At 41.7% G+C, this 243,793-nt stretch overlaps 3 protein-coding genes and 1 pseudogene across 12 annotated transcripts; 1 reads left to right on the top strand and 3 right to left on the bottom strand.

The window, feature by feature from the left end:
- Positions 1–2,044: 2,044 nt before the first annotated feature.
- Positions 2,045–65,394, bottom strand: RPIA (ribose 5-phosphate isomerase A). 7 transcript variants are annotated; one of them, XR_004540139.1, is made up of 11 exons: positions 54,896–55,009; positions 54,160–54,292; positions 45,186–45,246; positions 43,676–43,731; positions 40,950–41,009; positions 38,702–38,766; positions 37,264–37,332; positions 31,835–31,976; positions 31,564–31,663; positions 17,201–17,367; positions 2,045–3,596 (listed from the first exon to the last, which is right to left on the bottom strand). XR_004540139.1 is itself a non-coding variant. In XM_033952360.1 (10 exons), the coding sequence occupies exons 2-10, from the start codon at positions 54,253–54,255 to the stop codon at positions 17,270–17,272; spliced, it is 747 nt and encodes a 248-aa protein (XP_033808251.1). In that variant the 5' UTR covers positions 54,256–54,292; positions 65,249–65,367; the 3' UTR covers positions 17,152–17,269. The 7 variants fall into 7 exon arrangements, 6 of the variants coding, with proteins under 6 accessions (XP_033808251.1, XP_033808258.1, XP_033808242.1 ...); XM_033952360.1 differs by lacking the exons at positions 2,045–3,596; positions 54,896–55,009 and adding an exon at positions 65,249–65,367 and having other exon boundaries at positions 17,152–17,367; XM_033952367.1 differs by lacking the exons at positions 2,045–3,596; positions 54,896–55,009 and adding an exon at positions 65,193–65,257 and having other exon boundaries at positions 17,152–17,367.
- Positions 39,306–39,486, bottom strand: LOC117352840 (annotated as a pseudogene).
- A 30-nt stretch (positions 65,395–65,424) lies between the features above and the next one.
- On the top strand, positions 65,425–180,917 carry EIF2AK3 (eukaryotic translation initiation factor 2 alpha kinase 3). Of its 3 annotated transcripts, none has more exons than XM_033952325.1 (18): positions 65,425–65,731; positions 88,620–88,749; positions 108,733–108,786; positions 111,358–111,552; positions 116,077–116,207; positions 123,787–124,021; positions 127,977–128,139; positions 128,806–128,946; positions 129,102–129,224; positions 140,774–140,997; positions 141,524–141,636; positions 148,160–148,282; positions 151,523–151,672; positions 153,986–154,745; positions 157,733–157,900; positions 163,104–163,205; positions 171,071–171,133; positions 180,696–180,917. In XM_033952325.1, exons 4-18 carry the CDS (start codon positions 111,373–111,375, stop codon positions 180,870–180,872), a joined length of 2,853 nt encoding a protein of 950 aa, XP_033808216.1. In that variant the 5' UTR covers positions 65,425–65,731; positions 88,620–88,749; positions 108,733–108,786; positions 111,358–111,372; the 3' UTR covers positions 180,873–180,917. The 3 variants fall into 3 exon arrangements, with proteins under 3 accessions (XP_033808216.1, XP_033808196.1, XP_033808206.1); XM_033952305.1 differs by lacking the exon at positions 65,425–65,731 and adding an exon at positions 65,738–66,228; XM_033952315.1 differs by lacking the exons at positions 65,425–65,731; positions 108,733–108,786 and adding an exon at positions 65,738–66,228.
- A 3,749-nt stretch (positions 180,918–184,666) lies between these two features.
- LOC117355012 (octopamine receptor-like) lies at positions 184,667–214,711 on the bottom strand. 2 transcript variants are annotated; one of them, XM_033933077.1, is made up of 5 exons: positions 214,655–214,709; positions 213,319–213,551; positions 202,036–202,326; positions 191,272–191,448; positions 184,667–185,666 (listed from the first exon to the last, which is right to left on the bottom strand). In XM_033933077.1, the coding sequence occupies exons 3-5, from the start codon at positions 202,308–202,310 to the stop codon at positions 184,964–184,966; spliced, it is 1,155 nt and encodes a 384-aa protein (XP_033788968.1). In that variant the 5' UTR covers positions 202,311–202,326; positions 213,319–213,551; positions 214,655–214,709; the 3' UTR covers positions 184,667–184,963. The 2 variants fall into 2 exon arrangements, with proteins under 2 accessions (XP_033788968.1, XP_033788885.1); XM_033932994.1 differs by lacking the exon at positions 213,319–213,551 and having other exon boundaries at positions 214,655–214,711.
- Positions 214,712–243,793: the final 29,082 nt, after the last annotated feature.

Below are 243,793 nucleotides of genomic sequence, written 5' to 3'. Positions count from 1 at the left end.
GCTTCAGAATCCGCAGATGTTGCTTCCACATTAGCCAAGGGCAGCCTGGAGGAATAAGAGGGCAAGCTCTTTTATGTATTCCTCAATGGAAGAGATCAGAAATAGAGGGGAAAGACCCAAGGCCATGCAGATATACGGTTACCATATGGCTCCAGAAAAAGGAGGATGGATTGAGACATCCAGGTTTTACTTCCATTGCTTTCATTGGAAGTAAAACCCAGATGTTTCAATCTGTCCACCTTACTTCCATTGTTTTTGATGGAAGCAAAGTCCAGATGTCTCAATCTGTCCTCCTTTTTCTGGAGCTATATGGTAACCCTATGCAGGTATAACATGTACAATGGAATAGATATCATTTTGAGGTGATTAAGCAGAGAAGGTGTCTAGAAAAACTTGTCTTTGACAATACAAAACACAAATGTATGGTTGCAGAATTTGATGAGGACTTACTGCCTTCAAAATCTATGTGAAACTCCATCATAACCCAGTTTGGAATGGACTTTTGGACAACCATAATGGGGGGAGGGGCCATCAGTATCTTTACTACATGTGATGAATATCTTTAGATTCATTATTCCACAATTAAATTGTACATACAATATAGATTTAATGGAAACTTTTGAGTGTTAAAACACAACAAAGCAACCTATTTACTAAGCTGTGCTGTTAACATGGTAATTAGCACAGCACCTTGGCAGTTCATGCAGAAATTACTACGTTAACAGATACACTTCTTCGCCCATATTCACGGTTTCAGCAATCGCGGTTTTGATTATTCTTGGGTTTTCATTTGCTAGCTCCTTCCCCCAAATTACATCAGAGAAATTGCTTCCCAGCATTTACAGATACAATTGCTGATTCCTAGCATTTACAGAGAAAATCGCTGATTCCCAGCACTGCACAGAGAAATCGCTGATTCCCAATTGCACAGATAAAATCGCTGATTCCCAGCATTTATAGAGAAAATCACAGATTCCCAGTACCGCTTAGAGAAATTGCTGCTTCCCAGCACTGCAGATAAAATCGCTGATTCCCAGCATTTACAGAGAAAATAGCTGATACCAGCAATGCAGAGAAATTGCTGATTCCCAGCGTTTACAGATAAAATCGCTGAATCCCATCTAGCACAGAGAAAATTGCCGATTCCCAGTGCTTTCTTCACCATCTCCCACCATAGCTTTAAAGTACAAGACTTCAGGTGCTACCGAAAGTGCTCCCAAGAGGGGAACAAAGTGTGAAAACCTTACAAGAAAAGGTTGACTTATTGGCTATGTTTCATAGACTAAAGTCATCCTCTGCTGTTGCTTGGTATTATGGCATTTGGTACAACCAAAGCAGATGTTTAATACTCAAGTTGCTTTGATCTTCTTCATAATAAAGCTCATAGGTGATTTTGGTTGCTGTGCCCTCTTTATTGAATTCATCACCTGTCAAGCTGAGACTTAAAAATCCTTACCTTCTGAAAGCAACAAAAGGCTCTTACTTAAGACAGGCTATCCCATCATAGTGTTATGATGGGATAATTTAAGTGGCACTTTAAATTTGTACTATTTGTCTTGCATACGAGTACAAGTGTTGGGAATGCATGTTGTTTTCCCTGCAGTGTTTTATATTTTATTATTTTGATGGTGGTTGTGACCTGCTTAGATATTTAAATAATGTAAGCTAGAAATTTTAAAAATAAAATTTCCCATTTGTCTTGTCTCTCTTGAATAGATTACAGCTCTCCCTCCGTAGTTGCGATTTCCCTATTTGCAAATTTGATTATTCATGATTTTTTTTCTTCTTTTTCAGGCTGCCCAAACCTCACCTTGACCTTACCTGGTGGTCTAGCAGTGATGCAGGGCAGAAGCAATGTTCCTATGCTCCTGCCCTGTGCAGAGCCGTCATCAAAATGGCTGCCGAGATTACAACGGAAACTCATGTCTGCCATTTTGATGACGGCTCTACACGGGGCAGGAGCATTGGAAGATCGCTCCTTCCCCGCATCACCGATAGACCACCAGGTAAGGTCTGTGGACACAGGAGGGAGGCAGGGGTGGGTCAGAGCCGGGCCAAAAACTTATTCGTGATTTTTCCCTATTCACGGGTTGGCTTTGAGCCTAACCCCTGCAAATACATTGGGAGAGCTGTATATGCCCTGTCAAACAGGGATTGTTTTAGTTTAATTTTCAGATATCCATTTAGATTGAAATGTGCAATAAAGCATAAATCACATCCCCACTCAAAGTTAATTCCATAATTCCAGAATTTTTTCAAATGCGATTTTAGCATAGGCTTTCAACTAACTTCAGGGGCTTGGTCACTAAGCATCTTCCTGTATAGAAAATACATGGAAAAGTTCTTTACTGTGCATTAACTGCATTATAGATATCACAATACAATTAGCTAAGCCTATTAAAGTACCTGTATATATTAATTATTAATGTATGGTAAGTACTTCTATGTTAACTGTGAATTGCAATCCTTACCCTTTTTTCCACCCCATTCTGTGTCATTACTACTAATACTGCTTAATGCCATAGTGCTATTAGATTCACAGTGATTTTATTTTGCTTTGTGAACCGACTGTCCAGTCCAAAAATCAGTATATAATGCAATTAACCAAAGGAAAAATTGGAGCCACAAAGCAGCCAAAACATAACCAGTATTGCAAATGTACCACACATGACTGGAGCTAAGTAGCTGCCAGATTCCTTGATTTCAGAATTTTATTTTATAATTAGCTAACAAAGTACAGAGCATGCAGGTGTAAAGGTATGCCAGCCCCCTTGCATATTTGGTGGGCTTTTTAGCTGCCTTCTGCACACAAGAAACATGCAGCTGGAGTGTCACGAGGTGAAACTTTATTATGGCTAGATATTCTACCCCAAAGGGGTTTTCCCACTGCTGAATATACCGTTCTGATATATAGATCAGATTGTGGTATGTCAAAACCAAATCTCAACTATGCAGCTGCTAAAAAGAAAAAAAAAATGTAATTAGTTATATCCCGAGCCTAGAAATTTATTCCATCACAAACATCTTCAATGCCACCATTTTTTTTTTTTAGATGTTGGGGAGAACAACCTGCAATCATTATCACACTGCTGTCTTTAAAAACATAACTTTGATACTGTTGGAAACAGGATACCGGGTTAGTTGGACCATTGGTCTGACCTAGAATGGTTATTCTAATGTTTTGATGGGACACTTCCCTCACCTTTCAGCCTGGTATCCGGAGGAAGCTGTCAATATGGCACTGGCTTGGTGCCCTGTTCTCTCAGGGTCTCCGCAGCTGGCATTGTGCTTGTTGCAGGTTTCTGGGTCTTGCTGTGTCTTGCCAGGTAGAAACCGACATTTCAGCCATCATGCTGTGGCTTTCTTCAGGGTATGCTCTGAGGTCTGCAGTTTGTCTTTGTAAACAGTGGGTTCACTGACCTGATTGGGAAAAGGGCAGTCCACCAATTTGAATTTTGGCTGGAAAAGCAGTTGGTCTCTTTTTCCTTAGAATGGAAAAGTCTTTGGTTGGTTTATAGATGTTCTCTCCAAGGACCTGGTTCTGTTCTTCTGTAGCCGTACATTCTGCCCTCCAAGGCAACTGTTACCTCCAGTAACTAGAAACAATCACAGGGACCTGTTTATACCTAATACCTAATGCTTGAAGTTAGTTCAAAAAGAAATAAACAAGATGGAGTTGGTCCAGGGGAAGGCTACTAAAATGGCTGGTGGTCTTCATCATAAGGCATATGGGGACAGACTTAAAAAGAAAGCTTTGGAATGAGGGTATAGGATGAAATTAAGAGGCGATAGGCTCAGGAGTAATCTAAGGAAATATTTTATTACAGAAAGGGTGGTGGAGACAAAAATTGTGTCTGAATTCAAGAAAACATGGGACAGACACGTGAGATCTCTTAAGAAGAGATAGTGGATGCTGTGGATGGATGGCCTGTATCTGCCATTGTGTTTCTATGTTTAACTTTAATCATGGTTTATACAATAGTGCTTTTTTCAGCACCGATTTTTAGGCATAATATATAGCACTCAGTTCTAAATGTGCTGGAGTAGGAAAGTTGGCTGTATCGTGGCAGATGCACAAAGGAGAAATTAGGTTCTTACCTGCTAATTTTCTTTCTGTTAGCTTGTAGACTGGTATAGTCTTTACGAATGGGTTATATACCTCACTGCTACCAGCAGGTGGAGACTGTGCAAAAATTTGTATATAAGTACAGTACTCCTCCGATATTCGCGGGGGTTCTGTTCCAGGAATCCCCGCGAATCTTGAAAAACCGTAAATATGGTTTTTCGGGGAGGGGGGGGGAGACTGGAGAGGGCAGTGGGAGACACAGGAGAGAGCAGTCAGAGCACCGGCGAGTGAAGGAAATCACTCGCTGTATGCTCCGACTGCCTCTTCTTGTACTAAAGTCGGGCCTTACCGATCAGGAGCTGCGTGTCAAAGCAGCTCCCGATTGGTAAGGCCCGACTTTATTACAGGAAGAGGCAATCGGAGCATAGAGCAAGTGATTCCTTTCACTCACCGGCGCTCCGGCTGCCCTCTCCTGCCTCTCCAGCTGTCCTCTCCTGGTTGGCGGTTCGCAGTCAGAAAATACTGCACATGACCGGGACCGCCGACCGTGAATTTGTGGGGGAGCACTGTATAGCTTCCTCTCTTGCAATCCAGTCTGCCGAATAGCCAAGCAGAACCTAGGAAAGACTTCAACTGAAAACAGTATAACACACTCCGAACAGGATTGGAAAAAACAACAAATACTTATAAACTACTGTTGGAACATGTGTAGAACTGAATCCTGGTATAGAAAACATCCCCACAGTTCACCAGCTGAGCCATAGCCGCTGTTCTTACTTCTTCCCGGCCCTAGAAAAATTCTAGAACCTGCAAAACCCCCAAAATCTGCACGCAAGCAAAACAAAAACCCGCGATCGCTGCACAAAGACAGACAGGGTGGGGGACTATACCAATCTACAAGCTAACAGAAAGAAAATTAGCAGGTAAGAACCTAATTTCTCCTTCTGTATCGCTTGGTATACTGGTATAGTCCTTACGAATGGGACGTACCAAAGCAGTACCCATTAAGGGTGGGGCACCCGAAAGGCCAACACCGAGAATACTTTCACCGAATACTGCGTCCCGACACGCTTGAACATCCATACAGTAGTGTCTTACAAAGGAATGCAGAGAAAACCAAACTGCAGCCTTGCAAATATCCACTGGAGGCACTAGAGAAGACTCAGCCCAAGAAGCTGCCTGATCCCTAGTGGAATGAGCCTTGAGAAATTCTGGAACAGGCTTATTTAGAAGATAAGTGGAAGCAATAGTCTTGATCCAGCACACAATAGTAGCCTTAGAAGCGCCATCCCCCTTACGAGGACCTGCTAGAAGGACAAAAAGATGATCCGATTTCCTGATCTCCTGGGTCTGCTGCACATAAGAGCGAAGGACCCTACTGAAATCCAACTTGCACAGCTGTCTTTGCTCAGAAGAGCTCTTCCGACTATCCAACACCGGGAGGACTACAGATTTATTAACCTGAAAAGGAGAAACTACTTTTGGCAGAAAAGAAGGAACAGGCCTCAAGACAACCTGCTCCCTAGAAAACTCCAAGAAGGGAGCCCAAGAGAAAGCCTGCAGCTCAGAAACACGTTTAGTTGAAGTAATGGCCACCAAGAAAACCGCTTTAAGAGTAAGGTCCTTCAAAGAGCAGTCATCCAATGGTTCAAAAGGAGGGCACACTACAACTGACAGAACCAGATTTAGATTCCAAGAAGGAACAGAAAGTTGCACGGGAGGCCTGAGCAACTTGACCACCCACAAGAAGCGAATCGCGTCAGGAATGGCAGTCAAACGCTGAACTTTCACAAGGCCGCAAGCTGAACCTGGAGAGAAGACCAAGCCAGTCCCCTATCCAAGCCATCCTGCAAGAACTTTAGGATGTTAGGTAGGAAAGCGCGAAAAGAGACCACTCCACACGCATCACCACTCTTTAAATAGACGCCAAACCCTCACATAAGCCCGAGAGATAGAAAGCCTCCAGGACCCCTTTGAGATTACTTTATCTGAATACCCTTTCTTACCTAGGTGACCCCTTTCAAGAGTCAAGCCGTAAGACAAAAGGTATCCTTATCGAACATTGGACACCGGGACGCCATAAGCAGGCGAATCTGAGATTGCAATTTGCTTACCCGGGCCTCTGGAAGGAAGACCTTCCCCAAGGAGTTGTCGAACAGCACACCTAGATACTCCAGGAGCTGAGAGGAAGACAGCCAGCTCTTGGCAAGGTTGATTACCCATCCCAGCGACTGCAAAAACTACACCACCTGAGCTGTGACCCAAGTGCTCTCCAGTAACGACATCACTCAAATGAACCAGTCGTCCAGGTAGGGATGAACTAGAATGCCCTCTTTGCGCAACGCCGCCGCGACAACCACCATCACCTTGGTGAATGTCTGCAGAGCCGTGGCCAGAGCAAAGGGAAGTGCACAGAACTGATAATGTTGCCCCAAGATCGCAAAGGGCAGGAAGCGATGATGGGAGGCCCGAATAGGAATATGCAAGTAGGCCTCGGTCAGATCTAGGGAGGTCAGAAACTCTGCCAGCTGAAACGCCAAAATCACAGACCGTAGAGTTTCCATGTGGAAGGAAGGCAGGTGAAGAGCCCTGTTGACTCCCCTTCAAATCCAGGATGGGTCGAAAGGTCCCTTCTTTCTTTGGCACCACAAAGTAAATAGAGTACCAACCTGTGCCCCACTCCTGCGGGGGAACTAGAACCACCGCACGGAGATCCAACAGTTGGTGAAGGGTTTGATGAAAGGCCTGCTGCTTCCACGCCACCAACGAGGGAGAAGCGAGAAACCGGTCTGGCAAGGACCGGGTGAACTCCAGAGCATAGCCGGCCTGGATTACTTCCAGAACCCACTGATCGGACGTGATATCTGCCCACTTTGGATAAAATTCTTTCAGCCGTGTGCTCACCAGAACCAAGACGGGCGCTGGCAAGGAGTCATTGAGCAGGATGGGTGGCAGGGGACCCGGCGGGGGGCATTACCTGCAACCCTGTGGGCCGCACGAAAAGACTGCATGCGCTGGAAGAATCTGCCTCTAGAGAGCCCAGAAGATGGAAAAGAGGCAGCCCCTCTACCAGAGCAAAAGCGGCAGAAATTATGCCCACGCACAGCACCATCTCGAGCCAGCAGCCTAGGCCTATCCTCAGGCAAACGAGGCACTTTGGAATCAGTGAGAGTCTGAACCAACCTGTCCAGGTCCTCACCAAACAAGAAAGATCCTTTAAAAGGGAACTTCGTCAACTTAGCTTTGGACGCCGAATCCGCCGATCAAGCGCAAAGCCACAAGGTACGGCGTGCTGCCACTCCGAAGGCCAAAAAATTGGCAGAAGCTCGCAAGAGGTCATACATGGCATCCAAGAGATAAGCATCCAATTCAATTTTGGCAACTTCTTGCTTTAGCAAGTTCCAATTCTCAGATTTACTGTCAAGCACATGCTGGGCCCAACGAAAACACGCCCGAGCCACTAGCCTGACACACATCGCCGCCAGGACCGACAGAGCTCTCACATCAAAACTCTGTTTAAGGAGGGACTTCAACTTATGCTCCTCCAGGTCTTTCAAGGCCGCACCTCCCTCAACAGGCACGGTATGCCTCTTAGAAATGGCCGGGACTACTGCGTCCACTACGGGTGACTTCAAAGTGTCCCTATCCCTTTCAGGAATGGGATACAGACGGGCCATGGAGCGCACAAAAAGAAAAGGGGCTTCTGGCACCTGCCACTGTGTGAGCATAATATCCCAAATATCCTGATGCAGAGGAAAAGAGCGGGAAGCAGAGCAGATCCCCTTAAACAAGGGGTCCACTGTACACGGGGGCTCAAATACGGTGTCCTCAAAGTGCAAACCCGAGACCTGCAGAATTAACTTATGAAGCTCTTCCCACTGAAAAATGTGCACCACAGATGCATCTTCATCAGCTGGAGGGTGCTCGAACCCCTCGCTGGTGGAATCCGATCCCCCAAGAGGATTCTGGAATTCTCCCCAAGGGTCCAGGTCCTCATCAATTACATCTTGCTCCTCTAGGGAAAAATCCTCATCCCAAGAGACCCTCAGGCGTTTGGATGAGGAGTAAAGGGGGCAAAACAGCCTCTGTGTGGGGCCGTGATGGGGAAGACATCGAGGGTAACCCCCCCCCAGATCCCCGGAGTGGACACGGAAACTCCTGCCGCCAGCATATAAGATTTACAAGGTGCTAACAAAAATTCAGGGGGAAAACCCCCGGCAGCCCCAAGGGACTCCCTGCCTCAGCAGGAGACCCAGCCATACCTTGCCCCTGTATTTCCAGAACAGGAGGAAGGTCACCTGAGGTAACAGAAATGAAGGAGGTTCCCACCAAAATCGGAGCTCCTGCGGCCTGTCGTGTCTGAAAAGCCTGGAACTTTCCTGACACTGAGGCCGAGGAAGCGTCCGATGTGAAAAAGGAATCCCCAGCTGCTCTGGCAGCAAGGGAATCCTTCGCGAGGTACATGTGGCAGAGTGCCCTGGCTGCTGGCAATCACTGCCGATGAGACTCCCCCACCTCTCTGGCTTGCACAACGCTTACACAGGCTGGCCACGATTACCTCGTGTCTGGAGCATTTTAAAAGTGCTCTTTGTGCTGAAAAATGCCCTAGCTGTAATAAAAGTGCCGGTTAGATGAGACAAAAACAATACAAAAGGCAGTTTTATAGCGAATTGAGCCCTTTAGACTGGCACACCTCAGGATTTTTTTTTTTCCACTTAGTCAGAACAGACTCCACGGCTCTCAAAGCTGGAGGGCTGACCAACCAGGGGGGCCAGGCTGCTGGCTGAGGCACCTCTACAAAAATGTGGGGATGTGGAGGAAGGTGGGGGGAGGGACCCAGCACGAGACCCGCTGAGTTTAACACCCCCGAAGTCGGATGGATCCCCAAATAGGACCCGAGTCCAAGCTCTATCCGGGCACAAAAGTGGAACCCAGGAGTCCAAAACAAAATTCCAATAGTACTAAGAGGGGAGCTGAATTAGTCTTACCACTTGCTTTAATAGAGGCTGAGGAGACTGGCTTAGAGAGTTGTGCGGGGACAGAAATCCCGCCCGTCCCCACCAGTATCCTGTCCTTCCCCACCTGCCCCAGCAAGAATCCCCGCCTGTCCCCATAAGGAATCCCCTCTGTCACCGCCCAACCCCGTGAGGAATCTCCTCTGTCCCCGCCCGACCCCCCCATAAAAAGCAGCAATTACTTCTGACAGTTTTGATTTATTTTTTTTAAGTCTTAGTTTATTTTAAACCAACAATAAAATACAATATAAACAAATAACAGTGAACAGAAATAAGAGATGCATACATCATCGGAAAGAATTAGAATAGACATTAGGTCATGTGACTATAGGGTTCACCATTTCTTGTTAAAAGAGTTGGATTTTTTGGCAATATAAAGCTCATATCTGTAGAGCAAACAAATCTGGTTTCACCATCTGGCATAGGTAACTTGTGAGAGGTCCCCTCAAGATCCACAAATGGTTTTTAATGCAGAAATGAATAAAGAATCAAACAATACAGCATCAAAATAATTTAAAGCAGAATTGAGAGAGGCACTTTTTAGGACAATGGTTCCATAAGAAAAATGTGCCAAAACTGAACTCAGCAAGTACTTCATTTTGTACTAAACACATTTGGTGGCCATGAGAGGGGGCTAGGCCTCCCACTTTGAGCTTAGCCCACCTCAAAATGAACATCCCCCTTGCTGTAGGTGGTGGGACATTTTGTTCTTCCATCATCTTGATCCCAGTTTCTGCTTTTGTCTATCTTCTACCAATTCTCTTTCCAGGCCTCGGGAACCCCAGTTCCATCCCCGCAGGAGTCCCATGAGCCAGGGGGGATCTCCGCAGGAGTCCCGTAGACCTGGGGGGGGGATCCCCGCGGGAGTCCCGTAGACCTGGGGGGATCCCTGCGGGAGTCCCGCAATCCCCGTTCCCGTGCAGATCTCTAGACTGGATTGCAAGAGGGGAAGCTATATTGATATACAAGCTTGTGCTCAGTCTCCACCTGCTGGTAGCAGTGAGGTATATAACGCATTCGTAAGGACTATACCAGGCTGCTCAATGGTTGTTACACGGGAAGGATAGAAGCCATGCAAGGGTTCTGCTGCATGAGGGATGGGAGGGAGGGATAGAAAGATTCTGTGCACAGTGCAAGGGTTCTGCTGCACAGGGAAATGGAAAGATGTTGCAGAGGGAAGGCACGAGGGGATGGGTGAGAGGGAAAGAAAGATGCTACACATGGGGAGAGAAAGGAAAGAGGAAGAATTGAGGTGAAGGAGAGGAAGGGAGAGGATCATTGTACATGAAAAAATAAGACCTAGTGCATTTTTTGGCCCAAAATTAATATAAGACACTGTCTTATTTTCAGGCTCTTCCATGCCTCAGTTTTTTCCATGTGAGGGTAAATGATCACATTATTGCCTAGCTCTATTAAAATCAAACATTTCTTAAAAAAAGCATCATTTATTTATTTACAACTTTTATATTGTTTCTAGTCTTGCATGCAAAAGCATCAGATCAAAGGACCCTTCAAATATTTGCCTGCCAGTACTATAAAACAGATGTTTTTCTATCCAAAGTTCAGCTGCTTTTGCTAAAGGGTACCAGGTGACAAAATATGTTAATACTCCGAAGGTGTCAAAACAGGTTATTTAAAATTGTATAATGGGAGTGATTAATTTCACATTAATTTCTACAAATAGGATATATTTTGTTAGCTGACGGCACAAGACAATTTCCCCCTTCCTATGACTACAAATAAGGGATTAGGGTGTTATTTATTGTAGGAATGATGAAAACAAACATGGATCCTGAAAAGATGAACAGGGGAATTAAGAGTTAAAACAGCCTCAAAAAGGTGGGCTGTTTGGTCTTTCAAATCTAGGCTGAGACTGAGCAAGACTCGGGAAGAATATTCCAGACATATAGCACAGCAAGGTAAAAGTGATAACAGCTTAGAAAACAAAGTTGTTTACCTGTGACAAGGGTTCTCTGTAGACAACTGAGAACTGCAGTCATGTTTTCTGGCAACATCATCTGGCCAAGCCAAGATGAACTATCGGGGTTTGCTTGCTTTTTAATTCAGTAAGTTTGCAAGATTCCCACATTCCCTTCAGCAGCCTATGATTACTCAGTTGTTCTAGAGCGTACAGCATGAGACCCTTACTGTGCATATGTGGAAAAATAAAAGATAATACTAGGTCATTCTTGATGTCTACCCCCTTTTTTTTAGGTGATAAGGCTGGAAGGAATGTATGGTTGCAAAGAACCCCCATTATAGGTAAACAACTTTGCTCACTCAATAGACATACTGTACAGTGCAAATGCCAGCACACTTTTCTGTTGTTGGTGACCCAGAAATTGATTGAGATGGTGGCATAGAGTAAAAATTAATGTGCAACCAAGCTGTGTAAAACTGCTTGCTCAAATGCCATGTCTAGAGGAAGGCTACTAAAATGGTATGTGGTCTTCATCATAAGGTGTATAGGGACAGACTTAAAGATCTCAATCTGTATACTTTGGAGGAAAGGCGGGAGAGGGGAGATGTGAAAAGAGACGTTTAAATACCTACGTAATGTAAATGCACATGAGTCAAGTCTCTTTCATTTGAAAGGAAACTCTGCAATGAGAGGGCATAGGATGAAGTTAAGAGGCGATAGGCTCCGGAGTAATCTGAGGAAATACTTTTTTACAGAAAGGGTGGTAGATGCATGGAACAGTCTCCTAGAAGAGGTGTCTGAATTCAAAAGGGCCTGGGATAGGCACGTGGGATCTCTCAGCGAGAGAAAGAGATAATGGTTACTGCGGATGGGCAGACTAGATGGATGTTCCCAAGCAGTTACATGCTTGACTGCATATAACAAAAAGAAGTGTATTTTGAGAGCATCACTTTTCAGACTCATTTATCTGGTAATTAGCATTGTTGATAACAAACAATTGTGACATCCTTCTTACACCTTTTGGTCAGATTGGTTGGAATGTAGAACTAGAAAAATATCAGCAGGATTTCAAAGAGTTAATATAAAGGGATCTCATTTAGAGATTATCCCTCCATTCATTAAAAAAAAAAATTTTCCTGCTTCGGTCCCTTTATACATACACTTATCTTAAATAGCCTTAACTCCAGTTTACACATCCAAACCAGACAGGGTTTAGGAAAACCCATTCTACAGAGTACTCACTGATCGGTCTGACCACAAATATACTTTATTATTTAGATCATCATAACTCTGTCATTCTCTTTTCCTTAGATTTGTCAGCAGTATTTGACACTATTGATCATGTATTACTACTTGAGAGACTAAAATCCATAGGTGTCTGTGACCAAATACTTGATTGGCTCAGTTCCTTTCTCTTTGATCGATCATCTATAGTTACCTTCAATAACACCGTCTCTAAACCTTATAGGGCTCATAATAAGAAAAACAACAAAAAAAGTCTAAAAAGTGGCCTAAATGGGTACTTGGACGATCAAAAAGCCTGATCGTCCAAGTACCCATAATCAAAGCTGGTTTTAGACGAATTTAAAACCAGCTTAGGCCTTTCCCCTGCCTCTAAACGTACAGAGAGAAAAAAGAGTCGTTTTAGAGGCGGGGAAAGGGCGGGCGGTGCGCCGACCTACACCTAGACGTACAACAGGTATAACCAAATATTTTGACAGGTTGCCTAGTCGGCACTTATACGTTTTGACTTAGACCAAGTCAAAACAGGTATAAGTGCCGAAAAAGGGGCCGCTGAGCTGATGGCGGCTCGCGCGATCAGTTCAGCGGGCCGGCAACCTATCTCCTCCCCCCTCTCCCCTCCCCCACACCGTAACCATCGTGGCAGGAGAGATGCCTCATCTCCCCTACCGCAATGCGATCACCCCTCTACCCGAACTGCTGCGACCCCCGGCAGGAGAGATGCCCAAGCTCTCCTGCCGCAGGTTGTGGCAGTTTGGGTAGAGGAGAGAACGCATCGTGGCAGGGGAGATGGCCAATCTCTCCTGCCGCGATACATCACCCCCCCTCCGACAACATCGGAGCAAGAGGGAGCCCAAGACCTCTTGCCCCGTCGACAGCCCGACATTCCCCGATACAATTGGGGAAAGTGGGAGCCCAAGCCCTGTTGCCCCGGCGGCACCCCCTACCACTCATCCCCACTAAAATACGGGCAGGAGGGATCCCAGGCCCTCCTACCCTTGACTCAACCCCCTCCGAACCCCCGATCGCCCCCCCCACCCCCATACCTTGATATTGTTGGCCGGCCGGCCAGCCGGGTTCCAAGCCCGTCTGTCCGGCATGCCAGCCAGCCCAGGAATGGGGCCGGATTGGCCCAGGTGGCTCAAACCCCGCCCACAGGTGGGGCCTGAGGCGCCTGGGCCAACCAGAATAAGCCCAGGAGCCTTAGGCTCCTCCTGTAGGGGGGGCCTTAGGCACATGGGCCAGGCTTGGGCTCCCTCTTGCCCCAATCATGTCGGGGAATGTCGGGCTGTTGATGGGGCAAGAGGGCTTGGGCTCCCTCTTGCCCCAATGTTGTCGGGGGGGGGTCGCTGTTCGACAGGGCAGGAGGGCTTGGGCTCCCTCTTGCTCGGATCGTTGTAGGGGGGGGAGTAGATTCTGTAACCAGTGTTGTTTTTGATAGACACCGGTTACAGAATCCAGCTTTTAGGCAAAGGACGCCTTCGCCTCCTCCTTCGCCTAAAAGCCCTTGTTTTGGACATTTGGGGCTTAGGCTTTTTTTAGGTTGATTATATGGTATAAGTTTAGACGTAGTGGTGGTCTGGGCGTTTAAACAGCTGAAAGTAGAGGCAGGCCATTATAAAAAAAAAAAAAAAAAACAACCCTCCTTTTGGACTTTTTTTTGATAATGGACATTTTCCCTGCTTCTACTTTCAACGTTTAAGGCCTTAGGCCAAAAGGGGACTTAGACATTTTTTTGATTATGCCCCCCCACACTTTTAATTATGGTATTCCTCAAGGATCCATCCTATCTCCATTATTGTTCAATATTTTTCTGTCCCCTCTACTAAGTCAATAGGCTTCACCGCCTTCGCATACGCAGACGACATACAACTTTTACACCGTCTAAATCCAAAAAATAAGGAGGAAATACTCGAGATTAATAAAAAGCTAGAAAGGATTAAACTTTGGCTTAGTTCCATCATGCTAGCTCTAAATATACAGAAAACAAAAGCTCTTCTCTTCCCATGGAAAAAGGGAATAAACTTGAGTACCCCTTTCACCCTCGATAACTTCCACTTGGAGTTGGTAACATAATTAAAAATATTGGGTGTCATCATCGATGAGAAATTTTCTTACCATGAGCACATAAGGAATACTGTAAAATCTTGTTTTTATAGACTGAGAATGATTCACTCGATCTCTAAGTTTCTAGAGCCAAAATCACTAAATATATTAATCCACTTTAATTATCGCTAAGCTTGACTACTGTAATCCTTTATTAATAAATGTCACACAAAAAGAAAAGAAGCGTTTTCAGATAATTCAGAACACTGCCGTTAAACTCATTCATAACGGTAAAAAATATGATCATGTCACTCCTTTCTTGATTAAATCTCATTGGCTTCCAATTAACCACCGTATTAGTTTTAAAATTTTACTCTTAGTATTCAAAACTCTTTCCACTAATGAACCCCAATTTATTAACAATTTACTCATCCCTTATAGTACGTCGCATTCTCTCCGGTCCACTAATCAAAACCTCATGGTAGTCCCCTCTCTGAAAATCATTGGAACTCGATGACATGATATGTTCTCAGTGATGGCCCCGCAACTTTGGAACACTTTACCTCAACATGTAAGAGAGGAAAATAACTTTGAATCGTTTTAAAAGTAATTTAAAGAGTTTTCTTTTTAAAGATGCTTTTAATCTTTAAACTATGCTTAAATTTTACATTAGTTTCTTTCAGGTTTCTATTTTACCCTCCCTAATGTTATTTCCTTTTATGGTTTTCTGCAGTACTTTAAAATATTGAAATGTAGTTCTGTCCCTCTTTGCCTTATGTATTGATCTGTCTGTAAGTCTGTCGGTCTAAATTTTAAACGTCTAAATCACAGGTGTCAAAGTCGGTCCTCGAGGGCTGCAATCCAGTCAGGTTTTCAGGATTTCCCCAATGAATATGTATTGAAATCAGTGCATGCAAATAGATCTCATGCATATTCATTGGGGGAAATCCTGAAAACCCGACTGGATTGAGGCCCTCGAGGACTGACTTTGACACCCCTGGTCTAAATTTTAAACGTCATGTTGAAATATATGCCTTTTTAAAAATATAATTATTAATATTGTAACTCGCTTAGTAAAACCAAATAAGCGATTCATCAAATTAAAATAAAACTTGAAACTTGATTGAAATGGAATTCAAAAGATGACCTTGAATAGAAATTTAGGATTGCTTATTATTTACTATACTAAAATTTTCTACATGGCCTGGCAGTACATGATCAAGTCAGTTTACATAGAGAGATTAGGGTTAGGGTCTGATAATTTTCTTTCATTTATTTAACTGCCTTTTTCATGAAGAGATTCACCCAAAGTAGTTTATAATACCCTGAATAATAATCAGACACTCTTAAATATTTTCCCTATCTGTCCTGGCAGGATCACAATCTAACTGTGGTACCCGGGGCAATGGAGGGTAGGGAGTTAAATGACTTGCTAAGAGTCACAGGGAACAGGTTGGGATCAAACTCACAACCTCAGGATGCTGCTTTTGTCTCTATTCTGTTTTTATTTTCTAAGTTAGTGGTCAACAATGTGATGTGTATTTATGTTTGAAAATCAACCAGGGAAACTCAAATAGATGAATATTATATTTATTCAAAGTCAATAAAACAATCTCTAAAACAAATATTGATTGACTTTGAATAAATATAATATTCATCTATTTGAGTTTCCCTGGTTGATGTGTACAGTTCCATCCACACTTTTTCCACAAATATTCATCTATTTCTCACAGAAGTACATTTAAAAAAAAAAAAAAAAATTGAAATTCATTTTATAAACTCCATAAAATTGGTAAAAAAGTCAGATGACCTACCAAAATAAAACCATGACAATATTATTTCACATGGGGGAAAAAAGGCCACCTCAATTGAAGGTGGTCAAGTTCACCAAAATTCATACAGCTAAAAACAATGCAGTATATACCATATTTTTCGCTCCATAAGATGCACCTCACTATAAGACGCACCCCAGATTTAAAGAAGGAAAGCAAGAAAAACACCCATTCTGAATCAAATTGTATACTAATATATACCCAACACCTTTAAATTCAGTCCCAGCCTCAGCACCTTTAAATTCTGAGCCTGCTTCCCCAATCAATCCTCATTTTTACATACCCCCCCAGCACATTTAAATTCAGTCCCAGCCCCCCAGCACCTTTAATATCTGAGCCAGCACCCCCCAATCATTTGTTACATACCCCCAGCACCGTTAAATTCCATCCCAGGCCCCCCCCCCCCCCCGGCGGTACCTTTAAATGTTGGCGGTTGGTGGACGGCTGCCTGCTGCTTGTCAGGGCCCACGGCGCACTAATGCCTGGGCCCAGACACTTCCCTAATTGGGCCGGTAGCTGATGCTTCTCAGGGCTGCTGCCTGCTGATTACCGGCACGTCGAGGTCAGCGGCGCACAAGCGCGCTACAGCGTGGGCAGGCGCCACTTCTGAATGACTGCTCTGTTCTACTAAGGCAGCCATTCAGAAGTGGCGCACACCCATGCAGTAGCACGATTGTGCGCCACTGGCCCCGACATGCCGGTAATCAGCAGGCAGCAGCCCTGAGAAGCACCAGCGACCGGCCCAATTAGGGAAGGGTCTGGGCCCAGGCATTAGTGCGCCGCGGGCCCTGACAAGCAACAGGCAGTCATCCACCGACCTCCAACATTTAAAGGTACCGACGGGGTTTTTTTGTGGGGGAATATTCGCTTCATAAGATGCACCTTTATTTCCGCCCACTTTCTTGGGGGCAAAAAGTACGTCTTATTGGAGCGAAAAATACAGTATTTCTTGGGAAATCAGAAGTTCTAATTATTCATTTTTTACCATTTCAAAGATCCATATTTCACCCACCCACCCCGCCCCTCCTCCTAAAACAAACAAAAAAAAAGTGAGAGAGAGAGAGAGACACACACACACATTATGCAAGAGATCTTCTGCATTATGTCTTCTGCAAGCAGAATCCAAGGGAAGTTCCTGCTCGTAGTGCTAATGCCCTGACTTTTCATGTACGCTGACCGAACCATCTTCCAACCCAAAGTACACCTTCTCTGCCATATTAATAAAAAGGCCCGTATCCACCACACCTGGAAAGAAGCAAATACATTATGAATTTCTTTTACCATGGTCTAGGTTTTGTTTGTTTGATTTATTTTTTAATTGAACTCTTGTCATTTTTTTTTTAATTAAATCAATTTTTATTTAATTTTCAACACTTACCCCCTGCTTTACTAAGATGAACTAACCCATTAGCACATGCTAAACACTAATGCGTCCATAGACTAACATGCAAGCATTAGCGATTAGCACGCGCTAATCTGTTAGCTCACCTTAGTAAAACAGGGCCTTAGACATCAAATAAACACAAAACATATCAAATTGAGCCACATGTTTGTTCTTCACAGTGCCCCCAACAAGAAACTCCTAAAATCACACACCCTACCCACCTAAACCTCCCTTCCCCCTTCAAATTACATATTCATCAAATAGCTACGGGCTCTAGGAGGCATATTATCCCAGACAGGTGACCAAATCTGTATAAAATGCAGCCACAAAGCTGGTGATGCCCTCTTAACACCCAGACTTTCCATGCGTAGCAAGGAATACACACTCCGTCACTGAAGGGGGTCATTGCTGTCTCCAATTTCACTCATCTTTAACCCAGCCTAGGCTCTTCAAATAAAATATATGACACTTTTAGTAGAGGAGTAGTCTAACAGAGCAGCAGGCTGGGAACCAGTTCATATCCCTTGTGATTCAGGCAAGTTATTGCAACTGTGGATACCAATTATGTTGACAGACTAAGTTGTTTGACATTTTTTTTTTTACTCCCAATTGATAGTGGACTTCCATTAGAATTTTCCGATCAAAAAAGAATATGCGAGACCATCTCTAGGAAAACAAAGTCTGGTGATTTTAAACATATTTTCCCAGAAACGTTCACATGTGGTCAGCTACATCAGTTTAGGTTTATTAGGATATACCAAGTTTTAGGTTAGTAACTCAGACCATGACTTTATCAGCCTTTGAATACTGTACATAATAGTATTAAATCAGATAACCCAACTACCAGGGACTAACAGAAAGAAGATTATCGAAGGTATAAACCTAATCTTCCATTCTGTTACGCCCCTTCTGGATTCCATACGCTAGGTGACATGCCAAAGGGTGCAGAGCTTGGCAGGGAGAGAAGCTGGTTGCATAGCCTGGTAGAGTAGGGAGGGAAGGGGACTGGGTGCAGAGCCTGGCAGGGAGGGGGGACAGGGTGCAGAGCCTGTCATGGAGTGTGTGTGGAGGGGCTGGGTGCAGAGCCTGGAATATATTAGTACACAATTTGGTTCAGAATGCTTTTTTTTCTTGTTTTCCTCCTCTAAAGCTAGGGTGTGCCTTATAGTGCGAAAAATACAGTAGGCTGTAAATGGTATATAAATACTAAAATAAATAAATATTTTGTTTATAAATTTAATTTACTTTTAAAAACTTTTATATATTGTGTAAAGAAAAAGGAAATGCCTAGACTTTCCTCTCTCAAATTCACGAATCATGCTAGAATTACAGAATAAGCACTGCTTTATTTCCAGCTAATTACTGCACATGAAAAGTGGATAGTGGTTTTAACTCATACCGGCTGTATAGAAATCTGGTCTAGTATGCTAGCCAAAAAAAAGGCGCCATTAGTCTTTTAAAAAATAAAAGTAAGCTATTGGTGGTAGTAGAAGGAAATGTGCATCGATGCCTGGAAAAGCTCACTGTAAATCTCTGAATAACTGTGGAACAAGGGCACCATCTAGTGGACACTTCAACAAACAAGAAGCTTCAGCACATTAGAGCCATACTGGCACAAATGCTTCTAAGGGTAAGGGAAAGCCAAAGGTTCTTCATGGTCAGCAAAGCCATTTCTTTTTTTTTTAATTAACTACAAGGACTGCAGGAGTTTGTAACAAAGCAGACTAATATAAGTAAACCTCTTTACATGTAAAGAAAAGTCACACCTTGCACATTCTCTTCAAGCTTGGGGGAGGCCGCCTTATTCTTTCACTTGTCCTGGAGAAATGCAGTGGCCCTGAATAATTCTTGTATATTATGCAATGTGGTCTAGTTAAATAAATTTTTCCGCATCTTGTTGAAAATTTTGGGGTATAAGAAACTGTATGGTATGGTATGTAACTGATTTATATGATTCTTTAGGTATGGACTCAACACAAAGTCATAGTATATGTAGCCTATCCATGGCCTAGTAAAGGGGGGGCAGACTGCCCCGGATGCCATCTTGGTGGGGCGCGGACACCTCTTCTTCTTTCTGCCCCTGTACCTCTTGATTTCTCATCAGCAAGAGCAGCATTTCCAACCTGCTTCCTTCGCCAGCCTCGGCTCTCCCTCTGAAGTCACTTCCTTGTCATGGGATCAAGAAGTGATGTCAGACGGACAGCCAAAGCCAGTGTGGCAGCAGAGTTTAAGAAGTAAAGGAGGGACGGGGAAGGAATGGGGGTGGAGTAAAGTGCTGGAGGTCCACTGCCCCAGGCGCCTCCTACCCTTGCTACGTCACTGTGTCCTATCAAGGGCTTTCTACAAAAGTTAAAAAATACCCAAAATACAACTTTATCCTATATACATAACCTTCTCCTTTAATCTCTCAGTGACGTACTCAAACATCCACACGCAAGGCTGACTAAATGGTTTGGATAGACATAGCATTAAGAACTGCCATACTGGGATAGAGCAAAAGTCTATCAAGTCAATAATTCTGTCTCCAACAGTACCCAGTCTAGGTCACAAGTACTTGGCAAGATCCCAAAAGAGTAAAACAAATTTTATGCTGCTTATCCTACAAATTAAGAAGTGGATTTTCCCAAGTCCATCTTAATAGCACAGTTACTTACCGTAACAGTTGTTATCCAGGGACAGCAGGCAGATATTCTCACACATGGGTGATGTCACCGATGGAGCCCCGCAGCGGACAGCCTCAAAAGCAGACTTGCTTGAAGATCTTTATAAGAGCTTCCGAGTGCTGCACTGTGCATGCGCGAGTGCCTTCCCGCCCAAACTAGGGCGCGCGTCTCCTGTGAGGATCCTCAGTTCAGATAACTAGCTAAGAAGCAAACCAGGGGAGGTGGGTGGGTTGTGAGAATATCTGCCTGCTGTCCCTGGATAACAACTGTTATGGTAAGCAACTGTGCTTTATCCCAGGACAAGCAGGCAGCATATTCTCACACATGGGTGACCTCCAAGCTAAGCAGAATGGGATAGAGGGAGAGTTGGCCATCCCTCCTGGATAAAGTATCCAAACAGTAATGAGAGGTGAATGTATGAACCGAGGACCAAGTGGCAGCCTTGCAGATTTCCTCAATAGGAGTTGATCTGAGGAAAGCTACAGATGCCGCCATTGCTCTAACTTTATGGCCCGTGACTCGACCCTGCAGAGGGAGACCAGCCTGAGCATAGCAGAAAGAGATGCAAGCAGCCATCCAGTTGGAGATGGTGCGCTTCGAGATAGGACGTCCCAACTTATTTGGATCGAAAGAGATGAAAAGTTGAGGAGTTGTTCTGTGAGGTTGAGTGCGCTTGCAGTCCAAAGTATGGAGCGCCACTTCTCCAGGGTGAGAATGAGGTTTTGGAAAAAATACTGGCAGAACAATAGATTGATTGATGTGAAATTCTGAAACCACTTTAGGTAAGAATTTTGGATGAGTACGGAGGCCCACCTTGTCATGGTGGAAAACTGTGAAAGGTGGGTCTGCAACCAAAGCTTGTAACTCACTGACTCTTCGAGCAGACGTGAGGGCAATCAGGAAAACCACTTTCCAAGTGAGATACTTGAGATGAGCTTTATCAATTGGTTCAAATGGAGGTTTCATCAGTTGAGCCAAAACAACATTGAGATCCCAGACCACTAGAGGTGGTTTAAGTGGTGGATGAACATGGAAAAAGTCATTTCATAAATCAGGAAACTACAGGATGTGCAGAGAGAGGTTTCCCATCAAGAGGCTGATGAAAAGCAGCAATCACACTGAGATGGACTCAGATAGATGTAGACTGAAGTCCAGATTGCGATAAGTGAAGTAAATAATCTAAAACAGAAGTCAAGGAGGTAGACATTGGCTCCAGTTGGCGGGTGGAACACCAAGCAGAAAATCTAGTCCATTTTTGGACTGTCGAGTGGATGGCTTTCTGGAAGCAACCAAAACATCTTGAACAGACTGGGAAAACTGCGAGGAGTCTGTCATGTAGAAAGATACCAAGCTGTTAAGTGTAGAGACTGCAGTTTGGGATGGAGTAAGGAACCTCGACTGAGTAAGCAGAGAGGGAAAAACTGGTAGAAGCAGAGGCTCCCTGGTGCTGAGTTGAAGTAGAAGGGAGTACCACGGTTGTCTGGGCCACCGAGGAGCTATCAGAATCATGGTGGCATGTTCTGTCTTGAGTTTGACAAGAGTCCTGAGAATCAGCGGAAATGGAGGGAAGGCATAGAGAAACTGACCCGTCCAATCCAGGAGAAAAGCATCTGCCTCGAGACGCTGGGGAGAGTATATTCGGGAGCAGAACTGAGGCAGCTTGTTGTTGAGGGGGGACGCAAAGAGGTCCATATGCGGGGTCCCCCATTGAGCAAACACCTGACGTAGAGGCGAAAAATTGAGCGTCCATTCGTGAGGTTGCAGAAGACAACTCAATTTGTCCGGTAGCAGTTGTGCTGACCCTGAATATATACAGCTCTGAGAAAGATGTTCTGATGAATTGCCCAATTCCACAGCTTCAGAGCTTCTTGACAAAGGGAGTGAGATCCTGTACCTCCCTGTTTGTTGACATAATACATGGCCACCTGGTTGTCCGTCCGGACAAGTACCACATTGTCGTGAAGGTGTTGAAAAGCTTTGAGAGCATTGAAAATCGCTCCGAGTTCCAACAGATAGATATGACAAAGACGGTCTGCATGAGTCCAAGGACCTTGGGTATGAAGCCCATCGACATGGGCTCCCCAGGCATAGCTTGACAAATCTGTCGTGAGAACCTTCTGATGAGGGAGAATGTGGAACAGTAAACCTCTGGAAAGATTGGAAGAGAGCATCCACCAGTGGAGAGTCTGCTTCAACAAAAGAGTCACTGTGATTTGTTGAGAAGGCGGGTCTGTAGCTTGTTGCCACTGAGATGCCAGAGTCCACTGAGGTATGCAAAGGTGAAGTCTGGCAAAAGGAGTCACGTGAACTGTAGAAGCCATGTGGCCGAGCAGAACCATCAGTTGTCTTGCTGAAATTGATGGAAGACGAGACACTTGATGGCAGAGGCAAATGAGGGTATCCCGATGTGGTGGAGGTAGAAACGCTCTGAGCTGGACAGTGTCTAGAGTGGCCCCAATGAACTGGAGAGATTAAGATGGGGGTCAACTGGGATTTTGGAAAGTTGATTTTGAATCCCAGACTTTGGAGGAACATAATAGTCTGTTGGATCGCTGCAATAACCCCTTGTTGAGAGGGGGCCTTGATAAGCCAGTCGTCCAGGTATGGGAAAACTTGAAGACCTTGGACACGGAGGACTGCAGCCATCACCACCAGGCATTTTGTGAAGATCCTGGGGGACGAGTCCGAAAGGAAGAACTCTGTATTGGAGATGAAGATTCTCCACCTTGAATCGAAGGTATTTGCGAGAGACTGGATGAATGGGGATATGAATGTAAGCCACTTTGAGATCCAGAGAGCAAAGCCAATCTCCCTGATCCATCAGGGAATATAAGGTTGGCAAAGACAGCATCCGAAACTTCTCTTTGACTAGAAATTTGTTGAGGGCTCTGAGGTCCAGAAAGGGTCGCAAATCCCCCGTCTTCTTTGGAACTAGAAAGTAACGGGAATAAAAACCCATGTTCCGTTGGTTGAGAGGAATCTCCTTGACAGCTCAAAGGCGAAGGAGAGCCTGAGCTTCCTGAAGAAGAAGAGGAAGTTGCGACGAATTGGAAGGACACTCTCTTGGAGGGCAATCTGGAGGCACCTGAAGCAAGTGAAGAGAGTATCCCTCTTGCAGGATGGTGAGAACTCAGAGATTTGAGGTGATCATCTCCCACTGGGGATAGAAATGGTGAAGACGACCTCCAATGGGTAGAAGAGAATTCTGATGCAGGGAGGTTGGCATGCTCAGACTGGGAATGTCAAAAAGACTGAGCTGGTTTAGTGGCAGCAGGAGTCTGAGCCTTCTGCTGACGTTGTTGTTGCGAGGTCTTCTAGGCAGAGGCCTGGAAAAAGCTGGTGTCGTTTCTGAGGATAACGACGCTGTGGTTGTTTGTAGGCCCGAGCAGGAGGAGTCTTAGGCTTGGGCCGAATCAGGGAAGCAAAAGAGCGCTCATGTTCAGAGAGGTGCTTGGTAACAGTTTCAATGGAATCACCAAAAAGTTCAGTCCCTTGACAAGGTAAGTTGGCTAGACGGTCTTGCAGATTGGGATCCATGTCAACAATGCGTAGCCAGGCAAGACGACGCATGGCTACTGCAAAGGCAGACTCTAGAGGAAAGCTCAAAAGCATCATATGTGGCTTGCAACATAAAGAGTTGTAATTGAGACAAAGTTTTGAGGACCTGTTTGAAGTCTTGAAGACATTGACCTTGAAGATCCGGGTAAAATGAAGGCAACAATTTCAGAAAATGGTTGAAATAAGTTGTAAAAATGTAATTATAATTAAGGATTCTATTAGTCATCAAGGAATTCTGGTATAATCTGCGGCCAAACTTATCCATGGAATGACCCTCCCTGCCTGGATGAACCGCAGCATAAAGCTTAGATGGATGAACTTTCTTTAAAGAAGATTCCACCACCATAGACTGATGTGATAATTGAGATTTCTCAAAGCCTTTGCAGGGTACTGTGCGGTAGTGGGATTCCAGTTTGGATGGAATAGCTGTAATGGAATAAGGAATTTCCATATTCCTCATGAAAATTTGCTTCAACACTGGAGTCATAGGAAGCCTCAAAGTCTCCTTGGGTGGATGAGGCAACTCCATGTCAGCCAAGTATTCTGGGGTATACTTGGAATCAGAGTTAAGATCTAGTTGGAGGGCTTTCCCCATGTCGAAGACGAACTTGGCAAAGGAAGCAGACTTCGAGGTCGAGGCATCCTCTGGAGAGGGGGTGCGAGACCGAGGAACTACAGAGTCTCTAGAATATTGAGACAAGGGCTCCGATTCCAAGCGCACAGTGATGGAAGAAGCAGCACTACCTGTATGAGGTGGAGTCAGCGAGTGCTTGCACTTCAAACTCCTCGATGGAGAGGTCCCCGGGGTTCAAGGCACAGAGTGAGTCGAGGCAAGAGGGAAAGAATCTCTCAAAGATGGTCTCGACGAAGGAGTTCTGGACCTCATTGGACTTCGAGGAGAAACAGCTGGCGTAGAAGCGGTACGAGACTTATGCTTAGATGTAAGAGTCTTGGTGGCTTTGGATAAATGAGGCATAGAAGACACAGTATCCAGTGAAGATGAGAACTTCTGTGCAAGAGAGGACTCTTTACGAAGTTTGGAAGCAAGGTGCCTCGAGTGCTTCGAGCGAGGCGTAGGAGACATTGGCCGAGGCTCAGGTGAAGAGTCACTAGATGAGAGCCTATGAGGTCTCCGAGACCTGCCTCGAGGTGCTTCGACAGGAGGCTCAGACTGCTGCTCAGGCTGGCCGGAAGGAGGCAGGGTCGAGGACAGAACAAACTGATCCACTATCGAGGAAATTTGAGTAGTCAGTATGGCCTTCAACATGTCCTCGAACATCGGCACCGAGACAAAAGGATCAGGTCTCATAGGTGCAGCAGTGCGCTCCAAGGAGGGCGACCTCGAAGATGAGTATTCCCGATGCTTGGAGGCACGCTTAGCTGGAGGTCTCGAGGAGGCTGGCAGGACTGTCGGTACGGCCTGGGATGCCTGAGACTCTGGTGGCTTCTTAGGGACGGTACCTGAAGGAGAGACAGGAGACTTACCCATGGAAGATGACTTCAGAGGAGGCACCGACGAGGCCTTTAAGACCGAGGATGTCGAGGTCGAGGCCTTAGCGGGAACAGAAGCTGGGATCGAGGTCTTCGAGGTCGAGGCCGGCGTCGAAGCCGAAGACAAGGCTTTCGAGACCGAGGCCGTTCCCGAAGTCCAGGTCGAGGCCTTCTCGGGCGGTTGGTCCAGTGTGCCAAAAAGTTGGAGGAAATTGACACAGCGGCAACGAAAGGCCCGAGGTTGAAGGGTAAAGCAGTGGTGACAATCTTCAGGGCAGTGTCCAGGACCCAAACAGACCATACACCGACTATGGGGGTCGGTGATGGAAATTGTCTTGCTGCATTGACTACACCGTTTGAACTTGGTAAGAGGCCGAGACATACTGAACAAGGCGAGCGGTTGGGTCTAGGCCCGAGGTCCGCCGGCCGGACGGAAAAAGAAAATAGAAGTTTTGTTTTTTTTTTTTAAAAAAAAAAGAGATAAAGGAAATGCGAGCACAGCAACTGAAAACAAAAAAGAAAGAAGCCAACGAAGGCTGCAGAGCTGAAACGAAGAGCACTTCTCAGCTCTGCGGAAAACGTTGAACTGAGGACCCTCACAGGAGACGTGCGCCCTAGTTCGGGCGGGAAGGCACTCGCGCATGTGCAGTGCAGCACTCAGAAGCTCTTATAAAGATCTTCAAGCAAGTCTGCTTTCGAGGCTGTCCGCTGCGGGGCTCCGTTGGTGACATCACCCATGTGTGAGAATATCTGCCTGCTTGTCCTGGGATAAAAAGGTTTATGGACTTTTTTCAGGAAATTATGCAAACCTTTTTTAAACCCACATTCTCTGGCAACAAATTGCAGAGTTTAATTACATGCTAAGCGATTTATTTTTTTCATTTATTACCTAGTAGCTTCATTGTATGTCCCCTGATCCTTGTATTTTTTTGGGGGGGGAAAAAAAAAGAGTAAACAAGGAATTCATGTCTACCCATTCCACTCTACTTAGTATTTTTAGAGACCTCTATTATATCTCCCCTCAGTTGTCTCTTTTCTAAGCTGAAAAGCCTTAGCCTCTTAAGCCGCTCTTAAGGAAGATACCTCATGCCCTTATCATTTTTGTCGCCCTTCTCTATACCTTTTCTAATTTCACAGTATCTTTTTTGAGAAAAGGGTGACCATAATTGCACATAGTAATCAAGGTGCAGTCACATCTCAATACAATGAGTGATACAATGAAAAGAGGAGATACCTCAACCAACCACAGGGCTAGAGGGGTACCTCCTCTAAGGCACCCATCCTCAGCGCCACTTTGCTTTCATGTGGTATCACTGTAGTGCCCAGTCTCCTCCCTTCTTGGGCCTATATGCACCACCTCTGCAAGATTGAACAGTCCAGTGGCAGCAAACTGGAGACTTCAAGCAAAGAACTAACTAGTCCTTTCTCTGAAAACAATAGAAATGAGTCATACACCTGGAGGATGATACTTAAAAACTTATGCAATTAACCAGAAATTCTCTTAAAATTTAAGATCAGCAAACACATTGAAAACCAACTCCAGACTCCATCCCTTCTACCTTGCTGTACCATATGCCTGGAACAAACTACTCGATATATCAGGCTCCGCCTCTGGCAGTATTCAAACCCAGACTCAAAGCCCACTTCTTTGAAGATGCTTTCAATTCCAAACTACCTTCTAAGCACCAATATCTTTCTTATCATTCACTCTAATTCCTCCACCTGAGCAGTGTATTTTCTTGTCCAGTTTGTCTGTCTTGACTAGATTGTAAGCTCTTTTGAGCAGGGACTGTCTGTGTTTTGACGTACAGTGCTGTCTAGTAGTGATATAGAAATGATTAGAACCGTGTTTTCCTGAAAATTAAGACAGTGTCTTAAATTCATTTGGGGCCCAAAAAAGGCACTAAGTCATATTTTCAGGGTATGCACACGATCATCTCTCCCTCTCCTTTACCCCAATTCTTCCTCTTTCCTTTCTCTCACCCAAATGCGCAGCATCTTTCCTCTCCTCCCTCCCATCCCCCTGTGCAGCAGAAGTTTTCCCAGCTTCTATCCTTCCTTACCTCCCATCCCTTGTGCAGAACCCTGGAGCAAATCCCCCTAAAGCCAAACCCCTGCTGACCCTCCATCCTTCCCTCCCCACCGACTGCAAGCGAGCCCTACCTTCAACCGAAGTAGCGTCGAGCCGGCAGCACTCTAAACAGGCTGCTTGGCCTTGTCCGTCGGGGATTTCACTCTGCCGCGTTACTGGGTACGTTATTGGGCACATGCAAGCCTTTTCAGTGGTCGAGTTACCAGAACTCATTCAGTTGATCACTGGTCTGCAACCCGGCAAAACCACGTTGAGGACCAGTATTGTAAAATGACCTTCAGAATAAGCTAAAGTAACAGGACAAAAAACCCACAGGTACAAAAGCACACAAGAAACAGTGGGAACGGACAATGAACACTTCACGTAGGATCACTGATGTAAAAGAGTCTGGTTTATTCCAATAAAAGGACATATATAAACTGTGGACCCAACACACTACTGTGTTTCGGCGAATCAAAACGCTTGCATCAGGGATCACTGTAATGTTGTAATCCATGGATAACAAGTCCTTTGTTAGTACAAGGCGAAGCAGCGTATTTGGAGGCAAATGCGCGCCAAAAAAAGGAAACTCTGCAATGAGAGGACATAGGATGAAGTTAAAAGGCGACAAGCTCCGAAGTAATCTGAGGAAATACTTTTTTTACAGAAGGGTGGTAGATGCGTTGAACAGTCTCCTGGAAGAGGTGGTGGAAACAGAGATTGTGTCTGAATTCAAGAGGGCCTCAGACAGGCACGTGGGATATCTCGGAGAGAGAAAGAGATAATGGTTATTGCGGATGGGCAGACTAGATGGGCCATTTGGCCTTTATCTGTCATCATGTTTCTATGTTTCCATGTTTCTAAATAATGGCTTTCACTACAGATACTAGATAGGGTGAACACCCTCCCACTTTGGCCCCGTCTCTTGCGAAAAACTCCCCAAATCTGAAACAAATGTAATAAGAAGGGATTGTCCAAGTGTCCCTTAATAACTTTTAATGGAAGAGATGTGTACAACAGATGAAGAAGTGGAAAAAAGGGGGCAAAGACCCTGCTCTAAACAAACACTAAACTTCTCCACCCCAAATTTCCAGTCCACCAGGAAGCGTAATTGCGCTGCCCAGTGGTAACAATGAACATTGGGGGATTTCCTTCCCCCTGCTCTTGACCAAAACAGAGAACCCTCAATGACAATCGAAGATTGCTTCCCCTTCATATAAAAAATCATAAAGGTCTGCTGAATCTGTTTCAACACCTTAGAAAGAACATGTATCAGTAATACGTTAAACAAAAACAGTCTAAGTAAAATGTTCATCTTAAGATTATGGCGCACTTGCATCTCTAAATAATGGATTACTCCAGGGGACAGCTTAAATAGAAAAACGTCCTCAAAAATATTTCATCCTTTTATGTCAATCCCAACAATTCAGATTTCCCCATGTTGATTTTAATACCTTAGACCAGGGGTAGGCAATTCCGGTCCTCGAGAGCCGGAGCCAGGTCAGGTTTCCAGGATATCCACAATGAATATGTATGAGATGGATTTTCATGCACTGCCTCCTTGAGATGCAAATCTATCTCATGCATATTTATTGTGGATATCCTGAAAACCTGACCTGGCTCTGGCTCTCGAATTGGCACCAGAATTGCCTACCCCTTCCTTAGACTGCTCCATAAGATTTACGTTCACAAATGAGGACTGGTAAAGTTAACCTAGGTTGTTGAACATACGGTAACAGATCATCTGCAAATATTTATTTACTTGGATGGTTTTATATCCCGTCCTCCCCAAAGAGCTCAGAACGGGTTACAGTTTTACAGTCATGGTATTACAACGTACAATTACATAAGACTATTCTTGGAACATAGCATGGAGTTACAGTTTATGCTGCACAGGGATACAATTGTACAGAATTAAAGCTTACAACACAACAAGGGCATCGTTTGGAGGATAATATTGAAATAGGATATTTAAGGAGTCTCGGTAGAGAGGTTCCAATAGTGGTGAAAGAAAGCCAGGAAGGTTTAAGAGGAAGACTGAGTAAAAGACTCAAATTTTCCTTGTCTTCTCAGCAGCCTAAATGGACCACAGCTAATGAAAACTAAAGCTAAAATCCACAGTGCTTTTACAGTGGCTGACTTTGTGCCACATTCTGAATAACAGATGATACAATAACTCCACAGAGAGGCTAATTCCTAAGGAGTTTATCATCCCAAATTTACAGACTTAAATTTAAAAGCAGAAAATTTCTGCTTCTGCTGAAAACACATGGTCATTTTTTGGCTGAAACTGAAAACATGACCAAAAATTAAAATAAATACACTATAGTATAAAACCCGTAGTGGAAAAATAATAATAGTAAAAGCTCTTAAATCCCCACTATATCATGAAAAGTGCAAACGATATTACTAACTAACTAGAGGGGCCTCAGTTAAGGAGCCTACGCAAGTCATATACTCTGACCGCACAAGTCTGCGTAGATTTTCAGCTCCTTTGCTCCAATCATCGGCAACCCTCCAGTCCCTAACCTCCACTAAAATTTTGGATTTTATTGTGCATAAATATCTAAAAAAAATTTTATTGCAAAAAGTTTAACAGTACTCTATAAAATCTAAATTTTTTTAAATTCTTTTTATCTTCTTCAATTTTCGATTTAACAATATGAATGCACTATTTCTTTAAGGTGAGACTACATTTTAACATCAAAGTGTTCATGGTAGAGTTTAAAGTTACTTAGCTCCAGCCAGACTGTATATTCACAGCAAATTGCTTCAAAACATGCCAACGTGGCCAGCGTTTCGTGGAAACTTATTACATCCACTGCTTCAGGGCCGGTTAGTGGAGCATGCTGCTGGAATATCTCTGCACAGGAAAAGTCTCAGTAAATAATTCCTGTGCAGAGATATTCCAGCAGCATGCTCCACTAACCGGCCCTGAAGCAGTGGATGTAATAAGTTTCCACGAAACGCTGGCCACGTTGGCATGTTTTGAAGCAATTTGCTGTGAATATACAGTCTGGCTGGAGCTAAGTAACTTTAAACTCTACCATGAACACTTTGATGTTAAAATGTAGTCTCACCTTAAAGAAATAGTGCATTCATATTGTTAAATCGAAAATTGAAGAAGATAAAAAGAATTTAAAAAAATTTAGATTTTATAGAGTACTGTTAAACTTTTTGCAATAAAAATTTTTTTTAGATATTTATGCACAATAAAATCCAAAATTTTAGTGGAGGTTAGGGACTGGAGGGTTGCCGATGATTGGAGCAAAGGAGCTGAAAATCTACGCAGACTTGTGCGGTCAGAGTATATGACTTGCGTAGGCTCCTTAACTGAGGCCCCTCTAGTTAGTTAGTAATATCGTTTGCACTTTTCATGATATAGTGGGGATTTAAGAGCTTTTACAAAAATTAAAATAACCTTTCTTCAAAAACAAACTGAGCAAAAAATGATATGGGACCAGTTCTGGCACCATATCCAAAACTCAGTTGGCCTCTACTCCATCTACTTTGGGCGGGTGGAAATGAAAAGTAGAGCATTGCAAGTTTTGATGAATTCTGCTGCAAGATTAATTGTGGGTCCTTTGTGGATGGCCCATATCACACCAATTCTGAAGCAGTTACATTGGCTTCCTGTACAATAGAAAGTCCAATATCAAATGTTCTGGATTGTACGTCAGGTTTTATATCATACAGTCCCTGGATGTTTTTCAGATTTGTTGGGAGTTGTATTGTCCAAGAAGGGAATTAATATCTGCACAGGATATGAAATTGTCATTGATGAAAGAGAGAAATGTTAACAGGGTTGGGAATTCTGTTTTCAATAGTAGGGGTTAAATTTTGAAACTCATTGACAGGTCAGTTACGATTATGTAAACCCAGGAATACTTTTAAGAAATTATTGCAGACACAATTATTTTTCAATGTATTTATGTCAACAAAAATACAGTAATTATTTCTGTGATACTTTTAAAAACTCATGAAGATTTAGTTATAAGACAATGCATTTATGTGAACGAAATGAGTATGTTCATAGTGGAGGATGTAGGAGAATTTATATGTTATATTGTAATTATTTATTTTCTATGTTGTTTTATAAACTGCCTAGATTTTAGGTGGTATATAATTTTTTAAAATAAATAAATACTACTTCCTATGTGATGTCATACATCGAGCATGTACTGCACACTTTTCTGTACAAATCACACATTGAATGAAAATGCTACTTTACAATCTGAGCTGGAAAATAGAGGTTCCAAGTTGTGAAAGGTTACCTGGTATCATTTTAATGGCAGTGTTCACTATGCTCCAGTCGTGTACCTTGTCAAACTTCCAGTCTAAAAGAAAATTTCCATTGTCCGTCACCACTGGTCCCTAGGAAAACAAAAGTGCAATTATTGTAAAGTTACAATCAACTAAAGCATTCTACCACTTGCGAGGAATAAGGTAAATCATAAGAAAATTTATGGGAGCATATAGGCTACTGAATTTCCCATCATTAAGCATGATATTGATGTACCCTGCCAAGATACACTTGGTACTTACAGCTTTGCTAACTGCCAACCTGAGCTCAGCAACTCCCCCAAACCTACTGGCTAATGTTTTGGCCACTGGAACGTATGCCATTGGAATAACTTCTATGGGAATGCCCTTCTTCCATTGCTCCCCCAGACTCTGAGAATCTTTCCTATAGAGGCAATTGAAAAAAAAAAAGCTGCTTAGCACAGCAAACACTATCATTACCAACTATTGCAAGATGGTAGTCTTTACCCAGAACAGAGACATGACCAAGACTTTTTCCCCATAATCATACACAATTTATGAGGCATAAAATACAGATATTTCCAGACCTGTGTAAATCAGCACAGAAGAAGATTCTTACGATGTATCAGAAATTAATCGACTGGTACAAATTTTCTTCTCACATTTCCCTGGGAGTGTGGCACAGAGGTTAAAGCTACAGCCTCAGCACTCTGAGGTTGTGGGTTTAAACCCATGCTGCTCTTTGTGACCCTGGGCAAGTCACTTAATCTCCCTACTGCCCTAGGCACATTGCATAGATTGTGAGCCTGCCAGGACAGACAAGGAGGAATACTTGAGTACCTGAATAAAATTCATGTAAACAGTTCTGAGCTCCCCTGGGAGAATGGTATAGAAAATTGAATGAATAAATAAATAAATTATACACAGCCTGTTCTTGTTATTCACACATTCCCAATTTCGCTTATCCACAGTTGCATGTATTCTGACCGCTATTCGCTATTTGTGCTGTGTATTTGTATATTCGTGGACCTCCAATCATAGAAAAAAAAGCTTTGTTTCCTTTCACAGTCACTTCCCATTTTGGTTCTGCTTCCAGAAATGGCCACCAAGCATCAAGAGTTACAAGCATAAGAGAACGAATTACAGACATCTGCAGGTGCAGCTCCAAAGAGAATGGCCACCAAGCTTCTTGGAACAACTGGTCCAGGAACTGACAAGAGGGGATGCTATTTTAGAATTGGTTCTTAGTGGAATGCAGGGCATAGGTAACTGTGTTGGCCTGCTGGGAAACAGTGTTCATAATATAATGAAATTTGGGATGATATCTGGAGTGTCACTAAAGAAATCTAACACAGCAATATTTAACTTTTGAAAAGGTGACTGATAAAATGAGGAAAATGGTTAAAAAGAAGCTATAAGGATCAGTGGCAAAAGGTTAGGACTGTAAATCAGGCCATGGACATTATTTAAAAATACCATCATGGAAGCCCAGCCCATATGTATTCCATGTATTAAAGGTAGAAATAAGAGAAAACAAAAGCCAGCATGCTTAAAATGTGAAGTGAAAGACTAATGGAACCAAAAAAAAAATTCTTAAATGAATGGAAAAAGGAACCAAAATGAAGAAAATAAAAAGAGACAAAAGCATTGGCAAGTTAGATGCAAAACATTGATAAAGAAAGCTAAAAAAGAATATGAAGAGAATATTTCCAGAGAAGCAAAAACTCATAGTAACAACTTTTTTAGGTATATCAGTAACAGAAAACCTGTAAAGAAATCCATGGGACCGTTGGATGATCAAAGAGTAAAAGGAGAGATTGAATGAACTATTTACTTCAGTCTTTATGGAAGAAGAGATCTACTTGAACTGGAAATGGTTTTCAATGGTGATGATGTGGGCGAAGTGAAAGAAATCCCAGTAAACCTGGATGAATGTACTAAGTCAAATTGGCAAGTTAAAGAATGAAAAATTAACTGGACTGAATGATATACATCCCAGAGTACTGAAAGAATACAAACATGAAATTGCTGATCTGCTGTTAGTGATTTGTAAACTGTCACTAAAATCGTCTGTAGTACCCGAGGATTGGAGGGTGACCAATGTTATGCAGATTTTTTAAAAGAGTTCCAGGGTAGAGCCGGGAAATTACAGACCGGCAAGCCTGACTTCAGTGCTGGGCAAAATAGTTGAAATTATTATAAAAAATAAAATTGCGGAACATATAGAAACATAGAAACATGATGGCAGATAAAGGCCAAATGGCCCATCTAGTCTGCCCATCCATAGGAACCATTATCTTTTCCTCTAAGAGATCCCACATGCCTATCTCACACTTTCTTGAATTCAGACACAGTCTATCTCCACCACTTCCACAGGGACACAGTTCCACACATCTACCACCCTTTCTGTATAAAAGTATTTCCTTAGACTGCTCCTGATTCTATCATATCTTAACTTCATCCTATGCCCTCATTCCAGTTTCCTTTCAAATGAAAGAGACTTGACTCATGTACATTTATGCCACATAGGTATTTAAACATCTCTATCATATCTCCCCTCTCCTGCCTTTCCTCTAAAGTATACATATTGAGATCTTTAAGCCTTATGATGAAGGCCACAAACCTTTTTAGTAGCCTTCCTCTGGACCAACTTCATCCTTTTTATGTCTTTTTAAAGGTGGGGCCTAAATGAGGACTCACCAGAGTCTTATACAGGGGGCATCAATACCTCATTTGGTCATACCTCACCTATGCACCTAGCATCCTTCTAGCTTTCACCGCCACGTTTTCAACCTGTTTGGCCACCTTAAGATCATCACATACAATCATACCCAAGTCCCGCTCTTCTATAGTGCACATAAGTTCTTCAACCCCTAAACTGTACCGTTCCTTCGGGATTTTGCAGCTCAAATGCATGACCTTGCATTTCTTAGCATTACATATTAGCTGCCAAATTTCAGACCATTCTACAAGTTTCATTAGGTTTTTCTTCATGTTATTCACACCATCCGGGGTGTGTACTCTATTGCAGATTTTGGTTATCATCCACAAAGAGGCAAATCTTACCTGGCAGCCCTTCAGCAATATCACTTATAAAAATGTTAAAAAGAACAGGCCCAAGTAAAGAACCTTGAGGCACACCACTGATAACATCCCTTTCCTCAGAACGATCTCCAATAACCACTACCGTCTGTCTTCCACTCAACCAGTTCTTGACCCAGTCCGTCACTTTGGGGCCCATCCCGAGGGCATTCAGTTTATTTATTAGATGTCTGTGTGGAACATTATCAAAGGCCTTGCTAAAATCTAAGTATACCACATTGAGCGCACTCCCTCTATCCAATTTTCTGGTCACCAGTCAAACAAATTGATCAGATTTGTCTGACAAGACCTACCTCTAGTGAATCCATGTTGCCTCTGGTCCTGGATTCCAGAAACTTCACCATTCTGTGTTTTAAATGTGTTTCCATTAATTTGCTTACAACAGAAATCAGATTGTAATTCCCTACTTCTTCCTTACTTCCACTTTTATGAAAAGAAACCACATCCACCCTTCTCCAAGTCCTCAGGTACCACTCCTGACTCTAGAGAAGCATTGAAAAGGTCAGTCAGCGGAGCCACCAGAACTTCCTTAAATTCCTTCAACACCATCGGATGCACACCATCCGGCCCCATCGCTTTGTCTACCTTTAATTTAGCTAGCTCCTCATGAATCCTCTGAAAATCGAACAGGGTCAACCACTCCTCCATCCCTATTTGCATTTGTCTTCTGTGGTCCCGCTCCCAGTACTTCAGCCAAGAATATAGAACAGAAATATTTGTTAAGCAATTCAGCCTTTTCTTTATCAGCTTCTACATATTCCTCCCCTTCACATTTGAATCTCGCAATGCCACTTTTGTACTTCGTCCTATCACTGATATGTCTAAAAAATGTCTTGTCTCCCTGTTTTACCATGTCTGCTATTACCCCTAAATTTAATATTTTAAATCTAAACAATTCATTAATTAAAAATAATAATGCATATAAGTATATTTCCTAACAAAACCCTTTACAAAACTCTTCCACAATTATGAGATGTCCACTTAGTTCATTGTAATTGAAAGGCAACACTTATCTGAATCAGGTGGGACCTTGCCACCATCAACGTTGATGTTAAACATTTATATTAAATTTAGGTGTAATATTAATAATTAATAAATTATTCAGATCAGAAATTTTAAGTAAAAATATTAAGACCAGAAATTTTAAGTAAAAACATTAATCGGTAGGGGGTGGTGGGCATAAATGATTATAAACGACATACATGAACCTGAAATGATATATATATCATAAGAGGTTCTAAGGACTGATGTCTGTATAGTTATGAGATGCCCACCCCAAACTTCATCGTCCAACGCAAAAATCTGAATAACACATAATAGAATTTACATATAAACTATATAAAAGATAAGACATATAATGATATTTATCATAAAGGCAAAAATCAATTAGAGATTAATGAGATCTTTTATTTATCATCTAGTTACCCCATTCTTCACTATTAAATGTTTTATATTGGGGAGATGCTTTAAGGCTTTATTCTGTAATATCTTTCCACTTGAGCAGTCTGCAGCAAAGGAACTGAACAGATGAGGCCATTTCTGGTGCAAGAGGATCACTGCTGTGCTGGTGACCTCCATGTAGTTTTCATGGTGAGGGGGGGGTGCTTTGGAACTGGGTGGGAAGAGTAATGCTGAGTGGGAGAGGCAGAGAGTAGAGGAACAGAGGCACATGGATGGAGGGGAGGGGAAGGCAAGAGAAAAGAGGGCAGAGATGGTGCACATGGACGAATGGAAGTGGGAGAAAAGAGGGAAGAGATGGTGCACAGCAGGAACTCACGGCAGCCAATTTTGTTTGTGGCTCTAAACAAGGCAGAAGCATATGAAGATCGGTCCTGCCCTGCTTCACTATTATACTACCAGGCTTTAAAAAGTAAGTTGTGGAGGGGTTCGGGGGGGGCATGAGTGGGTCAGAGTTGGCCCTAAGTAGGTTGTAGAAGGATCCGGGAGGTGGGAGGGAGCTGGGGGTAGGTCAGAGTCGGCCTTATAGTTATTTGCGGGCTGGTTTTGCTCCTAACCCCCACAAATGTCGAGGGAGAAGTGTATTTACATTTTGCATCTTCCAGGAGGTGGCACCAGTTGTGGCTCTTTTTACAAAGCCACTGTAAAAATGATTCAAAGAATCACAGCAAGAATAAGAATCATACAGCAAGAATAAGAAATCTAGTGGAAGTACATGTACTTAAGTGTTTACATACCTTTATAAAGAGACCTGCACAATGAAGCCCCAGTAAAGTATAAATTCTATTGCACAAATTTACACCTGTTCTGTATAAAGTGTAAATGTGTGTATATACATACACATTTTGTAACATAGGCGTCTATGTTGCAACTCTGCCCAACCACAACCCGGTTTATAAAATTATATGCAAGAAATATATGCATAGCAACCATTTACTATGTGAAAAACATGCAGAAAATGATTAATATAAAACAATTACTTCCTTTATGGGCAGTGTTTCCTGACCACGCCCTGAAATTAAGAGTGCTTGTCAGGAAAAACAAAAAGCCTTAAAGGCCCAGATCAGAGTACTGGCCAAAATTTGACGACTGAAACTTTAAAATCACAGCATCACCAGGTCCACTTTGAACGGCAAGAAAGTTTATCATACCTATAGTCAGCAATGACAATAAAAGATTTGGCACAGCCAGCAACAATCTTCTCTTGTGTCAAGCATCCTCTTAAAAAAAAAAAAAAAAAAAAGAAAGAAAGAGCAAGAGCACAATTAAAAGGGAGAAGGCAAATTACTAATCAGGTTGTTTCTGCAGGCTGTAACAGCATTACCAGCTTTGGTTCATAAACACAGCACATTACAAGAAAGTCTCACACAAAGCAGGAACATTAGATGTGAAAATGGTGTCCTCTGGGGAGAAAGGGGAAGTACTGCACTGCACTGCACTGCCTCCCATTGTATGCAAATGGATCTCGTGCATATTCATTGGGGAAATCCTAAAAACTCGACTGGATTGCAGCCCTCGTTGCTCACCCCTGTTCTAGGACATTTTATTGTAAAGTTGATTGTTGCCCTGTTCAATCCTAAAAACTTGACTGGATTGCAGCCCTCGTTGCTCACCCCTGTTCTAGAACATTTTATTGTAAAGTTGATTGTTGCCCTGTTCTAGAAGCAAATACCTCTCACTGAACTCCTGCAGAAAACAGACATTCCAGATGGTATTGACTGAAAAGTTACTGCGTTATTTAGAAGAGGACTTTGAACAGATGTACTATAATTCTATGCAATTATCTCTCTGTATATAGGGTGCAAGGAAAATGGTTTCAGAACACATCAGAGAAGATCGCCTTGCATCTATGTTGTTCACAAATCATTTTCCAAGGAAAGAAATGTAGTTACAGTATATATTTAAGAATGCCTACAAACAACCTTTCTTTGAAGTTATGTAAAAAAAAATTTAGAACATTTTATACACACTATATAGAACAGAAACATGATGGCAGAAAAAGGCCAAATGGCCCATCTAGTCTGCCCATCCATATTAACCATTATCTTTTTCTCTCTCTGAGAGATCCCACGTGCCTATCCCAGGCCCTCTTGAATTCAGACACAGTCTCCGTTTCCACCACCTCTTCTGGGAGACTGTTCCACGCATTTACCACCCTTTCTGTAAAAAATATTTCCTCAGATTACTCCGGAGCCTATCACCTCTTAACTTTATCATGCACATTTATATTATGTAGGTATTTAAACGACTCTTATATATCTCCCCTCTCCCGCCTTTCCTCCAAAGTATACAGATTGAGATCTTTAAGTCTGTCCCCATGCGCCTTATCACGACGCCCACACACCATTTTAGTAGCCTTCCTCTGGACCGACTCCATCCTTTTTATATCTTTTTGAAGGTGCGGCCTCCAAAATTGTACACAATATTGTAAATGAGGTCTCACCAGAGTCTTATATTTTATAAACCCGTGGCATTATCTGCCAGATGATACCCTCCCCCAGGGGGTCAATACAGTTCAGACATTCTTTTAGAGTCAATAAGCACATCCTAACATCTCAGTTCCCAAGGCAGGGCAGCAAGGTCACTCACCCTCCACCCTTGATAAGATTCAGATCAGAATCCACTTCATCTGCTCCATCGATGGCAACATCCAACTGCACATAAAGAGAGAGCACATGTGAGTGCAGCTAAGAGAGGAAATCTGTCAGACAGGAGGTAAATTATATAAGGCGCCACCTACTTGTAGGTGCTTCGAAAGTGTGTTAATGACCTCTTATAAAATACCAACTAGTGTGAAAGCGCACATGCAAGTTTCAGGGAGCATATGTTCACGGCACACGTGCACGGGGCGAAACGTCGACAGAATCTGCACTTAACACATGTAAATGATAAAAAGTTCCTTAATTTAAGCACTTACTTGTGGAAAGTACACACCAGCCCTCAAGCTGGCAAAAGTGCTCCTGCCTACATGTACACGTTCTTTCACACCTATACTAGCATTTTATGAAATTAGTACATACCTGACTTTATAAAATCATGCTTACAATGTTGCCTTGTTCTTGCTGATTGGTCCTGAAGAACAACTCCACATTCACTAATGCAGAGGACTCTGCACAGGCTAGTTTCTCAGACTGAATATTCACCATCCTCTTACTGCTAAGCATCTCTTTAGACCTATCTTTTTTTTTTTTGAGGGGGTGCCCGGACACGAGATCACCGACAGCCCCAGCTGCAAAAATTATGCTTCCGAAATCTCTTGATGTCGATTCCGCACAGAAAGATTCAAAAATTGAATCAACCCAGAAGCCAAAAAAAGAAAGACCTATATATATATGAAGCTGCCCCATAACTCTTGATTCACAAATATTCTGTTTGTTACAACTTAATCATTTTGTACAGTTCTTTCCAAGTTTGGAAAGACAAAAAGGGGGTTAACAATGTCTGAGGGAATAATAATGTCCTAAAAATTTAACAAAAATGGTTATGAAATTTAGCATGGGGGGAAAAAATGGTGAAAACACATACGTTTCAAAAATAAGACAGATTCAGGGGTTCCAAGGAAATAATATCCCGTCCCAATGCATTTCTGTAAGAGAAACAGTTTTAGTTTCGGTAGCCTAGAAACTTTCATAAAATTTGACCACAGAAATTAGGGAATTGCTCCTTTCAAATTGCCTTTCCTCTGTTTTCTAACCTGTTCCCTAGTCCATCAATCCCAAAACTGCCCCTAACTCCCAAAACTAAACAGAACTGTTCCACTACCCCCAAAAAATAATCTCTTGCAATTTTCCTACCAAATTACTCCCCCATAACTGTCTAACCCCCTGAAACTGCTCCACCACTCCCAAGATGCTCTCTTCTTTCAAATCTATGCCAACTAGTCCAACCCCACTCCCACTACTACTTTTCTCACATCAAGCTCCCTCAAATTCCCCCCCCCCCAAAGTGCCTCCCCATCAATAATGAAAGATTAGGTTCTTACCTAGATAATCTTGTTTCTGTTAATATACACAGGAGTCCCATACATTAGGTGATCAATCCATGTTCGCAAACCATTTGCAAAAGGGTGTCAATCACATCTTTCAGCTCCTCCTCTTTCACTAGTGGAGTACAGCTCCCTTCTTCAGTTTGTACCAAAGCAATTGAGCTCCTTGTAACTGATACAAAAGGGGCAAAATCAAAATGGTCCACCTTGTATGGCGGCATCATTCCATGCAATACCTTATACAGAAAACAGGCAAATTTTGACTGGTTTAACGACGATCGCCTTTACCGACCCAATGCAGAAATGGCTCACCATATGGTTTTCTGCACAATTGCTCATTCTCCGATCCGACCATGCACATAAGCTCATTAATACTGAAATGGCATGCAAACTAGCAGAGCAACTGATGTTATAACATGGCTTCCCAATGCACAAAAAAGTGATCATTTTTAGGGTAGGGCCTTTTAATGGAGAAAAAGGGATTGTACAACTTAGTAGTTGGTTCAAACGGACAGGCAGGATAGGCTACCAATTATGTTTCTCTCTTTTATAACCAATTTAAAGGCAAAGAGTCATGCTAAGGGGTTTGTGTAGTATATGTAAATGTTGCTTTGCTTGATGAATACTCCTTGTGCACCTGAAATACCTCTGACTAGAGATAACACAGAAGAAGGTATCATTGTAATGATAGAAGAAGAGCTTGATGAGAATGAAAATCATGGGAAAGGAAGACTCTTGATGCTAAATCACAGCAAAACACTGCTTTTTGATAAGCAAATAAAAAGCAAAAATATAATTATGGGAGGGTTATTGTTTTGGTAGTTTGCAACCAGAAAAAGTAGTTCCTCTCACCTCAGGATGTCTGTCCAAGTCAGTGAGGGTCAGTCCATTCTGCAAAATTAGCTGACGTGCCTACAAAACAATGTTTAGGACAAAAATTAGAAATAGCATTGTTGTAAACTTCATCCACTGTTTGAAGGATTTGACATCAGCAGCAGGTTTCTACCAAAGGCAATCCAGTACGAATTGAATAAAGTAAGTTTTCACTCACTACAAAATTACATTACAGAAGTTGTTGCTGAAGATGTGGTCAGCATATTTGTGTTTAAAGAACAGTTTAGACAAGTTCCTGGAGGAAAAGTCAATAAACCATTATTAGCTGGGTAGGCTTATCTCCAAATATGGAACCTATTGTGTGAACTAGTGCGACACATTTTACATAGTTGCACATAATCCAGATGTTCTGCCTTTCCTGAATGGGTCTACTGGGCTCTATGGCAGCATCATTTAAAATGAATACGCACCAATTTCAAGAAGAGCTCCTGGAGCGCAGAAAAGTCTACAGTATCTGCAGGTGGAGAGGAAGATTTGTCTGCCCTACACTGTTGTGAAACTGATCAAATTGGAGAAAAAAATGGTCTGCAAATCAGGGAGACAAGTTTTAAATCCCACTAAGAGTCCTTGTGACCATGGGTAAGCATTGTTGCAGCACCCACTTGGATTGTAAACTCTGCTTCAGGTATAATGAGTTCTTGATCCCAAGGAAGGACGCGATGTCAGTGTCCAGGATGACAGTCTAAAACTACCGTATTTTCACCCATATACTGTGCACCCGTGTAAAACGCGCACGCTGGTATAGCGTGCGGGGAACACAAATTTATGTAAAAAAAAATTTAATATAGCACGCACACGCGTATACCGCGCATGCTAAAACCTCCTCCTGCCTACTCCGAACCGGCATCCTCCCCCCCGCTCGCTTACCCGCATTTTACAACTTTTTTTTTTCAATCCGATCCGGCATCCCCCCTGCGAACCGGCATTCTCCCCCCCCCCGCTCGCGTCACCCCCTCCTCCCCCGCGATCCTACATCCCCCCCCAGCACCGCAAAACATCTCTTACCCGATTGGGCACCGGCACCAATGCACAGGATATGCCAGTGCCAGTGCCCGAAGATCCTCCCTTGTTGGTTTGGGCTGGGCTGGGCTGGGCGGTGCGGTGCGGGAGAGATCCTCCTTCTTCCTGCGCCGGGATGGACTAGGCTTTGAGCATTTGCTCATGCTCAAAGCCTTCTGGTCTCGCTCTCTCCGAGATTATCTTGGAGAGAGCGAGACCAGAAGGCTTTGAGCATGCGCAAATGCTCAAAGCCTAGTCCAGCCCGGCGCAGGAAGAAGGAGGATCTCTCCCGCACCGCACCGCCCAGCCCAAACCAACGAGGGAGGATCTTCGGGCACTGGCACATCCTGTGCATTGGTGCTGATGCCGGTGCCCAATCAGGTAAGAGATGTTTTGCGGTGCTGGGGGGGGATGTAGGATCGCGGGGGAGGGGGGGTGATGCGAGCGGGGGGGGGAGGATGCCGGATCGGATTGAAAAAAAAAGTTGTAAAACGCGCTCACACGTATAATGCGCACGGTTATGCACGGTTTGTAAAATTGTGTATAACGCGCACGTTATTTGCATGAAAATACGGTAAGTCTCTGTCCCAGCACAGTTAATATGAAGGAAGAATACAAATTTGAGAAGGGAAAAGAAAAAAAGGTAACAAATATAAAAACTCACTTGTATACCGCAAATACCATTAAGTTCTATGCTGTTCACAAAGACAAGTAATACAAATGAATAAACATCCAATATCTAACTTCCGAAAGATTCCCTAAAAAGATATGTCTTTAAGGCACGTCAAAATTGTTGATATGAATTTGAAAATGCGAATATGTGAGTTAAATCCCTAGTCCATAAGACTGCCTGAAAAGACAGCAATTGTTCCTGAAATTTCTTATATTTACATCCCTTTACAGAAGGAAATGAAAATAATGAATAAGATTTTCTAGAATGTTTCGAATTTGTAATAATGAAAGATTCCATAAGATACTCTGGAATTAAACCTGTTAGTGCCTTAAAACAAATACAGCCAAACTTAAATTTAACCTGTGTCTCAACTGGAAGCCAGTGCAATCGGCGACAGAAATCAGTAACATGGTCGTACTTCTTTAAACTAAAAATCAGTCTGACTGCTGCATTCTGAATTATAAAACCATCTTTGAAGATTTTTTTGAGTACCAGCAAGATGAACAATATTACAATAATCTAACTAACTAAGGACCAATGATTCAACTAACAATTGAAAGGAGTTAATATCAAAATACGCTCCAATAGTTCTTAGTTTCCATAGAGTATAAAAACCCTTTCGAACCAACGAGTCAACCTGATTTTTCATGGTAAGGGCACGATCTAGAATTACACCAAGTATCTTTATGGTTGGCTGGATGCTATAGACTTTATCATTTAAAACAATAGATGTAACATCTTCATTTATAGGTAATGAAATATGGGTAGACTGGACAAAAAAAAGCAAGCTTACAATGCCAAGGTCTGGGCAGGTAACACTGCATATTTTACTTGATCCCAAGCTCTAAACTTGCTCCTCCACACTTAAACATCCTGTCCATATCCTTGTGTTTTCTTCAATTCCAATATGATTTTTGATATCACCAATTATAAGGGTTTAACTGCTATAGCCAAGCCTGAAGGGCAGAAAGTAGTTGGGGTCATGGCACATATGAGGCAGGGGAAGTCCTACCTGAAATGACGTAGGAACACACACCACATTCAAATTTTCCTGCTTTACTCGTTCAGCTGTAAAAAGAAATATATACCTTATAAAAAGCACATCTTACAAGAAATAATCCAACATAGTACTTGAAAATACTTCTGTTCAGAGAATGTGCGTTGAAACAATTTTAAAATTTTGCATAATTATGGCTTCTGCTTCCCTTACATCAATTGACAAGTTTAGCTCACAGTATTATGACCTTAATGTGTGCATGCAAACTATCACATAGAATACGGAAGACAAAATACAACTTTTTCACATTTCATTCAGAACTCAAAGGCTAGGGGACAATAACAGATGGGAACTGTCAGCATGGAAATAAAATTTTAATAGTAACGGATTCTGGAACAAAATCAGGGGGAGTATTCCAATTCAGTCTTTTGAGATCCTTCAGCAGGTCTGATTTTCACAGTGACCAGAGATGATCAAAATTTACCTGATTATAAAAACTATAGAAATATAGATATACTTTGCTACGGAAATCTTGAAAACTAATTTGCTGAAAATTCTTTAGGTGCAGAATGGAAAACCTTAGCAGCACTGTGCCCTGCCAGTCTTATTATATAGTAGTTTGGCGCTATGGGAACTTGCTAAAAGCTTTTAATAGATTTGTCACTTTATCTTCAGTAACATTCAAGGTGGTGCACAAAGAACAAAATCAGTAAAAGCATAAAAATATAAGACAAGACTGTATATGCTCTACAGGAAAAGAGAGGATAAAAGTTAATAGGCTTAGAATTTCAGTGCAACAAACCAAAACAATGGAAAAAACCAGGGTCCAAAAGTCTGCAGTAAAAAACAATCCAGAGCAAACAAAACAAAAAACTGCAGACTTTGTACACGATGCAGGCAGACTTTATTATGACAAGTAATTCTGTGATTAAAAACCTTTTTACCAGGTGAGGGACCCAACACGGTCCGTGTTTCGGACTAACCTTCGTCAGGGGTCCACTTTTGATAAAAAGGAAAATTTATCAAAAGAAAAGAGCCTTGGACAAATAAACTTCCGGGGCAGAGAGGGGTGTTCGTTGATTTGTTGTAGGTGGGGGATGAGAAGGAGGCTGAACAGAGAGTCAGGGCATAAAAGCAGTTTATTTGTCCAAGGCTCTTTTCTTTTGATAAATTTTCCTTTTTATCAAAAGTGGACCCCTGACGAAGGTTAGTCCGAAACACGGACCGTGTTGGGTCCCTCACCTGGTAAAAAGGTTTTTAATCACAGAATTACTTGTCATAATAAAGTCTGCCTGCATCGTGTACAAAGTCTGCAGTTTTTTGGTTTGTTTGCTTAGAATTTCAGTGCAAATTCCCAGAGAGAATCAGACTGCATCTGACCTGTGATACTTCTATAAAGGCTGAGCAGCTACACTAGCACACAGAAGTCCTTCTGGCTGATACACAGCACATTCTCATTTCTTTGCAACAGCAGTAGGGCTTCATATCTGGCAAATAAGCACCTGTGAATCTGTTGACAGCCTACCTAGTCGATGTACAGCGTGGACAATTGTGGAGCCACTTCCAATACCAAGGGCTTGATTATTCTGCAAACAGAAAAAGACCAATTTTTTTTATAGCATGTTACCAGAAGCACCAATGTGATTAGACTTTTTTTTTTAAATTTCCTAACTCCACCTTTCCTGGACACTTAGCAATGAGGAACAATACAGCCCCAATCTGCCGTATACCAGCAGTTCTTTACTTCTTATCCTTTACCTTCAGCATCTTCCCAGTTGCAATGATAGAGCTGAACTGTCACACTTTCTAAGGTCCCCTTTTACAAAGCATTTTAGCAAAAGCAAGTGCAGTAAATGCCCTGAAGCCCATAGGGATTTAAAGGGCTTCAGGGCTTGTGCTGCTTTGTAAAAAAGGGGGGGGGGGACTAAATTAAGCATATTTGAAATATAGTAGCATCCTTTAAAATGAACACAGACCAATTTTAAGAAGAGCTCCTGGAAAGCAGAAAAGAACATAAGAATTGCCGCTGCTGGGTCAGGCCAGTGGTTCATCGTGCCCAGCAATCTGCTCACGCGGCAGCCCTTAGATCAAAGACCAGTGCCCTATTTGAGTCTAGCCTTACCTGCGTATGTTCTGGTTCAGCAGGAACTTGTCTAACCTTGTCTTGAATCCCTGGAGGATGCTTTCACCTATAACGGCCTCTGGAAGAGCATTCCAGATTTCTACTACTCTCTGGATGAAGAAGAACTTCCCTACTTTTGTACTGAATCTATCCCCTTTTAACTTTAGTGAGTGCCCTCTCGTTCTCTGTACCTTGGAGAGGGTAAACAATATCTCTTTCTCTACTAAGTCTATTCCCTTCATTATCTTGAATGTTTCGATCATGTCCCCTCTCAAACTCCTTTTTTCAAGGGAGAAGAGGCCCAGTTTCTCTAGCCTCTCGCTGTATGGCAACTCCTCCAGCCCCTTAACCATTTTTGTTGCTCTTTTCTGGACCCTTTCAAGTAGTACTATGACCTTTTTCATGTATGGCGACCAATGTTGGATGCAGTATTCCAGGAGGGGGTGCACCATGGCCCAGTACACCGGCATGATAACCTTCTCCGATCTGTTTGTGATCCCCTTCTCCATTATCTGCAGGTGGAGAGGAAGATTTGTCTGCCCTTCGTTTTTGAGAGATTGGATCACAAATTGGAAAGGACTACCACAGTGGACAAAAAAATGGGCTGCAAAGCAGGGAGACAAGTTTTAAATCCCACTAACAGTCCTTGTGGCCAAGGGTATAAGCATTATTTCAGCTCCCACTTTGATTGTAAACTCTTTGCTTCGGGTATAATGAGCTCTTGATCCCAAGCCTCTGTCCCAGCACAGTCAATATCACTCAACTCATTTATCTACACTATATCAATATATTGTAGTGATCTGACCTCTAGAGCAGTGTTCAACCTTTTTACACCTATGGACCGGCAGAAATAAAATAATTATTTTGTGGACTGGCGGTTCAAGAACACTGGGCTAAGTCGTGGGCCAGAACCCGCCCCCATAATAGTACTAACACTATTTTTTCCATTCATTTTTCACAGATACACAATATAATCTTATTAACAACACATAATGGTTAACCACAAAATTAAACTACACAAAGCACGCTGACAGCAGATGTAAATTCTTAAAATTGACCTAATTCAATCACTAAATAAAAAAATAAAATCATTCCCCCCTACCTTTGTTGTCTCCCTCCCTCCATGCTATGCCTTACCTTCTGGCCTGCTCCTGCCTGGCCATTTTATGCTGCCCCCAGTGTTATCTTCAGGCCGGCTCCCTCTTCCTCACTGATGCAGTGCACAAATCTGTGGGCAGCAGCTCCTTGCACGTCCCGTACCTCATCTGGAAGCCTTTCCTCTGACGTTGCAACGTCAGAGAGAAGGCTTCCGGTTCAGGCGCAGGACACGCATAGGAGCCACTGCCTGTGGCTTTGTGCACTGAATCAGTGAGGAAGAGGGAGCTGGCTCAAAGATAATGCCGCATCGATCACACTGTGGATTGGTGGTTGAAGAACACTGTTTTGGGCCTGACCCACGTGCTGGCCCTGTAGACCGGCAGGAAATTTCGGCGGTTGAAGAACAGTGCTCTAGGGAACACGTTTGCAGTGTTTCGTATAGAAAGCAGAATTACTTGCCCTTAGGAGCTTGGCAGTTTTCTTTCTCAAGCTGATTGTGTGTAACCAAAATGGTGCTAATTCTATCTAAAAAAGATTGCTGTACCGATGTGGTACATCCTAGGCTGTCTAGTCACTTGTGCAAACTCGGCAGATTCATAAAGATGCAACAAGCCATCAAAAACAGCACTGATGATATCAAACAGGAGACCGGATGCCTATAAGAAAGCCAGGAATAAATGGAGCAAACCCGTGGTACACTGCGAGAACCAGGTAGATGCGCTGCGAACTTCAAGCCATACTATCAGCAAAATCTTATAGACACTGTGGGATAAAGTGGAGGACTTTGAAAATAGGTCTCACCTTAAAATATCAGTCATATGTGTACCATAGGAAATAAGCATTTAATAACAGGATGTTTGTAGGTCTGGGTGGCGCTAATAAAGTCAAGTCTGCTATTAATATCAAAATTGATCGAGCACATAGGCTCGAGTAGAGAACGCACTAAAATGGCTAGCGCGCCTTAGTAAAAAGGACCCCATTGTCATCTGTAGCATGATTTTTCTCTGAAGGACCAAATCTTATCACTTGCACTAAAAAGAATCTAAGATGGAAAGGAGTGTCGACTGACTGATCTCTCCTCAGTAACTCTTCAGAAAGGCGCAAATTCAGTCATCGCTACTTTTATAAAATCCGAGCATATTCAATATAAGTGGTGCTTCCCATCTGGATTAATTTACTGTGCAAGGAATACTTGTAGGGCACAGGATCCTGCAGCAACATTTTTATATAATGTGTGTTTGGGTTATCCGTTGTCCAAAAATATTCATGGGTCATTTCATAGCAAGTGGTCTAAAATAAACCCCCACCATTATTTCTCAGATTTTATATATATGCAGAACTAGCATAGCATTTAAAAAAAAAAAAAAAGTTTCCCAAAATATCAAATCCTTAGTTGCAATTGTCACTGAGCTAGACCCCCTTTACTGGGTTCTGATAGCATGCACCACACTGAATAAAATGTTATTTTTAGCTGCTCATAAAACCAGATTGTGATTTTCTTTTCCATTGAATCCCAAACATGTAATATCTGGACTATTTGAACTTTTGTGAGGCTTCATTAATCTGCAACTGATTAATTTCAGGAAAACTATACTGCCGTCACTGATGGAGCTGGAGTACCGTATATACTCGAATATAAACCGGGATTTGGGGGCCAAAAAATTGGCCCAAAAATAGGGGTCCAGGTTTATATTTGGGTCATCTCCCAGTGACCACTCGAAACCCTCCCGGACTTTCTGCAGGCCTGCCTTAGGCCGGGACAGGAGGGATCCCTCCCGTCTCCTGCCCAGGCCGATACTAGTAATTACCACCCTCCCTCCTTCCCTCCCTCGCATACCTGTTCCCTGGTGGTCCAGCATGTATGCGCTGAAATCCTCCTTTGTAAATGTAGTTAGCAGCGCACCCGGGCCGGCACGCAAGAGCGAGCTTTTCGTGCTCCCGGCTGGCCCTGCACCGCTCCTTGATAGGCTGCCGCAAGTTCTCGCGGGCTTTGCGGTTCTCGCAGTAGCCTATCAAGGAGCGGTGCAGGGCTGGCCAGGAGCACAAAAAGTTTGCTTCTGCGTGCCGGCCCGGTTGCGCCACTGACTACTACGTTTACAAAGGAGGATTTCAGCGCATACATGCTGGACCACCAGGGAACAGGTACGCGAGGGAGGGTGGTAATTATTAATGTCGGCTGGGGCAGGAGACGGGAGGGATCCCTCCTGTCCCAGCCTACCACTAGGTGGTTTAAATTAAGGGGAATGGTTACCATAATCTGCTGGCTGGGTTGGAGGGCAGAGGGGAGTACGGGACAATCAAGCCATTGAGACATCACTGATGATGTTGACTCTTTTTAGGGGGAAGAGGGTACAGGGAAGGAAGGTGGGACAGTGTTCAGAGTCTGGCAGGGAGGGGGGCTTGGTTCACAGCCTGGTAGGGAATGGGACTGAGTGCAGGGCAGGGAGGAAAGGGGGGACTGGGTGCAGAACTTGGCAGGGATAGGGGCTGAGTGCAGAACCTGGCAGGCAGGTCACTTGAATATTAAGCCGCCCGACTTATATTCAAGTCAACCATTTTTCCTCCTTTTTGTGAGGAAAACTGGGGGTCTCGACTTATATTTGGATCAACTTATATTCGAGTATATACAGTAACTGCAATGATATGCTGCTCTGGAACCCAGCAAGTATCACTTCTTGAAGGTCAGTAAAATGAACTTGTTGGGCCATTAAGGCATCTCTCCTTTCAGTGGAGGTTTCAAATATGTTTCCAATCCACCATTCTTTGTCATAAATACAAGTAATATATTACCCTGGCTGAAGGCCTTCTACTAGAATTCCTTTTTTATCATTGTCATCTTGGTTAAAAAATGTTGTTGCATCATTTGAAACTCTGCTGACCTGAACTGTCATTTTACTGATTAGCAAAAAAATGATGATTTTCTCTTGTTTCTGCTAGAGTGGCCATGTTGGAATCTTTCCTCTTGCAATGTTTTTTTCTTGTTCAATTTGCTCTTTGCTAATGAAAGCAAATTTACCTCCATGAATACTTTAATTGCAACAGTTAAAAAGATCTTCAGGCATAAGAATCTGGCATTCAAGTGGATGCTGCAAGCTTGCTCTAGCTGCTAAGTGCTTTGTTGTACCTCCAATGTCATCGCATGGTGATTTTCCGTGACTTGTAGCAAAAAAAAACCCCTCCATTCAGCAGTCATTCCAAAATCTCTTTTATGATGGCACAAATTAAGAAAATTTTTGACATTTTTGTACTGAGCACTAGAGCCATCACTAAAGTAGTGGGTGTGGCGTATTTGAGCAAACATTGCCTTCATATACTTGATTAATTCTTTCATGACAAAATGCACAGCGATTGTATCATGGCACAGGCAATCACTGATAACACAAAAATTCAAAGTACAACTCTTGATTTTGATGGAAATAGACAACAAATGGATGAAGTGTTGCCTATTATCCCAATAGAAACCTTGCACTGAGTCTTGAACAACTTACACCCTTTAATGGCAAGATCCTAACAAGAACTGAAGCAGAACGAGATTTAGGGGTGATCGTCAGTGAAGACATGAAGACTGCAAATCAAGTGAAGTAAGCTTCCTCCAAAGCAAGGCAAATCTTAGGTTGCATACGCAGGATTTTCGTCAGCCGTAAACCTGAAGTCATTATGCCGTTGTATAGATCCATGGTGAGACCGCACCTGGAATACTGTGTGCAATTCTGGAGGCCGCATTACCGTAAGGATGTGCTGAGACTGGAATCGGTCCAGAGAATGGCCACCCGGATGGTCTCGGGACTCAAGGATCTCCCATACGAGGAGCGGCTAGGGATGTTACAGCTCTACTCACTCAAGGAACGTAGAGAGAGGGGAGATATGATCGAGACATTCAAGTATCTCACGGGCCGCATCGAGGTGGAAAGAAGATATCTTCTTTTTCAAGGGTCCCGCAGCAACAAGGGGGCATCCGTGGAAAATCAGGGGCGGGAAACTGCACGGTGACACTAGGAAGTTCTTCTTCACTGAAAGGGTGGTTGATCGCTGGAACAGTCTTCCACTTCAGGTCATTGAGGCCAGCAGCGTGCCAAATGGGATAGACATGTGGGATCTATTCGCAGAGTCATGTAGGGAGGGTCATTGGGGTGGGCAGACTAGATGGGCCGTGGCCCTTATCTGCCGTCTATTTCTATGTTTCTATGTTTCTAAATGAATAATTTTCAGCAAAATCCATTAGCACAATAAGCTCATCTTCCTTCAGGTTGCGCTGTGTTGGAGGCAATGAAGGGAAATAGGTACCCTTTTATATCTGTGCTGGAATTGATCGACCACTTGGCTTTTATGGACTCATATTTAATCTGAACTTATCCTGGATTTCAATATTGAGCTCACCAAAGACCTGTGCTTATTGAACTATTGGATTTACATATCTGTTTGATCCAGTAGAACTCCAAAAATCCAGACTGCTCAGGAATCAGGTCAGTCTGGATTTTCTGGATTCTCAAGAAGTACTTTTAAAATTCAAATTTAAGGAAGAATAAAGAGTTGGACAGACAAATTTTGTTGATTTATTCATTAATAAATACAGAATATTTCATTTATCAAAACACACAGTGTCTCTTTGCCCCATCCAGCATCTCTCTCGAATTGGCTCTGCAGATGTAGAGAGCCGAAAGGAGGGGGCCCAGGGGCCTGAGCATCCTGCATCTCCCCCCCCCCCCATGTCTGGTGTCCATGTATATTATTGTCCCCCCATTTTAGAATTGTAATCGCCTTAGAAATTTTTGATAAGCATGTATACCAAATTTTAAATAAAACTTGAAACTTGTCTCTTTCAACACTCCCTGCCTTGCCTGCAGCTCTCTCCCATAACCCCTCCGGTGTAAAGTATTTTATCTTTATTCATATTTTATATTTTACAATAGTTCAAGTATATACTTGAATCAGAAATATACTCCAATCTAAAGAAAATTATAGCCAGAAAAAAAATAAAGGAAATACATAACAAGATTACGAGTATTAATCCATCACATTTTAAGGAAAGATGGGCCTAATAAAAAGGAAGCAAGAAAGAATTGGATGACAGTAGTCTTCCATTTCAATGAAGAAACTAAATAGGAAATCTATTCCAGAGTAGTCTCAAGCAGATAAACTTACAATATAGCGACAGATTACTTCACATCAGTTACTGAAATAGATAAGGACATAACAGGAACAATGCAACTTCCTGTTTTCAAAAGGGGCAGGGCTGGTCAGAGAGAAAGGGCAATGCAGGCCAGAGGCAACTTGTACGGAAGGCTACTGCTAGCATTACAGAGAGAAAGGTTTCCTTCTCTTTACAGGCAATATACTTTACACCAGAGGGGTTATGCAGGTGAGCAAAAGAGCGCCACAGGCATGGCAGGGAGTGCTGAAAGACATTAGACCTTGGGGGTTGGGGGGTGGAGAAAACGTGTAGTCTGGATTCTCAGGTGGTCTGGATGGTGTAAATTTTAAGGGTCCACATTCTCTTAAGGTCTGGATTTCTTCTGTAGCTCCAAACTGGAAAGCCTTAATTCCATTATTCACCACTAGATGGCATGAAAGATTGAAGTTTGTTGTTACAATGGAGAAACTTACAGACTTCAAGAATAGGATGGATTGTTTTCATTCTTCTTGGTCTTTATTGTAAGGTCTTTAAATGCTTGACCCACTATAGTAATGTATCTTCTCCTAGGTATAATGCTCAATATAATCAGGGAAGAGGATGGTGGTGGTGGTGGTGGTGGGGGGGGGGGTAGAATTCAAAGGGTTTTCTAGAAATTTGCCATGCTGTATTTTTATTTTGGGGTTTTATTTATAGCTTTCAATATAAATTTAAAGTTTAAAAAGGTATAATGAGTTTCTGCCACAAAAAGTTGGAAATCACTCAGAGCTAAGATTAGAAAGAAGGTGGATGATATTACTTTTTTTTTCTTTTTTTTAAAGCTGTCTGCCAAGGCCAAGTGTATTATATGGTGTTTCAAATGTAGGGCCTTGTGCTAAACAACTGACAATTTTCAAGTTCTAGGCTGCAGAAAAATTTGAAGGTTAAAACAAGCAGCACCACTGCACAGAACCATGAAAATTAAAGGACACCATAACACAAGTATGCAATAAAAATGCAAATGGGGTACTCTAACCTACAACTCCTCATAAGCCCTAATAGCAGTGGTGGGAGAATGGGAAGAGAATTCCACTTGGTTGAAACCAGTGTTTCTCAAATCTATCTTTGGGTACCCTCGGTTAGTTTAGCTTCACAATATCCCAAATATGCATAAAACAGATCTGTATGTCTTGCTTCCTTTGTATGCAACGTACCGACTAAATTCACTGCGGCTATCCTGAAACTCATATTTACTACAGCAGTGATTTTCCACCCAGTCCTTAAGGGATACATAATCCCTTCAGGTTTTCAGGATTCATAATGAACATGTATGAGACAGCTTTACATACCAAGGAAGCAGTGCATGCAAGTCTACCTAAAATGCCATAAGAAAACCTACAACCTCATGCAGCAGGAAGCTTCTACCACAGGGAATCTTTCCTGAATGCAGCAGGTGCTCTTTGGGAAGCAATATTTATTCTTCCAGCTCAATCCTATCCAGGGTAGACAACTAGTATGTAGATAGAGAATGAGCTCCAGTCCAGACTGTCTAGCAATTAGTTAATTCAGTAATGATGGCTGTGTGGACTCTTAAAACACACACTGTGAGCGGTGGCATGCAATTCTCTGATACTGACAAAACCAGACAGTTTGTTTTCCACATGAGGTGTCCAAGTTGTAGTCTTTCTTACATAACCATGACATAAGGTATTCCACTGCTGTCGGGATGTCTATGTGGCTAATCCATTACTATGCTGGCTCCACCCACGTCCAAATGGTCAAGATTAGGACATTTTCAACCTGGATGTTTTTCTGATCGAAAATGGGGTATAAAGTTAGACGCTTTGGCGACCTAGATGTCCACGGTGGCCAAGAAGTCTAAGTAGACTATTTCAAAAGACAATTATATTTGGACGTTCAGCAGTTTGCCATTCAAAAATGGCCATTTCTATACCTCCAAATTTGGACATTCAGCCAGAAACATCTAAGTTGGACTTAGATTTATTTTTTTCCAAAAAAGACATTTGAGCACACTGCTGTTCGATCAAATCTTAGTCTTGTTGAAATGCTGTTATAAGAGTGCACAGTGAATAATCCAAATGTCTACCCTGTAGTTGATGCTCTGGTTAGAGCACAAGGACAAGATCACCCATGCAGCAAATAACCTACCTTTACATGGTTATTCACAGCAGCATAACCAGCCAGCTTCTTTGCCTCTTCAATCATTCTGTTGCCAAGGCTGCTGAGCAACCTATGATGGATCATACAGTACTTGGCCCTGCTGTCTTTACCACTGTTTACCCTGTGTTTAGGCACAAACAGGACAAGAATGTATTGTATGTTTCAAAAAGAGTCTACAGTGTGAAAGTCTATTACTAAATCCCACCTATTTTCTGAAATCGTTACAATCTAATGAAAATAATGGCTGCAGGATCACAAGAATAGATTTGGGATCAAGTGTTTAACTAGGTCAGACCGTGGCTCTTCTTTAAGTCAGACGCTATTAGCTGCCCTATTCAGCTTCCAGTGGCCGATACAAGTAACAAGCACCTAATAGAATCCCAAAGAGTAGAAAGCATAACCACAGCATCTCTAGAGCTTGACAGACCCCATGTTTTCTTCTATCCGTAACCAAAACGATTTAAAACATATCTTGCCAAATTTCAGCTCTTTAGCACGAGGGACTGCAAATAGCGATACACCTTACACTAACTCTCTTTTCACTACTATCCTAAATGCATGCAATTGAAGACGACTACAATATTTAGCTACATCTAAATTAGTTCGGTTGCACCACATCAATTAAAAAACAATAAAACTCCGATTACCCTAGCACCACGGAAGCGACTAACACAAGGATGCATACAGCACAGTTACTAAATGATCACTTTTCCCACCAACTTACGCTTCTTTTATTTTTTACCGCGCTCCCAGCTCTTCTACAACTTCCCATAAGAAAACACGTGAAGCAAACCCTTGTGTTCATGCGCGATAACACTTGACGTCACCAAGTATAAACCAATCACTGACTTTCTGTGTATTCCAAGCTGCAGTCTGGTGCTCCAATAGTTTTTCTGAAGTTCTTTCCAGTCTTATTCTCTGACGCTCCAATAGCCTTTCAGTTTGTGTTCCAAGCCTCTTTCTGGTGCTTCAACAGCCCCTTTAAGTGCTGTCCAAACCTTACTACGATGCCACTGCCTATTTATTTCTATTTGACTTTTTATTGATAAAGAATAATTTTTGTGTATACCTCCCTTCCTTCATGCTGTTTTTCCAGCCCCCTTTCCTCCCTCCTCCGACACTGCTCTCTAGCTACTAACTCCCCCACCTACCTCTTGCCAGGGCCCGGCCGCTGTGGTTGAATCTTCGACTTCGAGCAGCCGGCAGAAGCAATAAGGTAAGCCTGCTGCCGCCGCCTCTGCCGCCTAGTGAGAACATAAGTCGCTACAGAGAGGCGGCTACCGGGGCAAGACGGTAGCAGCAGGCTTTTGCTACTGCCAGCTGCCTGAAGATTCAATTACAGCATCCAAGCCCGGGGGGGGGGGGGGGGGGGGGGGAGGTCGGGAGAGCTGGCTAAACCCGGACAGACCCCTTCGTTTTGGAAAAACCGTCTGGGCACCCGGACAGTCTTCAAAAAAAAGAAGACGTGTTCAGGTTTTTCCAGACATCTGGTAACCCTACATATAATACAAAGATATACATCAACAGTATTATCTTAAGTATTATATAAAGTTCTAACAGAAAAATCGATGTTAAACCTGTGGACATTGTGGAAAAGGTATGGTAATACACAAATGCAAAATAAGACTATTTTTCAGTATTTTTAGACCTTAATAAAGATTTTTTTTTAGCACTATATATGTTTCATAGTGATATGTTGTAAACCAAATTCCACCACTAAATATAATGGATTTTAGTTAAATCTTTCCAAGAATTTAAAATACGTATTATTCTCTCCATAAGATGTACTTTTTTTCCCACCCAAAAGTGGGTAGAAATGTTGCGTCTTATTCAGCGAAGACGACCCCCCCCCCCATACCTTTTTAAAACATGCCTGCCCTTTTAAAACACCCCCGCTCCGTCCCCGTAGTACCTTTTTAAATGCCCCTTAAGCCTGGTGGTCTAGCAGTGTATTGGCCCACAGGAATGTGCTTTCTGCGCTGCTGCCTGGGCCCGCACCGCTTTCTGAATGGCTGTCGTCAGGCACGCTCCTGCCGGCTGATACACCGCTGGATCACCAGGCTTAAGGGGCATTTAAAAAGGTACTACGGGGACCGGGCGGGAGGAGTGTTTTAAAAAGGATTTATCTTAAAGTACTGCTATTTTCTTTCATCTCTGGGTCATCTTCCACCAGGGGGGTGTTTGTTTTGGTACCCGGAGGGGGGGGAGTCACTTACTATGGGGGTCTGTGAGTTATTACATCTCATAATGTTTGATGGTTTACTGTTGTGCCACCTGTTCTGTTCTGTTCTTGGAGTGGAGTCACAAGAATACTGACTCTCCTCATTATGTTTGGATACGTACTTTGTATTTTGGCACTGTACTTCTCTTCCTATATCTGTTTTTATTTCTTTGAACATAAAAAGGTATGGGGGAGGATTAAAAAAGGTGCTGGGGGGAGGAAAAAAATTGTTAGTCGGCTGGGACGGATCCCTCCTGTCCCAGCCTACCACTAGATCACCAGAGGTGAGGGGGGAGGGGGAGGGGCAGGGTACAGAACCTGGCAGAGAAGGGAGACAGGGTGCAGAGCTTGGAAAGGGAGACAGGGTGCAGACCTGGCAAGGAGTGTGAGGTTGGGTGTAGAGCTTGGCAGGGAGGGGAGCTTGGTGCACAATTTGGTTTAGAATGGGTTTTTTTAAATCTTGTTTTCCTCCTTTAAATCTAGGGTGCGTCTTATAGTCAGGTGCATCTTCTAGTGCGAAAAATACTGTAACTTAAAGCAACAGATAAAAGGGAGTCTAGTAATAAACGTTAACTAAGAATATGTTGGAAACATATAGAGGGCACCTTGATAAGTGGTATATATATTTTTTAAAAATTACTTGATTTACACAGAGAAACAACATAGCAACTTTAACAAACAAACTCAGAAATTTAAAGCCAAGCTAGAATAAAAAGTTGATTATTATAGTCAAATATATCTAATCTAATCTAATTTCCATCTTATATACTGGATCATTCCAGCAAGGACTCGAGCCGGTTAACAAAGTTTAAAAGAATATAATATAAAACAATAATGAAGGTAATAGAAAAATTTTCAATAAATTAGATCGGTCTTCAGTTAAGAATCTCTGAAAGTGATAGAGATAATGACGTTCTGATAATCGAGGGAAGATCATTCTAAACTTTTACCAAGGAATAGGCTAAGGAATGTGAGAATTTACCTAGGGTTTTAATCCCTTTAACAGAAGGGAAAAGCAATTTAAATTTATGTGTATTCCTGGTAGTGTGAAACCGAAGAGAGTTAAATGATAAAGGAAATAAAGGTGAAAAAATTCCATGTAAAATTTAAAAAATTACATTGGCACATTTAAATTGAATTTGCCAGTAAATAGGAAGCCAATGAAGTAAACTCAACAATGGAGAGGCATGATCATATTTATGTCTTCCAAAAAATTAATTTGGCCGCAGTGTTCTGAATAAGTTGTAGCCTCTTAAGATTAAAGGCTCCTTTTACTAAGGTGCATTAGGGCATTAGCACGTGGAGTAGTGCGTGCTACAATGCCGTACGCACTAGACACTAACGCCTCCATAGAGCTTGCATTAGTATTTTCGCCTATCGTGCGGTTTTGCATGCGCTAATCTTCAGAGTGCGCTAAAAACGTTAGCGGACCTTAGTAAAAGGAGCCCTAAATTCGGTTAATCCAATATACAGGGAATCTGCATAATTCAGATGTGACAAAATAATCGCTTGAACCAAAACCGCAAAATGATTTTGAATGTGGTACACAGACAAATCTATTGGGTCAATAAAAAAATTAAAGGATTGTAAGGGATACATTTGGTTATTAGAATCAACTTTTTAAGATCATTTATTTCTAATTTTACAATTTTGTTGATACTGGAACATAGCTAATATAAATTTTACAGATCATGCTTCAAAACTGGATCAAGACTGTCCAATCAGCACACATTATTTATGACCAATTAGGAGGCTGCTTTCATCAGCCCATTACAGTACAGATGTCTAGATAGCACAGTTACTTACCGTAACAGGTGTTATCCAGGGACAGCAGGCAGCTATTCTAACATATGGGTGACATCATCGACAGAGCCCCGATGCGGAAGCCTCGCAATCAGACTTTTCGAGTCAGCCACAACGCGCATGCTCGAGTGCCTTCCCACCCAGCACAGGGCGCGTCTCCTCAGTTCAGATAGCTAGCAGAGAAGCCAACCAGGTGAGATGGGTGGGTTGTGAGAATAGCTGCCTGCTGTCCCTGGATAACACCTGTTACGGTAAATAACTGTGCTTTATCCCAGGACAAGCAGGCAGCCTATTCTCACATATGGGTGACCTCCAAGCTAACCAGAATGGGATGGTGGGAGTGTTGGCAATTCAGGAGAATACATTTTGTAATACTGGCTGGCCAAAATGGCCATCCCGTTTGGAGAAAACATCCATACAATAGTGTGAAGTGAAAGTATGAACCGAGGACCAAGTAGCAGCCTTGCAAATTTCCTCAATAGGTGTAGATCTGAGGAAAGCAATTGAAGCTGCCATCGCTCTGACCTTATGGGCTGTGACTCTACTCTGTAGGGGTAATCCAGCCTGGGCATAGCAGAAGGAGATACAAGCAGCCATCCAGTTGGAGATGGTTCGCTTAGAGATGTCCCAACTTACTTGGATCGAAGGAGACAAAAAGTTAAGCAGTTCTGTGTGGTTTGGTACATTCCAAATAGAAGGCCAAAGCATGTTTACAGTCCAGAGTATGAAGAGCTGATTCTCCAGGATGAGAATGAGGCTTTGGAAAGAACACTGGAAGAATAATGGATTGGTTGAGATGAAATTCCGAAACTACTTTAGGCAGGAATTTAGGATGAGTACGGAGAACCACCTTGTCATGATGGAACATAGTGAAAGGTGGATCAGCAACTAAAGCGTGCAGCTCAATGACTCTTCGAGCAGAAGTGAGGGCAATGAGAAACACCACTTTCCAAGTGAGATACTTCAGATGAGCCGTAGACATTGGTTCAAATGGAGGCTTCATCAATTGAGTAAGAACAACATTGAGGTCCCAAACCACTGGAGGTGGTTTGAGAGGAGGTTTGACATTGAAAAGTCCTTTCATGAATCTGGAAACCACCGGATGAGCAGAAATGAGTTTTCCTTCAATAGGCTGATGGAAAGCAGCAATTGCACTGAGATGGACTCGATCTATGTAGACTTGAGGCCAGAGGTGGATAAGTGCAAAAGGTAGTCTAAAACAGAAGATAAGGAGGAATGTTGAGGCTCCTTATCGTGAGAAAAACAACACGTAGAAAATCTAGTCCATTTTTGGTGATAGCATTGTCTAGTGGTAGGCTTCCTAGAAGCCTCTAAAATGTCTCTTACAGATTGAGAAAACTGAAGAGGAGTTATGTTGAGAGGTACCAAGCTGTCAGGTGTAGAGACTTCAGGTTGGGATAAAGCAGAGATCCCTGACTCTGTGCAAGCAGAGATGGAAAAACTGGCAAAAGGTATGGCTCCTTGCTGCTGAGTTGAAGTAGAAGGGAGTACCAAGGTTGTCTCGGCCACTGAGCAGCAATCAGAATCATGGTGGCATGGTCGTTCTTTAACTTGACAAGAGTCTTGAGAATGAGAGGGAATGCATACAGGAAGAGATTCGTCCATTCCAGAAGAAAAGCATCTGCCTCGAGGCGATGAGGAGAATAGATCCTGGAGCAGAACTGAGACAGTTTGTGGTTGAGGGAGCTGCAAAGAGATCTATCTGAGGCGTTCCCCACTGTGAAAAAATATGATGAAGAGGCGAGGAATGGAGTGTCCATTCGTGAGGTTGCAGAAGACGACTCAAGTTGTTCGCCAAGCAATTTTTCGCCCCTTGGATGTAGACAGCTTTGAGGAAGGTGTTGTGGCAGATTGCCCAGTCCCAAACCTTCAGAGCTTCTTGACAAACAGAGGAAGATCCTGTCCCTCCCTGTTTGTTGACATAATACATGGTGACTTGGTTGTCCGTCCAAATGAGGACTACCTGGTCATGAATAAGATGTTGAAAAGCTTTGAGAGCCTTAAAAATCGTTCTGAGTTCCAACAGATTGATGTGACACTGACAATCCATACTGGTCCAGTGGCCTTGAGTACAGAGACCATCGAGATGAGCGCCCCAAGCGTAGGTCGAGGAATCTGTTGTAAGGACCTTCTGATGAGGGGGCGTTTGAAACAGCAAGCTTCTGGAGAGATTGAAAGAGAGCATCCACCAGCGGTGAGACTGTCTCAATGAAGGAGTGACTGTAATGTGTTGAGAAAGTGGGTCGCAAACCTGCGTCCACTGAGATGCCAGGGTCCACTGAGGAATTTTGAGGTGAAGTCTGGCAAAAGGAGTCACGTGTACTGTGGAAGCCATGTGACCCAGGAGTACCGTCATGTGTCTTGCTGATATGGAGGAGCAGGAAGACGCTGTATGACAGAGTTGAAGGAGGAATGCTCCGAGTTGGATAGTATCCAGAACAGCTCCAATGAATTGTAGATTCTGAGAGGGTTGAAGTTGGGATTTGGGAAAGTTGATTTCGAATCTCAAACTCTGTAGGAACCATGTAGTCCATTGAGTCGCTACAATAACCCCTTGAGATGTTGAATCTTTGATGAGCCAGTCGTCCAGGTAGGGAAATACCTGAAGACCATGGTTTCTGAGAGCTGCGGCTACCACTACCGGCACTTGGTGAACACTCTGGGAGATGAAGCCAAGCCAAAGGGCAGCGCTCTGTATTGATAATGCAGATTCCCCACCCGAAATCTGAGATATTGGCGGGAGGCCGGATGAATGGGAATATGAGTATAAGCCTCCTTGAAATCCAGAGAGCATAACCAGTCATTCTGATCTAGGAGGGGATAAAGGGATAATATGCAAAATTTTTCTTTGACTAAAAATTTGTTGAGAGCCCCGAGATCCAGAATGGGCCACAGATTGCCTATCTTCTTCAGAAGAAGGAAGTAACGGGAGTAAAAACCCCTGTTCTGCTGCCCAAAGGAACTGGTTCGATGGCATGGAGACGAAGCAGAGCTTGAGCTTTCTGAAGAAGAAGGGTGGTCTGGGATGGACTGGAAGGATACTGTCTTGGAGGAAGCTCTGGAGGAACCTGAGTTAAAAGAAGAGAGTATCCTTCCCTGATGATTGATAGCACCCAGAGGTTGGATGTGATAAAAAATGATGGAGACAACTTCCAATAGAGGGAAGATAGTTCAGAGACAGAACAGTGGAGGTTATGCTCTGTTTTAAACAGTCAAAAAGGCTGCGTAGCCTTAGGTGCAGCAGAAGGTTGAGATTTCTGTTGCTTCTGATTCTGATGTTTCTTGGGAGGAGGGCAAATGTAAGGAGCCGCTCTCGGAGCAAAACGCCTCTGGTAAATAGGAGGAGGGCGTGTAGGTTTGGCAGGATCCATGTCAATGGTACGAAGCCAGGCAAGGTGGTACATTGCTACAGAACAAGTAGCCGCCCTGGCAGACCACTCAAAGGCATTGTAAGAAGACTGAAGTAGATGTAATCTGAGTTGTGATAGAGAAGCTATGACTTCTTGAAATTCAAAGTGCTTTTGAGTATCTAAATAACTGAGAAATTTAGGCAAAAGAGCAATGAGAAACTCAAAATAGGTGATAAATGGAAATTGTAATTAAGGACTTTAGAGGACATTATGGCATTTTGATAGATGCGACGTCCGAACTTGTCCATAGTTTTCCTTTTCCTTCCAGGAGGAATGGTAGCATAAACCTTGGAAGGATGGGACCTTTTCAAGGATGACTCCACAAGTAGGGATTGGTGAGATAACTGTGAATTCTCAAATCCTTTGCAATAGAGAATTTTATATCTGGAGTCTAATTTGCCTGGAACAGCTGGAATTGCAAAAGGAGTCTCCAGACATCTGGTAAAAGTCTGAGACAAAAGTTTGTGAAGAGGAAGCTTAAGTGACTCTGCAGAATGCCCAGGCTGGATGAGAGTAACAAGCTTCGGTCCCATATTAGTGAGGAACTGAATGAATTGTTTCTCTAACATGGTCTGGAAAGAAGCCGGCAAGGATGGATCTGCGTCTGAAACCGGACCACCTGCTATGGCTGGAGGTTCCACAGAGGCAGTGGAAATGTGCTTTGATTTGGAAGTCTTAGGTACCTTAAGCACCACCGCTGGAACTTTCTGCTGAGCTATCTGACCTGAGGATACAGGGGAAGATACAGCAGATGTCGTCGAGGAAAGAGCCGCTGCAAACGAAGAAGGTCTGATGAGGCTCGAGGTCAAAGCAGTGGAGGCAGGAGGAACCTCGGTCGAAGGTGAGACCAAGGTCGGCTTCGGAGTCGAGGAAGTAGTCGAATCCATCCCGAAGAGCTTCTACACTGAAAGTAGATGACGTTTAAGAGCTCGAGGTTGAAGAATAGCACAGCGCTCGCACGACTTCGGATGATGATCTGACCCAAGGCACTTGAGGCACCTACTGTGTGGGTCCGTGAGAGAAATCACACGTTAACACTGGCTACACTTCTTGAAGCCTGTTGTTGGCCAGGACATAGGAGGAAAAACATCTGCCGCAAAGTCGAAGCCCCTGGGCTGCAGCCGAGCGGCCTGCCCCAGCAGCCGAACGGAAGAAATAATAATAATTTTTTTCTTTTTAACTAGAAATAAAAGAAATACAGCGATTCGTGAAGAAAAAGAACACAAACCGCAGTGAGAGAAGGCATGACGCAAGTAAGTTAAACGCAGAAAGTCAAAGAAGGACTTCTCGGCTCCATGGAAAACTAGAATTGCGGTGGGTGGGGGATGCCATTACAGCAGGAGAGATGCCCAATCCTGCTGCGAACCCAACCCCCCCTCCTCCCCCGATACCATCCGGGCATGAGGGAGGCCAACCCTTCCTGCTCCAGTGACCCCCCTACCTCCCACTCCCACTAAGATACAGGCAGGAGGGATCCCAGGCACTCCTGCCCACAATGCACCTCCCCATGACTGCCCCCCACAACCCCCGATCGGCCACCAGAACCCACATAACCGCTGATCCCTCAAAAAACCCCGCCGCCCCCTCTTTCACCCCCTTACCTAAAAGAAGTTGGATGGCCTGATAGGTCCCAAGCCTGTCTGCCCGGCAGACCCGCCATCCATTACCTCCTCCTGTGGGTGGGGCCTTAGGCTCATGGGCTCAACTAGAAAAAGAGGTTAGGTTCTATCTTGCTAATATCTTTTCTAGTAGATAAGTGTGTCATTTTGGAGCCTTGCCCTGTCATTTGTGTCCTGCACTGGCCTACTATCTCAATCAGAAAGTGTGTATCCAACATGACATTTGGATGCTAGTCAGACCTTAAGCATATGCAGAATAGATTTTTCTGGGGTATTATTTGAGCTCCAGAAAGGTTTCTGTTTGCCATGTTTGTTTTCATGGTTTAATTGTTCAGTGGCAGTGTTTAACATGTCCATTATGAATTCAGAGCAGAACAGAATTGTTCTTTGGGGAGTTTCTCCTTACTTCTTCTTTACAGGTGTTTCTAGAGGGGGCTATCGCCTGCTTTGGAACAAAGTGAAGGAGGCAGCAGAGCCCTCTGATTAAGTAGGAGAGATTAAAAAGCTGGAGTGGATTCCTTATTTACGGTTCACAATCAGAATAACTAGGGTTACCATATGGCTCCAGAAAAAGGACGGATTGAGATATCTTATTCGCAACCCTAATGTGAACCCAAAACCTCAGGGTGCTGAGGCTGTAGCTCTAACCACTACACCATTTAAACTGTCAGATTGAGATTACATAAAGCATTTTCATAAACAGTGACAATTTAAACACATTGTAGCTTAAAGTTTATGTTTATTTCAACTAGAAGGAACAAATAAAAGACAAAAAATACAAGGGGGTGCTGAAAAGTTTATCGGCCCAACCAACTTTCTAAATTCTGAGTGTTATTTTGCCACTGTAGCTGAAAAGAGTGTTATTTTATTTTGCAAAGTAACAATTTGCAGAATCATAATGCTATGTTTTGACACTGCTTCAGATCATTGATTGAACTATGTCTACAAAAAGTGTGGAATTTTCAAGTGTGGAACTCCGAGACGTCATGAAGTTCCTATTCCTGCAGAAGAAAACTTCAAAGGCGACCTGAGGGCTGCTGCGTGAGCGGACTGCTGGGCAGGATGGACCACTGGTCTGACCCAGCAAGGACAATTCTTTTGTTCTTAATGTATGATGCAAACACTGTGTGACAAATGCCCATCATACTCCACAGTGAAGAATGGTGTACAAACTTTCAGCATAGAGATTTCGAGATTGAAGATGCAGCAAGGTGTGGAAGGCCTCAAATGGTATTAACTCCTGAAATTGTTGACCATGTCAATGACCTGATTTTGGCAGATCGTTGAATATTGGCTAAAACAATTGCTGAGACACTACAGAAATCCAGGGAATGTGTTGGGTGTATAATCCACAAGCAGTTGGGTATGCAGAAGCTGTCAGTCAAGTGGGTGCCCAAATGTTTGAATGCCTTCAGAAATTATGTCAAGTGTTTATTGGAAGCTTCTATGCAACTACTAATGACTGGGGAGTCAAATCTGAGTAGTTTGCATGAGCTTCAGTAAAGGTGGACACTTCCAACTTGATTTTGCAGCATTTTCAGTGAGCTATTTCCAACTTTTTGGAACAACTAGTTACTGTTGATGAAGCATGGTTACACCACTATGATCCTAGTTGGAACCTAAACACAGTACTGGGCAGAGCTTTGGATCCCTCCCTCCCTCCCTCCGTGTAATTCTACACCAGGGCCCCCCCCTCCCCCTAAGGTCTGTCCCCTCTGAAGGCCTGCACCCCCCCCCCCCCCCCCGAAGCCCTGCATCCCACCCCTGAAGGCATGCAAATAAAGAAGAACACATTCACATAACACAGAAGTTATTACACGATAACATAAAGAATTCGATAGGACCAGAGTGGCAACGGCTTCTCTTCCAAAACAACTCGCTCAGTGTCCCTCACGATTATCACGGCAGGGCGATGCATTACATAATACAAGAAACAAGTATACATACACATAATGCGCATGAGCAGCGTTTTTCCTTTCACTTTACTCCGGGGATTACCTCACCTCTACGTTCGAGACACTCAAAATCGGCCACGTAGTAAATGCCAGGGACATCCAATCAGTAACATCTACAGACCCACGAGACCAAAACAGCTCTTTAAAACAACTTCCTTGTCTCTTCCCTTGATCCAATCAAAATATTGTTCTAGGGTCACCTGATAAGGAACAGCTCAGCCAATCAGAAGGAAAGAACTGAGGCGACGAATTTCTGCGCATTGAAAAAGCGGTGCTTAAGTATGATCCTGCTATCTGATTGGCGGCGATCCGGTTCGGCCTTCCACCAAACCCTCGTCTAAACAACCATTCACGCAAATGTTGACAATCGATGAGGACACGCAGGCCCTACCCCATTGGGCCCTTCGAACATTTGACAACCGGGAAGGCAATCCACCAATGGGGAAGAGAGGCCGCAAAGAGTGACGTGCAACAGAGCCAATCGTGGCCGTCCCTGTGTGGGCTCGGACGGCTTTGACAGCCAGCTGTACGGTCAGTGTGCTAGCGGCTAGGCTTGGGTTGCGAGCTGCTGTTTTAATGTCGGAATGGCGGTAGCGAAGGTGGTGATGCTGGCGGTTACGGCCGAGACGCTGCTACTCCAGTAACTAGAAGGGCGGCTCCGGAGCACTGAGCGCGGTGGCTGCAGGGTGGGGATCGTGCTCGCCTGTCCATGCAGGATCGCCGATGGAGAGTGGCCGTGGTGTGTGGCGCGGGGCGCTCGGGTTCTTCCTGTTCGCGGTGCTCGTGCTGCAGGCGGCGATGGCGGCGGCGGCGGCGGATCCGGCCCCCGCGGCAGGGCATATCCCTAGCGTCTTGGGTGGCGGCCGGGGAGAGCTGGAACAGGAGGGCGTGTCTGGGAACAGCCTGGGGTTCGGTGCCACCGGCGCAGCTTTCCCGGCAGGGGACGTGACGGTGGAAGACGATGAGCCTGGCCCGGCCGCCGAGCAGGAGTTCTACGATAGCGGTGGCAGCGAGGAGATGAAGCCCCGGTGAGAGGCAGGGAGAGGGTGCATGTACAGTATGTTCGTAGATGTATTCATTATACGATTTTATTTGGTTTGCATTATTTTTGTTGCACATCTGTACACATACAGATGATGTATACCCTCGCTTAGCCCCCCCCCTTGTTTATTTATTTAGTTCAATTTTTATTAAATTTTAACATCTTTACAGAATAATGCAATTCACAAATAGATCATAGCATATGTATACATACATTAAGAAAATCTTAGCAACAAAACACTTCAATAACTTATCCACCCATCCCTCCCTTACCCAAACCCCCCTCCCCCCCCCATTTGTCTGGCAGGTCATTCATACAGTCATATACATTGCTTAACAAAACCTTCTAAAGGGCCCCATACTTCTACAAAGGAGGCCATATTCTCAGATCTTTCAGCTAAATTAGCTTTATATCGATAATAAAGTCATACTGTTTCCCACCAAAACTGAAAGTTCAAAAGAGTGAAATCTTTCCAGTTTTTGACTATTAACTGTCACGCCACTCCTGACAATATAATGAATAATTTATTTTTTTTAAACCGTCAATAAGGTTACTGAAGCAACGCGTGTTCCACATATCACCGTTCAAATAAATCAAATGGTATATCTCCAGTTAAATTTGCACTGGTGGCAAAAATGCTCAATATCTTAACCTCTTGTCAACACTAGACTTCATTTTCAAACAAATATAGTTGAATAGGGGGAAACGCCTCAGAAGCTGCAGGGCAAATGTTGCTCTGGATCTATGAAGGGGAGCTTAAATTGCTCTTTAACTCACTTCCAGCATTCTATCATTGGCAAAACAACCCCTGTATTATGCTAAGTATAATAATACAAAAAACAGGCAGCACTTAACTTAGCCTTAACGTGGCTGCTGCTTCCTCACTGAATCAATAAAAGCTGACGATGGCCAATGTTTCATGATCTGCCAATCATTTCTTCAGGGCTCTTAAGTGTTAGCAATGCTTAGAGTCTGTGCCATATGAGAAAGGTATACAAACCTCCAATATACATTGTATTTTATTACAAACTTCTTGCCAAAAGATGTTCTAGTATACCCACCTCCTTCTCACAACTCCAACATGCATTAAATCTGGTAGCATCCAATTTTTGTAATTTAACTGGTGTCCACAATGTTCTATGAAGCACAAAATAAAGAGTAAAGATGCTGAAGCCGTACATCGTATCCTTTGAGACTATATCTTCTTCCAATTTTCAGATGAAACAGTACATTGCAATTATCTAGACCGGTGTCTCTCAAACTTTCTCAAAGCCGGGGCACACTAAAGGTAGTGGCCATGGCTTGAAGCACCCAGAAGTGTGCGGACATCGCCGTGATGGCATCACGCATATGCGTGACATCATCACATTGACGTCCATGCATGTGCAGAGGCCCTCGAGATGGGCCCTGAGACGCCAGTAGGGGGTGCCAGCAGTGAAGAGAGCTGGAGAGAAGGAGAGGCGCTGGTGCCAGCTGATTGCCTACAGCAGTGTTTCTCAACTACTTCAAGCTAAGTACCCCCTTAAGTCTAACAAATATCAACTGAGTACCCCAACCACAGACCTCCCTAGGCCCACCCAAGCTCTGCCTCCAGATCTCATCCCCTTTACTAATTGTAATGCCATTTTTGCCATTCATTTTTCATATACAAAGCAGATATAAATTCTCAAAACTGACACATTTCAATCACTATATTGAAAATAAAATCATTTTATCTACCAGTAATTAGCTTTAAATGTGAGACCGGGAGGCCAGGGGGGAAGCTGGAGGACACTAGAGAGAAGGGGGAAACATGCAGGTCTTTGACAAATCAGGCAGCGCTGGCGCCGTACCGTGTAGGGAAGTCAGCTGGCAGGCACCTCTCTTCCTCCTCAGTGTGCCGCGGCACACTTTGAATCTTAGGAGGCACACTAGTGTGCCCCGGCACACAGTTTGAGATACACTGCTCTAGACCAAACAAATTGAAGGCCAGAAAGAGGTTTCTTAAGTAAATATGAACATAAAAGCTTATACCAGCTAGAAGCCTCATGACCTTGAAACCCCACAGTAAAACATAGGTAAACTTGGTTGCTCTTTCAGAGCACTAAGCGATGAGAAGCTGGGCTGTAATAGCTTGCTGGAATTTCAGCCATTTAAAACACTGAGAGAATGGCAATTCAAATTTCTGTTGTAAAGTCTGAAAGGTCACCAATCGTCCTTGACACGTCACATCCTGCAAGGTTCTAATATTTGCTTGCATCCAGGTTTTCCAAAGAATCATGGAACTGCTTGTTGATGTGGTGCTGGCCTTGCTGCACTCTTGCTATGGACAGCAACAACTGTTCCTTCTTTCTCTGTCGTTACCCCAAGTGCTCTCTGCCTTGACTATTGCAAACCTACCTATGCATAGTTCTCTGCATAGTGATTGTTTTCTGCTTTCCGGCTTGTGCGCACGATCGTGCAGTGGAATCTTTTGTGTGGTGGTGATAGCAGTAATATACATTTTTTCTGTTTTCATATGGTGTCTTGATCCAGAACACTCTGGGCTGTATAGAAACCTTATGGCTTATCTGTCAGACATATGTATAGTTGGATGTTTAAGGGTTTCTTTCTGGGGTTTTTCTTTTTTTTAATTTCCAGATTTATTTTGATAAAGAGGGAAACATCACCCGAGGTTTTTTTATTCTTTTGTTCTCTGAAATGTAACTGGTCCGGAAATGGTTCTGAGGTGATGGACCAGTCTGTACCTTTTTTGCAGGAACAAAGAAAGATCTTTCCCAGTTGTGCACAGAGCTGGTTGCAAAACTGAGTATAGTATTTTAATCTCCTGTTGATTTTTGATTGGAAATTACTATAACAAGATTTTTTTTTCATGCCTTCTTACCCTATCTGTGAAACTAGATGATTATTTATGGAAATCTGTTTTGAATCTACCTTTGCTGTCCTGGGAAGGTTGCCTTTTGTATGTGTTTTATAAACTAGTCTGTATATTTAACCCCTCAACAAATTTACAAAAGTAATGCCCACTAGTCACTTGGGTATCCAGAACTCTTGTATAGACCAATTTTTATCTGGCCTGAAGATGCACATTTACCGATAGCATTTCTTTATGGGTGTCAGACAACCAGGGCTAGTACAGAAGATGTAAAGTCAGTCACTTTAGGAGTTTGAACGAGAGGAGCAGTTGGAACTCTTTTGTGGTTTTTTTTGCATATATTGTAGACCTGATGGCTATAATATGCCGACAACAAAAAATGTTTTAAATTAAACATTGTAAATCAGTTTGTAAAGCCTATGGGCTCCTTTTACGAAGCCGTGTTAGCGGTTTAACATGTGTAATAGCGCGTGCTAAACTGCTAGCCGCTACCGCCTCCTCTTGAGCAGGCGGTAGTTTTTCAGCTAACGTGGGGGGTTAGCGCGTGATATAAAGTCGGGTGCGATAAAGCTGCTAACGCGGCTTCGTAAAAGGAGCCCTATGTCTCTTATCATCAGGAAGGCTTAGTCATTTTTTAGCCTCTGCAGGTAGTTCAGTTTTCTCTCTAACCAGTAATTCTTTAGTTCTAACTCTGAAAGTATACAAATATATTTTTCTACCACTGTTGTCCAAGGCCACCACTTTGTGCTTGTGTTCACCTATGCTTCACCTCTGACCCCTGAAGCTGCATTCAATTCTAAATCATGGATTATCGATTTGGTAGTTTCAGTAGATCTTTCCGCCACATTAAGTTTAATATATCATGAAACTCTTATTAAAGCATCTTTCAGATATAGTTTTATCTGGGATGATTTAAAGGTTGGTTTAACTCCTTCTTGGAAAGGCAAACCTGTATGATAACTTCCTCTAACTTCATAAACCAATATATAATCTGACCATGTGGTCCAAAAGTATCTTCAATAGCATAGAAACCCAAATCCCCCACTATTGAATCATGATGTTTTGCGACCTACAATTTCTTTACAAACTCCTCTTATTTTTTAAAGCTGTTTTTAATCTTTTAAATCAAATTGAATAACTGGCATAAAAGTCTATAACCGTGTACAGTCTTGTTGACAGGGTATAAAAAAAAGCCTCAGAATATGGAGCTTTCTACCCAATTCGGGTTTCATTTGTGACTGTCACTTGCTCCTGCTCATATCATAGGCAAAAAAAAAAATCCTTCAGTTTATTTTTCTTTTCTTTTTTTTTAATATTCTCATTCTTATCTATCCTTTAAAACTCAATGCCCTCTTAATCATTTATGACATTCATTTCATCTCAACACTGTAGTGAAAACTTGACTTGGCCTCAAAACTATCGATGATTTCAAAACCAGCAGTTCTTCAACCATTTAGAGTTCATACACTTGTATCTTTTTTTCTTAAAACATTATATCAAATGCTGAAACTATCTTTAATTCTTCTCCAGTTTGTTCTTGAAGTGCTTTTTTTTCAGCTTTCTAGGAGTTCGCCACTGCTGAATTCTAACCAACCGACGCGGCCAGCGTTTCACGGGGGTTCCTTCACTTCCGTTGCATCAGGGAAGCTGTCAGGCAGCAGTTGGGTTTTTTTTTTTCACTTTCCTCTGGCACCACTTCATTATCCTGTTTTGCGCCTCTTGAAGTTCCACAGAGTTTGATTCCCTCTACTTTTCAGTCTTTATCTGAGCCTCTGTAGCTTCACTCTTCAGTCTTATGATATTAAAATGGTTTTTCTATGTTGACATCTTATTAATTTTCCTGACTTCTCTGTTCAGTATTAATCTGCAACCATTACATGACTGCCTGAAATCCCTAGCATATTGGCTTCATCATCGAGTAACTTGTTTGATGGTTTAAGTGTTACTTCCTAACCACAAATTAAACTATCTCTTCTTGAGCTTCTAAACCAGTGAACTGGTTCAATAGGATACCTGGGGATTCTTATTAATTCAGAGCTGACTGTTTCAGATCAAGTTGGGGTCATGGTGAGAGTGAGGTTTTTTTTTTTCCTTATTTACAAACTTTATTTACATAATTATCTGTACTTTGCTATTTTTCAAACTCTCATTCGTGTCTCATCTGGATTACTGCAATTCAGTTTATGCAGGTATATCTAAACATCATATTAAATGCCTTCAGACACTCCAAAATACCACCACAAGACTATGTAGGGCCTGTAAATATATTCAACTTTCACCTTTATTCCAGTGACCTCATTGGCTTCTCATTAATTTTCCTGGTTGATTTTAAATCTTATGCTTTGCACACAAGGCAAACATTTTACGCACTCCATCCTACTTATCTTTTCTAACTATTCCCTGTTCTCCATCTTGGACTCTTGGATGCTAATAGGCTGTTTTTACCTGGTCCAAAGCAAGCTGTTATGAAGTTTTATAAGAAAAAAATTTAGCTCCCAAATTATGGAATGACCTTCCTGCACATATTCATGTAAAAACAGTCCCACAAGAAGTTCAAAAGCTTACTTACGACATTCTTTGGAGAACAACTGTCGAGTCGGCTTACCTGATCCCATGCTTGTTTTTACCCAGTATGTAAGCTACGGTTGATCTGTGTGAATGTGTCTTTTCTAGTTTATAATTTGGTTTTCCTTTCTATACTATGATGTCTTACAATATATACATGAATATAAACCGATCTGAATATAAACCAAGGTAACCTTTTTTTTTCTCTCCTTAAAAGGGGGGAAAAGGTTAACTGAAATATAAATAGAGGGCTTATATTTAATTGCCCTGCCCTACCAGGCTCGGTACCCTATACCCATTCCCTCCCTCCACCCCCCGATGACTTGCAGGCCTTTCTCCAGGCTTGCCGTAAGCCTTGGTGGTTTAGCAGTGAGCCGGGACAGGAGGAATCCCTCCCACCTCCTGTCCCAGCCAACTCTAAAACATCCCACCTCCCAGACCTCTAGAAAGCCTACCTTGAATGCCCTGGTAGTCCAGCGATGAACCAGGGTAGGAGTGATCTTCCTATGCTCCTACTCTATGTGAGCCGCTATCTAAAATGGCTACCGTGAGTTCATGTGACAAATTTCGCCAGACCACAGGAGAATTTGCGGTAGCCATTTTACTTAGCAACTTGCCTGGGACAGGAGCGTAGGAAAATAGACTGTCTGAGACAGTCTATTTAATGTCAAAATGTACAGCGCTGCATATGCCCTTTAGCACTGTAGAAATGTTAAATAATAGTAGTAGCAGCAGCAATACAAATAAACATAAACTATCATGTCCATTAAATAAACACATTAGTACTTCATTGTAATGCTGGCGTTGGTGATATTTCTAGTAAACACCAAAAAAGTCCAACAGGACAGAGAACCCACAGGTATAAAACAGTACAAAAGGAAGTGGGAACGGACAATGAACACTCCACTGAAGATCACTGATGTAAAACCAACTTGTTTATTTCAGAAAAGGACACAAGCAGAAGCTGTGGACCCGACACAGCACTGTGTTTCGGCGTCTGAGGAACACCTGTATCAGGGGTCACTAAACATAAAAACATAACACAACATTTTAAATCACATCATATAAAAAAAAAATTTTTAAGTCATACAAATAAATCAATACCTCAAGTTTTAGTTTAGTTTAGTTTATTATGATTTTATATACCGCCTATCAAGGTTATCTAAGCGGTTTTTACAATCAGGTACTCAAGCATTTTCTCTATCTGTCCCGGTGGGCTCATAATCTATCTAATAAATAAATACATATAAATACAACGAATGATAAATATGTCAAAGATATGTATATGTGACAAACAAAACATATGATAATGTATATGCAAATTCATAAAAATGAAACCAAACCCGTGGCGTATATGTTCACAGATGACAGGTCTGGGATAAAACAAAGCTGTGTAGTAAAAATATGGAAATAGGATCATCAGAATACCATATTTCATCAGGAGAGAAACTCTAAAAAAACTACAGCATATTATTTACACAAGACAATAAAAGAGCGCAAAACATGTAGCTGCGTGAACAAACTTCAAAAGCTATTTGATTGAAAGAACAGGTTTTGTAACAAGGTAGCAACCATACAGGATGTTAATGCAGAAAATCTCAAGTGTAACATTTCCTGCATTGTAGAACCTGAACTGAAGAAAGAGGAAGGTATAAAGAGAGATATGAAAAGCCACAGGTAAGGAGAAAAAGGGAAAAAAGAGAGAAAAAAGGAGAAAAAGTGGTGAAGAAAGGAGAAAAAGTGAAAGTTGTGAAATACACATGAATTAGCCAGTGGTTTAACACATGTATGTTTTTTTGTGCCAAGGCTTTATTTTTAGACAAAAAGGAAGTGAAAATGCAGAAGAAAAGTTGATCATGCAGTGGATATGAACCACTAGTAAAAACTAATCTGAGGCTTGTTCCTTTGTATATGAAATACCTTCAGTGTCATTTTGGTTTTTACTAATGGTTTTGAGTGTTTGATTTAACAGTTGGGTAACCACAAGTTTCTTCAGTTTATTGCTGAAAAACCTAAACACACACACCTAAACCTCTTCACGCGCCTTCTCCTTCCTCCTTATTGTCATAGAACACTAGTGGGTGAAGGATGCCTAGAGATGGAGGATCATTGGAGTAAGCTGGAGGAGGAGGGTATTTTATTTATTTATTTATCTTATTTGTGACATTTATATACCACTTATAGTCTAAGTGGTTTACATTCAGGTACTCAAGCATTTTTCCCTCTGTGTCCTGCCCAGGGTCACAAGGAGTGGTATGGGATTTGAACCCACAACCTCAGGGTGCTGCAGCTGTAGTTCTAACCACTGGGCCCTTTTCTTTCTTTGTCACCCTCCCCTCCTGTTCTTTTGATCCTGGTCCTCCATCTTAAGCCTACAAGAGTAAGCCCCCACCCCCCAGTCCCTGATGGTCCTCAATCCTTCATGATGGTTGGCCACTAATCCCTTCTTCTTCAGCAAATGTCCTCCTGTTCTTCATTGGCCAGTATGACCCAGGCCTCCTCTTCATGCTAGAATCAGCTGGTTCTTCTCTGTCTAGGGGGTGAGTGGGCTGGCTGAACTGCGATGGTTGTATTACAGAAAGGTGGAATAGCTAATGTATGACCCAAACCTATATATTTTTTTCCCTCTTATTCTTTGAATTGTAGAGACCTGGAATTCAAAAACAAGGCCAATTTGCCTTCTTTGCATGTATGTGAGTGTGGGTGGGTGTGGGGGTGGGTGTGGGGAGGGGATGGGGATTAAGAGGCCAAGGAAGTAGTACTGCAGATAGTTTTATTCACTTATTCTATCTCTTTCTCCCTCACTGTACTCTTTCCCATCCCCCCTCTGATCAGATATCTTGCAATCTCTTGAATCTCCTCATCAGTGCTTTACTTTCTCTTCCTGACATCACTTTCACTGCCTTTCTTCCTCACTCAGATTCCTTCATTCATTTTCTCTCTCTACCATCATGGTCACCAAGGGCAAAGGCGAAAGGAGACTGAAAAACTAATATAATAAGCAGTTGGGCTAGGAAACTGACACACTAAGTAGCAGAAGATGCTGTGAGCCTGACAGCCTTGTCTAGTCTCCATCCCAGTCCATCCTCAATTGTGCTTGGAAATCATGCAAAAATCAAGACCACATTGTTAGAGTGAGGGAAAACATCTCCAGCACTTCTACCTCAACTTTGCACTACTTCCTCTGGGAGCTAGAGGTTGGAAATGGTCCATACCCCTCCCCCCCCCCCCCCAGCAGCTCTGCTTTATTTCCACAAAGGAGTCAAAACTAGTGGACACTTGTTAGCTCAGCTTCACCTTCGTCAGGGCCCAGAATAAAAAGAGGAACATTATTCCAAATTGTTCTGCAGAATCTAAGCCCTGGGTAATAGGTAGAAGAAAGGGTTTAAAATTGGCATAAGTTTGAAACCTGTGAGCTGAAACCTTGAAGAGTGCTACCGCTGCTCATGGGTTTCGGACTAGAGAGTTGTGTGGGGACTTAAATGAAACCCTTCCCCGCTCGTCTTCTGAAATTGAATCCATCCCCGCAAGTAATCTCCTTCCCCAATTCCCTCCCCTTTCCCAAAAATAGGCAGGAAAGACACTTTATTAATTTGGAAATATTAATTTAGAGCAATACATACTTTGTAAATGGGTCTCTGAGCCTTTAATGTAAATATAAATTATAAATACTCCAGCTGATGAGGACCTCGAGCTATGTCAGCTTTGGACTTCCTCTGAAAGTGGCCGGGGGTCCCTTTTGCCAAGCTTGGCAGGCAGCAGTAGCGTCTCTGAGTCACAGATGCTGGCACCTCAGTGGCTCAGGGATGCTGCTAGCAACTGCTAGGCTTGGGTGGAGGGACATTCTGGTTGCCTTAGAGGAGGACCTCAGCTGGTGGTGCTTGAGGATTCCCACCAGCCACAGCAAGGGCCAGCATGTACTTCAGCACTGGAGAAATAAAATCAGAAATGCATTTCTTTCTCTTCTGAACACAATACACAGACGTCTTTTTTCAACATCAAGTGTGTAGACCAAAGGACTCAGGCACTGCAAATAAAATCAATATAAAAAGCTTATCCTTCCGGCTTCCTGATGTAGCGTAGCGAAACACAGACTGTGTTGGAGCCGTGAACTGACCTTTTCAGATAAGTGTTCTATTGTTAAACAGCCTTTGTAGAGCCATAACATTTGCCACTCCAGTAGAAGCAAGAATCCTTCTTCCATGCAATGTGTTATGATTAAAATTCAAGCACTTTTCCACTGACATTGTACCGCTGCTGTGGTGCCTCGCTGAAGAGCTTATGAGCACAATTAAATATTTAAAAGCTTTTAAATGTTATATGATGATATTATTTGAGAAACTTGCCCCGTATTGATGAGAGGGGGGGGGTCTTTTGTGTTTTGTTCTATTTTGAAAGTATTGCCCCCCCTCGAGTGGACTGTAATTCAAAATCCCCGGTCTGTTTGGATCTAACATCATGACCTGGCATTGCAACAGTTTATTAATTTATGAAATTAATATACAGCACTGTATACATCTAGTAGCCCTATAAAAATGATAAGTAGTAGTAGTAATTTTGAATTTTGATTTAAAGTTTTCCTTATAGTTTGTGAAAGTTTTACTCCGATAAAACGGAGCTTCCCTGGAAACCTCTTTCCCAATTTTAAGGATGTTTAGCTCATGAACCCTCTTTTGCAGGAATTTTCACCGTTAAGTGCATTAGCATCTTTGTGAGAGCAAAACGAGGTGTTCAGTCTGTGCTGCATTTTCTTTCTTTGTCTGGGGTGGTAGCAAACGTTCATGCCAAAAAGTCCTAAAGCATGTGGGAAATCTTATAGGCGAGTACATCAGTCTGAAGAGTACACTGTTTCAAACTAATTTTATTTAAAGTGTTTGAAAATCAAATTTAAAAACAAGTTCAACTAGGTCCCTGCAAGTCATCGGGGGATGGAGGGTGGTAATGGGTACAGGGTACAGAGCCTGGCAGGGGAGGGAGGAGGGGCTTGGTGCAGAGTCTGGTAGGGCAGGGCACTTGAATATAAGCCCTCTGTTTATATTTCAGTTAACCTTTTTTCCCCTTTTTCACGTTTATTAGGTTTTTATATAATGCCAATCAAGATTATCTAAGCGGTTTTACAATCAGGTGCTCAAGTATTTTCCCTATCTGTCCCGGAGGGCTTACAATCTACCTAATGTACCTGAGGCTATGGAGGACTGAGTGACTTGCCCAGGGTCACAAGGAGCAGCGCGAGGTTTGAACCCACAACCCCAGGGAGCTAAAGCTGTAGCTCCAACCACTGCAGTTTATATTCATGTATATATGGTAAGACATCATAGTATAGAAAGGAAAACCAAATTATTAAAGTAGAAAAGACACATTCACACAAATCAACCGTAGCATATATACTGGGTAAAAACAAGCATGGGATCAGATAAGCCGACTCGACAGTCGTTCTCCAAAGAATGTCGTAAGTAAGCTTTTGAACTTCTTGTGGGACTGCTTTACATGAATATGTGCAGGAAGGTCATTCCATAATTTGGGAGCTAATTTTTTTTTTTTTTTTTTTAATAAAACTTCATAACAGCTTGCTGTGGACCAGGTAAAACCAGCCTATTAGCATCCAAGAGTCCAAGTTCGGTTAGGTCCCAGAAAAAAGTGGTTGAAGTAAAACAGTAGAAAAATCTCAGCTTATATACCAGAAAAACTTGCAGTTCTGAGTAAAACAGATGGTATTATCCCAATTGTGAAGTAGTTTAGGTTCTTTAAGCCTAGGATTTGCCACACAATTGCTGATTAAATTATTTAATATGAACATTTTGCCTTCTAGGAAATGTGTTCTGCCACTGTCGTTGTTGCTGTTATAAACTTTATAAAATTATTTTGAGATCTTGTTGCATGAGTGGTGGAAAACATTTGGGTAGCTGTTAAATATGTATATAATTCACTTGTACACCCACTGCAGTACTAACCACACCCAAGCCTTGACTAACTCTACAACGTAAAAGAGGTTTATTCATGCCCTCTAATTTTTCCACTTAAAGCATGTTCAGATTTTGCATCTCCACAATTTATATGCATCGCTAGTCCTCTAAACCAGAGTTTCTCAACTTCTTCAAGCCAAGTACCCCTAAGTCTGGCAAATATTCTTTCGAGTACCCCCGCCCAGGCTCCATCCCTGACTTCACCCCCATAATAATAGTACTAATTGTAATGCAATTTCTTCCATAAATTTTTCATATACACACAATATAATCTTTTTTTATACATAATGGTGACAACAAAATTAACCCCCCACCCACAAAACACACTGTACGCAGAGAAAATTTTATCATTTATATTTGGAGGTTTTTTTCAAAGAGGTCAAGGCAGATGACTTTACCAATATCTCTCTCTGTCCCTCCATGAGTATAAATTGGAAACCGCTTTGCTTATAAAAGTGGTATATCAAGACCCAAATAAACTTTAAACTTGAGTCCAACTTTTCTTCCTCTCTCCTCCACCCCCATTGGCAACATGTCTCCCTCTCTTTCTCTTACTGTCCTTCTCTCATTCCCTCCCTTGCTGCAAAGGGAGTGGGGAAACAGAGAGAGAGAGATCCAGAATGCATCTCTCTCACTCCCTCTACTGCCACATCCAACATTTCTCCCTCTCTCATCCCCCCCAGATCATGTGCAGCACTTTTCACCACTGCTCATCAGGCCCATGTCCATTTCTCCTTCTATCACCCCTCTCCAGCACAATGCCACATTTCTCCCTCCATCACTATGTCCAACATTCCTCCCCCTTGTATCCCCTTCAGTCTCTCTCTCTGTTCCCTCTCTACCACCATATCTAACATTTCTGCCTCTCATCCTTCTATTCCCCATACATCTCTACCTCACTCCTCTCTCTCTCTATATATATATATATGCCCAATTTTCCTCTTTCTTCCTTTCCCCATGTGCACCATATCTTTCCCTCTCACTCACACACTCATGCCCAACAATTCTCCCTTTCTATTCCCTCCCTCCTATGTCCCAAGTTAAGTGCCTCCTTCCTCCCTCCCTTCTGTGTCCCATATTCGTGCCCCTCCATGATCCAGTGGCTCCTTCCCTCCCCCCTCCTTTCTCCCTTTTTCCCAGATCATGTCCCCTCTCTCGCTTACTTGCTCAAGCCACACTTGCTTCCTTCAGAGCTATCCAGCTGGGCTGCTCCTTCTATCTTCAGTGGCACTTGTTGCAGGGACACTCAGGCAGCAGTTCACATGCTGCAGTTGGCTGACCCACAAGCCTTCCCTCTGACATCAGCTCCAACGTCTGAGAGAAGGTTTCTGGGTGAGCCACGAGCAGTGTGAAAGAGCCTCTAATGCATCCTTGCAACAAGTGCTGCTGAAGACAGGAAGGAACAGCCCACCTGGAAGGAGGTAACTGGGATTCCTGCTGACCCAGAAGGCTTTCCTCCAACATCAGCTCTGACATCAGAGGGAAGCCTTCTGGGTCGGCTTCTTTGGAGGGGGGCAGGTAGGAAGGAGGACATGGGATCCCCGGTGGTGACAGTGGCTTTGGTGGGAGAAGGGGGGGGGGGCAGGCAGGCAATAAGGAGAATAAGGAGGACATGGGATTCTCAGTGGCGGCGGCCAGTGCGTGTACCTCCAAGAAGCAGCTCACATAACCTTAAGGGTAAGCGTACCGCTTGTTGAGAAACACTGCTCTAAGAAGCGACTGGAGATGATGAATACACATTTTGATAAAAACTATGCCATCTAATATTTTTGCTTTTCAGCAGTATTTGAGAGGGAACTTGGATATCAGAAATCTGCACAAATTATATGTTCAGGTGTTAAAGTTGTTAAGGTTTGAGAGATTAGGGGACTCATTGTCAAAGCAGTTGGACACTCAAAGTACCATAGAAACCTATTGTAATTTTTAAAACACTTGGACATATCAAGTGCTTTAAAAATGAGCACCTAAGTGGCTGCCGTGAGCTCCCGCCGTAGTCTCGAGAGACTACGGGAACTCACGGCAGTCATTTCCTATTGGCGATCTGCACGGGGCAGGAGCATAGGAAGATTGCACCTGCCCCGAAAGCCCGCTAGACCACCAGGTAAGGCCGGGATGCCGGGGAAGGCGGGAGGGAGGCGGGGGTGGGTCAGAGCCGGATTTTCACGGTATTTCCCTATTCACAGTCCGGCTCTGCCCCTATCCCCCGCGAATAACGAGGGAGATGTGTATTTTTATCCCCCTGCTAGTTTAAGAGAAAATATTTGCTTAAAGTGCAATTCTTGATACTTAAATCTTCCATAAAGTACAAGGATTTTGATATTCCAAAGTTAAAATTTGATTCCCTGCTTATTAATAATCCAAGCTGGAGTTTTATCAAGGTGAGGTTCTGAAGTTGGCTGTCTTTATATATTAAAAAACAATATAAAAATCGCCCAAAATCCAAATGATTAAGAGGTTGCAAACAGACAGTGCACCCACATAAACTTCCAATGTTAACTGGAGTCATGGATTTCCAAGCATAATCTGAAACGAAAGAATCTGGAAAACTTAACAATGATTATAGAATTCTGTGTTCAGGTTTACATGATAAAACTGGTTCAATAGAAAAATAAATAGCAATTGGACACAAGGTCGCAGGCATCTCCTTTTCCAGCTGCAACTGTTGAAAGAAGGTCAGCTTGGTATGATTATAGTGAGTCTGCAAACTATATTGTGCAATGAAGAGGAACAGGAGAGAAAGAGATGCAGTGAAGAAGATATTGAAGGTCAGAGGTGAAGGAGATGAGAAAGCACAACTTGGAGACAGCAGGGTGAGACCCAGGAAAACACCATCCATCAGCACTGAAGCAATTCTACTCACCCAATTACTTGACTGGAGCTCCGGAGTCTCTGAACCTCCTCTTACCTGTACCATGATAATAGCAGAGATCAAGGCATTTCAGAGTAAACCCATTCTGGTTCCAGACCGGCCATCACACACTCAGCCTATAGAAAGATATATAAAAATGACAACTGGCTATATGTACAATCAGAACAGGAAGGAACATTATATTAGGGGTCAGATGGTCGACAGGGAGCTCATGAGCCAAAACGGAAGCAAATAAGATATGACCTCTTTGCTGGATTTTGTTAAATACAAGAATTAGCTGCATAAATGAAATTTTAAAGACAATTATGTGGCCACAGATGTAGTTCAGACTATTTGTATGTTTCTAATAAATATTACTTAGGGGTCCTTTTATCAAGCCGCGCTAGCGGGGTTAGTGCGTCGGACATTTCATCATGCACTAACCCCCGCGGCCGGCTAAAAAACTAATGCCTGCTCAATGCAGGCGTTGGCAGATAGCGCGGCAGGCGGTTTAACGCGTGGTATTATGTGCGTTAAACCCCTACCGCAGCTTGATAAAAGGACCCCTTAGTTTCTACATATTTCAACTGTGATTTGATGTATGTAAGACTCACTTTAAGCAGTTTCTGAAGACAGCTTCAGATTCAGCATGTAACACTGCATAATTTGCTCACTGATAGTTTGTAAAGTTTGAAAAAAAATAAAGATCTACCTCCTAAAACTGACACACCTTGTTATAATAGGATACCTAATTTACAATAGAATAAAAAATAAAAAGGTTGTGCTAAAATTATTTGGACATGTAAAGAAGGGTGGCTGTGAAAAGAAACAAGACATAAATAGTGCTTTCATATTTATTTGCTATATTTAAGTATACTCTTGCTGGCCGACTTATGGTGTGGTTCAGGGGTTCCCTACTACAGCCGCTCAGCTGATTGCTGCAGCGATCAGCTCATCGGCCACTTAAACTATCCCAGGACCACTTCTGGCTGAAACCACGCCCAGAAGTGCCTCGGATAGGTTTTTTTTCAAAAAACGTGCATCCCAATTGGCTGGTTAGACAGCGGTAGGACACCTACTGCTGCCTAAAATTGGGACACTGTTTATAGTCTTTGGTGCAAATTCTATAATGTAATGTCCAATATTAGATTTATTAATCAAAGATGGTAAATAAAATTCAGTATTTGTGTCTGGGAGTGTAAATGGCCCTTCTCTCCTATCTCTTCACTCTGAAGTTAGACTTTCAAGACATTCCATCTGCTGTTTAACAGTGTTGGATAACACAATAGTAAAACAAATCACATGGTCTCTTAGAGCAGTGGTTCCCAACCCTGTTCTGGAGGACCACCAGCCAGTCAGGTTTTAGGGCTAACCCTAATGAATATGTAAGAGAGAGATTTGCATATAATGAAGGTGACGGGCATGCAAATCTTCTCCATGCATATTCATTAGGGCTATCTTGAAAACCTGACTTACTGGTGGTCCTCCAGGACAGGTTTGGAAACCACTGTCTTTGAGAAACAACTTACTATACTTGTTCTTTTTGTCTCAAAATTAATTTCTAACATTTCTCTTCCTATCATTACAAAGCTCATACTTTATTGTAATTTACAATAATCTCAGTTGTCTTTACTTCTGCAAGCTTTCATTCTGGTTTGCTTATTGTCCTAAATCATACTGGCATACCTGTAATCTCATCCTACCCCAGTGGTCTCAAACTCAAACCCTTTGCAGGGCCACATTTTGGGATTCTAGGTACTTGGAGGGGCTCAGAAAAAATAGTTAATGTCTTATTAAAGAAATGACAATTTTGCATGACATAAAACTCTTTATCGTTTATAAATCTTTCCTTTTGGCTAAGTCTTAATAAGAATATTGTAATTTATAGCTAAAGAGACCTGCTTTGTTTTACTTTTGTGATTATGATAAACATACCGAGGGCCTCAAAATAGTACCTGGCGGGCTGCATGTGGCCCCCGGGCCACGTGTTTGAGACCACTGTCCTACCCCAAATAATTTAAAGGTGTTACATTATTTATGCCTTTGTTGTCATCTCACACTTATTGTTTCAATGCAATTGCTTAGCATTAGCTTCCATTTTCAGCTCATAGTCACACCTATAAGTTCGCAAAACCTCATCACTAAGGATCTTCTCCTATTACCTAAGAGGAAAAAGAAGTTTTAACTCTAGCTTAGTATCATGAGATGCTGCCTGTGGCCAGTTGTAAATATCTATGACAAAGCCTGAAACAGCTGAGCCAAGTTCTTCAGCAAACAGCTATTTTCTCTTCTTTAATATCTATTCCTTCACAGAGCACTGCAGTTTCACAACCCCTGAGGTATCTCACTTCAGGCATCTACAGGAACACATAATCTCAGGCTGACATAAATTTACACTGCAAACTAACTTGGCTAATTCTTCAAATCTTCTTCTTTTTTAACTTTATTTAGTTTTTAATGCCAACAAAAAGTGCAATACAATTTACATACAAATAATAATCATCAAATAAGCACTTATAAACAATCAGAATCTATACAAAAAATAAAATTCCCTCCCCCATCCAACATTACCATCAGAAATAATACCAAAAACAAAAGATATTGCCCCCCCCCCCCACACTCCCGGTCCCATCCCCTCCCCCTGGATGTGTGGGTGCAAAACAACAGAAAATAAAGATAAAGGGCAACTATAACAAATCTACAAAAGATGTCAATGGACCCCAAACCAATTTGAATATCTTATTATGCCCCAGCAAGTCAACATTCATTTTCTCATACTTATAAGTTAAACATAAGCTCACCCACCAAAAAGGAAAACTAAGGTTCTTCCAATTGCGAGTAATCATTTGCATGGCTATCCCAGTCATAATTAGGAAAAGTAGCATTTATAGAGGTCCATGGGGGGCTTAATATGCAATAATGTTCCACATTGGCTAATTCTTGACATATAGCTGGCTATTAGAAGCAGGCTATTCAGTCCCTTGGAGTGTCCTGTGAGTGGCCTCTTATTCTCTTCAAGCATTCTCCTAAACAATGAAAACTCCATTCTCTCCAGGTAAATTCATAATTAGCTTCACCTGTATTCCCCAATTACTCTCACATTTCTCTGTGGTCAGTACCTTTTTTACTGATTAGCTTTACTCGAGACTCCCTAGGACTGTAACTCCCAGCAGCTTTCTCCTTGAAGTTCCTTTTGGGACTACAGTTTCTACAAGCTTCCAGTCTCTTCTCTGGTCTACACTGGCATTACCTCTGGTGTACTCTTTACAGCACTCTGGAACTGATGCTGAAAGCTAGTGCAGACAGAAGTGTGTGGTTAGCCTGACTTCCACGCACAATTTTCTGGGCACACAATGCAGAAAATGGTTTTTGCACTAAACCTTGCATTTAGCCACTAGTGCACAGCATATTAAAGCCAGTGGTAATGAGGCTATTAGCTATTCTGATCCTGTGCAGAGAATATTTTAAGCTGAACATATTGCAGTAGCTTGAAGACCAGGTTTGAGGAGGTGTAGAAGGATTAGCTCATTTAATTTCCTGTTTCATTTTGTGAGCATAATACCACCTGAAACATTTTAAGACAAAACAGGGGAGGTGATGGGTTTTGTGCCTAGGTCTGAACAGAATTGTATTTACGCATGTTGGAATATTTTGTGCATAAATATTAGCATGACAAAATTTTCATGATCAATAATTTTCATGATTCAGAGAGGAATATTCCAGTGTATGTGGCGATGTTACTATACTTTTTGTTTTGCTCTAATATGTTCATAGTACTAGCTGCCCTGAGAGTTTGCATCCGGTGTGCTCTCCTTGATTAACAAACAAGTTTTACGTGCATCATATTTGCAGTTATTAGCTTACTGCATTGGTCAGCAAAGGTTATTTGGCGTTACATTGTATTTGAAGCCATGTGTTCAGCTTTTCTACATTGGCTCCTCTGTGTCCTCTCTTTGCCACTTTCCCCCCATTTCTGGCCCTATTCGATGATTCCCCACACTTTCTACTGCACCTGGAGCATCCACCCTGTTAGAAGTATTAGTAGCATGTTTAGAAAGATTAATCATTTTCTCACTGTCACCTCTTCAAATGTCTCAAAAATTTTGAATAGAACTGGACCTGCAACCAATACTTGTTGTGTGTGTTATAACTCTCCCAGACCCAACCTTGTTATCACCTCAAAATCCACCCCAAGGTTGTTTGTTAATGGGCCTCCTATGTTTTTTCTGTGTCAAATACATCAACCAAAATCCAAATGCATTGCATTCAGCAGTTGCCAATTGAATTCTTTGGTGGTTCAACCAATCTCATGTTAGTTAAAACTGGATCTCTTTTAGATCATGAGTTTTCTGAGTTATTTCAATAGGCAGTTCTGTTCTGCTTTCTGGGATCATTCCTTTTTCCAAAGGTTGAACAGCCAGAGCCTCTTAGGATCTCTTCCATCTGGCCTCAATGCCTTATCCATTTTGTTGAATTAGTTTCATATGAACCTTTCTCCTTTGTAAATGGAGTAACATGCACAGCACTTCGCATGTAGGATGTGTTCAATATTTTTGGTCAAATTCATTCACTCCTTTTTTTCACATTTGAATATTCTCTTTGCTGTTACCATTTCTGTTACCTTCTTAGAAATGATAAGAACAAAGCTATTACCATTCATAAAATAAAAACAAGAATCCACAAGGGGAGGATGATAGGCAGAATCGTCAGGGAGGGCAATTGGGCAGATGGAAGCCCAGAGGACACAGCCCTCAATAAAAAAAAAAAAAAAGAGATAAAAACTTTAGGAGAGCCAGAATAACGAAAATGGAAAGTGGAACTTCCCTTTACCCAAATAACAGGAACAAAATTTTACAAGTCCTTGATAAAGGAAGGGAGGCCTACCCTAAAAAGAAAAAGTTAGAACAACTGTTTTCCATATGTAGCAAACTACTTAATTACCATACTTAATTACTTTCATATATCCCTAATTTAGAGTGCCACAAAGTGAATATGCTCTACCAATATAATTCTGGCTCAGATTTGCTGTCAAACAACTCTTTTGAGATGGTTCAGTGTAGATAAAACTTTCCCCCTATAATCTAAATACATTAACTAGAAAACTTAAAAAATAAAAAATCCCTAGAGAGCATCGGAAGAAACTTTAACAGATTTTAGTAATTGGAGATACTTCAGGAAATATACTTGTGCAATGACCATGAAAAGCCTTTAAAGATAGATATCTAATCTTCCTTCCCTGGTTCTCTATCAGATAAACCCTCAATAATTTATGATCACAATAAGCCCGTCAGGTCACCATCAGGTAATCCAGGGAGAAAATCTTAGCCTTGTTTTCTCTCTGCCAGCTGCCATATCCAGAGTCAAAAACCCTTGAGCTAAAACATCGTAGCTTATTGTCACCATCTTTTCATGATATACCCTCTTTTCATCCAGGTCCATTATTCCTCAAACAGGGCATCATGGTCTATCCAGTAAGAAGTGTTCCACCAAGCAGTATGACTCTTCCTCCTGGTTTTTAGAAATGTTATTTTTTGATAACTCCATAATCTGGTTCTTGGCCCTTATTTATTTTCTTCTCTTAACTATAGTTTTGTTGTTGTAATTTATCCTGTTTATAGAATTGTAAAAGACATTTTAACCAAAATTCTCCATGCACTGTTGGTACAGAGGTTTGAATATTAATTGCCTTGGTCCTAAGGGGGTCCACTGAGCACCTTATAGCTATTGTTTCTATTGGTATCAAGAACTCAAAACTTTTAATATCTTAGCTCTTTGACCATCTGTCTAAGCCAGTGTGTCAGACTTTTTAAGTCGTGACATACTAATGTCGGAGCCGCGGCTGGAAGGCACTCAGAAATGCGCAGACGTCGACACAAAGATGTCATGCACATGTGTGACATCATGTCGATGTCCGCCCAAACATGGATGTCCTCCAGACGTGGTCCTGAGCCTCCTGTTACCGCCATTGGGGGTTGCTGCAGAAGGAGAGGTGAGGAGAAGCAGAAGCAGAGGCGCCAGCGAGGAGGAGAGCTCCAGGCTCACTGACTACAGGATGCACCTCTCTCCATGAGAGGCACGTCCTAAAAGCAGTCAGCCAGCTTCCAATGCCTTTCCTCCTCGCTGGTATCTTGTGGCACAACTGGAATCTGCCGCAGCACACAGTTTGTGATATTCTGGTCTAAGCCAACCATGCTGAAGTTTGAAAGTGATGTGGGCCCAGCAAGCTAAATCAGTTTTTCTTTTGACCCCTCTCCTTTTAAGGAATCTGGTTATGATTAAGCACATTAGCTTTCAAGTTATTGCCATCTTGATGCTGCTTATCTATTCAGTATTGAAAATTTAGATTTTAAAAATCATGGTGTCCAGAAGGAACCCCAATATGTTTGCTTATTAGACTTTATAGGTACTGCCTTTCTGTAGTTCAACCAAAGTGGTTTATATATTACATACAGGCGCTTTCTCTTTTCCTTGTGGTACAATGGAGATTTAAGTGTAAGCAAGTGAAAGTATTACCTGCAAGATGCAATCTCAACCTCTTCCCATGTTATGTATTAGGTGTCAGTAACTGTGATACTTATACACGGCTAAGGTACAGTTGCATGCAGAAATCCATGCAGAACATACATCCTGAATGGTGAAAACCTAACCAGAACTGTAGCAGAACGGGGCTTGGGAGTAATCATCGGGGAAGATATGAAAGCTGCGAATCAGGTGGAGAAAGCTACAGCAAAAGCTAAACAAATGCTGGGCTGCATCAGAAGGAGCTTTATCAGTCGAAAGCCTGAAGTTATACTGCCGTTGTACAGATCAATGGTGAGACCTCACTTGGAGTACTGTGTTCAGTTTTGGAGGCCACATTATCAAAAGGATGTGAAGAGAATGGAGTCGATTCAGCGAATGGCCACTAGGATGGTCTCAGGACTAAAAAGTCTCCCATATGAAGAACGTTTGAGCAGGCTGTGCTTATATTCTCTCGAAGAGCGCCGAGAAAGGGGGGACATAATAGAAACATTCAAATACATCACGGGATGCATTTATGTGGAGGAAGAAATCTTTTGTCTTACGGGTCCCATGGCGACAAGAGGGTATCCGCTAAAACTCAGGGGGGGAAGATTTCATGAGGACACCAGGAAGTATTTCTTCACTGAAAGGGTAATTGATCGATGGAATGGTCTTCCACGTCAGGTAGTCGAGGCCAGTACCACGCTCGACTTCAAGGGATGATGGGACAGACAGGTGCTTAAAAGATGGATTCTCGAAGGAGGGAGGATTCTTGAGTGGGCAGACTTGTTGGGCCGTCGGCCCTTTTCTGTCGTCATATTCTATGTTTCTATGTAATTTATGCATTAAGGAGTAAATTACAGGTATATAAATGGTGTCCAGATTTGAGCACTAATAAAAAAAAAAAATTAGCACTAAACACTATTCTATAAATGTCACTCAGAGCTGGGTGCCATTTGTAGAATTGCATTTGGCACTGGGAGCTGTGCCTAACTTTGATGCGAGGATTTATACCAACTGAAACCTGGCGTAAATGCCCATGTTTAGGCATGGATCTCCCTCATTCTGCAACACTGCATGCGGATCCCAGGGTCGCCCCTAATCCGTCCATGCCCTTGCCATGGCTATGCCACCTTTTCTGATCCATGCCTAAAATTTCATGTGTGAATCTCAGTGCTTAAAGATGCACATGCAAATTTAAATTGATGCCCATGAGCACCAATGATTTACTAATCCCTAATTCTAGGCACTAATTGGCAATTAATTTAAATTTACATGTACATCCATGTGCAGTGTTGAGTGCCATATATAGAATTAGGATGTAAGTGCTGAGTTCATGTCAGTAAAAGGGCTCCTAAGACTTTCCAGAGCATTATGCACATATTTTAAAGCCACATGACAAGACTGAATGGAGATGGGACTTGATATGATTTTTCTGTGAGGTTACAATCAAAGCGGTTTATATATCTTAGACAGGTACTTAGACCTAGGTTAATAAAGTGTTAAGTGAGCTGCAGTGGGAATCAAACTCGTAACCTCAGAGTGCTGAGGCATATGCTCTAACCACTAGGCCACACCTTTACTCCACAGACTGAATGGGTAAAGCTCCAGTTGTTCTTGACATGGATATCTTGCTTGGATTTCAGATGTTTGGTGATAATTAGCACATTGGATGGGCGGATAGCAGCACTGGACCCTGAGAACCTTGGCACGAAGAAGTGGGACCTGGATGTGGGATCTGGATCACTGGTGTCTTCCAGCCTTAGCAAACCTGAGGTCAGACTTCTTTCTTTAATCCTCGTAGGTCATATAAGTTCATCTACAATAATATACTTTTCTCTCTTTTTTTTTTTTTTTTTTTGAGCTGTTGCCTTTTCATTTTAAGGGTGTCCTACTTATCCAATGAATATGCTTACAGTTTTCCATATGAAATACAATGTTTGTTTATTTCAACACAAAGGAATTTGGGGGGAAAATATTTTACATAAGGGGCTACAAATGTTGGTTCATCTGTCGGAGTGCAAAATGTATCTCTCAAAACAGCAGGGGACCAAATTTGGCATCTGAGTGGTTATAGTTTAATGTTAAGGGCAGCGTGATTGCAGAGGCATAGTGAGAAGCAGATATATTTAAGTTATTCTGATCCACTGGATACTGAGGGTTCCTTAAAAGTAATTGATTGATTAATTAATTAATGAAAGTGTTAAAAATGAATAAAGATACTTAAAAAAAAAAAAAGTAATTGATTTTCCATAGTGTTTTAAGGATAACCAACTTTACTCTTTTGAACTACAGGATGCCCCTGTAAACACTACAAAACAGGCATAATATGTTCAGTTCTACCTCAGCTGATCAACAAGTCACATTTTATGTTAATTTCAAATTTCTGATATACAAAGGGCCGCTGTAAAGTTCCCAACCAAGAAGAGAATGATGTGGAGCCATGAAACTTGCATGTTATTTCACACTTTTCTTGACACTTTTGTTTCAGTGATATGAACTTGTAAGTTTCATGGCTGCAAATCATTCTCTTCTTGGTTGAGCTGAGACCTTTTCAGCAGCCCCTCGTAAGATTTAGGTAGATACAAGAAATTGATTGTCCGTTCCATTAAGAATTAATGTCTGAATTCTGGAACAAGTGCTTAGGCTGCAAAGGTAAACAACAGCTATGCACCAGATGTAACTTAAGAAATGCTGCTTTTGCAGTACAGTTTGCAGTTATTTTAAGCTGATCCTTCATTAGTAAATTAGCATCTGGATCCTAGAGGTGTCTTGTACTACATTTCTGCACCAAAATAGCTGTGATTTTTCCAACTATTGCATCCACAACCCTTATAAAGAGCCTCAGCGGCACCACTTAGGGCTCAATATATCTCATTGCTCTAAGCTTTATGAGTCTAATCGTCATTGGATCTGATTTTAAACTTGTCAGTCTTATTTATACACTTGACTTTTGCTTTTACTTTTGTTTAAATTCGTATAATTTTTTAAGCAAATACTTAGCTTAAATCATGTGGTCTCTGGCTAGGGACTCTGATGCCGATATGTTTCACTTACAAAGCTTTCTTAAGGCTTGACCCCTAACTACTAAACCACCAGTAACTGCAACCACTAAATCCTCAGGAAACATGTAAGTGAAACATGTCGGCATCAGAGTCCCTAGCCAGAGACCCCATTATTTAAGCTAACAGCCTCTTTTACAAAGCCGCGCTAGTGGCTGCCCTGCGCTAACGGCCCCAAAGCCCATAGAGATTTAAAGGGCTTCGGGGCTGTTGCCGCTTGGCTTTGTAAAAGAGGCAGTAAGTATTTGCTTAAAAAATTATACAAATTTAAACAAAAGCAAAAGTTAAGTGTATAAATAAGATTGACAAGTTTAAAATCAGATCCAATGACGATTAGACACATAAAGCTTAGGGCAATGAGATATATTGAGCCCTAAGTGGTGCCGCTGAGGATCTTTATAAGGGTTGTGGATGCAATAGTTGGAAAAATCACAGCTATTTTGGTGCAGGTTCTTGTAGTTGCATATCCTTTGAAATAATCCATTTATAAAACTATGCATTATCTGTTCGATTGTACTACATGTCTGCACACTTAACAGGAAAGCAGGTTTCTTGACCGAAACAGTTGTCTTCAGATTATGAACTGGCTTTTGCCCTTCATCTGGTCACCTTCTAGACTGAGCACAAAACTTTAACAGACACTGTTCTTCTATTAAAAACAATTCCTGTATAAATGTGAAATCTCCAATTACGATTTGCATACCGGAAGTGAACACATAGCAAGGGTGGCCCACAGAAACGTAAGGAAGAATGTTGGGATTTGTGTCTCCTGCTGCTGCTCTCCCCTCAACTGCTGTCCTGCATCACATTGGAGGGGCAAATGTTGCAAGCTGAAGGGGAGAGAGAGGGGCAGAGAGTTGTTGAACCATGAATGTGAAAAGAAAGGAAAGGGCACATGGAGGTGGAGGAAAGGGAGACACTGGGCCCTAGCTCTGAAGGAGAGAGAAGGGGGACTAATTTAGCAGAATTGGTTTGCTTTGAATATCGTCTAGTAGAGGATAGACTTGCCTTATAATATATTACTGCAAACAGTTGAGACTCAATGGGCATTCATGAACTTGGAGGTCCTTGCTATTAACATGATTCATATTATTTAAAGAAAAAGCTAGCTACTAAGTTTTTGTAGCTTGGATATCAGACATGATTTAGATGCTGTTATTGTTTAGGCTTCAAGTACCAACTGCTTCTACCATTCTTTTTAATTTGTCTGTTCCAAGCACTTCTGTCCCTCCCTCTTCTGTTCTCGCTTGCTTTCTCTCGCTTGTCTCCTTGGTATTGTCCCCAGCTGTTGTATTCCCAATTGTGTTTGCATTGTGAGCTCTTGCTTCAATTTGATGTTCAGTATTTTTGGTGGAAGTGCTATAAGAAATGTAAGCTGCTGCCTTTCAAAGAATTATTTAATGTGTGAAATATTGTAGATGCTGAGATTATATATGAAAAAGTCATACAGATATGGAAGGAATTTTCTAATTTCTGCATCAAGATGATCAAGGCTGACTCTTGACAAAATGATCTAGGTTCTTGTACTCACTCTTATGGCTATTATCACTGAAATTAGCTGCACAACCGCTGTTAAATTGTTCCTCTCTCTCTAAGGTCATTCCTCACTCAATATCGCATCTCTAAGTATTGGTATGCAAGGACTCTTGTTTCCTGTTGGCTGATAAACCAGAAGTTTTCTCTCAGCCATCACTGTCATAAGTTAGGCCCCCAGTAAATTAGGATTCTACAGCTGTAACAGCCCCCAGGTTACTGTTTGCCATGGAGCTGTGGTTACCTGGCCATGCTCTTCTTAGCCATACATCTTCCTCCATCTTTCAGATGCAGTTAGCCTAGGCCTGCAGTACTAGTCTACCTTTCATCTGCTTAAGACCTGTTTCTCGTAGCATCTATAGTATCTGAGATAGAGTACAGGCAGTCCCTGGATTACGGACATCCAACTTACGTCTGACTTGAAGTTACGAATGGGGGTCCTGCTTCTCCTTTCTGTGTCCCAGTGTACCCCTCTCTCTCCTTCCCTCCTTCCATTCTGTGTCCTAAGTTTATGTTTACTGATTCTGGCCAGCTCCCTCCTCCTCCGTCCTTCCAGCCGCACTTGTTTCTCTTCACAAAGCCGTGGGAAGTGGCTCCTACAGAGGAAAGGCTTCTAGGTCAGCCACGGGCAGCATGTAAGAGCACCTGCCTATTGCTTTGTGAAGAGAAACAAATGCAGCTGGAAGGAAGGAGGAGTAGGAAGCCGGTCAGAACAGGTAAACACCCGTGAGAGGGAGGCACGAACTTGGGACATAGAATGGAGGAAGGGAGAGGGGCACGTTGGGACATGGAAGGGAGGGAAAGGGGAACGTTGGGACAGGGAAGGGAAGGAGCACAAACTTTGGACTAAAGATGGAATGAAGGAGGGGCCATGAACTTGGATCACAGAATGGAGGGAGGGAGGGGAGCATGAACTTGGGACATAAGATGGTTCAGAATGGAGGGAGTGAGGGAAAGAGATGCTGAGGTGGGGAGGGAATAGAAAGGGAGAATTGTTGGGCATGGGTATCTGAGTGAGAGAGAGATGGTGCACATTGGTTAATGAAGAAAGAGGAGAATTGTTGGGCATAGGGAGGGAGAGAGAATTATTGGGCATGGTGGTGGGAGAGGAGTGAGATAGAGATACATGGGTAAGAGAGAGATGAGAGTGGGAAATGTTGGATGTGGTGGTAGAGAGGGAACAGTGAGATGGATGGAAAATTATTCTAGATGTATCTTTCGAAAATTGACCTTTTCCCCCTGCTGACTTTGGGCGTCTAGCGCCATACATCCAAATCGGACTTAGACATATCTTTTGATTATGTCTCTCCACGTACAGTATATAAGTCTTAAAAAGAAACTAGGAAGAGATCTATATTTAAATAAATGGCCCTTATCAAAAGATCATTCCACACTTTCGCCCCTTGATATGAGAAAATAATTTCAAAATGAGACTTATAGCAAAGATTTTTTCCCAGTGGATACATTACATTACATTAGTGATTTCTATTCCGCCATTACCTTGCGGTTGGATAATTGGAACAGTGATGAATCTCACTCCTAAACTAGGATATACTGTATTGAGTATTATCAGAAAATTTGGGAGACTAAAGATAATGTTTGCCAAAGTACTCACATTGTGCCAGAGAGCTTCCTTCTAGAGTTCAAATGACTTAGTTATTTTAAAAAATTGTATACCGCCTAAATCTACATATATTGTATAGGCAATTTATCTAGGTGAGCTTGGAAATTCTTTTTAATAAGGCATGTGACACCCAAAATAATGGGAAATATTTCTGTATCCTGCCACATTTTCTTGGTCTCAGACAGTATTTCTTGATACTTAAAGATCTTTTCTCTCTCTCTATGCAGTTAACTGAGTAATCGCTTATGACCGACACCTCCTATAATCAATGCCATTCTATTGTTTTTCTTTTGCCACTATGTCCAGTTTCCTGGCATTTGGTTCTCATGCTGAAATTTCTTATTGCACTAGGAGTAAGATTAGCGCAGGAAATTTGGGAGTAAACGGCTGCACTAAAGCATAACACAGTATCAGGACAGTTGTGATATTAAACAGAGCGGCATTTTCTGGTTATCTGGTTTGACCAGTAAATTGTCCTCAATGTTGTTGTTGTCGTCCTCCTTCCTGTGTTACCAGTTCATCCCTTTCTTAATGGGCTTGGCTGTGTTTTGTCCCCTTGCTCTGGGACCTGAGTATGGGAAAGAATATAACCTGACCATATGCTGAGATTTCAGGTCTAGTGTGGTGTGAAGACTGTTCTTCCGGCACAGCTGCAGGGCTTCTTGGTAATGTGGAAAATTTCATGACAAAAGGCTTAATGTTTTGCATATTGCAGTGGTGGACGCTTAAAAGAATATAAAAGGGGGCAGCTGATACTGAGGCTCCTGTTTCCCTCCCACCAATAATTTATTTATTTATTTCAGTTTTCTACACCATTCTCCCAAGGGAGCTCAGGACAGTTTACATGAATTTATTCAGGTACTCAAGCATTTTTTTCCTTGTCTGTCCCGGCAGGCTCACAATCTATCTAATGTACCTGGGGCAGTGAAGGAATTAAGTGACTTGCCCAGGGTCACAAGGAGCAGCTTGGGTTTAAATCCACAACCTCAGGGTGCTGAGGCTGTAACTTTAACCACCGCACCACACTGTCATGAGACTACAGTTTCCATTGCTCCAGGTACAAAATAAATGCCTGTATATATGGTAAACTGCTTTGAATGTGTAACTACAAAAAAGAGGTATACAAGTCCCATCCCCTATCCCTTTTCCCCTTTTGACCTTGACCACCAAGGTATCTAGATTTAGGTTTTTGTTCCCGAACAGAAAAACGACATATTGGCATGGAGAATACTTTTATTCCTTTATATAGCAGGTTAATTTTTTTTTTTTTTTAACCTGTGCTGGAGAAATCTGTTACCCTTTGAGTTGAGTACGAAAGAAAAATAATTTAATGCCTAGTTTTGAGTTCTGTTCTTGGAAAGTGTCTGGACTGGGACACAAGTTTTTACTGGGCTGTCGCCAGTTGGTGACTCCCATGGTAAATCGAGGTGAGGTAAAAGCATGACTTTTACTGCACCTTGATAGTTTACCCTCCTAGTCAGAGAAGTACAATACATATGATGATTTAATTTTCAAATGGCTTGTAAGTGTTCAGTATAATAGCATATATGTGTGTAAACACTAGTTTGTAAGTACATACTATATAGATGACTGTGCTGTGCACATCAGTGGACTGCTGCTGGATTTTTGTATCAGTGGAAAGTGCATTCTTTGTGTTTAAGTACTCTGGATGTCTTTGTAAGCTGTTACACGAGAGAGAAATTTGCTGTTTTTTTTATCTCTTTAGTTTTGCCTCCGACATAGGCCTCTGGAGAAATGTGGTCGTGTCAGGCACATGTTTCATTACATTTTTTTTCTGCTCCATATACCTGTTTATTCTACCCTTGTGTCATCGCAGATCATTTATTTATTTTGTTTCCTATCCTCTTCTCCCCAACGAGCTCAGAATGGGTTACAGGTTAACATATATAATATACAGTCAAAACAAGTTACAATTTGTCATGCTTATGACACAATGTGTTTGTCCTGGTGTGACATATATACAGCGGGTCTAGTTCCAATATATATTTCTCTTTTAAACATATGGTAGTAGACAAGGGATTAGGTGAAGAGGTATGATTTTATTGCTTTCCTAAACTTCAGGAGCCTTTCGAGAGATCTGATCTTTGGGGGTAGCTGGTTCTATTGGTTTGGTAAGAAATGGGAGTAGGAACACCACCTGGTATTCTGCAGTTGAAGGGCACCACCAGAGGGTGTTTGAACGTGTGTTTCTTCCTAGGAGCAGAGTGGTCTGTTCGGTACATATGGAGGAAGTTTGGTTGATATGTAGCCTGGCACCATGTTGTGCAGGGAGTTGTACGCTAGCATGAAGCCCTTGAAGATGCAGCATTTGGCTATAGGTAGCCAGTGGGCTGATAAGAGCCTGGAAGACAGGGTTCTTTCAAAGTCTGATTGCTGCGTTTTGTACACGTTGGAGATGGTATATATTCTTTGCTGTGAGACCGATGAATAGTGTGTTCCAGTAGTTCATGTAGGAGAGGACAAAGGCATAGAGAAGCTGAGTTTAGTCTGATTCCAAGAAGTAGTTCCTTATTTTCCGGAGTTGTCGCAAGTAATAGAATGAGGTAGAAACCACGTGAGAGATATGATTGGAAAGTGATAGGTTGGAGTCAAGTAGTATCTCTAAGCTGCATGCTTGGTCTTTTGCAGTTTTGGTAGTTGAGTGTGGTGGGTGTGAGTGCAGTGCTCTTTGCGGATCCAAAGGAGTTCCGTTTTGGAGGCATTCAGTTGCAATTTATTGATGGTCATCCAGGTTTTTTTTTATTTCTGACAGGCAGTTCATGAGCTTCGTGATCTGGGCATCACAGATTTCATCCAGTGGTAGATGTCATCAGCGAAGGAGTGCATCTGGATTTGGTGTTTGTGGACTATGTCTAGGAAGGGTGTAATGTAGAGATTAAATAATATTTGGAGATAGTAGAACCCCTTGTGGAACACCGTATTTGATTGGTTTTGGTTTCGATAGGGCCATGTTGAATAGTACGGTTTGTGATCTTACACAGAAAGGAAGTGAAACAGTGTAATGCAGGGTCTTGGATGCCAGTTTCAGAGTTGTGTAATGAGGAATGGATGGTCAATGGTGTTGAAGGCTGCGCTGAAATCAGTAGCACCAAAAGAATATCATTACCTTTATCCATGAGTTTCCAGCAGTCGTTGATAATGTTGATGATGGTTTCAGTATTGTGGAATTTCCTGAATCTTGATTGGAAGGTGGATAGAGCACTTTGTTTGTCAATGAAGGAGTGTAATTGGTTGAGCACTGGGGGTTTCCCCCCCCCCCCCAGGATCTTGGAGATAAAGGGTAGGTTGGAGACCAGTCTAAAGTTGCTGGGCACACTAGGGTTGAGTGTAGGTTTTTTTGGGATTGGTCTGATGATCGCTGATTTCCAGTTTGTGGGCATTGAGCCTGATTGCAGAGAGGTGTTGATAAGAGGAAGGATAGAGTTTACAAAAGCATCTTTTGCAGCTATTAAGAGGTGTGGTGGACTGGTGAACAAGGGTCTAGGATGGAGCTGGAAGGGTGAATAGAGTCTAGTATCTTGGTGAGGTCATTATGGGAGGCAGTTTCAAAATGGGTTAGGTTCTCAGTTGTAGGTTTAAGTATTTTGTCTGAGTTGTAAGGAGGTGTTGGTAGTGCAGTGGAGCCGAGAAGAGACTGTATTTTGTCTACTCTGTGAAGTAATTTGAGAGTGTTTTGCTGTCAAGTTCGGTGTTAAGGCTTTGGCTGTCTCCTTGAGATGTTGTGAATAACTTTTTTGTTAGTTTAAAAGAGGTTTTTCGTTCTATTGGGAGTCTTCGGTAGTTGTTGGGAGTGGTATATCTTTTTAACATCTTGTGTTCCTTATGCAGGTTCTTCCAGCTGGACTTGTCACTTAAGTCTGGATTTGTACCATTTCCTTTTCTTGGTTCTTAGGTGGTCAGTAAACCAGGGAGAGGAGAGTTTGTGGAGATAGTATTTGATCTATTTGTTTGGAGCTAAGCCTTCATAGAGGGCTCTTACCTCCGTGTGCCAGTCTATGGCCATCTTGTCAATGGGTTTAAAATTGGGTTTTAATGTACCTGCTAGGCTGGGAAGGCCTGTGGAGAGAGGTCCCTTAAGTTGATAGTGCCGTCATTTTGTATTGTTGTTTCATTGTGTAGTTGTGGTCTGAAGGTGATCAAACTAGGGTACTGGTTTGATGGAGCAGCTGGGAGTTCCTGTATTGAGTGATATATCTTTTTGAATAAAGATTAAGTCTAAGATGTGACCCACATAGTGAGTTGGTGAGGGGATTATTTGATGGAGGCCTGTGATGCGATAAAGTCTGCTGGGGATCCAGTCTCATTTGGTTAGTCTGTGAAGTTAAAGTCCCCCAAGTATGATTGTAGGTGATGATTGTACGTGATGACCACTTTGCAAAGTTATCTAAGATGGTCATTGGAGAGTGGGGTATTCTGTATATCAGGACAACGGTGAGATCTCTGTGACCTGTCATTTTCTTAGAGCATTGGTTATGTAGTTTTCTGTGCTGCTGTTGCATTATTGTGTTTGTATTTTGGGGTGTAGTGTCTAGGCAATGAGTATCATCCCCCTAATTCCTCTTTTTTTCCCTGTTTTTTTTTTTTTTCAAAAACAGTTTATTAAACGATAATGTCCAAACAAACAGAGCAGGTGATACAGCATTTACAGTATACAGAAAAAAAACAACAAGAACAAACTACCCGAACGGGCGGAGACCGGTAGAGTCCGGTTTGGGTTCTTATACCCAGACTTGGCCAAGCCTCACCCAACAGGAGAAGCCTCCCCACCCCCCACCTTAACCCACTGGCAACATGGGTACCACTGGCTTCTGCAACCGGTTGAGAACTTGGCTTTTAATCAAAGTTTTTTCTCTCTGTTGCTTTTACCCTTGGCACACTTGCTCCTCCTCTGGTTTACACAGTTCTACTTCCTTTTCTCTAAGCTTAACCCTTGCTAGTGTCCAGAGGGATGTCTGGTAGCACAGGAGGCTAACATGACTGGGCCAGAGATCATACAGTTGTGAGCATATCCTACGTGTGTGTTCGTAGTAACATGTTGTAGCATCTCTCTTTCTCATGTTACAGGATCCCTCAACCTTGCTGCTTAGGTGCACAAAAAGTAGATGGCAACAGGTGAATTTAGGGCAGGTAAAGAAGTTAGGAGCTTAGCACTGATTTTCAGCACCAGGCTCATAAATCTAGACAGATGAATGGCAGGACTAAATTTGGGTCCCTTTTACAAAGCTGCGGTAGCAATTCTGCTGCAGTAAAGTCACTGAAACCCATTCAGTTTCATGAGGGCTTTGGTGCATTTACCATGGCAGCATCCTACTGTGGACTTGTAAAAGGGGCCCTTTTATAAGCATAACTTTAAGCTGTTAACCTCCCCTCCCCCCTTTTTACAAAGCTGCGGTAGTGGCTGCCGCTTGACAAATGCTCTTACGTCCATTAAATCCCTTTGATGTCAGAGCAATGACCGGAGCAGCAGCTGCTATCGTGGTTTTGTAAACAGAGCCCTAAATAAAGAGGAATTAAATAAAAAAACCAGGCTACTAATTTTGGCTAAAAAAAGGGGCACACTTTTTAGGACTATCATTTAAGAGCTCAGCTTTTTTGCGAATATTGGGCTCCATATCTTTTTACACTGCACTGCTGAAACTGGAAGAAAAAAGACTTCATAGAAAAAAAGCTTTATTGTGTTGCTTTCAAAGAAAACCAAGATCATGTTTTGCGTCTGTTCAAACTTCTTTCTATATGTGTGATTTTCTTGTCTCAGCAGTGTGGCAGCAGGCAATTGTAGCAAGCTGAAGCCCAGTCTCATACTTCCCTATGCTGTTGCACCTGTTTGTATGCAGACCTCTAACAAATCTTGCCATTTGCCTGTAATTAGTGACTCACTAGTCTGGGCTAGCAGTGGAGCTGCACTAATAGGGGTGGAATGTGTGATTGTCTACTAACCTACATTCTCTCGCTTGTTATTGGGTGACTCAGTGCTGAGATTAGGCGATGAGGTAATGTTCTGATAGGAGGCTGATGTCATTCCTTTACCTGCAGTTCCGCCGCCGCATGCCTGCACACTTCCTGCCCTCCAGCATCCTTAGGCTTACAGATCAATCCGATGCAGCAATATTTACAGAGGGGAGCCTCATAGCACACTTGGGATTTACTTTTAAAAGGCATATGACATAATCGGCTTGGTTAACAAACCAAGGCGGCAGATGATTAGCATATGAATATACCATTGAAGAAATCTGTAAGTAGATGAGGATCACAATCCTGCCTTAGGCTGCTGAGGCGTTGCTTTATTTACAATGACTAGAATTTCTCAGAACAAAACGGAAGCCTGCCACTGCATGTAACCTAAAGTTAAGATATTCTTTGTCTTTACATTTGGTGGAGACTTTTCTCTTCCTTTTTTTATTGGCAAAAAAGAAATACTAAGTAAACACATTTGCTGTGTAAATCTTGAGGCACAAGAGAAATGTCCAATGAGCATATTTTGTTTCTAGAAGTGTGTGTTTGTAGAGTAATTGTTAAAAAAAGAACCCCCCCCCACCAAAAGGAGTCCTGTATCACATGTGTCACACAATAATATTTAGAGCAAACAAAAAGGATAATCTGGTTAGAAAAAAAGTGGAGAAAAAAGACTGATATGACTGCACACGCCCATTACCAAAGTAATATAAGAGCAAGGGCAAAAAATACCATCATGCATCAGAATAAAATTCCACACAAACCCAGTACAACCAGTCACAGATATAAACCCCGCACTCAAGCAGGAATTGACCAAAAACAAGGGACAGAAAAGAAACTTATCTTGACCGTAATATCAGACACTCCTCATTCCCATTCAAATGTCCACTTTGTCAAAATACCCCTGACAGGGAAATCCCTGTTTTGCCTCTGTTGCGTTAGAAGGGTGTCCTGCTTCCTTGCAATGGTTCTATTCTCTTTCAGCCTTACTTCAGTGTTGGGCAAAATAGTGGAAACTATTTTGAAAAAAATATAATTGCAGAACACTTAGACAAACATTAGGATGGCCCCCAAAAATCAAGTTCACGGGACATGACCTCCACAAGTCTATTTTTGTTCAATGTCTGGCCACTATTAATTGTGCCAAATTATAAACCTTTTGGTGAACATTTAGAGGTTGCTCAATGATTTTTAATTTAATACATAAAATGCAAGTACTGTGTTTATATTAATTTTCCATCTAAGGGCTCCTTTTACGAAGATGCGCTAGGGCCTTAACGCGCGGAATAGTGTGCGCTAAATTGCCACGCATGCTGGCTGCTACCGGCTCCTTTTGAGCAGGCGGTAGATTTTTGGCTAGCGCGCTCTATAGCATAAACTAATCTGGTGTGTGCGCTAAACGCTAGCGCACCTTCGTAAAAGGAGCCCTAAATCTAATTTGTGAGCTGTTACAGCTGAATATAGGCTTGTTGACCCAATGATTTATTATGCATTATTCAATGATGACTGGTAATTAATGTCATTATTCCATAGTAAATACAAAATGTATGTTATTTGTGAACACTGAATGGTAATCCTACATTCAGTCAGTATTCATCTGTGTGACTTTGGAGCAACAAGGCGAAGGAGGAGCCGCGTCTGCTCCTCATTCTTTGTGAGACTTTAATTATACTTCTGCATTAAGGGACCATTGGATGACCATGGAATAAAGGGAGTGCTAAAGGAGGATAAAGCAATCGCCGACAAACTGAACACATTTTTTTTGTATCTGTACATGAAGAAGGTCACGGTACTACTCAAAAGGGTCCAAAGAAGAGCGACTAAAATGGTTAAGGGGCTGGAGGAGTTGCCGTACAGTGAAAGATTGGAGAAACTGGGCCTTTTCTCCCTCGAACAGAGGAGAATGAGAGGTGACATGATTGAAACATTCAAGGAACTGAAGGGAATAAACTTAGTAGATAAGGACAGGTTGTTCACCCTCTCCAAGATAGGGAGAACGAGAGGACAGTCTCTAAAATTGAAAGGGGATAGATTCCATACGAACGTAAGGAAGTTCTTCTTCACCCAGAGAGGTAGAAAACTGGAACGCTCTTCTGGAGTCTGTCATAGGGAAAAACACCCTCCAGGGATTCAAGACAAAGTTAGACAAGTTCCTGCTGAACCGGAACGTATGCATGTAGGGCTGGTCTCAGTTAGGGCGCTGGTCTTTGACCAGAGGACCGCCGCGTGTGCGGACTGCTGGGCATGTTGGACCACTGGTCTGACCCAGCAGTGGAAATTCTTATGTTCTTAAGGCAATTGTTTAGTTTAGTTGATATAGGGTAAATATAAAAATACAATTTTAAATCTAAGCAGTTTACAATAAAAAGATATAAAGGTAGGGGAAATAACAATAAAGAAGTGAAACATTAACATGGACAACATGAGACAAACTGGAACTTATGAATAAAATGTAAGTGTTGGTTACAATAATTCAAAGGTTCCTGGGGGGGGGATAGTGGAAACAAAAGGAAATGGGAAATTGCTTTTTCAGTGGAATCATTGGCTATTGTCATTGATGATGCCGACTGCTTCAAATACTGGTAGTGTGAATCATCTCTCCGGGTTACAGGATCTTTAACCAGAAATTATTTAGTATCCAACCAATATTAAGTAAGTAACAGTTTCTAACCAGATTGTAATGAATAATTAGCCACATTATGAGGTAGGGCCTTGAGCGACCTCTAAATTTGTCCAAACTACTTCAGATTTTAACCGTATCTTATCTAATTGATGTAGAATATATTTAGGTTTGTGGAGTCATGTTCTGATAAGGTCGATTCAAGTGCAAAAGGCATACGAGTCTTGAACCAGTGGGTAATTCTCCTTTTACTCATGGGTTTATAGAAGGCAGCTACCTTTTTCTCACAGCTGTTGCCTGCATATCTGGACTGGGCCCCAGATCTCCAGTTTTTCCTTCTACAAGTGAATTCTGTTCTGCTCTGGTTTAGATTTTCTATTTGTTGGGTTTTTTCCAAACTGTGAGGCTTGCCAGTTTGCCTGGGACAGTTCTACCTGCAAGAAGACAGACTCTTTGGTCAGAAGTCTGTAGCTGGGAGGGCAACCTTTTTACAGGGAACCTGCCTAGCCAGGCTGCACTAACATTTTGCTGGCTCGGGGACCGTTCCCCTGGGAGCTTGGCTTGCTCCTGGTTTTTACTAGAACTTGAGCACAGGCTATGTGGCACCATGTCATTCCTGAGGGCTCTAACAAGTACCAGCTGCTTCCCCCATCCCCTCCTGAAAGATGCGTGAGGAGCTGTGGGGGTCTCGGGTCTCGGGTTCATTCAGGATCTGACTGACAGCCCGAAGAAACAAGTATTTGGAGTGGAATTTCATGCTTGATTGAGGCAGCTTTCTTCTCCATTGTCTTGCTACAGTTTGAGCTGAAGCAGGCACAGCCCTAGCACAACAGTGAGTACAGAAAACCTATGGGAGACATTTGGGTGGTCTACAAATTTTAAGTTTTAGAGGTTTCTGGGGCTGGTATTTGGATCCCCCACCTCCAACCCCTCCCCCCAAAAAGAAAAACCCTTTGTTGAATTTTCTGTGCTTTTATTTAGCTCTCCTGGGCTGTTTTTTGGTGTTAAAACACTCCTGTGGCAGCCATCTTGGATTTCCCAATTTGATTTTAAAATCCTCTATTTGCCTCAAAACACCTTGATTTTACTTAAAATCATTCCAGATGGACTCCTCAGGCTGTTTTAATGTGGATTCATGCCAGATTTGTGCTGGACGGCCAGCTGATGAGTTTCCATGTTCCATGTGCTTCAGGGCACATGAGGGAGTGGGAGTGCTAGGCTTAGCCCCCTCTGGTCCCTCTAGGGCAGGACTGCCCAAGTCTGGTCCTCAAGATCTAGTGGCAGGCCAGGGTTTCAGGATATCCACAATGAATATGCATGAGAGAGATTTGCCTGCACTGCCTTCTTGGTATGCAAATCTCTCTGATTCATGTTCATTGTGGATATCCTGAAAACCTGGCCTGCCACTAGATCTCGAGGACCGGACTTGGGCAGCCCTGCTCTAGGGCATCCTACTCGTAGATAGCTCGGTTTGGGGTAGGGGAGGGGGGTCAAAAATCCCTTCTAGAGCTCTCAGGTATTGACTTGGTAGATTTGGCAAAGCACAGGAAAATCCTCAACACCATATAGTCTGGTTTGGTCTCTACTTGATTGCAGGACATGCAAGTAGCTATGAGCTCTATGCATGCTTAGTGCTGGTTGCACAGGTTTGATGTTATAATGTTGATTACTATGTTTGTTACAGAGCAGAGCAGAATTGTAGTATTGGGGATTTTTCCCCATTTCCTTCCTTCCAGTTATATCTTTTATTACAGCGCTACCTGATTGCTTTTCTATGAACTGAAGGGGCAGGAGCAGCTCCCTGGGAAGGAGGTAGAGTTGCAGAAAACTGGCAATTGTGTTTTCAAGTAACGTGCGAGTTGTAATATAGAACCCCATTGTTTCAGGACCACTAGACACATCTACAGGAAAGATTACCAAGGTAAGAACCTGGTTATTTGTGTTCCCTCACTTTTAATAAACATATATTTAAAAAAAAGACCTAATCTTTCTTTTTCTCAGTGGAGGAGAGCAAATGGTAAAGTGCTGCAGAAATCTGTGGGACTGGTGCTATTTAACATATTTATAAACCTTTTCTGGTACCAGGCATATTGTGAAATAATACAAACCTTTACAGAAAATCTACAATTCCATGTTATCTCACAGATCAATCTAAAGATTTGTGGGTTATATCTGTCTACCTGCAGGTGGAGATAGAGAGAGAATTCCAGAGCTCTGCCATATATCATCTTGTGCAATAGCCTCCGTTCCAGTATTCTCTCTGTCTCAGCAGATAGATAGCCATATCCTTTGCATCCGTTGTTTTTAGTTCCTGTCCTGTTCCCTCAGGTGCAGTTGAGCCTTGGGAGTCTGGAGAGCATTTCTGGGCTCCAAGGTACACAAGGCATTGTTAGGTCCCTCCCCATCCCGCCTCTCCCGTTTCCTTGTACACCCTAGTGTTGTTGGCATGTCTGCCCCTGAGGTAAAGAAAAAAAAAATCTCCAAGCTCTTTAAGGGGTTACAAAAAAGAAAAAGAAGAAATCTGAGCTAAACACTGATTTGTCTTACTTTGGGGTAAGCTCTGTTTGGAATTTTGCTTCTGCTAACAGCTTGAAGACTCCTTGCTGTAAGTGTTTCTGCCGTTGATTTTGCCGGCTCCTTTTTCATGACTGCCCCCACCAAATTGGCAAAGCGCTGCTCCTGGTGTGGGGGAGCCAATGCACAGGCCAGAGAGGACCCCAAGTCTGCCTGAAGCTGAGGAACACATTGTCTGCTAGTAGGCTGTGGAGTCTTCTCCCAAATTTGTGCCTGAGCCCCCTGATGTATTTAACACTGGTCCTGGCAGACAGACATTTCAAAACCTGACATATTCCAGTTACTAAAGAGAAAATAAAATGTTTTTATGTTATAATGTTGCATGCTTAATGAGAGATTTAGGGGACTGGATAAAAGATACACAATTTTATACTCCACTTCAACTTGAACAACAATTAATGCACCCATTTCATTTGTTGTACCTTTATGTAAAGAAACCACATGTAATATTTCCTACAAGAAAGTATCCTTTGTTGAAATCCATGAGACAATGTTGACATTGATTGTGCAAGTTGAAGGTGTTGCCACGGTCAACTGTTTTGCTTCCATTGTGGGGTAATAAAGACTTTGACCTTGATGCTACAAAGTTGTACTTGAAACAGTGATGTGCAAAAGGAATATGGACATGTCAAGTCTTTTATAGATTTGTAGGCAGAAGGGTAATTGAACTGAAATGACTGGTTTGAGTATCATCAGGTATGTTCAATTGTTGGATCCTGCTGCCCTGAATGAGGATATGGCTGATATGGTACAAGAGTCCTTTGTACTGTCACGACAGACTAAGGGCAGCCTGTCCTTTTATCACTTTAGTTTGGGTAGTTTTAGTCCCCTGTGGGACTATGATGCACTTGCTGATCAATGGAATAGAGAATAACAGAACAGATTACAAGAGACGATCTGTGTCTTTTGATGAAATATATTAAGACATTGACTCGTTCTGCCTCTCTGCAGGAACAACAGTATAAGTTCCTACGTAGACTGCAGTTCTCTCCCTCTCGAGCATTAGTCGCTCGTATTGCTTACCACGAATGTCCTAGGTGTCAATAATCACCTTCATCTTTGATTCATATGTTCTGGTCCCGTGAGAGGATACAAGTTTTTGGACTCTTATTTCAAATTACTTACAGGATATACTGCATAAAAGAATCCTTTTAAGGGCGGATATACAATTATTTTTTTAATACAGCGACTCTGGGTCTTCGCATAGGTGGAAATGTGCTACTTTATAAGGTTTATCTGTTGATAAGAAAATGTATCCTCTCCAGATGGTGACAATCTGAGGCCCATACTTTTACTTTTTGGAGAAATGAAGTGTTTACTTTATTGAAAATGGAATATATATGGAGGCTGAAAGAGGCACTCCCAAAAAGTGGAGACTTTATCAGGAAACTTGGTTCCCAATATGGGAAGGATGGTCACATAAGTCTCGTAGCCTGATTTTGAACATATAATAATGGAGTTTTCTGTGGGTAGGATTGTGGGGGTATCTGTGGGATTAATATTGTTTATGTTTTAGACCACCTGAAGAAACAGTGCTGAGGTCTTGTATAGTGTTGCTCTGATTTATACTGCAAATTTTGTAACAGTTTACAGATTGTGTTTGACAAGGTATAAAAATAAAAAAAAAAAAAGTTTTTCTACCTTTGCTTTCAGGCTCTAGTTTCTGCTTTCCTTTGCCTTGTTTTAACTTGTCTTTTCAGGGTCTCCTGTACATTGACCAGTTCTCTCCAATCTTCACTTCCTCCCCTCATCTATCTCTAACATTTTTCTCCTTTCAGCTTTTATCCATTCATTTTCTGCTTCTTTATCCAGATTTCTCCTTACCAACCAGTCCTCAGTCTCCTTCTGTTTACTTACAACTACCTACAGCTTTCTGTTTTCTTCAACCCACATTTTATTATTGTTTATTCATTTTGACATACTGCTTTAACTGCATTACAGGTCTAAGCAGTTTACAGTAATTCTAAAAATTTAGTGTAGGAAAGGAACACCATTTATATATAGCAGTGTCCCGCAAACTTTCTTGAGCCGCGCCACACTAAAGGTAGTGCCCGTGACTCGAGGCACCTGCAAGTGTGCAGATATCGCCGTGATGACATCACACGCATGCGTGACATCATTATGTCGATGTCCATGTGTGTATGAAGGCCCTCTAGGCGGGCCCTGAGATGCCACGAGAGGCACATCTTGTAGGCAGTCAGCTGGAGCCAGCGCCTCTCCTCCTCCCCAGTGTACTGCGGCACACCTGAAATCTCATGAGGCACACTAGTTTGAGATACACTGATATATATGATATATAGTTCACAAGCACTCGGGAGTAATCCGTAACTCAGATAATGTTCCCATCAGCTGGCCAGCAACTTAAGAGTACACTACACTTCTCCCTCTGTATCCACGGGGGTTAAGGGCAGAGCCGGCACGCGAATATTAAAAAACCATGAATAATATTCAGGCCGGTTCTACCCCTAACCCCCGCTTCCCCCGGATATTTTAAGCCCTGTAAGCCCTCCCTTAAGCCTTACCTGGTGGTCTAGCGGGTTTTCGGGGCAGGAGCAATCTTCCCACGCTCCTGCCCCGAAATGGCTCACAGGAAATGGCTGCCTTGAGCTCCCGTAGTCTCTCAAGCCATTTCCTGTGAGCGATCTGCACGGGGCAGGAGCGTGGGAAGATCGCTCTTGCCCCGAAAACCCACTAGACCACCAGGTAAGGCTTAAGAGGAAAGGGGAAGGGGGCTTACAGGGCTTAAAATAGCCTGAAAAAGTAAAATAAAAATTTTTGGTTTAAAATTGCGAATAACCGAATCCGTGGATGCTGAAACCGTGGATTCGGAGGTGGAAGTGTACTATTAAAGGCCTGTTGGAAGAAATGGGCTTTTACTAAAGTTTTTGGTACATGAATTTCCCCGTCGATCTAGCCTCCCTCAATCTCTTTCTAGCCTCCCTCAATCTCTTTTCTCATCTCCCATTTTTCTTCTTCCCCAGATCCAGCACCCCTTTTTTTTCTCTCCCTCCACTCATCCAGTGTCATACATTCAACATCCACTCTTTTTTGCTAGTTTCCTCACCCCCTGCCCAGGATCCCAGATGAGTCTATTCCCTAGTCCCCTCTGCCCAGGTGGTCCAGCATCTCCTATCTGTGTCCTTTTTCCCCCTTCCCTTGTAGTCCAGCATTTGCCTCCACCTGCATTCTTATCTCTTCCCAGCCAGAGTATCAAGACCTTTCACCCTACTTTGTGCCAACACCAGTTCTCTCTCTCCCTCTCCCAGTCCAGCATTTTCTCTGTCTATTCACCTCCCATGTGATTCAGTATATCCTTTTAGTCCTACCCCGATCTCCACAAACATGGTTCATCAATTTCCCTCTCTTCTTCTCTCATTTCATCTTCAGTCAGCACCTCTATCTCCATGCTGTCGTTCTTCCTGCTTACCAGAATGATTGAGATGCAAGACAGCGATGGTCGTCAACAAAAGAGAATGCACATAATCATGGCCTGCTGCAGAACCTCTTCCTGCACCAAGGTCAGTTGAACTTTCTGATGTTTTCCTCCCCTTCTGACATATGTTTTCTTGTGGGGCTGGGACTCATCAAACAGTTTAACTACTCTGGGGTCTGAAAGGGGTTCTGTGTCAGGCCGTACACATTCCTGTTTGTGTATACTGTATCGATTTCTTGCCTTTTCAGCCTGCCTGATAAGCAGGAGGAGCTGCAGCAAGGATGGAGGTACTGGATCCAGTGGTGAAGTGGCTAAGAAATCCAAAGGAGGGGAATGCCCTTTCTTGTACCCCCCTCCCTACACACATTGACCAAAGGCCTGTATGAAAAGCCATCTTTTATTTCAATTGAAAAGTAGGTCTAGAGCAGGGGTAGGCAATTCCGGACCTCGAGAGCCGGAGCCAGGTCAGGTTTTCAGGATACTCAAAATGAATATGTATGAGATGAATTTGTATGCACTGCATCCTTGAGATGCAAATCTATCTCCTGCGTATTTATTGTGGATATCCTGAAAACCTGACCTGGCTCTGTCTCTCGAGGACTGGAATTGCCTACCCCTGCTCTAGAGCTCTCTGGTCTCAATCCAGCAGGCAAAATGGTTAATGACGAGTCTTCTAATCCAGTTCTTGTGTTAGGAATGGTAAGGAAATTGTTTGAGGGGGTGAGGCAATAAGAACTCAGGAGTTAGGTTGGTGAATCATTGTATTAGTACATAACAAACTAACATCTAAAGTGACCATGATTAGATATATGTAACCAGTGTTTCTCTTTGGGCAAAAGGATGTCACGGACAATTTTATTCTTTTTAATGGAGAATCCTGATACCTGTTTTGTTAAATCATTTGTAGATATCTAGTAAGAAAATATCCTAATTGTTTTAGGAGCTGCAGCTTGAAAAAAACAGTGGAAATAAGGTGCTTAGTTCTTCTTTAAAGGTAAGCTGGACTGATTCATTAAGAACTTGATAGATAGGAGTTTCAATACGTGAGTCCAGGCTTCCCAGTTTTGAGTGTGAAGCACCAGTTTGTTATTTTGTAACCAGGAGAGTTGACACAATATATGACTTCCCTGATCAGTGGCACTAATGTTACACTGTTGTGTAAGCAGTAGTTGGCTGAATGTCATTTGCATGTACTGCATAGCTAACACCCCTAGATTGGACCAAATTTCCAGCAGCTGTAGATATTAAATATGATGAAGAGAGTGGGGCTCTGAGGCACTGTAAACGGATCATTGCAAGAAAACCCCCTTCTGTGCGCTCTCTACCACAAGACTCAAGCCAAACCAAAACAGTGCAGCTGTCGCGTTAATAAGTTTTAAGTTTTATTTAAAATTTGATTCTAATGCTTATCAGCATTTCTAAGTGATGTACATCAGTAAAAGTGGGGGACATAATTAGACTAACTAACTCAAAAATGTAAGGAAAAGGGGAAGAACTACAATATTTAGAGAAAAGAGAGGCATTTAAGAATCGAACAAAGGGTGGGAGTATATAAAAATAATGAATAGTACTAAAAAGTATCACTGATTGAGAAAAACAACATAAGAATATTCCAAGGTGTCAGAAAATTAAATAATACCAAAAATAATGAACCTTTTTTTATCAATGTCACTATAGAGCTGTGGTCTCAAACTCTCGACCCAGGGGCCACATGCAGCCCGCCAGGTACTATTTTGAGGCCCTCGGTTTATCATAATTACAAAAGTAAAATAAAACAGTTTCTTGATTGTATGTCTCTTTAGCTATAAATGACAATAAAAGGGATGATTAACAAAACTAAGAATGCCATAATGCCCCTGTATCACTCCATGGTGCGACCTCATTTGGAGTAATGCGTTCAATTCTGGTCTCCTTATCTCAAAAAAGATATTGTGGCACTAGAAAAGGTTCAAAGAAGAGCGACCAAGATGGTAAAGGGGATGGAACTCCTCTCATATGAGGAAAGACTAAAATGGTTAGGACTCTTCAGCTTGGAAAAGAGACGGCTGAGGGGAGATATGATTGAAGTCTACAAAATCCTGAGTGGAGTAGAACGGGTACAAGTGGATCGATTTTTCACTCCGTCAAAAATAACAAAGACTAGGGGGACACTCGATGAAGTTACAGGGAAATACTCTTAAAACCAATAGGAGGAAAAAAAATTTCACTCGGAAAATAGTTAAGCTCTGGATGTGGCGTAGCTGGTTTTAAGAAAGGTTTGGACAAGTTCCTAGAGGAAAAGTCCATAGTCAGTTATTGAGAAAGACATGGGGGAAGCCACTGCTTGCCCTGTATTGATAGCATGGAATATTGCTATACCTTGGGTTTTGACCATGTACTAGTGACCTGGATTGGCCACCATGAGAATGGGCTCCTGGGCTCGATGGACCATTGGTCTGACCCAGTAAGGCTATTCTTATGTTCTTATTAAGATTCATCCAAAAAGAAAGATTTATAAACTATAAAGAGCTTTACCTCAGGTAAAATTGTAATTTCTTTAATAAGACATTAACTGTTTTTTTTCTGAGGCCCTCCAAGTACCTACAAATCCAAAATGTGGCCCTGCAAAGGGTTTGAGTTTGAGACCACTGCTATAGAGCAAACTGAGCAAAGAAATAAGTAAGGTTTGTGTTATGACCTCTTATGAAGCCACAAGAAAAATGATCCTACAAAGGATGTTCATCCAGAAAATCTACCTGCTGATGCAAAACACACTTATCCGTTTATCATTTACGCGTTCTGCACCAGGATTAGCTTGCCACATACACTAACTGAATGGATTCCTTACACCTTGTTTAACTATATAAACAACTTGCCTTGAGTTTAGCCTCCCATTTGTTTATCCCAATGCATGCTATACCACCCATCCTGTCCCCATCTAATAAGCTGCATTATAGAAAAACATGAGTATCATATCTGTTATTTGAATATTCTGATCTGTGCTTATTAAATGCTTCATAAGTATTATGTCTCCCTTTTAGTATGTATTATATCTCTCTCATTTGAATTTCAGTGCAATTAATAAGTATATTTTTGAATTGTTTCATGATAGTTCTATTAATAAGCTTCAATTTACTGATTTTGACTTTACCTCTCATTGTATTTGTTTATATTTGGTATTTTTACTGCCGTTATGCTGTTAACAAAATTGCAAGTTTTATGTTGAATTATACCTGCTGTACACTGCTTTGGGTGAATCTCTTCATGAAGGTGGTTAATAAATCCCAATAAATAAAATAATCTTATCGAGAGAGTGAACATTTGAGTCCTCAGGATCTAATGATGATTTGTTTTAGGGCCATGAACGCAATCAATCTTTTAAGTGACAAGGGAAACTTTCCCAATCTGAGGAGCATGCTTACAATTTGAACAGTTTCAGAATACAATACTGTGTTCAATTGGTGAATCGGCCAAAATGTACATAAAAAATATCAGAAACTAATTTAAAATCCAAGTGGAGTGCACTTAAAATGTTTCAATTTCTGTTATCTTTTACCAGATATATTTGTTTCCTATATGTCTTCAGGTTTTTGGGAATAAAATGATCATCCCCTCTTTGGATGGAGACCTTTTCCAGTGGGATCGGGATAGAGAGAGTATGGAAGCTGTTCCATTCACTGTTGAGTCTCTGCTGGAGTCCTCTTACAAATTTGGAGATGATGTGGTCCTGGTGGGAGGAAAATCCCTGACGACATATGGGCTGAGCGCACACAGTGGGAAGGTGAGCGTAGGCATCATGTAGAGAAACTGTCTAGTGCAAGACTTCCAAACCTGTCCTGGGAACCTCTTGGTCAGCTGGGTTTTCAGGATATTCATAATGAATACACTTCTTCCTCCTTATTTGCGGTGATTAGGCGATTGACTAACCTGCGAATAAGGAAAAACCGCGAATAACAGCTAGCAGGCTCCAGAGGGCAGAAAGTCTCGCACAGAGTGCTGGGATTGAGCTGAAAGGGAGAAGTGTCCGAAATAAAGAAAAGGGCAAATAACTCAACCAAAATACTAATGTTGAGTGACCAAAAAAGGATATGACAACTATTATAAAAGTCACTCTATGTGTCTTTACAGAAAACTTCCATCAAATGTTATTCAACTGTTATTGAAGCTTATGCTCAGAGACATGAAGACGAATGTTCCGCCTCACCACCCAATCATCGCATTGTTCAATATGGTGTCAAAATGATAACAATGGTCACTATTGAATTTATAAGAGCCAAACGGGCTATAAGCTTAACATCTTATATTGATGACTGTAAGATGAAAAAACTTAGCTTTCTAAATTCACTTTATGGTGAGAATGTGATAGTCTTGATATTACACGGCGAGTCTTCTCTCTTTTGAAGCTAGGATTGATTTGCACTTTGATAATATGTACGGTTTTAATTGATGTTTAAATAAAGTAACATAATTTTAAATGTTCATTTCAGAGACTTCATTACCCAAAGTTCCCTTAAGCAGGCCCGAAACGTGTCACGTCGGAACCAGTGAATTTAGAAAGCTAAGTTTTTTCATCTTACAGTCATCAATATAAGATGTTAAGCTTATAGCCCGTTTGGCTCTTATAAATTCAATAGTGACCATTGTTATCATTTTGACACCATATTGAACAATGCGATGATTGGGTGGTGAGGCGGAACATTCGCCTTCATGTCTCTGAGCATAAGCTTCAATAACAGTTGAATAACATTTGACGGAAGTTTTCTGTAAAGACACATAGAGTGACTTTTATAATAGTTGAAAGGGAGAAATGGGCAGGTCGGAAGCAGCTGCAGGCTCACACTTGAAAGCCTTACCTGATGCACGCTGAGGCTCACTCCTGGAGGCACTGGCTCTAAGCAGTGCTTCTGCACCACGCTGACAAGCCCTCCCTCTTTCCAAATACGGGTTGCTGCGGCCACTTTAAATTCCCAGCGATGAGGAGCCCGACTTTCTGTCGCATTGCAGTCTGCACTCTGGCTGTGCTGCCATTAAACTGCTACACCAAGGCGCATATTGCCTGACCCACAACCTAAACCCCATACCCGCAGTGCCCACCCACGCGCCGCATCCCAGTGCTCCTATTGGCCGGATGGGATTTTTGGAAACCCTCTACCTCTCCCATTGGGCAAGGGCCCCGACTGTCAAACCGGCTTTGGTGCTTCCGTTTCTCAAGCTCGGTGGAGCCGGCATTGCCTGTACGTGGGTTTGGGATTTGCAAAATTTTTATATCGGTGATTGGATGATGTAATTTGGGGGGCAGAGCCAGCTGACAAAAAATCGCGAATAAACGAAACCGCGAGTGCTGGATCCTTGAATACGGAGGGAGAAGTGTATGTCTATATGATAAATTTGCATGCATTGGAGATTGATATACATATTTTACCGTCTGCATATTCACTGTGTATATCCTGAACAACCAATGAGCTTTAGAGTCCCCAGGTCAGGTTTGAAAACTCTGAGCTAGTGATTAATATGAGCTAAAATTCTGGTTTAATTTTATGAATATGACAAGATAGAACTTTCTGATTCCATGATCTCTTTTAAGGATTATTATTAAAGAATAGTTTAATGGTTGGAAGATTTTAGATAACCAGTTACATTTAAGTATTAGGAGGTGATCTCTTAATGCATGGCACCAGGGCCACATATAGCCTCTTAATGCCTCCCTGGCAGCCCTCAAACAGCTGGCTGAAATACTTTTCAAATCCTGTAAATGTGTTAATTTCAATCTTGCTCACTTGATCTAGTAACTGCAAACAATCTCCAAAATAAAGTGAGTTTAAAAAATATATTCCTGAAGCAATGTTCCCTCTAAGCTGTATGGCTGTGTGGCCTTACACTTTTTTTAGCAGGAGGCCGTGCAGCCGTTCAGCCACTCTGTGGAGTTGGGACCAACACTCCTCTGGTACCACTCTTCAATCTTGTGCTGCTGCTGCTTTCCCAAAGCAGCAACAGTAAACTGAAACATACCGGCTGTGAAACCTTCCCACACATGCCCATGGTTGTTGGCCTGCCCTCTCTGATGTCATTTTTTCCGGGGCAAAGCTGGCAGCCGCGGATATATATGGGAAGGTCCCACAGCCGGTTTGTTTCAGTTTGCTGCTGCTGCGGAAAGAAGCAGCAGTGGTTGGGATACTAGGGGGCAGACGCTGGTGGAAGAGGGGTAGGGGAGAGAGGGGGGTAGACACTGATGGAAGTGGGGTGGGAGGAGAGAGAAGGGCAGAAGCTGGTGGAAATGGTTTGGGGGTGAGGGGAGAGAGGAGGTAGATTTTGTATAGAAGTGGGAAGATAGATTCTAGATAGAACAGGGGAGAGAGAGGGCAGATGTTAGGGGTGAGTGTACAGAGAGAAGGCAGAAGATGGAACGGGAAGTGAAAGAGGAGATGCTGATGGAAGGTGAGGGGGAGAGAGGAGGCAGATATTGTATGGCAGGGGAGAGATACAAAGAGGATGGAAATATTGATGGAAGGGGAAAGAGGGGAGATGCTGAATGGAAAGGAGGGGGAATAAACTGTATTGAAGGAGAGAGACAGGAGTTCTGGCTATATGGGGTGGAGGGGCTAGAGAGAAGGAACGAGAGACAGGGTGCTGGCCCCATGGGGTGGGGCGGTGGTGATGTTGGTGGCTGGAGGGAAGAGAAGAGAAAGAGGGTGCTAGCCACATAGGGTGGAGTGGAAAATGTTTTATGAAATTACCCCCTGAGGGGACGTTTCAGTAACTGGTGCCACAAGTTGGATGCTAATGCACAGAGCACTAATTCTACATACACTTTAACGAGTGAGACCCTTTATCTCTATCATGGTCCTTGATACTTCTGACTGGTAGGTTTTCCTGTGATAGAACCTGTAGTTGGCTATAATCTGACCAAGCAGTGAGATTGGAAACTGGTGCTAGGATGCTGTGGGAGCTCCTTGGAAAGTGTCATTGAAAGCATGTGGGAAAGTAGCCATACTTGTAAAATATTCTTTACTGAATTTTCTCTCTAATGGGGTTGTGGATACAAGCATTGGACGCTTGTAGCTTTTCATGTCTGCTGAAAAGTACCCCCTGTGGAATGCAGAATACTTCATTATGTGCCCCAAAAATTTTGAAAAAAAAATCATATAATCCATCCATTTGCCTCTATATCCAGGAGCAGATTGACATTTTATAGAGCATAATGTAAGCATGTGTAAAATGGAGTTGATTAAAAGGGAGGTGTTGCTGTAAGAAAGTAACAGAAAATGTGCTCTGTATTGGCATTTAGCATATCTGATTCTCTGCTCTGGCATATCTGATTCTCTGCTCTGCTTAGTACTCCACATTCTGCATTATATACTGTATCAATTTCTTTCCTCAGAAGCACAGAATTAAAAGCTGTATTAACATTTCAGTGTTCCTGCTGTGTCACCTGGGAAAATACAGGATCAGGGTTGAAAACGGTTTTAGAAAATTTTGCTCCCACAAAAGTTCTTAGGAGTCGGGGCAAAAATATCTAAACATAGAAACATGATGGCAGATAAAACCTAAATGGACCATCCAGTCTGCCCATCCTTGGCATCTGTTTTCTCTTCTCATTAAGAACATAAGAAGGTCCATCATGTCCGGCATCCTGTTTCCAACAGTGGCCAACCCTGATTCCCAAGTAGTAAAACAGAGTTATGCTCCTTATCCTAGGAATAAACAGTGGATTTCACCATACCTTCTCAATAATGCCTGTCCCATGTGCCTGTCCCACTCTTTCTTGAATTCTGATACAGTTTTTGTCTTCACCACCTCTAATGGGTGACTATTCCATGCATCTACCACCCTTTCTGTAAAAAAAAGTATTTCCTTAGATTACTCCTGAGCCTATCACCTCTTAACCTCATTCTTTGCCCTCTCACTCTGGAGTCTCCTTTCAATTAAAGAAACTTGCCTCATTTGTATTTGTGCCACATAGGTATTTAAATGTCTCTATCATATCTCCCCTCTCCCACCTGTCCTCCAGAGTATTCATATTGAGATCTTTAATTCTGTCCCCATACACCTTATGACATAGACCATCAACCATTTTAGTTGCCTTTCTCTAGATTTAACTCAATCCCTTGGAGCTCTCTCTCTCTCTCTCTCTCGTGTTGCCACTTTTGCTTTTTTCCCTTCCCCCCTCTGCAGCCCAGCAAGGGCCCTTACTCCTGAGACAGATGCCTGGATGTTTCAGATGTGTGTTAGATACTATTTATTTGGTAAAAGTATTAAGCTAGTTGTACTGTGAAAAGTAGATCAAACATTTATTGCTGCTCCACAGGTGAAATACATTTGTTCATCCATGGGTTGTCGCCGCTGGAATGAGGAGGATACTGAAAAAGAAGACGTTCTACTGCTGCATCGGACACAAAAGACAGTACGTGCAGTGGGACCTCGCAGTGGCAATGAAAAGTAAGTATTACCATAGGCTAGACCTTTATGCTTAGTGGTAGAGCCATGATATGGAATTGTCTCATGAGGTCTTTTGTAAAATTATCCTAAAGATTATGTGCAAGAAGGTGTGCACTTTTATGTAGGTGTGTTCTGGGCAAAGTTTGGGCAGAGCATAGATGGAGCTTGCCTTGCGTGCCAACATTCATGCCTACACCTGAGCAGGTGTAAACGCCAGCATCCTCAATCTAGGCACAATTTCTTCTGTGTTATCCCTAGTATTTTATAAAGACCCATAGGGGCTTATTTTCAAAAAAAGATAGACGTCCAAAAGACGGCATAAACTGGCACTTGGACGTCTTACTAGTCAAAACGTCCAAGTGGGCATTTTCAAAACTAACTTTTGGGACGTCTAGCAGGATTTCTTACCCGCTGTGCATCCAGAGCAGAAATGGGCATGCTGATGGGCATGCCATGGGCAGAGAGTGGGTGGCTTAGATGTGCACATCCTGCAGCTGTAATTGAACCTTTCTCAGGATGTCCTAGACAGAACTTAAGACATTTTCCACTAGACATGTTTGAGAAGCGTCCAAGTGCCTAAAGGGTATCCAAACTGATCAGATGACCACTAGTGGGAATAGATAATGAGTCCCACATACTATCCCAGTGGCCACTGACCCCCTCTCACCCCCTAAAAAATTTGAATTAAGCAGTACATAATTGCCTGTAGAACAGCAGCACTTGGTATGGAAAAGCCCAGTAGAGCATCACATAAGTGCCTTAAGTTGTCAGGTGGGGTGAACATAGAGAGGAGGAGCCAGGCCCATAAGCCACTCTAACATTTATGGTGGAAAGTGTGAGCCCACCAAAACCCTCGTATACTGCCATATTGGTGCCACCTGCAGCCATAAGGGCTATTAGGGTGGTGGACAAGTAGGTATAGTAGGTTTTGGGGGAGTTTTGGAGGGCTCGCCATACATAATAAGAGGGTTAAGGTGAGATGGACTTCTGGCACTGTTTATGTGACGTTCACAGCAGTGCCTTCTAACGTGCCCCAATGTTCTGTTGGCATGTCTTTGTGACCAGTCCATTAGAAAGCTGGCCCCTCCCATGTCCAAATGGACTTCATTTGCATGTTTTCAACTTGGATGGTATTTTTGTTGAAAATGAGGAATAAAGTTAGACGTCCTGAAGTTGGACATCCTGATGGCCAGGACGTCCAACTAGACGATTAAAAAAAAAATAAAAAAATAAAATTGGACATCAAGCATTTTCAAAAATGGACCCTTTCGGAAATCCAATTTTGGACATTTTGCAAAGTTGGATTTAAAAGTCCTATAAAAAATGCCCCTCAATTTAACCTGTGTGGTCTTCATACATATGACACATGTGTGGAATATTACTTTTAAGTTGAAAACATTGCATACAGTCTGGAAAGATTATGGAAGGTGGTTTCACTCTTTATTTTATTCACATACTTAAGTATTCAACTCTCAGTTCTTTTGCTGGTGTATGTTTTTGGTAATGTAGCTCTAGTCCACTGTTAACTAATTAACTAATATAGGTGTAACAAGATCTGATTTCTTTTTTTCAGTTATCAATTTAGCAGCAGTATTTTGCACTAGTTGCAATCTTGCTAAACAATCTTTACCAAATTAGATTCATCTAAAAATGGTCTTAGTTGTTTAATAAACCGCAAATGATAAAAGCAACCATTGATCACCATACCTATCACAATGAATCCCCAAGGTCTTAATTTTTTCTACCAGTATCAAATTCATGTCATTAATCTTAGGCATAGACCATTTAACCCATTTACATTCCAGGACCCTATTTTCAACCCCTCAATTTCCCGCTGTCTCCCTTGAGCTGTATCTTCCTCTTTTCCTCTCCCTCCTGCTCCCTGTTCCAGTCCTTCCAACTGCCGACCTCTAAATGGCCAAGTCAGCTTAAATAGACAAGAGGAACGTGCCCAAAGATGGAATGGTACATGCAGATAGATACATCTCCTCTATTCCTCTATTATAACTTTACAATAGCAATGTTAATTACCATACATGACATAATTTTTTTTCTATTTTGCAAGCACATAGAAGGCCTTCCAGCCAAGGAAATGGTTACCAATAAAAGCAGTGTGTTAAAAAAAAAAAAATCTCAGTCCTATTCCTGGTTTAGCGAAGTGAGGCGCTATAGACTGGGGAAATCTGGTTCCTATCAGCAGCTGCGCTTTTAGCAGAAGCAACAGCCCTTTATGCAGACAGACACTCAGCAGCCTCTTATTCCAACCTAGGGTCTTCCCTGGCATTTGACTGGGTAGTAGTGACCATGGATGCCTGCCTCTCGATCTGGGGAGCCCATCTTCTGTGCAGTACAGCACAGAGCCTTTGGTCATGAGCGTAAGCATTGTGGCCTATCGCTTCAAATTCAGGGTGGTATGGAAGGCCTTGTTGGCTTTTTGAGAGCTTTTGAGGGGAAAATCTTTTTGAGTGCTGAAGATGGATCTCATGGTGATAAAGGACAATGCTAGTTAGGTGCCTTCAATTTGTATTTGAGTCCTATCAACTTGATAAATTACAGATCTAAAAGAAATCAGTTTTGTGCTAGTCCAGTGGGGTCCTCCAGTATCATCCCAATGGTTGTTTTCAATGTGTCCAGCCATCTGATTGCAGATCGCTCTCATTGCCTGGTTCCTTCGATATTCCTAAAACATGATGTCCTTCGCTAATAATCTTTTGCTTCTGACAGTGTGACCAAAATAAGACAGTTGTAATTTCATCATTTGGACTTCAAGTGACATAGCCGGTTTGATCTCTTCCAGAATTGACTTGCCAACTCTTTTGGTGGCCCGTGGCATGCATAAAATCCTTCTCCAGCTCAAATGAGTTAATCTTCTTTCTGTCATGTTTCTGTAGTGTCCAGCTTTCACATCTGTAATTGACCCCTGAGAAAATGAGTGCATGGACAAGTCTGATCTTTGGACTCTATTTCCTTGCCTTTGAATACTTTGTCTAGACTAGAGCCTTCATTGAAGAGCAACCAAGTGCTATTCTGCTATTTTTCCCTTCTAGTTGCTTCTTTGTTTTACAAAAGTGCCCAGGCGATCTGAAATCCTTCACAACTTCTATTCTGTTGCCTTCAGGCTCAAAATCTTCATCATTTTATATGTTCATGATCTTGTTCTTGTTTATGTTCAGCTCTAATCCCATGTTATGACTTCTGGCTTTGACTTTTCTCAGTAGATACAGCATCTCTTCTTTGCTGCTGGAGATGAGCGTTGTATCATCTGCATAGCATAGGTTAATTATACATGTATTTCAGCAGCTGGCTTTGAAACCTATGCTCTCTTCTTCCAAATTTGCTTTTCTGAAGATGGCTTCACCATTAAGTTTGAACATGTATGGTGACAAGATGCATCCTTGCCTGTTGCCATGTTTTATTGGAAACCTACAGTGTTGCCATTTTCTGTTCTGACTGCAGCTTCTTGATTTTTGTAGAGGCTCTTTATTAGTTGAGTTATGTGTTTGGGTATTCCCATTTGTGCTAGATTTTTCCATAGTTTATTGTGATCCACACAGTCAAACGCTTTGCAGTAGTTGATGAAGCAAAAGTATAGGGAGTGGCTGACTTTTGAGAGGTTGAAATTGCAGATGAAAGGCTATCCAGATGCAGTAATATTCTGTACATTTCTGGAGACTACACCTTCAAAAAGATATGAACAGGATGGAGTCAATCTAGTAACTGTACAGTTTGGTTTAGTTCCATCTTGTATGTATGATCAATTTAAATTCACTATCCCTACTAGATCTCGTAGAAAAAGTATGTGCAATCCATTTAGTTTTCCTTTCTGAAAAGTAAAAAATGAATGAAAATTTCTGAAATTTTATTAGCTCTTCAGGCTGCTAGAATGGGGAAATATATAATTATATATAATTCAGGAAAATAATTTAAAACTATTTTCTTTTGAAGATTTGTTTTGAATAATGAACAACATTGATAATTAAAGTTTTATATTTTTATTAACTTAGAAAAATATTGTATTTCCTAGCTGTAAATTCTAAAGATTGTTCTGTCTTCTGGGCATTCAAATGGCAGATGAAGTTTAATATGGACAGTGCAAAGTGATGATTATTGGGGAAAACGTACATGATGCAAGGTTCCACTTTAGGAGTCACCAAAGAGGAAAAGGATTTAGAGGTCATCGTGAGCAATACATTAAAGTCTTGTGGACAGACTTAAAAGATCTCATTTTGGCATCCTTCCTGCTGATTTTGGCAGGACTTTGGGGGGGGGTCCCTGCTGCAGCCGCTCTGCTGATCGCGGCAGGGGGATTGCCTTGCCACGATCAACTGATGGCAAGTGATCCCATGATCAGGCAGGCGCAGTTCTCTAACTGGTGCCTGTGACATATGCCCCAGTTAAAGAATCAGGGGTGGTGGTTTAGGCGGGGTTAGGTGTCTGTTAGGGCAGACACAATTCTGTATATGATGCCGGTGTGCGATTCTCAGCCGCTGCTTAGGCAGCAGCTGAGACCGGTGTCCTATACAGAATCTGCCCCTTAGTGCCCACAAACTAGAAGACATCAGTCTTCAGATCAATCTTGAAAAAACCCATTCTAACATGTCCAGCAACTTTAGACCTGAATCTAACCTACCCTTCGTCTCCAAGATCCTGGAAAAAACAGTACTGAACCAATTAAACTCCTTCATTGACAAACAAGGAGCCCTATCCACCTTCCATTCGGATTTCAGGAAATTGCACAGTACTATAGGAAGACCTTAAGAAATTGGAAAACTGGGCATCCAAATGGCAGATGAAATTTAATGTGGACAAATGCAAAATGATGCACATTGGGAAGACTAATACAAATCATAGTTATCAGATGCTAAGGTCCACCTTGGGGTCAGTGCTCAAGAAAAAGATGTGGGTGTCATCGTGGACAATGCACTGAAACCTTCCGCCCAATGTGTGGTGGTGGCCAAGAAAGCAAACAAGATGCTAGGAATTATTAGAAAAGGGATGGTAAACAAGACTAAGAATGTTATAATGCTTTTGTATTGCTCAATGATGCAACCTCACTTTGAGTATTCTGTTCAGTTCTGGTCTCCTTATCTCAAAAAAAGATATAGCGGCACTAGAAAAGGTTCAAAGAAGAGTGACCAAGATAATAAAGGGGATGGAACTCCTCTCATATGAGGAAAGACTAAAGAGGTTAGGGCTCTACAGCTTGGAAAAGAGACGGCTGAGGGGAGATATGATTGAAGTCTACAAAATCCTGAGTGGTGTAAAAGGGGTACAAGTGTATCAATCGTTTTTACTGCATCAATGTTTACAAACACTAGGGAACACTCGATGAAGTTACGGAATAATATTTTTAAAATCAATAGGAGGAAATATTTTTTACTTGGAGAATACTTAAGCTCTGGAATGCATTGCCAGATGATGTGGTGAGAGCGGTTAATGTAGCTGGTTTTAAAAAAGGTTTGGCCAAGTTCCTGAAGGAAAAGTCTATAGTCTGCCATTGAGACAGAAATGGGAGAAGCCACTGCTTGCCCTCAATCGGTGGCATGGAATGCTGCTACTATTTGGGTTTTTGTCAGTTACTTGTGACTTGAATTGGCCTCTGAGAAGATGGGATACTGGGCTATTTGGACCATTTGATTTGACCCAGTAGGGCTATTTTTATGTCCTTCTCGACATCATTGACGACTGCTGGAAACTCATGAATAACTTTAATGATATCCTTCTTTTGTTACTAGATCTCAGAATGGCGTTTGTCACTATTGACCATCCTTTCCTCATTGCACAGCTTTCTGAAATTGAAATCTGAGACACTGCGTTACAGTAGTTCACCTCCTTCCTGAATAATAGATCCCAAAGCATACTGCTCAATGATGCATTTTCGACACCAAAATCGATGAAATACAGTGTTCCACAGGGAGCTCTACTATCCACCTTATTATTCAGTCTCTACATTAGACCTGTCCTAGATATAGCCCACAAATACCAAATACAGATTCACTCCTTTGTGTATGACATCCACTATATCTACTGCTAGGAAAAATTTGCGACTCCCAGATCATGAAACTCTTAAACTTCCTCTCAGAATTCAAAAACTGGATGTCCCTCAACAAATTATAACTAAATGCCTCCAAAAAATACCTCCTTTGAATCCAGAAAGAGCATTGCAGCCAAACCCATCCCTCCCTGCACTGGGACTCAACTACCATAACTACAAAAGACCAAGCACATAACCTAGGAATACTCATTGACTCCAAATTATCACTTTCCAACCATATCTCACAGGTGGTATCTTCCTCATTCTACTACCTGCGACAACTTTGAAAAATAAGGAACTACTCTGAGTCTTACTTCATCCAACTACTCTATGCCCTTGTCCGCTCACATATAGACTACTGCAATGCGCTATTCATCAGACTCACAATGAAGAGCATATGACGTCTCCAGCATCTACAAAATGCAGTAATCAGATTTCTAAAAAACCTGAATGCCTGTGTCCCTGTCTCCCAGACTTTATCATCAGCTCACTGGCTACCTGTAGTCAAACATTGTGCCTTCAAGGGCCTGATACTAGTGTTTAAAATCCTTGCACGACATGGCGCCATTCTACATGACAGCCAAGCTTCCTCCATACATGCCAAACCAGTCCTTCTGCTCCCAGGATGAAATATGCCTTAAAACACTCCCTGATCGTGCCCTTCAAATGCAGACTGCCAAACGACTTTCCTACTCCCACTTCATACCGAGCCACTGGAATCAACTTCCCCCATAGATCAGATTCCTTGAAGGACACTTTAGGAAAGCAATAAAAGCATACCTCTTCTAACTCCCCTGCCTACATCCGATGAATTACAAAGAAATATGTATTGGTACTAGATCTTCGGTATGTGTCACGTTAGGATAAAAACTTGTATTAAAAATCTTATACTGTAACTCTGGCAAATTATAACCTGTATGTTATACATATTGGTATTAGATTCCTAGTATGTGTCGAGTTAAATAAAAACTTGTATTGTAAAAACTTGTACTGTAGCTATGGCGAATTGTAACCAGTTAACTGTATATTATGTATGTTAACCTGTTACTCATTCTGAGCTCGTTGAGGAGAACAGGATAGAAAATGAATTAAATAAATAAATGTTGCAGATGTTGATATTATGGGAGGCTTCAATTTTCTCTATCATTCTGGAAATGTGATACTACCAGAAAGTTCCTCAGCTGGAAGAGAATTTGATTCACATATTGTGAGTCATGTCATTTGGGACATGATAGGAAAAATGTCCAATTAGACTTAGTTAATGCAAGTAATGTGTTTCTTTTTTTAATTTGGAAAATTCTGAGAATTATGAAGGAGCAAACAACACCAGTAATCGCAACAGACCTATTTTTAAATTGTAGTACATAATTACTCCTTGTACTTAAAAATACTGCATATTATGCAAAGTGTAGGTTAGTTTTAGTATCTTTCATGATGGCAAGCTCCTGGCGATATCCAGAAGCTAAATGGCAGCTGCTTGTTAAACTTTGTTAGTGTTTTAAATTACAGCTTTTTTTCATCAATTTTTTGCATGTCTATATTCAGGTGGAATTTTAGTGTTGGACATTTTGAGCTACGATATATTCCGAATATTGAACCTAGAGTTGGATTTATTGAAGGCAACTTTGAATCGAGCATCAGCACAGATGAATCCAAAATAATTTCCGAGATGGATGAGCAGGAAGCAATGACAAAAGATTCTGTGATCAAGGTCTCAGTGACAGACTGGAAAGTCATGGCCTTCAGCAAGCAAGGAGGCCATCTGGAGTGGGAACACCAGGTATGGAAGAGAACGCCATTAGTTCAAGATTTGCATGGTCTACATCACAGTTGATTTCTATTGAATAACTGGTTGTATGTTTTTTTTTAATTTTGTTTTATTTTTAACTTAAATCTTTTTATTAGCCTGCCAAATCAAGCCAATCTACAAATATTTTAACATTGTCAAACATTAGAGTTTCCAATGAACATTTGCAAATTTTTTTGTACTAAATACCATTTACTCTATAAATCTTAATATATACCCCCTTCACTTTACTTCCTCACTACCTATCCAATCTCCCCACCCATTCAAAGTTTTGTTTCTTACATTTAAATGTAGACAATATCATTCTCCAGCTTTTATAGACAGATTACTTCTTCCCTATAATCTTTCAACAATATTACGCTCCAGTCATCAAAATCTTCTTATTGTCCCTTCATTACGTCATATTGTTTACAATACAATTCGTAAATCTAATTTCTCAGTAACAGCTCCTACATTAAGGAGTGCTATGCCGCTCTATCTTCGTTAAGAATCTTCCATAGACAGATTTAAAGCTAATCTTAAAACTTTCCTATTTATCCTATTTAGGATTCATAAGAACATAAGCAATGCCTCTGCTGGGTCAGACCTGAGGTCCATCGTGCCCAGCAGCCCGCTCACGCGGCGGCCCAACAGGTCCAGGACCTGTGCAGTGATCCTCTATTTATACCCTTCTATCCCCCTTTCCAGCAGGAAATTGTCCAGTCCTTTCTTAAACCCCAATACCGTACTCTGCCCTATTACGTCCTCTGGAAGCGCATTCCAGGTGTCCACCACACGCTGGGTAAAGAACTTCCTAGCATTCGTTTTGAATCTGTCCCCTTTCAACTTTTCCGAATGCCCTCTTGTTCTTTTATTTTTTTGAAAGTTTGAAGAATCTGTCCCTCTCTACTCTCTCTATGCCCCTCATGATCTTATACAGCACATGATAATAAGAGATGTCTCTTATCACGCTACATTTATTTTAATAAGAATGAGACTTTTATAATCCAAACTTAGACAAGTCTGGACAATTTTAAACATCCCCCTCCCTTTTTATGTTATACCTTTGTATTTTTTTAAAATTTTAAACATTGTATTTCTCCTCCTCTTTCCTTATGTATCAAGTCAATTGTCTTTTGCATTCCCTGTAATTGTATTTTAACTATTCTCTATTTTATTTTTATTGTAAACCACTTAGACATTCGATAAGTGGTATATCAAGATATGAATAAACTTGAAACTTGAACCCTCCCTTTCCCACCCTGACACTTTGGGCTCCTTTTACTAAGCCGCGTTAGGGCATTAATGCGCAGAATAGCATTGAGCTGGCATTAGTTCTAGCCGCACAGCGCAGGTTTAGCATGCGCTAAAATGCTGCGTGCGCTAAAAACGCTAACGCAGCTTAGTAAAAGGAGCCCTTAAAAATGTGCCCTAAACCCACAACCAGACCCTCCGCCCTGTCCCTTTTGTTGTTTAAATTCTTCTAACGGGGAGTTCAGTAATGTTTCTCATCCATCGATCCTTTTAGTTATCTGGACGGTTGATATTGGCTGCTCTTGACCCCCCCTCCCCCTCAATCATGTTTAATATGTAATTACGTACCTTGGATTGGTTTTAATGTTTTATATGTGATTGATTTGGGGGGAATGTCTGGGAGAAGTGGTAAAAGGTGAGGGATAATTATTTTCCATATTTCTACAAAGTTAAATTAGGGATGTCACTACAAGTATCGGAGGCCAGTTTGTCAAAAATAGTTAAATGTAGGGGCGTTGCCAGCATTGGATTTCTGGGAAGGGGACCCAAGGATAGACTGGGAGGCAACACATTCCTCTTCCTTGGCCATTGCTGCCACCACATGTTTACCTTTGCTGTCCAGAATGCCCTATCCCTTCCAATCCCTGCCAAACAATGACATCCACAGCCAGAACTGCTGCAGAACTGTCTCTGCAAGGAAGAAGTCGGCAGCCTCCATTCCGGTTGCCAATGTCTATATTAACTGTTTGGGGGCATTTTTAGCAGTTTCTCATTGAAATATTACCCAGCATTAAATGCATTGCATTTAATGTAACCTATGGAATGTTGTAAGTTTGAGTGCTTTGAAAATGAGCCCCTTGGGAGTCTAAGCCTCCTCAGCCCCAAATGCAAACTTCCCCTCCCTGCTTGCTTACCATCCAGGTTTGCTGCCTCCCCAGGTCTGTTGTGGCAGCGGCGGTAATAAATAGAAATCAGATGTGGGGCCATTGCCCTGTACATGCCACTCCTGGCTCTGCTGGGCCCACTTCTTTGAAATAAGAAGTTACATCTGAGGGGTGGGTTTGGCAGGGGTGGCAAGCTCAGGGCAATGGCCCTGGGCTTGCTTTCTATTTGTTGTTGTTACCATTCCTGCAGTGCAGGCCTGAGAAAACTTTGAGCCTGGTGAGTGAGCAAGCAAAGCGGGAGGCCAGGGAAGGAGAGAAAGTGATGGGTGATGTTTGATGGTGGTGGGAAGGAAGAAGTGGAAACTATGGTGGGCAGGAGTAAGTGGGCTTCACTCATGTCTTTGTGAGCGGACCGTTGGGCGTGATGGACCACTGGTTTGACCCAGCAGCGGCAATTCTTATGTTCTTATGTTCGTATGTTCACTAGACCACCAGAGATCAGAAAGGTAGGCCTAGGATAGGAGGCGTACTGTGTGAGTTCTGTCTGAATATCGATTGGGACCTGCATAAGAGCTAATGGCATGACAGTCTGGTGTGATACAGGTATTCAGTGCCAATGCCCAGGCACAGTCCAGCATTGAATATTGGAGCCTAAAGTTGCCTCTGATGGTCAGCATTTAAAAAAAACTGCTGACTGCTGCTGGCTGAATATTGACCAATAAATGGCCAGACAACAAACTCGGAAAAATGAATTTCATTTCTAATTTAGGGTGAAATAGTGTTGTACCTGTGTTGTTCCACTTGAAAAGATAGCAAATAAAAACAGAAATAGTAAACTTTGCTGACCTGAGGAAGGAGGTTTTGGCCTCCAAAAGCTAGTCAAAAAATATATTAAGTTAGTCCTGTAGAAGACTCATATTTTCCTTTTTTGTTTTCTTTTTATTAATGTTTAATCTAATTGAATATTTCAGGTTTGTTTGTTTTTTATTTACACCTGCTCTCTTTATTTTGCATAGTGCAGGGGAATATTCATCACTGTGTGTTCTATTTTTATGTTGTTGCACAATATGCAGTCTCTGGCTTCTTGTTTTTTTATGGGAGATTTTTTTTTGTGGGGGAGGTCTGCATATTTCTATTTGTCCTTTGTGGTCACTTATTCAAGACTTGATGAGGATATATCTGTCTGCGGGAGAAAAAAGCCAGGTGTCCTGTTGGCTTTGAATGTTGAAGGGGGTGGGACAAAGCAACACTTCAGCTCAGACCTGCATTTACAGGACCTTTGCAGCACTAAGGGGTCCTTTTACTAAGGCATGTTAATGATTAGCTGTGCTAAAATCATTAGTAAAAGGACCACTAAGTTTGGTTTAAATTTCCATCTGGCCTGGAAGCAGTTAGAGAGGTGGTGGTGATGTGTATGGCAGGGGGACAGAAAGGAAGGAAGGCTTTCTTGCACACTGGAACTGTGCAGCTGCTCCCCCCCCTCCCCCCCCCAATTCTGGCACTCTAGGCAGAAATCTAGACCACCTAGTGGCAGGATCAGCCATGCCCCCTTGTTGATTCATTTGATGGACAGGTTGAATTTGCATTGCATGTAGTCCCAGAGGTACGATTTCCATCTCTTGAAATTTACATGTTTGGAAGTAAGACTAGATATCCAGATTATTCAATAGAATTGCAGTTTCTACAAGTGTTGGAGTAGCCTAAACTTTGCATAAACACATCTCATCAATTAAAAATATATTTGAAGTCCTCAGCTTTGATTTATTGATCTCTAAAATGATACAAATTTAACTAAATGTTATCTGTCTTAGTTTTTCACTCCAATTGCCTCTGCCTGGCTGGTTAAAGATGGCAAAATCATTCCTATTAGTCTGTTTGATGACACCAGCTATACCTCACATGATGAAATCTTGGAAGAAGATGAAGATATTGTGGAAGCTGCCAGGGGAGCTACAGAGTCCAGCTTCTATTTAGGTGGGACATTCATTACCTTTGTTTTATATTTTTCTCCAAACTAGACATTGATGTGCCATCTGCAGGACTTAACTGCAAAACCCTTAAAGCATTTACATTATATTTGCTCTAGCTAGACAAAGCCTGGAAGTCAGGTGTTTCTGCCAAGTTCTTCCATGAAGAGGTTGCTACCAGGGTTTGTGAGGCCCATTACTCAGTATCTGCATTATTTTCTCTGCTCCTTTTTTTCGGTTGTGAATCAAATGATCAGGGCCAGTACAGGCCTGGAACAAAAATACCCATGGAATTGTGTTCAGTCTATAGGTTAAGATCAAAAGAATCACCATACAGGTTAGCTACTGAGACATTTCCTCTCCCATTTTGTACTTTGACTAGAGCTGCTGAAGTAGGATCTTTTCCAAAATCAAAATGGAACATTGTTTATTTCATTTTGAATGCACACCCATGCACCCTGAATATACCTCCAACTGCCAACTGAATTTCATGAGCACATAAACTCCTTGCTTTGCCTGAGACCAAAAATTAGTAGATCAATACACATTTGTTTGAATTGCTTGAACTGGAAATGTTCTACTTATGCCTCTCTTGCCCTGAAAAGTGTATATAAATGATGTGGTTATTTTGCTTTTAACATTGGAAAAATAGCTTTTTCCTTTCTGTGGACAGGAATGTATCAAGGCCAGCTATACCTGCAGTCCTCTGTCAGGCTTTCAGAAAAATTTCCTGTTGGGCCAACAGCTTTAGATACCAGAAGGAATGAAAATGCAATAATTTCATTGCCCAAAATCAAATGGAAACCATTGATCCGTAAGTAAAGATCTTAATCCCTGGGAATCTGTTGACACTTTTGTAAAAGTTGTTGATTTAGCAGATTTAATAGTAATTAGGAACTGTGGAAAAACAACCCCGAAAAGCAAATTATGGTGGCAGGCTGTGACCTAGTGTTTCTCGCCCATTTCCAGATTCTCCTTCCAGGACCCCTGTTTTGGTGGGATCTGATGAATTCGATAAGTGCCTCAGCAATGACAAGTTTTCTCATGAGGAGTATAGCAATGGTGCTCTCTCTGTTCTGCAGTACCCATATGGTAAGTGTGCATGATCTTCTTCACCCAGTTCATTTGTCTCTAGGTCTGTGAACCCATTCAGGCTTCAGTAAATGTGTTGGGTATTTTTTTTTTTTTTGAGTGGTGGTGGTTTTCAGTAACTAAGTCTAATACGGAATAAAACTAGTATGGTTCTTCAGATATCTGTGTATAAGGCATAAACAGAAAAGTATGTTGTAGAAATTGCAAGGTGTGTGAATATTGCATTGTTTTTTTACATCTGTATGGATAAAGTTGTAGTGGTTTGTGTGAGATGAAGAAAGTGAAGGCTTATGCCAGCATTAGGTGCTGCAGTGCAGGAGTGCATTTCTCTTCAGCTGCTAGGTGCAGAAGGTTCCAGAGGTAACTTGGTCTTTGCTGTCAACCCTTATGGAAGTGCAGTGCCTGGAAAAGCAGAGGTTTCATGTCTGTCCCTTTCTAGGGTTACCAGACGTCCGGGAAAACTGGGACATGTCCTCTTTTTAGAGGACTGTCCAGGTGCCTGGACAGACTTTCCAAAACCCAGCAGTTTGTCCAGGTTTTGGAAAACTGTGGCCGCATCTGGAAGGCATCCGAGCATGCGCGGATGATGTCACATATGTCTGTGCATGCTCAGAGATCCTCGGACGCAGCCCAGAGGTCAGAAACGAAAAGACTAGCTTTCTGGGGGTGGGGGCTAGAGGCAGAATGAGGTGAGACTGGGGACAGAATGGTGCGTGGCCATGCATCTGGGATTTTAGGTTCATAGACAACGGCGCGAAAGACAAAGGCGCGCCCAGACAATTGAGCACAGCGTGGAGGCGCGCACCGCTCAAAATTACTGTTTTTAGGGGCTCCGACGGGGGTTTTTGTTGGGGAACCCCCCCATGTTACTTAATAGACATTGCGCCGGCGTTATGGGGGGTTTGGGGGGTTGTAACGCTCCACATTTTACTGTAAACTTAACTTTTTCCCTAAAAACAGGGAAAAAGTGAAGTTTTCAGTAAAATGTGGGGGGTTTCAACCCCCCAAACCCCCACAACACCCCCACAACGCGGCGCAATGTCTATTATGTAAAGTGGGGGGTCCCCCCACACACACCCCCGTCGGAGCCCTAAAAACAGTAATTTTGAGCGGCGCGCACCTCCGCGCTGCGCTCAATTGTCTGGGCGCGCCTTTGTCCCGGCACGCTTTTGACCTGACACCGGGATTTTACACAGCAAAATATGGTAACCCTATCCCTTCCCTATGTTGCAGCATAATTGACTTGATTTTGTGCTTCATGTCATGTGATTTTATTGAACATAAGCTTTTCTATTTTAATTAACTGCATGTTTTTGGTGGCCCTTGAATTAAGAAGTGTTAATATGCATGAATTTCTGCCTATGTATTGGTGTGTCTAGTTCTAGTTAGAATGAACTTGTTTTATGGTGCCTTGTCCTATATAGCGCCTGAATAAAGTCTCTTATAAATGGTGGGCTGTGCACTGAGGTGCAGTGCTCAAATTCTGAAAGGAAGCACTGTACTATCCCTGCACATATTAGCTCAGGGAAAGGCAAACATTTTTAACTAATGGCCATATTGAATGTTATGACTGGGAAAGGGAGATTAGGAGCCTGGGGGGTCTAAGAGGTCTCCCCCCCCCTCCCCATAGTATTCTCCCAGCCAGATCTCAGTACCCCATGCTCTGTTCCCATTCTGTACTCTCAACAGTCTTTCCCTTGCCCCCAACTACCCCTCCCTGCTCAGAGAGTACAAAGGTTGCAAAGGGGTAGTTGGTTTTGGGTTTTGTTTTGTTTTTTAACCTTGGTTGCTTTGGTGATGTCTTCATTGAAAGGCTCCAAATGCCATGTTTGATGTACAAATCTTGGTACATCAAAATTGAAAATTTAGGGACCTCTGTGGTAATTTCACTAGGACATCTAGGAAACCAGCATAGGCAGTCCAGTTTGTATATAAGTGTAGAACACAAGAAGTGAGTTGGAAGCCTTGACCTGTGGACCGTGTCCTATACTTGTGAGTTGAACTGCAGAAGGATGAAATTAACAGCTGCAGCTCCATGTCCATCCCCTGTGCTGCAGCGCCCTCTTCAGTTTTGTTCAATCTGCAAGCGAGTTGAGAAGGTGTGTTTCTGATCTGCTCTGACAATCTTTTATTATTTTCAGTTTTTTTAAAATCTGATTTTGAGGCTTTTTGGTGCTGGAAAGTTTCCCAGGCAGTGACCCCGAGGCAGCTTTGCCTAGCAAGAAGTGTGCCACTGTGCATACCCAATTAGGTGATTTTGATGGCCAATGCTAACATCTATGGCTGGGGAGAACACTGTCTCAGGCATCCAGTCCAAGGCCGATAAACTCTCGCGCAGAGGAAGTGATCCATAAACCATTGGGAACTACAAGCCATTCGGCTCACCTTGCAGTTCTGGAGAAACCTAGTAGGCAAAGTGATCAGGGTTTTCTCAGACAATACCACAGCTGTGGCTTATTTTGATTGACAGCAAGTCACCAGGTGTGCTCCACTGAGTTTGGAGGCCAAGCTGCCATTCATTTGGATAGAGCTGCATCTGCAAGTGATTTCATGGGCACCTGTTGCAGGAATAGATATTGTACAAACCAACTTTCTTGGCAGGAAGACCTTACACCCGAGGGAGTGGTCACTATCCCAGAGGACATTCAACTGCATAGAGATGCTGGTGGCATCCAATAATTGACCTCATGGTGTTGGCAGACAACAAGAAGGTGGCTCAATTTTTCATCAGAAGAGCTGAGCCAGGAAGTGACAGCTTAGATGCCCTGGTCCAACCTTGGCTGATACAATGTCTGCTGTACGTGTTTCCCCTATGGGCCATGATAGGCTAGGTCATCCATTGAATAGCGAACCATCATGAATGGGTAATCCCTAGTGGTTTTGGGTTGGCTGCATTGGCCATGGTATGGGGACTTGGTGCACCTGCAAAGGGACAAATGTCTTGGACTTCTAGGGCATCCGGCTTTTGTGTTTCAGGGTCCAGTTCCCTAGAGAATCTGGAACGCTTTGGTCTTACGGTATGGCTTGTGAGCACGCAGCCCTAGGGTGGAAGGGCTATTCAAATGTGGTTATTTCTATCCTCCTTAGAGCAAAGAGATCCTGGGAGAGCTCCGATATTGGTGGTTTTGTCAATTGGTTTTTCTGCAGGCAGGCATGAAAAAAAAGCTGACGATAGAATCCCTTAAAGTGTAAGTTGCGGGTCTCATGTGTTTCAGAACCTGAGTGGAAAAGGGCTCCTTGGCTTTTGTCTGGATATAGCCAGATTTTTGATGGGTGCACTCAGGTTAAGACCTCCATTAAAACAACCGTTTCCCACGTGGACCCTTAACATTGTCTTAAGAGGCCTCTGCAAGGCTTTGAGCCTTTGCAGAAGGCATCTGTTTGGGATATAACTGCTGGATGTACAGCAACGTCTTCTTCATTCCTAAAAGTGACCAAAGTTCCAGCTTTCAGATCATCCTTTTGTCTTAACCAATGCTATTAGGCTAGGCAAGCCAGCATCTAAGGTGACCATCTTCAGAAGGATTCAGATGGCTCTCTCATTAGCATGCATCAGTTTTGGAAAGCTGCCATCAATAGCTTTGAGAGCACACTCTACTAAAAGTGTAGCGTTTTCATGGGCGGAGACAAAGACATTTCCTCCTGAAGAGATTTGTAGAGGAGCTACATGGTCCACTCTCCATACATTTACAAAGTTTTATAGGAGGAAGTGGCAGCGAGAGAAGATACCGCTCTTGGGTCCTCGGTGTTAAGTTGCCCTATATTCAGGAGACTGCTTAGGAGCTTCTTATAATTGCCAATATAACTGAGAGGAGTCCTTCTTTCAGTACAAAGCCTGAAGAGACTTCAAAGTGAGGAAATCTACAAAGACTGTACAGTAAAGCTGTAGCTGTTTAGCGAGCTATAGTCAGCACAACATGTATTTCTAACTAAATGTGCAAAAGAACAGATCATTATTTTATCCCTAAGCTGATCCTTCCAGGAAAACAAAAATAGAAAATGTTTCTAATATGAAATCAGCTCACAGAATTTTGACATATACATTCACACAATATCTGAGCCACCACATTTTTATCTGTATATCTAAGTATTTTTGATTCAGAAATAATGAAACTCCTTAGTAATTACCTCATAGTCTCACAGCTTTCTCACACAGAGCCTGCTGGTATATCAGGAATACTGACTGGAAACAGCTCTGCACCACAGAACTTCTTAGAATTCAAAGACTAGAGATCACTCTTAAGGCTTTAGACCTCATTTCTCAAAAGAACATTTTGGCTTAAAAAATAGTTTCAAATTCTCCAAGCTTCACACGACTGTATATATTGATTAATGTTTCAGCAGATTAATAATTTAAAAAAAGACTGCAGAAGTTCATTCCAGCACTGCAAGAAAAACGGCTGAATACTAAATTAAATACAAAACATTTGCTTTAAACACTAATAATAATAGGCAATCTGAGTTGAATCAGTGGTCTTACACAGTGAAGGGATTTAAATTCTCTAGTTCCCAATATTTAATACTACTTTTTTAGCAGCAGGAGTCACAAAAATGCAGTTTCAATTCTGAACACACTTTAAAAGTTCTTATCAATTTTCCTTTGAAATATAACTCCAAACTACCCTCCCAAAACTGCGGTAGCAGCTGCCGCTGTAATAACTGCCCCAAAGCCCAGAGACTTAAACAGCTTTGGGGCTTTTGCCACATGACAGCCCCTTTGTAAAAAAAAAAAAGGGGGGGGGTAATTTAGAAATCAATAAATTATGAGAACCAGCAGGTATCAGATAAATTCTTGACCCACAACTCACACTAATTCAGCTGTATCTTCCTTCACAGTCTTCTCATTACATACCTCAGCTCAACAACCCATAAGCAAGTTTAATTTGCAGCATTTCTCATGAAATCAAATTTTTACAGGAAATATTTCAAAAATATTCACTCCTTACACACACAGACACTTCAGAGTTGGCGTATAGATTTTCACTTAGCAGCCACACACCATTTCCTCACCAACTCCTTGTGCTGCCTTAAGCTCTCTGCTCTCCTCCAGATCACAATAACTGTCCTGAGGCTCTTATTGACATCTGCTATTAAGTGCAGTTTCTACCAAGCTTCCTGCCTCAGACTGTCTCTTATTTTTTCTGATCTCTGTGCAGCTCTCAGCATTTCCTTCCTGCCTCTCCTCTATAAGTGCTTTAAATTTAGTATTTTTTTCTTCCTGTTACACATTTTATTGCAACTCCTACATTTGTGCTGATCACATAGAGATTCCATACTGATCCCCCAAACTGAAATAGCAGAGAGCTATTGTTCCTACACTATCTGGAACCCTAAGTATATGTAGACACTAACAGTAAATATGCTTATTTTTGCATTATCAAGCAAATTAGACAAAAAATTCTAAGCATGAAGTGGAGATTATGGATTACTTTGCTCATCGATGTCAATTTTTTGTACCTCCTTGAAGATCACTGTTTGCTTATAAATGGAATTTTGTTGATCACATTAGTAAAGTAACCTTTAGCTCAGATTTGGCTACCTAAAGCTTCTAAAGTGGAGGTCTTCAAAAAAAGAATTTGTTGTACACATTTATGCCTGGATTCTCTAAATGGTGACATTGTCAGCGACACTTTTGTCAATCACATGATGGTGCTATTTAGATAATCGCGCCTCCAGTAAAAGGTAGGTGCCGCAAATGTAGCCAGGGGTTTCAAGGCCTACATTTATGTCACCTACTTTTGATTTGAATCCTATCTCCGGAGGCGCCTACCGGCACTATTTGTTTTTGTAGGTACCGGCAGGCACTTCAAATTTTTATTTACATACCGTTTGAAATGGCATTTGCCTCTTAACTTAGGCGCCTAAGATAAGGTGTTGTTTATAGAATTTCCTCTTTAGATTTCAACCAGAGCAAAATGAAAATTATTTTTATTTGAGCTCCAGAATATTCATTTTGATTTGTAACAAAAAGTATTAAGCCAACTATTTCCATCCATGAAATGCTAACTTGTTAATTTCTATGATCTACCTACAGGACAATAATCATGAAAAGTTCTAAATACTGTATAGGCAAAAGTAAATAATCCATCATGAAAACCAGTTGCTACCTGTATAGCTAGAATTATAAATTTGAAAAGGAAATAGAATCTTGAGGTATATTATCAAAGGTATAGGATTTGAATTGGGGGGGGGGGGGGATGAAGGTCATCAGTTGAAATATCTACCTTATTTCCAGGAGCTCCAGGCTTGCCAGAGCTTGGGGAGACATCAAGACAGGAACTATACAGACTTACCGAGCCTGTTGTAGCATCGGTTGGCTCAACTGGAAGACCATACCACCAAATTTCAACATTTGCTACTGGTATAACCCCATTCTGTGGCTTGTGACATTTCACCCCATTCATTTTATCATTCATATATTTATAATTTGTCTCCAGCAAAGAGCAAATGGTATGTCTGCTAAAGGTTTCCTCTCATGGTGTGTGTGTTTGAATATAGATAGATAGATAGACAGACAGAAAAATGCTTAGGAAATTATACCTGCAGGCCCAGATGCTAAGAGTAGACATTTCTACTTTTTTCATTCCGTCTGAAAATTGCTGGACTAAGTGTATAGCCCTCGATGAGACTGCCCCAGCTTTGTTGGTTGGGCTGAGAATTTTTAAGCAGCCTCTCGTATATGGGCATGCCTAACTAAGTGCAACATGCAATGAGCATAACTTACAGGTAAGGGCATCTTGATAGAGTAGTGGTAATACACTTACAGTACCTGCGTAAATGTTGGTTTTCTGTGCACTTATACACAATTATCGTGGCAAGGGATCTCCCTGTCACAATAGGTATAGCTGTATAGGTATAGAATTGGCTTTCATGAGTCTAGTTTTAGTTCCTCTCAAATAGTGATAATTCTTTGCAGAGAGTGAAAGTAATTTTACTTTGTATTTATCAGAAAAGATCTTACAATTCACTACACTGTTGATGTCTGTAAAACACTCTGATTTCCTTCTGCCGATGTGTACACTGTATATAGATGGCACTCCATGACTTTGTTGGCCATAAACTCAGCTTTGTTTGAACTTAACTAATACTTAGAGCCCCCAGGCATATAAATGTGCATGATCTTGTTGGCCTGCTTATTTATACACTCTCATTAGACTATGCAGTTTTACAAAAGCAACTTTTCATATATAAAACTCTATTGAATTATCCCTCCCCCACATACCAATCCTCCAGGTTCTATATATGTTTGTCTAAATTAGGTTTGTTTGTTGGGATTTATTAACTGCCTTTATGAAGAGATTCACCAAGTTGGGTGTGGATCCCAGATTCCCAGTTGGGTGTGGATCCCAGTTAATGAGCTGTTAACAATAACTGGTGTTAATTGGCACTCATTTGGAGTTACGTTGGCTCTGCCCTACATTCTGCTCTATAACATGAGTGTGTACAATTTTATGGCGCACAACCCAAAAAGAGGTTGTGGCTATGGATGGGGCATGGGCGGTTCAGGGGCATTCCCAAAACTTAGTGCAATGTTATGGAACAGTATCATTTACATGCAAAGCATCTAGTTCTCCCAGCCCTTCATCAAGCCCACTATCAGACCACTAGAAAATCTGATTTTTGTTTTTTGTTTTTTGTCTTCCTAGCACTAAGACTATAGAATGGCATCCCTCCATATATCTGCCTTGAAACAAGTTTTCAAAAGTTTAACGAACGTGCGGTGTAGTGGTTAGAGCTACAACCTCACCACTTTGAGGTTATGGGTTCAAACCCCACACTGCTTCTTGTGGCCCCGGGCAAGTCACTTAATCCTCCACTACCCTTGGTACATTAGATTGTGAGCCCACCTGGACTTATAGGGAGAATGCTTGAGGTACCTATATGTAAACTGCTTTCAATGTGGTTGTAAAACTACAAAAAAAAGGTGGTATACAAGTCCCAGTCAATTTCCCCTCTTTCCCTATTAAAGACCCTACTTTTTAAAAGAGCCATTAACCTTGGTCCTTCATGATGTTTCAATTTGGGTGTTCCATCTAGCCTGGTGCATCCTCTGGGAAGTCTAGGAGACTATTAATATTTAACTCTTCTGTCGCTTTTAAAAAATGAATGTGTTCTGTCCTGTCTTGTTTGGAGTTCCTTTCCTGATATCTTTCTTTAAGTATTGTATACCGCTTAGGCCCATGCATTGGATTTTACAGTATATCTAAACCTATTAAACATAAATATTAGTTGCACGGCAGCATTTATACCAATTGTCAGCAAGTAAGCAGTAAGGCCCGGATTCTATAAATGGCACCAGCGGCAGCAGCTGCCTTAGACAAGCCACTGATTGTGTGTCAATCAAGCGACGGTGCCATTTATAGAATCACACCTACCTTTCATGTGACTCACGCCTACGGTGGTGCTTTACAATACCTTGCACCACTTGTGGCGTTAGCCATGCCAACAGTGGCATTAGGCATTGTAAAGTGTCTCCATAGGTGCGATGCAGACGCCACTACATTTTTTTGTTTAAAGTCACTTTTAATTTTTTATGAACGTCATTTTCAACTTAAGTTAGGCGCCTCACTTAAGGCGTCATTTATAGAATATGGTTATAAAGGGTGCTCTGCCCAGCATGCCCTTTGCGACAGGCCCTTAGTGCAGATCTTCCCAGCACCTAACTTTTGACGCTGTTAATGATCTTCCCCCCACCATGGCTGTTTGATGTAGATTAGGTGAGGTTGGATTTCAAGCTGTATTGAACATGTATATTGTTGTACTTTTTATAGTTGTAGTTCACACATAAGCTTGCCATCCATCTCAAATGTTTGTATATTTATGTGTCTGTAAATACTAGTACACTATGGAAACATAGGGGTCCTTTTACTAAGGCGTGCTAACCGATTTAGCCTTAGCATTTAGCGTGCGTTAAATCGGTTAGCGCACCGTGGTAAAAGGAGCCCATAGTTATGAATGAAAAACTTAGGGCTCCTTTTACTAAGCTGTGATAGCGGTTTTAGCGCACGCTAGACGCTAACGCCAGCATTGAGCGTGGGTTTGGTGCGCGCTAAAATTCTACGTGTGCTAAAAACGCCATCGCAGCTTAGTAAAAGGAGCCCTTAGTCTGCACTGTCCAGACACTTTAGGTAGAATGAGTGTCCAGCAGCATACAAAAGGATGGTTAGAAATATTAATTGGCAGATGCTGTCACTCCGGCAGTTACGCCACCATTCCAAATCAGTGCGTCTCCCACTGTTGGGATAGGAAAAGGAGAAGGAGAAAAGTAAGAGCATGTGTGCGTCTACAGCATTGATTTGGTATTCAGAATTAAGTATAGAACTGACATGTATTACAATGGTTGTGTTCTTATGCGGCTCCTGAAGCAGAACAAATGAATCCATATTCTATAAATGTATGTAAAGATGTTATAACTGTGTTTTGTTTCTGCTGTGACCCGCTTTGTATAAAGCGGGATATAAATAAACTATAAACTATATTATTCTCTTTCTTTACATATTTTAACAAAATTTCCCTGTCACTCTACATTGGCAGACTACCATGGGCATAAATCTTTTAAAGATATGTTTAACCCCATACCAACTTGTAATAATTTTTGTGAAAGTCACACATTTTATTATTCAACTGTTTACACCCTTTACAGATTTCAGGATTATTAAAAATTTGATATACCGCCTTATCAAATATCAAAGCGGTTTTACATAGTATTAAAAGAAGACATTAAAAACAAATCTTCTATACAGCGACAAGAATACCAACAGACAGACAGACAAACATAGTGAGGGTAAATTTTTAAAACGGAGGACCTAGATTAAAAGGGTATGAGAACGCATGAAGCCAAAATTCGTCCTAAATACATGCTTAACTTACTGTGTATTTGCAAGGGGGTGTATGCGTGGTCAGAGCTTGGGTGAAACTCAGACTTACATGTAGTACATACTGTAAGTTGTGTGCATATCTCCAGCGTCTAGACGCTAACATGTCAGTTTTGTGGTTGGCATAAATGCTTGTGCCTAGCTTTTAAGCTTGTATGCCAGGTTTGGCTAATACTCTATAAAGGAAAATAGGCACCTCCGTTCCTTTATACAATAGGCTCCACGAGGCGCCCTGTTATAGAGTTGCCCTCATAAACACCCTTGTGTCATAATATGCTAGCAGAGATCCTACAGAAATCTTCCCTAGATTGAAGCTAGGGACATTATTCTCCTGGAGAGCCAGCATAATTGTTAGTGTGTATTTGAAACTCCATCCTCATTCCACTCCAAGCATGTAGATGTGAATCCATCTTGAGCAGATGTGATTTTAAGTTTAGTAGGTATGAATTTAGTATTCTCTGTCGTCTTGTCAATTTGTGTGTTTAATGGTTTAGAGATTGATGTTACTGATACAGTGGTACCTTGGATTATGAGCATAATCCGTTCCAGGAGCATGCTCGTAATCCAAAATGCTCGTTTATCAAAGCGAGTTTCCCCATAGGAAATAATAGAAACTCGCTTTCATACATTTCCCCCTCCCCCCCCCCGAGAACTGGCATTGCTCCCCCCGAAGGCCCCCCCCCCTCCCGCGATTGGGCACACACCCCCCGCCGCGATCTGGCACCCCCTCCTTGACGCGATTGGCACCCCCCCCCCGTCACTTCTTACCGTCATCTGGGTACCAGCACCGGCATGTCCTGTGCTTGGTGCCAGTGCCCGAAGATCGGCCTCCTCTTCTGCTGGGCCTTGAGCATGCGCAGATGCTCAAGTCCCAGCAGAAGAGGAGGCCGATTTTCGGGCACCGGCACCAAGCACAGGACATGCCGGTGCCAGTGCCTAGATGACGGTAAGAAGCGGCAGGGGGGTGCCCAATCGCGTTGGGGGGGGTGCCGGATCGCGGGGGAAGGATGCCGGATCGCGGGGGGGAGGGTGCCGGATCGCTGGGGGGGCGCTCGTAAATTGAGTCACGCTTGGTTTCCGAGGTGCCGATTTTGCAAATGTTTTGCTCGTCTTGCAAAACACTCGCAAACCGGTGCACTCGTAAACCAAGGTACCACTGTATTGTGAATGTTTTGTGCTCTGCCTTGGCAAAATGTGGAATTTAAATAAATGTACGAGGGAGGTGCTGAAAAGTTCTCAGCCCAACCAACCGTCTTCCTAAATTCTGAGCGTTATTTTGCCACTGTAGCTGAAAAGAGTGTTATCTTATTTCATTAAGTACCAATTTGCAGAAATGAAATTCTGTGTTTTTTGACATTGTTTCAGATCATTCATTGAACCATGTCCACGTTATTCTCTTCTTGGTTGGGCTGAGAACTTTTCAGCACCCCATCATACAGTAGATATTATTATTGTTTGTTTTAAGTAGACACTGACTTGTACTGTGTGTGTAGTTAGGTATCACTTAATTTTATTAAAGCCCATTTACACACAAATCAGCTTTTTATATATATTATAAATGATCTCCTGTAAGCAGAAATGATATTAGCCGAAAGGTGTCTGACCTTAGTGTGTGCTCACATTCAGAGTGAGCCACTAGTTCTAACTTTCCCTCCTTTGGTTTCCTCTTCCAAGACAATGGTTATTATTTGCCCTACTACAAGCGTGAAAGAAACAAGCGAGGCACACAGATCACCGTCGGTGTCATTGAAAATCCACACTACAGGAATATCCGCAAAAAAGATCCCGTGCTGCTCCTTCACTGGTGGAAAGAAATCATCGCCACCATTCTGTTGTGTATAACAGCAACCACTTACATCGTACGCAGACTCTTCCACCCCCACCCTCTCAGTGCCAGGGTAAGCAACTATTGGGAAACAGTGTGCATTTTCTCCATTTTAACATACTGTAATATCTTTCTTTTAAGCTGTCATCAATTTTTAGTGAAGAAGTTGGCATGCCGGGCCTCCAATTATTTTCTTTTCATGTTCCTGTACATGCCTAGGAATTTGGTATAGTTGTTCTGCAGGGATAGTTGGAGGTATCCTTCTCTCAGACTTTTCCAGTACTGTCGATCAGTAGCTGTCTTCATAACCTAGAGGTTATAATAGGTTATTTTAGTCACCAGAATATGAACTCAAGCTTTGATAGCTTGTGTAGTAGAATAGCAATGAAATCTTTGCTTCCAGTAACCATTTATTTTTCAAGCAGTTAGTTGGATTTCCTGAGCATCTGCAAGATAAAAACTTGCTTCATGTAATTCTGTCATTTGTGATTTATTTAATACAGGCACTTTTTTACCATGTTGCCAAATGTTTTCTGTGCAAGGACCTCCACCAGCTTTGGCTTCAAAGTTAATGACTTAATGTGCTGTTTTTTTTTCAGCAACGGAAGGAATCTGAGACCCAGTGCCAGACTGAAAGTAAATATGACATTGAGAGCAAAGAGATCAAAGATGACGACTGGAATGATAGCAAGACCTTGGGATACGTGTCAAGGTATGATTTCTTCATCCTCCCCCACACCAATCAAAATCGTAACATTTTATCTTAGGAGCAATATCTAGCACTTGAAAGTAGGTCCCCTTTAGTGATAATCTAATCTAATCTGTTTATGAGTCGCACAAACCTATACATGCTCTAGGTGACTGAAGAGTAAATGGAGGGAAGGGTAGAAGAAAGGGGAAGAGGACATAAAGGAGGAAAGGATAAAAGGCAGATATTAATTAATTGTCAAAGAGGTAAGTTTTCAGTTTTTGGTTTTTTTGGGGGGAAGGAATAGTTGGCCTCCTTTCTGATAGTTTATGGGAGATCGTTCCAGGATTTTACTCCCAGATAGGTTAGCATGGAGTTGAAAATTCACTTGTATTGAAGGTTTCCTATGGGCGATAGGTTCAGTTGAATTCTGTTAAGGATTCTTCTGGATGTGGACCAGGTTGCCAAGAATATCTGTATAAGGGGAGCAGCCAAATTTCCATTCAATATGTTGTGTAGGATCCATGATATTTTGAAGTTTATCCAGGATGATATTGGAAGCCAGTGTAGTTGTTTGAGGAAGGTCGAGATAGAATCATATTTCTTTAGGTTGAAAATCAGTCTTACTACTGTGTTCTGGATGAGTTGAAGTTGGTGGATTCGTGTGGTGTTGATGCCCGAGTAGATGGAATTGCAATAGTCTAGTTGAGGCAGGACCATCATCTGGATGATCAGTGCAAAGTGGGGTGGATGAAAGTATGGCCTAGTGAGTTGTACTTGTCTCATTATGTAGATGATAGATTCATCTCATTTCTGACTGCACCAGTTCCAATAGTGTATGTATTTGCATATTACAGTAGACTCTCTTCTAACCTGAACTCAAGCAACCAGCAAAAAAAAAAAAAAAAATCAAAGAAATATTACCTTAAGTAAAAAAGAAAATAAAATCAATTTTTGGTGGAAATTTAAATATAAACTTGGCACACCACATCTGAATACGCCCATGCTTTGCCTACCACATGTCCAGTAGTTTGTCTAGAGCAGTTTTTATAGTATGGCATAGTATGGGGGTATTGTATTAGGCAATCAGAAACTACATTTATCCGGCATCTATCAATCCCCATGGGTGCCGGTAAACTGAGTCTACCATACTTTTACGTTTACAGCCTTAAAGGGCATTAAGCATGAACATCTTACAAAGTCTGGTTTAACTAAACTCATTTCCTGCTTTCCTTTGAAGCGCTCTAGTGGTATTTACATCTATTCTAGATGCACCTTCATTTGAAAATCTTCAAATCAACTTAAATTTGCACAGATTGGGGGATTTTGTGATGAGTTGCTATGTGGTAGGAGAGAAGCCTAGAATGAAGAATATAAAAATAGTTTAATTTCACAGCTTATATTCTGCTACTTTCAATCAATATGGACTATACAGTGTGAATTAAAACAGAAGTAAGCACAAATACATGTAGACTTTTTTTTTAAATCTCCTTGCCTGTAGACCTCCAACTTTAATATGAACAAACCCTTGTAAAGCAATAAGCATAATTCCCTCGATATTCATTTTGCAGGAGATTGCTGGTGATACCGAAAATTCAATGCCAGCACTGTATCCGATGACCTTCATTGAATTTCCGGTCCATTTTTGGCCAGCTGAGATATATCTGACTATGTCAATATTCAGCGGCTAGCCAGCTTAGTTTTAGTGGCCAAAGACAGAACACCCTTTTTGCCCAACTTCTAGTCGCTGACTATTGGCTGTGACCAGCCATGTCATGTGACACCGGATGAATAGAAGTATCCTGCAGTAACTATAGTTTGCACGACATACACATTGACCACAGTATATTTGGTTTGGATCCAATGATTCTTTGCATTGGTTAAGCAATAATCTTTCTCAGAAAATAAAAATTGTTTTTAAGCTACTCATGCTCATAAATTTGCTTACACCTTGCAGAATTTGTAAGATGTACATTGTGGAAAATATGAGTGATCCTACAAAACACCTTTCTTTAGGAATATTGATCAGGCAAAGCTATTTATCATGACAGAATTCTGCATGTCCTTGAGTAATCACAATGATTTCCCTGATCAAAAGTTTACATACTCTTGAATGTTTGGGCTTATAATATACACTCAAGTTGACATGGCAATGAAGACTATGTATCCACACCTGTTTGTTTCTGTGTATAAATAGTCAATGAAGTTCTTAGTTGTTGAGAAACCCTTGTGCATTTCTTCTTTTTTTAACTATATATTTATTGAGAATGGCAAATGGTCCAGACAAGAAATGACAATACAGGAAGAACAAGAATAACAATGGAAGAGCTGAGCTGCACTGATTTTGCTGGTTACTGAAGCATGGGAAAAGCAAAATAACTGTCAAAGGATCTGGGAGCAAAAATAGTTCAACTTTTTATAAATCAGGAGAAGGATGTAAATTGAAAATGCCAATCAGTACTGTTCAAACTCTGATCAAAAAGTAGAAAATTATAGATTCTGTTAATATCAAGCCACGGTCAAGTGGAACAAGCAAGATTTCAAACAACTGCCAGGAAAGTTTGTAGGGATGCAAAGGAAAACCGATAAGTAACATCTACTGAAATACAAGCTTCTCTGAACCAAAGTGGTATGGCTGATTCAGCATGCACAATAAGGAGATACTTGAATAAAAATGGGCTGCATGGTAGAGGTGCTAGAAAAAAGCCATTGCTGCTTCAATGTCACAAAACAGCCTACGTACAATACGCCAAACATCACCTAGGGTAGCCTGAAAACTTCTGGAATAAAATAATGATGAGACCAAAATTGAACTTTATGGTCATAGTCATAAACGCTATGCTGGAGAGGCATCAACAAGGGCTAAGAAGAGAAGTATACAGTCCCTACCTGAAGCAAGGAGGTGGATCTCTGCTGTTTTGGAGATATGTGAGCTACAGCGGCACAGGGAATTTAGTCAAAATTGATGGCTTTTCCTTTAGTGAAAGGTTGCTTACTCGAAAGATATGTTAGCAGGCAACTTGCTTACCAAGTAGCTCTTTGGGACCCTGAATTTTGCCCCTGCTTGATAATTCTACTTCTTATATGCTCTTTAGAAAATTATTAAAAACTGAATTTTTAAAAAAAATATGTTAATGATTGAATTTTTTTTATAATTTTAATATTATGTAATTTTGCTGATAAATGGTCTTTTTTTTTTTTTTTGTATATCGCTTTGAACTGAAAGGCACTGCAATTCATAAATAAATTTTTATGTTACGTTATGCAGTATCTTATCAGAAATTATTGGAGGAGAATTTGCATCCATCAGCTAGAAAGTTGCACATAGAAAACATGACAGCAGATAAAGGCCAAATGGCCCATCCAGTCTGCCCATTCACAACATCCACTATCTCTTCCTCTCCCTAAGAGATCCCTCAAGCCTGTTCCATGCCTTGAGGCACACTTAGACTTTCTAACTTGACAATGATTCAAAACACAAGGCCAAGTCAACTCTTCACTGGCTGCAACATTAAAAAGTTAAGGTTCTGGAGTGGCCATCACAGTCTCCTGACCTCAGCATCACTGAGCCACTTTGGAAAGAATTCAAACACGTAGTTCATGCTAGACAACTGAAGAATTGACAGGATTTGGAGACTTTTTGGCAAGAAGAATTGGGCAGCTTTAATACTTAAGAAAATAAAAAGCTTCATTCACAACTATCAGAAAGGACTGCAAACCATCATAAATGCAAAAGGGGGCAATATATGATATTAAGCACCAAAGGTATGCTATGGTTTGTTTAATTACTGTATATAACACAAATATAAACCAAGATTTTTGGGCCAAAAAAAGAAGACCCAAGAATGAGGGTTTCGGTTTATATTTGAGCCACCACCCAATCACTGAAGCTGCTGGCCTCCCTTTTAACCCTGATGACCACCAGTGCTATAGTTGTATAACACCCCCCCCCCCCCCCCGCTTCCACCACCGTCTCTGTCCCCCATACCCCTCCCTCCCTCCGATGAACCCAGGCATCACTATCCTACCAACCCCAAGATGATCCATGCCATTGCCCTCCATGTGTGCCCCCCTGCCCCGCAGGCATCTTGCTTATCCATTCGGTTTTGAAGAAAAGCTGCTGCCGCCAATGCTATATATTGATCTGGCATGGGGCCTGTGTGCTCAAAGTCTGCCGGCTCCTGCCCCTCTGAGATTCTCGGAGAAGGTGGGAGCTGGTAGGCCTTGAGTCTGCATAGAAGTTCAAGGTCCTGCACCAGATCAGCATACATAATTGATGGAAGTAGCTTTTCGTCTACACTGAATGGGTAAGTGTGAAGCCGGTGAGGTGGGGGTCATGCATGGATGGCAAAGGCACAAGTCATCTCGAGGTTCCCAACACATGGTGCTGCTGGATTGAGGAGTAGAAGGGTTGAGAAGGAGTACTGAGGGGAGAGTAAGGGCTGTTGCTAGATGTGTGTGGGGTGGGTGTAGAGTGAGGGGTGCTGCTGAACCTGGAGGGTTGAGTTAAGGGTGCTGCTGAACTTGGGGGTATATGAGTATGGGGTGCTGCTGGATATTTGGAGGGGTAGAAGTATGAGGTGCTGCTAGACCTGGAGGGGGTGAGAGTATGGGGTGCTGCTAGACCAGGGAAGGGCATGTTAGTGAAGAGTGCTGCTGGATCAGGAGACAGGATAAGAGTAAGGGGTGCTGGGGAACGGGGGTGTGAGTATGGAGTGCTGCTGGACCTATTTGTTCTTGCACCTTATGCACTGTGATATGAACCTATGGATTTAGCTTTGATGCCTCACCGTACTTCTTCGGGAAAAAGGTCTCACTCCTTGCCCTTCTGTTTTTCCTTCTTTGGCCTCTGGGAAAAAGGACCTAGCTCCTCTCTCTTAGTCTCTAATTGGGCAGCCCAGCTCTAACATCTTTAGATTCCCCTGATGGAAAGAAGTCACCTGATACCTCCCTAAACTCATTTTTCTACTTCCCTCCAATTTTGAGCTGCCACAGGGAGAGATAGGAGGTAGGGACAGGGAGATTATGGTACAGGGGACTGTTTATCTGAACAGATATTGTTTAAACTGCTGTAATTGTAAATGTTGTGTGGTTTATTTAAAGTTTAAAAAAATTGTTAAAGCTTATGGCAAGGTGTCTAGTTTTTGTAGACGTTCACCAGGATCATTCAAATTTCTAATCTTGGTTTATATATGAGTCAACATTTTTTCCTTCTTTTTGTGGTGCAAAAGGGTCACCTTGGTTTATATTCGGATTGGTTTATATTCAAGTATATACAGTAGTGTTCTAGTCTGTGATGCATGAGGGTTTAATTTGAAACACATTAAAAATAAAAGAAATATTTTTTTTCTGATCACTCATTCATATTTTCCAGAAATGGTACACATCTTAGGCAAATACCTTTGCTCTTCTTCCTTTAGTTTCCATTTCAGTTCTGTTTAGTCTTTTTGAGGTGGGGTTTGTTGTTTTTTTATGGTGGGTGAGGGAGTAGTGAAGCATTTCCTAATCTTAAAATGACTTTCTCTCTTCCTTGCTATATCACTCTCCCCATTTTCTTTTTCTTTCTCCTTCTTCCTTTAATACTTTTGCCTTTTGTTTGGTCAGCACCATTCATCCTGTGAGGAGTAAAGGAAAGAGAGATAAATACCTTTGGCTTGTGTTAGTAGAGAAGGGAGCTGCCAAAAAAGATTTTCAAAAAAGGCTTTATGGTAAAAAAAAAAAAAGTGCTTTCTAAATGCTACACAATATTGCAAATATGATTTTTAAGAATTGCGAATCTTAAAGTATTCTTGATTACACTTCTCCCTCCGTATTCGCTGTGATAGGGGATTAACAGACCTGGGAATACAGAAAAACCGCAAATAACTTTTTCATATATTATTCACCGTTTTCTATTAAAAACCATCGTGAATATGGTGAAACCGCAAATAACATGGTGGGAGACCTGGCCTGTTCCTGAAGGAGAGGCAAAACACAGTGAAGAAAGTGCTGGGAATCAGTGATTTTCTCTGTAAACGCTTGGAATCAGCGATTTCTCTATGCAAGCTGACGTAATTTGGGGGGAGGAGCCAGCAAGCTGAAAAACGTGAATAATCGAAACCACGAATATGGAGGGAGAAGTGTAGTTGTATTTTCAATCCATTGGTATAGTATTGTTTTAGATTGCTGGACTTGAAGAACAATATTCTATGAATTCAAACAGAGGTAAAGCCCATTACTATTGATTCCATGATTTAGATTTTATCATTATCATGATATTGCTAGTTTTAGCCATTATCACTCAAGAAATAGACCATGAGCTCAAATGGAAAGCATTTTATTTTAAATTTTTTTTTAGTATTTTATTAAGTAATATCTTTGCTAGTATCTTCATTCTGTATTAGTATTTTGTTTTGTGCTGGTGCTTTAAGTACATAAATGCAATGCTTAATATAGAAAAAAGTATATTTTTGGAAAATTGAAGGCTAACCATTTATAGGTATATATTTAATTGTTTCCAGTGTTAGAGTTCTGGATGTAGAAATGGTGCGTTCTGCTTTGCTTACAGATATCTGACTGACTTTGAGCCTGTCCAGTGTCTGGGTCGTGGAGGGTTTGGAGTGGTCTTTGAAGCAAGAAACAAAGTTGATGACTGCAACTATGCCATCAAAAGGATACGTCTACCCAACAGGCAAGGAGCTGGGGAAATTGTTTGGATTCCAGATAAGATTTAAAGCAAGGCTTCTCAACCCAGCCTAGAGAGCATCCAGACAGTTGTGATTTTGCATGAGACAGGATTGCATGCAAGGGGTCATGCTCTTTATGTTAATACCAATCAGACTCCTTCTCTTCCTTTTCTGAGATGTTGGGTTGTAAAAGTGATAAATACAATAGGCAAATGCCCATAGGCCTCGGAAACCCGAGTGCTCAGGCTTAAACAATATGTAAGCGGGCTACTTCTCACGCCTCCTTAGCACCATCATAGGTATACATTGTGTGCATTAATATAAATCACCAAAAAGTGCAAGTGCTAAATAAATACATTATTCAGAATTACAATCCATCATTTCAGAAAGATGCTCAACTAGCGATTTCTAAGAACTTATCTCAGGGGCTCCTCCGTTATCAATTTTTCGGATAGTAGAATATTTTCTATGTTCCTGGCGCGTATTGAACGCAGGCTGGATAGCGGCTCGACTGAGCCCAGTTTCAAGATCTTTCCCTTCCTCAGGAGCCAATTTCATTAAAGTTCTTCACAAACTATCTCCACATATAGCTAAAGAGGAGAGCAGGCCCAAGAAAAATCTGTGGCGCCGCTAGCAAATCGGAGGGGAAGAAATGCAACTGTGCTTTAAGCTTTTTATGTTGATGGCTTGTAGGATGACTTGCTTTGTTTACTCATATGAAACATTTGATTTCCATCTTTTGATCTTCATCCCGTTAAGTCGCTACAACATTTTAGGCTGCAGGTATTTCAAATGATGTATCATACCGTTTCATGTAGTAACAAATGTATGGCATTTTCAGATTTTTTAAAAAAAATACTCAAAACACTTAACTGTTACTGTTTAGGGTGATCCTTTACATTTCTTTTTTTTTTAACAAAGACAGATTGCAGAAATAGAAAAAAAAATGTTTTATGCAAGTCAATCCTTTATACTTGAAAGGCACACATCAGATAATATTTGTTACCTGGAATAAAACACCGCTATTTCTAGAGCTCCTTAAGTTCTGCCGTGCTTGCTTTCATTTGAAAACTACCGTATTTTCTCGCATATAACGCGTGCGTTATACGTGGTTTTTACGTACCGCGCATACCCTTGCGCGTTATACGCGTGAGCGCGTTGTACAAAAATTTTTTTACATCATTCCCCCCCAACGTCCGATTCACCCCCCCCCCACAGGACCGCTCGCACCCACACCCCGAAGGACCACTCGCACGCACCCGCACCCCCATCCGGAAGGACCGCTCACACGCACTCCCACCCGCACCTGTACCCCCACCCTGAAGGACCGCTCGCACCCCCACAGCCTCCCGAACCCCCCCCCCCATCATGTAGAAGCTCCTACCGGTGTCCTGCTGCTTCTTCTTGGCGGTCCTGACACCCGACACGATCGGGGCAAGAGGGAGCTCAAGCCCTCTTGCCCCAGCCAACCGCGGCACCCCCGACACGATCAGGGCAAGAGGGAGCTCAAGCCCTCTTGCCCCCCCGACTCCCCGACACGATCGGGGCAAAAGGGAGCCCAAGCCCTCTTGCCCCGCCGACTCCCCAACTCCCCGACAATATCGGGCCAGAAGGGAGCCCAAGTCCTCCTGGCCATGGCGAACCCCCCCCCCCCCGCTAGTTGTTCGGGCCAGGAGGGAGCCCAAACCCTCCTGGCCACGGCGACCCCCTACCCCCACCCCGCACTACATTACGGGCAGGAGGGATCCCAGGCCCTCCTGCCCTCGATGCAAACCCCCCCTCCCCCCAACAACGGCCCCCCCCAAGAACCTCCGACCGCTCCCCCAGCCGACCCCCACGACACCCCCACCCCCCTTTCCCGTACCTTTGTGTAGTTGGCTGGACAGACGGGAGTCAAACTCGCCTGTCCGGCAGGCAGCCAACGACGGAATGAGGCCGGATTGGCCCATCCGTCCCAAAGCTCCGCCTACTGGTGGGGCCTAAGGTGCCTGGGCCAATCACAATAGGCCCGGGAGCCTTAGGTCCCACCTGGGGGCGGGGCCTGAGGCACATGGGCCCAACCCGACCATGTGCCCAAGGCCCCGCCCCCAGGAGGGACCTAAGGCTCCCGGGCCTATTCTGATTGGCCCAGGCGCCTTAGGCCCCACCAGTAGGCGGAGCTTTGGGACGGATGGGCCAATCCGGCCTCATTCCATCGTTGGCTGCCTGCCGGACAGGCGGGTTTGGCTCCCGTCTGTCCGGCCAACTACACAAAGGTACGGGGTAGGGGGGTGGGGGGGTCGTGGGGGTCGGCCAGGGGGGTCGTGGGTCGGCTGGGGGGGGGCGGTCGGAGATTCTTGGGGGGGGTCTTTGGGGGGAGGGGGGTTTGCATCGAGGGCAGGAGGGCCTGGGATCCCTCCTGCCCGTAATGTAGTGTGGGGTGGGGGTCTCCGTGGCCAGGAGGGTTTGGGCTCCCTCCTGGCCCGAACAACTAGCGGGGGGGGGTCACCAGGGCCAGGAGGACTTGGGCTCCCTCCTGGCCCGATATTGTCGGGGAGTTGGGGAGTCGGCGGGGCAAGAGGGCTTGGGCTCCCTTTTGCCCCGATCGTGTTGGGGAGTCGGGGGGGCAAGAGGGCTTGAGCTCCCTCTTGCCCCGATCGTGTCGGGGGTGCCGCGGTTGGCTGGGGCAAGAGGGCTTGAGCTCCTTCTTGCCCCGATCGTGTTGGGGAGTCGGGACCGCCAAGAGGAAGCAGCAGGACACCGGTAGGAGCTTCTGCATGATGGGGAGGTCAGGAGGCTGTGGGGGTGCGAGCGGTCCTTCAGGGTGGGGGTGGGGGTGCGGGTGCAGGTGGGAGTGCGTGCGAGCTGTCCTTCGGGGTGGAGGTGCGGGTGCGTGCGAGCGGTCCTTCGGGGTGGGGGTGCGAGCGGTCCTGCGGGGGGAGGGGTGAATCGGACGTCGGGGGGGGCATCAGGCTTTCAGGGTGGGGACAGGACTTCAAGGGGGAGAGGAGAGTCGGGGCGGGCGAAAGGAGAGTCGGGGTGGCCAGAGGAGAGTCGGGGTGGGCGAAAGGAGAGTCGGGCAGCATGCGCGGTATACGGGTGTGCGCGGTATATAAAAATTTCTGTACATAAATTTGTGTTTTTCGCGCGCTATACCCGTGTGCGCGTTTTACACGGGTGCGCGTTATCTACGTGAAAATACGGTAGTTGGTGACGTTTTCAGGACTGATCTGTGCTGACAGAATGTGTGTTTTATTTTGCGACAGAGAGTTGGCCCGGGAGAAGGTGATGCGTGAGGTTAAAGCTTTAGCCAAGCTTGAGCATCCAGGTATTGTCCGCTACTTCAATGCCTGGCTTGAAACGCCGCCTGAGAAATGGCAGGAAAAGATGGATGAATTGTGGCTAAAAGATGAAAGGTAAAATGCCTGTGACAACTCACTAAGCAGATCTGTGTAGGCAAGAGGAAAGGGTGTGTTCTCTTCTGTCATTCTTAAGGCTCATTATTAGAATAGCTGCTGGGAAGTATAAGGGTGAGACGTCTTTTTTTTTTTTTGGGGGGGGGTTATGATTTAAAAACAGTGTGCACTAGTAAACAATATTGAGATAGTTGGTGTTGCCTTCATAGCCTGCTTTTTAAAATTCTTTTAAGTGAAGCCCTGTGACTACAAGATAACCTAATGGGTTAGAATAGTGGTCTCAAACTCGCGGCCCGCCAGGTACTATTTTGAAGCCCTCGGTATGTTTATCATAATCACAAAAGTAAAATAAAACAGTTTCTTGATCATATGCCTCTTTACCTATAAATTACAATATTATTATTAAGACTTAGCCAAAAGGAAAGATTTATAAACTATAAAGAGTTTTACCTCATGCAAAATTGTCATTTCTTTAATAAGACATTAACTGTTTTTTTCTGAGGCCCTCCAAGTATCTACAAATCTAAAATGTGGCCCTGCAGAGGGTTTGAGTTTGAGACCACTGAGTTAGAAGATACGTAAATTTAAGAACCTGATTCCTGAAAGGCCACGTTTTATTCAAGAACATGGTGTGGACTTGACTTTCTCGCGGTGTCTTGAGCAGAAGGCTGCAATGCACTAATATACTCCAAATACTTCTGCAATATTAGTGTTAAAGCAGCATTTCTTTTTTGTTTGTTTTGGTGATTTACAAGTAGAAACTGAATGATAAATTGATAGAAACTTTAATTCAGTTTTGTGCTTACTATGCATTAATTAATTTCTATGAAATGATTTTTAAACTGATAAAACCCAGAAACTCTGGGGCTCATTTTCAAAACAGAAAGACATCCAAAAAAATGTCATAAAGTGGCACTTAGATGTTTTTCTCACCAAAGTTTCCAAGTTGCCATTTTTGAAACAGACTTTCTAGATGTCTTGCTAGGCTTTTTGTCTGCAGTGCATCTAAATCTTAAGGGGGTGGGATTTGGGCGGATTTAGCACTTGGACATTTTGCAGCAATAATTGAACTTTTTACAAAACATCTAGGGCACAGTTTGGACATTTGGGGCTAGAATTGTTTTAAAAATGAGTAAGGGCCAAAAAGGTACCCAAACTGACCAGATGACCACTGGAGGGATGAAGGCATGCCCCACCACACACACACACTCCCTCAGTGGTCAGTGACCCCCCCCCCCTTCCACCCTCCAAAGATCTGAACAAAATAATACATATCTGTCTCTGACAGCTACATATAGCATGGCCATTACTAGTACAGCAGCAAGCAGGTGTCTGGAGGAGCCTAGTAAGCAGTACAGTAGACCACAGAGAAGGAGACCCAGACCCATATCCCAACCTAACTAGTACATTTGTGAGGGAAAGTATGATCCCACAAAAACCTGCCAAAATTGTACCATACCTACCATACCATATGGGCTATTGGGGTGGGAGACAGATGGGTCTAATAGGTTTTGTGGAGGGCACAGCATATAAAATAAGAGGGTTCTGGTGCGGTTTTCATGGTACCATATATGTGACATTCACAGAAGTGCGCCCTAAAGTGTCCCACTGCTCTGCTGTGTGGCCAGTCTAGTATAGATAGTGGCCCTGACTGTGTCCAAATGACTTGAATTTGGATGTTTTCATATTTGAAAATGGCCAAAAAAGATAGATGCAATAAGGGCCAAAATGTTTAGATGGGTTATTAAAAAAAAAAAAAAAAAAAAACCAAAGCAGTGGTGTCATTTTCTCCACCTGATATTTGGACGTCCTTTTGAAGATATCCCTCTATGTGTGTATGAGAGTTTTCTTTTGATTACTATATCCAGTGTATGTTACTAGGCAGATCAATAGAAATAATACTGTGGGTTTCTTTTGCACTTAATTTCCTTTATTGGCATTTGAAATGAAGATTTAGTCAGTATAAAACCTAAGCCTGCAATCTGTATAGAGAAGTGGACAATGGAGCCATTTCTATAGAAAAGAGAAAATAGGAGATTTTTCACTTCACAGCAGAGGGATCCATTCCCAGTTATTGAGGGCTGAAAACTGGTCTAGTTTTCAGGATATCTATAAAGAGTGTTCACCAGCTCTATTTATACACACTTGGTCTAAAAATCAGAAAATTTGCATATTTGGGTTTACCTGGAAATCAAATTATCTTAGTGAACTCTGTTTTGTAGTCAGTAGATAAAATTCTGAAATTTTCAGCATTATTTTGAATAATTTCTTTCTGAAGCTTTACTCTGATCTCTGTACTTTTTTGCCTCCTAGTACTGACTGGCCATTCAGCTCTCCAACGCCGTTAGATGTACCATCTATCAAAATCCCTGGCATTGAGCCATTTTCCATGAAAGAACAAGTGGAAGTTCTCACTCCCTCATCTGAGAGCTTTAGCTCAGTCTCTGCTGGAATTGCTGCTGGACTGTTGGAGCAGTCCAAGAGACCGTTTTCGCCACTGGAGTCTTCAACCACTGAAAATAGAGACTTTGACCCATCAGTCGATCCTATACTAAACCTGCAGGATAGTTTCCTGACCGACTGCGATGTTGAGGATATCACTGTGGATGACAGTGAGCCTTCCCTACTACTCATTCCAAACACAGGGTTGCGAGAGAGGACCTCGTCTTCCATAGTATTTGAAGACTCTGGTTGTGATAACTCATGTAATCATGAGGACAACCAAACTGAGGAATTGGACTCTCATAATGACCAGTGTATAAAGGAAATTTGCACTAGAGAATCAGCGAGCAGATCTCTATCAGGAAGTCCTCTGTCTATTTCTCCTCCCAGACCAAAAACATTGAGCTTGGACCTGACCAAAAACCCTGGGGAAAAAGTAAAAGCCAGCTCACCAAAGGTTTACCTCTACATCCAGATGCAATTGTGCAAAAAGGAAAACCTTAAGGACTGGATGAGCGGAAGATGCACCCTAGAGGAGAGATCAAGCACAGAGTGTTTGCAGATATTCCTGCAGATAGCAGAAGCTGTTCAGTTTTTGCATAGCAAAGGGTTAATGCACAGGGACCTCAAGGTGTGTAGAAAAATCAACTTTTATGTTTGTTTGTTTTAATTCAAAAAATAGAATTTGGTCTTAGTTTGCACCCTGTGCTATGTTTTTGGATGTTGAGTGAAATCTGCAGGGTGATTAGATAAGTACAAATCTCATAAATTAGGGAGATTAGAAAAATAGTGGTTAGTGTGGCCATTCCCTATGGTATTAGCTTTAGTACTTCTGTGCTTGAAGCACTGAACATCTGGGTAGTTCTGTTTCACAGTAAACTAGAAGACTCTTAATGCCATAATAATTTCAAAACATTTGCCTTTCTTAAGGGTTCCCTGGTTGGATGAGAACATAGGAAAAGCCATGATGGGTAGACCAATGTTCATCAAGTCTAGCATCCCATCTCCAGTAATGTTCAGTCCAGGTCACTTGAAAGTACCTAGTAGATCCACTTGGTGAGATCCGTTCCCCTTTGCACATTTCCAGAAACAAGAGGTGGTGATTGCCCATGTGAATATGTCTAATAAATATTAATGGAACTTCCTTTCAGAAACTTGACCAAATTTTTTGAGGCTGGTTCACTAAAGTATGTTACCATGTTAATGTGTGTTGATAGTAAATAGGCCCAATTAGAAATCCTGGGAGCTGCAATCTGGCCCCAAAGTTCTAAACTTACGTGCCTTTAACGATCAATGCTAAACCAGTTCTAACCAGTTTAATGTCAAAGTATTTTAGCTTCCAGTGCACATAATGGCTCTACATAGTCTTTTCCGTACTTCGTAGCATTCTCCGATAATACTATGTTTGTAGTACAGCAAGGTCATTAATATTAAAATGAGCATTCCGGATGATGCCCAGACATTGCCTGCACTGAAGCACTGACCTTTAATGCTCCAAAATTACTGGTGGGTCTGAAGGTGCCGGTAGTGTGTTAAAGGTGCATTTCACGCGCATGTACCAAAAGCGTACACTGGTAGGTCTGGGCTGCCAATTGCATGAAAGATGAAGATATATTTATCAATGGAGGGTGCCATATATGCGTGTGTTAAAAGTGCCTCTTATGTGCATGTATTAAAAGCATATGCTTTCAGATCTGGGGCTGCCAATTGCATGAGGCAGAAGTTAAAAAAAAACAAGGGCAGCATATATGTCCCGCAGAAGCAGTGTAGAAAAAAGCATTTGCTTATGACGTGCGCCCATGATGCGCTACAATAAGGCACGCCTATGATTGACGCCTATGATTATGTCCTGTTTTCATTAGCTCCCTGAAATACCTTGTGTCAACAATTAGATTTTCGTTTATCTTCACGGCCCTCAAAGATGCCACCAAGGGTTCAAAAGAGATCATAACCCATGGCTTTATGCACCCAATCGTCACTGGGTCGGTTTAAATATGAAACTAGTTGAGTCTTGAAATAAATTATTTGTCTCTTATTAGTTTAATAACTTAAGATTAATATCATGTGTTGCTAAGAAATTTCAAGTCAATACTTAGCTTAACCGGGATGGTAGTTGACAAGGGATATAAAAGCCAACATGTTTCACCCATGGAGGGGGTTTCCTCAGGGCTACTATCCCTTTTTAATACTGGCTTCTCACGACGCAACCACCCGATCTAAATTCTTAAGATCGGGTGGTCACGTCGTGAGAAGCCAGTATTAAAAAGGGATAGTAGCCCTGAGGAAACCCTCTCCACGGGTGAAACATGTTGGCTTTTATATCCCTTGTCAACTACCATCCCGGTTAAGCTAAGTATTGACTTGAAATTTCTTAGCAACACATGATATTAACCTTAAGTTATTAAACTAATAAGAGACAAATAATTTATTTCAAGACTCAACTAGTTTCATATTTAAACCGACCCAGTGACGATTGGGTGCATAAAGCCATGGGTTATGATCTCTTTTGAACCCTTGGTGGCATCTCTGAGGGCCGTGAAGATAAATGAAAATCTAATTGTTGACACAAGGTATTTCAGGGAGATTTAGAATACCTCCCCTATTTACAATCTGTATCTCAACCTTGTACTTACCATCAGTTAAGCCTACTACCTAATTCACTGTTTTCATTAGCAGCATTTCTCTGTTCTAATTCAATCTATTATCCTCTCTCAGTTAGATTACTGTAATTCAATCTAAGTCTAACCAAGAATGGCCCGCAGAGGCTCCAGTTAATTCAGAATACCGCGGCTAGGTTGATTTTCAGTAAAGGCAAATTTGAACACTCATCCCCGGTCTATAAATCTAAGGGCCTCTTCTATCAAACTGCGCTAGCAGTTTTTAGCACAGAGAGCCGCACTGAATGGCCTGCGCTGCTCCCAACGCTCATAGAGTTCTGTGAGCGTCGGGAGCAACCCGGGTCACTCAGCGGGGCTCTCTGCGCTAAAAACTGCTAGCGCAGTTTGATAGAAGAGGCCCTAAGTTTTTAGTTTAGTTTAGGAGTTACAATCGGTTATGGTTCCCAAAAGACTTAATACTCTAAACATAGAAACATGATGGCAGATAAAGGCCAAGTGGCCCATCTGCAGCATCCACTTTCTCCTCCTCTCCCTAAGAGAACCTACATGCCTGTCCCACGCTTTCTTGAATTAGAGCACAATAGAAACAAGATGGCAAGTCTTGTTATTTTTAATGGAGTCTATTTAGCAATTATAAGGGTAATTTTATAATGTGGTGCCTAGGTTGAATGACCAATGAGGCACCTATTTCCAACATCTCATGGCCCGTCTGAAGGGCCTTCTTGCATGTGTGGATGCCGAAATGATGACGTCACAAGCATGCGTGTGACATTATCATGGCTACGCCCATACACTTCCGGGTGCCTCAAGCTGCGGCCACTACCTTTAGTGTGCCATAGCTTGAGAAAGTTTGCGAGACACTGGTATAAAGTTTGACAGGGTCTGAGATGTGATGAGAAGTAATTGCATGAAATTTATCACTTTTACTGGGTATACTGCATGAAATTTGTCCACTTGTTATCTTGCATTAATAATCCTGTTTTTCTCCATTATATTTCAGCCATCCAATATATTTTTCACAATAGATAATATAGTAAAAGTTGGAGACTTTGGCTTAGTGACTGCAATGGACCAGGAGGAAGATGAGGACACTGTTCTTACTCCAATGCCAGCGTATGCCAGGCATACTGGGCAAGTGGGAACAAAACTCTATATGAGTCCTGAGCAGGTGGGTGTTTAGGGGTAATTCTGTATATTGATTTGCACCGGAATGGTCATTGTGTGAATCCTGCGGAGCCTGTGGGATTCCTGCAGGGATGGAAGAAGTTGCCATGTGATTCCCACAGGAATGTAGTCAATAACTCTGGTGGCTCCAGAATGGGGCTTGGAATGCTCATAGAGGCAGCTGGAACACCAGATGGAGGCTTGAAACACTTATTGGTTGAAAGTGAACACCATCCAACAAACCATAGGGGAGGTTGTTGGTGTTTGGAGGAAACAGAAGGCTGCAAGCAAGTAAATAATAATGTTGACTCCTGTGGGTACAGGTAGGCTGGAGGACATTAATTGTGGGATGGAATGAACATAAGAGTTGCCATACTGGGACAGACTGAAGGTCCATCAAGTCCATTATCCTGTGGCCAATCCAAGTCACAGGTATCTGGCAAGATCCCAAAGGAGTAAAACAGATTTTATTCTGCTTATTATAGAAATAAGCAGTGCATTTTCCCAAGTCCATCTTAATAATGGCTTATGGACTTCTAGGAAATTATCCAAACCCTTTTTAAACCCTGCTAAGCTAACTGCTTTCACCACATTATCTGGCAACAAATCCCAGAGTTTAATTACATGTTGAGTGAAGAAATATTTTATCCAGTTTGTTATAAATCTACTACTTAGTAGCTTCATCACAAACCCCCTAGTATTTTTGGAAAGAATAAACAAGTGATTTACATTTACCCATTTCACATCACTCAGTATTTTATAGACCTCTATCATATCTCCCCTGAGCCATCTCTTCTCCAGGCTGAAGAGCCCTAGTCACTTCAGTCTTTCCTCATAGGGAAGTTGTCTCATTCCTTTTATTATTTTTGTCGCCCTTCTCAGGTTCCCAGGAAGGACATTCCACAATTTCACACTGGCAATCAAAAACATTCTAGCCTTCGTTGCCGCATAATACACTCCTGGTTCCCTGGTTGCAGTGTATCTGGGAGATGATACAAATGTTCAAATATTTTGCAGCTTTAATAAAAAAACCAGAAGATAGCTTTTTTATTATTGAATGGAAAGTTCAAGAGCAAGGGTCAAATGAATCTGAAGGGTGAGATAACATGAAAGAAATGTGAAAAAATAGTTTTTCAGTGAGAAGCTGGTAGATGCCGGGTGCAGACTTCCAATGTAGGTTATAAGATTGAAAACCTTGGCAGCATTCATTCATTCAAAGGATAAATGAATACAGACTTAGGTTCAGAATAGGGAGGATGATAACAAGAGAAGTAAGAACTATTAGAAAACAGGCAGGTACTAATGGATCAACTGCATGGACCAAAGTGAGCCTTTTCTGCCAATTCTTTTCTGTGTTTCTAACCTGATGCTGACTGGTATGATTTAAGGCAGGGGTCTCCAAAGTCCCTCTTCGAGGGCCAAATCCAGTCAGGTTTTCGGGATTTCCTCAATGAATATGCATTGAAAGCAGTACATGCACATAGATCTCATGCATATTCATTGGGGAAATCCCAAAAACCTGACTGGATTCGGCCATCGAGGAGGGACTTTGGAGACCCCTGATTTAAGGGAAAAGAAATGTTCTCTAAAGACTCAAGTTCACTGAACTTCTGGGGTGCTCTTCCCACCTGGCTACCCTGAGGCCTCGGTGCCACTAGCCTCTGCCTCCTTATGAGAGGGTGCTGAAAAGTTCCCAGCCCAGCCAAGAAGAGAATGACATGGAGCCATGAAACCTACACGTTATTCCACATATTCACCCCTAAATTCAACACACTTGGCACATGGTTTCTGTAACCCTTCCAAAAAGTACTCTGATGTCTAGTCCCTGAAATACTGCTCTGCTGCTGCAATCACATCCAAATCACTTGAAAATTGTCACCTTTTCAAACTGTTTTTAAGGTTCGGAAACAGAAAATAGATGGAGCAAGATCTGGTGAGCAGGGTGGATTATCTATGCACTGAAACCCCAACTGCGTCAAAACAACCATCGTTTTGCCAGCCTTGTTAGCAGGTGCATTGAATTGCAAAAAGAGAACTCATTTCCATAGCAATAGTATTCTGCACTAACTGTTTGGCCCCTTGGAAGATAGTCATTACAACATCTTCCTGATCCCAAAACACTATGGCCATGACCTTTCCTGCTGATTATTGGGTCTTGAATTTCCTTGGCCTTGGAAAGCCTGAGTTGAGACCATTACATGGACTGTTGTTTTGTCTCAGTATTACAGTGGTGTAACCATGTTTAATCAACAGTAACTAGTTCCAAAATGTTAGCACCAGCTCGCTGAAAATGCTGCAAAATCAACGTGGAAATGTCCACTTGACGTAGTTTCTTGTCAGCATTCAAATATTTGGCCACCCACTTGGCTGACAGCTTCTGCATATCCAGCTACTCATGGATTTATACACCCAGCACCTTCCCTGGATACCTGTAGTGTCTCAGCAATTGTTTTAACCAATATCTGCCGATCTGCCAAAATCAGGTCATGGACATGGTCAACAATTTGGAGTTGACACTGTTTTGAGGCCTCCCAGACCTTTCTGCACACTACTTCTTCACTGTGGAGTATAGTGAACATTTATCACTCAATGTTTGCATCATAGATTCATGGATTTCCTTTTGAATTTTCTTCTGCAGGAATAGGATCTTCATGATGGCCTCAGATTTCCACACTTGAAAATTCCACACTTTTCATTGACATGGTTTGATCAGTGATCTGAAACAATGTCAAAACATAGCATTGTAATTCTGCAAATTAGCACTTTGCAAAATAAATACCGTATTTGCCGGCGTATAAGACGACTGGGCGTATAAGACGACCTCCCAACTTTTACAGTTAAAATATAGAGTTTGTTATATACTCGCCGTATAAGACTACCCCTTCTTCTGCACACCTTCTGCACAACAAATAAAACTTAAAAGAACATCAGAATTTATTTCAACAATTTTAATTAATTCACTAAAGCTGAATAGAACAATAAACCCATGGGAGCTGCCATGCTATTTGTTTTCTAAACTGTTAACCAAACTGAAACTGTCAATGATAGAAGGAAGATAACACATAGAGGGAGAGAGCAAGTGCCGGGCAAGTCCCTAGCAAGTTTGCTGGCATGACAGTTTCCCTTTAAAAGCCTTCAAAAGCCTCCTGTTCGCCCCCGCAACTTCCTTAAGGGCTAGACTCCACACACGGCCGCATGTGCGAGAGACGTAGTAAAGAGAAAAGGGGTGGGGCCAGAGCGCCGCTGCTTCCCGCTGCGCAGGATGAAGGAGCTGGCACCCTTGTCACACTGATGTCCCGCCATGGCCCCGCTGATGTCCCGGCAGGTTTACTAGTACCGTAAGCACCGTAAGGAGGTAAGGAAGGAGATGTTAGGGCATGTAAAGTAAGGGCATGTAAACAGTACCCGGCGTATAAGACGACCCCCGACTTTGGGGACGATTTTAAGGTACTGAAAAGTCGTCTTATATGCCGGCAAATACGGTAAGTCTTTTCAGCTAAAGCAACAGCTCAGGGAAGATATGATAGAGGCCTATAAAATGTTAAGTAGAGTGGAAAGGTTAGATGTTGACTATGTATGTCAGATTTTATGTATGTTAGATTTTATGTATGTCAACCTGTTCTGAGCTCGTTGGGGAGGATGGGATAGAAAATGAATTAAATAAATCATAAATGTGAATGACTTGTTTACTGTTTCCAAAATTACTAGGAGTATGGGGCATACAATGAAGCTACTAAGTAGTAGATTTAAAACAAACCGTAGAAAATATTTCTTTACTCAACGTGTAATTAAACTCTGGGATTCACTGCCAGAGAATGTGGGGAAATCAGTTAGGGTAGCAAGGTTTAAAAAAGGCTTGGATAATTTACTAAAAGAGAAGTCCACTCCACAGGCTAGTATTGAGATGGCTTGGGGAAATCCATTGCTTTTTCCCAGGATAAGCAGCATAAAATCTGTTTTATTCCTTGGGATCTCGCCAGGTAATCTGTGACCCGAGTTGGTCATGGTTGGAAATGGAATATTGGGCTTGAAGGACCTTCGGTCTGTCCCAGTATGGCATTTTAGGTTCTTATTTACAGTGGCAAAATAACGCTCAGAATTTAGGAAGTTGATTGGGCTGAGAACTTTTCAGCCCCCCCCTCCCCCCTGTATTTTCTCCTGGTCACATTTGGCCTCAGTCGAGGACAGACAGGTTATTTGCAATATTGTGGCCCTCCTAACTTCTTTCCTACTACTGTTCTATATCTCTCTGCCAAACATACATGAATTTGTTTGTAGTTTTTGGGATGGTGTTACTTCTATTGATTTTGCTATTACAGGCATTCATCATTCTCTCATGGAAGAAGTATTTTCTCACATAGCCTCTGGATGTTCCTTTTGTAACCTCAGATCATAATCCTTGTCTTAGTTTTCGTTTTCCGAAGAATTTCACCTTCCCCTATTTTATTGAACCTCATCAAGTATTTGAATGTTTCTATCTTATCCCCATTTCTTTCCCCTTTCCTGTTTTGAGAGTCTTAGATTGTCTGATTTGGCACTGCAGGACTTAGACCAGGGGTGGGGAACTCCGGTCCTCGAGGGCCGTAATCCAGTCGGGTTTTCAGGATTTCCCCAATGAATATGCATGAGATCTATTTGCATGCACTGCTTTCAATGCATATTCATTTGGGAAAATCCTGAAAACCTGACTGGATTATGGCCCTCGAGGACCGGAGTTCCCCACCCCTGCCTTAGACCATTTTAGAAGCCCCTTTCTAAATTGCTTCCATTCTTTGTGTTCATATGAAGCTTTAGGGCAGAAATGAACACAAGATGGTGTCTTTGTTGATTTCCATGACATCTGTCTTTTTCTCGACCAAGATCAAAAACTGGCTTAAATAGCAACTCCAGCATGGCTCAGCTGCCATAAAAGATCCATTGAGATGGAAAGGGCACTTGCCACTTAGTGATGACCCCTGATGACACACAAAGACATTAGGGGAGTTTCCATTAGAGGCTTCCCTTTTAAGCCCCTGACCTCATCAGCCCATCAAGGGAATCTGTTTATCCACTACTCTTGGGTGGTAGAGGAAGGAGCAACCTGAAAATTAAACTTGTATAACTGGTGGCAGCAGCTTGCTGCTCTTTCCTCTTTTATACTATATTTATTCTGCTGTGCTGTTAAATGACTGTTTAACTTTCTCTGTGACTGTTCTTTTTTTTTTCAGATTTATGGTCAGAGTTATTCACACAAAGTGGACATCTTTTCCTTGGGGTTGATACTCTTTGAACTGTTATATCCATTTAGCACACAAATGGAGAGAGTTCGAGTAAGTATACTTAAATAATAGATCTCCCTCCTATTCCAGATACAAAATCAAATAAACACATGGTAGACACACAATTGATTTTTCAGTGTATCCACCCAATACACAGCTAAACCCATTCCCCCTGCCCCACCCACATCTACTAATACACTAGAGTTGAAGTAACAACAGAAAGCCATTCAAGCTTTTGCCATAAGTCCAGTAGGTTGCTCTCCAGCTTTGAAACTGTGCTATCTCCGTTCAAAATTTCAGTAGTGACAGGGGGCAGTGAAGGGATACATATTATACCACTGGTCCAATTTGTCACTGTTCCTCTCATATTTAAAATATAGAATTGGTGATTGCGAGAGCCAGTAAAGAAGCCGCTCAGCACCGAGCAGCAGCGCCAAATGATGTGCCTGCTCGTGCTGCTCAGTGGCCAAAGAAACTCGCGGCAGCTGGTTAGCGGGTCAGGAACTCGGAAAGTTTGCTCCTGCCCGCTGCACCTCCTCCAGGGATCGGCAGTAGAGGTATGAGGCTAGGGCAGGGAAGGGGGGTAGGGTGCAGAGCCTGCGAGGGAAGGAGGATGTAGAGTCTGACTGGGGAGGGAAGGATGAGTGCTGGGTGCAGAGTTTGACAGGGGAGGGAGAGAAGGGTGCTGAGTGCTGTATCTGGCAGGAAGTTTCAAGTTTTCAAGTTTCAAGTTTATTAGGTTTTAATATACCGACCATCAAATAAATATCTGGCCGGTTTACAATACAATAAAAAAATATAGATAAGAAAGAAAAATTAATATAATAAATATTTAAAAGTACGTATAGTGTATATTACAACGTAAACAAGACAAACTTATAAAAGCGCCTCAGGTTTCCTCCCCTCCCTGACATTGCAACATAAAATCCCAGTGATATAATGTTACTTTTATGTTATGATTGGCAAGTTTTTTTATTTTTTTAATAGTTCTGTGGATGTGCTTTTAAATCTTTCCCCATCAGTGCACTTTTTAACCTCTGCACTTTTACTGAATATTATTTTCTTTATTTGAAACATTCTTATAAACAACAAAACTGATCATTGGCCATCCTATGTGGTGAACATGGCATAACACATTAAAAGGCTCATTTTACATAAAACATAAGACAGTGTCTGTCAAACTTTTTTAAATTTGGCACACTAAACAGAGCAAATGTTTTTCACAGCACATTATAATTTAAATAATAAATTGCAAAATAAATAAAAAATTAAGTTTGAAAGTTACTGTATTTATTTAAAGTTTTTTAAGCAAAGTATGGGTAATTTTAACCGGTGAAACAAAATAGGTAGAATAGAATTGCTAATCAATGCGATATGTGCTTGTTTTTGAGTGTAAATTTAACTCAAAACACAGCTCGATGTTCGACAAGCAAACATGCATTTCATCATTACCATCTGCAGTCGTTCTCTTTTTAAAAAAAAAAAAATTTAATTTATGTCAAAGCTAAAAATCCAAATTTGTAAAGATAAGATCCAAACGGTAACAGAGTCTGGATTGTTTTGTTGCTCAAGTTAGGATAACTAGTGCATAAATAACCCTGAAATTTGCTTGCCATTAGTTTTCAAGGACCAGTCACGTCAAAGAATGATGCTTGTCTGGGTGGTTATATCCTTACACACACAGACGCTCATAACATTGAGAGACTCTTGCTTATGTGACATACACGTCATCTATTCTAGTATATACTTATGAAGGGAATTTTAAAAAATAAATAAAAAATCTGAAATCTCTTGTGGCACACCTGGATTTTCTTTGGGGCACACCACTGTGCGGTGGCACACATTTTGAGAGTCACTGACATAAGAGATTGGAATTGAATCATTCACATTTGGACAAGCTGAGTTTCAGCACAGAGCCTTTTCTACAGCATCTACAGGAATAGACATGTACATGTATTTGCCAGCACATGTAGCCGGTGAAGCCATTCTAGAAACGTGCATGCAAATAAAATGAGTGACATAAACCTGGCGGCTTCCACGTGGAAGTGGCACTGTTTCTTTGTAGCTGCCCCATTTCACAAACTTGCATGTTTAGGTGCTGTCAGTTAAGTACTAAGCCTCGTTTTAGACACAAGAAATGAAAACTAGGGGATTAAGGGAAATGAATCTCTTAATCCCCCATGTAAACCCAAGGCCAAAACAAACAGTTTAAAAAAAAATCTTTACATGGCTGTCATGGCTCTGAGCTAGTGTAAAACTCGATGGGGACCCTTTCTACCATAGATGTGTATTCCCTTTGTGAAATAGGGAAATATACATGTTGATTTATGCCCTTCTCAAACTCATTCTGAGCCATGGTGTGGATTCCCATGTGTAAATAGGTTACACATGTATGAGATCTGCATGTATAAATGCTTTAAACTTAGAGGCCTCTATGTCCTAGGATAAATGGAATAAGAGGGCAGAGCAAGCTTGATCATCAGAGCTGATGTCTTAAGTTCAGAATAGCAAAACCAGAAAAAATGAGTTGAGTAGAAAACCAGGACTCTCACACAATCTTTATTCTCAATGGAATACTGAAGATATCGGAAAAGACCCTCAACATGGTCGCATTTCAGCTGATCAGTCTTCATCAGGAGTTAACTGAACCTTATAATCACTTCTTTATAAAACTCCAGCTTTCATTCACAAACTGCTAATCCCTTATACAGCTAATAGAACTTTAAGATCTGCCGAACAGCATCTACTAACGATTCCATCGCTAAAAATAATAAATACGCGTCGTCAGTTTATTTTTTCAGTCACTGCACCCCAGACTTGGAATTCTCTGCCGAGCTTTCTAAGAGATGAAATTAATTTAGAAAAATTTAAATGTAAACTAAAAACATTCCTGTTTAGTGATGCATTTTTAAACTAACTAGCTCCTAAATGACTTTTTTTTTAATAACCATGAGAATCTTTTAAAGTTATTCTTTCAAGTCTCACTTCCAATTTTTACTTTCTTTTTAAATTTTATCTTTTTAAAACTATTATCATTACCCTCCCCTTATGTGCCTTCCCTATATGTTTATTTTACCTTACTTAAAATGTAACTTCTTCCCTATATTTTCCTTTTGTTTCCAGTTTTGTCAAATTTGTCTTTAACCTTGTTAGTATTTTTCTATGATTTTGTTTTTACAATGTAATTTTATCATATTGTACATCGCTTCGAATTTAGATGAAGCGATTAATCAAATATGTATTAAACTTAAAAAAAAACACTTAAACTTATAAGCATATTAAAAATAATTAAAATAAAACAAAATATAGGTATAGTATAGTAAATTAATAAATATATTTAAAATCAGTTAAATTACTCATTTATTTATTACGTTGACACTCCCTATCCACTGTCTCCCCTGCTTGGCTATGGCACAATGGTCAAGGCAGAAGTGTTAGGGGATGTGTCACACAGGGGGCAATTCCATCTCGGGCATTCCTGAATACAGTGTTGCTGTTGCTATGATCTATCTTATGGTACTGCAGATCACATCATAGTAACACTGGTCTAAAACTAAACATGTTTATACGTTTCTCAAATAAATGAAAATGATCAATTGGCAAATTGTCCATTAATCAGCTCTTAACAGTTCAAGCTCCATGTTTTCCTGTAAATTGTGTGCTTACTCCCTCTAGTGGATTTTCACAGTTCAACACTATGAATTTGCTATATCAGTGTTTTTCAACCTTTTTACACCTATGGACCGGCAGAAATAAAATAATTATTCTGTGGACCGGCATCGGTCTGTGGACCGGCGGTTGAAGAACACGGGGCTAAGTCGTGGGCCAGATCCTGCTCATCTCTACCCAATCTCCACCCCAGACCCCGCCCCCCTAATAGTACTAATTGCACCTTGCATGTCCCGTGCCTCATTTGGAAGCCTTCCCTCTGACATTGCAACGTCAGAGAGAAGGCTTCTGGTTCAGGCGCAGAATGCACGTAGGAGCCACTACCCGTGGCTTTGTGCACTGAATCAGTTAGGAAGAGGGAGCTGGCTCGACGATAACGCCGCATCGATCGCACCGTGGACCGGCGGTTGAAGAACACTGTTTTGAGCCTGATGCACGTGGTGGCCCTGTGGACCATCAGGAAATTTCTGTGGACCGGCACTGGTCCATGGACCGGTGGTTGAAGAACACTGTGCTATATTACCTTTCTATATCTTGCTTGTGTCGGAAGAGATCACTTGGCGGTGTTTGTACTGTCTTGTACAACCTTAAAAGATGACCCTTCATCTGTTTTTGAGTTTAAAGGACCAGCCTTACCATTGCCCTCAGTCTTGAAGCACCCATTCCTACCATTCTTGTCTGTTTAGATTGTAAGGGAGACGGGCCTGTGTCTGATATGACTCTGTACAGATGTGTACATATGGTAGCACTCTAGAAATAATTAATAGTAGTAGTAGTAGTAATAAGAATATCAGTAGGCATGCAGCTGCTGCTTTAAAGCTATCCAAAATAACATAGATGTATGGCACTACAATGGGGAACACACAGCACCAATTCTATAACAGTACAGGCATAACTAAGCCATTTTTGAATACTAGTACCAAGCCATGTTGGTTCAAAAAGTTTTGCTGCACCCACTTAAAGCAGATCTGTGGCTGCAGTAAATTGGCATACCCTTGTGCCATGCAATGCATGCACCAATATTATGCTATAAGTTGCTCGTGATGCTTGGTGACATACATAAGGTGCACTCACGAGCTAAGCAACACATACTTATTAGAATAGTTCCTAGATCTTATATGCGTAAATGTCAATTATTAGCACCTCTGATGCATGGAAGTACTAGTATTCTAACGATGGCACGTAATAGTACGCGCCAAGTTGTAGAATAAGGAGGTTAGTGTTTTTGAATCGGTAAAGTCATAATTCCAATCTAAACACTATTGAAATGTGTTTCAATTCTTTGCTAAAAAAAACCTCTCAATGCAAAGAACTCTCACATGTATAGGAAGGATGGTCCAAAATTCTTTGGTGGTCATGTGGAAGACTGCTCAGTTAGAGGCAATGTTCATTTGAAGTTATTGCTGCATAAACAGGTTCCAATGGTTACTGAATGAAGGGCTTGCTTTTTCACACAAGGATACTTATTGTTCAGTCCTTTTGTTGAATAAATATAATTAGCATATATCATTTTATTTCTGGGTGGCTTAATTCAATGGGGCTTTTTTTCTCACTTATCAGGGCATAGATTAGGATTTAATCATGTTTATAGTAAAAATTGTGTTTAAAATGCAGACCTGATGGCTTCAAAGATATTCTTAGCAGTATGACGAGTAGTTTTATAAGAGGCCCCTAAAGGCCATTGTATTGTATATTATATCTCTTCTATAAGGTAAAATCTTGTATTATAACTATGGCAAATCCAACCTATAAATTGTCTATTTGTCAGTTAGGATAAAACTTGCACTGTAAGAATAACCAGGGTAAATTATAAACGGTAAACTGTATATTAGTATTAGACCCTAAATATGTGTCTAGCTAGGAAAAAAACTTGTAACGGAAACTTGTACTGAAATTACGGCAAATCTAGTGTAAATTGTAACCTGTAACCCATTCTGAGCTCTTTGGGGACAACAGATAGAAATCTAAATAAAAAAATATAAAGGCAACATAAGTGCCTGTGTGCCTTTATAAAATAGACACCCAGAACTGTTCCCAGTAATGCACAGATTTATACCTGTTCTGAAGAAGGTGGAATGGGTTCAATGGGTTTATTTCCCGCTGCAGTTCCTTGTGACACTGGCCAAGTCACTTAACCCTCCATTGCCCCAGGTAAAAAAAAAAAACAACTTAGATTTTGAGGCCGCTAGAGATAGAGGAAGTACCTACATATACTATGTACAGTGCTGTGTTATAGAAATAAGCCCCCCTACCCACTTCTTCCCCATCCCCTCCCCCGCCGCGCACATACCCCTTCCCCAATACCTGTTTAGTTTCCTCAGCTCCAGCAGCATCTCCAACTTGCTGTCTGTGCCGGCATCGACTCTCCTGATGTCACTTCCTAGTCACGGGATCCAGAAGTAATGTCGGAGGGGAGCGCCCAAGGCCAGTGAAAGCAGGAGGTTGGAGCTGCTGCTCACATCAGCAAAGAGCTAGAGGTATGGCTGGGGGAAGTAAAGGTACACACGAAGTGGGGGAGGAGTGGGAAGGAGCAGGGGAGAGGAAGAGAGGCGATGGCACTCAGGGCAGTCCACCTCCTCCTTTACTACGCCACTGTATGTACTCAGTGTAAGTTATAAAATATGTTCATACATCACAGCTCCACACTCTCCATCCAAACTATGTGCTCTGGGAACCTGTTCACAAAGCACATATGTAAGTACAATATAATCTCATAACAGATTTCAAGAAACATAGAAACATAGAAATAGACGGCAGATAAGGGCCATGGCCCATCCAGTCTGCCCACCCTAATGACCCTCCCCTACCTTTACCTTGTGAATAGATCCCACGTGTCGATCCCATTTGGCCTTAAAATCAGGCACGCAGCTGGCCTCAATCACCTGAAGTGGAAGACTATTCCAGCGATCAACTACCCTTTCAGTAAAAAAGAACTTCCTGGTGTCACCTCGCAGTTTCCTGCCCCTGATTTTCCACGGATGCCCTCTTGTTGCCGAGGGACCCTTGAAAAAGAAGACATCTTCCTCTGCCTCGATGCGGCCCGTGAGATATTTGAATGTCTCGATCATGTCTCCCCTCTCTCTGCACTCCTCGAGCGAGTATAGCTGTAATTTTTCTAACCGTTCCTCGTACGGGAGATCCTTGAGTCCCGAGACCATCTGGGTGGCCATTCTCTGGACCGACTCCATCCTCAGCACATCCTTGCGATAATGTGGCGTCCAGAATTGCATACAGTATTCCAGGTGGGGCCTCACCATGGATCTATACAATGGCATAATGACCTCCGGCTTACGGCTGACGAAACCCCTGCGTATGCAGGGGACCTGGAAAAACAGTCCATTATATCCAAAGTTGCATTTTTTTAAAAACTTTATTTAGGTCAACTTGAAACAACGTACAATCAGTGAACAGTCACTGTACAAGCATATCAGCAACATCAATAACAAAACTCAGCAAAACATTGATATGGCACGAAATAATTGCAAAACCAGAACACTAAAAGATGTTCTAAAGCATAATGTCGTACTGTACTGGAAAGAAAAATAATCTGCCATTTTCTTCTGGGCTGCATTTTGATACTGTATCACCGGCATGCCAAGTGGCTTGTAGTCAGAGCCTGCATGTCCATTATAGCCAAACAAAACTACAGCTAAAAGCAGCTCTGGGGACCAAATTGTTTGTCCATTATATGCAGTAATTTTCTGCATGTTCATAAAGGCACACATCCGGTACTAGCGGACCTTGTCCACTATAAACGATATTCCGTTAGAAGCAAGTCTGTTATAACGAGATTATACTGTACTTGCCATTTTGTTGGGGTAGAAACATAGAAATAGACGGCAGATAAGGGCCACGGCCCATCTAGTCTGCCCACCCCAAGGACCCTCCCCTACCTTTCTCTGTGAATAGATCCCACGTGTCTGTCCCATTTGGCCTTAAAATCAGGCACGCTGCTTGCCTCAATGACCTAGAGTGGAAGACTATTCCAGCGATCAACTACCCTTTCAGTAAAAAAGAATTTCCTGGTGCCCCCGTGCAGTTTCCCACCCCTGATTTTCTACGTATATACTGATAGCTGCATATTTAAGAAGAGCCTATTTTTTTCCCATGTAAAATGTGTTTAACACACTGAAAATGCTTTATAAAATTATTCCATGTATGTTTTGCATGTTTTCAATACTTTGCGCACACACCAAGGATAGAAGGATATAAGACAACAGTGAAACATTTAACATTTTGCTTTTCAGATATTAACTGAAGTGAGAAGTTTGAAGTTTCCACAGCTGTTCATCCAGAAATATGGTCAAGAGGTAATTTTAGTCATTTCAGTTTTTACTTTATTAACTCTTGAGACAGACACTATGGGGCTCATAATTGAAACAGAAATTTGTCTAAAAACTTGCCCAAATCGGCACTTGGACGACCTAAAAGACAGGTCGTCAAAGTGCCGATAATCAAAACGGGTTTTTAGATGTATCCAGAGACTTTTTAGGCTCTGAACCCGCTGTGCACCCATAGCTGAAAGGCGCGTTTTTGAAGGAGTAGTTAGGCCATGATGTGGGCCAACCTAGACTTAGTCATACTGCAGGAATTGAAAGTTTTATGAAGTTGCCTAGATGGAACTTATAAGTTGTAACTTAAGTGATCTGAAAACAGGTCTAAGTTCCTAGAAGGTATCCAAAGTGACTAGACCCCCCACACACTCCCCTAGTGATCACTGATCCCCCCATCATAAAATCAGAATAAAAACATGCATTCATGCCTCCAGAACCTTAGCACAAAGGTGGCTTAAGTAGCCTGAGGGGTGGACTAGTGAACCATAGAGAGGAGGACCCAGGCCCATAAGCCACTCGAACCACATTAATGGTGGACAATGTGAGCCCACCCAAACCCTATTATATTGCCTTATAGGTGCCACATGCAGTTATAAGGACTATTGGGGTTGTAGACAGGTGGGTATAGTGGATTTTGGGTGTCTCACCATGACCTGCATGGGAGTTGTGGTAAGATGTATATGTGGCACCCTTTTGTGAAGTTCACAGCAGTGCTTTGTAATGTGCCCCACTACTCTGTTGCTATGTCTGGGTGGCCAATCTACCGCTATGCTGGCCCCTCCAAAAAGTCTGGTTCTAGACGTTTAGGACTTGGACAATTTTTTGGACGAGAATGTAGTATAAAGATAGACGTGCTAGCCGTCTGGATGATCAAATGGCTGGACGTAGAAGTAGAGTATTTAAAAAAACAAACAAATGCATTTTGGACGTATTTTTTGAGAATGGACTTTGGACACTGCCTACTTTGGGCGACTAGAGCCCTAGACCCAAAACGGACTTAGACGTTTGTTTTGATTATGGCCCTCCACCTTTCTTTATACATTAATTTAGTACTAAGGCTTTTTCTTTGGAGACTTCTGTGCACTGGAATGTGGCAGTTCTTAGACACCAGATTACATCTGCTTTTCTCTAGGAGGTGTTTCCAGAGGTTCGCATGGCTTGTCGCACACTGCCTGTGTCCATAGTTTATTTCAAATATCAGGCACTCTTCTTTCTTTCTTTCTTTGACCTGTTGAGATTTGCACTTTTAGGGGCTTAAAACAAAAAGGTCCTACACTTAAAGAAAAATTTTTGGATTCTATATATAGTGCCGAAAGTTGCTTGCCCAGTTGCTTGTGTGCTTCTGAGATGTGTGCGCATGAATAAATTGGATAATGAACTCTGAACCTTCAATAATTGAGTGCTAACCACCAGTGACTGATGTTAATCGGCACTCCTTAAAATTTGTGCATGCATCTGGATGCACACTATTCTATAAGGCATGGCGCCTAACTCCCATGGTATGTGTATCAAAAAGGGGCATGGCCATGGTTGTGTCAGGGGTATTCCAAAATGTTGCATTCGTAATTTCAGAATTGTGCCTAACTTGGGTGCCAGCTTTACACCAGGTTTCTGCATGCATAAATTCAGCACCCAAAAGTAAGGCATTCATTCTTTATACGTAGAATAGTGCTTAGCATTGAATTGTTTCTGTGCCTATGTTTCCATGCCATTTATTGAATTCCCTCCTCTGTGTACTTCAGGATATTTATAAAGAATGCTGTCACATCATCAGTCCATTGACTCTTCATGATTTCCCCAAGCCATCTCAATAATGGCCTATCCCATGCTGTGGCCTAGCAGGTTAAGAACATAAGAATTGCCTCTGCTGGGTCAGACCGGTGGTCTGTCGTGCCCAGCAGTCCGCTCACGCGGCGGCCCTCTGGTCAAAGACTAACGACCTAACTGAGACTAGCCCTACCTGCGTACATTCTGGTTCAGCAGGAACTTGTCTAACTTTGTCTTGAATCCCTGGAGGATGTTCTCCCTTATGATAGAATCTATCCCCTTTCAATTTTAGAAAGTGCCCTCTCGTTCTCCCTACCTTGGAGAGGGTGAACAACCTGTCCTTACCTACCAAGTCTATTCCCTTCAGTACCTTGAATGTTTCGATCATGTCTCCTCTCAATCTCCTCTGTTCGAGGGAGAAGAGGCCCAGTTTCTCTAATCTTTTGCAACTCCTCCAGCCCCTTAACCATCTTAGTCGCTCTTCTCTGGACCTTTTCGAGTAGTACCGTGTCCTTCATGTACGGTGACCAGTGCTGGATGCAGTACTCTAGGTGAGGGCGCACCATAGCCTGGTACAATGGCATGATAACCTTCTCCGATCTGTTCATGATCCACTTCTTTATCATTCCTAGCATTTTGTTTGCCCTTTTCGCCGCTGCCGCACATTGCGCAGACGGCTTCATCGACTTGTCAATCAGAACTCCCAAGTCTTGTTCCTGGGAGGTCTCTCCAAGTACCACCCTGGACATCCTGTATTCGTGCATGAGATTTTTGTTACCTGCATGCATCACTTTACACTTATCCATGTTGAACCTCATCTGCCAGAAGAGGAAAGAATGTCCTTGGACACCGTCTAGCCCGCCTTCTTCACAGGGCTTTAAACTAGGTAAGTCGGGGGAGGGTACAGGCACATACAACATACCTGGCGAACTAAACTGCCAATACTTTTTTGGGGCTGAGGAAAGTAGTCACCGTAATTCTGGGTCAGGGGCAAGTACAAAAACTTTCGAATCGGGGGTATGTTCATATGACAATTATGGGTCACATTGTAATTTTGAGTCTAGAGGGAGCACACATTGTAATTCTGGGTCCAAGGGGAGTACACATTGTAGTTATGAGTCTAGGGAGAATACAAGTACACATTGTAGTTATGAGTCTAGGGAGAATACAAACAATGCTAAAGATGTTCAAGTAGCTCAAGCAGAAACATCCCCACTGAGACGTAACAAAAATACAACTTGGAGGGCTATGTACGTCAACGCACACAGTTTGGGAAATAAGATCCTGGAATTAGAAACGGAAATAAGGAATGCCGACCTGGATGTGGTGGCAATATCTGAGACCTGGCTCACAGACTCCCACGGGTTGGACATGGTCTTACCGGGTTACAACTTGCTTCGCCGGGACAGGGAGGGCAGAATAGGGGGAGGTGTAGCATTATATACTAAAGATGACATTATGTTCACAAGAATCTCAGATGTCCAGTACACTGGGGAATCCCTTTGGGTTAATTTGGCCAGAAGGAAGGACAAATGCTTGTATCTTGGCGTAATTTACAGACCCCCAAGACAACATGATGACCTGGATATGGAAATAATTAGTGATATAGAAAATATCACCTTGCATGGGGACACAGTAGTGTTAGGTGACTTCAACATGCCTGATGTGGATTGGGATACACTTACCTCTGCTTCCGGCAGCAGCAGGAGGCTATTAAACTCTATGAAAGGAGCTGGTCTCAAGCAACTGGTGTTGGACCCAACAAGGGATCAGGCAATACTGGACCTACTACTTACCAATGGAGAAAGTGTCACAGAGGTCTCGGTGGGCGACACATTGGCCTCCAGTGACCACAACATGGTATGGTTCAATCTTAGGAAAGGTTTCACTAAATCTACCACACTGACCAAGGTCCTCCAACTCAAGGATACAAACTTCAAAGAAATGGGAGACTTCGTTCACCAGGCGCTACAAGGACAGGCAGAAACCGATAGTGTGGAAGAAATGTGGTCGACTTTGAAAACCACCATACAGGAAGCGACAAACCGCTATGTTAAATTAGTAAGTAAACGGCGAAGGAACAATAAGCCGAAGTGGTTCACTGCGGAGATCTCAGCCCTTATCAAGGAGAAGAAAAAAGCATTCATCTCTTACAAACAATCAGGGAAACAGGTCTCTAGAGCAGACTACTTGACCAAATCAAAAGCCATCAAAACGGCAGTCAGGGAGGCTAAGTTTCACATGGAGGAATCTCTGGCAAAAAACATCAAGAAGGGAGATAAATCCTTCTTTAGGTATATCAGTGACAGAAGTAAAAACTCAGGCGGGATTGTACGTCTTAGGAAACCAGATGGAGACTATGTGGAAAAGGATTCGGAAAAAGCCCAACTATTAAATGAATACTTCAGCTCAGTCTTCACCTGAGAAGCGCCGGGACTTGGCCCTCAGCTACAGACAAGGGTTGACTCAGTTGACCCGTTTAGTAACTTCGAGTTTACGCCCAGCAGTGTCTACAGTGAGCTATCAAGGCTCAAGGTTAACAAAGCAATGGGGCCTGACAACCTACACCCCAGGGTGCTAAGGGAGCTGTGTGATATCTTGGCGGAGCCACTGTCCAAGCTCTTCAACCTCTCCCTTAGGAAAGGCAGCGTCCCGTCGGACTGGAGGACGGCTAACGTCATTCCACTCCACAAGAAAGGCTCCAAGATGGAGACAGCAAACTACAGACCGGTGAGTCTAACATCGATAGTGAGCAAACTAATGGAAACTCTAATAAAACACCAATTGGATAAGATCCTGGATGAGGAGAATCTACGGGATCCCCATCAACATGGATTTACAAAAGGGAGATCGTGCCAATCCAACCTGATCAGCTTCTTTGACTGGGTGACGGGGAAGCTAGATATTGGGGAGTCCCTGGACATCGTGTACCTGGACTTTAGCAAAGCATTCGATAGCGTACCACACCGCAGGTTGCTGAACAAGATGAGTTCTATAGGATTAGGTGACACATTGATGAAATGGGTTGGGAACTGGCTTGGAGGTAGGCTTCAAAGGGTGGTGGTGAACGGCACACCCTCTGAAATGACGGAGGTGATCAGTGGAGTGCCGCAGGGTTCGGTCTTGGGCCCAATCCTATTCAACATCTTTATAAGGGACTTGGCAGAAGGGCTTCGGGGTAAAATAACATTATTCGCCGATGACGCCAAACTAAGTAATGTAGTGGGCAAATGCACAATAGATGATGTTTCAATGCCCGACAACTTGATGCACGACCTACTCCTACTGGAGCGCTGGTCTAGGTCCTGGCAACTCAACTTCAATGCCAAAAAATGCAAAGTTATGCACCTGGGCAACCAAAATCCATGCAAGACTTACACCCTAAATGGAGAGATCCTGACAAGAACTGAAGCAGAACGTGACCTAGGGGTGATCGTCAGTGAGGACATGAAGGCTGCCAATCAAGTGGAGCAAGCTTCATCCAAAGCAAGACAAGTCATAGGTTGCATACGCAGGGGTTTCGTCAGCCGAAAGCCGGAAGTCATTATGCCGCTGTATAGATCCATGGTCAGGCCCCATCTGGAATACTGTGTGCAATTCTGGAGGCCGCATTATCGCAAGGATGTGCTGAGACTGGAGTCGGTTCAGAGAATGGCCACCCGGATGGTCTCGGGACTCAAGGATCTCCCATACGAGGAACGGCTAAACAAATTGCAGCTATACTCACTCGAGGAGCGCAGAGAGAGGGGGGACATGATCGAGACGTTCAAGTATCTCACGGGCCGCATAGAGACGGAGGAAGATATTTTCCTTTTCAAGGGTCCCACGACAACAAGAGGGCATCCGTGGAAAATTAGGGGAGGGAAACTACGAGCTGACACCAGGAAATTCTTTTTCACAGAAAGGGTGGTTGATCGCTGGAATAGTCTTCCAATGCATGTGATCGAGGCCAGCAGCGTGCCTGATTTTAAGGCCAAATGGGATCGTCACATGGGATCTATTCACAGGGCGAAGGGAGGGGAGGGATCTATTCATAGGGCGAAGGTAGGGGAGGGACATTAAGGTGGGCAGACTAGATGGGCCTTGGCCCTTATCTGCCGTCTATTTCTATGTTTCTATGTTTCTAATGCCCATTCCTCAAGCCTAATTATGTCACGTTGCAGATCTTCACAATCCCCCTGCGTCTTCACTAATCTAATCTAATCCTTAGGTTTGTATACCGCATCATCTCCACGTTCGTAGAGCTCAACGCGGTTTACAGTAGGAGAAATAGGAAGGAACTACAACAGAGGGTTAGAGGTAGAAGTGTGAAGAAAATTTAGAGGACTTGGGATGCCAAGGTATAAGAGTTTCCTTGATTCCTAAGTTGGAGGGAGACTTACATTTTTTTGAAAAAAGCCAGGTTTTCAGATGTTTGCGGAAAACTTGGAGAGAGCTCAAGTTCCGAAGAGGGGAGGTAAGGTTGTTCCAGAGCTCAGTGATTTTGAAGTGGAGGGAGGTCCCTAGCTTTCCTGTGTGGGAAATGCCTTTTAGCGAGGGGAAGGATAGTTTTAATTTGTGGGAGAATCTGGTGGTATTAGGGTTTGAGGAATTCCAAGAAAGAGGGATAAAGGGAGGGAGGATACCATATAGGATTTTGAAAACTAAACAGGCGCATTTATAGTGGACCCTGGCGATTATCGGAAGCCAGTGGAGCTTGGTCAGGAGCGGGGAGACATGGTCAAATTTACTTTTAGCGAAGATGAGCTTGGCCGCGGCATTCTGAATCCGTTGGAGTTTGTGGAGGTTTTTCTTAGCTAGGCTTAAGTAGATAGAGTTGCAATAGTCCAATCTGGAGAGGATGATGGATTGGACAAGGAGGGTAAAATGTTTTTGATGGAAGCAGGATCTAACTTTCCTCAGCATGTGAAGGCTGAAAAAGCATTTTTTTTACCAAGGATTGGAGGTGGTCATTGAAGGACAATGTGGAATCAATGATGATGCCCAAGACCTTGCTCTAGAACTCAAGCTGCAGAGAGGAGCCAGAGGGTAGTGGGATGGAGGTGGGTAGATGATCTAGTTTTGGACCGAGCCAAAGAAGTCTTGTTTTGGACTCATTCAATTTCATTTGCACAGTGTTGGCCCAGGATTGTAGGTTCATTATACAAGAGGATACGTTCTTAGACAGGTCGATGAGGTTCGAATCGGTCTCGAGGAGGACGAAGATGTCTCTGAATAACTTCGTATCGTCCGCAAATTTAATCACCTCACTCGTACCAATGTCCAGATCGTTTATAAAGATGTTGAAGAGCACGGGTCCAAGCACCGAGCCTTGTGGCACCCCACTAGTGATGCTCTTCCAGTCCGAGTATTGTCCATTTACCCTCACTCTCTGTTTCCTATGCTTCAGCCAGTTTTTAATCCATGTGAGTATTTCACCCTCGATTCCATGGCTCGCAATTTTCCGAAGTAGTCGTTCATGTGGCACCTTGTCAAACGCCTTCTGAAAATCCAGATATACAATATCGACTGGATCGCCCTCCCTCAAAGAAGTGCAGCAGGTTCATTAAACACGATCTACCTTTGCTAAAACCATGCTGACTGTTCCTCATCAGCCCATGTCCATCAAAGTGATCAATGATGCAATAAACTCGCTAATACGAGCACATCAAGCTGGAGTGCAGGAACATCAGTTGCCTATCTCAGTTTGCTTTCCAACAAAAAAATAGGCAAAGCTACAACATGTTCATGAATTCCTATCTTTCTTTCTCACTAGTATCGGGGCCAATGTGTCTTGCAGAGACAGTGCATTTGGCAAATCTCTACAGCAGGGGTGAGCTACTTTTAAAATGACCAAGTCAAAATGATCTACAAACAATAAAACTTTTAAAAAACACAAAGCAAATGTTAATTATCATTTATATTCGGGGGGGGGGGGGGTTTCAAAGAGGTCAAGGCAGATGACTTTAAAATATGCAATATCACCTCAGTAACAACTATACAAAAATAGACAAATATACCCTCTCCCTTTTTACTAAACCGCGATAGCGGTTTTTAGCGCAGGGAGCTGTGCTGAATGCTTCACACTACTTTCGACGCTCATAGGCTCCTTGCATTAAAATCCGTTACTGCAGTTTAGTAAAAGAGGGCCATAGTGCAAAATATAGACAGCAGATATAAATTCTCAAAACAGACACATTTTGATCACTAAATTGAAAATAAAATCATTTTCCTACCTTTGTTGTCTGGTGATTTCATGAGTGTCTGGTTGCACTTTCTTCTTCTGACTGTGCATCCAATATTTCTTCCCTTCTTTCTGCCTCCTACATGCTTCGTCTCCTCCAGACCTCATTCCATTCCCCAACCAACATCTCTGTCCTTCCACGAGTCCAACTTTTTCTTCCTCTCTCCCTGCTCCCCCTTTTCTTTGTCTGTCTCCCTGCCCCCTTTCTTTCTTTTTCTCTTTCTGTCTTCCTGCCCTTTTCTTACTTCTTTCTCTCTGTCTTTCTTTTTGTCTCCCTGCCCCCCTTTCTTTCTTTCTGTCTTCCTGTTCTGCCTCCCCTTTCTTTCTCCCCAAGCCACTTCCAGGGCTGTCGTCTGGGAACAAGCCCCCAAGCCACTGCCGACTTCTGGGACCTCAAGGCACCACAGACACTGCCATTGCCAAGTTTTTTGTTTTCCGACGCTGCAGCAGGCCAGCAGCCTTCTTCCTAATGTCAATTCTGACATTGGAGAGGAAGTTTCGGGCCTGCCAGGCAGCAATTGACTGGCCTGGAACTTCCTCTCTGATGTCAGAATTGACGTCGGGGAGAACGCTTCTGCAGGGAGAGCTTGGGGCGGTGGTGGGGGACATAGGGGAGAGGAAGGCTGATCAGCATGGTAGATCGCGAAGGCAATGCGAGTCTATTGCAGAGCCCAGGATGGGCTCCGTGATCGACTCGTGTTGTCTTCGAGATCTACCGGTCGATCGCGATCGACCCCTGCTCTACAGGGTCTTTTAAATTAATAATCAAGTCATCACATATGTTATCTGTCCAGGTTGCTCTTTAGCGATCTGAACACAGGGCATCCCCAGGTGTGAGTTTCTCCATTTGGCTGGCTGATTCATCCTATGTTATTAGGATTCTTATTTACAGTAAGGATTTAAACTGGCAAATCAAATTGACTGACTCCATGTTTTTTTCCCTGTAAATAAAGCTATGATACAGGACCACAAATCTGTTCCCTCTAAGCTGTGTTGAGTCCTCCAATTGCATTACTGCCTGTGGGTGCTGTTATTTTCAGTCACTAGGAGCAAGCAGGCTCCCTGGAGCCCTGCAGAGCTTGCTTGCCGGTTCCTCACTACTGAAAATGATAGTGAAACAGCAACCCACACACACATTGGGTAGGACTGTAGGTGGAAGACTCCGGCACAGCTTAGAGGGAACTGTGCCGTATTTCAGCCACATGTAAAATGTTTAGAATGGTTTGTAAGAACATAGAAAAGTTGATTTATGTGACAAACTATGAAATCTGAAGTCTCATGAAAAATAAATCATATGATGTAGCTAAGTATTGGGCAGTTCTATAATGAAGCACTAATATTTACATTCACGTGTTTAGAATGCTAGCATATACAGGCACCTAAGTGCTATTCTGTAAATACCCATGTGACTTACATAGTATGGATTTATCTGTCGGAGGCAGAGCATTGGTGAAACAGGCAGAGCTCCTACTTACACGTGTAACTTACAGAATATACAATGTATTTTGTTATGTAACATTAAAAGGGTTTTTCTCATTTATATTTTAGCACAACATGGTAAAGCACATGCTTTCTCCAAACCCTAATGAAAGACCCGAGGCTGTAGATATCATTGAAAGCCCATTATTTGAAGACCTGGAACTTCCGGGGAAGCAGGTGCTCAGGCAGAGGTCACGGACATTGAGTACATCTGGAATGAAACACACTCGACAGCCCAGTAAATAAGGCACAATGACCTTCAGCAGATCAACATACCCCAAGAAATTTCCAGAAAAATCTGATGCAAACTAGCCTCTAAGACTTCACTTCTTCATAAATGGTGTTTAGTTTGATTAACAAAAAGTATTGGTGTCAAGATCCTGGTAAATCGTCTTACTTACAAAATTGGGTTCATTTCCTGATAGAGACCAGTACCCAAATGAATTAATCTTCAGTTTCTTTCCATTATAATCTGTTCTTTCAGGCATAAGTAACACTGCTTGCTAACTTGTTAGATCCTTTCCTTATGTTATATTGTCTTATCTGGGAAGATTGAAATTACATTCATAAGATGTAAATTGTTAAAAATATTTTTATAGAGTAAATCAGTCACAACAATCCTGGGGAAATCCTAAACATGTTTGAAAGAACTGTGACTCAATTTTGTCGTCTTGTGTAGCGTACAAGTTGGCACTATTTTTGAAGGCTTAATATCCCATTTGTATCATACTGTCAAGAGTTTTTTGTAGACATCAATCAATTTTGTCAGACTTATATATATTTTTGCCTCTTAAGACAGCTTTAGAGAACGTAAGGTATATTTTGCATTAACAAAGCCAGACCTTTAGAAATGAAGAAAAGATAGGTGTTGGTGTACTGTTTTACTGTACTTAGTAACAAACATTAAGCACATTATGAAAATGAGAATCTTTCAAAGATGAAAATGTTAAAAGATAATGAAGTCTTAAGTGGCTAATTTTATAAGATTTTATCCTTTTTAAAAAACGTAATTATCAGCATTTTGGATGAGCTTATTATTACACATCAGATGCCTAATTTCACTGTAAATATGTTTGTTATTTATAATGCAGAATCAATCCATTTGGGTTGGTGGTGTACAGAAAGCACTTGTTGCAAAAATTATCAAGTGCTTTGAATATTGTGACTTCTTTCAAGTCTAAACAATTTAATAAAAACATGTTTATTAAAGCGTTGTGTTTCAGAAATAATGTTTGAAAAACCTTTCAAGATTCTGATGTTAAGTGACCCATACACAATGTTCATTAAATACAATGAATATTTGAGGTATATTTGCATACATATATGCAAATATTTCATGAATATTCATTATGGATATCCTGAAAACCCAACTAGCTTGGGGTTTAAAAAAAAACAAACTTTGTAAAATCTGGATAAGGGGCATGGCTGACATTTGGATAGTTAAATATGGAGAACACAGTTGATCTATTATGCAAATAGTAGTCTTTTGTAAATTCAAGAACCGTTTGTGTTGCTGATTCTTTGAACCCTTGACAAAGCATTACTTAGAATGAACTACCACTGAAGCTTTAGGCTTTCTTTTTCTCATTGTTTTGGTTATCCACATTTGATCTAGTTTTTAAATGCAGTTCTGGTTTTTCTTTTCTATTCTGAGTGCTGATTTTGTCTAAAAATACATTGCTGCTAATGAAAGTCAACATCTGAAACCTGGCTCCCTTGGAAGAGACTTTAGCAATCCCAAACACTTGCATCTTTGAATTTTCATGTTCAAAGTATCCTCTCTAACCACCTACTTTTTTAAATAAACTCAATACAATTGAGGTGGATTAATATGATCTATGTACTTTATATAGTATATTTAAAAAATGGTTTACGTAGTGAATATTTCTTTTTTTATGTGGTGACTCAGAGAAGTCCTCTATGGAGGTGACTTTGATACATTACGGTTTTCAGCAGGAATGTTTCACTTAAAAAAAAAAAATTACTCTTCTGATTCTGGAAAGGTTGGTAAGGCCCATTGTCCATTCCCTTCCAGAAAACATGTTCCTCTACTGATGGAAGAATCTGTATTAGACATGTCACTTTAAACTCTCTTTTAGCAGAGAGTGTTTGATTAATCTTTGAATAAAGTTGGCTTTATTTTCAGAGATGTAGCATACTAGTCTACCTGTCATCACAATCGTTGATTTTTTTAAGAACAGAGGACAGTTCACTGTAAATGTAAGATTCCTTTATCTTTGATAACCTTTGTCCAAGGAGGCTCAAAATCACACAGGAACAAGAAACAGCCATATTGTCAGAATGTTTCTGAGAGTAAACCACTCATTCCATATACACAAGTCCATTATAACAAAAACATTATTAAAGTTCTTTTGGAAAACAAATGTCTGCTCATGTCAATATGGCATATACAGTAAACTGATTCATATAAAAATATATTTAAAAATTGTGCATAAAGTAGTAACGTATTGCTACCCAAACCACACATCCGGCAGTATGCCTTAAGTGTAACCAAGTGGAAGGGAGAGTTCACAGATATTTAAAGTTTTTTAATTTTTGGGTGTTGACCTTTAAAAATAGCTTCACTTTTTTGTGAAGCATTATCCATTTTGAAAGAAGATGAGCTTGCCCAATCCACTTGGGAAACTATGCAAGTATTACATAGTAACATGGAGGGGCGTAATTGTAAGTGTGCCTAAGTTTGAGGTTGGACGTTTTGTGCAAGACATCCACAACCCCAGTAGGAAAAATGTCCATTATCAAAGCTGTCGAATGACTATCTTTTATTTTTGAAAATGAGCTAGATATAAGTTTTGGTCCTTAGGACATCTACCTTTTTTACCCATTTTCAAAAATAAAAACATCCATGTGAAAAATGTGCAAAAGCAAGTTTTGTAGATGTACCCACTAACTACCTTGTCTGATTGTGACAGAAGGAATCCCCATCAGCTGATGCATTGGGAGGGGGAAGCCCCTTCATTTGCAGCATGTGGCCCTGTAAGCAGGAGGGAAGGGGCTTCCCTCTTGATATTTTCTCATCCGAAGGTGCATGGATCTAGGGATGTGGGAGGGGGGCCTAGGAATGTACTTTAACCACTATATTCATGGTGGAAAATGTGAGTTCACCAAAACCTTCACAAAACCCTACTGTGCTGCCATATAGTTGGCATCTGCAACCATCAGGGCTATTGGGGTTGTAGACAGGTGGGTAAAGTATGTTTTGGAGGGCTCACTCTCTCTTATAAGGGAGTTCCAGTGAGATGTTTATGTGGCACCCTTTTTGTAAAGTTCACAGCAGTGCCCTGTAAGGTGCCCCACTGTTCTGATGCCATGTCTGGGTGGTCAGTCCATCACAATGCTAGCCCCTTCCATGTCCATATGGTCTTGTTCTGGGTGTTTGGGACTTAGACCAATTTTTGGTCAAAAATGTGGTATAAGGATAGATGTACTGGCAGTCTGGACGATCAATGGCCTGAATAACCAGATAGATGATTAAAAAAATAATAATTATATATATATATATATATTCTAGATGTATTTTTCAAGACATTTTACCACTGCCTATTTTGGGCATCTAGTACCATATGTCCGAATCAGACTTAGATGTTTCTTTTGATTATGCCTCTCCACCTTCCTGTTATAAAGAGAATTCACTCTAACACATTCAGGATAAAGAAAAAAAATACAATGGGGAAAAAAAAGCAATTGAAGAATACTTCACAAAACCCTACTGTGCTGCCATATAGTTGGCATCTGCAACCATCAGGGCTATTGGGGTTGTAGACAGGTGGGTAAAGTATGTTTTGGAGGGCTCACTCTCTCTTATAAGGGAGTTCCAGTGAGATGTTTATGTGGCACCCTTTTTGTAAAGTTCACAGCAGTGCCCTGTAAGGTGCCCCACTGTTCTGATGCCATGTCTGGGTGGTCAGTCCATCACAATGCTAGCCCCTTCCATGTCCATATGGTCTTGTTCTGGGTGTTTGGGACTTAGACCAATTTTTGGTCAAAAATGTGGTATAAGGATAGATGTACTGGCAGTCTGGACGATCAATGGCCTGAATAACCAGATAGATGATTAAAAAAATAATAATTATATATATATATATATATTCTAGATGTATTTTTCAAGACATTTTACCACTGCCTATTTTGGGCATCTAGTACCATATGTCCGAATCAGACTTAGATGTTTCTTTTGATTATGCCTCTCCACCTTCCTGTTATAAAGAGAATTCACTCTAACACATTCAGGATAAAGAAAAAAAATACAATGGGGAAAAAAAAGCAATTGAAGAATACTTGTTATTGGAATTCATCCCAAATCCTCACAGGTATGATCAGTAATGTAACATGGAATTGCATTTAATTGTTTGTTTACTTTTTATGGCACAGTTGGTCATTGGCAACTTGATGTATTCTGGGTCTTGAGCTGTCTTTGAAAATGTTACAATTGAAACCATATCCTCTCCAATATCTACCTGAGACCTCCAACGCCTGCAGATAAGCAGCTTCTTCAAAGCCTGCTGGAAGTCCCGGTTTAAAAAGGCATACAGCATGGGATTGATGGTGGAATTGCAATAACCCAGCCAGGTAATGACTTTGAAGGCATCAACAAGGATGACACTGGTTGAATCAATGCCCTTTGCAGCTAGCCACACATTCAAGACAAAATATGGCAGCCAGCACATCACAAAGACAGAGATGATGATACTCATAGTTCTGGTTGCCTTGTTTTCAAGCTGCAAGTTGTTTTGTCGCTTGCTATTTGGATGGTAATGGAGATCTAAAGTCTGGGATACAATCCGAGTGGCTTTAAGTCGAGAAGCTCTGTAGATGAAGAAATACATGCTGCACATGATCATGAAAGGTATATAGAATGCCAGAGCAGAGGCCACCAAAGCAAATGTCCAGTTTGTGACAAAGATGCACTCCTTGCTTGAATCAAAGTCCATCCCGGGTATTTCATTCCAGCCCTGCATGACAGGCAGGAAGGATATCAAGGAAGAATAGACCCAGATTGTTATGGTCATTATAATACATCTGGAAATGAAATAAGACATGATTAATTTGTGAAATAAGTGACATTATTTAGGTTTTAATAATTTATTTAAATAGTACACATTTGAAATGAGATATTTTTCTTATAGATCAAGAACACGTGAAAACATTCTGTGATCTCAAGTTTCCTTTTGGTAGGAATTTACAAATGGTCATAACTTTTTTTTTTTTTTAATTAGGTTTATAATAATAACATATAAAGAACATTAGGTTTATAATAATATCATATAAAGAAAAAACTAAGTATACAAATATTAATTAGGATATAAATAACTTCCAGTGGTACAAGCCAAGCAAAATATATGAACAGAATAACGTGAACAAGGCAATACAATACAATTAGGTACATCATGTCAAACAAATACAACAGTTCAGTTCACATATTTTAGTCGACGATGCACATGCAAAGCATGGAAGAAATTCTCAACGAGCATCCAAGCTTAACACAGATTAAGTGATCTAATATACAGCGTGCCAATAGTCTGAAGTACAGTAAGTTTGAACTGGGCTCCATATTTTGAGAAATGAATTAGTAGAATTATGTTTTTCCACAATGGTGCTTTCAAATTTGATGGTTATGCAAACTGTGTTCCACCATACCATATATTCCACTTTTGATAAGTCCTTCCAACAGTGTAAAATGTTTTTAATGGCCAAAAATAGTAAGATGTTGAGTAAGCGGGCATTATGTTCAGATAGAGAGTGCTTAAAGCCCTTTAGTCCTAGAATAATAATTTTGAGGTGTAAGGGTTCATGAATGTTCAATATAGAAGAGATGATTTTCCAGACTCTATCCCAATACAATTTAAGGTGAGGACACTGGAATATCATATGGGACAGCGTACCCACTGATTTCTTACAGGACCAGTATAAATTGGAGGCAACTTGAGAGAATTTAGCAATTTTCTGCGGGGTCCAGTGGGATTGATGCAGCAGAAAATACATCGATTGAAGGACAGAAGCTGATCAAATGGACTTAAATACTCTAGTACACACTTCATGCCATAACTCATCCTCGACAGATATTTCCAAATCTATATGCCACGCGTTCATCAGTTGTGATATATGTACTGTAGGCATCTGTTGCAATATTGCATACCATTTAGAAGCAATTCCCTTGAGAGGGGCGATAATTTGTGAAAGAAGGATCAGGTGTGGACTTTAGTTTTTGAAGATCCGTATATTTTTCGCAAACACAATGTTTTAGTTGAAGCTATCTAGAATATTGGTTGGCAGGAAGACCGTAATTATTGCATATTTCTTCAAAGATCAGCCATTTATTGTGGTTAAGGAGATCTTGCAGAGTCCATATCCCACATTTATGCCATATATGCCAATCCAAGTTAGTATTTTGAATTTTGAAGGTGTCATTATTCCATAATGAAATCATAGATGTGTCTTTCAATTTAATCTTCATTATGCGGTCAAATTGTTGAAGCACAACATTAGTTGAGCAAATGATACTATTAAATTGTTTTAAAGAAGAGGATATTGACAAGGTGAGAGCAAGGGTGTTGGTCCCCAGAATAACTTCTATTGACAAGAGTAGCTTTCAAAATGCTTGAACACTCAATTGAATTGGTGCATTCTAAGTGCTGGAAACTCCAAGATGCATATGGTCAAAATTGGTCTTTAACGATTGATGCTAAACCAGTTTTAACTGATTTAATATCAAAGTATTTCAGCTATCAATGCCCATAATGACTAATTGTGGTCTTTTCCCTGGTTTGTAGCAGCTTCTGATAATCATATGTAAATGGATTACAATAGGCTCATCAATATTACAATGAGCACTCTGATCGATGCCCAGATGATGCACAAAATGAAGTGCCAGTTTTTAACGCTCCAAAATCTCCGACAGAACTGGAGGTGCTGATACTGTTAAAAAGTGCAGGTTTTTTTTTTATTTTTTAAGTGAGCACAGATATGATTATATTATACACATAATATCTGTCCACATTAAAAAAAAAGTTTTGCCGGGACCGCCCTTCCCCCCCCCCCCCCCCATGATGGCTTCCTTTCTTCATTCACAAACATTTAAAAAAAAAAAAATTCAGCAGGGCAGGAAGGAGTGGACATCCCTTTTCCCGATCTTCACAGGGAGTCTGGGTGACCAAGGCAGAAGGGAGTGGCCATCCCTCTTGCCTAGCCTTATTTTGGGGGGGGTTGTCTGTTTGGGGGCATAGCAGGAGGGTGTAAGAATTCCTCCTGCCAAAGGTTTTTTTTTTTTTTTTTTAAAGTATGGGTGGGGTAGGTGATTGTCAAGAGGTGCCCCCCAGCATGGCAGAGCTTCCCCTGCTGGCTCTGTGCATGTATCAGTCACTTTCTGCAATGACTGATCAGATTGGATTAAAACAGACCTCCGCAAAACTCATTTGCATGTAAAATTGTTTCAAATTGGTCAGTATACAGCGACCCACAGGATTTTAATGGTAGTTTTAGAGCATCCAGCCCTAAGGGGGTAATTCATCAAGAGGTGCTAACTGATTTAGCATGTGCTAAATGCTAAGACACCAATAGTAATATAGGGCTAGATTCACTTTGCAAACCGATCATGTACCGCTCGGTTTGCGCTCACTTTCCGACTCCGGCTCGATTCACTAACCTTCCTCCAGACCCCATCCGATCTGCGCATGCAAATGAGTAAAAAGGCATGTAAATTTCTTAATGCGTCGATTCATGAAACCATTTCATCCAAACCGGCCTTTCTTGTCCAAAAAGTTACGACTGCTGAGGACCAGTCATTTACATCCTCGCCGGCTATTTCTGCCTAGCAACTGGCGCGTGCATGTTAAGAACGCCATTAAAAATATATATCTTCCCCTACAAAAAAAACAAAATATATCTAAACTTTTAAATATATGTAAACTTTCATGTACATAAGCGTTAGAATTATTTTTTTATTTTTTTTGGATTGCGCATAGCGAGTGTGGGAGTGAATCTCAGCTTTTTAATGCGCAAGGCGAGAAAATGCGCATTGTACATCTCAAATATCAATGCCAAATAACAAAAAAAATCCTAAATCAAATATAACTTTTAAGGGTCAGCTATCCCTCCCCCAGCTAGATTGTCGCGTGCATGTGTGTCACTAGTTGTTGCTTCATGCTTCACGGCAGATATAGCTAATGACGTCCACGATTAAACCACGCCCCATTTCTACGCAGTGAAGTCCAAAAGAGCTAGCGCATGCGTTATGAGCTTCAAAACCAACAAGGATACAGTGCACACGTGCATCGATTGATGTTTCAGAGCTAATAGAGGCGTGTTTACGATTGGATCATTTGCATGGACAAGCTTTATTGAATCGATCGCCTACAATGACTCGGCAACGAATAGAACACGAATAGGATAGATTTCGGGACTTTAGTGAATCCTGCCCATAATGAGCATCAGCATTTTTCACAAAATTTGTTGGTACCTCTTGATGAATTCCCCCCTAAAGGAACATGAAAAGTGTGAGCAGGTCACGATCCAGGACAGGAACGTGAATGAAATTGGATGAATGGTTAAAAGTTATTGGGGAGGGGGGGAGGGTGAAGAAGATCCACACAAGTGCACACATAGGGCTAGATTCACTAACTTCATGAATCCTATCCGATCCAATCTGTGGGTGATCCGTGGCAGGGCGACTGATTCACAATGCGTCCTCATGCAAATTATGCCGATCAGAGGCACACCCCAAACCGACCACACGGATCACTGCAGAGCGATCCTGCAGCATGTTCAGACCATCTTCTCTGCCTGTAGATGGTCTGCGCATGCTCTCCGCGCAAGAAAGAGCTGGAAACTTTTAATCAGAGCTGGAAATTACATTTTCCGCGAGCCCGCGGGTTAAAATCAGGGCTGCATTCCAGAACACGCCGTAGTGCAGCCCCGCTTTAAACCCATAAGTTAAAACCATGGGCTCGTACTGCGGGGAAGGGCAGCAGACAGCAGGAGAGTCGGGGTGGCAGAGAGCAGGAAATGTGCCTCAGCTGATTTGGTGTCTCAAAAGAAAACTTTCCTGTTTACTGAAGCAACAACAAAAACTTGATTTCAAACCTTTAAAAAGGCAAAGCACATTGGATAGGATATTCCTAACAAATTAATGAGAAGAAAATTGCTAGATTATACTCTCTAGTTTGTTTGTTTTTTAGCTTAGGGCTCCTTTTACAAAGCCACGCTAGGGCCTTAACACGTGGAATAGCGCATGCTAAATTGCCACGCACGCTAGTCGCTACCGCCTCCTTTTGAGAAGTCGGTAGACTTTCGGCTAGTGCGCGCTATAGTGCGCACTAATCTGGTTCATGCGCTAAAACCACTAGCGCACCTTCGTAAGAGGAGCCCTTAATTCAGCTTGATCTGAATTTCAAAAGTGAGGCAGGAGAGTCGGCAGCAGTCGCTTCTGGTCCTCAGTAGTTGCTTCTTTTTTGATCGGCCAGCCCAGTCGGTGTTCCTGAAATTGTTTAGTAAATCGCTGCCTTCCTACTTTTGCATGCCATTCCCCTCATTTGCATGCGGGGATCGGATCGGATGTTGATTGGCCACGAGGTTAGTGAATCAGGTCAGAGGAAAATCGGGTCGGTACACGATTGCAAACACGATCGGTGGGCTTAGTGAATCTAGCCCTAAGTCCACTTTTTACCATAGCCTAGTATAAGGACCCCAAAGTTATCTAGCTAATGTATTCATATATTGAACATCTACATTAGGGTTCATTTCTTTAGCTGAAAAAAATGACAAGGCTAAATTTTTGTGATGACTTCTAAAGACAATATTTCTGTCTTTATAAGAGTTATGCCTACAGAGTAGAACAGCTCTCACTGATAGCCCTCAGACTTTCTAGAGATACATGTATACTGTATTACAAAGCTTTTTATATTCTGTCATACCCTTATGAGTTCCATGTGGCAGTGGTGTAGCGAGGGTGAGTAGCGCCTGTGGCGGTGGCACCCCTCCCCCACCTTCTTCTCCACTCCTACTCCTTCCCCACCCTCCCTGCCATGCACGCATGCCCCCTTCCCTTCCCCCGTACCTTTTTAATTTTTCAGGTGGGAGCAACATCACAAACTTGCTGCCCACATCATGTCGGCTATCCCGGTGATGTCACTTCCTAGGTGCAGGGCCCGGAAGTGATGTCAGAGAGAGGCGACTGATGCGGGCAGCCAAGTTCATAATGCTGCTTGCGCAGGGAAAACTACCCCCTTTTACAAAGTCAAGGAAGTGGTTTTTGGTGCAGGCTAGCGCACTGAATGCTCTGCGCTGTTCCTGAGGCTCATAGGAACTCTATGAGTGTTGGGAGCAGTGCAGAGCATTCAGATTATGATATCTATCACGATCTTCAGATAATTATTAATGCTACTTCTGTACTGCTTGACACCTGAAGAAGACCTTTAAAAGTGGTGACTTCTACAGGTCCTCTAGTAAATATATCTGAAAATGGGGTTTATTTGGTTTTCAAAACTCATGCACCTTTGATTTTACTCAAACACTAGTCCAATAACATATATTTATTGCTTACACACTCTAGTTGTTTCCAGTGCCAACAAGGCTACCTAAAGTCTTTTCTTCATTAATATTCAGTGATTTGAAAAAGCAACATACTCACCGTTGGCGTGACATTCTCTTTGAGTAATGATAGGGAGTCACAACAGAGCAGTATCTGTCCAAACTGATGAAGCACAAAGTGACAATTGAAGCAGTGCAGAACATGACATCAAAAGATATCCAGACTTTACAGAACCGTTTTCCAAACAGCCACCTCCCAGTCACTTCATAAATTATACTGAAAATAATCAGAAAAGATTTTGTTTTCAGTTCCCTATAATTTTTTTAAATTATTCAATCTTTAGTAAACACACAGGAGTATGAACAAACTAATGTTAATGCAGTCATATAAACACAATCTAAAGATGTAGTTTTCTGGTCTCCTCATGTCAAGAAAGATATACGGCCTCTTTTACAAAGCCACGCTAGCGGCTGTGCTGCGCTAATGGCCCCGAAGCCCATAGAGATTTAAAGGGCTTCAGGGCTATTGCTGCGCGGAGCTGCTAGCGCGGCTTTGTAAAAGAGGCCGATAGTGACGTTAGAAAAGGTTCAAAGAAGAGCTTTCCAAGATGGTAAAGGGGATGGAACTCCTCTCGTATGAGGAAAGACTAAAACGGTTAGGGCTCTTCAGCTTGGAACAGAGACAGCTGAGGGGAGATATGATTGAAGTCTACAAAATCTTGAGTGGAGTAGAACGGGTACAAGCGGATCAATTTTTCACTCCGTCAACAATTACAAAGACTAGGGGACACTCGATGAAGTTACAGGGAAATACTTTTAAAACCAACAGGAAGAAATATTTTTTCACTCAGAGAATGCTTAAGCTCTGGAACATGTTGCTAGAGGTTTTGGACAAAAGCGGATAGCATAGCTGGTTTTAAAAAAGGTTTGGACAATTTCCTGGAGGAAAAGTCCATAGTCTGTTACTGAGAAAGACATGAGGGAAGCCACTGCTTGCCCTGGATCGGTAGCATGGAATATTGCTAATCCTTGGGTTTGGGCCAGGTGCTAGTGACCTGGATTGGCCACTGGCTACTGGGCTTGATGGACCATTGGTCTGACCCAGGAAGGCTATTCTTATAATAAACAAAAGATCCCTACTTATGATAAGTACAAATCAGAATCAAAGCCCACTATCTTGCCCCCCTCCCCAAGCATTGTATAGCTGATTAGTCCTCATCGTCAGTGAAAGGCTCTATAAGCAAGTCTTCTATAACGATGATAATTAATTTACAGAAAAATATAAGGTGATTCTTTTTTTTACTGGGCTAATTTAATATATTTGTTGGGTCAGAACAGAATATGCATAGTGGATAGTACAAAGAAATATAAATGAATTATGAAAAACATTCCAAGGATGTTGATATTGTCATCTCGAAGCAGGAACATTAGATCATTTATTATTCTATTGTCCATTCATTTTGGCTTTTTGGAAATCAATATGGGGTCAAATAAATTGTTTATTAGAAAATTTGGTGGCATTATCGTATGATACTGTACTATTTGGCATGTCAATGAGGCTTAAGAGCCAAATATCTTCAAATAATAATAGGCTTTTACTTATTATGACAGGGGTTGCCATACAACAGATTACGAGTAATTGGAAGAATTGGAATAGACTGAATTATAATTTCTGTTGGAATTCTTTATGTCAGATATATATAAAATGGAAAGGGAAATAGCTACACAGCAGGGGTATTTAAAAAAATTTCAAGATGTTTTGGGAGCCTTTTAACAAATTATTGTAATGAGTAACAAATTATTATAATGAGTAAATACCTTATTTCCCTTTAATTGTATATGTCCAAGGTTGGGGGAGGGGGGAGGGGTAGATTTTGGTCTTTGTATAAGTATAAGGAATGTTAAGAAGGAATTTATTATATGCTTTTATGTGATTTAAAAATTGTTATGGGAGGGGGGGAGATAAGTTTTTAAAATGGATTATTGGAGATTATTAAGTGTTGTATTTATGTTAAATTATTATTATTTGCTGTCACACTTATAAGTTTTAAAAATTAATAATGATTTTTAAATTTAAAAAAAAAAAAAACATTCCAAGAATAGTCTGAATTGAAATGGTTAGAAGTAAGTGGGAAAGTTGATTACAACGTGACAGGCAGTAGAATTTTATAAAGACAGCCTAAATTACTTTCAAGTGAACAACAAAAGAATGTGAAATTTAGTGGGGGCCTCCAAAATGAGTCAATCAAAATTTCCAACACTCAAACATTTTAAATTGCCAACAGCTATTTTAGACTTCAGTAGTGACTCATTTCACATGGGATTCTTCCCATGACTTGCCTGTCTATTCAGTCCTTAATTATTCACTCCCCCCCCCTTTTTTTTTTTATCAAGCTGCAGAGGTTTTAGCGCAGGCCGGTGAGGTAAGTGTGTTGATGCTCAAAGGAATTCTATGAGCATCAAGCTATGCTAGAGGTTTTTACCGCACTGGCCCACACTAAAAACTTCTAGCGCAGCTTGATAAAAGGGGGCATTTATTACTTAAATAATTTTTTGAAAATTTTGTCAATTTCATAGTACTCAATTTGTAACTAATTAGTCAAATGTTTTTTTTTTTAATTCTTTATTCATTTTCAATATTTTCAATAAGTGCAATACAAATTAAATACATTTTATATTTAAGACATCACTTAATATTCTTTCAAGAAACAAATCAATCTATATCAATATATATGTTCACTATTTTAATGCTTGATAAGGCTTAATAATGAGTATTTATCTCAACGTTTGTCTCTGCTGGGATCCACCGCCTAAAGACAGCCCAGCCACATAAAGTACATTGGCTATATAACATGGCTGCTCTCCTGTTACTGGGAGCTAGAACAGGGCATGCAGGAAAGACAGTAGGGGAGTTGGTAAATGAGATGATATGATTTATACTTCACAGCAGGGGACCATAGTGAAGTTTTTAATGGGGAGGAAAAATAGTTCTGTGGGAAATAACCCTCCCCATCCGTTAACCAGAGAAAAGGCAGGACAAGATACTGTAGGAATGTCAAACCTAGAGACCTCATCAATAAATGAGGGGGCATGGAGTCTGAAAAGAATGGCAGTCCAGGTGCTGATGTGGGGAGCCTGGACCTGAAGAAAATAAGTCTCAGCTGTTATACATGGAGTGCCTGAGCCTGGCAAGAAACATATCCTAGCCTTTAATAAAGGATGTGGAATTTATGTAGCCATAATCCAACACATCTCTATAAAGAGAGGCGTAGCCAGTAGAAGGAAGAAGGTGTTGATGTCCCTGTACAAGTCGTTAGTGAGGCCCCACTTGGAGTATTGTGTTCAGTTTTGGAAACTGTATCTGGCGAAGAACGTAAGAAGACTTGAAGCAGTCCAGAGGAGGGTGACTAAAATGATAGGAGGCTTGCGCCAGAAGACGTATGAGGAGAGACTGGAAGCCCTGAATATGTATATCCTAGAGGAAAGGAGAGATGGTCTGTGGCTGTATATGGCCCTTAGGGGAGGATAGGCTGGGGAAGGCTTCAATGGCTGGGAGGGTGTAGATGGGCTGAAGCGAGTTTTGACGGAGATTTCGGCAATTGGAACCCAAGCACAGTACTAGGTAGAGCTTTGGATTCTTGCCCAGAAATAGCTAAGAAAAAGAAAATTTAAAAATTTTAATTGAATCAGGAAGGGCAGACTGGATGAACCATTCAGGTCTTTATCTGCCGTCATCTACTATGTTACTATGTTAAAACAGTTAATTAGGCTGCATGGAGCAGTGATTAGCATGGACAATAAGGGCCAAATTCTATAAACAGCACCTAAGTGTTTCTATATTGTAGTACTGAGTAGTCCCGGCTGTTCGTGTGTGAGGTCTGTTTTCTCCATTTTTTGTATACATTATTATTTTCTGTCTTGTTTAATTTATTTTTGATGAGATAGTGTGAATGAGGTTTCCCTGCTGAATCTATTATACAGGGGACCCTGTATTATAGGGGACCCTCTGCCACCAGAGGGCATCCGCTCAAACTCAGGGGCGGGAAATTTCATGGCAACATCAGGAAGTACTTCTTCACAGAAAGAGTGGTTGACCGTTGGAATGAGCTTCCAGCGCAGGTGATCGAGGCCAGCAGCGTGCTGGACTTTAAGAATAAATGGGATACCTATGTGGGATCCCTATGAGGGTCGAACTAGAACATCAGTCGCTAGGTATAGACTTAAGAGGATGGGTCAGCAGACTTGATGGGATGATCGAGACCTGCATCGTGTTGGACTTTAAGAATAAATGGGACTTTAAAAATAAATGGGATGCCTATAGGGGATCCCTAAGAGAGTCAATCTGAATAGTCAATAGGTATAGACTTAAGAGGAAGGGATAGTAGGGTAGGCAGACTTGATGGGCTATAGCCCTTTTCTGCCGTCATCTTCTATGTTTCTATGTTTCTATGTTACGTTTCTTTTGAACTTGTCTTTGCTCTATATTGTAGGCACCACTTCATGCTGTTGTCAATCAATCACGTGGCATTGTTTATAGAATCCCACTTAGCGACACCCAAGCTGAAGGCCCCTAACCTTTTTAGTCTTTCCCCCTACAAGAGGCACTGTGGGTCAATCTAGAAAGAGGGAATAGAAAATGAATCTAAACTGATGTGATATAAAGGCCTCCTTTACAGACAGAAGCAGATGGAGATTTAATACCGTGTTTCCCCGAAAATAAGACAGTGTCATATTAATTTTGGGTCCAAAAAACGCATTAGGACTTATTTTTGGGGATATCTTATTTTTTTCATGTACAACAATCATCTCTCCCTTCCTCTCCTCCACCCCATTTCTTCCTCTTTCTTCCCCCCATCTCCTTGTGCAGCATCTTTCTATCCCTCCCTCCCATCCCCCTGTGCAGCAGAACTCCACCGACCCTCCCACTGTGAGACCGACACACCTCTGCTCTGAGGCCTCCTAAAACAGCAGGGGTGGGGGTTGCTGAATCAATGAATCCAATTTTTTGGCAAATCAGGCAGCACTAGTGTCAGAGATAGATTCGGGGGGGGGGGGCTTCGGGGGTCCATATTAACTAGGGGTTATTTTTGGGGTAGGACTTATATTAGGAGCATCTTTAAAAATCATGCTAGGGTTTATTTTTGGATAGGGCTTAGTTTGGGGGAAACAGGGTAGAGTACTACTAATAGGTGATTTTAAAATGGCAGATGTTGATTAGGGTATCCCTACTGTGGGTTCTTCTAGAAGTATGGAGATCCCAGATTCTCTATAAGGAGAACTGTTCCAGCAGTTAGTAAAGGAACCCATGAGGGATGGGGCCATACTGGACTTAGTGCTTACAAATGGGGAAAGTGTTTCTGATGTTTCAGTGGGTGATCACCTGGCATCCAGTGATCACCGCATGGTGTAATTTAATATTAAGACAGGTGTAGAGAAGGCTCATTCAAAAGTAAAGGTTTTAGTCTTTAAAAAAGCTAACCTTGTTCAGATGGGGGATTACGTTAAGGAATTGTTATATGGAAGGAGTAGGAAAGCAATGGGCAAAATTGAAAGGAGATATTGTAAGGTCAATAAACCATTTTGTAAGGAAAGTAAGTAAAAGTAAGAGGAAAAGAAGGAAGCTTTGGTTCTCAAAAGTAGTAACTGAAAAGGTAAGGAAAAAAGAGGTTAGCGTTCATAAACTACAAAAGATTGCAGAAAGAGGAAGACAGGCAAAAATATCTGGAAAAGTTAAGAGAAGCTGGTCGAATAGTCAGGAAAGCAAAGATGCAAATGGAAGAAAAAAAAATAGCCAGCATGGTAAAATGGGTGGATGACATTTTTTAGATATATTAATAATAGGAGAAAATGTAAAAGTGGCATTGTGAGACACAAAGGGGAAGGGGAAGGGGAGGAATATATAGAAGCTGATAAAGATGAGGATGAACTACTTAACAAATATTTCTGTTTTGTATTCATAGCTGAAGCGCTCGGAGAGGGACCACAGAAGATAAAAGCAAATAGGATTGTGTGTGTGAGGAGCTAGCTAAACTAAAGGGGCTAGATGGTGTGCATCCAAGCATGCTGAAGGAACTTAGGGAACTTCTGGTAGCTCTACTGGCTGATCTTTTCAATGCTTCTCTAAAGTCAGGAGTGGACTGGAGAATGGTAGATGTGGTCCCTCTCCACAAAGTGGAAGTAAGGAAGAAGTAAGGAACTAAAAGCCCATATGGCTGACTTCTGTGGTAAGTAAATTAATGGAAACACCAGAGAATAGTGAAATTTCTAGAAACCAGTGGATTACAGGACCCTAAGCAATATGGATTTACTAGAGGCAGGTCTTGTCAGACAAATCTGATCAATTTCTTTGAGTGGGTGACCAGAGAATCTGATAGAGGAAGTGTACTAGATGTAGTGTATTTAGATTTCAGCAAAGCCTTTGACAGTGTTCCACACAGGCATCTAACAAATAAACTGAGTGCCCTTGGTATGGACCCCAAAGTGACAGACTGGGTCAGGAACTGATTGAGTGGAGGTCAACTGAGGGAAGTGGTCCATGGAGATCGCTCTGAGGAAAGGAATATTACCAGTGGTGTGCCTCAAGGTTCAATTCTTGGGCCTGATCTTTTAAACATTTTTGTAAGCAATATTGCTGAAGGGCTGTCAGGTAAGATTTTCCACTTTGTGGATAATACCAAAAACTGCAATAGAGTACACACCCCTGATGGTGTGAATAGCATGAGGAAGGACCTGGTGAAGCTTGAAGAATGGTCTGAAATTTGGCAGCTAAGATTTAATGTGGACTGCAAAATGGTACATTTTAAGGGATGAAGAGGAGCAGGACTTGGGTGAGACAGTATGTGATGATGTTAAGGTGGCCAAACAGATTGAAAAGGCGATGGCAAAAGCTAGAAGGATACTAAGGTACATAGGAAGAGGTATGGCCAGTAGGAAAAAGGAATAATTGATGCCTCTGTATAAGACTCTGGTAAGACCTCATTTAGAATATTGTGTACAATTCTGGAGACCGCACCTTCATAAAGATATAAATAGGATGGAGTCGGTCCAGTGGTCTTTGTCATAAAACATATAGGGACAGACTTAAAGATCTCAATATGTATATTTTTGAGGAAATGCAGGAGACAGGAGATATTCTAGACATTTAAATACCTATGTGGCGGGAGGGGGGGGGGGGAGGTTCACATGATAACGTTGGGCTGAACAGTGGCTTCTCACCTCTGCTCTGACCTGTTCAGCAAATTTACATCTAAATTCCCCCACATCACCACAGCAAATTTTGCTTTGGACTGCCCTGGAGGAGAGTTCAACCCTGCTGGTACCTGGAGGTGAGAAACTTGGTGCTATTCCTTCGGCTGGTGTGTGTGCTTTGCCGATCAAGCTGGCATGGCCTGTCTGGGAGAAAAGAGAATCTGCTCCTAAAATGGCAAAGGAGACCCCTTTGTTGCAACCTGTAATCATGCTCCAAGATGAAGCAGTCAGGGAGGTTATCAGAAATATTTCTGTCATCATTGATAATAAGTTCTCCAAATTACAGGCATCTGTGGACTATATTAGGGACAGCATTGAACATCAAAATCAGCACATAAGACACATGGAATATTGGGTCTCGCAGCAGGAAGACACAATGGGAACCATTGCAGCTCAAATCAGGGGCCTTGAAGACCAATGAAAGCAACTTTACAACCACCTGGAGAAATAACCTGCAAATTATATGTGTCAACCATAGCTCTATGGCTTCCTGAGTTTGTGGGCCTAGGCTCCGCTATTCAGGTGGAGCATGTGCATGGAGTGGGACCCTCACAAGCAGAGAGCAGCAGACCCGGGCTAGTTATCGACAGGATCTTGAACTTTGCAGAGAAGGATAAGCTAATGTCTCTCTGTCAGAAAAAGGGTGACCTGCTATATGACGGTAAAAAGCTTCTGCTGTTCAATAATTATTCTTCTGTAGTTGCAGCCAGCTGCAAGGCCTTAATGCCCTATTGTACTGATATGAAAAATAAGGGCATCAAGTTCAGAGTGAAAAACCCCGTTACAGTCTGAGTGTTTACCGTGGACGTGCCCAAAACCTTTGACTCCTTGGATGCACTACATGAATTTGTTAAAAGTTTGTCCGCATGCTGACTTTCTCTTATGGACTTTTCACTGGGCAAGTGTGGCATCAATGATGCTTGGGCTATAGATGCCAAACCGGGAGGGGAGGGGGAGGGTGAGCATACTCATCCCCCTGGAATGGCTGATACTGACTTTAATTCTCCAATGTATCTTTCTCATTCAGTTCTATTCCAGTTTTCTGTTTTTACCTGTATGTTTCTGTTTTAGGATTAACCTCCAGGATGTTCAGATTAGGCTTCTGACCTTTGTGAAGATGTGGAATCTGAGTAGTATGTGGGGAGGGGTGGAGGGAATGGTATTTATTTTTAATGTGGGGTGTTTATTTCATTTGGTGGTAGAGTCTGGTGGGTGGATTGTATAGGGGAAGAATAAGGTGTGAGAGGGTTAGGGATGTTTTGTATGGGTGTGATGTATGGAGGTTGCTGTTGAAGAGGTGTTTGGGGATGGGTTGGATGTGACGCACGCATGAGGGGGTGGCGGCAAGGGAAATTTTGGATTGGGGGCGTGGTCATCTCTATTTGTTACTAGCTGGAGGAGGCTTAGGTGGGAGGCACTTTCGGCATGCTTATCTGGTAATTTCATACGTTGTTGGATTTTTCTGTTGTCTAGGAAATACGGTTAAGTTGCAACTCTTAACCCTGAATGTAACTGGTATTAATTCCCCCGTCAAACACACAAAACTCTTGTCTTATTTGAAAAGGTTGAAAGCTGACAGTATATTTTCAGAGCATAGAAAGCTACAAAGGGACTGAGTAGGTGAGGTAGTGTTTTCCTCCTATAATTCTAAGCAAAGAGGAACATAATTTTGGTACATAAAAGATTGGCCCTTTCCACCCACAAAGTAATCTAGGACCTCAATGGCCACTTTATTATTCTGGTAGGCATCTTACAAGGTAGGAAAGTGGCCCTTTGTAACATATATGTCCCAAATGTCTACTCACGCCATTTTTTTTTTTGGGGGGGGGCACAGTGGCTCATCTAGCTATTCTCCCTGACTATATGCCTCTTGTGGTGGGAGATTTTAATATTTCTAGTGCCTCAGATGTGGACTGCAAGCCACCTCGCCCCTTTAGAAAAGATGCTGATAGATATGAATTTTCTCATGCAAACCCTCAACCTCACGGACGTCTGGCATATGCAACATCCCAGGAAGCTTGACTTTACCTTTTATTCTGAAGTCCATAACTGCCACTCATGTATTAATTATATCCTTCTTTATGAGAGCACCACGGGGTTGGTAGAACGCACAGACCTTAGAGATGTGGTTTTCATCGATCACTCAGCAGTGACAATGCAACTATGATGACAGAGGGTGGAACAAGATCGGGTGTGGAAGATGAATCCTATTCTAATCTTAGATGAGGATTTCAGGACTCACTTAATCAAGTCATGGCAGGAATATTGCTCTCATAAAGCTAATAGCAAATTGTCAGCCACGAGCTTTGGGGAAGCAGCTAAAGCTTTTCTTAAGAGGCAAGATTATTTCCTACACAATCAGCAAACGCAAATGACAGGAAGCCACCCTGATAGCTCTCACCAAACAATTGCATGTCAGTTGCATTCTCACACCACCTTGGGTACTCCCTTGGAATGAGCTCAATATTTGACCATACGAAAGCAAATTGATATCATCTTGATCAGCAAAGCTCTAACCCAAATTGATACTTATAGGTTTAAGTTTCATTGTTGGGGAAACAAGGTGAGGAAGCTATTGAACAATTTAGTGCGCCTCATGCGGAAGATATTAAATATCACACATCTTAAGAAGGGGGATCCAGGGCCACCATACTACAAAGGAGGATATTTGGTCCCAATCTGTTCAATTCTACAAGAATTTGTATAATGATAGCCCCTATGACACTAATCAGAGGGATCATTTCTTTGGGGGACCTTAAATTACCTCAGGTCTCACCCAACCAGTTGGATCATCTTAATGCCCCCATCACGGTATGAGAAATATTTCAATTTCAAAAGGGGAAAGGATGTCTATTCCAAAAGGATGGACATTGGTACAGATAAGTGTTCCAACTGAGTGGCTCTCTACTGGAGGGATTAAGGGAAATTATTCCCTTAATTCCACAATGGTTGCGGCCCCCATCTCTTCCTATAAAATGTGAAATTTGGCAAGGGATGTGGGCTCTGTGTCAGCTTCAGGAACTATGGGTGTTCACTGTACTGATTTCTAAAATGCCATTCCATGTGCTCAACATATATGAATACAACTTGTAGGCAAATTTTTATCTGACCTACATGAAGATATTCATTGGACAGGGGGATGGGATGGAGTTTGGACTTATATGCAAACTTTATAAAATATGCTTGTAAAAGAAACAGGAAAATTTGCTTGAATTAAGAAACAGGTGTAAATGTAGCAGTTCTGAAAAGCATTCTTTTTCCCTAGAAAACCAGAGTAAATTGTCCACATATCTGCCACACAAGTTAGACAGCCTGTTATAAACATATCCTCTAGATGTCATGTACTATATATTCAGTATGGATATACTGAAAGCAGAACTGACCCTGGATGCTCCAAGACAGGTTCAGGAAACTCAGATTTTAGGATGATTTTGTAAATTGTAGTTTTGTCTGTTTATCTCTCTTTAATATTTTGTGTTTCCATTGTTTGATTGTGAAGTTTATTCTCTTTCTTGTCACACAACAATAGTAGAGCTGTATTCAGTCAGTAGCATGAACATGTATTAATAAGTACATTAATGTTATGTACACTAAAGAAATTGAAAACAATTCTTACCTGAAAGGCATGACCATGCAAGCAACGAGTAGATCTGCCATGGCTAATGACATAATAAACATGTACGTGACAGTGCGCAGTCTTTTTTCTACCACAGGGCAGATGAACACCACCATGTTCCCCAAGAAAGTCACCAGGTCAATAAGGATTAGCAGCAATCCCACAGCTACTTGCTGAGGACCAAATTCTGCCCCTATCCCATTCCCATCTATTCTCAGCAAATAGGAAGCAACAGAGAGGTTGGAGAGTGAAGATACGTTTTTGTCAACCAGCATTCTCCTGCTGAGAGACCTGAAACATAAGGCAGAGAACTGGTTTTAATCAAATTATGTTTGTGACAAACCATGAAATTACATTACAAAATTCCTTTAAATAACTTCTTACAAACTATCTTCCACTATGGTTTACAGGTTCAGTTGAAGTGGTGTGCATCTATTTGAAGATAATGGACTCAACATGTTCTAGTAATATCTGTTTACCAACCATATTTTGATGCAGGCAGTGCAGAGTAAGATAAATCATATAACATAACATAACACCATACTTATAGACTGCGTAGCCATAAGTTCAATACGGTTTATAAAAAATTACAAATGAAAGAGTTACAAAAGAAAAATGGGGAGACCCAATGATCCACAGTGAAAACAATCCTCCGATGAAAACAAAAACAAAAAACTGTGGATACAGATGTGCTGGAGATAATTTATTATATACTGATATAAAAACATGAAAATTCAATGAAAAAAGTGCAATGATAAAAAAATACAGTGGTAAAAATCCAAACGGAACACGGACCGTGTAGGGTCTGGTTGGATTTTTACCACTGTATTTTTTTATCATTGTACTTTTTTCATTGAATTTTCATGTTTTTATATGTCAGTATATAATAAATTATCTCCAGAACATCTGTATCCAGAGTTACAAAAGACACAATGATATCTATTCAGTCAGATATTTTGAGAAGAGAAAGGTTTTCAACTGATTTCTAAAATGTTCATAAGAATAAGATGTGAATACTAAGGGATCCTTTTATCAAGCCACGCTAGTGGTTTAACGCGCATAATACTGCACGCTAAACCACCGGCCACGCTAGCCATTACCGCCTCCCTTGAGCAGGCGGTAATTTTTAGGCCAGCGCGGAGGTTAACACGTGATGAAACATTGCGCACATTAATCCCACTAGAGTGGCTTGATAAAGGGAGCCCTAACAATTTAAATTCTTTGTCATGAATGGCTGCCTGGTATGAGAGTGTATGATCACGAAATTTTGTACTTTTACAACCCTGCACCGATGGAAAGACAAAGAAGGCATGTGATCTCCCACTTCAACATCCCCGCTCCTTGTAGAGCAGTGGTTCCCAACCCTGTCCCGGAGGACCACCACCAGGCCAATTGGGTTTTCAGGCTAGCCCTAATGAATATGCATGAGAGAGATTTGCATATAATGGAAGTGGCAGGCATGCAAATCTGCTCCATACATATTCATTAGGGCTAGCTTGAAAACCCGATTGACCTGGTGGTCCTCCAGGACAGGGTTGGGAACCACTGTTGTAGATTATATACTAATTCTGGGTTCAGCACCACTAAATGGTTTGCTTAAAATTATCATTTTCAGAGACTCGAACACTCTATCGTGAGCCACAATATTAACCCACACAACTACTATATTAAATCAAATGGCCACACTGAAACTGGAAAAGACACCATTTTAACAAGTGGAGAAAAAAGACCTCAGTTGTAAGGCACCCTCCTACTGCTCAAGGCACACAAAGGCAGGGGCACATAAACACCATCAGAAAAAAAACTCCACTTATCTTGTACTGCAGTTTCCAGGTTCAGAAATCGACCATCTTCCAATCAGTAGGAATATTTCATCCAAATGCTCAGTCACTTCTCTCAAATCCTGGTCATCATTCTTTTTAATTCTTTATTTATATTTTAAACTTTTGGCATACTTATCAGTCAAAATAAAGAAAAAATACAATGTGAACAAAAATACTTCAAGCAAGCATTTACTTCTTGCAGAAAGATTAAACAATAGGATAATAATCACAAAGTATAGTCAGTCCTCAATAACTGGAGGAGGAGCTGCAGTTGAGCTGAAGAATTAACAGGAAACTCTTAATAAAGAAAAATCAGATGGAGCTAATCAGATGAACATATCCTCGCTGAGCTATATACTTGAATGCAGCAGGTTCATGCAGTAGTTACAGACTGCCTGTGGGCAGAAATAAATCTAGACAGCTGCTGTGGTTCATAGAAAACATATTGACTATCTTTATAGACCATAACACATTTACAGGGGTACCTCAAGGCAAATGTAGCACCTAATTGCAATGTCTGGGGGTCTCAATATGAGAAATTGTTTCCTTCTCTTCTGTGTAGAACAAGATACTTCAGGGTATATTCTTACAACATTTGACATAAATGGAACATCTTTATATTTTAAAAAAAAGTTTTAATACCCATTCTCTGTCTGAATCTATAGCGAACTGTACCAGCAACGTAGCCGTGACCTGTACTTCTGTTTCCAACCTCTCTAAGAAATTAGTTAAATCCAAACTATCAGTAGATAAATTCTGCTGGTTAGGATTTGGGGATTTGACTCTCCTGGGATGGTAATAAATTTTTGAGAGAGGTGGATATGAAGTTTCTGGTACCTTCATAACTTCAGTTAAATACTTTTTAAACATATCTTGTGTTGATACAGGAAAAACATTTGGAAAATTTATAATCCACAGATTACATTTCTTAGTGGCATTCTCCAGCATTTCTATCTTAAAGTGGAGATTCCCACTATCCTTAACCTAAGTTAAGGCTTGAGTTTCAACAGCTTTTAATCTGGAGTCAAGTTCTTCCACCTTAGTTTCAAGAGATGATACTTTATTCTTTATGTCCAAATTTTCTGACAATACTGTCGTATATCATGATGAAAATTGTTGAATTTGAGATCCCAAAGAGAGTTGCAAACTTGATATTGCTTCTCATAAAGTCTCCATGTTGAATATCTTTGGCTTTTGTATAGGTGAAACTACATTTCCCAAGCCCTCTATAGGAAATAAAGTACCTACAGAGGGCTTGGGAATAAAGTGGACTCAGCAGCGTTCTTCTTAATCATCGAGGAAACTGCAGTAGCTTGTTGCATTATACTCTCCGATTGCAGTGATGTTAGTAGAGAAGCCTCCTCTGCCCTTCATCCAGAGCTGCTATCCACTCTCTGCTGGGTCAGCAGTGATGTGTCCCAGGCTGGTTTCACCTTCCTCTGCTCTACCTTTGCCTCGGGGTGAATTGAAGGACTATGCTCCTCCGGAGACAAGGTGGCGCCCTCGAGGGAGAGACCAGACGTCTCAGCCTGCATGTCTCTCAAAGCCGAGGATCCCTCTGGTTGCAGCGTTTGGACTCCTCACTCCAAGTGGGCGTCCATTGGCCCAGTCGCAGCAGCAGATTCCTCTGGGAACACCCGGGTTTTAGACTTTCTTTTGACTATGAACACGGTCAAACAAATGATTTCCCGATTGGAACTCCAACAGAGTCTCCGTGGCAGTGTTCAAGCCTCCATCTTTAGTAAGCTCCTCCCCCTCTGGTCGTCATTCGTTAAAGCTGAGAAATATATCCACGGACATCCAGAATAATGTTCCACCCCAACAGGGAAACCCTGTTTCACTATCGCTGCCTCAGGGGGAGACTCCTGCTAACAGCCCTGTACTGGAAAAAATGGCGCACAAGACCAGACCACCAGCGTTCTTTCAAGAAAGCAAAAATGCCACCTCCTTCACATTGGCCAATCAGGCAACTCCTATTCTCTGATGTCAGAAACCACTCCATCCAATCAGCACACCTCAATGTGAACATTCAAATCGGTAGGCTTGGAATCAGGATTTTAACAGGGATCAATACTATCACCATTAGTATTCAATATTTATCTTGCTCCACTTATAACTCTGTTGAGGGGATACAGGGACTTATATATCAGACCTAGTCAGTAAAATGGCTATGATAATAGATAGGAGACTGACTATTATGGTGATAGTTACCAGTGGGGAGAAAGCGGCTGATACTTTAAAAATGCTCAGAGAAATGAAACTCTGAAGAGGAGGAGGAAGCCTCCTCTTAGGAAAAGAGTTTACCGTCCAGTCATTGCATTGGTACATAAAAATCACTTTCTGACCACTGGTAAAAGCTTTAAATGGTTCTTGCAGACTCAAAAATGAAATAATCAAAATCTCTCATGCAAAAGAAATCTCTCTGGAAAGATGTTACAATGCACTTATCTTTAAGGCTCTCAGGGGTCCCGACGCGGCCCCGTTTCGAGTGTCTGCTTCAGGAGACCCAAAAATCACTTTTTAACCAACTGTGCAGTCATAGTACTGTTCCAAGAGAAAATCTGAAAAACAATAAATTTTCATCAAAAACCACACGCCGCAGCAGGATACTCACACATACTGCGATGAGGGAAACTTAACGTCTCATTAGCAAAAGATGGAAAGGAAGGAAGCACTGAACAATAACACACCATTCACTAAGTTCAAAAATTCCAAACCACGGGGACCGCTACCCACCGCACCCACTTTATACTGAAGAGGGGGGGAGGGGGAGGGTGACCTCCGTCGTAACGTGATGACGTCAGAAACGTCAAAAGATTACAAACCAACAGCTGTTGATATAAATAAAGCCAGTTGAAAAATGAAAACGTACTATTAAAATGTACTGTAAAAATGCAGAATACAATATTGAAAAAATTGAATAATAAAAATAAAAATGAAGAATGAAGAATGAAAATGAAAAATGAAAGCTCAGAGGCGGACATGGTTACAGGAACGCAACCTATTCAATTTCATTATTTAGCCCGTGGGGGTGCAATGTGTTTAGTTCAAAAATCCACTGCTGTTCCTTGCGCCACAGCACTTTAGATAAATCACCCCCTCTGGTGAGGACTACTGAGTCCAATATAGAAAATTTCAGGTCAACCACATTATGACGTTGTTGAAGCCAGTGTTGAACAAGGGGGGCTTCTTGTGTACCAGTTCTAATTCTACTAATGTGCTCTCCTATCCGGGTTTTAACACTCCGGATAGTACAGCCGACATAATTTAGACCACACGGACATTGTATGATGTACACCACTTGCTTGGTATTACAATCTGATGCCATGCAGGTGGATTTCTTTTTCGTGGTGATACTCATCTCCTGTAATGGAACGCTGTACGGGCACATTTTGCAGTGTCCGCACGGAGTATGTCCACCCTCAATGGTGGAGACTTCTTCACACACTGCAAAATGTGCCCGTACAGCGTTCCATTACAGGAGATGAGTATAACCACGAAAAAGAAATCCACCTGCATGGCATCAGATTGTAATACCAAACAAGTGGTGTACATTAGAGAATGACACGGTGACAAAATTCATCACCGTTCCCGTCCCCGCGGATAACCGCGGGAAATAATCCCATGTCATTTTCTAGTGTCTATTTCAACCTCGGTCCTTCTACACCAGCATTCTTCAAAGCAAATCTTGCGGGTCAGTTGTTGTGCCCAATTATACTCTGATTCTTTCCTCTCTCCTTAAAGAATGACATGAAGATGGTTTCCCGCGGTTATCCGCGGGGACGGGAACGGTGATGAATTTTGTCACCGTGTCATTCTCTAGTGTACATCATACAATGTCCGTGTGGTCTAAATTATGTCGGCTGTACTATCCGGAGTGTTAAAACCCGGATAGGAGAGCACATTAGTAGAATTAGAACTGGTACACAAGAAGCCCCCCTTGTTCAACACTGGCTTCAACAACGTCATAATGTGGTTGACCTGAAATTTTCTATATTGGACTCAGTAGTCCTCACCAGAGGGGGTGATTTATCTAAAGTGCTGTGGCGCAAGGAACAGCAGTGGATTTTTGAACTAAACACATTGCACCCCCACGGGCTAAATAATGAAATTGAATAGGTTGCGTTCCTGTAACCATGTCCGCCTCTGAGCTTTCATTTTTCATTTTCATTCTTCATTCTTCATTTTTATTTTTATTATTCAATTTTTTCAATATTGTATTCTGCATTTTTACAGTACATTTTAATAGTACGTTTTCATTTTTCAACTGGCTTTATTTATATCAACAGCTGTTGGTTTGTAACCTTTTGACGTTTCTGACGTCATCACGTTACGACGGAGGTCACCCTCCCCCTCCCCCCCTCTTCAGTATAAAGTGGGTGCGGTGGGTAGCGGTCCCCGTGGTTTGGAATTTTTGAACTTAGTGAATGGTGTGTTATTGTTCAGTGCTTCCTTCCTTTCCATCTTTTGCTAATGAGACGTTAAGTTTCCCTCATCGCAGTATGTGTGAGTATCCTGCTGCGGCGTGTGGTTTTTGATGAAAATTTATTGTTTTTCAGATTTTCTCTTGGAACAGTACTATGACTGCACAGTTGGTTAAAAAGTGATTTTTGGGTCTCCTGAAGCAGACACTCGAAACGGGGCCGCGTCGGGACCCCTGAGAGCCTTAAAGATAAGTGCATTGTAACATCTTTCCAGAGAGATTTCTTTTGCATGAGAGATTTTGATTATTTCATTTTTGAGTCTGCAAGAACCATTTAAAGCTTTTACCAGTGGTCAGAAAGTGATTTTTATGTACCAATGCAATGACTGGACGGTAAACTCTTTTCCTAAGAGGAGGCTTCCACCTCCTCTTCAGAGTTTCATTTCTCTGAGCATTTTTAAAGTATCAGCCGCTTTCTCCCCACTGGTAACTATCACCATAATAGTCAGTCTCCTATCTATTACCACTTATAACTCTGGCACAATCAATAGGGTTTACAATCTATGTCTATCTCAACGACATTCAAATCCTATATACACTCGACTCCCATTCCATTTCTGAATTATCTGTTATAAATGAAAAGCTTGATCAAATTTCAAATTGGCTAACTGATCATCGACTTAAATTAAATCCGGACAAGTCATCAACTATTGTGTTTACATCTTCTGATTTGCCAATACAAATTAAAATAATTAATACATCAGTGTCTTTAGTTACAACTACCATAATCCTTGGGGTAATAATGGATTCAAAATTTACCTATCAACTACAGATTTTGAGCAAGGTAAAACGATCCTTTTTACAGTTAAATCTAATAAAATCAATTCGTGATTTTCTTTTCCCTGAAGCCTTAAATATATTAGTGCATTCACTTGTAATTCAACAATTAGACTATTGTAATGCCTTTATGCAGGCATACATAAAAAAGACATTTGAAGATTGCAAAATATACAAAACACAGCAATTCGATTAAAATATAACCATCATGAATTTGATCATGTTTCTTCATATTTGAAAATAGAGCATTGGTTGCCAATTAATCATCGCATTACTTACAAAACATTGTTAGTGACTTAAAGTCATAGGGCTCCTTTTACAAAGGTGCATTAGGGCCTTAACGCGCGGAATAGCGCACACTAAAATGCTACACGTGCTAGCCGCTACTGCCTCCTCTTGAGCAGGCGGTAGTTCTTCAGGTAGCGCGCACTATAGTGTGCACTAATCCAGTGCGTGTGCTAAAAACGCTAGCGCACCTTTGTAAAAGGAGCCCTTAATGACAGATGAACCTCTCTATTTGGCAAGTTACTTGCATTTATATGTACCATCAAGAACACTTAAATCCATGAATCAGAAACATCTTATAGTTCCATCTTATCGAGGAATAGTTCATGAGCATATTAGGGCAGCTACTTTTCCTGTAATGGATCCGCAAATCTGGAATTCTATACTGTTAACACTCCGATTAATAGGAATGCTTGATAAGTTTAAAACTGAATTAAAAACATTTCTTTTTCCTGACGCTAATGAAAATAAATAGTAATAGTTCAGCACCGAGAGAATCCTGTAAAGACACAAGAAGATTTGATTTTATAAGTTATTTTGGAATAGGGGTCCTTTTATTAAGGTGCTCTAACCGATTTAGCGTGCAGCAAATATTAGCGTGCACTAAATACTAAGGCGCCCATAGAATATAATGATGCCTTAGCATTTAGTGCGCGCTAATCTTTAGCGTGCGCTATATCGGTTAGCATGCCTTAATAAAAGAACTCCTTAGTGATTTTATGTAACTAATTTTTGGTTATTTGGATTTTAGATTGTAAGCCGCCCAGAAGGTTTTTGATCCTTGGAGCGGATAGTATGATTTGAATAAACTTGGAAATCAAAATATCCAGTTTTGCTCACACTGCCTCAAAATTCTTTTCAGGTCTCCTTGTGACCTGGATTGACCACTGTTGGAAACTGGATACTGGACTTGATGAACCTTTGATCTATCTGAGAGTAGGAATACTTATGTTCTTATGTAGGGAGTGTATGTGTGTGTGATGGTGGTGGTGGTGGTGGTGGGGGGGGGGGTGGATCAGGGCACTGGACACATGAGATTTTTGGAGGGGGGTTGGGGGCCTAGATACCACAAATATTTCATGGGGTAAGCAGAGGGTCAGGGGGTGTGGATCAAATTGGATTGCTATCTCAAGGGTGGGGAGATCAGGATGCTGATATTTTTGAAGGGATTTGTGAAAGTTGTGGGATCATATTGTGGGAAAAGGGATCAGGATGCTGAAAATTTTTTAATAGCTTTTCTGCCCTGATGGTGAAGGATGAGTTAGTCCTTCTATGCCATGTCAGCCTGAACGATAACATTTTAATGTTGTGATTACTTCAAAATTAGCTGTTTACTTCTCTGCATTGGGGGGGGGGGGGGGAGAAAGTGCTCATGCCTTCAAGTTGGCCACTGACCTGTGGTTGCATGCACAGTGAGGAATCCTCCCAGCGATGTTTCAAGGCAGAGTACAGGAGTGGTATGCCATTGCCTTTTCTCATGTGGTGTGTGGCTCTACTAAGTTGCTGCTGCCTAGCCTAGGGCCCTTTGGCCTATGACACTTGGTGTTTTGCAGTGGTCCCCCATCCAGGTACCATCCAGCTACTGGCCAGGCCTGACCCTACTTGGCTTCTGAAGGCAAGAGTGGGCCTACCCAGGGTGGCCAAGCTATGGGCCTGCACTGGAGTACAATAGCTAATAACCTGATTTTAATATGATGTATGCCAATGTCTGCTATAAGAGTTATCTCCCACACTGAACCCACTTTTACTTTGTGCAGTGGGTAACCTGCATGCAGACCTGGCATTAGCCCCAAACTGCAGTCCATAATAGTTCTGTACATTGGCCCCCGAGTGTGTGTGTGCAGTGGTGTAGTAAGGGGGGTAGGGGGGGTGGTCCACCCCAGACACCATGTTGGTGGGGTGCCGGCACCCCTCCTCCTCTCCGCCCCTGCCTCTTCCCACTCCTCCCCTCGCCATGCCCTTCCCCATACCTATAGTCATTCACCGCCATGAGTAACAACTTTAACGTGCTCCTCATGATCCCGTCGTCTCTCCTGCTGACATCACTTCCGGGTATCGTACATAGGAAGTGGCATCAGTGGGAGAAATGACAGGGTCGCGAGGAGCACATTGAAGTTATTGTTGCTCGTGGCAATGAACAACTACAGGTGCGGGGGAGGGAAGGGGGAGCATGTGTGTCAGCGGAGGATCAGGGAAGGAGCGGGGGAGGGGCAGAGACAAGGGTGTGGGAGGAGCGCCAGCACCCCGGGTGCCTCTCACCTCGCTATGCCACTGTGTGTATGTATTCTCAGGTGCTACTGGGACATTCTTTCTTATTCTTTCCTGTAATTCGCCGACTGTCCAGTTTTATTCTGTAATTCGCTTATCCAGTAATTCGCTTTATCCTGCAACCCACCTTATTCTGTATTTCGCTTCATTCTCCAAATCACCTCATTGTCCAATTCTATTCTAAATTTCACAGATTGATCAGTTTTATTCTGTAATTCGCTTATCCAGTAATTCTCTTTATCCTGTATTCCACCTTATTCTGTAACTCGCTTTATTCTGTAATTCATCGTTTGTCCAGCCTTCTTCAATGTGAACCGCCTAGAAGTCTTTCGACTGTGGCGGTATAGAAGAATAAAGTTATTATTATTATTAAAGTGCTCCCTTTTCTTTCATTGATAAAAACTTCAGAATGAACTGAAATCAGTTCAGCAAATCAGAAAGCCCAAGGGTGGTGTCAAACTCACACCCTGGCATTCTGGAACAACGAAACAGTTGGTTGTATAAATCTATGCGCTCATCTATTATAGCCTGCCCTAGGGAAAGTCTTGTGCCACACAGATGTAGTGTCCCCACCTGCTGCCGTCCTTAAATTGGCAATTTACCTTCCACGTAAACCTAATCATCATTTTTCACAAATTTTAAACAGTTTACCTCTCACATTAAGAAGATAGAATAACCCTGCTGATTACACCCCATGCCAGTTTATGTTTAAACCAGTGGTTCTCAAATCTGTCTCAAGTCAGATTTGTGTATTCATTAGGGATATCTTGAAAACCCGACTGGCTAAGGGTCCCCCAAAACAGGCTTAAGAACCACTGGCTTAAACCAGTCATAGTAACAGTAAATGACAGCAGATAAAGACTTGAACGGTCCATCCAGTCTGCCCATTAGTTACATGAATTATAAAATTCATAATTCAATTAAATTGTCTTTTTTTCTTTGATATTTCTGGGCCATGGACCGTAAAGTCCGCCCAGTACTGTCTGTTTTCTGTTTCTTCACCCGGAGTGTGTCAAACTAACTATCAGCAATTTGCATATTTATCTAGATCAAGTCTTTTCATATAAGGGCTATGAAATATCTCAAAGCATAAAAGGTTCAATCTACTACTTTGAGGGTTTGTTTATTTTTTTGTTAATTCTGTATTGATGCCACATGTTCAGTTAGGTTATATACCAACTAGCTAATCTTATTCAAATAGATACAGAAACCCAGTGGAAGCTGGTCTCTTAGAAGCAGCAAATGAATTGGTTTCTGGTGTTGTGAGGGAAATGTCTTTTCCGCCCCCCCCCCCCTGTCTGCTGTACAGTCAAAAGAGCATGAGAAACCCTCAGGCACTATCTATTACAACAAATTGAAATTATAGCAGTAGTGCCACAGCACATGTTCCTTCAATTAGGGTTCTTGCTAGATGGATATGGCAAAATCAAAACATGCTAAGCCAGAGCTGTATCTTTTCAGAGTTTTATTTCAGCATATATAAATTAGCTATGGTAATATACTAATACATCATCTCATATACAGCTACAATAGGGATGTGTTGTTAATAAAAATGTAAAATACAAATTAGCTAGGCTCTTGAAATCCAATCAGAGTTTTTTTAAAGGATGACAATGAGATGAGGCAAAGCTAGATAGAAAATATTACCTGTAGCTTTTGTCTCTCCAGTAGTCGAATTTCAGGATTATATGGCTAAGTATGAATCTGATATTGCTATTACTAACAATACAGTCTGTACAGCTTTCCCGATCAGAGCCAGGATCGAGTTCTAATCAGATTTCCTTCATTGCAAAGTCTTCCCAAGAAGCCTTCAGATTTTCTGCTCAATATCAACGTCCTTTGGTATCAATGTACTCTACTAGACTGACAAGAGGACTCTCCTACACATACATACAGAAAGAAAAAAAATGAATGACTTGAGGCTACTACTTTAATATGCCACTAGGGGGCGCACTGTCCCCAAAGTCAACAATAAAGCAAGCAAAACAGAATGCTATATGTATCAGGATTTAATTTATGCAAGGTACTTTTACCAAGTTTGGGATTATCAAAGACGTTTTCATGTTGAAGGCTACATATACTTCCTCTGAGCAGCCTATATTTTTGTGTCATCTCTAACAGAGATAAGGACTCAGCGAAAGCTAAATCTAGGCGAGGTTATTCCTTTAGATTGTTTGCAAGAGCTGTGGTCTTCCTTCTCTGTCCTATCTAGATAACTTTCAGGAGAGCAAGAAGAAGGAAGACTTTTGGTACATTGATTCCCTTTTTTCAAGGCAGGGAACCATTGACTTGACTGTCTTCAGGCAAATGGGTAGGTACGATCAGGAAAGAAAATAATCTTGCCATGCATAATAAAAGAAAAAAAAAAGTCAAAAATTAATGCCGTTATGCAGCATCAGGGGAAACTCTGGAAAAGTTTCCTGTTCTGTTTATAAGGCAGCTCCCCTTATTCTGACACGATGTGGTTACTGTTAAAGGGATCGACAGAGAGAGTTTTGCGGGCATGTTAACACCAGGCATGCATGCAGGTTACTGGTCACATGATGCAGAAACAGATTCAGCATGGGAGTTAGCATTGCAGGAGATATTGCTGCATGCAACATTAAAATTAGGCTATTAGCTATTTTGTCCCGATGCAAAGAAGTAAACAGCTGATGTAAAGGTAAGAACAATGCAATAATTTTACTGTCCGATTTCAGGTGACTTACAAGGATTAGATTGTCCTGCATTGGGGCATAAAACCTAAACCTCAGAAAGCCAGCACCTACGTTCCTTCTAAGAACCGACTAGACTTGAGCAAAACTTTTTCTGCATGAGCAGAGGACCTACTTGACATAAGCGACAAAATTTCCATTACATTTCCTTGTGATAATCAACACATATGATTATCTACTATATATTTAATATGTATCAAAAAATTAACAGAACATGCACTAGAGTAAATAAATTGTAAAAGTGATAATGCTAAAATATGCATACTCACATGTCCCACTCCCCACCTCTCCCCATCCTTCCATCCAGCATCTCCTCTCTCACCCCTTTTTCCATCCAGGGTCCTCTTTTTCTCTCCTCATCCTTCCATTTAGCAAGACTCTCTCTCTCACCCCCCATTCTTCTAGTGTCTCCCTCCCTACCCCCTTTCCACCCAGGATCCCCTTTTTCTTCATCCTTCCATTTAGTATGCCCCCTCCATCCTTCCATCCAGTGTCTCCCCGTTCTCCATACCCTTCCCCTTGCTGGGTTACTTTGGCTTCAATCAGTTTCCTCCTGCAGTAGTAGCAGCAGCAAGAAGAAACACGCATGGGGTTGCTCTGCTCAGACATACACTGTCAGTTGTGCCAATCCTCTGCCCAGAATAGGAATTGACATCAGAGGGGGCAGAGGACTGGCACAGCTGACAGTGCATTCCTGAGCAGAGCAGCCCCTTGTGTGTTTCTTCTTGCCACTGGAAGTGAGCGGCCTTGTAAAATCAGTAAGCAATGCTCACAAAATGTATGAGCTATTCTCATGCGCTCACCTTAGAGGGAACACAATTCAGCACCCCTTGGTCTCCCTGACATCCTTGGTATCCCATAAAACTGCCAGAACTCTGACCCCTCCCACTGAGATGACTTCCTACACTCCAATCCCCACAAAAATGTCAGAACCCTGTTCTAACCTCCCAAATGACTCCTGATTCCCCAGTCCCCTCACACAATATCCATGCTGTCTAGGACACCCCTACCCTCAATTATCACTAGTGTCTAGTGCACCCACACTCTTAAATCACATAAAATATTCTCAGTGTCCAGGGTACCCCTATTCCCAATCCTGATAAAATATGCCTGGTATTCAGGGCACCCCTCATTTTCCCTGACCTCCCAAAAATGTCTTTGGTGTCTAGGGCACCCCCACCCCTGTTCTGCATAAACTATCCCTGGTGTCTATGACACCACCACCTCATGACTTTCCAAAAACATCTTTGGTGTCTAGGAAACTCACACGGTTCCTCAACCTCCCCCCACCCCTGCCCCACAGACATCTCCGGAGCATACCTTCTAAGAGGAAGAAATGAACGTCTATGTCACCATCTGAAAAAATATTTCTCTTATTTGGCAGACTGACCCCATGCATTGCATCTTGGGATGCATTGTGCAGTCAGACATTGCCATTTTTCAAGACGTTGGCATGGAAGCAGAAGTGAGTAGGCATTGCTCCTTCCTATTTGAAGGTACACGGTGGAAGGGAGGGTCTCAGGGGCCAGGGGAGTTGCAGGTGAATGGAGAGGGTTGTCCTAGATACCAGGGATATTTTGAGATGTGGGTTGAGGGCAGTTGGGGGTATCCTGGACATCAAGGATTTGGATGGGGGGGGGGGGAGATTGTGGATAGGGAGATCATTTCAAGGATGAGTGGTGATTGGATATTTTTGCGGGAATTAGGGGTAAGGAGGTCATCTTTGGGGTGGGGGGAGATCAGGATGCTGACATTTTTTTTTTTTTTGGGGGGGGGGGTGGAAATCGAGGAGCTTCTAGACTACCAGGGATTGTCAAAGGGGCTGATGCAGATCCTTTTTTTAAAAAAAAATCTTTATTCATTTTAATAATCAACATCAAGTGCAACACTTTATCAAACAGTTTACAAAATAAACAGCACCTAATTTCATCAAATAATATAATATCCCTTCCCCCTATTCACCCACCCATTCATACAGTATAAAAATAATCAAGAGTAATACAAATGACTAAGATAAACAAATTACAATTTAAAAAATAAATTAAGTACATTTCCCCCCCCCCTCCCCCCACCCTTCCTGGATGTGTACAATCAACAGGCAAAACTAACAATCAATCTTTACAAAATTTTGTCAATGGGTCCCAAACCTCCTTAAATTTCTTATACTGTCCCAATTGTATTGCACTAATACTTTCAAATTTATAAGTTTGGCACAAGGATTCCCACCAAAATCTATAGTTTAACCTGTCCCAATTTTTCAAAATAAGCTGCATGGCAACTCCCATCATGATGAAAAGTAATCTATTATTATATGAAGTTATGGGACTCTTGGCCATCAAAAATGTACCAAAACAGCACTGTATCATATGGCAGTGCCAATGGAACTTCTAATATTTTATTGATTTGACCCCAAATGGATCGCCAAAATTTAAGTATCAAGGGACAAAAGAAGAGCAGATGATCCAGTGTCCCTATATCGAGATGACAGTGCCAGCATCTATTTGACTTAGAACTATCTAATTTTTGTAATCTAATAGGGGTTCAAAAACTTCTATGCAACAAAAACAAAAAAAACATGTTTGTCTCATAGATGCTGACACCGTACATCTCATCCTCCAAGTCCAAATCTGTGGTCATTGAGTAGCAGAAAGTTGTTGCTTTGTCTCAATGCTCAAAATGTCTTTTAGATAAGTTTTTGTTTTTTTATTCAAAAATTCAGATATTAATTTATACCACTTGGCTGACTGATGCCCCAGGAAATCTGTCTGGAAGCACAGACCCGGTAAGCTATACTGAGTTTTTAAATTACACCAATCAGTGAAATAAAGTTGACTCTGTCACTTGAGACTGTAAATGGCAACAAACCTTTTGTGTTATCATGCAAAGCTCCCGGTACACTTCCATCTTCGGTGTTCAAAATTTGTCATATATGCCTTAGATTTTTTAAAAAAGATTTTTGAAAAGTTCAGTGTCTCACACTGGTGTGTACAGTTTGGAAGCTGGCTCCCATCTCACTGGGTAATAAGGACCATATTCTATAAAAAAGGTGCTGTAAGTGCTGTGAGATGCTGAACTTTTCAAAATTATTTTTCAAAAATCTATGGCATGTATGACAGATATTGAACACAGGAGATGGAAGTGTACCGGGAGCTTTGCTAGATGTCATGTAGCCTGGTGCCTATTGTGCTAACTAAGCTTCCTCCACTCTCAGGATGAAATACGCCTCATAATGCCCTCTGGTCATGCCCTTCAACTGTAAACCGTCAAATGACGTCCCTTCTTCCACTTCATACTAAGCCACTGGAATTGACTGCTCCTACAGATCAGATCCCCTGAAGGACTCCTCAATTTTAAAAAAGCAATAAAAACATACCTCTTCACCTAACTCCCCTGCCCACGATTGATGGATTACAAAGAAATTTATAGTGGTACTACCATTTTTCCCCGAAAATAACACCTATTCCAAAAATAAGCCATGGCATGATTTTTTAAAATGCTCCTAATATAAGCCCTACCCCCCAAATAAGCCTTAGTTAAGATTAACCTCCGAAGCCCCTCCTAAATATTCCTGACACCAGTGCTGTCCGATTCGCCGGCGGCAGCACCTTCTCCTTCCCCCCCCCATGTACGGCATCTTTTCTCCCCTCTCACCCATCCCTTTGTGCGGCATCCTTCTACTCCTAACTCCCATTCCCCCTGCTCAATAGAATGCCACTGACCCACCATGAGACTGACATACCATACCTACGAGGCCTCCAAATGCAGCAGCGGCAGCAGACGATAATCAAAACAGGTTTTAGACATATCTAGAGACAGCTTAGGCCTTTTGACTGTCGTTGTACGCCCAGAGCGAAAAGGGGCATTTTTCAAGGAGTGGTTAGGGTTGTAGGTGGATGGGATGTGGGCCGACCAAACTTAGACGTCCTGCAGCGATAATCAAAAGTTTGACGAGACTACCTAGATGGAACTTATACGTTGTGACTTAGGCGATCTTAAAACAGGTCTAAATGCCCAGAAGGTATCCAAAGTGACCAGATAACCACTGCAGACGCAAAGTACAGACCCCCACACACTCCCCCAGTGATCGCTGAACCTCCCCCCCACCCACCCCCCGCCACTGCCATAAAAATAGGAATAAAAATGTACATACCTGCCTCTAGAACATCAGTACCTGGCATAGGAAAGCCTAGAAGAGCTGCACAGAGGTGGCTTAAGTAATCTGGGGGGTAGGCTAATGAACCATAGAGAGGAGGACCCAGGCCCATAAGCCACTCTAACTACTGCATTCATGGTGAAATATGTGCACCCACCAAAACCCTATTGTACTGCCAGATAGGTGGCACCTGCAGACATAAGGGCTATTGGGGTTGTACACAGGTAGGTCTAGTAGGTTTTTTTTTTTTGGGGGGGGGTTCACTGTGACCTATAAAGGAGTTGTGGTACTCTTTTTGTAAAGTTTGCAGTAATGCCTTGTAAGATGTCCCACTACTTTGTTGCCATGTCTGGGTGTCCAGTCCATCACTTTGCTGACTCCTTCCACGTCTAAAAGGTCTTTGTCTAGGCATTTTGGACTTTGATGATTTTTTGGATGAGAATGCAGTATAAAGATAGACAACTTGGCGGTTTGGACAATCAAACGGCTGTACGTATAATTAGATGACTCTCCCCCCAAAATATTTTGGACATATATTTCGAGTGGACTTTAGATGCTGCCAACTTTGGGCAACTTTAGGCCCAAAATGGACTTAGCCTTTTTTTATTATTATGCCGCTCCACATATGTTAACCTGTAACCCGTTTTGAGCTCTTTTGGAAGAACGGATAGAATGAATAAATAAATAGTGTTATCATTCACCAGATTGTACCTATGAAACATTTGATTCCTTGTGGGATTTGAATGTACAACATTGTTTATGATTTAAGAAAAATTTGATGCTTAGTGATTTAAATCTCGTTTGATGATTCCTTGGATGCTCACACAAAGTCATTTAGTTTAGCTTTATATGACATTGGGCTCAAACTGGCTATTGATGATGCTACACATACGAGTGGGCATTCATTAGCTGTCTTATGTACTTCGATGGATTAATGGGGGTTGGGTAGTGATCAGATCATTTTAAAATAGAGTTTGTGTTGAGGCATGAACGCACATTACATGGAAAAATGACTGCAAGCAGGATAGTGCAGGGGTGAGGTAAAATTGATATGCTCATGACAGTAAAAATGTCAGAAATTTTAAATCGTTGCACAGTGGAAGATGTAGATAATATTAGGTAAGGCTATGAATGATATTGCTTCAATTAAGCTGATTAAACTATGCCTTGTTAATTCTCCATGGTGTACTGCTGATTTCCAGTGTTTCAAACTGTAAAGAATTTGGATTTCATCTAATTTTGAAGGTGATAGATTGCATTGGAGACAATGGGCTCCTTTTATAATAATAATAATTTTACAATAATAATAATAATTTTATTTCTTATATACTGCTATACCATAAGTTCAAAGCGGTTTACAAGAAGATACATACAATGAGAGTAAGAGATGTTTACAACAAGATACATACACTGAGTGTATGAGATGTAAGGGGAACAGAAAAAGTACTTTCTGGGATACAAATTGCAAATGGAAGAGAACCAAGATGGTTTGAATCAAAAGGAAGTATCTAGTCAGAGATTGGGGTGCAGGGGAAAATATTTTGGGTGGAATACCTTTACAAACGGGAAGAAGGATGAGTTAATCTAAAATCAAGAGAATTGTGGATAAGGATGAGGATAGCTGAGGGGGATTGGGCAAGAATTGGGAATTAGAATTAGTTAAAAAGATGGGTCTTCAGTGATCAAAGCCCCTGGGTAAGTATAAGCCCTCAGGTAAGTAAATCACTGAATACCTCTACATGGATGGAAAAAAGGGGCAATGTTTGGAAAGCAGTATATACTAATACTCGAAGCATGGGAAACAAGATTCTGGATCAAGAAGCTGTGATGGGAGAAGATGAGTTTGATACAGTGGCGATCACAGAGACATGGTTCAATAGAGAACCATGACTGAGATGTAGTTATACTTGGCTATAATCTGTTCAGGAAAGACAGGGTAGGAAGAAAAGGAGGGGCGTGTAGTGTTATATGTTAAAGATCATATTAAAGCCACATAATTGCAGGATCTGCAGGGCAAGGAAGAGGCACTGAGGATCAATTTGGAAAGAGGGAATGGTAAATATATTTACATTGGTGTGATATGCAGGCCTCCTTCACAGATGGAAGAACTGGACAGAAATTTAATAGTAGACATTCAGAATATAGTTGTAAAAGAGGAAGTATTACTCTTACTTAAATTTGTGGAGTAAGAGCAATGGCGCCATTCTTTACCAGACACTATGGTTGGTTGGAATGGTAAAAGTAGGCAGGGAGTGGTAGCCTTGAAAAAACCCTTAGAATTTCACGGGTGAAACATGTTGGTGAATCTACCCCCATATGAAGCATCACTTTACAGCTAAGTACTTTTTAGTGCATATCTATTTAAAAGATTTAAATAAGCAAAATAAATAAATTATTAAAACCTGATGATCCGATGATGATTTGGAGCATAAAGCCAAGCACCATGAAAGACATTTGAGTGCTTGGTGGCCCGGCTGAGGATCAGTAAGACAGCATTATATTATTGGTTTAATGATGTGCAATATAAATGTTGGATTAGTTCTAACATTTTAATTGAACCATTAATTACCCTTGCACAATCTATTGGTTTTACTATATTTGTTTATGCACACAACATTCAACTTCTTTATCCAATTGAAGATATTAAGAATCCCCAAGAAACACAAGAAATCAGCGGGAAGCTCGATCTGATTTCTTCTTGGTTACATACAAATCATTTATCGTTGAACCCTCAAAAATCTAAAGCCGTTTTTACTGCAAAGGATAATCAGTCACTCTCTTTTTCTCTGGTACTCTCTAATACTACCCTTCAACTTTCACCAGCAATACAAGTTCTTGGTGTAATCATTGACTCAAAATTATCATTTCAATCACAAATTTCAAGTGTAATACAGTAGAGTTATTACAGATTACGCTTCATTTGCTCTACAGTATATCACATCTTTTACTTCCATCTGCCATTAACATTCTCATACACTCCCTGGTAATCAGTACACTTGATTACTGTAACTCCTTATACTATGGTATGAGATAAAAAGGATTTAAACCACCACCAATTTTTAAATTGTTTTTAGCTTTTTACTTAATTTACTAATGATATTATAGTTCTATTTCTCTCTCTTTTATTAATTTTAAATTTGAATTAATTTGAGATGTAAACTGCATAGATTATCTGCCATTGCAGTATATCAAATATAAAATAAACTTGGAAACTTGCAGAGGAAGGCTTCTAAAGTGGTGCGTGGTCTTCATCATAAGGTGTATGTGGACAGACTTAAAGATCTCAATATGTAAACTTTGGAGGAAAGGCGGGAGAGGGGAGACATGATAGAGACATTTAAATACCTACGTGATGTAAATGTGCATGAGTCGAGTCTCTTTCATTTGAAAGGAAGCTCTAGAATGAGAGGGCATAGGATGAAGTTAAGAGGTGATAGGCTCTGGAGTACTCCAAGGAAATACTTTTTTATAGAAAGGGTGGTAGATGCATGGAACAGTCTCCCAGTAGAGGTGGTGGAGACAAAGACTGTCTGAATTCAAGAAAGCCTTGGATAGGCACATGGGATCTCTTAGAGAGAGGAAGAGATAGAAACATAGAAACATGATGATAGATAAAGGCCAAATGGCCCATCCAGTCTGCCCATCCACAGACTGGATGGGCCATTTGGCCTCTATCTGCTATCATGTTTCTATGTAACATAGCATAAAAACATAAGAACAAGGGCATTATAACATTTTCATCTTTTTTTTCCCATTCCTTTCTGGATAATTCCTAACATTCTATTTGCTTTCTTATCTGCTACTGCAGATAAGCTGAGGGTTTCAATGTATCCTCAACAATGACACCTAGATCCTTTTCCTGGGCACTGACTCCTAACATGGAACCCTGCATTACATAGCTATAGTTCAGGTTCCTCTTTCCCACATGCATCACTTTGCACTTGTTCACATTAAACATCATCTGCCATTTTGATGCCCAGTCTCCCATTCTCACAAGGTCCCCTTGCATTTTTCACAGTCTTCTTGCAATTTAACAACTCTGAACAACTTTGTGTAATCAGCAAATTTAATTATTTCATTAGATATTCCCATCACTGATAAATATGTTAAAAAACAACGGTCCCAGCACAGACCCCTGGGGAACCCTATTATTTACCCTTCTCCATTGAGAATATTAACTATTTAAACCTACTCTGTGTTTTCTGTCTTTCAACAAGTTCTTAATCCGTAATAGACATTACCTCCTATTCCATGTATTTAAGCCAAGCACCACAGAGAAACTGATTTATTTTGTGGAATTCTATCCTATAGAGCATTGTTGTCCAACCTTGATCCTCAAGGTCCACAATCCAGTCAGGTTTTCAGGATTTCCCCAATGGATTTGCATAAGATCTATTTGTATGCAACTAGATCTCATGCATATTCATTGCCTATATTCATTGGGGAAATCCTGAAAACCCAACCTGGTGAGGGCCAAGGTTTGACGCCCCTGCTATAGAGTGTCTTTAAGGGAGCAAGAGAAAGCAAGGAATCTGGGGTACCCATCCCAGGAGCCATGTGAAGGGGAGAATGATCAATAAGAAAGTTGACACACTGAAAAGTCAGCACACCTTCAAAAATATTTAAAGTGGATTTTAAATGGACTTTGATTATAAAGAAAAAAAGAAATTATTTTCTTCTGAACCAGTTTTCTCTTTTCTGAACCACCAGCATTTTGCTTTATCTTGACTATGTGCAATTTTTAAATTGGGGGACTTTTGCTACGAGTAATCCCTATGGTGTTCAAAAAAAAAAAAAAAAAATCAAAACTATAGTTACAAGGCAATTTTTAAAACCATTTCTGAATTGAATTTTTTTGTCAGATTTAAGTGTGAACATTGATTGATTCACATTTCCTAGTTTTACGAAGCTATTTCCTGGCTTTACCGAGAGTTAGATGCATTTTTATGGTGTGAATTTACTCTCAATTTTATGATCAGCTGTAACAAGAATTCAGTCCCACAATTACACCTATTCATGCAGCACCAAACAATAGAGAGTCTTAGAGATGCCTAAATCATGTTGATTGAAAGAATATTTGCAGAGGACTGGCACATATTGGGGAGTATTAGTGATGTGTCTTTGGTGACCCTTATATTTTTCTTTGAATTCTTCCAAGTATTCTGTTAGTCAAATCTGCCTCTATGATACTTGCTTTTCTCCACTATTTGCTCACCTGCTCCCAGAAAGAATGCAGTTGAATGAAGCCCTATAATTTTGCAGCAGAAAAGATCATAATGACTTAATTCATCTTACTCCTCCACAGCAGTCAGCTGCCAGCATTGAGGGTTTACCTCATGCTTCAGTGCCCAGCGAAACCATCAAGGGACAGATGGAAGATGAAAACAGAAATTAATTATTCATCTTGCAGATGTTTTCTAGATGAAAGTTTGTTTTAGTTTCAGTGCAGTGCATTTGCCCCAAAATAAAAATCTTCACTGGTGACCATTTCCTCAGTCCCTAATTTACATCACTTCTTTTTCCACTTCCAGGCTCTCAATCCACTATATCCAAATATATCGCAGTCATTCCTGCCCCCAAAAGTCCCACACTGAAAATGTGGTCACCTATTCCAGATGGGGCAAAATTGAACCCCAGTTGCTCCTGCCCTCCTGGGTCCCATTTTCAAAACTGTTCTGACCAACCCTTATTCAGAGGCCACTAACCTATATGGCTATGTACTAGAATGTAGGATCGGGGGGGGGGGGGGGGGGGGTAAGGGTAATTGAGCCACTTGCCAATAGTGATTACAATTCAGTCAAGTAAGAGACTGTCATTACTGTTACTACTACTTACGGTATTTCTACAGCAGTATACATTACATAAGAACATAAGAATAGCCTTACTGGATCAGACCAATGGTCCATCAAACCCAGTAGCCTATTCTTACGGTGGCCAATCCAGGTCACTAATATCTGGCCAAAACCCAAGGAGTAGCAATATTCCATGCTACCGATCCAGGGCAAGCAGTGGCTTCCCCCATGTCTTTCTCAATAACAGACTATGGACTTTTCCTCCAGGAACTTGGCCAAACCTTTCTTAAAACCAACTACACTATCCGCTCTTACCACAACCTCTGGCAATGCGTTCCAGAGCTTAACTATTCTCTGAGTGAAAAAACAAATTTTCCTCTTATTGGTTTTAGTTTTTTTTTTAATCTATATATATAAAATCGGAGGTATGTATGTGTGTGTGTGTGTATGTGCCGCGATCACGCAAAAACGGCTTGACCGATTTGAACGAAACTTGGAATGCAGATCCCTCACTACCTGGGGTGATATGTTCTGGGGGTCTCGCGGCCCACCTGCACATGTGGCCGGAGCTACAAACAGAACATCAGATTTCACCCATTCATGTCAATGGAAAAAATGTAAAAAGCTGCCATTCTCACAGTAATTCAAAAACGGCTTGACCGATTTGAACGAAACTTGGTATGCAGATCCCTCACTACCTGGGGTGATATGTTCTGGGGGTCTCGCGGCCCACCTGCACATGTGGGCGGAGCTACAAACAGAACATCAGATTTCACCCATTCATGTCAATGGAAAAAATGTAAAAAGCTGCCATTCTCATAGTAATTCAAAAACGGCTTGACCGATTTGAACGAACCTTGGTATGCTGATCCCTCACTACCTGGGGTGATATGTTCTGGGGGTCTCGCGGCCCACCTGCATACGTGGGCGGAGCTACAAACAGAAAATCAGATTTCACCCATTCATGTCAATGGAAAAAATGTAAAAAGCTGCCATTCTCACAGTAATTCCAACTACCTGGGGTGATATGTTCTGGGGTCTCGCGGCCCACCTGCACACGTGGGCGGAGCTACAAACAGAACATCAGATTTCACCCATTCATGTCAATGGAAAAAAAGTAAAAAGCTGCCATTCTCACAGTAATTCAAAAACGGCTTGACCGATTAGAACGAAACTTGGTATGCTGATCCCTTACTACCTGGGGTGATATGTTCTGGGGGTCTCTTCACCCAAGAATTTATATGTTCTTGCTCCTGGAGGTGAAACTAAAAATGTTGTTTATAATCAAGTTTTGTGTTAGTTGTATTGTATTCATTTTGTCAAATATTTCACATTATAAGTTGAATATTGTACTTTTTATAAAGCTGTAAAAAAATAATTTCATTCACCACTATAAAGTATCTTTATTTGAATCCATTTACAGTGTTATTGCTATAATTAAATACCCATGCAACGCCGGGGCATCAGCTAGTTATTTATATAATTTTTCTTGTTAAACAAATCACTGGAGGAATAAAATTATATTCTGTGATGATAGTCTATGACGATTTCATTAATCACAGCTCTTGTACAAAAATACTGAATAATATATAAATTTAAATTTAAATGTGAAGTGCTCAGACCTTATAACCAGTGTTTTAAGTGTTATCACCAAAACGAGGTTAACAAAGGGACCATCATTGCCTTCACTGTCCCTTGACCACCTAGATTGTATCGCCAAAACTCTCAGCGTGAGTAATTTGTATTAAATGGTGTACTTATCTCTGCCAGGTGGTAGTCGGTGATGTTAATCCTCGTTCAAACAAACGTAAAGAAAGTGATGTGCTTTTAAAAGATTTTTTCTATGTGTGCCTTTCACTTCATAGTCCCTGTCCCCCCGACCCAGGTTTCGTATCTTCGTCAGGGAGGGACATTGGTGCTAGAGAAAATCAATTAAAACAATAGTCAACTTTATTAAATCATCTGACATTAAAAGATCTAAAGTAGAATCTTGTAGATTACTCGTAATCTTACAATGAAAAGTATTATGTAAGTGTTAAAAAGAAAATATCAATAGGTTTACATACCAGTTGTTGGCTCACTAAGAATAGACCAGACCTCAGAGGTGGGAAAACTAAGTTCCAGAGACCAGAATTTTGGTTTTATAGGTAAAAACCGGAACTATTGTATTGGACCCTACCGGAAATGAGATCAACAAGAAAATGTCATGACGCTCCCCATTACGTTATAATAAAAGCCAGTCTATCTCTGAATTTAAACCATCAGGGGTAAGTGTGTGCCAGTTATAGATAAACCGCTGTTCCTTCTGAATGAGTAATTTGGAAAGATCACCTTGAAAGTGTTCTATGTGTAATAACACCGTATATTGAAGATCTTCAAGCGTGTGTGCTTCGCTCAACCAATGGGGAACTAAAGAGGCGGTGATACGTTTTGTACGAATGCTGCTCAGATGCTCTATGATACGAGTTTTAATTTTGCGGGAAGTCTGCCCTATGTATATTTTTAAACAAGGACACTGAATGTAATAAATAACTCCTTTGGAGTCACATGTAGTATCAGTGTTTAATATAAACCTACGACCGCCCGAGAAAGGGATTGTTAATTGAGCAGTATTCATGATATGCTTACATACCTTACATTTACCACACGGTTGGTGAGATTTCTTCTGTGTAGTGGAAATGTCAAAATTCTTATGTTTTAATTTTTCGCCCAAATTAGGTCCTCTTGAAAATGCGAATTTAGGTTTTTGAGTAAGCGAAGGATGACTTTGAAGTATTGACCAATGTTTTAAAATAATATGCTTGATCGCATTACTACTACCGGTGTAAGGCATCACACATACCGTATCCGACTTAGATCTTTCACTATTAGTTGGTAACATCAACCAAGGACGGTGGCAATTTTTTGCCCTCTTCCATGCTCTTCTTATTATTTTCCCAGGGTACCCACGATCCATAAATTTCTCATATAACACTGTCGCTTGTTTATTGAAATCATCTTCATTTGAGCAAATTCTTCTTAAGCGTAAGAATTGGCCAACGGGTATGCCGTTTCTCAAGGCTCTTGGATGAAAACTTCCATATTGTAACAACGAATTTCTATCTGACGATTTTTTGTATAGGGAGGTAGAAACTTGATTACCTTGTTTAAAAACCATGATATCCAAAAATGATATCTGATGTTGATTATATTGGTATGTAAATGTAATATTCGGATCTTTATGATTAATATCTTCTAAAAAACTTTTCAATTCATCAATATTACCTCTCCATACAAAAAACACGTCATCTACGAATCTTTTCCAACAGGAAACGTACTTAAAAAATGGAGATTTGTACACAAATGATTCCTCAAACTGTGTCATATATAGACAGGCCAGCGTGGGAGCCACTGTAGCTCCCATGGCAACTCCTGTTGTTTGATGATATGTCAGATTTTCAAACATAAAGTAATTGTTGCCTATAACTGTGGTAGCCAATTTCTTCAACATAGTTCTTTTCCCATCAGTTATATCTAATTTAAGTAAGTAGGATTCTACTAGTGTAACAGCCGCCTGTTGTGGTATATTAGTGTACAAAGCCACAACATCGGCTGTTACTAGGAAAAAATGCTCATTTGATATTTGCTGAGCAATTTGATTTATAATTTGTAAAAAATGAGAAGAATCCTTGATATATGATTTAGCTTGAGGAACAAATGATTTCAAATAACTATCAAGGTATTGAGACATTGGCTCTTGTTACATTTTTCTTGTTACATTCAAGTATAAATATAACTTGAAACAGATCATTAAATTCAAGGAAACAAGAAAAAAAATAATTACAGAAAGAAAAAGATCATCTATTATTTAGTCCACCATATTGAGAGAGATCAAAGGAAAATGATCAGTGGTAACACATATATTCAAACTAAAAAGTGGCAATTCTCTGAAGATCCTACGGCCAGTTTATGACAAGCTATACATTCTTAGCTACGAGTACTACTTGCTCTTTTGATTCTATAAATCCTAACAGTTGTTTAGGTTCAAAGAACAGATAATTCATATTCTGATATGTAACAAAACATTTCATAGGAAATTTTAACAAAAATATCTCTCCCAGGGCAAGGATTCTTGGTCTTAATGCCAAAAATTTCTTTCTACGCCTCTGATATCATTGAGACATGTCTGGAAATATACGAACATTAGAGCCTAAGAACTGATCATTTATATGTTGAAAGTACAAACGTAATATATATTTTCTATCACTTTCCAAGGCCAGAGTTATTAATAAGGTTTTCCTTTCTGTTATAACCTCTAAAGAATTTTCTAGAAACGTTGTTAAATTCATATCCACTTCATTTTCACCTTGATCTCATTAGGAGTTGACATCTCCACAGGTTTCTTTATTTGAAGATAGTTAGCTCTTACAATAGGTGGCAAATTTTCTGATGGAATAACCAAATTTTCCTTAAAGTACTTCCTTGTCATCTCCATTGGTGATATCAAGGGACATTTAGGAAAATTGAGAAGTCTTAAATTATTTTTCCTTAATTGATTTTCAAAGCTTTCCATTTTCTTTGCGATGATTTTTGAACTATTGTTCAGGACATGGTCTTGTTGCGGCTTGATTACTGCAATGCTCTATACCTTGGAATAACAAAGGCAAGATGTAGAGCACTGCAGATTGTATAAAATGCAGCAGCACGTTTGATAATGGGTGTGTCTAACTATGACCATATTTCACCATATCTCAAAAATCTCCATTGGCTTCCAGTCGCCTTCAGAGTCCAATATAAAGCAGTGATGATTTGCCATCAATTTTTGTATGGAAACATCCCAGAATTACTTAAAAGTAATATTACTTAAAATATTACTTAAAAGTAATATACTTAAAAGTAATATTCTCAGCTACACACCAAAAAGATCTCTGTGTTCTGAAAGTTTAGCTTTACTGAAGACATCTGTGAATCCAAGACTTGCTATGACAAGTAAAAGGTCTTTCTGTTGTGCGGGGATTAAGTTATGGAATTCCTTAATGGGTCAGATACGAAATTGCTGTGATAAGGGTAGGTTCAGAAAATTGCTAAAGGTGCAGCTCTTCATTGATGCCTTTTTTTTTTTTTTAGTTATTTCAGCTAAAATTGATGAATTATCTATGAGCTATTCTTTCCACATTATGGTATTTCTCTGAGGATTGTATGTGTGTCGTCATTTTAACATTGTGTATGTAAACCATGTAAACCGTTCAGTTTTAAACTGTATATAAATTTTTTAAAATAAATAAATAAATAGTTCAAAATCTAAAGCTTTCATTTTACAAATTTTTATTGACTGTTTCTCTAGCTTTTCATTTATATCTTTAAGGGCCAAACCCTGTTGCTTCACTTTGGAATGGATAGTCCCATAATCAGTACTTAAAGTGGAAAAGGACAGTTTGAGGTTTGTGTCCATAACTGATATAGCCTACCATAAAGCCTCCATATCTATTTTTTCTGGCTTTTCCAACACTCCAAATATGATCTTAGTCCCACCAGAAGCATCTCTCACCTTTGCCCTGGTGTAGGGTAACTGTTGTTGTTCTCCAGCTCCCGATGAAGTTGGGACAACTGACCCTCCATTGCTGAGATCTGAAATCTCCCCTCTGGGCATCGGCTCCTCAGACACTCCCAACACTGGGTTGCTTCCGGGTTGAGGTGGAGGCTGCCTTTGCTCCAGGCTTAACAACACTGAGCCTGTGAGTCAAGTTCACCCAAAGAATTCAGGCTCTCCCCCTAGACTGCAGATTCACCCAGTCGGAAAAAGGCTCCTACAACGGTAGTCTGCACGAGCCATTGTGGTGCTGCTCTCGCCGCTGTAGGGTTGCCGTGGAGAGCTCCTTTTCTCTTCCCCATAACTAGGTAAGAGGAGTGCTGTTAAGAACAACTACAGACCCAAAATGACTGATCCTTCTTATCAGGCACCCGCTCCCATCGCCATCTTGATTCTCTCTTCCTGGCCCCTTGGGCCTGCTCCTATTGGTTTTAAAAGTATTCTCTTGTCACTTCGAGTGTCCCCTAGTCTTTGTAATTGTTGACGGAGTGAAAAATCGATCCACTTGTCCCCGTTCTACTCCACAACAAGACTCCCAACAAAAATATGCCAGAGGAACTTCAAAGGACTCGGCAATGAGGCAAAAAAGGTCTAGGGGTTCCCACAATGGTAGCGGTGAAGAAAACAACTCAAAACTAACAACGTAAATAAATAACTATAATAGAGTGAAATTAGGTGCCCTCAGTGTGAAGGGACAGCGACGGGAGAATTTCTCCAACGCTACTCACATCAAGGCACCATCACCGGGCACATAAAGTGTGCTTTAAGTCAAATAATGCAATCACCATAACATAATAAACAGTGAACAAGTGCATTCAAACATGGCTACCACTCTGGAAACCCCCCCCCCCCCCCCAGCCAACTCCCAAAGCTTAAAGGAAATTGAAAAAAAGAGAACTTAGCTCAATAGAAGCTCTTTTTTCAATTTCCTTTCAGCTTTGGGAGTTGGCTGGGGGGTTTCCAGAGTGGTAGCCGTGTTTGAATGCACTTGTTCACTGTTTATTATGTTATGGTGATTGCATTATTTGATTTAAAGCACACTTTAGGTGCCCGGTGATGGTGTGCAGGTGGGGGCTTGGTTGTCTCCGCCTTGATGTGAGTAGTGTTGGAGAAATTCTCCCGTCGCTGTCCCTTCACACTGAGGGCACCTAATTTCACTCTATTATAGTTATTTATTTACATTGTTAGTTTTGAGTTGTTTTCTTCACCGCTACCATTGTGGGTACCCCTAGACCTTTTTTGCCTCATTGCCGAGCCCGTTCTACTCCACTCAGGATTTTGTAGACTTCAATTATATCTCCCCTCAGCCGTCTCTTTTCCAAGCTGAAGAGCCCTAACCGTTTTAGTCTTTCCTCATACGAGAGGAGTTCCATCCCCTTTACCATCTTGGTCACTCTTCTTTGAACCTTTTCTAGTGCCGCTATATCTTTCTTAACAATAAATACCTACTAACTTTAAGAAGCCTTCTATTGCACTTATCATGTTTTGTTTTTTAATTACCACATAATAAATATATTTGTATCACACTGATTTAAATAACATATTAGCAAACTACACTCTCTGTGAGCAAATCACACTACACAACAGTTTTCTTTATAAAATAGCTCAACAGGAATATCCCATTGGGCCAGAAAACCTGGACTGGAGCAAAGCCTTTTCAGTTTCAGTTCCTTTCAATACCACATTGTCCCATTTAAAAAATTATCACATGCTCTCTTGCTGTATTGCAAATTGTTACTACAGTCTTATGTTGCTCAACCACAATGATTATAGTTTATGCTTTCTAATATCACCACTGGACTCTACAATCATGTTGTTCAGTCGGCCGAATAGGACGGTAATCCAGATTTCATAGGTGTAAATCTGGATTACCGTAAACTTTAGTCACTTCAATTGGGAACCTAAGACACCTATGATAAACAGATGCATGAATAAGCTAAGTACATAGAAATGTTAGAAAATTTTTTGGAACCCAAACATAGAAGCTAAACAATATTTAAGTATTAACACCAAGATGGTGATTGTGACTGAATGACTAATACTCTTTCTCTATATATAAAAAAATATTTAAAAATAAGAAGAATAGGGTTTGAGTATAGTCAGTATAGGGGGTTAAAAAGTACCTATAATAAGAACATAAGTATAGTATAGTCAGTATAGGGGGTTAAAAAGTACCTATAATAGCTCGCAAAAGGCAATTCTGATAAAGACAAGATCTTAAAACCAGACTGCCATGAGCGCTTGAGGTGTCTATACCTCCAGCAGAGTCATAAACAAATATAAGAGAATACTTACGACTCATGGTATATAAATTATATAAATAGAAAAAGAAAAAATGAGGAAAGTTTTTCGCTAATTCATCAATTTTTTATATATAAGGGAAGATTGGTAATAAAAAACAAAACATGATAAGTGCAATAGAAGGCTTCTTAAAGTTAGTAGGTATTTGTTGCTGAGTTAGTTGAAGCCATTTTAAGTGATTTAAAGCCCTGTTTATATTGTATCTTTCTTGAGATAGGGAGACCAGAATTGAACGCAATACTCCAGATGAGGTCGTACCATGGAGCAATACAGGGGCATTATAACATTTTTAGTCTTGTTAACCATCCCTGCTCAGTAGAGCTTACAATCTAATCTAATCTGAATTTCTGTATTGTACTTATCTAGTACAGGTTCCAGGCTAGGGGTAAGCAATTCCGGTCCTCAAGAGCCACAGTCAGATCAAGTTTTCAGGATATCCACAATGAATATTTATGAGATGGATTTGCATGCACTGCCTCCCTGAGATGCAAATCTATCTCATGCATATTTATTGTGGCTATCCTGAAAACCTGACCTGCCTGTGGCTCTCGAGGACCAGAATTGCCAACCCCTGTTCTAGGTAATTTACAAGGGGAAGGGGTAAAACGCGGACCTCACGGACCTTACGGACCTCGTGAATCTAAAACCGCACATCTTTAAAAATCCGAGGTCCACGCCACTTTTAGTCTCTGGCTCTGGCAGAGCTCTATGACAATTTAACTCTGACGGATCTTAGCATAGGGAGGGAAAAGCATTAGGATCCGTCAGAGTTAAATTGTCATAGAGCTCTGTCAGAGCCAGACTAAAAGTGGCGCAGACCTCAGATTTTTAAGGATGTGACGTGCAGTTCAGATCTGTGAGGTCCACGAGGGAGCCGGGGGCCTGCGCTGAGCTGCAGGGAAAGCGAAGGCGGACTTGTCAATGCACGGACCTCGGATTTTTAAGGACGTGCGGTTTTAGATCCGCGAGGTCCGTAAGGTTCGTGAGGTCCGCGTTATACCCCTTCCCATTTACAAGTTGGGAGGTCTGTAAGGAAGTTAGGAGAAGTGGTTACATCACATCAGTGAGTGTCAGATACTAAGTTGCTGGTAGAAAGGGTGATGGGGGGGGAAAGGTTACATTTGCTCAGAAGGTAGGGATAAATAGTAGGGGGGGAGGTAATTACAGATTCATGAATGAAATAAGGGGAAATAGGGCTACAGTCAGATTCATGAATAAAGTACAGGGAATGTAGAACTTGAAGAAGGACACGGTACTACTCGAAAGGGTCCAGAGAAGAGCAACTAAAATGGTTAAGGGGCTGGAGGAGTTGCCGTACAGCGAGAGATTAGAGAAACTGGGCCTTTTCTCCTTTGAAAAGAGGAGACTGAGAGGGGACATGATTGAAACGTTCAAGATATTGAAGGGAATAGACCTAGGGCTCCTTTTACAAAGGTATGCTAGGGCCGTAACGTGTGGAATAGTGCACGCTAAATTGCCATGTGCGCTAGCCGCTACCGCCTCCTTTTAAGCAGGTGGTAATAATTTTGCTAGCATGCACGGAAATTTTGTGCATGCGCTAAAACCGCTAGCACACCTTAGTAAAAGGGGGCCTTAGTAGATAAAGACAGGTTGCTCACCCTCTCCAAGGTAGGGAGAACGAGAGGACACTCTCTAAAGTTATGAGGGGATAGATTCCGTACAAACGTAAGGAAGTTCTTCTTCACCCAGAGAGTGATGGAAAACTGGAACGCTCTTCAGGAGGCTGTTATAGGGGAAAGCACCCTCCAGGGATTCAAGACAAAGTTAGACAAGTTCCTGCTGAACCGGAACGTACGCAGGTAAGGCTAGTCTCAGTTAGGGCAATAGTCTTTGACCTAAGGGCTGCCGCGTGAGCGGACTGCTGGGCACGATGGACCACTGGTCTGACCCAGCAGCAGCAATTCTTATGTTCTTAAGTCAAGTGGTAAAAGAATAATGTCAATTCTTGGTTTGGAAGTTAAATTCCTTCATACTCAGTAACTCTATTTATCAAAGAAGTATGATTTCAGTTTTTTTCCTGAAGTTGAGGTAGTTTGTCTCTGGCATTATAAAACTTGGGAAGATCGCTCCAGGTTCTTGTGGCTGTATAAGTGAACAGGGTGTTGAATACTCGCTTGTATTTCACTCCTCTGCATGAGGGGAAATGCCTGTATAGAGGGAGTTGCAATAAGGGGTTATTAGCTAGCATTGGCGTAGCGAGGCTAAGATATGGGGGGCAGTGCTGCCCCTCACCCACCCTCTTCTCTGTTCTCCCCCCCCACTCCTTCCCTGCCCCCTGCTGCATGTGTGCGCCCCTTTCCCACCCATACCACTTTTAATTTCTCCGACACGAGCAGCAACTCCAACTTGTTGCTCACACCAGCTTCAGCTCTCCCTCTGACATCATTTCCTGGTCACAGGACCTGGAAGTGAAGTCAGGGAGAGAGCCGACACTGATGCAAACAGCAAGTTGGAGTTGCTGCTTGCGCTGGCAATGAGATAGAGGCATGGTGGGGGGGGGGGGGGCGAGTGAAGGCGCATGTGTGGCGAGGGAGGAATGGGAAGGTGCAGGGGAGCAGAGAGGAGGAGGGATGCTTGCGCCCTCACCAAGACAGCACCCACAGCAGTCCGTCTCCCCTGCCCCCCTTATACACCACAACGATAAAACTATCACAGTAATCTATAAATTTAAAGGGGAGATTCTGATAAAATGAGGAAACTAGTTTATTAAAGAGGGTCAAGACAGATTTTGAGGACAGATTTGCTACAATAAGAAATCTGCAAAGGAGTAACTTAAATGAGTAATAAATAGGCCATTCAAGGAGGGTAAAACCAGAGCAGAAAAATTAAATTGATTATAATAAAATAATTTTTTGCTTCAGGCTTTATGTTGGAGGTGGTTTGCGGGGATGGAGACCGAGCTTACGGGGATTACGGGTATTTTCTTATTTCTCATTATTTGTTTTATTTTTATTTGTTAATTTGTAAAGTGGTGATTGTTATGTATCAGTTTTTTCAAATTTACATCTACTGTCTTTGTATTTTGCACAGTATTAGAGGACATGTATTACTGTTTTTGTGGTGTTAAGTGTTGCATTGTATGCAGAGTCTGGTTTCTTGGCAGTTCAGTTTAACTTTTGTCTACATATTTCTATTTTTAGTTTGTGATTATTCCATATTGGGCGAGGGTGTATCTGTCTATGTGTATGAAAGGGACATGGCTTTCTGATAGCATTAAATGTACAGGATCAATTGACTGTGCAGGATCTGGCTTGTTTAGTTTTACAATGTATGTGTTGGTGTTCTAGTGCTCACTGCAGTGTTTAAGATGCTGCCTTTTCCTAGGTACACTCTTGTTGTGCGATATGTGGATTGTTACTAAAAATCATATTTTTCATATAGATGGGGGGGGGGTGTCAAAAAATGATGGGCCCCGGGTGTCACATATGCTAGGTACGCCACTGGTCATATGATACTTCACCTCAGATGACCTCAGGGCTTGATGCAACGTGGGTTGTATGCTACCTCCGACTTGACAGTACAGTTCTGCGATTGCACTTAGCCAGTCATTCTTCTGCATACATCTCTGCTTTGGAGTTCTTTAGCTGATAAATCACATTTACATTTATTTAATTAGTGCCTGTTCTGAGCCTCTAAGGCAAGGCTTTGCATGGGTCTAGCTGCTGTGCAAAGTCTCTGAAGCTAGGTGACTATAAAATTGTGCATAGTTGTGCAGTACCTTTTCCCATCAAGCTCAAAATTGCTTATCTCCATTTGTATTATCTATAACCCAGGATCAACCTACACATTTAAAATGTGTGAGAATTGCAATATCACACAGGCAGATTGACCATCATAGCTATACCAAGTTTAATGTATTTTAAAGTAGACACAGAAGATCCCACTCACTATTCACTCACCCATCATCCAAAGATGTCAAACGAAAAAAAACTTTATGATAACCTAATAGCTTCCAAAGCAGCTAAACTGGACAGACAAATCACCACTCTATTATCTTCGACTACAGACTACAAAGCCTTCAGGAGAGATATTAAAACCATACTCTTCAAAAAACACATAAAACCTATCCAGCATAACCAATCTCAACCCAAAATCAAAACACTCTATTTATCCTTAGATCTCTCCAATACTCTTTTATCTACCAAACATTATCCAAAACCCATAATTTCACCCTATTCTTATCTCCTAAAGACCTCCACTTCCCTTTGGTAACTCTTTACCCAACATATATTACCTTAAAAATTCTATGTCATCGCTTATTCTATTCCTTCAAATTTTGAATGTAATTTTTGTTTTAGTTTGGATGTAATCTGCCTTGAACCACAAGGTAATGGTGGAATAGAAATCACTAATGTAATGTAATGGATCAAACCAATAATATTAATTGATGCACATGCATGAAATAAGAACCAGGAGGCCACTTACATAAGGTGCCCCATAAAGCAGAGTTTAGAAGAGCTGTAGTTCTTGTAATAGCTGTGATCTGATGAGATTTCACTTTAGAATTAAGAAGATCAACTTGTTGATATCAGAATTGGATGCATGAGGGCAGCCAATTTGCTAAAGTTGGTTTTAGACTAGAATGCCAATTTTGTTTAGATCAAAAGGAGATAGTTGTGTAGATATTATTTTATGGATTCTCTTCTTTTGAGGTAATAAGTGATTACTGTATATACTCAAATATAAACCCAGATTTTGGGGCCAAAAAAATGGCCCAAAAATGGGGGTCTCAGTTTATATTCAAGTCTTCCCCCTCTCAGACCCATTGCAGGCCTCTCCCCAGGCCTACCTTAAGCCCTGCTGGTTCAGTGATGAGCCATTCTTACAGGTTAAAAATGTGAAACAAAAGAGTAGAAAATCACCAAAATACAAAAATTCCCAGTGATGTGAATATGCAATCATATGTTCATACTGATTACACAATCATATATTCATACTGATTACAGGGGTGTCAGAGAGACCACTTGAGGTGAAGACACCACAAAGGTCATAACAATCTTCATTCATCCCCTATGATGTAATCATAATCAAATTTGTTCTTATTGAAGTTATAAAAGTGAATAATAACTTAGCTTTTTATCAGCATTTTTTTCTTTTTTTCTGCTTTTCTTATTATTTCATAGTTTTTCAAGTAATTGCTACTGCTTTCTCCAGCGTTCTGAGTAGATCGTTCCCCTGCCAACGCGTTTCGCCAATCTTTGTCAAGGCATGGGGTTCTAGGGAAAACACATAAAGCGTGCAATTAAAACCTATCATGAACAAATTTAAATAAGAGAAAACCTCTGTAAAACATACCTGAGTCCTAACAGGTTCCTAACTAATGACTGCAGCGGCTTCAAAAGAATGGCCGCGGCGTTAGTTCACTCACTGAAATAGTAGAAGCGATCCCTGACGTCATATCCGGGGATCAATAATTGAGATCAACTTGCGCCAGCCAGTCAGCTGTCTCATTTAACCCATCCGGGGCCATGGAGTTCAACATAAACATCCACCGGAGTTCTTTTAAATTGAGATTTTTTTCAATATTACCTCCCTCCCACCCTACTGTGATACTGTCCAACACTCTCCATTTCAAATCATTTAAAGTGTGGCCACATAGTTTCCAATGATGTACTAACGGGGAAGTTTCGTTACTGGTATGTACCCGAGACTTGTGTTCTGTTAATCTGATTTTTATAGGTCTTGAAGTACGGCCGATGTACAATTTTGGACAAGGACATTGGATACAAAATTGTACATCGGCCGTACTTCAAGACCTATAAAAATCAGATTGACAGAACACAAGTCTCGGGTACATACCAGTAACGAAACTTCCCCGTTAGTACATCATTGGAAACTATGTGGCCACACTTTAAATGATTTGAAATGGAGAGTGTTGGACAGTATCACAGTAGGGTGGGAGGGAGGTAATATTGAAAAAAATCTCAATTTAAAAGAACTCCGGTGGATGTTTATGTTGAACTCCATGGCCCCGGATGGGTTAAATGAGACAGCTGACTGGCTGGCGCAAGTTGATCTCAATTTTTGATCCCCGGATATGACGTCAGGGATCGCTTCTACTATTTCAGTGAGTGAACTAACGCCGCGGCCATTCTTTTGAAGCCGCTGCAGTCATTAGTTAGGAACCTGTTAGGACTCAGGTATGTTTTACAGAGGTTTTCTCTTATTTAAATTTGTTCATGATAGGTTTTAATTGCACGCTTTATGTGTTTTCCCTAGAACCCCATGCCTTGACAAAGATTGGCGAAACGCGTTGGCAGGGGAACGATCTACTCAGAACGCTGGAGAAAGCAGTAGCAATTACTTGAAAAACTATGAAATAATAAGAAAAGCAGAAAAAAAGAAAAAAATGCTGATAAAAAGCTAAGTTATTATTCACTTATATAACTTCAATAAGAACAAATTTGATTATGATTACATCATAGGGGATGAATGAAGATTGTTATGACCTTTGTGGTGTCTTCACCTCAAGTGGTCTCTCTGACACCCCTGTAATCAGTATGAATATATGATTGTGTAATCAGTATGAACATATGATTGCATATTCACATCACTGGGAATTTTTGTATTTTGGTGGTTCAGTGATGAGCCAGGGCAAGAGCAATCCTCCTATGCTCTTGCCCCATGCAGTCAATACTCAAAATGACTGACACAAGTTCCCATAGTAACCTTGCAAGACTGCCATGAGTTCGGTTTATATTCAAGTCAACCTTTTTTTGCTCTTTTTTTGGGGAAAAAGGTTACCTTGGTTTATATTCGAGTATATACGGTACCTGTTTACCGTCTAGAATGCAGAGTACTCTCTTATGTAGATTCTTATGAGGCTTTAAGCAGAAATAGTAAAGAGTATTTCCTCTTTTATATGGAAAGGCATTCCACTCGTAATCATTTGAGGTGAGCTCAGAGAACTACATTGGTGACTGAAGTTTGGACTGAGCTTATTTATTGTGATAGCTGAGGAAAGATTTTCTAAGAATTATTTTATTTTTATCATCCTTCATAGTTTATGTATATATTTATGGGGGGAGGGGTTCAATATGGATTTCTTGCATACTAAACAAACAGTTTCTGTTTTATTGTCTGCTGTAAGGCAGGAATTTGAGCTTCTGCAATCCCTTTTGCAATTTTTAAACTTTGTTGCAACCCTTGATCTTTGAAATTTGTTTTAATGAAATTTTTGATGTGTTTTAGTAGCTTATAAAAGCACAAAGAGATGCCCTCTCACTAAAATAAGATGGTTGGACCAAGATCGTTGAGGAGAAAGAAGATGAATGGTATGTCCATTCCCATTTACTAACATTTTAATTTGATAAAAGAAGCCAATTTAACAATAGAATATGGAAGCAATTTTTGTATTGTGCAGTAAGGTTTTGCACTTACCATGCATTAGTAGAAAAACTAGTTCATTATAAGTACAAAGGTTATGTGGTAAATACAGGGGCTTTCTAAAATCTGTCCTGCATTTTACCCCCTCCTTTAGAAAGCTACGCTAGCATTTTTAGCACTAGCTGCGGCAGTTAGAATTCCGAAGTCCATAGAATTCCTATGAGCATTGAAGTTCTTACTGCAGTGACCAGCGCTAAAAACATTAGTGCGGATTTGTAAAGGAGAGCCTTACTGCACATTGCAGACACCTACTGCAAAGCATCCTTGATCTCTGCCACTGCAGGTAACAATGCAGGGCTCTACACAAATATATAAATTAATAATCATGGCCTGCCATGGCAGCATAACCCCTTCTCCCCCTCTCCCCCCTCCCCCACTACACACACATCTTGACCTCCCCATCAGTGAACAAGTTATAGTTCATGTGATATGTTTTTTGTTGAGCTAACTATTCATTTGCAGGTAACTTTTTATCATTCACTAATAATAATAATAAACTTTATTTTTATATACCGCCATACCACAAACAGTTCAAAGTGGTTTACAGGGGAAGAGACTGTATACAGACAGTGACATTACAGAGAACTCACCACAGGGTCTCCAGCCCAAATGCCACAAATTTTCCAGTAGCTACAAGCTTGACAGCCCCACCAATGATATAATGCAAATTGAATTCTATATTTTGTTCCACTCCAGACAGAGTGGCTGCACCAAGTTATTGAAAGCCTGGGGGACACAGCACTGAAACAGGCAACAGAGTAGGCCAGCACATCAGCCTGTATATTGCTCTGCACACATACCAGTGGAGGAAAAGTAACTTGGTCAGATAAGCTAAGAGAGGTATCAAACTCCAGCCAAGCAGCTGCTCCCTTTCTGGCCCCCGAAACAGAGAAGTCTGTCTAAGTACCACCAGCATTCCAGAACATTCCAGTAAAGTCTGAGAGATGGAAGGAGTCAAAGGGAGACGCCAGAGGGTAAGTCCAGCGTTTGCCTTTCTGCTTAACCATGGTGGAAAGACTGTATAATGAAATGGACCTTCTCAGCCTGTATCCAGGGAACAACTTTTACTGCTGCTAAGCAACAGGCACCATCCTGAAATCCTGCTGCTAACCAAAATCTATAAAAGCGAGTTAATACATAATTCAAGGAAGTCTCTTTGGTAGTAGATACCTGATCTACTCTACTGAGAGAAAGAAGAAAATTGTCCTTAATTTGTCTGTGAAAAAAACAACTGAAGTAGATTTTATTGTATTTATATCTAGCGTGTGTTATATCATATGTGTTCTTTTAATCTAATTTTGACATGGATATTTTATTCATTGAGGTTGTGGAGGAGTAGCTTAATGGTTAGTGCAGTGGGCTAAGAATCAGGAGAACCAGCTTCAATTCCCAGTGCAGCTCCTTGTGACTCTGAGCAACTCAATTAACCCTCTATTTCGCCAGGTGCACAAAAACTTAGATGACTCCACTAGGGACAGAGAAAGTATCTGTATATAAAACCATGTTTCCCCAAAAATAAGACAGTGTCTTTTATTATTTTTGGGTCCAAGAAATGCATTAGTGCTTATTTTTGGGGGATGTCTTATTTTTTCTCATGTACAACAATCATCTCTCCCTTCCTCTCCTCTACCCCAATTCTTCCTCTTTCCTTTCTCCCCCCTCTCCCCACATGCAGCATCTTTCCTCCCCCCTTACCCATCCACTTGTGCAGCATCTTTCTATCCCTCCCTCCCATCCCCCTGTACAGCAGAACCCCCCTGATCCTCCCACCATGAGTCTGACATACCGTACCTTCAAGGCCTCAAAAAACAGCAGCGGTGGCAGCACTCTGAACAGGGTACTTCAGAGCCTTCCCTCTGCTGCATCACTGCGGGGAAGGTCCCGGCGGGGAAGGCTGCAAAGCAACCTGTTCAGAGCACTGTCGTTCAGAGCACTGCTGTTTTGGAGGCCTTTGAGGTACAGTATGTGAGTCTCATGGTGGGAGGGTCAGTGGGGTTCTGCTGCATAGGGGGATGAGAGGGAGAGATACAAAGATGCTGCACATGGGGGAGGGAGGGAGAAAGCGCTGCTGCTGACAAATCGGGCAGCACCAGTATCAGGGATGGAGTCGGGGATATTCAGGAGGGGCTTCGGGGGTTGATTTTTAACCAGGGCTTATTTTTAGAGTAGGACTTATTTTAGGAGCATCTTTAAAAAATCATGCTGGGGCTTATTTTCAGGTTCCTCTGTTTCTTTTGGAAAGATACCCCCCCTTTTTACGAAACCGTGAAAGCAGTTTTTAGCACAGGCCGGCATGCTGAATGCTCTGCGCTGCTCTCAACGCTCATAAGAACTCTATAAGCGTCAGGAGCAGCGCAAAACATTCAGAGCACCAGCTGGTGCTAAAAACCACTTTTGCAGTTATGTAAACAAAAAAAAAAGAGGGGGTAGTTAATGAGCTCTGTAGGTTTAGCCCAAGTTCAGCTCAACTGTGTGCCAGATAATATGTGAAGATAGAGAACTAAATTTAGACTAATCCCCAGGGCAAAGCTGAAAACCAAACTGAAGGGAAAGATTTGCCCTTGTTTTTAACTCGAAAAGAAAACCGTGAGCTATGTTTGATAAAAAAATGAATTGAAAGTGCTATAAAAGCTTATTGCTGGGTCATTTGATGTGAATGTAACGTGGCTACTGCCTGCAGTCCGTACAACTTTGCAACTTGCTAAAGCTCTCTGATTTCCACGTATTGCATAAACAGAGCAAAAAATGGTAACCAACTCACACATTAAGAATAAAATTGCTGTTGCTAAGATTGTAAGAATAACCAGAAAATAAAGATGTCTATTCTGTGGTATTATTAAAAATGTAACTCTTTATACATTGCTTCTGTACCAGCTCCAGCTAATTCAGAATGCTGCAGCATGACTGATAGAAAGTTGCAGGTAGCATAGGCAGTGGGAGCCCCAGACCCTGCCCCCATGATAATAATAGTACTAATTGTAATATAATTTTTCCATTCATTTATACACACAATATAATCTTATTAACAATACATAATGGTTAACCACAAAATTAAACTACACAAAGCACACTGTATGACTGTCAATATTCCAAGTTTCCAAGTTTATTAGTATTTGATTGATCGCTTATTACAAGCTAAGCGATGAACAATTTATTTAAAATAAATAGAATTTTCAAAGTACTACAATAAGTTGGGTTCAGATACAAACAGACAAAACAGACTGACATGAAGAGGGGGCAGGAAAAAACATGCGGAAAGGGAGTGTAAAAATTAGATAAAAAGTAATTTTAAAAATTGAAAGTTAAATATAATGCATTTTTAAATGTTAAAAGCATCTTTGAATAAAAAAGTTTTTAAAATGGTTTTGAATTTATTTAGATCTTTAACTACTTTTATATATAGTGGTAAATTATTCCAGGTTTGGGGGGCCATTACGGAAAATATGTCATATCGTCTGGTGCCAATTATCTTCAAGGATGGAATCGTCAATTGTCCTTGCGATGAAGAGCGGAGGGATCGTGTTGCATTGTAGGGAATAAGTAACCTATCTATGAATTGTGGTTCATGTGTAGTTAATGTTTTAAATACTAATAGGGAAATTTTGTAAATTATACGTTGGTTGATAGGCAACCAGTGAGAATCAATAAGGAAAGGAGTGACATGATCAAATTTTTTTCCGTTATGAATAATTTTAACTGCGGTGTTTTGTATTATTTGTAGTCGTTTCCTTTCCTTTTGGGTAATATTCAGCAATAGTGAGTTACAATAGTCGAGCTTAGCAATCACCAAAGAATGAATTAAAATATTTAAAGATTTGGGTTCCAAGAATTTCGACACAGATCGAATCATGCGCAAGCGATAAAAGCAACTTTTGACAATATTACTGATATGATCGTGGTATGTAAAATTCTGATCAATTGTGACTCCGAGTATTTTTAATGATGATACAAGCTCTATGGGGATATTGTCAATGGAAAATATTCATTCCTACCAGAACATCTGGCCTTAGTCACATATGTAGAACACATATAACCCCTATGCAAATATGGTACCACAAACTAAAAGTATTAATATACATAAACGAAACACTAAGATGCCAGACTCTACATACAGTACAAGTTCCCAGTGCCTTTAAAAAGTGCACTCAGTGCTTCACGATCCTATCCATTATGGATATTCATAACT

Source organism: Geotrypetes seraphini, chromosome 1 (genome assembly GCF_902459505.1).
Source record: "Geotrypetes seraphini chromosome 1, aGeoSer1.1, whole genome shotgun sequence".
Taxonomy (NCBI): Eukaryota; Metazoa; Chordata; class Amphibia; order Gymnophiona; family Dermophiidae; genus Geotrypetes; species Geotrypetes seraphini.
The sequence above is the reverse complement of the archived record's forward strand: the minus strand, read 5'-3'. Positions and strand labels throughout refer to the sequence as shown.

What these genes read in the sequence shown, in the direction of transcription:
- RPIA (XM_033952360.1), bottom strand. Translation starts at nt 54,255, where the DNA reads ATGATCCATCATAGGTTGCTCAGCAGCCTTGGCAACAGAATGATTGAA. An exon ending in GTGTTCCTACGTCATTTCAG is followed by an intron (nt 41,010 to 43,675) that starts GTAGGACTTCCC and finishes ATTGTTTTGTAG; the next exon opens with GCACGTCAGCTAATTTTGCA. An exon ending in ACTTGGACAGACATCCTGAG is followed by an intron (nt 38,767 to 40,949) that starts GTGAGAGGAACT and finishes CTTTATGTGCAG; the next exon opens with TTGGATGTTGCCATCGATGG.
- EIF2AK3 (XM_033952305.1), top strand. Translation starts at nt 65,924, where the DNA reads ATGGAGAGTGGCCGTGGTGTGTGGCGCGGGGCGCTCGGGTTCTTCCTG. An exon ending in CCAGCCTTAGCAAACCTGAG is followed by an intron (nt 88,750 to 108,732) that starts GTCAGACTTCTT and finishes TAATTGTTTTAG; the next exon opens with GAGCTGCAGCTTGAAAAAAA. An exon ending in AGGATACGTCTACCCAACAG is followed by an intron (nt 148,283 to 151,522) that starts GCAAGGAGCTGG and finishes ATTTTGCGACAG; the next exon opens with AGAGTTGGCCCGGGAGAAGG.
- LOC117355012 (XM_033932994.1), bottom strand. Translation starts at nt 214,695, where the DNA reads ATGCTGGATGGAAGGATGGGGAGAGGTGGGGAGTGGGACAT. An exon ending in AGAGGTGGGGAGTGGGACAT is followed by an intron (nt 202,327 to 214,654) that starts GTGAGTATGCAT and finishes CTTATGTTTCAG; the next exon opens with GTCTCTCAGCAGGAGAATGC. An exon ending in TGCATGGTCATGCCTTTCAG is followed by an intron (nt 191,449 to 202,035) that starts GTAAGAATTGTT and finishes GATTATTTTCAG; the next exon opens with TATAATTTATGAAGTGACTG.